At 33.9% G+C, this 274,379-nt stretch overlaps 6 protein-coding genes across 9 annotated transcripts; 3 read left to right on the top strand and 3 right to left on the bottom strand.

Annotated features, from left to right (window-relative positions):
- The first annotated feature begins 66,248 nt into the window (after nucleotides 1-66,248).
- On the top strand, nucleotides 66,249-76,664 carry LOC147063926 (uncharacterized). Its single transcript, XM_085959114.1, has 4 exons — nucleotides 66,249-66,500; nucleotides 67,503-67,658; nucleotides 73,031-73,789; nucleotides 76,315-76,664. Exons 1-4 carry the CDS (start codon nucleotides 66,494-66,496, stop codon nucleotides 76,662-76,664), a joined length of 1,272 nt encoding a protein of 423 aa, XP_085815240.1. The 5' UTR covers nucleotides 66,249-66,493.
- An 826-nt stretch (nucleotides 76,665-77,490) lies between these two features.
- Nucleotides 77,491-85,041, top strand: LOC147063925 (uncharacterized). Its single transcript, XM_085958846.1, has 5 exons — nucleotides 77,491-77,943; nucleotides 78,036-78,181; nucleotides 79,181-79,362; nucleotides 81,114-81,376; nucleotides 84,815-85,041. Exons 1-5 carry the CDS (start codon nucleotides 77,586-77,588, stop codon nucleotides 84,901-84,903), a joined length of 1,038 nt encoding a protein of 345 aa, XP_085814972.1. The 5' UTR covers nucleotides 77,491-77,585; the 3' UTR covers nucleotides 84,904-85,041.
- A 3,430-nt stretch (nucleotides 85,042-88,471) lies between these two features.
- stas (Transmembrane protein stas) lies at nucleotides 88,472-96,078 on the bottom strand. Its single transcript, XM_085958592.1, has 5 exons — nucleotides 95,869-96,078; nucleotides 95,140-95,266; nucleotides 93,340-93,468; nucleotides 91,920-92,257; nucleotides 88,472-91,122 (listed from the first exon to the last, which is right to left on the bottom strand). Exons 1-5 carry the CDS (start codon nucleotides 95,903-95,905, stop codon nucleotides 90,953-90,955), a joined length of 801 nt encoding a protein of 266 aa, XP_085814718.1. The 5' UTR covers nucleotides 95,906-96,078; the 3' UTR covers nucleotides 88,472-90,952.
- A 12,025-nt stretch (nucleotides 96,079-108,103) lies between these two features.
- wgn (Tumor necrosis factor receptor superfamily member wengen) lies at nucleotides 108,104-190,969 on the top strand. Its single transcript, XM_085958796.1, has 4 exons — nucleotides 108,104-108,373; nucleotides 115,349-116,078; nucleotides 144,314-144,445; nucleotides 190,753-190,969. Exons 2-4 carry the CDS (start codon nucleotides 115,352-115,354, stop codon nucleotides 190,818-190,820), a joined length of 927 nt encoding a protein of 308 aa, XP_085814922.1. The 5' UTR covers nucleotides 108,104-108,373; nucleotides 115,349-115,351; the 3' UTR covers nucleotides 190,821-190,969.
- An 18,831-nt stretch (nucleotides 190,970-209,800) lies between these two features.
- LOC147063922 (uncharacterized) lies at nucleotides 209,801-221,768 on the bottom strand. 4 transcript variants are annotated; one of them, XM_085958867.1, is made up of 7 exons: nucleotides 221,495-221,768; nucleotides 219,534-219,678; nucleotides 216,156-216,700; nucleotides 215,404-215,705; nucleotides 213,014-213,174; nucleotides 211,842-212,081; nucleotides 209,801-211,304 (listed from the first exon to the last, which is right to left on the bottom strand). In XM_085958867.1, the coding sequence occupies exons 2-7, from the start codon at nucleotides 219,609-219,611 to the stop codon at nucleotides 211,053-211,055; spliced, it is 1,578 nt and encodes a 525-aa protein (XP_085814993.1). In that variant the 5' UTR covers nucleotides 219,612-219,678; nucleotides 221,495-221,768; the 3' UTR covers nucleotides 209,801-211,052. The 4 variants fall into 4 exon arrangements, with proteins under 4 accessions (XP_085814993.1, XP_085814995.1, XP_085814992.1 ...); XM_085958869.1 differs by having other exon boundaries at nucleotides 215,425-215,705; XM_085958866.1 differs by having other exon boundaries at nucleotides 221,499-221,768.
- Nucleotides 221,769-224,559: 2,791 nt separating this feature from the next.
- On the bottom strand, nucleotides 224,560-273,714 carry LOC147063921 (putative multidrug resistance-associated protein lethal(2)03659). Its single transcript, XM_085958854.1, has 23 exons — nucleotides 273,695-273,714; nucleotides 254,794-254,896; nucleotides 250,616-250,846; nucleotides 249,513-249,720; nucleotides 247,640-247,871; nucleotides 245,734-245,890; nucleotides 244,883-245,417; nucleotides 242,865-243,159; nucleotides 240,568-240,803; nucleotides 239,839-239,952; nucleotides 238,855-239,102; nucleotides 238,119-238,391; nucleotides 237,502-237,628; nucleotides 235,836-235,986; nucleotides 234,574-234,807; nucleotides 232,128-232,237; nucleotides 231,017-231,131; nucleotides 230,787-230,937; nucleotides 228,089-228,275; nucleotides 227,348-227,520; nucleotides 226,605-226,721; nucleotides 226,025-226,199; nucleotides 224,560-224,961 (listed from the first exon to the last, which is right to left on the bottom strand). Exons 2-23 carry the CDS (start codon nucleotides 254,871-254,873, stop codon nucleotides 224,914-224,916), a joined length of 4,197 nt encoding a protein of 1,398 aa, XP_085814980.1. The 5' UTR covers nucleotides 254,874-254,896; nucleotides 273,695-273,714; the 3' UTR covers nucleotides 224,560-224,913.
- Between the last annotated feature and the right edge of the window lie 665 nt (nucleotides 273,715-274,379).

Here is a 274,379-nt window from a genome sequence, read left to right as displayed (position 1 = left end):
AACGCATTTTGCGGTAAAACAACATCTATAAGACCGATAAGTAAATTTTAATAATTAAATTTATTTGCGTTGTTCAAGCGTGACCTATTCATCAGTGGCGAAGGGTGGAGGTAGGCTGTTAAGATCCGACATAAATAGTGCACACTAAGTTTTGTCAGTTATACGTTTTGTTTTCATTGAAATAAGACTACAATTTTATTTACAGATGGTGTTGGTTAGTTTTTAAAATTCAATTAAACCCTATGAAAACGAAGCCATTATAGATAATAGTCAAAAAACATCTAAATTTATGCCATTAAATCATACATACTTTTGGATATTTTATAAGAAAGAAGGAGGCCTTAAATGAAAAAACTAACCAACAACATTTATGTAATAAGTATTCTCAATTCAACGAAAAAAAAATAAGTATGTATGAAAAAGTGTCCACAATTTTGCCCAAAGCATACCAAAACTATTGAAGTTTTGTCTAGACAGATTTTAATTGATTTTTTAAATTAACCTACACCATCTGTAAATTGTAGTCTTAGTTCAATAAAAACAAATACGTATGACTGACGAAGTTTAATGTGCGCTATTTTTGTCGAATCTTAACAGCCTACCTCCACCCTTCGGCACTGCAATGCATGATGATTAACTAGACTATTGTTACACCCCCGAATGGTCCCCATTTGGAGATGTCTCTGTGAATCTGGAGAGGCCCGAATCGATACCAAATCGACAATTAGTAAGGGTTGATTACGAAAATAAATAAATAATAAAACTGTAATATAATGTAATTTGACAAGAATGGCAACACACCATTTTTGCGCATTGCTTTCTGCGCCGGATCTTGGCGCGCTTGCGCAGAAGAGAGGGAAAGGAAATAAATTGTAACTGTATAAAAATGTAACCATTAGATAAAATTAAACGTAAATACATCTCGCCGTTTCCATCACAATTCCGGTGTGTTATTTGTTCACCTCCAAGTCCCGAATCCAGACGAAAAACCACAAAGAATAAAAGTGACAGCGTGCTAATCACTTTCTAAAATGGAGGGAGATGACACTATACTATTTATAAATGTCAAAAAATGAGCGCAGTATCACAGCTCGGTTTGACAGTTAACATTTCACTAAGTTCTATCTAAGCCAAAAAACCCTTTATTTGTGATAATGACATAAATTCACCAATAATGTAGTTTTCGTATTGGTTTTTCAATTTGTAGCAATCAACATACCTATATAATATTATAATTAGCAACTATTTTAATTATAACATATTCATAATACTACATAACAGTATAAATTGTTAAACACAGTACGCGGACTAATTAATATTAGTATTTAACTATAATTATTTGCATAGTACGGTTGGCATATGTTTAATTGAGAAGTCACAAGTCTTTCACGTACCATCAGTGGTGACCGCATCAAGCTTTGGGAAATACTGGTAAATTACATACGAAATATGTACATAGACTATCATGTGTTTGCTTTAGGTTTAAAGTGTTACCTTACAAGGAAAGCTGTTCACCTGTCCACCATTATGTTGTTGTGTTCATAGGGTTTGGAGGTTAATAATCATGTTATTTTAACATTATTAATATTATATAGTCAGTAGGTATGAGGGTAGCTTGAAAAATTTGTGAAAAATCTTAAATAATTCTTATGGATAAAAGTTTTGGTTCGAATAATTGACTCTACTATATCGAGGAATTTTAGTAAACTTTTACAATGAACATTTGTTAGCCATTGGGTCGATTCTCTGGACACGTTGAAAAGATATTATGTAAATTTGATCAGCCGTGGGGTTAGCAACCGCCAGCCGCGCACATAAGGGGAGGGGGTCCGAAACGGAAAAAATGTAAATCGTTTAGGAAAGGTGAATATTACTTCTTATTTTTCGTCAGGAATTTATGACTGAGGATCGAAACCCGGATGATTAGCTGTATAATGACCTTCTCAACGGATTGGTACCACTCCTCTCGGTATTCTTATTATACGACATATTATAAGACATGTAGCCACTGGAAGAACTGTCACCATGGCCTCCACAAGGGGGGGGGATTGAGGACTGATAGAGCTCTAGCCTGGGGGCCCGGCGTGGCGGGTCAATCACTTAAGCGAGATAAACACACACTACAAATTCGCGCTAATAGCTATTTCAGTAGTGGAAATTTATTTTATAATTATTTTTAATGTGTTTCCTGGCTAATAAAAACGACTATTTATCCAATACAGCGAAAGGCCGCATGTTACTTGGCTATCACAAAAGGGGGTCGCGATCATTGCTTCATAATATGATACCGTGCCGACAATTCAAGTTGATTTATTTAAAAATGCCAAAAATCTCGGAAAACCTTTTATTTTACACAAAACCCTGCAGTTCCGCAGAATACCATTTGGGGATTACTATTGTAGAACATTACATGGCTCTTAACCTTATCGATAGGTAGGGGGCCCGCCAAACATCTTGGTCTGGGGGTCCGCTTCAGGATATGGGGGCCATCACTGTGACACTCATAAATTTGTGCAATAATTGTCTGGGGCATCCAATGATTACTTTAATATTCCGATGCGGTGTGTATAAAAGAATAGACGGCGTTGACGACACAAACGATACTAATAATTATGACAACTAAGCTACGCGCAATTATTTATTACCAGACAACTCACAATACCTCGTAAACGAACATCCTTAATTATACCTGCAGGCATGGCCTCCACAAGAAGGGGGGCTGACAGGGCTCTAGCCTGGTGGCCCGGCGTGGCGGATCGACCAGCCAAGTGAGATAAACACACATCACAAAATTTTACTAATAGTTCAAAATGTCATTTTAAAATGTGTGGTTGTGCGATTTAATTTTTATTATTTTTTGTCGATATTTGACAACTCCATAATTCAAGTGGGTGTATTAAAAATACAAAAAAATCGCTAATAAATACCCTACATTTTACCTCAACACTATTTGGAATACACAACTGTAGATCGTCACACTCCCTTTAACATTAGCGATAGGTAGGGGCGCCGCTTCAGGATGTGGGGGCCAGGCCTACAGGTCACAATGTTTATCGCTAGCTTCAAATTGCGGAGTGTATGGGTATGTGGAATGTATCTGGAAACGTGCAAGTGCAGTTTTCCGCGGCCGGGGTATATATGGAAATCAGTGACACCTGCTATTTTGCTAACCCCGCCGCCTCCCGCCTCCTTAAAAATAAATAAGAAAAATATAATAGACTTTTTTTTCAAAGTGGACCCCAACCGACCAACCTTTCTCTGTGCGCGCCTGTCATCCGCGACTAACGGATTCAGAGGCAGGCATTTTGTCTTAATATAAACTTTTTATTGTACCTACTTGATAGAAATACTGAATAAATATTATGGAATACAGAAATGTCGAAATGACATTTCATATTGATTTTTATAGTAACGCACGTATATATTAATAATAAATGGTAATTATATATTAATAAATGGTAAATGGTAATAATAATAATAAAAAAGTAGTAAATATTACTTACTTTTAACAGTTTTTTTCCGAAACATACAAAACAGAATTAACTGAAAATGAATTCAATTCTGCTTAAAGATGGCCAAAAGTATTAAAAGAATACATTGTCGTCGTGTTCTGGTATATTATAAAAGCATAAAATGTCTAGCTTCTCGGGAAGTTAGTTAAAAAATTTGTACTGCACAAGAAAAAATCTGGATCGGACAAACATGAATACAAGCTAATAAAAACGTGGTAAAATAATTTATATACTTATTTCTATATAAATTATACTTATTTCTCGTTTTACAGATTAATTTGTATTAATGAATATTTTATTACCAAAAATAAATAGATAAATACTGAAGCAAACAAGGGTATAAGGGTATTTGACATAATACAAAGTGTAGTAGTCCTAGATGGAGGCATGTAAATCGCTCAAAGAACAAATATCCGCTATATAAATCATCCAGTGCTGCCCAAGAGATATTAAATTAATACAGAGCCTGCTGGATTAATGAGATATCAGTCTTAGTAGAAGAACGAGACAACGGAATACTAAAGACCGAGAATAATGGAGACGAGAAGGAGAGACCTTCATCCAATAGTGAATAAGACAATAATGATAATGCGTGTGTCACACATATAAAATCAAATTATCAAATAACCGTTACGAAGAAAATACTACGGTATATTAATAAGTAATAACGTACAAAAAATTATATATCTAACTGTATCACATGAATCAGGATTTCCCTAACTATGGTCCCCGGAACGTGAATAAGTAGTGTTCAGCGAATTAATCAGAATAATACCGCGATGTATCAAAGCAAGCTGTTATTGTTTTACTTTCGTTTACTACAACATATTTATGCGAATCAGGATTTTCTTATTATGCTGCAACGAAGTCTAAATCCAGGAAAAGGCTTTACAAAATTCAACTTTATAATACCAATATCATTGTGCATGATACCAAGTAGATTTGCAATTCAAGGAATCGTCGACGACATTAAGAACATCATTCACTTAATTTGTGTATGTTGTGTATTAAAAATAACTAAGTATAAATAACCTACTAAATAAATATATATATAGTATATTTCGCTTGACAAGTAACAATTAATTATTAACAACATTTGTAAACGCACGCTTTGGCGCGAAAAAATTGTATTTAGAGGCGACGTTCAAGGCTCGGGGTAGGTTACCGACTGACCGTACCTACTCTCGATCCTTCGTCCGCCCAGAAACAGATAACGGTAACTCTCTTTTTGATTGTTTCGTTGTGCATCCTGGTCTAGCCTTGACTCATTTACAGTTACAATAATATTATCATTATATTCCCAACTCTGTCGATTGGAGGATTTTTGATGGGGGATTTAGGCATTATGATGTTTACCTACCCTGTCCAATAAACAATGTGTTCCATTAAAAATTAAGGATTTGCAAAGTGTTCCATCGCAGGAGAAGTTTGGAAAACCCTGAGTCTCTCATAAATGACTCCCATTTTCTCCTTCACGAGTACGGGCTCGTGGAAAGCCACGGCATTTTCCACAACTGCTTTTAATAACTTGGCTCCAGCGTTTGAATTAATTCTTCACGAATATTGCCATTAAGCTTCTGAATGGTCAGATGCTAATTGACTAACACGCATCCATTCTTTTAGGTGGATCCAAAGAAAAAAAATATTTTAAAAAATCTGTTTCATCCTTTGTACATTTAAACCAAACAGTTAGAAAGTTTATTACTAAGAAGTTTAGGAAAAAAGTTTATTAAAAATATATAATCAGCGGGTTTTGGGGTAAAAGTTCGTCATTCCTCCAGCCTCGACAGTCTTCTAATTGGCAATGCATTGTGGAATGTACATCCCTGATGCTCTCCGACATGATTGGGTGACGTTTATGCCACAAATATGAATGTAATTATGAGAGACCAGTTAACCACACGAGTCGACGTAAACTGCCACTCTCAGAGATAATAATGTGATCGATGTTTGGTGTTTTGGGTACATTTGAGGTATCCAGGGGTAATTTGAAAAAGCACCAAATGTACTACAAACATATTTAAATAAATATGTAATTTTTACATTGTCATCTCAATTTATTAGGATCATTATAAATAAATAAACAAAATAAAAATAAAAAAAGCCTTTTATTTCTTACAAACAAAAAAGTAAATAACATTGAATTGACTAAATCTAATGTATATATAGCCTATGATTATATCTCTTCTGTATATATATATATCTATATCTATCTATGATTGTATTTTATTCTTTTTCTTTCTTTTTCTATCTAGTTTATATAATATTAATTATTAATATTTTAATATTTTTGTATAATATATATATATATATATATTAACATTTTTATTTTATATATAATATTATTAAATAATGTTTACATATTAAACAGTGGTATGTAACCTTTATATTAGCATATATTATGTATTTGTAACTTAAATAATATTTTTAATGTACTAGTTAGTTTGGTTTGCAAGAACCCCTCCTCGGGTGAAGGCCTCCTCCAAAGAGTCCCACTGGGTTCTATTTTTGGCTATTTGTAGCCAGTTTGGTCCCGCTGTCTTTGTGATGTCGTCTTGCCATCTCGCATGGGGGTCTTCCTTAGTAGCGTTTCCCTTCTGGGCCGTTCCATGAAGTATTTTTTTTAGTAGTAGTAGTTTTATTATCATTATTATGTAGATATTATGTAAATCATCTTCAATGAAGCTACGTGAACATAATATTATATTAACTTTTTTTTATTCAACGAATAATTCACAAGATTTAAGAATGTAACAATCCTTTTATTGAACATACATAATTTTGAAAACACTTCTGAGTGAATATATACCTAACCAATAGAAAAAACGACACCCAGCATGAAACGAACTTGCGTCTATCGGGTTTAGCTCCCACGTACATCAACCAAAATGCTATAAGTATCTTATCTAATTGCGATAAATTGTAACTAAAGACTCTTACAAGTGATTTCAAAATTATGTATGTGAACATATATACTAATATATAAGTTTTATGTTTTAATTAATTGAATATTTTAAATGTTTTTTTAAAAAACTTTTTTTAATTAACAAGTATTTGTTTATCCGTTATAGAAAATAAAACGAAATACATCCAATACCAATAATTAAGCTTATACAATTAATACATAAAAGAAAAACAAAACTAACAATGCATAATTATGTACTCAGATTGATATAATTATTTCATAATAATATTTTTGTTATACAATATTAATTATAAAAAAAACATATTTTATTTTTCTTTCGTTTCTTCATAAATGGATCATTATTAATTTTAGTGATAGATAAATTACAAGCCCAAACAGTCCAAAATACCCAATCTGCACTGTCCAGTAGCAGGATTAAACGAAGTAAACAATGGACAATTATTTTTCTTGAGAGTAAAAGTCGCCCCAGATGCAGTACATGTTAAGTAAGATGAGCAAGATTTCGGATCCCGGAAGTTGCCACTTTTGACGCAAACAAACTCTGGCCCCTTAACGCACGCTGTTTGATCAGTACTACAAACCAATAGACCAGTACTAAAAACTGTGTTGAATGGACATGTTAACTTCAATTTAAAGGTTCCGATGCATTTGTAAAAGACATGACAGTCATTTGGGTCTCCGAACAATCCGAATCGTGGGCAATCGGGTACCGCGACACTTGTCGGTTTTGTTGTAGTGTGCGCTATAATAGTAGTCCCTCCTACCAAGGCTTCGGCGCATTCAAACTGGGCATTGTTACTGCACAGTGTGTTCGCTGAGCACTTCTGGGCATTGTTGTCGACGGTTGTGGTAGACCCTGTAATTGTGCTGACGCAGATAAGGAAGTGGGTCGAGTCAGTGCAGAAAAATCCTTTTCCTTTACAGTCAATTGCTTGGGATGCTATCATCTCGCATATTGACAGAATTGCCTGAAATGATTTAAAATTCATTCAAATATAATACTGAAATAGAAATTTGTCGTTGGGATTATGGAATCCAATCCCAAGCCAAAGTTTGGATTTTGGGATTACAATTTGACGATACCGGGATCTTGAGACTGGTCCTGGGATTGGCGTTTTTTCGATAGTTAATATTTTATTTTATTTATACAAATAGCGTTGATAAATCGGTAAAAAATCTTAGTATAATTTATACTATGTAAGACATTTAATGTTGATATTATGTACGTTCAATCTTTGAAATACATGGGTTTAATGGAGTAAATAATATTCTAATATAGATAATAATGTGAAAGTAAAACAGCTTTTTTAATTTATTTAAGAAATGATAATATTCATAAAATTCGGCGTAGAAGCAAGTGCCTGCCTGCACGTCCGTGGCACTGGCGTTTAGACGCCGTTCGCGTGCCAGAAAATCAGTGGGGTCTATCTTGTTTTAATGAATGAATTTATTATTTTTCTTATGTTCTTACAATTGCGTATGACAACAAAAAATGGTTATTTATTATCCGTGAGCATCCGGCAATTCCCCCTGTGACATGTACAGGTACATACACTTCACTAACATAATTTTGTATACATACTAATTGATTGTGATTGATAAAAAAAATCAATCCCGAAAGTTTCGGGATTATGTTTACTAATCCCGGGATTCATAGGTATCGAAAATTGTCCGGGATCGCGGGATTCGGAATCCCGGGATTGGATTTCCTAGTCGGGATAACAATTACCACAAATCTGCTCTCCTGATTTAAATGTTCTCTCTAAAAAATACATAAAAATATTAAATATTTCTCCAAATACAAGAAAACCGATGTACCTACCGAAATATAATTAAAATAAAACAGTAGATAAGTTACATAATACCTTCATCTGTTTCATCCACAAATCAGGTGAAACTATTGTCGAACAAGAACTTCTTGTCTACGTAGTAAAACTGTGAACTAACAAGCCCCTCCTATGCAGTTAATCGTATTTCCGTTTCAAATGAGGAACGCCCCTAAATTTATTATTTTATTTTACGCTTCCGTGGTGTACGGACAGTGACGCCCCGTGGGAGTAGGCAGATTGAGCGTCGTTTGGGGACGGCAGTTACCCAAAGGGCGGCAAATCGAGGAAAATCATTTGGTATATATAGAAATATCGCCCCAAGCTCAGTAATGACGGAAATATCTTTCCATTATAAAAATAAGCTCACTGGTTGGAAACAAAGGGTAAAGGGGAATAAAAGTTTTAACAGGAATTTATTTTTTCGTTGGGTTCACGCTGTCTAGTTTACTTCCGCCGTCCTTGGACGTCACGTTCTTCGTGAACAGCAATGACACGTCCATACCTAATTTAAAATTTATCCAAATATGCCACTAACGAGTTTAGGAAGCTGTCAGGTATATTTTTTAATGTACCTTTCCGAAGCCGTAGACCGTCTATTGAAGCAGAGATGGCATTTAAATTAGATTAAGTGCTATATATTGTTAGTAATATATCCATACAACATATTTCTTTGATATTGGAGTCATGAAAGGATGATAAAAAGTACTGTATAAAAAAATGTGGCGGCATTTTGGTACTGCCTGGGGGCGGCATTTTGTCGCGGGACGTCACTGTATACGAATCTATCAATTTACGTAATTTGATGCTTTTTATAATGAATATATATATAAAACAATCAGGAGTGATATTAAAACTATTATTAGTAAACTTTTGGTTTATTGCGAAGAAGAAAAAGAGTAGCATCTAAAAAGAGAGCTGATACATTATGTAAACACCCGTTGCCGCCATGACAGGTAGGTCACTGAGAAATCTTCCATATGCGACCACAGCGACTTCCGGTAAAAAAAAAAAATTACTTTGGAACGATGTATATCCTGATCATCTAACATGGAATTAATTTATTTTAAGATGATATAATTCTGCTTTAAGTACGCATACTTATTCATACATTATATTATACAAATTTATCAATTCTATTCAAAGATACACTCCAAGTTGTATATGTACAGAAAAAAGTCAATATACAAATATTACTGTGTAATACTCCATAGGTGCTACAACAATGATCTCCGCGCTGTAGGTCTCACATGCCGATTGACTGAAGGAAAGGAGGCAACCTTGCAGTTGCCCTGCGTTAAGACGGTGGAGCGTGACTGGGTGCAGTAAGTCAGTAATGTCATGATGATTATTAACTTTATTCAATATCACAATGGGCAGGTAATACTTTTTTGAAAAAACGGTGAATCTATCTGCGCATGCCTTAATCCGAGTACGAGACGAAAGTCATTTAGTAATAATAAACCCATGTAGATAATAATATATTAAATAATTGTTTTTATCTTAAGCTATCGACAACATAAATGTTATTATATTAATACTTTCGACCAATGGTACTTAATGCAATTTGAATTTAAATTCTAAAGTATTTAAGTTTTGTACTATTCCTTTTGAGTAGGTACCTAACTAAGATTACTCAAGTGGAATAGTACAAAATATGAATAAAAATGTTATTAATAATAATAAATATTGCTAATTGATATTAATAATTAGTATGTATTATTATTTTAAAAACTATAGTACTCACCACAGCAATAAACATGCATAATTTAACAACTTCCATGTTTCTTTGGATCTGTGATTTCTAATGTTATTTTGCTCGTACGAGGAGTATTTATAAGTGCACTATTTTTTTGGTAACTAGTTAGTTAGCTTATCAAAGATTACAAAGGATTTACGTAGTACATAGTGTTCACCCAGTTCAACAAAATCATTCAAGGTCATTTTATATATTTATCCAAGTAGCAAACAAAGATGTAAATACGTATTTACCAGCGTTTGGATTGGCGTCGTGATGATCGTCACATTGTACAAATTTCATATATACACAATATATATATATATATTATTCTATACATTCTATACATACATCGGCACTTCAACAGAATATGGATCTTGGCTGCCTACGATGCAGGGGAATGGGACAACTGGACGCCAGGAAAATTGGACGCCGCACTGTCGTATACTCGTAAACAGAACGTAGACGAGGAATTTTAATCAGTTTCTATCTACCACTTAGTAGTTTTAATTCATTTTACTCTAAACATAATGTTTTTTATTACGGATATATGGAATAACCATGCCTTATGCTTTATATAAAATTAAAAAAACTCTTATTTCGTTGGAACTTAAACATATGCATGATTAAATCATTATTTACGTGTGCATATTTAAATTCTCACCAACTAATAACAACATAATATAATAATTTAAATATAAATAATAATAATATTAAATATTTTTTTAAAGTACCTAACGTCTGTTTATTTTCGAATTGCGTGGCGTCCAGTTGTCCCGGCGCCAAATCGTCCTAGACCCCGCCGCAGTGCTCTTTTCTATACAGTCCAACCACCTTATTCAGTATATTGAAGAAGAGTCTCTGGGATGTTTTAATTAATCACCTATTATTAGTTATAGATACCTATCCTTTAATTTCCTTACAAGGTGATTCTTTATAATAACGAATGAAGTAAATATTTTTTATGTAATATATAGTATGGTTTGCTTTAGGTCGGGTTTAACTGAATTTTAAAAAGTTACCAATACCATCAGCTGCAATTCATATTGTTAATTCAATAAAAACCTATTATATGCAATTTATATTAAATATGACTGATAAAGTTTAGAGTGCACTGTTTATGTCGGATCTCCACAGCCTACCACCACCCTTCGCCGCTAAGTAATATTATCATATATTTTAATGGATTTAAGTTTTGTACTGTTACATTTAAGTCGTTTTTTGCGACCCGGGTTTCGCCTTTCGGCAGTGTTAGAGTTAGATAGCGTTAAGAGTGTTCGTTGTCAGTGTGTGTTTGCCTTTGGTGCGTGTACCCGGCATATGAAGATTCCGAAAGGCGAAACCCGGGTCGCAAAAAAACGACTTAAATGGAATAGTACAAAACTTCAATCAATTAGAATTTAAATTCAAATTCCATCAAGTACCTTTTTTTTTTTTTTTTTTTCTTCTAGATGCCTTTATGGATACCTCGCATTTACTATCGAGGTTTTTTAAGTACCTTTAGTCGATAGTATTAATATTATGATATATATATGAACGCTAAGTTAATTGATATAAAGATGACTCTGCAAATCGTCTCCACTTTAATATCTTGGAGAATATCTATGTTTTATAATGTGTTCATCAATGCACGGAGGACTGATAAATAACATCCACATGCTGATTTTTTTTTGAACATTGCAATGCAGCATAATGCCTATGAATGGAGATGAAAAGAAGAAGAGAAAATAGAAGCAAATTAAAATTCGTGTTGTCCATCGTTTCCCATCAGGTGGCGATTCGATATAATTAGCATGTTATTTAAATTTGCTAATTAAAATATTAATTAAAAGGTCCGCAGCGAATGGGTTTTAAGAAGCTGATATAGATAAAGATAGAATAACATGAACGTGGCGTGACGTTTTCTACTATGTATATTTCCTTGTGAGAAAAAAATAGTTATCTATACATAATTTTTTTGAAGAAAGACAAAGACTTTCATTATCTTTAGAGATAGTACCTAACCTAATATCATTTTAAATATTTGCATTTTATGAATGAATTTGAAATATATATGATACCATACGAGTGGTGACAAACATTGTTTCAGATTTGATGCAAGTCTATATTATGCAGAGGCACAGAGTTCTACATTAATGGCTCAATTAATTATAGTATTTTGTGCACCTATTTATAACATGACTGTCTATAACACTGCGGAGTATATGGAAATCCACTATACTGTATTATCCATAGTAATAAGGCAAACGATTAGAAGATGGAATGATACAATTTCAAGGATAATATGAATTCGAAATAAAATTTCAGTGTATTTTTTTAAAAATATTTAATTAATATCAGTTCTATGACAAAACCCTCACCGGATATCAACCTTTTGTATAAACATTAAAAACACAACAAATAATAGACCCAAAAGTTTTGACAAAATAAAAATATATTTACATAGAAAAATATGGTTAGGTACAAATTTTAAATTATACTTATATCTAATATGTACATATTTTCACTGATAGAGAAGAGGAGCAAAAATAATTACTAAAATATTAAATATTTCACAAAAATGTACTTATTAGTTTAATGTTATTATTTAATAATTTACCTACTCAGTCAGATAAAAATATTTATGAAGCAAGATGCAATAGTTCACCAGCGCCACAAAAATGTATAAGTAACAGAATTTTACAGATTAGAAAATCATATTTAAATTAACTACCTACATTTCAAATGGGGTGGTAATCATCTGGATTTTTTGTCCAGTGAGCAATCGTTCTAATATTACCATTAATAATTTTCACATTGCAAAAAAAATGGTATTCTAATTTTAGTAGTAAATTTTTGTATTATATTTTTTATTTAATTAGTGTTCGTGTCAATTTAAAAGTGTATATCGTATTACAAATAATTGAAATATCATCAACTGTGACATAATTGAAATACAGATTTTGTTTACTATTTTACATTTTTATTAGCTCATATTCTTGTTTGTCCGCTGGTTTTTTATCCAGTATAAATCTTGCAATCGATTTTTAACTAACTTCCCGACTAGCTAGACATTTGAAACTGTTAGAATAAGTATATCAGAACACGATGCTAGTGCATTCTTTTAATACTTTTAGCCATCTTTAAGCAGAATTGAATTCATTTTCAGTTAATTCTGTTTTGTATGAAAAGTTATTTCAGAAAGTAAAAGTCTATTATTGGTTGCTAAGGAAGGGGGTGGTCCTAGCAACTAAATTATTAATATATACGTGCGTTACTATGGAAATCAAAATGACATTTCAGTATTCTATATTTGTTTGTTTTTTATTTACTTCATATCAAGTACAAGTTTGAGCATATTGAACATAATAATTCAACAGAAAATTTAAAAACGTTGTATATAAAAATTTCTTTTTATCTTGTAATTATTTATTAACTTAATTTTCGTACCAAAAATTCACAATAATCGATGTTTTTTATTTTTCAATTATTTTTATCTGAAGTTTTATCGTACTTCTAAAATGAGTGGATGGAGTTACGTTGTTTTCAATAATCTAAGTAGCACTTAGTTCTAAATAGGCCAATTATCATTGTTTTAAAGATTTAAGTTAAAAAATTATTATGACTAAAGCAAACAACCTAAGGGATCAAACCTACACTCACCAAACCTGGATTTGTAACAAGTTAAAAATGGACAGTACATACGTGTGGTGATAAACGTTGTACCAGATTTGACGCAAGTATAATAAGATAGGCAAGACATCGGATCAGCAAATTTTCCTTCACTGACACACTTAAACGCAGGACAAACCTGTTGTAGATCTGCAGTACAAACTAACAGAGTTTTGCTGAAAGCCATGTTTAACGGGCAAGTAAATTTTAGTAAATTTGTGCCCCAACATTTGTAAAAGACGTGACAATCATCAGGATCGCCAAAAAGCCCAAATGTTCGTGTACAGGTAATCTTTGGTTTGACTGTTGTCACAGTCGTCACTGCTTCTGCGCACTCTAATTCGGCACTGTTACTGCAGGTGGTCAACGCTGGACACGTTTGGACAGCATTGTCCACAGTTTCGGTTGAACTTCCACTGGTAGTGATGCAAATGAGGTACTGCGTGGAGTCAATGCATAGGAACCCTTTTCCATGGCAGTCGATACCTTGGCCGGATGTCATCTGGCATAGTGTTAGAATTGCCTTGAAAAATTAAATAATATAATATTATAGGATATCTCACAGTTTCTAACCACGCATAATTTTAGTTATTTTATAGATAGAAGAATATTTTTTATCGATTATGGTTTGTCATAGGCAGGACTATTTTTGTAGTATCGACCATATCATACCTAAACTATTGTGGTTTCGTTGAGACAGGGCTTAATTCAATTTTAAAAACTAACCAGCACAATCTGAAAATTGTAATTAGTTCAATGAAAACAAATAAGCATGGCTGACAAAGTTTAGTGTGCACTATTTATGTCGAATTTTAACAGCCTACCTCCACCCCTCGCCACTGCCCTATTCAGGTTCATCAAGTGCAAATAAGTCTGGCTGCAGGAAAAGCTTCTTAAATTCAATGCTTGTACAATATGATTGAACATGTTGTCACGGATGTTTTCTATTTCGAAATAATATTATGTTAATTCGTCGCAACAATTTTATAAATATACTTGATGTATTTTGTTTTATTAATATTTCACCTCGATTCAGTCAATATATTTGCATTTTAGCAGCACATAACTTACATACTTAATTTTATAGGCAAAACAGTACAAAGTAATGGAGAAATAACAATCAATTCATTTTCAAAAACGGGCCGCACAAAATTGTGTTTTTGCTAATTGCATTTCAAATGCAAATTAACACGTTAATTAAAAAATTTATTAAAAGGGCCTGTAAGCATTGGGCTAATAGCGAAAATTCCGGTATTTTGGATTTTTAAAACCGGTATTTCGTTATTGATAAATACTGGAATACCGTTTTTGAAATATCGGTATTGCAATCCTTGTGTACAGGTAGCACAATTTTTCAGCGATTATAAGTAATTAGTGTTATAGATAAATATTATTATTAATCCATTTTACACCTAGCTGTCTTCATTAAAACCACATAAGTTGAAACATAAACATATTATATTATTAGAAAAATCCTAGTCAAAACATCTTGACCAAATGAGATTCGAACGCATGGTTTTACGACGATAGTGTCGGTTGCTCTTGAGTTGGTAGCATAATCGGTTAAGGGAATTGACCATGACCAAATTTTCCCGAATATGAAGTTTATAGATAAAAAGATTTTCTGTATAACAGATTCGAGCTATAAGAAAAATATACCTACTAAAATTGAAATGTTGATCAACTAGATCAAAAGACAGGGTAAACATTCGTTAACAATTAATCCATTCAAAGAAGTTACGATAGAGAAGCGGAAAAAATTAATTATGTATTAATAAAGTAACGTAATCATTTATGTACCCATAACTTAGCAAGTTAAATAAAATCAGAATACCTATTACTCGTTTTGATTTTGTATTAATACAAGAACGATGATACATCGAGCAGTAATAATTGAATCGACAGAAATGATTTAACCATTGCTTAACGAATATTTTTTCCATTAGAAAAATATTACTTAGTAATTTTTTCCACTTGCAAATAATATGAAATGCATTATAAATAGTCGAGCCGCGTTATTCAAGAAATTCCGGTATGATTTATCAGTTTGTAATATTATAATTGCATATATGAAATATATTATAACAATATAACTTAATAAATTATTTCTAAATATAAAATTAATAATGTATGAAGATACTCACAATAGCAATCCAAAAATTCGTTTTGACACTCTCCATGATGCTAATAGCTTTAAAATCTTGCATCGTTTTCGTTGTAGAGGTAGTATTTATAACAATTTCTATTTGGGAGTGTGGGTTCATTTTATCAAAGTTTACAGAGCATTATTGTATGTCATTATTTACTCAATTCTTTCCTTGCCTTTCTTCTACATTGATACGTATACGTATGTGTGCATTTTGACTTATGTTCCTTACCCGGTAGTGAGATAAATAAGAATAAGTACATAATATGTACATATTATGTAAATACAAATACTGACTTATTTTATGACCTATAGGTATACCTATAATAACATAAAATAACTTTTTTTTTCTATACAATTCAGTAAGATAGTGCCATCTTTAAGACTAGCATGTTAGATGGAACAATTTGGCAGTAATTTTGAGTTAGTTCATAGACATAGAATTATTAAGTTTATTGCTTCAGACTTTCACGATTATTTTTCATCTTACTCATTTTTTGGAAATGTTTGATTGGCAGCACTGTGAGAATTTAGTTGCAATGTCAATTAGACTATCTTTGTGATATTATATTAAGAAAATCATACAACCTAAAAGGTAGTCAAATATTGATGTATATATTTGCACACTTGCAAAAGTTTATATAACATAATATTGTGTCCAGCATTGTAAATGACATTTGAAAAATCGCAACAGATTTTTAGCCATATATATATTATATAATCTCTTCTTCTTCTTCCACGGCGCTATATCCCTGGGTGGGATTTGGCCGCCTCCACAACCGCTCTCCACTCACTCCGGTCTCTCGCCACACTTCTCCAGTTACCGGGTCTTGCGCTCGAAGACAGCTAATTTGTTTTCCTCGTTTTGAGTTAAGCACCAAGTCTCACAGCCGTAAGTGACCACTGGCCTTATAATTGTTTTAAATATTAGAAGTTTACTTCTTCGGCCTAGAATTTTCGATCCCACCAGTCGCTTGCAGGCATGCCAGCATTTATTCCCGGAGATAAGGCGGATTTTTATCTCCTCTGCTGCCTTATTTTGGGTATTTAGGCTGGATCCGAGATACGTGAAATTGTCCACCCCTTCATATACATGCTGTCATATGTCTATATTTTGCAGCGGTACCTGATCACGTGTGCTGACCATATACTTAGTATATATTATATAATATAAACTAAAATCATCTCATTAAACCAAGCCCTTGTGTATATGAGGCTTTTGCGTTTTTGTTTGATAAACCTCCAGTTTAATCGTGAGATACACTCTCAGACTCAAGACGTTGAATGGGTGAATTTAATTCAATATTATATTTGAAGAATTTTCAAAAGAAAATTCACCTAAACTCATCCTCACGCATGTGGAATGTATCAATTTATGAAACGATTCAATTGAACACAATTTTTGGTGTTGGAACGACCAATAGAAGGTTATTTTTGCACTTTAGGAGAACAAACAACTGGATTGCTGAAAGTATTATATATGTCATGTTATTCCACAATGTGCCAATATTTTTAGGCAATTTATCAATTTCATTTTGAGTTAATCATAATATTATATTTAGAGATTCCAATCCCGGGATCCCTAGCTATTTTCGATACCTATGAATCCCGGGATCGATAAACATAATCCTGAAACTTTCGGGATTGAATTTTTTATCAATTGTTATGGAAAATAAAATAAAAACAAAAATATAACAGAAAAAATACCTTTAATAACAAATAACTACATTAGAAATGAACAAAATTTAAGTTTGAATGATGTTTGATTTATACCCACGTGTAAATTGCCGATTCATCTTATTTTTTCACATATTTAATTAATTTTAATAAAAATGAGAAAGATTGGAAAAAACAATGCTTCGCACTATTAACAAAGTAATTCCACCATGATCTCATACGTTTTACGGTAGTTTCATATTTGGCTGACTAAATAGATTTATGAAGCGGAAGGGCCATAAGTACACCATGATTTGCTTTACTATTTTTAATCTCGCTTACACATTCATTAAATCTTTACTATCAGAAACAGCAATCTCACATTAAATTCACATTACAATATTATTTACTCCATTAAACTTATGTATTTCCAAGATTGAACGTATACAATATTCACAATAAATGTCCTAAATAGTATAAATTATACTAGATTTATTTTTGACCGATTTTATCAATGTTATTATTTTGTAAATATAAAATTTTTAAATTAACAATGGAATAAAATGCCAATCCCGGGACCAGTCCTGGAATCCCGGGATTGTCAAATTGTAATCTCGAAATCCCGGAATCAAAAGTTTGGCTCGGGATTGGATTCCCTAGTTATAAATTATATAATATTTATAAAATTTACTAAGATGTGAAAATATTTTTTACTTTTGTGCTTTTGATCAGATGTAATGTGTACTTATTACAGACCTCAAATAATATTGTCCAAAATACATTTAAGAATTTAAAATATACATACTTTATTTTAGTGTGTTTATTTCAGCTTAAAATATCTTATATTTTGTTTAACATACTCTTTTAAGATTCTCTGAAAATTTGGTTACTAAATTGAAGGTCAAAATAATATTTAGTTTTCATTCAGCTTTTGCTTTTTTATTTAGTCGATGTTCGACTTCGAGTTATGATGATTCTGGAAAACATGATGATGATGACATGCAAAACTTTCCATTCGCTGAGAAGCCACAAGCCGGCGACTATTTTGACAGAATGTAGTTCGTTTTTTTACCGGGAGGTTGCTACTGCGCTCTACTGAGCATACGCAGTAGGCCCACACGCCGGCGTGTAGCGTGTAAAGTTAACCGGCTTTCAACTTTTCTCGGTAGGTTGTTTACAAGCTGCTTGTTACGTTGTTCAATGATAGCACTGGGAGACTTTACAGGCAGATTGTAAATTCGCCAACAAGCAGCTCGTAATGTAGCTCAATGTAATTGACGCATAAGCAACACTTAATAAATAAATAAAACAAGACAAAATATTGTATGAGATATATTTTTATTCAATATTATCATGCCCGTATGTCGTACAATATTTTTAAAACAAAAACTTATTAAGTTATTTATTTATTTATTCAGAAAAACAGTATTACGGTATTACAGCGATTGGCCAATGTGCCATAATACATAATATATATTAAATTATAAAAATATCTGAATTACAAATAACAACTAATATAACATGAAAGTAGAAAAGACAGCACGTGTTTATGTAAATATTAAAGAAACATGATAATATATACAATTATATAGTATAGTTTTATAATAATGTTCCATTTGTCTCTTTTATTTTTCGATTTCAGTTTCATTTTACTGCCATCACCAGAGTTTTAACTTTTTCTGAATACATTTAAATTTATCGAGTTTTAAGATTAAATCCATATATAAGTGGTGTCAGTATAGAATTCTAGTAAACATCTAAAATTTAGTCAAGTGATAGCAATACCTATCAAAGACATAGAACTACACTCGTTGGTAATAAATAATGATTTGAAAAAATTATTTTGCTCCTACAAAAAGTTAAAACCCTAACGATATTATCGATAACATCGTTTTAGTTTGTTAGAATATGCAGTCCAAAAATCCGAATCTACACATACCAGTATTTGGATTAAAAGAAGTCAAAAATGGACAGTTTAATTGAGCGGCTGTGAAGGTTGAACCAGATTTAACACAAGTGTAGTAACTAGTGCATGATTTAGGATCAGCAAAAATCCCTTCAGCGACACACTTGAATGGAGGGCACGAGTCCTGATTCGGAGTACATATGAGAAGGTCTTTGCTAAATGCCATATGTAATGGACAAGTAAAGTTGAGTCTTATTGTGCCAAGACATTTGTAAAAAACATGACAGTTATGTGGATCTCCAAATGCTCCCAGTCGTGGGCATCCGGGCTCGGGAGTTGTTGGTGCCGATGTGGGAGCGTGTGTTACAACTACCTGTCCTGCACCTGACTTAAGTAAAGTCAAGAATACCTAAAAAAAAGCTTAATTTTAGGAGTTGTTATATTTAATCCACAATACAGGAAAACAGCGAGCTAATCAATTGTTGAAAATTGTCATAATTCTAAAGTTTCTTTTAACCTTCTTTTTACCGAGCCGATAAATTCCTTCTATTCCGGTGATGTCACTTTGTATTACCGTACGAGATTGACAATATTACATTAAGTAAATGTAAAATGCCTAAGATAACTGTAATAATATTATTATCATTATTTTCTGTGTAATAATCAAAAAGCCATAAAAATTATAATCATACCTAATTTTTTATCAATTCTTACAGCCTACAAATCATAATACTATCTTTATCGCACCGATTATATTTACATCTCTTTCTCGCAATTGAGTATGTCAATTATTGTATTGTCAAGTTAATCAATTATTGAAAATTGTCATAATGCCGAAGCTTCTTTTAACCTTCTTTTTACGATGCTAATAAACTCCGTCCGTTCCGTTGTACCTAACGGAAAAAAATCTTTTTTTTTTACCGTACATTTACAAACACGCGCGTTAACATGATCTTACTCTCTACTTCAGCTATAGTTTGTCAATTTATGGCTACGGCCGTATGTTGGAGCTTAACCACTGGGAAATGCCAACAGAAATGGCGTATTTCAAAAAAATACTACCGTATTCTTAGTTTAATAATTATTATAAAACAATCATTATTCATCGGATGTTTATTAGAATTGAATGGTCATAGATATATCTTATAATCAGTGTCTTTAGAATTATCTTCAGATGTGTTAATCTTGCCCATTATTTTAATAATAAAATGCCTAGTTCTTGTCAAATTTGGGATCACAGAGATTATCAATATAATTTTTTATTGTAAATATTTCACTATAATAATTTCAATATAAATTTTACTAATGGTTTTATAATTGCGTTTAAAAATTAATAAACGTAAAAAATCTTAATACCACTGCACATGGATGTACTTGAATATGACTAGGTATATTCTAAAACATTAGATCGAGAGGTTTAAAAGAATACTATTTTATGTAATAAAAATACTTTATGCAGTCATCAAATGTTTAAAATAAATATAAAGGATAATAAGGCTTCAAAATTATATAAATAGATTATCTACAACGTTTAAGGAATATGTTTAAGAATCATGCTTTGAAAATACCATAAAAGCTCCATTTTGAACTACGCAGAGCACGTGGGCCGTTAAAGGCGATGCTTCTATCTACCAGAGGTACCTAGCGGAAAAATACGAAGCTTTCAATTTGAGACATTTTTTTGGTAATTTACAATTTCAACTGTATTAATTAATAAATAATATGTATCTGAAAACAATAAAAAAATATTTTTTGTTTTTAGTCAAAGGCAAACTTACAATTAAACATTTTTTTACAATAATTGTAAGTTTATCTTTGACTTCAAACAAAAAATAAGTTTTCAGATAAATATTTATTAATTAATACACTTAACATTGCAAATCATCAAAAAAATCTCTCAAATTGCAAGCTTCGTATTTTTCCGCTAGGTACCCCTGGTAGGTAGAAGCATTCCCCTTATGCGTCAATTACATTGAGCTTCTTTACGAGCTGTTTGTTGGCGAATTTATAATCTGCCTGTAAAGTCGCCCAGTGTAATCATCGAACAAGCTAACATTTCGACTACCGACTACGACTACCTAGACTATCGTTCTCCGATTGGCGACTAGTGAAAAATTTCGTCGCACCTACTGTTGAAAATTATTTGCCGTTTCACTGAAGTACGCTCTTAAAAACACATTTATATGAATAATTGTGTGTCGTAGTTCCGTAAATTATAATTAAATAGCACTGTAAATGTCGCTAGTAATTTTACAGTGAAGTAAGTACTCCTCAAAGAATGACTAATCGTTTATTGTTAAAATAGTCATCCTAATAATATAATAAAGATTAAGAAACCAGATCTAATAAAACAATTATCATTCAAAGTACTTATTTAATTTTATTGCTGGTAGTACTCCAATAATATAATGAAATTTTTACTCACAAACGCGACAAACAAGTGAATCTTGGAACAGACCATGGTGAGTGATGTTTCTTCTGTCGAGAAAATATGAACTTTCATAATATCAGTTACAATGGTATTTATAAGAATGTTTTTTACCTGGAAATCTAAGATAAAACTCTCTTTGTGTTAATAGAAAATAGGAGATTAAGTTTATTTATTCATTAAATAACAATAATAGTATGTAGTGTGATAATATTGTTTTCGCTGTGTTAATTGAAGGCAAGTACATTTAAATAGTTCATAAACTGAACATCATGCTTATCTATCACTGTTTATTTAAATAGTTTCTTTCAGCATAAAAGAAAAATCATCTGTTTTTCTTAAGAGCATATACAAGTGACATACAAAAAATACAAGGTCTCGAGACGCTTGTTTACAAATCAAACATCCTATGAATAAAATAAAACATGATTTTATTGAAAAGGTATTTTTATATATATTTATTTATTCTAGATTATTTTATCAATCATCGGAAAAAATATCAAAATTTCGCTTCGAAATTGTGAAGAAATAAAAGCGATAATCGTCTAATTATTATACCTACTAGAATCTAGTAGAGGTTCTCAACCCAAATCATTTGGTGGACCAAAAAAAATATTACTGAGCTTAGGTTGGCCACACACATAAAAAAAAAAAAAAGATTTTATTCAACATATTTTATTACCTTATAATATTAATGTGACACTTGTTTTTGTATATTGTTTGATATCTTTTTCACATTGACTGGTAATTTAGCCGACGCGTATCGCAGATTGGTTTTCATCGAGCAACCTGCTGCGACACACGGGTTGACCAGATAAGTGAGATAAACACACATCACAAAGTAGCTTTAATAGTAGAAAAAGTAGCCTGCGGCGCTATTACACTTCATGGCCATAAACATTTTCAATTACTTATATAATTGTGCAATATATTTTTTGATTATTACGTGTCGATACTCGACAGCTCCATTATTAAAGTAGATGTATAACTAAAACACAATTTGAAAAACGTTAATGTAGTGTTTCACACTGCCTTTAATCTTAGCGGTAGGTAGGGGGCCCGCCAAATATCCTAGCCTGAGGGCCCGTTTCAGGATGTGGGGACCATGGTGTAGGTACACCGAGTGCAATAGACAAAAGACCGATAAACGATAAATTAGGCTGTGAAGAAGAAAAAGAGCCTATGGGACTAATTAACATTCTCCTCCTTTGCCCCCCACCCAATATTAAATCCTGGGTGCGCCACTGCTTATTGGGGTAATAATAAGATTCATTTGCGAAAATTCGCGTTCACATTCACTTGAAGTAATGGTAATAGAATTCAATGCATATAATATATCAAACGCGATAGTTTTTCAGGATATGTATGTCTTTTCATATAAGATGATTCAGGAAAATTAGATTGTACCTACCTACTACGTAAGCGCGAACATTATTTCGTCTAATTGCTTTTTTTATAACTGAGAATGTCTCAGGAGCAGTTACCCAAAATGAGGTTGCCTTGCACTCAAGTGTGCTTTAACAGAATTTATATGATTAGTCAAGAGTGGCCATGAAAGAAAGGAACACATAAGCAAAATTAAAAATTTTGGTAGCTCATACAAAGCTGATAATTATGAATTATCTAAGGAAGTAAAAACATCTTCACGTTGACAGTATGACGCCGCAAATTTTCTAAATGCAACAAATTGGCTTTTGTGGGACCAGATCGGGCGTTTTACTTTTTTTCTTTATTCCCTATTTTTTTATTTAAGTAGGTACTTCAAAAATTATCGTTGTTAGTGTTATTATTATATAAAATCGCTGAAATTAATAAATAGGTACCTACCTTAACAATATAAGTTTTAATGAAAAATTGTATGTGTTTGTTTGTGGGGGGGGGGGGTGTAAATTTACCACACCGGCTGACGGGTGACACCAACCCTATTTACGCCACTGCTCAAATGCGTTGATGATCCGCATACACACAATAGAAAAATTAGAGGGAACGTTGCTAGCAGTGTATTGAAATTTTCAGATGAATGTTTGCTTTATTTTATCAATATACAAGTAAACAAATGAGAAGACGGCTTAATGTAAATGCTAACATAAATTTCTCAAATTGTTTCAGACCATTCGTAATAAAATATATTACCATGTGCATGCATACTAACCGCACGTATCTACATACGAGGTAGGTACCTATTATTCATGCGAACTAGAATCTAATACAGATGACAGTTATTTCGGTATCGCACGTGGTTGCCGCTAGAGGCAGCACGTCCTTGACGACTGTATTTAATTTGAAATTAGTAAATAACATAATAAATATAAATTAAAATATTACGTTAAATATATCTAAAAAGTAAGAAAAATATATTGAACAGGCCCACGTTTTCGCTTGATGCAATTATTGAAAATTGAACATTTTTATTTTTCGTAAAAATCGATTGATTTTAGATTGAAAAAAAAAACATTAAAACTATAATTAATTGACAAAAGAGATTCACTGGTTCCAAGAAAACTTATTAAACAACATTAAATCTATAACTTTGTTTCAAGAAATTACTTGGAACAAAAAATATTTATTTTAGTAAAACCCTTATTTTTAGCCGTTTTTTTTCAAATTTGTCGCTTTCTCTTTGAAATAAAAAAATATATTTTATTTTTCCCATTGTATTTAGATAGGTATCGATCGATTAAAATATGTTTAAAGCTTTAATTTGATAATGAATTTCTATGCCTCTCCCCCTTAATTACGAAAAGAACGATTCGCAGCGACATGTAGTCCCAAATGCTGCTGAAATGCACATTGCCAGTCGTTTTAATTTTGGAAATTTATCTTCGAGGATACATTTTTGATAAAACTCAAGCTTATTCCTTTCGAACATGCATTTATGCTTGATTACGGTCACTAATAAGTGTGTGGAGGCGGCATAAGCATAAAAATAGGTACTAGCACGCAGCACAACAAGAGATTTCTAATTTCACAATATATAATATGTATAATATAGAAAGCTTAAAACTTCAATTGGGTCTTGGGCCTCAAAAAGTCTTCATTTGGGCCGCATGTTGGGCATGCTTGTACTAGATCGTAATAATGTTTGATTATTTATATAGTTATTTTGTTTATTAGTATCAAGACCCTAGTAGTATTAAGACTCCTTTAGTATAGTGGACTATGTGCATGGGCGCGATACCCGAGAGATGCAGGTTCGATGCCTGCGGGGGTGTCTTACTTTTTTCAAAAAGATTTTTTCTTTTGGTTATAATACGTTTTCTCAGAAGTGCTTTCAAAATTATGTGTTTTCAATAACTAGAATAATACATTCTTAAATCTTATAAACTATTCGTTAAATAAAAAAATAGTTTAATTATTTATTAGAAATTGTAAATACATGAAAGCGATAATCGTCTGATTTTTATACCTACCAGATAATAATATTTATTTTTTGTATATATAGCTATTTTGTTTATTGATTATATTTATATGACTTCAACTACCGCATCTTTCATGGTGTGTCTGCAAAATGTCGAATTAAAAGAATAACATGACAGTAGATTAACGAACTGAATAAAATAAAAAAATATTTAGCTTTCTAGCGGCATGGCTTTGAAAAGAGACCCACAGAATATGATCTGATGGTGCCACCCACTGACTGGACGCCACAAGCGCTTTGTAAATGGATTAGGATTTAACCCTATGTTAACTCCGTAATTTATATCTCACAATCTTACAGCCAGTCAGCTTAGTCTGATTATCCAAGACCCTTTTGAACACACATGTCCTCTATTTTGAGATCGAGATTCGTTTCTAGTGTTAAGTGTGGTTATCTAGTTGTCAAATGTAATACCCACATGAACTGAACTAATTCTTTAGCAAGTTCATCTGGTTATTTGGTCGAGCGAGTCATCTTATCTAATATCTTGTTAATCTATTTTCGTGTACCGTTTGAAGTCCTCTCTGTTATTGTTGTTTAATTGTAATAAGTGAACTCTGAATAAATACGAAAACTGGAAGTGTACCTATTTTATAAATAAACTATCCTATAGCTTATATTTATAGAAATATATAGCTTTCAAATAATGATTCGTATTTTGTTTTTTTTTTTTAAATAGGTTGTTAAATAAATTTTAAACAGAGCCGCATTTTTTCAATGACTCCCAATAGAAATTATTGTACCATTAATTTTATTACAGATATTTTTAATCTAGATTTTGCTCCATTTTAGTTTATAAATCTTCTTTTTGGTTTTGACATACGTATAGTTATGATGTCAATTGTCGACATATCGGTAGCTTTGGTAGGTACGTTAGTTATCAGTGGAGATGGGGTAACCCATTGACATTCCTATACAAAGTCTCATTCCAATGACACCCCATTTTATTTTCAGTATCAAATCGTATGCATTTTTTTAGGTACCTACCTTCCTAACTTGTTATTTATTTTTATTTTTGTATCTTAAAACATGCATGTGTAAGGAATCTTTACATTACACATATTTAATTTTAACACATTTGTTTCAGGTTAAAATATTTTATATTTCGTTTAACATACTCTTTTAAAATGCTATGAAAATTTGGTTATCAAATCGAAGGTCGAAATAATATTTAGTTTTCAATCATTGCAATGTCTTTTTTCAGCCGATATTTGACTTCAAATTAGGTTCTGGAAAACATGTAAGCAACATTTAAGAAATAAAACAAAACAGAATAGTATATAAGATATATTTTATTCAATACTATCATGCCTGTATGTCGTACAATATTTTAAAAACAAAAACTCATTAGCTAACTTATATAATATAGTTCCATTTGTCTCTCTTATTTTCGATTTCAGTTTTATTTTACTGGTTTTAACCCCAGAGTTTTAACTTTTTCTGAATACGTTTGAAATTAAATCCAAATATAAGTGGTGTCAGTATAGAATTCTAAATTCCTATCCGAGAGATATATAGAGCCGAGAGATGGAAATACCCACCGAAGATATAAAACTACACAAGTTGCTGATAAATAATAATAATTTGAAAAAAATATTTTGCCCTTACAAAAAGTTAAAACCCGAGTTAAGATATTTTTGTGCATCGTTTTAGTTAGTTAGAATATGCAGTCCAAAATTCCGAATCTACACATACTAGTACTTGGGTTAAAAGAAGTAAAAAATGGACAGTTTAATTTAGTGGTTGTGAAGGTTGTACCAGACTTAACACAAGTGTAGTAACTAGTGCATGATTTAGGATCAGCGAAACGCCCTTCAGCTACACACTTGAATGGAGGGCATGAGTCCTGATTCGGAGTACATATGAGAAGGTCTTTGCTAAATGCCATATGTAAGGGACAAGGTAACTTGATTTTCAGTGTGCCAAGACATACGTAAAACACATGACAGTCATTAGGATCTCCAAATGCTCCCAGTCGTGGACATCCAGGCTCGGGAGTTGTTGGTGCCGATGTGGGAGCGCGTGTTACATATACCTGTCCTGCACCTGACTTAAGTAAAGTCAAGAATACCTTAAAAAAGAAACATTTTAGAAGTTTTTATATTTAATCCACAATACTGGAAAACAGTGAGTTAATCAATTGTTGAAAATTGTCATAATACTAAAGTTTCTTTTAACCTTCTTTTTACCGTGCTAATAAATTCCTTCCATTCCGATGATGTCACTTTGTATTACCGTACGAGATTGACAATATTACATTAAGTTAATGTACAATGCCTAAGATAAATGTAATAATTTTATAATCATTATTTGCTGTGTGTTATTTATCAAAAAGCCATAAAAAATATAATCATATCTAAATTTTTATCAATTCTTACACGATACAAATCATAATCTTAATCGCACCGCTTACATTTATATCTCTTTCTCGCAATTGAGTATGTCTCTCTTTGTCGCATTTACTTTTAGATCTATCTCTTTTGTCCATAGTCGAATGCGACGTTCTATTTGCAGTTTGCATTTATAATAATTGATTACAAATAAACGAAATCTAACGGATTTCTGTGAATTCTATGTATTTACTGGATAATTTTGTTAATTTTTGAAAAATATTTTTTTTGAATTAGATGTAATATGGTAAGAATAGCTGAAATATGAATATAACTTTAGGTGACATTATACTTTACAGTAACAGTGGTAATATTATTATATTAAAAAAAAAAAAACAGTACAAGTAACACGGAAATTTATTTTCTAGAGAAGCCAATGTTATTAAAATAAAATGTAAACTATCAATACTTTAAATGTATGAATTATTATGAAGAAAACATTCTAAAAAGCTTATCAATGATTTTTTTATTCCTGAAAAATCTAATAAAAATATAAGTCTTCAGCGGCCGTTCATCTTATAACACTTCTTGTATTGTAGATTTATATTTGAATTTTAAAACAACATTTTAAACCAATTATTTCATAGTTATCATTCAAAGTACTTATTTAACTACTGTGGTACTCTAATAATCAGGGAACTCAGAAATAATGGGAGCTGAAATACCTAACGAATATGGAGAAGCAGGTAACCGACCTCGAGTAAGAAAGAATACGGGATAAATTTCAACACGTGTCAAGAATACGTCATACATTGAATACTTACAACTGTTCTCGATTTATTACACACACATTCAACACATTTTAACTATTGGTCTTTTTTAATACCTGCTCATAAGCGCTCTCCAAATTGAGTTACGGTAGGTGATCGGTTTTTGTATTATAAATTAAAGTATTTATTACTTTAATTACTAACCGACGTCACGGATCACTCCGATATTATTCTGTTTAACCTTACTTGAACCTGCTAATAATTTTAAATAACTATTTCTTTTATTCAACGAATAATTCACAATATTTTAAGAATGTACCATTCTAATTATTGAACATACATAATAAGAAGGGAAAAAAAGGGCAATAGTTAAAATGTATCGCAATTAATCATGGCAGTCGTAGCATAGTGGTAATGCACAGGGCGCGATACCCAAGAGACGCAGGTTCGATCCTGCCGGGTGTCTTACTTTTTTCAAAAAAGATTTTTTATTTTGGCTATATTTTCTCATGAGTGTTTTCAGAATTATGTATGTTCTATAATTAGAATGGTACATTCTTAAAATCTTGCGAATTATTCGTTGCATAAAAGAAATAGTTAATTAGTATAATAAAGCCTATCGGAATTCTATTTATTGTCTGTTCTGTGCTAATAATATTATGAAATATTTACTCACAAACGCGACGAACAGGTGAATCTTGGAACAGACCATGGTGAGTAATGTTTCTTCTGTCGAGAGTTATGAACTTTCATATCAGTTACATTGGTATTTATAAGGATGATTTTTTTAACCTGGAAATCTGAGATAAAACTCTCTTTGTCTTAATAGAAAATAGGAGCTTTAGTTTATTTGTCTAATATTATATAAATTCATTAAATAATAATAATATGTAGTCTGATAATATTGTTTTGCTGTGTTAATTGAAGGCAAGTACATTTAAATAGTTCACAAACTGAACATCATGATTATCTATCACTACTTATTTAAAGGCGTGTATTTTTGAAGGAATAGACAATTTTGAAAAGTTTTTAAATCCCAAGTGTCAGAAATTTTAATCATTGGTAAGTATTTATTTCGAAGTGTCAGAATAAGGACGCCAGTTTAGTGTGGAGGGTAAAATAATGTTTGAGGAAGTAATACGAGTAATATTAAAAAATCGGTTGTAAAACTAAATAATCATTATTTAAATTACGCGTGTCAGTAGATAAAACATATATCCATTATTATTATGATAATTTGACAAGTAAACAATTTTATATGGGACGCATAGCAATTTAGGGTTACCATCTCGCACGTAAGAGATATTTGTCTATGCTCGCACGCCAAATTCATGAATATTCAGTACAAATAACCATTATTGTGATTATTGAAAGAACATAAACTAAGAAGTAATCAAAGGTGCAGCAAAAAGAGCTATAATTATATGAGCACATCACACATACGAGGGTGGGTCAATAAGTCCTTAGAAAAGCCGACAGGTGGCGCGACTAGTACTGTAAGCGGTTTGTTTTCATGCAGCAGCACTACCGATTCAGTATGCTGCGAAGTTTCAATCAGATTGGTTGGGTTGTTGTTTTTTATTTTCGTACATTTAAAAAAAAATTTGCTTGTTTACAAAAATGGAGAAAATTGAGTTTAGAGCTGTTATTAAACATTTTAATATAAAAGGGTTAACAGCAAAGGAAATAAAAAATGTGTTGGATTTAGTTCACGGCATATCTGCTCCTTCACTTGCAACTATTTATAACTGGTTAAATGAATTTAAACGTGGTCGTACATCAACAAAGGATGAACCACGCTCAGGACGTCCTGTAGAGGTGACTACACCAGAAATGATCAATAAAATCCACGATATGGTGTTAAGTGACCGAAGATTAAAGTTGAGTGAGATAATTGAGGTTACAGGGATCTCAAAAGGTAGCGTCATTTCTATTTTACATGACAAATTGGGCATGAAAAAAGTTTCTGCAAGATGGGTGCCGCGTTTGCTCACAGTCGACAATAAACGCAATAGGGTTGTGGCCTCTAAAGCTCTGTTGTCGCTCATGCAACGCAATCCGGATGAATTTTTTCGTCGCTTTGTGACTGTAGATGAAACATGGATACACCACTATACTCCCGAGACGAAAGAACAGTCAAAGCAATGGATTGCGAAAGGCGAACCATGTCCAAAGAAGGCGAAAACCGTAAAATCAGCTGGTAAGGTTATGGCTACTGTATTTTGGGATGCACGTGGAATTATTTTCGTTGACTATTTGGAAAAAGGAAAAACAATAACAGGGGATTATTATGCATTTTTATTGGACCAGCTAAAAAACGAAATTGAAGAAAAACGGCCTCATTTAAACAGGAAAAAAATCCTCTTTCATCAGGACAATGCCCGTGTTCACACATGTTTACGATCAATGGCTAAAATTGAAGAATTGAAGTTCGAATTGGTCGACCACCCACCGTATTCGCCAGATTTAGCCCCCAGTGACTTTTTCCTTTTTCCAAACTTAAAAAAATGGCTAAGTGGACAACGTTTTTTTTCAAATGAAGAAGTCATCGATCGGACAAATGCTTATTTTGAGGACCTTCCGAAAACTTATTTTTCTGACGGCTTGAAAAAAATTGAGAAACGTCTAACCAAGTGTATTGAGCTCCAAGGAGATTATGTTGAGAAATAAAAAAAAAATACAAAAATAAAAACTGTTTTAATGCTTTTTTCTAAGGAATTATTGACCCACCCTCGTATGACAAAAGATAACCTCAATTCCAATAACTTTAAACCCAAATTATAATAATTTAGTGATATTATTTGACGGTTTACAAATATTATGGAAATTAAAAATATACCTATTAAACTATTATTATCTAATTGAAATAACCTGTTTCATAAATTAATTATATTGAAACGATTATGAATAATTTGTCTTCAATTGAAATTAAGTGCAAAATAACTAATTAGCTTAAAGTTAATTGATAGTTAATGGACTATTTCAACCTATATCTAATATACTTACCTAACTACTTAAATATTTTTAAAGAAAGTAATAATGAAAAACAATACCTCATTTTAAGGTTAAATTTGATTAAAAATGTTATATTGTGAAATATTATTCATTCAACCAAATTTTTCATACATTTTTAATGAGATTAAAATACCTAATATGATTGATCGAACTAATAAATCGATAATCGGATGAGTTTATGTGATATTAGTATTAATTCAAATAAAATAGCTACCTACTTTCTGGTTTGCATGTCGATTATAAAACAATTTATATAAATCTTTTAGATAACGAACCTTTTAATGTCGAGACAATTGAGACATACCTATTACTTATTCCAAATATATCCAAATTACGGATATCGATAAATTATACTAAATAATTTTATTTACAAAATAAAAAGAATGTTCATTAATCGACAATGGCTAGGCATTTTTTGCTGTGGGGACAAAGAGATTGGAGGGAGGAGTCCAATCTCTTTGTGTGGGGATAATATTGATATATTTTTATGAAATTTGCAATAACCTGGTCACACCGTTCACCGTTGACATGACAAGCCAAGCGACCCTTCAAGTTGCCATGTATTTTTTTTGTAAACAACTGAAGTCTACCTTATTCTTTATTTTTATGTCAAAAATAAACCTTTAATAGACACATCTGGTGTACCTACTTACCTGTCTTCTTATTTTTTAAATGTTAAAAATATATTATAATACACACTAGGCATACAACATAATTCTATAATGGAGCATGTATTTTCAATGGTCATTAGCCCAGTATAGATACCTACTGAAAACAGTTTCTAATAAACATTAATAATTGATTACAAACTAATTCTTATGTACCCAGAGCATAGAACCAACAGTTGCAGCTGATGGCTAGAACGAATTTCTTAAAAAACCTGCTCAGAAGATCCACATTGAATTGTTAAGCCATTTTCTTTAGATAAGTACATTCATTATAATAGAAAGAAAAAATACTATTCTAGATTTCTAGTGCTGAGGAAGTCAACTGTCTTCTGTCAAGGTACAGCATAACCATAGACGATTATGGTATTAGTCTATGATACAACTAACTCGAATATTAGTCTATGTTATAACCCTCTGGTTAGAATGACAGAGAAGAATACTATCCTAGAAAATTTAAAAAAGCGGCCAATTAAATTATTTCTACCCAAATTTTAATCTACTCTGACACACAAATATGTATACTTGACATTAAACATTTTAATAATTCCCTGTGCTTATTTAAATACTTTCTCATATATTATTTGAATACTTACCATTGAGCATTTTTTACTTCTTGCTGATTTTAAATTATTCCCAAAGATTAATAAAATACTTTTATTAAGATACTTCCTATTTTTGAATATTTATATTTACCGAATAATTAGAAGCCTTATTTAAATAGTTTCTTTCAACATAAAAGAAACAGCATGTATATATTATTTTATCATTCATCGCAAGAAAATATCTAAATTTTTCACCAAAATTGTGAAGAAATAAAAGCAATAATCGTTTGATTTTTTTACACTTATTTTATATTTTATTATTTATATGGCCATTTTATTTATTGATTATATTTTTTATATGACGTCAATCATCGCATCTTCCATGATGTGTCTGCAAAATGTCTAGTTGAAATAATAACAAGTTACTTCTTCTTCTTCCACGGCGCTACATCCCGGGATGGGATTTGGCCTCCTCCACAACCGCTCTCCACACACTCCGGTCTCTCGCTACACTTCTCCAGTTACCGGGTCTTCCTATATGAAGCCAGTCCACTTCTACGGCGTCAGCCCATCTCTTCTTGGTCGGCCTCTGGGTCCCTTCCGTTGGGGTAGCCACTTCATCATGATCCTTGGCGCTCTAACTTCGGGCATTCTCTCCACATGTCCCGCCCATCGTAGTCTTTGGGACTTACAGTATCTTATGATTGTTTGCTGTTCAATCAGCTCTTCCAACTCGTGGTTCATTTTTATTCTGTAGTTCCCATTTTCCAACGTGGGTCCAAAGATTTTTCGGAGTATTTTGCGCTCGAAGACAGCTAATTTGTTTTCCTCGTTCTAAGTTAAGCACCAAGTCTCACAGCCATAAGTGACCACTGGCCTTATAATTGTTTTATATATTAGAAGTTTACTTCTTCCGCCTAGAATTTTCGACCACACCAGTCGCTTGCAAGCATGCCAGCATTTATTCCCGGAGATAAGGTGGATTTTTATCTCTTCTACTGTCTTATTTTGGGTATTTAGGCTGGATCCGAGATACGTGAACTTTTTCACCCCTTCATATACATGCTGTCCTATGTATATATTCTGCAGCGGTACCTGATCGCGTGTGCTGACCATATACTTAGTCTTTGACTGGTTTATTTGCAGCCCAGCGTTTTCTGCTTTTATTTTCATAGTGCCACCATGGTCGATCATCCTCTGTTTGGATCTGCTTGTAATTACTATGTCGTCAGCATAAGCGCACATCTGCGTTGTACTGTTATCTACCCATCCTCTTATGTTGGTTTCACGAGCTATGGATTCCACCACAAGGTACCATAGTGAATAGCGCATCACCTTGTCTCACACCTGATTCGATTTTGAAGCTTTCAATTTGCTCATTTTGCACAGTGACAACTGCTTGAGTATCCGTCAGTGTAATCTTTATTAGCCTTACTAGTTTTAAGGGAATTCCCTGTATTTTTAGGCTTTACAGCATGAGTTATCCCTATTCACGCTGTCGAAAGCTTGTTTAAAATCAATAAACAGGTGGTGGAGTGTCAGGTTGTATTCGTGCGCTTTCTCCATAGTTTGCTTCATGAGATGGATGTGATCTATGGTGGATCTATTTGGTCGGAAGCCGCATTGGTATTAATGACCATAGATTATTAACCTGCTGTACAATACAGATGAGAAAACTTTTTAAGCTGCGTTTAGAATTGTGATCCCTCTGTAGTTATAGCACACTGTTTTGTCTCCCTTTTTCAGAATAGGCACGATTATACCCATCTTCCATTCCTCAGGTAAAATTTCTTTTTCCTAAATATTGAGAATTATCTTGTGGATATTTGCTTCCAGTGTTGGACCACCACTCTTTATCAGCTCGGCAGTTATTCTGTCGGTTCCAGGTGCTTTATTGTTTTTCAGCGTTCTTAATGCTCTTCTTACTTCAGGCAGAGTAGGCTCATCAATAAATTCCTCAGCAGCAATCGCAGCTAACAAGTTAACTACGATTAAATTAAAAATATTTGATAACTGAACAAAAATTGAAAATAATATTAAGCTTCAGTATATAATATATATATATATATAAAGTTATCTTTCAAATAGTGATTTATATTTTGTTTTTTTTTTAATATGACATAAATGGCTAACACAACCACATTATTTTGATGACTGCGTATATATATTCATTTTACCATGTTTTTATGAGCTCGTATTCTTGTTTGTCCCGTACAGATTTTTTCTTGTTTGTCCAAGATTTTTAACTAACTTCCCGATTAGTTAGAAATTTGAAACTTTTAGAATATGAACACGACGACAATGCATTCTTTTTTTTTACTTTTTGCCATCTTTAAGCAGAATTGAATTCATTTTCAGTTAATTTTGATTTGTATGTTTCGGAAAAAAATCGTTAAAAGTATTATTTACTACTCACTATTATTGGTTGCTAAGTGGGTCCTAGCAACTAAAACATTAATATATATTCGTGCGTTAATATGGAAATCAATAAATGAAATGTCAAAAAAACATTTCAGTATTCTATATTTATTAATACATAGAATTTTCAAGTTTATATGATTCAACAGAAAATTTAAAAACGTGGTATATAAAAAGTTCTTTTTATCTTGTAATTATTTAATTTATTGGTTAACACAGACAAAAAAAAATATTATTAATGTGACAATCGGTATAATAACCTCTACATTCACATCATGGTATTAAGTACTTCTCAACTCAACTTTTTTTGGTTACATAATCTCTGTATATATAAAAATCTCGTGTCACGGTGTTTGTGGTCGCACTCGTCCGAATCGGCTCGACCGATTTTTATGAATTTTTTAATGTATATTTTTTAGGTATGAGAATAGGTCTTAAAGTATATTTCATACCGCTAGGTGATTAGGGTGTCCCTATCCAGAAAAAAATTTCTATTTTTCTTGACAATTTTTTTTTTGTACTTATTTTTTTTATTTGGTATATTTTTTTAAATACCTATAACCCCAAATTTTTACCCTCCCATTTTTAATCGCGATTTTAGTATTTTTGTATGAACAAATTCAACCGTCGTTCGTATTTCAAACATAACGAAATTATTTATGTTGTTGAATGACAGATGGCGCTACGTCCGAGAAGAATTCACGAGAAACATCGCGTCATTTTGACATTTCATTCGGCACACAACAGACATCACAACGCAGTGCGTGCAAAATTTTGTACGATTTATTTTAATTATTCTATTTGTGTGCGTGTGTTACAGTGAACAATGCCAGCAAGACGCAATGGGGTCCATTTGGGCCGTCGATCGAATAAAGCAACAAACATGCAAAATAGTAGAGCAGAAAGAACAGTCGAACAAATCCAACAAAATAACAAAAATGTGCGTGTAAGCAGGTTACAATTGGGTGCATCTCAATCACAACAGGCACGAGCTGAACGAAATCAACAACGAAAATTGGAACGGAGACAAGCGCGCCAGTTCGTAGTTAACACACGCAGAGCAAATGACCGACAACGCCAACAAGTACATCGAGCATTTACATCCGCTTCGTTCCTTCGTATCGCATTCGAGTACGAGCCAGATATTGAATATTCCACTCATCCGAAAGTGCTGATTGGTGCTATGGACAAAGAATGTCCCCATTGTCATGCATTCAAATTCAAACATGAGTTAGCCGGAATGTGTTGTGCATCAGGAAAAGTGCAACTACCAGATATTGAGACACTACCAGAACCATTGAACGGCTTGCTCATCGGCACGGATCCAGATTCTTATCTGTTCCTGAAGTCCATTTGCACATTCAATTCATGCTTCCAAATGACTTCGTTCGGAGCAATAGAAATAGCTCACAATACTGCGGCAAATGGTCAACAATTCCATTCAATGTTCAAAATCAAAGGCCAAGTGTACCACAAAGTAGGCTCATTGCTGCCAATGCCAAACGAACTTCAAATTTTTTACAAATCTACTTCATGAACGGTGAGGACATCAATCGTGTGGATGCACGTTGCGGCTACAATAACCTCAATTCGCCTAATGCCAGGCGTATAGTCGGCGAACCAGACGCCCTATTGAATGAGCACAATGAATTATTGAAATTCTTCAAATCACACATGCACAAATTGCAAAGTGACAATGAGCGGGACAAGGTGGATTCTTTTTTTTTGGATGCACCAGGTGGAACTGGCAAAACATTTCTCATTTCGCTAATTCTCGCCAAAATACGATCAAATAATGGCATCGCATTGGCCGTTGCATCATTTGGCATTGCAGTAACTTTATTGGATGGAGGCAAAACAGCTCATTCAGCATTTAAGCTGCCACTGAATATTAAAAATAACCCAATTACGCAGTGTGCAACAAAAAAACAATCATCCATGGCCACAGTGTTGAAACAATGCAAAATTATCATCTGGGATGAATGCGCTATCGCACACAAACATTCTCTTAAGGTGTTGAACAGAACACTCAAAGATATAAAAAAAACAACGACAAACTATTCGGGGGCACTCTGTTACTCCTTTCACTTGATTTCAGACAAACACTTTCCATCATTCCACGTTCAACGTACGCTGATAAAATCAACGCTTGCTTGAAATCATCGCCACTGTGGCGTAATGTTGAAAAATTCCAGCTAAAAATAAACATGCGCCTCCAAATGCTACAAGATCCATTCGCTGACACATTCTCGAACCAATTGCTAGATATCGGCGATGGATAATTTGCTGTCAATAAAAATACTGGATGCATAAAATTGCCCATTAACTTCTGCACAATCGTTGATTCACAAAATGCTCTCATTGACCGCATATTTCCAGATGTATGCACACAATACATAAACCATGCGTGATTGGCAGAAAGATCCATTTTGGCAGCAAAAAATGTGGACGTCGACGATTTAAACTTCAAGATACGGCAGTCGTTGCTAGGTGACTTGGTATCATACAAATCGATCAGTACAGTTTGCGATGCCAACGAAGCTTTAAATTATCCAACAGAGTTTTTGAACTCACTGCGAGGCATTTCAACACACCTTCTACGACTGAAAGTTGGATTTCCGGTTATTTTACTTCGTAATTTGAACCCACCACGGCTGTGCAATGGCACGCGATTATTCATTAAAAAATCGATGAAAAACATTATCGAAGCCACCATTTTGAATGGCAAATTCCGAGTCGAAAATGTTTTGCTTCCGCGAATTCCAATAATTCTCACAGACGTGGCAATTCAATTCAATCGCGTTCAATTTCCTATTAGATTGGCATTCACAATGACAATCAATAAGTCGCAAGGCCAAACGATGTCTGTTTGCGGCTTAGATTTGGGCACACCATGTTTTTCACACGGACAATAATTATACGTGGCATGTTATCGCGTGGGCAAACCTTCGAGCTTATTTGTGTTGGCTAAAGACAGACTGACAAAAAATATCGTTCATTCAAAATTGCTCTTCGAAATTAATATTGATTTTCTCTATTTCATTTTCCTACTTTAGGATAAAATATATATCCTTTTTTTCACTTTACATTTAACTTTTAAGAGATCAAATAATGAATATGTCCGTTACTTTAATGAAATACATTGAATTGAGAAAATAAATGGTTGGTGTTTTTTTGTTTTTATCGACGGTCATCGTCTACAGCGCTCCATTCCTCTTTCTGTCATAGATCCTATCCCCACACACTTACAATACATTCATTATTTTTTATTTAACAACCAAAATATTCACTAGAAAAAATTTATATGGCAGAACAACGTTTGCCGGGTCAGCTAATTATTATATATTATTACTCTTATGGGGATAACTTCCATTTTTTGTTCACTTTCTGTGTATGTATATTCTAAGCACAATGAAATCGACATAATAGACACATTATTTTATTAATAGTACTTATATAATATACGTATTTTCCCTTTTTTTAATTTATAACACGTGTAAGTATGTCACTTTTCCAAATACACTATAAACAGTCAAAGCTGATTTAGAATTTCGTCTAAAAAATACTTCCGCCAAAACTGTTTTAGGATGAAATCTTTCAAACTCTAGATATCTATAAATGAAATATGAGAGAGTAGGTACCTGGTAATGGTTCGTTTACAAAAAATATTCTCTATTGAATATATCAGCGTAAATTAATTGTCAAAGTATTAAGATTTTTTTTTATTATTTTACAACCATTAAACATTACAATATTAATATATTAATAACGAAGTTATTAATATGTATCAATTTGTTTTAATCATGATGTAGATATATTTTTGTTTTCAAACACGAATGGAATTCATTATTCATAATATAGAGTAGAATACACGAAATAAAATAGGAACTAGGTCCCAAAAATTTCAAAAATAAGTTTCATATGTAGAATTTCTATAGGTGCCATCCCAAAAAAAATATTTCAAGATTCTATTCAATATTAAATATGGTGTTGAAAATAATATGTACCATGGGTTTTGTTAATATGGGCATCAAGTGCCAAACGTCAGTTGTATGAAAATGGTTGAGATTATTGCTTAAAATATCTGGCTCATTTATACCTACCTTAATTTAATGTATTAAAACCGATAGCCAACATTATAACGCAATTCGATAAGCATTTCATGCAACAACTACTAGTAAAATCATCGTAATTAACTAAGATGCCCGTAGCTTAATTGTAAAAGCATACTGACACAAAGCCAGTTGATACAGGTTCAAATCCCGTCGGGTGACGTATTTTTTTCTAAAAATTGATTTTTCGTAGTGTCTATGTGCATGAGATGTTTTCAAAATATGTATATTCAACATATTATGTAATGTTACATTCTCAAATAGTGTGTATTATTCGTTGGAAAAAAATAGTTTATTGTCTTTCGACATAGGAGTTTCGGCACTTAGTCCGTGTTTTAGGTTACTTTTCAATAACAGTACTTTTCTCAAATCGCCATGAATACTTAATATTATTCACTATAATTGAACAATAATCAGTTATTTTAATTTTATAATATTCTCTTTAAAAAATAATTAATTTTTGAATTTTACAGAAATATAACGTTTTTGTTGAATAACTTTTTTTTAATTCTAGACAAGGCTTTTGTGTCGACATTATAAATGAGGACAGTGCTTTCCAGAGGCGTGCAGTAACATTTTTTTAACGCTCTTTAAAAATACACAGGAAACCTAATTTTGTCACATATTATCTACTAAAGGTTTGTAACTAAATGAATCTTAGCTTAGATTCATAGCATCGCGCAGTGGTAACTAATGGTTAATAATTGTACAATAATTTGTTTTACACGAATAATATGTCCAAAAATATTACAATATGGAAAAATCAATAAGACAGAAAATTTTATATAATTTGATTTATTTAAAACATTGTTTTAACTTTATCCCAGGTTATTCTTTTTTATTTAGATAAAATATGAAGGTACATAATATTATATTATTTATCTGTTTAAAAAAATCACTTTCCACACGTTCAAAATATACAATCCGAAATTCCGAATCGACATAAACCAGTATTAGGATTAAAAGAAGTCAAAAGGGGACAACTCGGATGATTTGTCACAAATGTCGATCCAGATTTGGCACAAGTGTAGTAAGAAAAACAGGATTTCGGATCTAAAAAATTTCCACTAGCGATACACTTAAATGATGGACAAGAGTCTAAATTTGGTGTACACAGAAATAGATTATTACTAAAAGCCATATTTAAAGGACAAGTAAATTTTAGTTTAATAGTGCCCAGGCATTTGTAGAATACGTGACAGTCATTAGGATCTCCAAATGCTCCGATTTGTGGACAGCCTGGTTCTGGAGAGTTTAGTTTTGGAGTAGTAGGTTTTGTTGTAGTCTTTATATTATTTGTTGGCGCCAAAGTGGTATCCGCTGGATTATCGCAAGCTGTTTGAACACTATTACTGCACGATGTGACTCCAGGGCATTCTTGAGCTACATTGTCAACCGTCTGGGTTACTCCTCCTCCTATCTCGACGCATATCAGGAATCTTTTGGAATCTAAGCATATAAAACCCTTTTTAAAACAGTTGATGCCTTGACAAAATGCTGAACGGCCAATATTCCAGATAATCTAAAATCAGATATAACATAATTAGTATTTTATGTTGCCACAACCTGGCCTCTTGTGGAAGTTTTATTTATTACAGGACGATGTTTAAAAAAAAACAACAATTGTATAGTTGATTCAGCCACGGAATTCTAACTCATAATCTACTGATTAGGGCCCGGGTTTTCTGTCTATGACTGCACCGCAGATGCTAAGCCTGTGTTATATTTTTAAGGAAATATGCTTACAAGGGTAGTGACTACACACAGTTTAGAGCAACCCATACTGATCGGTGAACCATCTCTCTATGATTCTGGTTTTCATAACTGTTAGTATTTATAAAGTGTTATAATGGGGGGAGCAGGGCTTCAAATTGAGCGGAACGCACCGGAACACCGTTCCGTTTCATAAAATTCACAAAATTATCGCTCTAGCGAGATATGTCATATTATAATAAAATAAATCGGTGTTTGTACTTATGTACTGTCATAAAATATATCCTCCTCCCCCCAAAGTTTGCCCCAAATCACGCATCGGGACTCCATATCAAATCAGCAATTTAACCAAAGACATCGCTCGGATACCCCTGACGAATGTTTAGAACCTCTGACTTACACAAAAATATTACAAATAACATTTCGTAAGCGGTCTTTTGCAAAGGGTAAAAAGGTTAGGTAAAAATTCCTACCTACCGGGATTCGGCGAAGGCCAAAGTCACCGGCATTTTTTTAGCATAACCTTCCCCTTGCTTGTTACCGCACGGTTTCGCCATCTATTAGAGGGGATTTTTCTCAAAAATAAGATAAAAAGTCAGTATCGATCATAGATAAGATACTTAATAAGATAAGATAAGGTATCGATTCGGCAGTGAAGTTGACAAAAACAACCCGCCTATCCGTCCGTGACGGGGCGGGCTCCCAAGACGTGATCCAGTCTAGTATTCTCGTGTTAAAGATAATCAAACAAAGGTTATGCTATCATAATATAAGAGATACCCCTTTGGCGTTACGGTGTTGATAATAATACTAACCGGCGACTCATGAAACCTAATAAAAGTTAACCAATCCTTTAGTGAAAGAAAAAGTGAACTAGTGCTTAGCGCGTGGGATAACGATAATGAATAGACCCCAAATATAACGCCAGTGCCGTGCCTAATTTAAGATCTCTGTCGTAACTGATATTGTAAAATTATCATTGTTTGCCCATGTGTTAGTCTAAATATATTGCAATTCTGCGCAGAACTATAAATCAAAAATGTGTTTTATCAATATTATGTCCTGTAATGTCACACATTTTCCCCAACCTGAAGTGATGCTGGATCAGGGTCCACCAAGATACATGTGAGTCCTTCTTCCCGGTATCAGTACGTACGTTAGAAGTTATACTTCTTTGGCGTAACAAAACAAAAACAAAACTTGTGATAGCCTAGATTCTTCGACTAGCTCTTAATTATCTTGTTAAATTACACACTCAAGAAAAAGGACCGCTTATTGAAACGCCGTCGGTTTACTTCTATATACTTTAACTTATATTACTAAATTAAATAATAATATATCGTTGATTTTATTTTTAAAGTAACAACTGCCACTATGACGTTTAATAGTTTGTTTACGTAAGGAATTGCAAATGGCCGACAATAATAAATTTGCTGCTTAGGCAACGGAACAATTCTAAACTATAATATTATACTGTATAATCGTCACGATTGGAGTATCATACTGTGGCGTAATGGTAGTGCGTTCGGCTGATAACCGAACAATCGGTGGTTCGAATCCAATCAAGTGCGTTTATTTTTGTGTGAAAAAATAAATTATGTGTTACATGTCGCATGCCAAAAATACACTCTGATCTGATTTTCTAAACTCGCCTAAAGAAGTATAACTTCCAAAATCTAACACACTTATTTTTTTAAATACATAATATTATACAATTAGATAACAGTGTTAATATTTTCGTAAAATTGCCGAGCGTTCCGGTTCCTAAAATTTTACATTTCGAGCGCTGGGGGGGAGGATTCTTAATTACTTACATAGTCTAATGAAGTTACATAGGTTTACACAGGTAACTAGGTTTGTTTGCATATTATAAAAAAATATTTACCACGTACAATAATATTGATTCAGTAAAAGGAGAAAATATTACAATACTTTTACATCATTTTAATCCATTTCAAATATTGTTATTAATTGTATAAACAATGATAAATGAATAAAATGGCAAAGAACAGACAATATTGTAATATTTTACTTTCTTTATTCTGTCTCAATGATTTCGCTGTATTTCTTGCCTTTAACACATGTTAGAGGTTTTCTCCTTATGTCTGTATAAACAAATATATTTATCTATACTCTATAGGTACATCTGATCCAGTGTATCTTGAGTCCAATAAGAACACTCTCAGGAAAATATTTTTTACCGATTAATATTAACGGTATAATACATTGTGAAATAAAATAATGCACACATAAAAAGCAATCATTTAAATTGTCAAATAAGTTTATATAGATTTATACAGTATATCAAATTAGACAAGTAATTGTTTACAAATCAAATAACATTTATATGAATACAATACAGCAGTACCTAATATAGATTGAAATCTCGGACAAAATTCAATCTCGGGGTTTCGGCATTGAAAGAGGATGAAAATATTTTTTCGAACTCATACGTTGCTTAAGATTAACCATCAATAAGGCCTTTTTTCGACCTCAATCTTCAAGATATCGTCTATAAAAGTGAATAATATTATTTACGATAGATTAAATAAGAAAAAATGTTTTTTATACATTAAATAGCAGACATGTAAAACATAAAAAAACGAATGTAATTTTTATATCAATACCGAGAAAATGAAAATTGGTAAAATACAATAGTTTAATCAATCAGCTATTTTCGTAATATGCTAATATATCACTAATTTCATTTAATACTATTTTATGATAATTAAAATAAATAATAGTATAAAAAAAAGTATTTTTCTTTTCTCAAAATATTAAATTGTAGGTATAAATTAAACAAACACGGTTATTGCATATGATAATAATATTCATTTCAATCATAATCTATGCATTTTCATTTCTGAGATTTCTAATATAGCAGCATCTTGGTGATTCAGGATTCTGGTATTACAAACTCTGTTATGTACAACTTATTTTTTAACTGAGTACTAGTAAAATATATTATCTAAGCATTCTAAGCCAACATATATATATAATTCTGAAAGGAAAAACTCATCATGAGTTTTCCTTATTATGAATAAGTGTTACTCGAGCTAGATAACGTTGTGAAAACCTCTTTAAATCTCTGTATAAGTCAACATTCTTGCAGACAACTCTAATAAAATATAATCATATCATTATTTCACACAATCTGAAACTCCAAACGTACACATGCCAAGCTTTGTGCTGAAAGTTGTCTTTGGTGCACAAGTCAATTTTGTCATTATGAAACTGGTAACAGTTTTCGTGCACAAATAAAACGATTGGCAAGAGCTTGGATCCGGGAAGCGTCCATTAACCACACATTTCAACCGGTGTTACCAGAACAATGTTCTTTGTTGGTTGTGCACGTAAGCAACGTTGGGCTGAAGACTGCATTCGAAGGACACAAGAATCTTATTTTGTTGGACCCATAGCATCTGTAATATACTTGACAATCTGCTGGGTCTCCGAATGCCTCAGACCGTGGGCAACTTGGCTGTGGTATTGTAGTTTTAGGGGTTGTTTTTGGTGTTGTTTTCGGTGTTGTTTTCGGTGTTGTTTTTGGTGTTGTTTTTGGTGTCGTTTTCGGAGTAGTTTTTGGAGTTGTTTTCAGTTGTGTTACAGGTTTTGGTGCTATTGTTGTCCCTCCAGTACTTTCACATTCCGTTTGATCACTATTTTTACACGAAGTGGTTGCTGGACAGGTTTGAACAACATTATCGATTGTTTGAGTCTTTCCATCATTCTCAACGCAAATCAAAAAATGTGTAGAATCGGTACAGATAAATCCTTTCCCTTCACAATCGATATTTTGCGCAAATATTGTAGTAAATGGGATTATAATCTAAAACATAGAAAAAAAGTCTACATATTAAAAACGATAATAATATCAATACCCATTTTCTTTCTAATCGTAATGCGTAATTTGTTAGTTTTATAAATCGACTTTATTTTATTATTCTTCTTTTCTTTCGACCATGTCCGATCCTAATAGGATCATATGGGCCTCCACAGAGTAGAGGTTTGTATTAACAGATTTTTTGTTTTTTACAAGAAATGGATGTCATCCACTTGCTCAACCTATTAGGTCCATACCCTGACAGACACAAATTGAAAAACAATATGTGTACTTGCCAGACCCAGGATTCGAACCTGGTACCTACGGCGTGATAGTCCAACGCTTAAGCCGCGCGACCACCGTGGGTGTTGGGGGTTTTATTATTAAATAATATTATTTTGAAACGATTAATTTGTAAATGAATCCTCAAATTATGTAAAATGTTAAACAAATATACTGCATTAATAACTCAAATTATTGTATTTTATGTTTAATACAATTATTATAAAGATCCGCCACGATTCAATTATTTATAAGCCAGCAGTGGCAAAAGGTAGAGGTAGGCTGTTAAGATCCGCCATAAATAGTGTACATTAAACTTTGTCAGTCATACTTACTATTTTTTCTCATTGAAATAAGACTACAATTTACCGATGGTGTTGGTTAGTTTTTAAAAATCAATCAAACCCTGCGAAACCAAGCCATAATAATCAAAAAATACCTGTATATCTGTAAAATATCTAAAATAATGCAATTAAATCATATATAACTTTGGATATTTTATAGATAGAATAATATGTTTGTATCTATTATAGTTTAGTTTTAGCAGGGCTTAAATGAATTAAAAAAAAACAAACCAACAATATGTGTAATATGTATTATTGATCCAATGAAAACAAAATTTAATAAGAATGAATGAAAAAGTGTACTACACAATTTTGTTGTATCGCCTAAAATACACCACAACTATTATGGTTTGATTTAGGCAAGGTTTAATTATTTTTTAAAAACTAACCAACACCATCTATAAATTGTAGTCTTAGTTTAATAAAACAAATACGTGTGACTAACAAAGTTTAATGTGCACTATTTATAGCGTATCTTAACAGCCCACCTCCACCCATCGGTACTGTAAGCTAATTGCAATGAAAAATACCGTAACTTATTTTCGGAAGACTTTATAAACTATTTTAATAAATTTTCTTTTCATATTTATAACACTAATATAATTGATAAACTATGATAAAAATAAATCTTACCAGAATGAAGAAAGTGAGATACCTGAGCATAGCCATATTTACGATAACTATGTCGCTAATTTATAAACAATTTTAATGAATGTAATGCATTTATATACGCGATGATATTTTTTTTTTGAAAACGTTTGCTTTGTTACGTTTGAAGGATGTTCCCATTATAATATTAATTATTGTAAGATTTTCACTATTTACTTTTGTCATTACATAATACGAGGTCGGTTTGATAAGTAAGGTAAACGAAAAAAATATATAAAATTATATTGTGAACACACGCGATAGAAGTATTTTTTTGTTGTTTTTTTTTTTTTAATTTCACTCAGCTTTCGTTTATTCATATTCTGAAATCGAGACAATCAGTTCATTGCGATAGATAATGTTAGGATCTAGCCGCATTCTACACCCGCACATTACCGCTCCATAAAATATCAAAATTATCTCGTCTTATTCGTTACTTATTTATTTAAGAAAACAAAATATTGTGGACCTAACAAATCTAAATTCAAAACGTACACAACATTAAATTTACATTATAACAAATATTACCCTCACAAGAGAGAAGAACAGAATATATAAAATACTATAAAATACGTGTGCTGAAGCAACATCAATACTGTTTTTAGCCAATTCAATAGGTTTAAGACTCATTGTATTGCCTCTTACGCGTATTAAAGCATAGTTTGCATGTTTGATATCAGGGTATGTGTATCTGCAACCGAATTCCAGTGCATGTATAGATGTGCCTGTTTTACATCCGTAGTGAATGGCAGTGTCCTTAAAGGTGAAACCGTATCCCTAATAATTCCCGTCCTTCTTGATCATACAGCAACACCAGCATCATACTCTTAACTCCATAGCAGAAGGTCTATCTGTTTAGTTGCCTGGTTTACAATGTCCTCCGTTCGTTTTTTTTTCTTTGTCTTAATTCTCCTAAACGGTGACCATACCCATGTTATATAAATAAGGATCACTTGCACATCCATATATTTTATGAGCACATAACAACTTCAAAATTATTCTTTCATGGCTTTGAATTGTTTGAACTTATATTAATGGTTTTCCTTTCATGGCTTGTAGATGACAAATTACGTTAATCACTTGGATTTTACCGTTGGTATTGCTTAGAACATTTTTTAGAAGAAGAGCTTTGGCCAACTTGAAGTTTCTACAGCAGTTCGTCTTTGTGGACTATTTGGTTGCAAATTATATGCTAGTCTATACAATATCTACAGTTGGATAATAAACACAAAAGGCACATTCATGAATGTGCCTTCCAGATTCCAAAACTGGATTTTCAACAAAATAGATGGGTTTCTATTCAAAACATGATACACTCAATATTATAATACAAATGAAAAGGATTTCAATCTATACACATATTTTTTTTTTTATAAAAATCGATGTTTTTTTTTTTAAATAAATATAAAAAATAATAAAACTATGAATTAGTCAAAAATCTCTTGATGACATTATAGTAAACTTAATATACTAAATTTTAATTATAAATATGACCATAAAATAATATTTAATAATAATTAACAAATTCACATTTTTTAAATTGCAAGTTTATCTTTGACTTAAAATAAAAAAAATATTTTTATTAATTAATATAGTTATAAAATTGTAAATTAATTATCGAAAAAATGTCTCAAATTGGAAGCTTCATATTTTTTCGCTAGGTTTCTCTGGTAGGTAGAGACTTCGCCTTAAGGGCTGGGTATCATTTATGTCACGTGATGATAAATGCAATAATTTAAATAAAGTTTATTAATTGTTTTTGAAAGGGGTAATTATATTCTTTGTACATCGACATAACATTGAAATATAATCTAGTTTTACATATAATTTAAGCTTCACAATTCATAAGATTCACAATTCACAATTCATATAGACATAACTCTATTAAATATAATTATTATTAGCCTATTTATATCACATTTACTACACTTTAAAAATAATTAAGTTACACCCTTTTCTCACTTCAGTTTATTCTTCGTTTTCTACATTTTATAAAGAAACGGGGTTACGGAAACACCCATTACTTCCCGCCTTACATAATCCAAGCGATGGATAAAACGATGTTAACAATGGACAATTTACTTTAGTAGCAATAAAACCAGAACCTGATCTTATACACGAATAATACGTGTAACATGACTTAGGATCAGGGAAGCGACCATTGACGACACATTTAAAGTCAGGCTTTCCTCCGCACGAATCTTTGTTGGTGGTGCACATCAATAATGTTTCACTGAATACTGACGTGGTCGGGCAGAAAAATTTGAGTTTGGTGGACTCAAAGCATCTGTAAAACACTTGACAGTCATTTGGGTCTCCGAATGGTGTGGATCGTGGACAACCTGGCGCGGCAGTAGTGGTTTTTTGCGTTGTCTTTGGAGAAGTTTTTGGTGTTGTCTTTGGAGTAGTTTTCGGTGTTGTCTTTGGAGTAGTTTTTGGTGTTGTCCTTGGAGTAGTTTTTGGTGTGGTTTTTGGAGTAGTTTTTGGTGTTGTCTTTGGAGTAGTTTTTGGTGTTGTCCTTGGAGTAGTTTTTGGTGTTGTCTTTGGAGTAGTTTTTGGTGTTGTTTTTGGAGTAGTTTTTGGTGTTGTCTTGGGAGTTGTCTTTGGAGTTGTTGGCGCTTTCGTCGTGACTGCGGCACCATCGCACTCGAATTGTGCATTATTGTTGCAAGTGGTGGTCGCAGGACATTCCAATGCATTGTTGTCGACCGTTTCAGTTGACCCACCACCTGTCTCCACGCAAATTAAAAAATGCGTTGTATCGAGACACGTGAATCCTCTCCCTTTGCAGTCAATATTTTGGCCAAACGTCTGCAAAATTGTCGCTAAAAAGACCTTAAAGTATAAACAATATACCTAGATTAAAAACAGCTATCATCAAATAAAGTCTATAACAATAATTGGTTAAATGGTTAATAAAATTTTACGACTATTCGACTGCCTGCATGGTCTAAGCTGCATCTCAGAAAACTGCATATTTTTCACAAATTAAGTATAAAACATCGTGTCCGGAAACTTATACGTATGCAGTCCGCCATATCACACTTCACCGTGAAATGTTGTATCGGAAATATATGACCGTATATTAAAGACCGTTCAACTTCGTTGGGTCGTATAATACTGATATAAAATTCATGTCTAAATAAAACACGGTTCTTGTCGGTTTACACTTAACAGGAAGCCAGCAGCAAAAAAAAATTGAAAATAGCCGATATACTGGATTATTTTTTAGGTTAGGTTAGGTTTTCATTCTTGAATTCATGAATTATGCCGAAAACAGCTATGAAAATTGAATTAATGTTCATATTGAATCTAATAAAATTGGAGACCGTATAGTATACACCCGCGGTGGCCGCACGGCTTAAGCGTTGGACTATCACGCCGTGGGTCTCAGGTTCGAATCCTGGGTCTGGCAAGTACACATATTGTTTTTCAATTTGTGTGTGAGTCAGGGTATGGACCTAATAGGTTGAGCAAGTGGATGACATCCATTTCTCGTAAAAAACAAAATCTGTTAATACAAACCTTTACTCTGTGGAGGCCCATATGATCCTATTAGGATCGGACATGGTCGGGAAAAAAAAAAGTATACGGTCATCTCTTTCCGATAAGAAAGCTTACGGCGAACTGTGCCACGGTGAAATGTTTTACGTACAATTTACATGTAACCGCAACTAACATGAAAGGGCCTATAACATAACCACTTAAACAGACAAGTACTCATATAAAAAAATAAACCACTGCTTTATAATACAATGTGCCATCAGTCACCTTCAATAGTAATTAGATACGTTGCTATTTTACTAGTTACGTTGATAGCTGGAATTTATTGTTTATCGTGGGGGGCTCAAAATCAATCAGTACTAAACCGGCCACTGGCTGTAACAAGGTTTAAATCCTGAGTGAGGGAAATATGGGATAAACTTTAACATGTGTTGAAGAATATGCTATTTTCAATAGCTACGCATGTATCTTAATATGCATTAAAATTACCCACGTAAACGAAATGCGCAATTAATATTGGTAATATTTGAGACACCGGGCGAGTTTTTTTTGTTTTTTACATTGTATAAGCCTCACTGTCATAAAATAACAAACCGAGTCCAGTTTCAAAACCTTGGTCCACGGCAACTAGCTTTCACATTTCTATCGTATTAATATATTCCATGGTAACGAACTTACTACGATTGTAATCCATCCTGGTGTTCTTGACGTCTCCATGTTTCCCTGGTTTCGTTGACTTCTGAATTTTTCTTGATAATGTATGGTGTATTTATATGAAACACATTTTTATTTCATGGCTACTTTTTATTTACTTTTTTCTGTGCGAGGGAAAAATTATTTGCATTCGTTATCAAAAACCTTGCGATACTTACTATTTTAAAAACATCTGATGATGCACTTTATATCACAGGATCTAATAGTCATTATTCAGATCTATCTGAGAGTTATGTACATACGTAAATAGTTTTTGAATAGTTCGAGAATGAACAAGAAGAAAGAAAAAAAGTCCCTAATCAATATCAAGTATTTTTTTTCTAGATGCCTTTATGGATACCTCGCATTTACTATCGAGGTTTCTCTAAGGACTTCGGCACGCAAACTAGTCTACTTGATGCTAGTCAAATGAAAATTGTGCCGGCTGAGAAATATGCCTTATTGAAAACTATTCGTCTACCCGCATCGGGTATTGCTAATTTGAATTCGGCCAGGCCTATGAAACTGTCTTGCCTGGAAAATTCTTTGTAGTGTAAGGCGGTGGTGATTCTGATGAATATTTTGTCGTATTCATTGAGAACTGAGAACTGCGATTTATAGCCGAGTTTTCCCATGGTAAAAGAAATGTCGCTTAGGACTGATATTCTGAGCATATACTTATCCTTTCTTATATGACTGAAATCACTGGATCTGAAAGGATGATCATTACATGTCGCCATTTATTATTTTGATTCTTGTCATATTAATTTGATAAAAAAAATATATAGGTATATGACCGCTATTTAGAAAAAAAATCAGAAACATTAATCATAGAACAAAACTTGACTTATAGGGATTGGAATACACATCTATCACTTTTGGCGAAATTATATATAATCCATATTATCCGCAATGTGTGCGATACACAGCTAAGTCGAAGGGGTGGCTACTTTACTAACTGCGAGTGCATTATATTGAAAAAAATCGTTATAATACATTGTATTGTATCTAAATCATTTTTGCTATGTACCAATTCGTTATGAGTAAGTTTACAATACGTCCCGGATAATTGTCCTGGTTTGAAATCTTGTCCTTAAGTCCCGGTCAGTTTATCATTTTGTACCCGTTTTTAACTTAGCACACACCTCAATCAACCCTTCGAGAATGGATCATGCAGACTCGAATTTTACGAACCGGAGCGCTCGATAATTTTCCGTCAATATTAAAATGTGTGTTTTTTATTTGTTATGTACCTATCTACCATATTATTATGTGATGTATATGGATTTTTTCCATAATTCACCTAACGGAGCAACAGCCTCAAGGATTTCACGAGCCGGATCTGTTCTTGTCCGCTCCAGTCCTTTACGAGCTCTGATCGAATCAAATCTAAGGCGAGACATACAGTATAATTTATATCAACCATTTAATTCTGGAAATGGTATGCAGAGCAATGGTTGTTTTCAAAAAGGTCTTGACTTGAATTTTGAATGGAAGATAGTAAAAACAACTGTCTGTATTGGTTGAGAAAACATAAAATACGCCATATTATTATGAAAGTACCTATATCATTTTCATATCAACTCTTTTTCTCAAGTTTCCATTTCATAATCATCTATAATTTATCTTTATTTTATATCATTGAAAATATCTATCAATCTATTAATTTTTTTAATTGTCTTAATAATCGTATAATAGTGTTTCCCAAAGTGGATAATAATACCCCCAGGGGGCTACGATGCGACTGTAGCCTCAAAACCAATTGTGGGACGTTGAATATAAATAAGAAGGCAGTAGAAGTAAAAGGAAAGCAGGAGATCAATGTAAAAACTGTTTTTACATGTTTCACGTGTTGTGTAACTTACGTGTATAAGCGTAGTAAATACTATATTTCATTATCTATATTTATGGCGGATCTTAATAGCCTACCTCCACCCTTCACCACTGGTAGGTACAATACAATATTTATGTAGGTAGGTACTGATATTTTTATATTTATTTATTTACCCTACGCACCACTGTAATGAAAGATAAATACTCTCGCAGCAAGGTGCAGTTTCAAAAAAAAGGCGTTTATGAATCCCCTTGAAAACTGTGTTTTCTCTTGGACAGCATCGTTGAGATATCGACGCATTTGAAACGCAATCGGCCCGGAAACAAAACGCAAACGTCGTTTGGCGGATGAATCCGAAACTTCGCTTTGCCGTGTGCGCGCAGCCTAATACCGATATGTGCTCATATTAGCCGACAAGTCTTAAAACACAAGATTTGGAAGACGAGTGTGTCGTAGGAATATAATATGCTGCTGACTAGGGATTACAATACCGGCATTTCAAAACCGGTATTACAGTATTTATCAATACCGAAATACCGGTTTTAAAAATCTTAAATACCGGAATTTTCATTATTAAAATGCACACTCGTTCACATTTTTGAAAATGAATTTAATGTTATTTCTCCATTACTTTGTACTGTTTTGCCTATAAAATTGAGTAAGTATATAAGTTGTGTGCTGCTAAAATGCAAATATATTGACTGAATCGAGGTGAAATAATAATAAAACAAAATAGATAGATCAAATATATTTATAAAATTGTTGCGATGAATTAACATAATATTATTTCGAAATAGAAAACATCTGTGACAAAATGTCCAATCATATTGTACAAGCATTGGATTTAAGAAGCTTTTCCTGCAGCCAGACTTATTTGCACTTGTTGAACTAGCCTTTTGGACGGCTTTAGTTAAAATTATCAATATATTCAAATTATTTGTAAAAATCAACATCTTTCTTTTCTACGTTCCGTAGGTAGAAATCAGAAATATAATATTATATACTTAAAGAAAACAAATTTGTCACTACATCTATTATTTGTTTACCTTTTAACAGATAGATTTCCAGGGGGCGTTGAGTATCTTATATAATAATAAAATAACCATGTCATATTCAGAAGTTCCCAACCTTTAACTTTTTTTTAAGGATTTTAACCTCTGGTATAATATGACATGCTTATTTTGGCTGGTATGATACTAGGTATGTACTAGGTAACGGAATTTTCAATTTCAGAATCAATATTTTTTCATTCTCGAGATACTGACAAAACAACTTAAACATCGCCTATTTTTTTTTACTTTACCGACGTAATTATGAATTATGAATAATAACAAACATAATACTAATCCCACATGTGTTAACACTTTCTTTATTGATGACTTAGTAATTAGTATAATAATAAATATTATCAACTGATGTTATTTTTTATTGTTTTTTTTTCTACCGAGCTACCAATTGAAAATATTCCCTCGAGTGAGATTGCGACAATATATTATGATTATAGGTACGAAGTTTTATATTAGTTATACTGTTCTGATATTTTTTCTGTGATGACAGTATTTTTATTTCATATTATTAAAATGATTATTAGGTGTAATAATTTTTACATCTTTATCGCGGTTTTATTAAACCAGCGATAATTATAGAACCACAGAGACATCTAGTAAATAGATCTCGCAACCTACCTAATTCGTGTAAAAGTGTATATTTTATTTTACAACGTTTTTCTTAGGTCGTATTCTTATTTGTCCGGTGGTTGTGTGTCCAGTAGAATCTTGCAATCGATTTTTAACTAACTTCCCGACTAGCTAGACATTTGAAACTTTTAGAATATAGCAGAACACGATGCCAATGCATTTTTTCAATACTTTTAGCCATCTTTAAGTAGAATTGAATTCTTTTTAGTTAACTCTGTTTTGTATGAAACGTTATTTCGACACCATTATTGGTTGCTAGGGGGTCCTAGCAACTAAATTATTAAATAATATATATGTGCGTTACTATGGAAATCAATATGAAATGACATTTCATTATTCAGTATTTCTATCAAGTACAAATTTTTTTGATCATTTAAGCTAGTCAAGTCAAATTTATATGATTTATCAGAAAATTTAAAAACGTTGTAGGTATATAAAAAGTTCTTTTTATCATGTTATTATTTATTCTACAGTAATGGGTATATTTCGTATTTTGGTCATAATATAATATCAACTTTTGTTGTGTTCATCCACTTAAATTACCACTTTTTACTCGTAGTTTATTTTTTTATTTATTTAGATCGACCAACAGGATCAATCACAGAATAATAAATACAGTAAGAATATAAAATGAAAGAATACGTGATGGTCCCAATAACATATAATTTTGTATATATTTATATAAGTTATCCCAAAATCAAGAAAGGTCCCAGGAATCCAAACTAACGGATATAATATTATGATACTCGTAGCAAAAACACCAACCCATAAAGAAAGTTTTTCTTGCCACCTTTCAAATTATATTATATACATTTTCATCTCTCACCAACTTACTACCATAGGTGAAAAAATAATTTTATTTTCCTTTATATGTTATTTTGGTTATCACATAGATGTCAGTAATTCTGAAAATGCCCACATATAATAGATATTTCAGTGCTCGATACAAATTGTTATCACTGTACGCTCAGCGTATGTATAGCTTAAAATATTGTATTTTTAAACACAAAATTATTATACTTATGGATCCAGTTTTATCTTTGTGTATTCAAAAATAGATAGGTATATATTTATTATTTACACACCGCATAACCTGTTAGTTAATTTGGCCAGAAAACACAAGATAGTGGAAGGCAAGGCAATAAATACAACAGGAGTTATTTTATTAATAAACCATAAACTTATTAGCCCCACCTACTTTCTGCGCATAGGAAGAAATCGGGGTTCCGACAAAACCGCCCGGGCATTACCGCCCAGACATTGCTGCCAAAACAATTTAGAAATGAGACAATTTTTATTTTTATATTATATTTTTGATACACAAGAAAAAAACACTTACGAATAAATATATAAATTATTTAAAATTAAATTTCAATATGGTGTGTTCACCTTCTTAAATATTTTAAATTAGAAATACTACCATACAAAGGAAATAGCTAAGGGTTAAAAGCTGATGATTTTAAGTTATTACTCTACTAACAGCCGCAACGGATTAAATCTCAAATTTCACTGATTATCGTAAGTATGTAAATTTCTATCGATACGCAATTCGAAAAACCAAAAAACACTCGTTTTATATATTTTTATAATTTTGCATTTTTTGCGGGTGGTTTTGTCTCGGCGGATTGACGAGCACTGGTACGGGCTCATTTGGCTTGGCGGAAATGTCTGGGCGTTAATGTCTGGGCGACAATGTCCGGGCGGTTTTTGACGTTCAACTGTCGTTCAACAAATTGTTGAACGACAAAAATCACCACGTAAAAACACGGCACCTGCGATGTAAGACCTATTTGACTGCAAATCGCTTCATACAATGGGCCGACATCATCTGATTGATTGCATTATATTGTCTTAATACCAATAAACGGATTGCTTTACGGAATTCTCAAAAAAATAAATGTACACATCAAACCTATAATCATTTAACATACATAATTTTGAAAATACTTCTGAGAAAATATATTATAACCAATAGAAAAAATCTTTTTGAAAAAAGTAAGACACCCAGCAGGAATCGAAACTGTATCTCTCGAGTATCGCGCCCACGCACACAGACCAATATGCTAAAGGAGTCATAGGTACTTAATTGCGACAAATTTTACTAATGGCTTTTAATATTCACTGAAGCGCTTTCCAAATTGAGCTACTGTTGGCGATAGGCTTTTATATTTTGAAACAAAGTAGATATTACTTTAATTACTAACCGACGTCAGGGATCACTCCAAGATTTTTTGTTGTAACTTACTTGAACTTGCTAATAATTTTTAACTAACTGTATTTTTATTCAACGAATAATTCACAAGATTTAAGAATATAACATTCTAATTATTGAATTATTCCACCCACGATGGCCGAGTGGCTTAAATGCCGGTCTATGGAGTCGAGGGTCCCAGGTTCGAATTCTGGGTCTGGCAAGTACACATATTGTTTTTCAATTTGTATATGAGTCAGAGTATGGACCTAATAGGTTGAGCAAGTGGCTGACATCCATTTCTCGTAAAAACAAAAATCTGTCAATACAAACCTCCACTCTGTGGAGGCCCATATGATCCTATTAAGATCGGACATGGTCGAAAAAGAAGAATTATTGAACATACATAATAACTTACATGAAATGTTATTTTATATTATGGTAAATCATTGAATAAAACTCTTTATATGTTGATTTAAACTAAAAAGTAGTGTGATTTTTAATATATCTAACATGGGACAATAATAATTTTTGACATTATTATCCGAGACAGAATATATTGAAAATGCAAGTGCCACTTATAGGGTTAAAGCTAAATCTTGGTCCACAAAAACGTTTCGTACCCTGGAGACGATTTCCTGCCTGCGTACACTCGTAATACGAATTGCACGACATGCGATCGGGAAATCTGCCACTACGGATACACAGAAACGACCCTGTTTCTTGACATTGTGTTCTATCGTACACACATATTTTCAAAGACTGACTAAATACAGCACTAAACGGACAGAAAAGTGGTATCGGCAGCACTCCCCAACAGTAGGAATACTTTTGACAGTTATTCGGGTCACTAAATGGTCCCGTCACTTGTCCTACCCGACAGATAGGCCCTATAGCTCGTGTTGTGGAAGTTGTAGAAGATGGAGTAACATTCCAAATAGGCAATTGTCTATGCCTGTGAAAGATATCAGGGATTATCTTGGATGCCAAATTTACATGTGGATTTGTTATGTTGTGAATAGGGTGACGTGTTGTAATCCCTCGATTTGTTGTATGTCTTGGCACTATTGTAGTCCGCTTTATTGTCGTTCCGTTTGTGATTTCATTGGGTGTAGTTGTTCTTGGATTGGTTGTTCTTTGATTGGTTGTTCTTGCATTGGTTGTTCTTGGACTGGTTGTTATTGAATTGGTTGTTCTTGGATTGTTTGTTCTTGGATTGGTTGTTCTTGGACTAGTTGTTCTTGAATTAGTTGTTCTTAGGTTGGTTGTTCTTATTATAACCGTGGTTGTTCTTAAATTCGTACTTGGAGCAATAGTAGTGCTGATTGGCGATAAAGTAGTATCATTGACTACTACGCAATCGGTCGATCTATTTTGTGACGTATTCCCGGCGACACATCGAGTGCCTTGTGGACAATCCGGCACAGATTCAATAGTCCTAACATTAGAACCATTTGCGTTCCTAATACAAATTGGATAACGGCTTGCTCCTACACAAAACAATAATCTTGAATCGCAATCAGTTGCATTCTGTGCTTCCACCACGAATCCAGTAAAACACAATACCTGAAATGAATAAAAAAGAGCATATTACTGAGCTACAAACTTATCTTAAGAATGCATGGGGGAGCCACAGTCGAAAACTACCCAATCAAGACTCGCAACTGGACAGAATCTGACATTTGAATGGCGTCCATATGGTAGTACGTAGTTCCATTTTTGACCGTTACTTAGATAAGTTTGTCGGACTGTAGTTAAATATTTAGTAATTTAACCTTAGTAGTTGTGCAGTAACGTCCCGAGGCGAAGAAACTTAAAATGCCGTCCCCGTTCATGTTTATTTTCAAATTGTCTGCAAATTCGTTAGGTATCTATTTACCTATTTTATTATTTAATGTCGGCCGTCATCAATCAATACAGAAACAGATAGATAAATGGTTAAAATAAAAATACTATAAAGTGAGTATGAATAATTAAACGCTATTACAATCGAAAAAAGATTTAGCTTCTATTTACAAAAAAAGAAAAAATTTCAAACGATTCATATTTCGTTTTAGACATTTATTATTTCACTGATATTTCTACTTAAATTAACAATATAAAAGATGTTAATTTCTTACCAACAGCGCAATCCTTAGTGAATCTTGTATAATACCCATTATAATAAAATTGTAATGAAATAGATACTAACTAACTCCGCCAGAATAAAAATTAAACTTAACATATTTTTATTATGTTCTCGGTTTAAATAACATTAATTTATTTACTATAATGACCAACGTTCTGTAAAATATTCTTATCAAGGATAATAAACTTATTATTGTTTTAAGTTATAAATCTTAAAATAATATAGTGCGTCCATAAATGTATACTTAAATAAATAAATAGATTCTTCCTAGGCATTACCCGTCAACTATAAATAATACACATTGCTATTGAAAAGAATGTAGGTATGTGACCAATTATAATATTAAATTTTCTAAGATAATGCAAACTTTAGTTTCAGTTTATTCATCACCGCTATCATTGGACAGAGATTATAAATGTTTTCCCACTTGCCATGGGGTCCAACCCCAAACCTATGTCAAATTATTCACAATATTATACTTCTTTCGAAGAAATATGTTTTAAAATATGTCTCCTCTATTGTCTGTATGTTTTACGGTTCCATGAATAAACAGTACATGAAGAAACAGGACGGTGATAAAACTTACTTTTTCAAAGTCCAGCAGAATCTTTTTGGGTATTATCACCAATTGTTTTAATATGGTAAACATTCAGTTGTATGTATCCATATTCGTTTTTTGCAAAAGAAAAAAATACATGGATGATATGAATTTACAATCCTGGCATGCCATGTATTTATACATCTGATAAAAAATAATATGCTGGGTGCTTTATCAAATATTCCGTCTCCATAAATGACATAATAATTATTTGTTTAATTCTGAGAGCAGATTACCATTCCCAATTATTGCCAATAGAGATACGACAATTTCAATGTTAAAGGTTATATTTTCCTCTGTTCTGAATTTTCATAGTTCTGTTTCTTCATGTTATGTTATATAATGTTCTGTTTTGTCCGGTTTCCATGATTTACTGGCGACAGTGGGTACGTATTATCCCGACCATAATGATAAAATGCAAATTTATACACGTATTATCGTACATGTTGCAAGACTGCATGCATGGATCGAAAAAGTTTAGCCGCTTCCGAATTTTCACATGATAGTTGCAACTTGCATGACGTAAGCGCATGCGCAGTATAATGATAGTGGCGAATCTACCGGAAAAAATACTAACTACGCAGCGCAGAGCTTTTTGACGTTTACCAATTTTCAAATAGCATCATACAATGACAACAACGCGTCTCGCTAACGCTTGAAGAATGAGATTGGCGAGACAGTCAGCGTTTTGCGTGTAAACAGCTATTATCGCGATAGTTCAATTTTCACACTATTGGCTAGTAAATCCATATACGTGCTATAAGGAACTGTTTCGAATATAGAGCGCGCTATGCAAGTATGGATCAAGCAAGCGACATGTTCGTAAAACTCAGACGTGTAACAGTTGTAACTACATAATTTTATTATATTACGTAACTACAGCGACCATTTGAACATGACGATGCAATTCAGTTCAATACGATTTGAATAGGTAATATTTATTTAGGACACCCAAAAACTCATCTCATTAAAATATATATATATTAATAATAAGTACCTACTCAAATTTCTAGATAAAACATGGGTGATGTCAATCTATCTTTCTAGATAATATTGCATTAATGCACTTCGTCATTTGCTGGAGACTGAGGGCTCTCGCCGAGGGCCAAAGGCGGCCAGAGGACGAAGGCGATATACTATTATTATAATATTATAAATCCCACAAATAAAACATTGGAACGGAAAAAATATCTACTTTACACACCTCGAAACAAAAATTTATTTATTTATTTCAAATATCCAGAATAAAAATATAAATTCTATAATTCGACCAATATTGTTAAAAGTGCCTTATACTATTATACTACTACGGTACCTAATTAAAAGTAAATTATATTATGTTATTAGATACATAATATTATCCACTTGAAATTAAATCATATTGAAGTGATATCAGCATTTTGAAGTAATTATTGTGCCTTTAAAAAAATTAAAATAATTTCAAAAATAGTCCACTTAGGTACCTACTACGTCCTTAGAGCGGCATGCACAATCTAAATTTCGATCCTAAGGATAAGTCGCCGAAAAGCATTACGTAACTATGGACAATCCTGAGTATAGAATTAAGGAATCCTTAACCATAGACTACTTATGTTATGAACACGCACCCTTCTGTATTACCATTTACCACTGACAGTTGCTGTCAAAATAAATTCGCATGTATATAAAACAGTCCATACACTCAAATTCATTTAACAATGTATCTCAATATGGATATTGATTGTGTTAATTCGTTTGGCATCTACTTGCAGAATATTATTTTACTTTTATACCCCAGCCCGCAGAAATACAAGATGCCAGATGATAGAATGACGCTTGACGCAAGTGTTACCATGTTAAAAAAATATCTTGCGGTGCCTGTGGAATCACGTATAATGACTTATAAAGGAAACATAAGTGTATTATAATTAAATATTAATATGTATTTATAGTTATTGCATTTATAAAATGCAGTTGTCATATTTTTGTCATCGTTTAACAATTATAACATAATTTACCTAAACTATAGGAAAGAGAATTTTTAAAAATGGTATTATTTTCAATAGAAATGATCTTAACTAAGGACAATGTTTCTGCATAGTGTTTTCTGCAAAGGAAATTTTAGTTATGACAAATGTTTCTGCATTCCGCTCTTAGAATTAAGTCCTAATAATAAGTACCTATATCAAATTTAATCTTGTGAAAAATATTAACTCAGAAATTTAATTATTAAGTAAGTATACGTTTCAATTTTAACAATACCTCATAATAAATATAGTTACATCAGCATATATTATTATATAGTCAGAAAATGTAGACGTACTTAATTTTATTTATGTTGGCACAAGATAGTTATAAGACTGTCAGCATATTCCTCAGAATTAAATAAGATCTTCATTATTTTAATGCTTAAGTTAGATAAAAATACACATATTATATTTACAATTAAATTACTTATAAAAAATAACATCTTACTAAAAAAATACATAACGATTAATTTTGTTATTATACGGTAACAAATACGGTATGTAATAAAAAGACACTATATTATATTTAAAAGAAAAAATTGCATTAAATCGTTAGCTCATTATTCTTATTTATTCACTGTTATATGTAAATTATGTGTAGCTGAAAAATTCACTTACAAATCATGAACTTTGATTTGAATCTTCGATTGTATCGAGTTGTTGAGTGATTACGTAGCTACCTACGCTGACCGTCAGTAGCTACCAACCTCGTAGTATAACGCACAGTAGAACCTCAAATTTATTATTATTAACTTAACTATTAAACGTTATACCATCATGTTGCTTCTCTGTACGGCTATCAAATTAAAGACAAGATAGTTAACCATATTTTCTACTAAATTAACCAAAAATAATCACAAGATAAAAAGAACTTTTTATATACAACGTTTTTAAATTTTCCGTTGAATCATATAAACTTGACTTGACTAGCTTAAACGATCAAAAAAAATTGTACTTGATAGAAATACAGAATAAATATAGAATGCTGAAATTTCATTTTGACATTTCATATTAATTTCCATAGTAACGCACGTATATATTAATAATTTAGTTGCTAGGACCCCAGACCCCTAGCAACCAATAATAGTGTATTAGTTTTTACGGATTTCTTCCGAAATAACTTTTCATACAAAACAGAATTAACTGAAAATGAATCAATTCTACTTAAAGATGGCTAAAAGTGTTAAAAGAATGCATTGGCATCGTGTTCTGATATATTCTAAAAGATTCAAATGTCTAGCTACAGCTAGTAAGGAAGTTAGTTAAAAATCGATTGCAAGATTTGTACTGGATAAACAACCACCGAACAAACAAGAATACGACCCAAGAAAAACGTTGTAATAATTACCATGAACATTAAATTTAACACAAAAACAATAAATATCAACAATACGTGCTCGCAGTTTTTGGATGAATATGGTCATTCAAATCAATATTTACCGGTGACGTATACAGAAAATATTTAATTCAGCCGTAGAAATTCTATCTTACTCTAACACATATTGCGGAGAATATAAACGTGCCGAATGCTTTCTCACTCGCACTTATGGGTCGCTTTTGCTCAGGCTTTGGCCACCAAACAATGGCCGCGGGGCTTAAGCGTCGGCCTATAGCGTCCTGGGTCTGGTAAGTACACATATTGTTTTTCAATTTGTGTATGAGTCAGAGTATGGACCATATAGGCTGAGCAAGTGGCTGACATCCATTTCTCGTAAAAACAAAATCAGCTGTTAATACAAAACGTCCACTCTGTGGAGGCCCATAATATGATCTTATTAGGATCGGACTTGGTCGAGAGAGAGATTAATAATTACTGGATTCTCACTACGCGAACATTACACGGTTTAAAATAAATCTATTTCGTAGTATTGGACGAAAAGATATTTAATATTTGTTTTAACTCAGAAAATATTGTAAAACAATATACCTAATTACTTATTAAAACATATTCCAATGGGCAAGCCAATGGTGAGTGAAGGAATAATGCACCAATCCATAATATTAAAAAATAATGACGACATAGATATGCATATTGCTTTTTGTTTTTCCTCAAACATAATCGCTAAAAATGGAAAATCTTTCAGTGATCCGGAATATTATGAAATAAGTGTGGTTAAAATAGTTCCACAATCTCTTTAAAAATTTTAATTTTGAAAACAAGAATAAAATTATCCGGCTAGAAACACGATGAAAAATAAAATCTCAAGAACTCAACTGTATTTTTTAAGCTTTTCAATAGCATTCATAAAAAATATTTTTTTCATTCCCCCTCCGCCCCTGAAAACTACTCGGCACGCCAGACAGTCGAAAAAATAATATTTCAAAGATTTTAGCACTCGCACGTAAAAAGGTTCGCCAACCCTGATACAGGACATACTAGCGGATTCATAAAATGACTATAGCACAAAGGTTTCGAATTCTAAGCTTTGAGAATCAATGTCTCCGTCGAATCCACGTCACGTACACTGGTACGACCGCGTTACAACACTCTAGATTGCATTTTTTATACTCTCATGAAACTCGCGGAACCCTGTTGGAAATCACAGGCATATTTTATTGCACGCGCAATGCAAATAATGATTCTATTTATTATGTCACTATCACTGATTTATCAGGTGAACATGGTATCTGTGGGTATTTTATGATAAGTAATATTCATTGATAAGATAACAAGGCATCGATAAACTATGTATAATGTGGAATCAGAGTGCGTCCTTACTTGTAAATTCAACACTCATTAGTACATATTATACTCACATGCATATTATATAGGTATAGACTGGCATAGGAAACCGACTGTCGAGTAACAGGTTAACTGTTTAACTGAAAGAATAAAATATTATTTTTCGTTAATAATCGAATAACCGATATATTTTATCAGTTAATGCGAGTAGTGAAATCCATAAAATATTTTTTTTTTGTGAAATTATCTCATTAGGCGTGATATAATTTATATTATGTAATATTGTACCTTTGGGATTTCCTGCGATTAGCAAAGAGACTGGAGCAATTCAATTGTCCATTGGACCGTGCTGACTTGTTGGTCAAAAGCAGTGACGTCTTTAGGCAAAGTGCCTCCTTAAAGCAGACTTACGATATGAACTCTTTTAATTGTATGTAAATTTGTTTAGTAGGTACCTGCCTACCTATTTTTCGGCTACAACATACAAGTGCAACAAAAACCTTTAAAAAAAATACATACACAAGTGTTTAGAGCATTTCCACGAAACCTACTCTCAAACATCGAAGGTCTGAGAAACTGACAGGTTTGGAGGTCCGCTGGTAACAAAAAAATATGTACGATGAAGGTTATCACGAAGAGACGCTTTACGTAGTTGAGACATGTGTTCCGGATGCTGCCAGAGAGTGCGACACTTCGTACCATTGTCGTGGCGCGCCCTCCCTCACCCTGCAGCATTGCTACAAAAGTGATCTACGCGCTGTAGGTCTGGCATGGCGTACTTATGCTTGGCCTATGCCCCATTACTGTGGCGTGACAGGGTGAAAGAAGAAGATAGACCTAATAAGTTGACCACGTGACCAACATCCATTTCTCGTTAAAAAAATCTGTTAATACAAACCTCCTCCATGGAGGCCCATATTATGATCTTTTTAGGATCGGACATGGTCAAAAAAAAGTTCTATACCATTCACCCTAATGATTTGATTTTTTTCTCGTTATTAGCCTGTGCAATACAGAAAACAAAATAGTATCCGGTTAACCGTTAGCCCGATAACCAACTAACTTAATAACAAATAAGGAAATACCCTACTATCCGGTTATCAAAATACTCCAGTATATTGGCATGCGTAGATGTAAGAACTGATAATATTATGAGTTTTGTATGATTGTAATTCAGTCATTAATGCGTCATTTCATTGGTTAAAGTCGAGTTAAAAGGTGTTTTAATGTGTTGTGCACACTCGTGGTTGTAGTAACTGGAAAATAGCATGGTGCGCGATATAATAAGATGACATTTTAATGCTTATAAGTGATGGAATATGTCGGTAAAAGCGTCCGTTTTAAAATAGTAATCTACTGCAGGAATGAATGACCAAATATACCACAGCACTTTGTCAGACAGGAGGTTTGCTTCGTTCACTACAATCACGGCGAAAAGTAAATCAAAATGGGCCGTCCTTCTGGCGTCAATGGTTTTCCACGTAAGTTGAAATAACGACAAGATTATTGTGGTGTTTGCCAATTATCCCGGAAACATGGCACCGTGGACTGGGCTCGCTATGATAACACTCTAGTCCGTGCTCGAGGCTTGGCTCGCCCATTGAACAATGAACATATTATATAGGTAAATCGGTATATAGTGGCGATCCGCAGGTGAATTATTGGATGTTTACTACAATTCCTGCTTATATATATATATATATTATGTTTCCGCAGTTTATATTACTACGCCTCCCTTTTAATAAAATCTAATCTTGGCGCCTCCACCCCCCCTTTATTTCATTAAATAATACAGACACCTTTTTAAATAGTCAACAATGTACTAATATAAAAAAGAAAAAAAAATATACAAGGTTTTACTATTTATATTATATTCATTTTTAAATTTATTTGTTTTTCATGCGCTGAATGTGCTTGTTTATTAGCACAATCAATTTCAATAGTAGTCAATCCAAATTCATCATCGTTCATTGACAAATGGATTATATCATGGACCCCACATCCTGAAGCGGGCCCCCAGGCCAGGATCTTTGGCGGGCCCACCTACCTATCGCTGAGGTTAAGGGCAGTGTGGTGGTCTAATGTGTCTATCTAATGTGTAGTGTTTCCTAAATTATACACAGGAGTTATCATCACATCAAATTGCAACGCACAACCACATTTTTTAAATATTTAATAGCTCTGCAACAAAGCAGCGCCGCAGGTGACTTTTTTCTGTTAATAAAATAATGTCAAAAGTGCATTAGCAAACTAACCAAGAACTCAGTAAATACACTTTTATTTGCTTCAATATATCTGGCGCAGAAATCATTTGAAAGTGGAAATATGGCGAACTAGTTTTATTTGTAATTTTGATTTCCAAAGCTTCAATTTTTTATGAATGCCTTCAATTTGTCTTTTTAAATGAGTAAATGAATTAGTGGTCCTTGCGTTGATTTATTCACTCATTTTTTTTTTAATTTCAACCAAATAGACTAGTTAATCAACAAAATTATCGTTCCTAAACAAATTTGCCTCAAATTTCAATATTATGATTTGACCCTTTTATTTCATTTTTTCACGGCGCGCTTCACAATAGTATAGAAGTGAGGTATTATAAAATTAGTCTCCATATTTTCAGACATGTCTGCAAACAACCTTTTATAGGACTTTTTTATGTAGTTTATAACTAGCGGCCTACTACAGCAAACTGCAAACCTGTTGGCTACATTAATTATTGTGTTAAACTTTTCGCGCCTCCCTTTGCAATACTCCGCGCCTCCCAGCTTGGAAATCGCTGCCTTAGACTATAGCTACAACTACAACAGCTGCAAGGTGCTATTGTAGTACCAATGGCGCCACTGTATACCTACCTACTGATTTACATAATACCAATTAAAGCAGTTACCTCGCGAACATTTATGGTAAAATAAGTTATGATAATTTTAATAAACATTTTAAGAGGTTGTCAACCTTTTCGTTGTGTGTATATGTCTTAATAAAACGTAAAAAGTAAAATGAAATTACATACTTATATGATTTTTGACAGGATTTAATGAGTGAGTTGAGCTGTGTTCGTATCGCACCCATGGATTCAGAGATGGGCGTTCTACCACCTACTCCAACGTTGTGCTAAAGACAAAGGATAGAAATATGTAACAAATATCTTTTTCTTTTCTTTTCACTTTCAGTTCGTGTTACCTGGGATATTATTGTCATATGGTATCATTCTGGTCATCAGAGTAGACGAGGGTTTAGATGCCTGGAAAGCCATAATAACACCGAGTCTCTTCTTTATCTCGTGGACAATGGCTGGTAGGCAATAATTCTATTTATATCTCCGTCACATGCAGTGTTACCAACTGTCGTTGGCTATAATATGCTATTTGGCAGAAAAAAGTCAAAAAAGCAAAATGTTTACCTATCAAAAAAATTTCATGCAACTAAAAAATAATGTCAGTAAAAAATTTGGTCATTCTTTAGATATCGAACATACATAATTTGTAAACATCTCATCAATATAATATATACCGCTGTATTCGCGCTAGTATGCTTTTCAAATTAAGTTACGGGCATCCTACTTAATTAATGAGATTTTAAAACTCTTACATGAAATGCTTAATAAGTTTCGCTCTCGGTTTTTGTATAATATTAAATCAAGGTGGTATCAATTAAATGCCTTAATTACTAACCGACGTCACAAATCACTCCATATTTTAAAAAAGGATTTTGGCTTATGCATGAAATGTTTTCAAATTATGTAAGTTCAATATTTTTATAGAATTTTACATTTATATAATAGTTTGTTTAGATATCGTATGTTACATTATTAATTTATTTTTAAGTTTTAGGACAAAACACCACCATGTTGATTTACATACATATCGGGAGTAATATTGTAGTTTTTAATGAGAAATTTTAATATGTTTGCGTTTCGAAAACGCTATAAACGCCAAGTGCATTTATATTCAAACTAGATAATATCTCTATTCAAAAATTCTAGATCCAGCAAAGAAAGCGCAGTTGGTAACATTGTTATCAATTATAACGATAATCAGCAATAATTGTTTATCTTAATATAACATTTATTTCATTGTATATTGTATCTCAATTTCTCCTTGGATATGTATATAAAAAATTAAATGTATTGTAGGATTATAATACTTCCAATCCAATCTTTGTTCTACGTAATTCAGAGAAAAAACTGGGTCCTCCATCAGAATCCATCTTTTTTGATAACATATTAATTTCTCATAATCTTCATAAAGCAATGATTAAATAATAATTTATTTTTATGAATCTTAACTTTCATTGTAGACTCCTGGTTTCGTGATGCTAAAGAATCGTGGGGGAGCAATATTGATATTAGAATGATATCTGCTATGGGAGTGATTATTGCATTTTCTGGATTTGCGATAGCTGGTATTTCAACATCATCAATTCTTGACCCTCTTTCCATTGGATTACTTGGAGGTAGGTCTAATTTTATTTCCAGGTATCTTTCGCATAGACAGAGTAAGTAGGTATTGACATTATTTCATGACGCTGTATGCGATTACAGTATTACGCCACGCGCTTTTTGCATGCTGGTGGTATTGCAACGGTTTTAGTTCTAAAAACGACCACGGTGATATGTTTCGATATAGAAGCCACAGTCTAGCTATGTTTAGTCCTGACTTTTACCGAAAGGGGTCACGCGTCTCTCGCTCCACTTGTGTGCGAGTCACTGCCGAGGCGTTTCAGGACCAAGAGAACCGACTGGGTACGTTTTGACCGCGAGTTTGCTGAGGGTCTGGACAGGATGGCCTCGCGCCCTCCGCCAAAGGACATACACGCTGCGGCTGAGGACCTCACGAATCTCATAATTGAAAAAGCGGAGGGCACTATCGGAAGAACGACCCCAAGACCGCCGGACCTCGCATCCTGGAGGAAGCCGAGACTGACAAGACTGAGAGACGCGATGAGGAGGTCCAGAAGGGCCTTACAAGCAGCGCGAAGATCGCTGAAGGGGCCGCCGCAGGCGGACCATCCGCTTGCGGTCACATACAGGACCACTAGACTCAAGTTCAAAAAGGCAATCAGTAAGGCTAAGAAGATGCACTGGAGGGAGTTCGTCACTGAAATGGGTGGCAATGATCCGTGGGGCCCTCCCTTCCGCGTGATGAAGCTGGGCTCACGGCCCGGAAAAGTCATGTCGGCGGTACGGCGCCCCGACGGATCGTTCACCAATAGCTCTGAAGAGTCCGTCACAGTCCTGTTGGATGCTCTTATCCCGCAGGACAACGAGTCGCTCGACATTGATAATGACCGATTTCAGCAGCTTCGCGTCTATGCGCTGCTCCCCTTAAACACTCCGCGATTCGCAGCCACTACCATGTCTGAACTAGGGATCCTTTTGCCAGCCTCCCGGCCGGCAAAGCCCCGGGCTTGACTGCATAGATAACGCGCTAGCGAGAAGGGCGTGGTCTCTTGCCTCACACGAGATCACGCAACTCTACAAAGAATGCATGAGTAGTGGCATATTCCCTGACTACCGGAAGTAGGGCCACCTGACGGTGATCCCCAAAGCCGGCAGTCGCCCTCCTTATGACCCGAAAGTGTATAGACCGATTACGCTCCTTCCCGTCTTCGGGAAGATATTGGAAAGATTGATAAACAGTAGGATTGAGTCCCACCTGTCTGTCCAATCTCGCAAAGACAATTTGGGTTTAGACCCGGAAAGTCCACCGAGGATGCGATTCGCTTTGTGATCGATTCTGTGGAGAGCTCTGGCAAGGACCTCGTTGCCGGGATTTTCTCGACATCGCGGGCGCGTTTGATACTGCGTGGTGGCCCTTGGTTCTGGCGAAGCTTCGGCTGAGACAGATCCCCGAGGACCTCTTTGCCTTGGTTCAAAGTTACTTCAGCAATAGGGAGATAACCTACGACACCGGCCCCAGTCTGATTCACAGGAGGACCACCATGGGGTGTCCCCAGGGCTCCGTCCTGGGACCCCTTTTGTGGAACATACTGTTTGACGACGTTCTGTCCCTGCCACTGCCTCCGGGCTGCACGCTCGTTGCGTACGCCGATGACCTGCTCCTGCTTGTTGGGGCGACGAGCCGACCGGCACTTGAGCACGCAGCCACGGACGCCTTGGGCAGAATCCTTAATTGGGGGTTGCTGAACAGGCTGACCTTTGCCCCGAGCAAGACGGAAGCTGTCCTCCTCAGGGGTAGTTCTCGGGTCAACATAACTCGACGGCCGCCCACGGTTCGTTTTGGCCAGACCTCAGTGCGTTTCTCCGAAAGGGTTACGTATCTGGGAGTAATTCTTGATGACAAGCTGTCTTTCGTTCACCACGCCAAGACGGCCGTCTCTAAGGCCAACTCGGCCTATCAGAGAATTGCCCGAATGGCGGGCAGTAATTGGGGACTTAAGCTTAGAGCCCTTAAGGTTGCATACGGCGCAAATTTCATGGGAATTGCCGGTTACGCCTCCAGCATTTGGCATTCCCGAGTAAACTCCTTAACTCTCGTGAGACGCGAACTACTAAGCGGGCAGCGACTTGCTCTGATCTCGCTTACCAAAGCATACTGCACAACTTCTACTGACGCGCTTGCCGTACTCGCGGGGGTGCTACCCCTCGATCTGCACGTCCAAGTCAGAGGATCGATCACCCTCTTCTTGAGGGGGATCAGTACAACACTCACCGGTGTCCATCTGACACCACCGCAGAGATCCGAGGACGTTCCTTACAGGAAGACTGTAAGTGACATTATGTACAAGACCGCATTTGCGGCATGGCACGCGAGGTGGACCGCCTCCCCCAAGGGGCGGTACACTTACCGTTTTTTTCCAGACGTATTCTGCAGGCACCAAACTAGAAGACTCCAACCTTCGCACTGGATTAGCCAGTTCCTCACCGGCCATGGCAACTTCGCCGCCAGACTCCACGAGTTTGGCTTGATAGTAGATGGGCCGGGTTGTACCTGTGGGCATGACCACCCAGATGTTGAACACATCCTCTGGGATTGCCCGCTTATGGAACTCGAACGAGCGGAGCTGTTTGCCAGGGTCCGTCCTCACACGAGTCCAATTGGTCATGGAGATCTGATAGCAACCGAGGCCAACTTTGCGGCATTCGAGAAATTTGCAGCATCGTATGGGGAACGGGATAGTCCCGACTCATGTAGACTCATCCATTTCAATTCATGACACTCAGTATGCGGGTACACAAAGCGCTTAACGTCATCGGACAGCAGAGCCAGTCCAAAAAACAAAAATTTTCTTTCTTAACTTTCTTCTTTAAGCATTATGGTACATGGTTGCAGCATCATGGGACGGAATGAGCACTTAAAATCACTTCTTTCAGACATTTTAAAGCGTCATAGAAAGCGGCCGTGCATATCCACGGCTGTGCATATATGACGGGTGGTGGTGGGCACTTTCACGTATAGTCCTGACTTTTGCGAAGTCATTTCAGTGGGTGAGCGAGCCGTAAGGAAATTACTAAAATAGGTACTTTTTTACCATGTCCGATCCTAATAAGATCATATTATGGGCATCCGCAGAGTGGAGGTTTGTATTAACAGATTTTTGTTTTTACGAGAAACTCATACAAATTAAAAAACAATATGTGTACTTACCAGACCCAGGATTCGAACCTGGGACCCATGACGCTTAAGCCGCGCGGCCTTCGTGGTTGTATTTAGTTTCGCTTAATTTTAGCTACATCCGCACTACGACATATCTTAAAATGTAAATAATAGATTCGATAGACTGACGATCTGTCAAATGTGACGAATTTTATCGTTAACATGCATAGCTCGTCGTGTGGTGATTGAACCAGCTTGCTTGGTGGAATCATAATAATTTGAAAACGGTGAATATATTAATTTATATAATTTACTATGTACCTACAGATTTTTTAAATCACTTTATCGTCTAGGTCTAGACTCTAGATATTATGTAGAACAAGTTACCCACTTACATTTTTATAAAACTGACCATTCAAAACTAGACAAATAGGTATAATAATTATTATTAGTAAGTTTGCTAGGTTTTTTAATGGTGTTACCTATTAATTGTTAGTAGAAAGACATTGTATTAAATAAAACAAAATACAATAAAATGTACTACCTGTTTATTCCACATAATTTCATAATGATCAGAAAATAATTCTTCAGTAAAGTTGACAATGTTCCATTGTAATAGATGAAACTGATCCTGATTATAATTTAACTATGTGGAATAATTACCTTCTAGATATTGCGTTTTATTTTATTACCTAACTTGATATTAAATGTTATTTAATCAATTGTATTTAACTCAATCTCATATACTATACCTAAGCACAATCAATATTGTTGATTGTTGGTCTCCAATATCATAATATGTAATATAATTTATTAGTTTTCTTATTACCTGTAATTTTTGTATATGAATATTATATAGGCATTATTTTCTTAATTTTTGTTAGCATAATTTGCAGATTGAATAAACTTGATCTGTCCACATTTCCAAAGTTCATGGTCTTAACAATATTGCATGTGATGATGCTTACTTTGCGTACCCTGCGCGTTGTCAGATAATTATTTTACTAAATCGATATTTTTACCATGTGAAATTTAAAAAACCTGATTTAGGAGCAAAAAGCAGGACAATCTAAAAACGCGTAGTTCATTATTTCTATAATGTCAATCATAAAGTACACAAAACAAGCTACAAAACTCTGTAACTATCAAAATATTAATATTAAATAATATTTTTACGACACTCACCTATTTGTACTTGACTGAAGATTTTATTTCCTGAAGAGTTTCTTTCTGCTGTTTAAGTGTATTGGTAAAAATTAGCACATGAGTATATCATGGTGAATTGGACAAGTAATTCCGATTACTCCAACTCAATGATTCTGTTTCTTGGATCTGACCATTTTAAATTAATCTAAAAGAGTATTTGTTGAATACCTAATCGAGAATTTGGCTGTCCCACGCGGAACAATCTAGTTTTGGTTAAACATCGGGACGTATGGCAACGATGCTACGCACTATATAGTGGTATTAGGTAGGTATATACAATTTATATTATAAATAAAAGTATAACATAATGATGATTCTGTTTCCGAAACTACTTGAATGTCTCGTAATATTAGTACCTTCCAGTGGCGAAAGGTGGATGTAGGCTGGTAAAATCCGACATAAATAGTCCACAATAAACTTTGTCATCCATACGTATTTGTTTTCATTGAACTAAGTCTACAATTTTATTTTACAGATGGTATTGGTTAGTTTTTTTTTAATTCAATTAAACACTGCGAAAACCAAGCCATAATAGATAATGGTCAAAAAATATTCGTTGATCTATAAAATATGTAAAATTATGCCATTAAATCATACATCATTTTGGATATTTTATAGTTAGAATATTTTTTATCTACTGTGGTTTTCTTTAGGCAGGGCTTAATGAATTTAAAAAAAATTAACCGGCAATTCAACGCTTCAATATCAAATAAATTCAACGAAAACAAATAAGTATGAATGAAAAATATGCACTATTTTATCGAATCGCCCATAACATACCAAAACTATTATGGTTTGGTTTAGGCAAGGCTTAATTGATTTTTAAAAACTAACTAACACCATCTATAAATTGTAGTCTTAGTTCAATAAAACCAAATACGAATGACTGACAAACTTTAATGTGCACTGTTTAGGTCGAATCTTAACAGCCTACCTCCACCCTTCGCCACTGGTACCTACTTACTCTTTTTTATTATTTATAAACGTTTAGCAGATAAAATTTAGCTTGTCTATTAATTTTATTGAATATGCTATACTAAGTACTTTCAAATTCATTTTCAGGTTTGGGGACCAGCCTAGTTCTATCGCAAATAGATTTTGTTCTGGCAGAAGTGTTTGAAACCAACCTTAGTCGAGTAAAATGTTTCTGCAAACTCGGACAAGCGTTCGGTCAAGTCGTAATGCCGTACATTATTATAACAGTACTAAATCACTATGGAAATAGAATTGGTTTATTGGTCATCAGCTGTGGCATCATTCAAATTCTGCCACTGGTTTTTTTCATTAAACCTGATCGTGTTACACAACCACGGAAAATGACACGATATGGATCATACGCAAGACAGTATTCTTTGTTTAATGACACAAATACTAATTTCTCAACTATAAGTAGTCCGGATAATATACAATTGGTTGACCTATCGCAAAAGACTTGGAAGAGTCCATCAGATGAAAACATTCCGAAGAATTTCGAAGATGACGAAGAGAATAATTCAACGCCCGAAGAAAACATTATAGTTATTCAGGAAGTGGTAGACAGTCGGTCAAAAAATATGAATGGTGTTGAAATTCTTCCTCAAATTGTAGAAGAGAGTGAAGCAAGTGATAGTGAAAATGATGAACAAGTAATTTACTCGCATAGTTCTTCGAGTACACCGCCTGATAAAATTGTAGACATTTCCGATCGCGCAAGACTGAACGAAGACATAAAACGTTTAAGTGTAATTAGTGATAAACTAAATGTGTTAATACAATCAACTGATGATCTTGATAACTTGAAAGATGAAAAACGAAAACCGGTGAACGATTTGGATGAAATTCGTGTGGAATCTTCTGACACTGAAAGAAATAAAACCCATTTCAACCAGAATATTAGCTGGTTTAAGAATATGAAAAATGCATCTAAGCCTGCAAGGAACAGCCGATTTTCTTTTTCTGACTGTTGCAGTTGCTCGTCGTATAAATTCTATAGACTGAAAAGAAACACGCGCAACAGTTGTGATAAATTTATTGAATCCTTCGTGGATCCTTTCTTGCTCTCTATCAAAACGTGGCAATTCTATCCTGCCCTTTTACTCAAACTGTGCTCTCTCTCAGTGCCTTTTAATGTATCGTGCCTTATTTCTTTACTAATAAGAGACATATTACCAGGCAAAACTTTAAATGAAATTGCCTTTTCTACAACTATACATGGAACAGGGTGGCTTTGTGCCTTAGTTGCACTACCGTGTATTCTTAACCGGATGTCAAAGTCGAATTTTAAATACATTTCCGCGTTTGGGATGTTAGTTGCATCAATAGGAATGTTTGGTAAGATTTTTTCTTTTTTTCTTCTTCTTATTTAGTTTGGTACCTACCTATATGGATGCATGAATACCAATCGTGACCCTAATACTATAAGGGTGTAAGTGTTTATTTTTGACAAAACAAACCAAACGATGAAAAAGTATTCTAGGCTGGCTCATTGTTACTTTTGTTTCACCAAAAATAAACACTTGTAGTTATATACTAGCGCAATATAAATAAATTCACTTCTAACTCACATGGGTAGGTACAAATTAATAACAATGCATACTTTTAAAAATGTCTACAATCACTATCTACCCAAAGTAAATTCAGTTCATTCCAGTATTTATGTAAAATAATTAGTTACGAAAAATGTTTATTTCCAATACTTACTTACCTACCAATTATTAGTTACCACGGATATATTTTAAAAATGTTCAAATTGGTTGGAAATATATTAATATTTAATGTAAATAATTGAGTTGCCTAGAGTCATAACTCCATATTCCAAAAATCGAGTTTTGAGTTATTCGCAAAAAAAACACCAGAGCACTCTTTTTGTAATAAAATAGAAGAATAGTATTAATTGAACTCCCTTGAATATTAATGAGTGAGTCTATTTACATATCTTTAAAAAATATAATATATAATACTATATAATAATAAAATATAGAATAATAAATAATAAGGCTGCAGGCACACCGCACCCTATGAGGAATAGAACTTCCCGATTGGTTAGAAAGGCCTTGATGACATAACATAACAGATTATTCATTGAAAAATGTGAGTTATGACCATGGCCTCCACAAATGGGCGGCTGACAAAGCTCCAGCTTGAGGACCCGGGCTTAGGGGGGGCCCGGCGTGGAAGGTCGACCAGTTGTGAAATAAACACACACCAGAAATTTATTATATTATTTTTAATAAATCGCCTGCGACGCTATACTACTTAATGAAATATTAATATTTAAAAATATGTAGGTAGTGTATAATTATTGGAAGTGGTTCCTGAATAATAAAAATGGCTATTTATCCAATATCAAAGGGTCGAATGCTATTTGGTTATCACAAGAAGGAGTTGCGACCAGTGGTTCATAATAATAATATGATACCGAGTGCGACAACTCAATAATTAATTCATATAGATTTATTTAAAAAATTAAATCGCTTAAATACACAGAATTTTTGGAACCATTTGGGGACACTACTGTAGAAAATCACACTGCTCTTAACATTGGCAATAGATAGAGAGCCCGCCAAACATCCTGGCCTAAGTGTCCGCTTCAGGATGTGAGGGCCATGGTTATGACACCATCAGTCAATTTTATCAACGACTTTCACATGGTTTAACGTGACTTTTGATGGCCAACTATTTTACCACGTTTTTATTAGCTCGTATTCTTGTTTTTCCGGTACAGATTTTTTCTTGTGTGTCCAGTACATTTTTTTTCTTATTTGTTCAAGATTTGTATTGGACGATTGAAGATTTTTAACTAACTTCCCGACTAGCTACACATTTGAAACTTTTAGAATATATATACACGACGACAATGCATTCTTTTAATACTTTTAGTCATTTTTAAGCAGAATTGAATTCATTTTCAGTTAATTCTGTTTTGTATGGAAAGTTATTATTGTCGGTTGCTAAGGGGGTCCTATCAACTAAATTATTAATATATAGGTGCGTTACTATGGAAATCAATATGAAATGTCAAAATGACATTTCAATATTCTATAATATTTATTCAGTATTTCTATCAAGTACATAAAAAGTTTGTATTAATACATAATAATTGTCAAGTTTATATGATTCAACAGAAAATTTAAAAACGTGTTAAACGTATATAAAAAGTTCTTTTTATCTTGTAATTTTTCTTTATATAGATTAATGCCTTTAATTAGAATCACTTGGTATATTTAACTCAAAATTAATGCAAAATGTGAGTTATGTATCTAGGCGACTCAATTACGTAAGTACAAATAATATGTATGTAAGTACCTACTTAACATATTATTATTAAATAAGTTGGTACTTAGTTAACAAAACGTTGTATTTTTCAGCTCTCGTGCATTCTACAAAAATTGAATTTATCGCATTATCTTCTGCTGCCATTGGCATTGGATATGGATTCATTTCAACGACCTGCGAAGATACTCTGAGAGATTCAATAGGATTAAGAAAGTGGACGAAGCTTCGCGGAACAATCGATTGTTTAGCAGGAGTGTGCTTGGGAACTATTACAACCGGGATTGGTTTCAAACTTGCAGCTAAAAATGATATAGAATTCTGTTTGGCCATTTACATGTGTTTGCTTATTGTATCCGGGCTTTCGTTAGTTTCTATTCCACTCGCTGCAGCAATAAGAAAATATCAAACCACAACCCAACATTGGCCACAATTACATGAATAATAGTTATTAGGCATTATGAGTATGACGAATAACAAAAATCTAATTTTATTTTCACAGCCTTGTTCACAATGAATGAATGAAAGCTTTATAATATTATACCTATTTTATTTGATAATAAAATGATTTTATATTGAATAATATACCTACCTATTATTACTTTATATTTGCTAAAATATTTTTAATCTACCGTCATAATAATGAGTTTATTAATTTTTACGATTGAATTATGGATTTTGACAATTTTTGACTAGGTACCTTGTAAAGTTGTCTTATTATTAAGGTTCAAATAGACTATATGACGATCGGGCACATATTTGCTAAGAGCGATTTAGTGTCTATGATCAAATCTATGCCATTCCGACATATTGTACATAGAATTACATATTGTATGACAGCTATGACATCGCATTTACATTCTGTGACACCCTATGACACATAACGCCAACATAAGAAACGGGTTTTTTCGGCATTTATATGACCGATCGTCATAGAGTCTATTTGAGCCATTAGTTATGTTTTAATACATGCCCGCGTTTGTACCATGCATCTGATGTACAGCACCTACATAATATTATAGTTCATATTATACCTAGTTAAAATTCTGCTATGAATAATATTATAAGCAAATAAATTATTAGTTTAATTTTAAAATACACATAAATAATTCTGAGCTATACAATAAACATGCCCGTAGGTACCAAATTTCGACTCGGCTTGTGAAACGTGGCATATATATCAGAGCCTTTATTCAAATTTTTGAGAGGTTTATAAATTATTATATTATTATTGATACGGCAATACTAGTATAGCAACTGACAACATTTTCATAACAAACATCTGTCAAAATGTATTGTTATGACGGATAGCAGAGGACGAATTAACCTAATTTAATAATAAAAAAAATAGTATTACATTAGCATCATGTCGAAAAAATGTTTAATGAGAGAGTACAAGCGATCTTTAAATGATATTAAAGACTATTCCAAACAACTTGGTATCGGTGAAGACCAATTCGAAGAAATGTTTAACGAGTGTATCAAAACATTGGAAAACGATCAGCCTATTAACAAACATGTTAGCAGATTTAACATTAGTAGAGGAATTCGTATCGCATGTGTTTTCATTTTAACTATTCTCGCTCTATATTTAATAAATATTTTCTTTGACGACAAACCGTTAAGTGTAATGCTATGCAAAATACAAGAGTTCATTTATCCTGGATTGAGATTGTTGAGAATTATGTCCATTCCAATTATTTCAACGTTTCCATCGTTAACAGGTGAGCAACGACTTAATTACCGTTCTTTTTTAATACAATTTGGTGGACATTTTCCTTTTATTCAACTACAATATTCTTTTGAATTTTTTCAGAATTATACGATGAGACTTGCCTCATTCAAAACCCACTGTTTCAAATAGACGATATGGACTGCTGGCCATGTCACTCTATAAATCAAATACACGAAATCACATCTACTTCTTTTGATCCTCAATCTTCACCTCCATTTATATTCCAGGTAAACAAAAACATAAAAAAATATATATTATTGTAATGTTGGCATGATTATTTTTTTAATTATAATATAGACACTGATTAACTGAAGACGGGTATTATTCTCTAACTGACTGCAAACCCTGTCATAACTGGAAGCTATAATACTCATTATACTGGGATTTGTGAACTCATACGACTGAATAATAGTATATGCCACAGCTAAAGAAAAATCGGCCAGAACAAAAGTCCTCAATATTATTCATTCTGCCAGCCTTCAATGGACAGTTACCACAATATACACTTATGTGTGTTTGGATTGATAACATAACAGATCAGGATGAACAAATGGTCAACCACTGTTTCTTATATATAAAAATGTCAACATACCTCTTCAGGAGGTGGCCCTGATCCAGATCGGATTAATCAAGCCAATGGTGGTTGCATGTCCACTTCTAAAATTATAAATCGCCGGTTTGAAATCCATGTCTAGCAAACATTCTTTGCAATGTATTTTTGATCCAAAACAAGAACTCAGTGGCTTAAAAGAATGGCTAACCCGATTCCTCGTAACAAAGATGAATGTTGAGATTACCTCCACTGCAGGAGGCCCATATGCTTTAATATCAAAAATGATAATTTACATCATAATATCTTGGGTTACTAGCAAAAGTTGGTCAATAATTTACGTATTTAGAGTTAACAAAAAAATTAGCATGATGCCTGATTTTAGAAGGCATGTCAAACTTCAAAATGCAATTACTCCATAACATGATTTCGTGACTTACCAACTTTTGACAGTATACCCACAATATTATGTACGTGTGTTTTAAGTATGATAACCTTTTTACTGTCTATTAAATCAGACAACTCTACCAAATATCTATATTCAAATACCTATATACCTATTTCAATAATTCGAACAAGAAATTGTAAATAGGATAGAAGTAATGTCGTATAATTCATTTTACTGGTAAATTATAGAAAAAAGCCTAATACATGGATGTATTATTTTTCTACCTAGGCCGAGCAGAAATTGGTGACATTTGCAGATCTCAAAAACGTATACGACAACAACCAAAAAGTATTTGATAAAGATGCTCCAAAGATTTTAGTAAATAGTGAAGAAACAATATTGGCAGCTGAATTCTTTAGGAAATACAATTTAACTAATGAAGTGAATACCTCCAAAAGCAGCTATTTATGGTAAAGCTAAATTTATTTATATTTTCATTTAGATGTACAATACTCTCTCAGTAATCCGCCGCCCCAAAAACCAAACAAGTGTCCAATTAGTGAAAGCGGTGGATTATAGTGCATTCATACAAAATGTGGTAAGAATTAAATCAGGTATTTCATAAAAATAGTTTTTGAGAAATTTGTACTAGCAAATTACGGTTTTATTTATAATCAAAGTATTTACTAATTTATACATACATATTAATAGACTGTTTATTAACTAAATATAGTAAATTACTTGACACAACCAGTTGTTCAGTGAGGCAGATATTCTTGAATGGCTTAATATTCCTGGCTTTCGCTGGCAAAAGCTTCATTTTGTGTCCCGGTTGCATTGGAGCACGGCATAATTGTGATGCAGTCCTTGGGCACTTTCCTCCCTGGTATATTACTTTCTTCGTGATAAACGTACGTTTTACATAGAAGTTTCCAACATATACCCGTCTCATCTGCGTTGTATACTTGTACGCAGCGGACTACTGAATTTGACAATCGAATACCGGCGAATTATAGACCTTGATTCTGTGCTTACAACTAGTAAAAATAACGGCGGATTATAGTAGTTGTCGGATAATCGAACGGCGGATTACTGAGAGTGTAGTGTATAACATTAATTTATTTGTATTGTACACGAAATTGTCGTTGAAAACCTTCTTACATATTATATGGTTTGACCTTTTGGGAGTATATACATTAATGGCGACAGAAGAAAAATGGAAATATGAAGTATGTTGTCTATAGAATGTCGCGCGCGCATCTAAAGAAATATACTGAATGCGGCATACTATGTCAGTGGCAAAGGATGAAGGTAGTCTGTTAAGATCTGACATAAATAGTGCTCACTAAACTTTGTCAGTCATACGTATTTGTTTTCATTCAACTGACTACAAATTGTGGATAATGTTAGTTAGTTTTTTAAATTCAATTAAATACTGCATAAACCAAACCATAATAGATAATAGTCAAAAATGTTCGTCTATCTATAAAACATCTAAAATTATGACATTAAGTCATACGTAATTTGACGAAGTATGACTGAAATAGTGTGCACTGCTTGTCGGATCATCCATTATGGTTTGGTTTAGACAGGGTTTAATTGGACTTTAAAAACTAACCAACACTATCAGCTGCAATTATTTAATACGACCATGTCCGATCCTAATATGATCATAATATGCTCTTACCACAGAGTGGAGGCTTTTTTGTATTAACAGATTTTGTTTTTACGAGAAATAGATGTAAGCCACTTGCTCAACCTATTAGGTCCATACTCTGACTTGTACACAAATTGAAAAACAATATATGCACTTGCCAGACCCAGGATTCAGACCTGGGACCCACGAAGCTATAGGCCGGCGCTTAAGCCGCGCAGCTATCATGGATGTAATTTATAGTCTTAGTTAAATGAAAACAAATATGTACGACTGACAAAGTTTAGTGTGCACTATTTATGTCACATCTTAACAACCTACCACGACCCTCCGACACTGCACTACATATATTTTGGTCATTATATTTGCTGAAAATTATGTAATTCAGGATCCTTAATGTCAGTGGGGGCAATGACAAAACAATTTGCTTGTGATTTTTCACATCACAGACAAGGCAAAATGACTTCAAAAACATAAGCCCTAATGTGTGCAGTGCTCTTTTATTAGATATTTTAATGGATTTTAACATGTAATCAGAAATGCTACATTAATATTGATTTATTTCAGGAGATTGAATAGAATGTTTCCTGCGCAGCTTGTACGAGCTCTATTTCCTCGGCCCAGCATTGTACCTCGCTTAGGCTTAAGCACTGAAAGATTCGTGACATTCAATGAGGCCAAAGCTGATACATACAAATTACCTGATCCAGAATGTAACTACGTTTTCGTCATACAAGGCCAAGGCGAAAGGTTAATAGAATTTAGACCGGCCAGAGAGTGCCTGCAATATTGTAACTCTGTTTCGATAAGACTTCCACCATCATTCCTATGTAAGTGTTTATATTTTAGTAACCATTATGATCATGAACCATGATATGTACCAAGTGACGCCTCAGCCGAATTGCCAAAATCTATCTATTAACCACTACCTCAAGTTCAACCCAAACAGAAAGAACATGTAATGATTCTAATTTTTTTTAATCGATTATTTTATAATTTTACATAATATTAGAAAATGAGAGATTTGAAGATCGAGGATTTATATAATTTAAGATTTATAAAGAAAATGCAATATTTGTGTTGTATTATGATCATCGGAACACATTGCAGTATATTTAACTATCACAGCTGTCAAAACACAACTATTTTACTCGTTCATTGGTTAGTAGAGGGCCGTGAATAAATCTGCCTAAATATTGATTGTCTTGCGACAGCTATAAAAATAGTAGACCTTATAATCAGAGAATAGGCAGTTCATGTATCAATAATGCGTCACGAATTTGCTGTTTTTTATTACACAGATCAACTCCCTCTACCATGCTCTTGTTTGGATCCAAAGCATGAGCAAAACAGTTTTAAAAAATAACCAACTAATATTCGTCATAAAAAACTTTAAAGCTGTTAGTATTTTTTTCTTTTAAGTTTCAACAACCATTCCACCATTGTCCGATACACATTATCCTGTCAATAAGCAATTATTTTTTTTTTTAAGTTTTACAAATAAATATATAAGTACTTACTTTATAATATTTAAAAATAATGATGACATAGCATGCGTATTTTCTTCAGTTTTTCATATTATGTTTACCAATCGATGCGCAAACGGAAACTACGAAATTCATGCATAAATATGACAAATCGCATTGTATAAAAAATTGGAGGCAAATCCTTATCAAGAATAATCACTACGTTTAATGTAAATATACAATTGCATAGGTCGGTCCTTCGAATCGGGGAATTAAAAATAAAAATATTCAATCAACAAACCTTATGAAATCAATTATCGGCAGTCATTCAAATATAATAACTGCTTGTCATTTTGCCTCAAACATAATCTCTAAAAATTGAAAACTGAAATTTGAAAAAGAAAATTGAGAATATAATATAATATTATGAAAGAAGAGTAGTTTAAATTCTTCCACAATCTCTTTCGACTAATTTGAAAGCAAGGAAAAAATTCAAAGAATAAAAAAATATCAAGAACTCAATTGTAATTTTTAAACTCTTTTAATAGAAATCTTAAAAACTATTCTTTAACACGTTGATCGCCATGGGGGTCACCGGTGACCGGCATTGGATTACGTTCAGGGGGCCATGGGGGTCACATGTGACAGGCAAAGAAGACCTGCCTTAGAGTTGTTCTACAGCGCCGGCGGGCACGCGCGCAGTGCATTTTTCGATACGCGGTGACCGGCATGGCCCTTCTGTATATTACTGCCACTTGGCCTGAAAATATGTCTTCCCAGTCACAAAATATAGGCTCACTAATGTAAAGAATGTACATAATGAAATAAATTCCTTTTTAATTGTAAATGTGTTTTTATTGATATAAAAATAAAAATTAAATAGATTATAAAAATGTAAGTTATAAAAAATATGTAAATAATAAAAAAATAGAATAACAAAAATGATTATAAGGTATGTATATGTATATTTCCAGTTTATGTGTATCCAGGTATTATACTACCCAATTTGAAAACTTTTATTCCGTATTTGTGCCTTTTCTGTTTATTATACTACGAGGGTGGGTCAATAATTCCTTAGAAAAAAGCATTAAAACAGTTTTTATTTTTGTTTTTTTTTTTTATTTCTCAACATAATCTCCTTGGAGCTCAATACACTTGGTTAGACGTTTCTCAATTTTTTTTAAACCGTCAGAAAAATAAGTTTTCGGAAGGTCCTCAAAATAAGCATTTGTCCGATCGATGACTTCTTCATTTGAAAAAAAACGTTGTCCACTTAGCCATTTTTTTAAGTTTGGGAAAAGGAAAAAGTCACTGGGGGCTAAATCTGGCGAATACGGTGGGTGGTCGACCAATTCGAACTTCAATTCTTCAATTTTAGCCATTGATCGTAAACATGTGTGAACACGGGCATTGTCCTGATGAAAGAGGATTTTTTTCCTGTTTAAATGAGGTCGTTTTTCTTCAATTTCGTTTTTTAGCTGGTCCAATAAAAATGCATAATAATCCCCTGTTATTGTTTTTCCTTTTTCCAAATAGTCAACGAAAATAATTCCACGTGCATCCCAAAATACAGTAGCCATAACCTTACCAGCTGATTTTACGGTTTTCGCCTTCTTTGGACATGGTTCGCCTTTCGCAATCCACTGCTTTGACTGTTCTTTCGTCTCGGGAGTATAGTGGTGTATCCATGTTTCATCTACAGTCACAAAGCGACGAAAAAAATTCATCCGGATTGCGTTGCATGAGCGACAGCAGGGCTTTAGAGGCCACCACCCTATTGCGTTTATTGTCGACTGTGAGCAAACGCGGCACCCATCTTGCAGAAACTTTTTTCATGCACAATTTGTCATGTAAAATAGAAATGACGCTACCTTTTGAGATCCCTGTAACCTCAATTATCTCACTCAACTTTAATCTTCGGTCACTTAACACCATATCGTGGATTTTATTGATCATTTCTGGTGTAGTCACCTCTACAGGACGTCCTGAGCGTGGTTCATCCTTTGTTGATGTACGACCACGTTTAAATTCATTTAACCAGTTATAAATAGTTGCAAGTGAAGGAGCAGATATGCCGTGAACTAAATCCAACTCATTTTTTATTTCCTTTGCTGTTAACCCTTTTATATTAAAATGTTTAATAACAGCTCTAAACTCAATTTTCTCCATTTTTGTAAACAAGCAAATTTTTTTTTTAAATGTACGAAAATAAAAAACAACAACCCGACCAATCTGATTGAAACTTCGCAGCATACTGAATCGGTAGTGACGCTGCATGAAAACAAACCGCTTACAGTACTAGTCGCGCCACCTGTCGGCTTTTCTAAGGACTTATTGACCCACCCTCGTATCTAAATCTAAATATAATTCGACCGCGAAATGGCACCATGCTCTCGTCAACACATATGGACAGGTGACCGGCGAAATGGCCGGCCCGGCGCAATAGAATAAATTAATTTGTTGGCGCCGCGACGGACACATGTGGCCGGCACATCATAAAAAACAATATTTACGTAAAAAAATCATCAAAACGAAAAAAAACATTATATTCTTTCATAACCTATCAAATAATACCTTAGAAACAAATAATCATTTTTTAACTATTTTATGTAAAACTAGTTGGCGATCAATGTGTTAAGAAAACTTTAAAAAAACTTTATTTTTCACCATGAAAAACTGCTTGGCACATTAGACAGTCGAAAAATATTATTTGGGAAATTTTGGCACGCGTATGTAAAAAGGTTCCCAAACCCTGCCCTATGGGATGGCAAAAAATAAATTTACATTGATTTTTATTTGCAGTGTGGTACAACTGGTGGTACTGGAGACCCGTGAGTCACCCGACTGATTCAAACTCTTCATCAATATCTTACATCGGATCATATTGCTGAAATATTATTGTACACATTCTGTAATCTACTTGTCAATTGTTGAATTATTATTTTTAAATCCAGGTTTAAGGGATATTAAAACCATTATGAAAATAACCATTTTTTTTATTGGAGATTGTCCTCGGTACTTTTATGCAGTACATACAAACAAGAAACACAACCAATGGGTAAAAACAAATAAAAAAAAAAAAATATGTGTGCATGAATACTATATGCATTTACACATTTTCAACAACTGATAAATCGGCATATAGTCGAAATCTAACAGAATATACATACATACATGCTAATTGCATTGCTGATTAATCTACAATTCAATAATTTTGTGGTAAATAACATTTTTGTATGTGACACGCAACTGTTTAATTCTAACATTATAGCGCCTCTACATGGATTTACTAGCACCAATAGTGTAGATTCAACTATCGCGATAATAACTGTTTAACTGTCTTGCCAATCTCATTTTTCAAGCGTAAGCGAGACGCGTTGTTGTCATTTTATGTTACTATTTGATAAGTTGTGAAAATTGGTAAACGTCAAAATGCCACTTTAGTTTATATTTTTTCCAGCAGGTTCACCACTATCATTGTACTGCGCAGGCACAGTTCCAAATATCGCATGAAAATTCAGAAGCTGCTGAACTTTTTTAATCCATGTATGCAATCTTGCAACTTGCTTTATCTTGTTATTGCCGCGAGATACGTATTGTCAGCAGTAAATCCATGCACGTGTAAACCAGTGTATTATTTTCTTTTTTCTATTGTATTTTATTATCAAATTAGAACAATATGCCCATTTCTATTAGCTGATAAACCATTTTTTGCAATAAATATATGAAAAATAAAATTTGACATATTATTAAAACACTTGTTATTGTTATTTAAGTTGTAAATTACTAAATATTGTGTGAAATTAAAGTTTTTGACCATATGGATCGGTTTTTGTAATTCGATACACCAAATGCCAATGTATAATTTTATTTTACTTATATTTATTGCAACTAACAGTTTATTGGCTAATTAAAATGGATCATGTTCTAATTTGAAAATACAATACAATGGAAAAAAGAAACTAAGATCAAAACCAACCACATCACCTTATATGAAACAACTTACTATTTAATAGACATGCAATATTTATACTATTTAGGCATGTGGCAACATTCGACTATAAATATCTCTCGAACTATATATGGTCCACTCTGTGGAGGCCCATATGATCCTATCAGGATCGGACATGGTCGAAAAAAAAAAAAAATATATGGTGTTGTCATGCATTTTTACATCGGTAACGATAGACAAAAGTTAAATCTCAAATGAATGTATATTTCCAAATGACGGAATATTATTTTAAAAAAAGACCTGCTCTTCATCAAATGAATAGATAACAATACTTGTGTTAACCCAAAGTTGGTTATAGTTTTTTAAACTATAATACATATTTTTACAGCTAATCCCCAAACCCTACAATATATGGTATATACTGAAAAAAATAACACAGATATAACACTTAGTGTAAAATAAATATACATTTAATATGTAATAAATTAAATTACGGTCCTTAATCTATAGTCTTTAACTAGTTCATGAAAATATAAATTTTTCCTCAATGAGTCATAACATAATATCATTGGAATAACATATTATGATTATTAATAATAAATATTGAAATGTTTTAAAGTAAATAATTACATACAATTTCAGTAATATAAAAGAACCGACAATTTTAAACCATTCCTGTTTGTATTAATGAATAAAGTAAATCTGACTAGCAGATCACAATATCGACAATTAGTTAGCTACATATTATATTATGTCGAAGTGTTTGAAAGAAAAGAATTAATAATATATTACAGTATGACAATGCAAGGAATAAAGATTTAGTCAAACATTTGTGTTATACAATTTTGAAAAATATCATAAATTATAATCAGTCAGTTTTAATTTATTCATTTTAGATGATAAATACTGTAAAATGATAGGTAGGAACATGGGAAGGGTTTCGAAATAAAGATTTTGTAAATTTTACAATGTTGAATTAACATAAACTTTGTTTCAAAACCATTATAATGGAGTTTCATCATGTAAATGTCAATTCAATTAATGTAATATAATTATACATAGTAATAATATAATTACATTGTTTATACTATAAAATTATTTGTTTATATTAATTAATGATTATCAAAATTATTTTGGAATTGTCAGATTGGAATAATGAAAATGATAAATTCACCTCAATTCAATTTGACCTTAAAACTTTCTTGTAAACAAATAAAAACAAACATAAATATTTAGTTGTATTACATTGCAGACCTGATAAAATTACAGTTAACATAAAATAATACCTAAATCGTTTATATAAAAAAATAGGAATTCTGCATTAGGTATAATTTTGAAAGCATGGTTATAGTCAACGATGTTCGAACCAAGCCCTTCTTCTGCCAAAGGAGCCCTTCTGTAGTCTCATCAAAATCAACGATGCAAGCTACATTTTGGAGTGGCTCGCCCCCCCTGGCCGCCTCTATCTATGGCCAAAATATATGAAAATAAAGTGTGAAAGAATATTTAGTAAATTAGACGATAACTTTTGAAATTCTCATAATAGAAATAATATTGAAAAAAAATACTGAATATACAATAAGCCATTAAAATAAATACATACGTAGAATTATGACTTTCTCCAGTATTTAGAAATAATAATTAGGTCAATGAAGATTGCTGTGTTAATTTGAAAATAACACTCGCCAACCAAATATTGTATGCACAAGTACATACATTCGTGTTCATACATATAACTTACTATTTATCAACAACTTCTATAAGGCTTTTAGAATAAAAATAGCACAAACAGTAATTTTGTCAAATGTCAAATACAATTCACCTAGAGCTATTTATACCAACCTTGGAATTTTTTTTAATGTTTTCAAGATATTTCATAAAATAATATTATCAACATTTATAAACATTACTCTTTTCTAATCTTATAATATATTATATTGAATTGATATAATTTAATATTATACAGAGTTATCCAACTTGTGGTACAAATTTCACAGTCCTGTCAAATATTTGACATTTCGTCAATTGAAAGTCCACTAATAAACACAATAGATCGTCTCTCCACCGCAAAACACATAAAAATCGTACAATCATACTGTGAAAATAATTGCAAATCTTCAACACGGTCATACGGCGAAAATTAAGGTCAGAATTCAGTAGAAATCATCGCCCAACTGAAGGCTCTATTGACAAGCTGATTAAATTTTTTTAAGGGACTGGTAGTGTTTTGGATCGCCTGACACCTGTACATGTCCGTGTCCGAAAACTTGTACGTATGCAGTTCGACGTATGATACTTCACCGTGAAATATTGTTTCGGAAATATATATGGCCGTATATTAAAGACCGTCGAACCTCTTTGGGTCGTATAGTACTGACATAAAATTCATGTCTAAATAAAACACAGTTCTTGTCGGTTTACACTTTACAGGAAGCCAGCAGCAAACGAATTTTGAAAATGGCCGATATACTGGATTATTTGTTGGGTTAGATTTGGTTTTCATTTTTGAATTCATGAATTTTGCCTAAATCAGCTATGAAAATTGAATTAATGTTCATATTGAATGTAATAAAATTGGAGACCGTATAGTATACGGTCACCTCTTTCCGATAAGAAAGCTCACGGCGAACTGTGCCACGGTGAAATATTTTACATACAATTTACATGTAACCGTACAAGTTTGTCTAGCCTGTTCATGCGAAAACATAGCTGCTCCGATGCAAGTGTGGCCGAAGATCCAGAAAAATCGCAATAACTTGGCCTAAATGTGTAAAAAAGTCGTTGAAACTTGGCATAAGCGTATTGTGAAATTGCAAAGACCGAAGATATTGATTGAAATAAATATATTCACAAAAAGTTAACAATGTATGTTTTATTCAAAAAACAAATTCGTACCAGAACTAGGATAACCCTTTATATTCAGAATATATAGGTACATATTGACTGCTTAATTTGCAAACTAGCTAAACTAAAAAACTATCGAGCGGAATTTAACAATTCCAAAAATACACAAATAAGCTGCACTATGAATAATTAATACACTATTCTAGCTTCCCTTTTATATATAAAGAAAATTTACATAAAGAGCGTAGTTGTTCCATTTACGATATTGGAAATTTGGCACCTGCAATTGGCTGTTTTGTTTAATGAACGATAACGCATTCATTTATAGGTTTAGGAGTTTGAAATTTTGTGTGAGCATAGAAAACATGCTTTATAACAAAATGCCATCAAAATCTGATTTTTGGACAATAGTTTAGTTGGCTGGTTTGCAGATTAATACTTTGGACGCGGAAGACGCACACGGCGTGTAATGACCAGGCGGCCGATCAATGTAATTAACGTGCATTTTAAAGGGGGCAATTAAAATCTCATTATCTATTCAGCAGCGAATGCGTTAAGCAGTCAATATGTTGAATGTTGTATCAAATGAATGATAAAATTCATAATTTTAACTTTCATAGGTTTATTTGCAAAGTACATAGTCATGCTTTTGTTTCTAAAATCAAAGAAATGTTAATACAATAATCTTCACTAAATTGCATTAGTAATCTCAAATTACATTAATGTTTCTTATGTTTAAGCAAATGATTTTCCATTTCTAAATTTCAGGGACCTTTTAGTTTAGAATCGTTACACTGTTATAGACATTATTTCTTTTGTATCAGGACATACCAATTGAAGGGTTGAAACATTTTAAATGTACATGAGCAGACTCAAAAATTCACGTCAATTGTCATGATCGTAGCGCCAACCTTAAATAACAATTATGCACTACTATTCAGACACTAAATCAATCGTCTCATAACATATGAGTGTTAAAAACAGTAAACTACTATGTACATATAAATTGGTCAGCTAGGTGGCGAAACTAAACAATCTTCCCTCATATTTTCTTACTTAAAATGTCACCGCAAACTTTTGGGTATTGTATTTGGACAAGTAACAAGTGGATGATTGGATTTATGTACATTGGGTCCTCATTATCCGAGTCGTCGCAGTTACGAATTTGCAGAAAGATGCAAAAATACAAACGCAACAGTGCGCAGTCGTCAACTGTCACTTTAAATCTTTCAATTCCACACTCCTACACTACTTCTGTCTTACTCACGTGTCTTTTTCTTTTCTAAACATGTCCTAATTAAACCCATTTACTAAGTAATTTTGGTCCCCGTTTTAAGCGGATTCGCTTTAAGAGGTATTTTTTCAGTACCAAAAACCCTCGGATAACGAGGACCCCCTGTACTACCAATTATTATAAGAAATATTATTTTTGTTTCGTATTATTATTGTCTGTTAAAATAATGAATAAAGTAACCACTATCATTATAAAAGCAAACATCATTAATAGGGCATGTGGCATGTGGATGTATGTGAAAACTCATACCTTCAAGCTAATACTATAAACTCATAGGTACCTACCTTAATCGTTGAGTTCGACCAGACTAAAATATATCAATTGTTCTCTATTCCACCCACAACTCAATAAAAAAATTCACATTTACATTATCATACCCATTGATGGTAGTTTACCTCTCATATTATATAGATATATTGTTTACAATTTACATTAAAGCAATTCTTTTGTAATGGTCTCACATTTTTAACCCACAACACTCATTCATATTTCAAAAATCAGCTCGAAGGAAAATAAAAGAGAAATACGAAAGACTGATCCACATTGTAACAGTTCACAATGCAATCTATCGACTATGTAATTGCAGTATATATAAATAACCTGTTACAATATATTATTTGGCCTAACAGTTTTTAAATAAATAATGCTGATTTTTTGTTACAACATACTTACTCTTAGTCTAATTGATAAACATGAGGTATTACATATAAAACTTAAGTACCTACTAAATTAAATAGAAAATCATTTTCATCAGTAAATAGAATGTTTGAGCAGAACAGTCATTTACGAATAATTAAAAAAATTCATACCTAATAGAAACTAAAATTGAACATAATCGAAATGGACTGAACTACTCAAATTTCTCTCGTAGTCTATTTTTCATTAATACTGGAATGAGAGAAACCCCTGCAAAGACGGATAGCCACGTAACGGACGTCCACGACCAGGCATCTGCCGAAGAAGTCAACGTGTGAAGAGTCTGACCGGCTTGGATACAAACAAACGATGGTGGCGCAACACCTACAAAAACATACAATATTTAAGAATCATAATCCTTGGAAGTGAATTAACTATCCCATACACATATGTATTGAAACACAGTCATAGTGCAATACAATTTGGAAGAATCATTGTGATGGAGTTTGTGTCATGTGGGAGTATTACAAGCATTTTTAGTCCCCTGAATTGCCATGAAATTTCTTAAGCGTGTTGCAATCTATGTACTAACATAATAATTTAGTATTGAATGAAGATGTAAAAATAAGGCAATTAATTCCCAAAAGTCAAAGTGTATTAAACATTAATCTGGTGTTTGGTTATGTTGATTTAAAAATTGAGTTGTTTACCACGTAAATTAATATTTTATTTTAGCATAGTGTATATTCGATAACTACATTGAGTTTACGTTATTTGCCACTTATGTACAGTAAAAACAAAATAATGATTCAGTTGGTCGATAGTGTGTGTGCGGATGTTTACCCCTACTAGTGCTACTAGTAATTACCTGGCAGCCGATATACTCGTAGCACTGACGACTTATTCGTATGCATACAATCCACGAACCCAATCATTGTTTTGTTTTTACTGTTAGTATATGTGTAACTAAAAAAACATACAGTCATACTTATTATAATATTTGAAACATCAATAATAATTATTGCATTCTTTTGTAATATTTGGGTTGCCAGTTTCCTCTCGTCGTGTTTACTGACAGACTCTTTGAAGGTATGCAAAGTCTGGTCTGTGTACTCCTTGTCACTTCATCATTTCATCATGAATCATTTATTATACTATTGTAATGAATCAAATATGCTTACCTATGAATGTACCCAAGGCGAAAGGTACCAGCGGAACTCCGAGAATGGGAGCAGTGAGGTTTATAAACCAATTCGGAATAAATGGCGTCACCCTCAAAAATATCACATAATAGAGAAGGTTTCCTTTATTTTTCTCCACGGTAACAGCCCACGCTTTCGCTCTTTCTGGAAAATACTTTTGAATTAACTTCTTGCCCAATAGGTGTGACAATAAAAAGCACAGCGAGGCTCCGATCGCAGAACAGGAGCAGACAAGTATCAACGCCAGGTAGAATGGAAATAGGAATCCTGACAATATGCTTAAGAACAGAGAGCCGGGAATAGCGAATGATTGTAAACTGAAGACAGAGTTAAGGAAATTTACTTTACATCAATAAATACAACAAAAATAAAATAAAATAACGATCTTAAATTATTTTTTATGTTTCAGATATATGCAAAATCTGTACAAGTCTGTTTACTGAAAGCCAGGTGGGAACAGCGGCAATTTTCATAGCCGATTTCGGCAAAATTCATGAATTCAAAAATGATAACATAACCTAACCTAACAAATAATCCAGTATATCAGTTCTTTTCAAAATTTGTTTGCCGCCCTTCCACTAAATAGACAAGAACCGCATAATCTTTACAACAAAAATAAACGGTACAACTGACTAGTTCTCTAGAATATGACAACGCATACCATAATTTTTCTGAAATACTATAATTTCTTGGACCGTATACTATAATTCGATGACAAAAAGATTGCAACACAGTAAGGCTTCGGCCACATAGGCAGGTGCTTCGCTAGTGCTGAGCTAGGTGCTATGCTTGTCTACTAAAAACACTACTGCCACATTGCACACTACATGCTTAGGTACAAATTCATTTGACATTTGGGAGCGCTCCAAGTCAACAACGATATGTCACTCTCAAAACAAACCAGAAAGCTACTTCTCACAGAGAATTTAAGTTTAAAATTCCGAATGTCGCAAATTCGAACTTGTTGGGTGTATAATGTCAACTCATCCCATGCGTCATTATTCATAACCTCAAAATATACAGTGTTTGACGTTTGTCATACTGAAGAAATATCCGCCATCTTGCAACAATGGCAAAATCACTAGGTGACACAATAAAAATAACCAACACGATTGTTCGCCGAGAGACTCACGAGGTGACTCATAATCACGTAGCGAGGGGCGAGGCGTGCAGTGTGGCCATTGCGATAGAATAGTGTGTGTTCGTTCGCTAGGATATGTCACCTAGCACGTAGCCACCAAGCAAGGCACTTGTCTATGTGGCCTTAGCCTAATAGAATTCAGAAATCGCATCTTGACAGATGACGGCGGCGCGCGAGGGCAGAGAACTAGCCAAATAAAAATTTATAATTAGACAATTTGGATAATTATGTATATTTATATTTTTTTTAAAAGGATACAATATATACACCACAAATACTCCGATCATAACCTCAAAGAAGTATTTTTCTTTGTATCTATCGAGTACTAAGCCCAGTTGTTTGGCATCCTCAATATTCATTGGCAGTTTGATATGTTTTATTTCATTTCTGAAAACAGAATAATCAACATTAGTTAGAAAATTTTATAGATGAGAGGGTATAATAAGATACAGGTGAAGCCACGAATGGATGTAACTTTTTATCAGCATTGGATTTCAGATATAATATGCTCAACCTAACATAAGTGGTGAGAAGAGGAGAAAATGAAACATGCCCTAGATCCAAAGATCCAAATAAGCAGATGGCAAAATAAAACAAACATTAGAATTATATCCAGTCACCACAATTTAAACCTGAAAACAATTATTGGCACTAAACGTAGTTCTGTGTTGGACAACAATTCGAGGGCTTAGTGTCAAACAACACTATCTACAAAAGTGCAACTTTACAGGAGAGCCAAAAATCGTTATTTTAGATTCTTGTTACTCAACAAGGGAAATGTTTATTTAAAACCTAACGTTAATATTTTATAATTTATTGTGTATTGTACATTTATGTTGCTTATGATGATGTTAAAATTTATAGGGATAGTTTTTAAAAAATATGAAAACAAGGGTTACTTATGCAGTTAGAGTTAAACTTTACTGACGATTAAATAAGAAATTAGAAAAAATTTACATAACGTTGTTTGACTATCATGTAGCCGTAAATGTAAAATAACGTTATCTCTCTTGTAGATAACGTTGTCTGACTTTGCACTCGAATTATTAGCCGACTCGCACATCTAAACTCGTCTCATCTGCAACATGTCGAATGACGTAATCGTTATTCACAAAACACACGTTATCTTAGGTTACATGTAAATTGTACGAAAAACATTTCAACGTGACACAGTTGAGCTTTCTATCAGAAAGAGATGACCGTATACTATAATATGGTCTCCAATTTTATTAGATTCAATATGAACTTTAATTCAATTTTCATAGCTGATTTTGGGAAAATTCATGAATTCAAGAATGAATACCTAACCTAACAAATAATCCAATATATCGGCTATTTTCAAATATACGGCCATATTATATTTCCGATACAACATTTCATGGTGAAGTGTGATACGGCGAACTGCATACGTACAAGTTTCCGGACACGGTTATCTTATGGACCTTCGCACACTGTTGGAATGAAATTTACTTTGAAAAAAAACATCTGGTGTTGCTTGCAACAAATCTCATGCGATCCCACCTGCAAGTCGCTCCCCGTCCGAGTTACGGTTACGCATGCGCACATGCTACGAGTCAGCCATTCGTATTCAGACGTCAACCTCGGCAGACGCTGTATCTCATACAAAATGGCGGATGGGCGCTTTAACATTTACTTTGTTCAAGAAAATGAGAAATATCTGTGCGTATATATATGACTATACTAGATGTGCCTAAATAACGGATGACCCCAATATTTTCGTTTACTACTTCAATTTGTGCGGTACTAATACATAATAATCGCTGTTTCGGCGTTTGATACGCAGATGACATTTTTGGCGTTTGACTACTTTGACGTTTCGAGAGGTTACGCGCGTCGTTGTCGCTACGCTCCTACGTATGCGGTCAAATATGCAACATGCTTGCGAAATTCCTACAAGGTTTGATTTATGACTGTGTTGCAGACGAGACAAATTTAGATGTGCGAGCCGGCTTACAAATACATTGTTCTACTTTCGTTTTTCAAATTTACAAAAAAAATGTAAGTAATTATAAAAATGTATATTGACAAGGTACTTACTCGTCGAGATCAGGAAACTTGCTATATATTAATCCCATTGTCAGCAGTGATCCTAAAAATATGACACTTACAGCAATAAGTGCATGAGAGGTGCCTAGTTCCTTCTTAGTTGTAGATATAGAACTCTCTGGAAAAGAATTCAAATTAAGAATACAATATATTTTGGCAAAACATGTAAGTATATGATTTTTTTTCCATAATTTCATTATGGCTAATTTATTAAATATGAATAAATGAGTGTTTAATTAGTATTGATAATTGAGTAAATAGGAAATAAAGGATAGTGGCAATATTAGCAATATTTTCAAAAGATAAGGCAGCTTGAATACCTATCGCCCATGACAATCTAAAATAATAAGAGCATTTAATCAATATTTTCTTTGAAAGCGAATCTATATTTGACATTTTGCTAAGCTTACACAATGTACTAAATTAAAATACAATAAACAACACATTAGAATAATAATTTGAATGATAGCTGAAAATACCAGTTCATAAACAATTAAAAATAAGTAATGCGTAGGTACACAATAGAAAAAATTACAGTAGGTACTTAGAAAGTAAAAATTAGAATAGGTAGGTATAAATAGTTAAATTAAAACATACGTCGCGGACGGTAAGGAAGGATTGGATATCGTCGGATAGGATAAATACTATTGTGCAAATAGGTGTGCGTTATTTGTTGTGAAGACGACACAATTGGACACTGAATGAAATTGTCACAATCACCTCTGTCACTATTTCTTGAAGATCGGTTTTGAATCATTGTGGCCAATATTTTACAGTTAAATAGAATATAAATAGTCAACGTACGTAAACTATTGCAATTCTAGCTTAACCCTTAACTATAACAATATTTAAAAATCTCAGCACCAAAACATCGTTTTTAACCTATCATTCAACGGAGTTGTCAATTGACATACAATCATACAATGCAAACATGGCGGGCGACGACTGACATTTTAATTGCCATTACAATAAATTAAATATCCATAACAAAGTTGTATCATTTTACTACCTAAATTAATTATAAACCCTTTTTTAAAATCTTTTGTGCTAAAAAATGACGGTAAATCTGTGAATATGTTTTGTTATTGTTAAATGAATTCAAAAATAATGATATGCACCGTCTTTGTGTTAGCACAACGAGCTTCATTACTGATTTATTTTTAAATACTCATTTAACTGGCAATATTTTTCTCAAATGTCAAAATCTTTTTTTTTTATTTAACCAGCTATAAAATCAAATTTTTTTGGGCCACGTTCATATTATATTTTGATTTTTTTTTTCACTAATTTACTAACAAATTTCACTAATAAAATTATATCTAGGTACATCCTTTTTTCTTAATATTTTAAGGGTACCTAAAGATCGTTTTCTGATGTTTTTCTCAAATCAAATCCGAGGAACTCTGTGGTTCGGATAAAAATATAAAAAATTCAGTCTCGATCAAGCCTCAACTCACAAGTGCATTTCAATCAAAAAAATGATTATTTTCAATCTTTTTTGTAAAAAGATTATTGTAAGTATGGTATAAAATACTTACTATAATAATAATATTATTATGGTATAGGTGCCACCGTCGGACCTCTTTCGGTAAAGGTGAAATAAATCCCAATTTTCAGTGATAAAGGCCCATGGCCCCCATAAAGGTTCGAATAGACTATATGACGATCGGGCAAATATATGCTAAGAGCGTTTTAGTGTCTATGATCAAATCTATGCCATTCCGACATTTATACATACATATTGTATGACAGCTATGACATCGTATTATTTACACTCTGTGACACCCTGTGACACACGACGCCAACATAAGAAACGGGTTTTTCGACATATATATGACCGATCGTCATAGAGTCTATTTGAAGCATAAGGGGGAGACTGGCAAGGCTCTAGCCTAGGGTCCGGGCATAAAAGGGTCCTGGCGTGGCGGCTCAACCAGCTAAGTGAGATTAACACACAACGCAAATTTACTCTAATAGTAAAAAAAGTCGCCTACGGCCCTACTTTACTTCAGGACTATTAAATATTATAAATATGTGCTTGTGCGTTATGTACCTATGTATGATGTACTTAAACGATAATTCCCATGTAGAATTTGGGAAACACTACTGTAGAGCAGCACACTGCACTTAGTGCATAGGTACTGATGTAATATGTTTATAAACAACATTGGGTGGTTGTGTTTTTTTTATAATAAGCAAAATTTAACGAAGTGTTGTTGACATTTTTTTATTATGTGTACCTATATCTCATGTAGTTTAGCATAAAAATATTGTTTATGTAAAGTAAACACAATTTCCCAGAGGCCAGACACCACGTTCCTAATTCGGGCCACCCTAGCACCAGAAGTCAGCCGCCTGATTCTAAATAGGATTTGAATCAAATAGATTGAAGTCCAATCTCTTTGATTTGAATTATTATACTCTTACGATAGACTACATCTAGTTATAAATACAAGTGGGTAGCTGTTTGTATTATAAAAGAAATCCGCAATGAAAAAAATTAAATGAAAAACTTAAAAGGTGGCTGAACAAAGGATATATATTTTTTTATCAAATAATCCAGTAATCGGCTGGGTGGCTGACTTTTGTAAAACTCGGCAAAAGTTGACCCTAAAGGCAGCCGCTTTAAAAAAGTAACTAATATGGTTTAAATGCAATCTTTTTACATTAAAATATAATAAATATATCATGATTAAGTTGGAGGAAAACTTACCGTGAACCAATTATCACAGAATATTGAAGTATATCGTATTTTCGAGCACTATGTCAACTCGTCCAAAACGTCAAAAACATGTACCGTCGAATTGGGTGGATAGAGACACTTTTTTCCCTTGACGATAATGTATCTGCATACTTATTCCAAATTATATCAACACGATTAGCTTAAAACTTGTTTTTATAGTCCTTCTACATGTTTATGGACATATTTTTCAAATATCCTTTAAGGTTATTAAAGTACAGCCAATTTTGTTCGATGTCTCTATTTAACTTGAATTGGGGTGAATAGAGACGAGAGGGGGGTGAATAGAGACTTGGAAGGTGAATAGAGACAAAATGTATAGGGAGGTAGGTAGATGTAGGTCATTTATAAACATTCATACATTTGAGATTATTAAATCGAATTATAATGTTACAAGTGCAATTTTATAAAACATAATATTTATCAATATATAAAATATATAAGCATTTGGTTTCCTTACACTAACTTTACATACATTTATGGAATTTATAAAATCAAAATATTTATTTTACAATTATTGCACTAGGTTTCTTTTTGAAAGATAATTATCAATCAATTATGAAAATATTATAAAATAGGTAGGTATCTAGTTATATAAAATTAATATTGTGAGTTTATTAGGTAGATGAGTAGGTAACTGAAAATTAAAAATGCTCAAATCTATGGAGTTTAGGTATTAAATGAAATTATTAATTTTACATGTGCACTATTTAAAAAGATATTTATCAATGAATAAAATCATTATTATTTAGTTATTAACATTAATTAGTATTATTGGAAGTTTTCCCAATATAATAGCTTGTACAGCATTCTTCAAAACCTATGGGTTGTGTTTGAGGTGTCTTTTGGTGCTTCGGGGATCTGGTTTAAAACACTTGGCATGTTTATATTGTACAGTGATCTTTCTAAAAAAAGAAAAAGAAGAAATATTATACCAAACATAGTCACTTTTCAAACTATTTAAATTTAAGTTTTCTGTATCATCACTGTCTCTATTCACCCACAGGCTGTCCTTATTCACCCCGTATTGCGTCTCTATTCACCCCTTATGGCGTCTCTATTCACCCCCTTCTCGTCTCTATTCACCCCAAAATATGTGAAAATTTCAAGTTCTGTAAAAAGAGCCCAATAATGCCGAAATTTATAGTATAAAAAACACTTGCAGTAAATGTAAATTATTATGTTAACACAGTTATACTTACGTTTTCTGGAATAATATCAAAGTTTTTGAGCAGTCGAAAAGTAACGATTCACGGACACCGAAGTCTAACGCAGTTGTTTAAATTTTGACAGATTATAGAGTTGCTTTGGTGTTGTCATCCAAAATATGAGATTACCAGCAGTCAAAAAATATTCACATACTCATGATAAATACGTAGGATACTTATTAAAGTTGTGTTGAAATTCATACCATGTTTTTGTCTCTTTTCACCCCACAGTCTCTATTCACCCCAAACGACGGTACTCACTCTCCGAACTTCCAAATAAATATTAAAATTTATTTCACATTTGAACCACAGATTGTTCACAATCGTTATTAGGTAGCCGAGCATTGGATCGAAAAATTAAATAATTTAATGTTTACTTTACTTCTTATACAATGATTTGTTTAGCATGGCTGACTACTGGAGCTGGCTGACCATAGGAGCACCAATCCTACGTTGCGGATATGCCCGAGGTGCGTTTAATATACCTACATAGGTACGTGAGGGTTAAATCCCTCCCTCTCCATTGCTCCCTCTACATGAGAAATTGAAGCCGCTGATCATGTTGTAATATTGTTATTGTGACCTGCGTTCTGTCTATGAGTAGGTACCTTCCATGCGGGATTCTCTGCCATTTCTCAAACTGATAAAAATGCGCTGGTATGGATTGGGGCTCTACCAGTGTACTAGTAAGTGTGCAATTTTCGAAAATGTACAACACAACTTACCTACATAATATTACCTATTTTGATGTGGTAAGGATAATAAGCTTTACTCTTTACTCGTAGATTTTGTTATAAAAATATATTAGATATTTTTTTTAATGGATACCCATACCATTTTTCTGTGTGCGCGCCCAGCTGGTTTGTCACGTAAACGAAACGTTGATAATATTTGAGGATATATTCCGGAGACTTTGTGATTCATTGGTTTTGACTGTCATAAACTAATAAAGCGATATCGGCTTCAAAACCTTGGTACATTGCGACTGACCTTCACATTTTTCTATCTTTATCTGTTATGTGGTAGGAATGTACTAAGAGAGGACACTTTATTGTAAAGCTATGGTTTGGGTTTGGAATGAACTTTGTTATAATTAAGTCCATTATACCGGATACCGTATTCAACATCCATAGCTCAATTTTAATCAATACAGTTGTACAAAATATAATTACACAAGCGCACACAGAAACATGTTTGGGGGTGTCCATTTTGAATAAATATCTATAATATTTTTACTGATTTATAAAGCGGCATGTTAGGGCGGGCTTAATAAAATCCAGACGGTGCCACTGACTTCCACAGTTGACTTCCCTACTACTTATGACTTCTCATCGCTTCAATCGCGGAATATCGCACTTTTCCCAGTAAGATTCCCTATATCCAGATACTCCTCATGTTAAATTTAGCGATAAACATCAGGTCGGAATGTATAACTAAGGGTTTTTTCGACTACGTCCGATTCTTTAAGGTCATATTACGGGCCCTCGACAGATTGGAGGTTTATATTAACAGATTTTGTTTTTACGAGAAATGGATGTCAGCCACTTGCTCAACATATTAGGTCCATACTCTGACTCATACACACATTGAAAAACAATAGGTACCTACGTGTACTTGCCAGAACTATGATTCGATCCTGGGACCCACGACGTTATAGACCGTCGCCTAACTAAGGGTACTTACGAGTTATTGTGACCTGTCGTTTCCACAAGTGGTTATAGAATGCGCGTGGCTTAACGGTCATAATAATTATTATTAGGATCGTTAGTATTCGTTTGTGTCGTCCGCGCTGTCACGTCGCGCCTGTAATTACCATAAAAATAAAATACCATACAAAAGCAATACAGTAATGTTTTCTTTTTTTATCTTTTTTAAATTTAAAGTAAGTATTTATTTACGACGGCCACAGGTTGTAAGTCACTGAGCGTAAACATTGCCGGCTTGTTTCGGAAGCTACCGCTATCCGTCGCTACCGGTCTCGCCTTCGACTTACTTGTCCTAGCTAGGGCTGTCTCCACGAGAGCTTTTGCAGCCGGAAATCAAATTACCGTCATTGTATTACATATATTATTTTAGAATTTAAAATTTCCGCTAGGATGAAAACGGTAATTATATATACTTACTAGCTGACCCGGCAAACGTTGTTCTGCCATATAAAGTATTTCTAGTGAATATTTTGGTTGTTAAATAAAAAATAACGAATGTATCGTAAGTGCGTGGGGATGGGATCTATGACAGAAAGAGGAATAGAGCGCTGTTGACGATGACCGCCGATAAAAACAAAAAAACATCAACCATTCATTTTCTCAATTCAAAATGAGTAATGATGTTCATAATGAATGAATTACCTGTGACAGGATCTCGTTGTTTAATGTTTATGCAATATCCGTCTTGTCCCTTCCAGAAAATTAGCGGATATTGGATAGCGTCGTATGAACGGTGTGTGTCAGCGATGAACCCCAGATTATTGTTTCTTCTTCGAATCACGATTTCTCGCGTCGATGTGCGGTCGCCAACCATGATTCCAGCAATGTCGTCAACAACAGGCGCATTGAATCGATGCATGTGCTCTCCAGCTGGTGTTTTATCAGGATTGATGACAATAGCGTGATTGTCACTTTGCAATTCGTGCATGTGTGCTTTGAAGAATTTCAATAATTCATTGTGCTCATTCAACAGGGCGTCCAGTTCGCCGACGATGCGCCTGGCATTAGGCGTATTGAGGCTATTGTAGCCGCAACGTGCATCCACATGATTGATGTCCTCACCGCCCATGAAGTAGATTTGTAAAAATTTATGTGGTTCGTTTGGCATTGGCAGCAATGAGCCTACTTTGTGGTATACTTGGCTTTGATTTTGAACGTAGAATGGAATTATCGCAGTATTGTGAACTATTTCTGTTGATCCGAACGAAGTCATTTGGAAGCATGAATTGAATGTGCGAATGGACTTCAGGAACAGGTTTGAATCTGGAACCGTGCCGATGAGCAAGCCGTTCAATGATTTTGGTGGTATCTCAATTTCTGGTAGTTGCACTTTTCCTGATGCGCAACACATCCCAGCTGACTCATGTTTGAATTTGAGCGCATGACAATGGGGACATTCTTTGTCCATAGCACCAATCAGCACTTTCAGATGAGCGGAATATTCAATATCTGGCTCGTACTCGAATGCGAGACGAAGGAACGAAACGGATGTAAATGTTCGATGTACTTGTTGGCGTTGTCGGTCATTTGCTCTGCGTGTGTTAACTACGAACCGGCGCGCTTGGCTCCGTTCCAATTGTCGTTGTTGATTTCGTTCAGCTCGTGCCTCTTGTGATTGAGATGCACGCAATTGCGACATGCTTACACGCACGTTTTTGTTATCTTGTTGGATTTGTTCGTCTGTTCTTTCTGCTCTACTATTTCGCATGTTTGTTGATTTCTTCGTTCGACGGCCCAAATGGCCCCCTTTGCGTCTTGCTGGCATTGTGCACTGTAATACACGCACATAAAAATAGATAAATTAAAATAAATCGTACAAAATTTTGCACACACACTGCGTTGTGATATGCCGAATGAAATGTCAAAATGACGCGACGCTTTTCTTGAATTCTTCTCGGACGTAGCGCCATCTGTCATTCAACAACATAAATAATTTCGTTCTGTTTGAAATACGAACGACGGTTAAATTTGTTCATACAAAAATAATAAAATCGCGATTAAAAAATGGAAGGATGGGGGTAGGAGGATGAAAATTATGGGTTATAGGTATTTTTTGATGCAAAATAATAAAAAAAATACAAAAAGAAATTTTCAAAAAATAAAAGAAAAAATTTTCTGGATAGAGATACCCTGATCACCTAGCGGTATGAAATATACTTGTTGACCTATTATCATATCTAAAAAATATACATAAAAAAATCATAAAAATCAGTCTAGCCATTTCGGAGGAGTTCGACCACAAACATCGTGACACGAGATTTTTATATATATAGTCGCGATTAAAAAATGGGAGGGTGGGGTAGGAGGGTGAACATTTGGGGTTATAGGTATTTTTTGATGCAAAATAATAAAAAAATACAAAAAGAAATTTTCAAAAAAATAAAAGAAAATTTTTTCTGGATAGAGATACCCTAATCACCTAGCGGTATGAAATATACTTGTTGACCTATTCTCATACCTAACAAATATACATAAAAAAATTCATAAAAATCGGTCTAGCCATTTCGGAGGAGTTCGACCACAAACATCGTGACACGAGATTTATATATATATATAGAGATAATAATTCTGGAAACAAGTACCTATGATACTTAAAATAAAGCTGACTAGCATTGAAGTATTTAATACTATGTCTTTCCATCAACAGCAAAATACATAAATAAATACTTATTTTATCAATAGTACCTATTGATATAGATAAGTAAGTAGTAGTGATTTACAAGATGCGTATTTAAAATATATGTATGGGAAGATTACTCGTCGATTATAACTTATTTTACCCCTCATTTAACATTACAATACTATTATGTAATAAATATACAAGTAGGGATATATTTAAATTAAACGTTATGTTATGCTCAAATTACATTGGCAGATTGCGTCTGGTCCGATCGTCTGCCGCGATTGCCAAAATCTATTATCTATGGTTTTCCGAGATCGTGAACGATCGTGTGCAAATTGGAACCAATCCTTTTCCCGTCTGCCTTGATTCGCGAAGATTCACGCGAAAATGACCGAGAACGTACGAAAATATCCGAACCTACAAGTCGCTTGCGAGGTTAGGCTTAATAGCTGAGTTTTGACGTAAAATTGCGAGAGAAAACTGTTCAGTGTAGCCACCAATCTAACGAATAAATATTCAGTCAACCTATATTTTTAATAATAGTAACACTATGTTTATTTTAACCAATCGAAAGCAATGGCCAACATGATCGAATCATAGTGTAAAGACGTTACGTCACGACCAAGTATCTTATCTATGGTCACGACGGTTGGCGTGGATGGTTGGATCTGCGCGTCTGCCAATGTAATTAAGCCATTCTCTTCAATCTACGGCTACTATAGCATACATAATTATGTATACCTACTCAGTAGGGTAGTTTTTTTACATTTTTAACACCATAAAGGCCATGATACCTAATGACAATAGGGTAGTTAGTAATATAAGTAAAACATTCACAAACACCAGGTCGAACTCGGAGCCCCCGGGTGAAGGGCCAGCATCTTACGCACTTAACTACGAGGGCCGTATGACAAGGTTTGAATTCCATGGCTAAATTATGTTGTTTTGTGTTTGCTTACCCCGCAATGCGATCATGAAAATTGCACTAAAGAAAACTAAAACAAACCGGAAAAAAAACTGTGTATGATTGTGTGTGATGTAACCGATAATATATATAATGAAATAATATCAATACGTTAGAGGATGAACCACGGAAGTCACGCTTGGACTTTTGTTCAGGAGAGTGATTTTAGTGTCGGTTAAATGTTTGAAACTCTATAACTTTTTAAAGAACTATAATAATTAGGGTTTGTAAACGGTATTATTCACAATTAAATTTATTTTTGACCATAGTATAGATAGAAATAGCAAATTATCTAGAATTAATAAATTAATGGACTTCCATGTTTTATGTTGTAACACATAATATAGAAGTACCACTAAGCAATACGTCACATATAGATAATACACGGAACTCCATATAGGTAGGTATAAATTATTTTTATTTCTTGTGCTTCATATTATTAATAATTATTTTATTATAAATATACAAAATATTTCAGTAAGTCTAAATATGAAAAGGAATTATATATTTTTTAATTTACATAAGTACAAGATTATTTGAAATTTATTATTGCTCTAGAAAAAAATCAACGCAATGAGAATTATTCCAGGTCATTCTCCGGGACATCAGCTGATGAGGAATTATGTGAAATTCTATCATAAAATTTTTGAAATTCTGGAGATATCCATTGTTTCATAGTTTGCAGATCTTAACCGGACACGATGGTTTTGCGTCGATGCTCTTGGCCTAATAGAATCTCCAACTTGCTCATGTGCCGAATTGCAGGATGCCGATCACATCCTCTGGGAGTGTCCCCATATTATGTCGGTTGAAAGGGAAGAGCTTTTCAAGTCAGCTTTTAAAAAGTTTGCGGCGTTTTACGGCGAGCAAGAAGGTCGGAGGTCCACAGTTTGGAAATCTTCATCGGAGAACTTCGCCTTATAACGTAGATAACCAGCGCCATCTTAGGATATAAATAAAAAAGGAAAAAAAGGTGTGCCATCAATATTCTTTTTTCGAGCCACAAAAGGAGCTGAAGATGATTCATACAAAGAGCAATAATTGTTTATATCATTTAACTCCATGTTAATAGCTTTAAAAGGCTTCTTTCTTTTACATGTCCCTACAAACTGAACCCAATCCCATGGAGTAACAATCTGCATACCGTTCAGCATCTTTTTTGACGTTCTGTTATAGAGTGGTCGGTGTCTATCTCCATGTGTGTATGGCCTCGTAATAGGAATTTGTGATTTATGATTTTCAGCGTAGGAATGGTTTTCAGAAACCAGATATATGAAAAAACAATCATGATAATACTCTGTTGGCCAGGGCAATTAAGTATCATAACAAATCGTCAGCTCTTCAATATTTGCTAAAACATTGCTAGATGCCCATTAGCAGCCGATCTTATTGCCACCCCTACCACTTTTTCTTTCATCCACATCAGTGTTGTGTCTCACTCACTACTTGCATCATCGTAAATTGTAAAATTCAGAGTCCACAAATTTCTCAGATGGAAACTATATGGAGTAGGTAAACACTTCTCCAAGTCAATCATTATTACTTTCATACTGGTAATTTTTTCTGTTGCAAGAGTTTTATCAATCTTATTTAATTGCAGCTGCTTCCTGTATGTGGTCTTCCAAAAGGTGTCTTTGAATTTCTTTTTCTTCAAAAGAAATATTGACTTAGAATTTTAAAAAGTATATATAATAAGTAATATATAATATTTTAGATTTAAATTTTTTTGTAGATTTATTGCATTTAAATATCTAAAAAAGTAGTACAAATTCTATTTATTATTATAAAACTGTCCCCGGGGGGCAACGGGTTAAAACTGAAATTCAGGTCTCCGACCACGCACTCCGGCTCTGATGCCACTACATACAATTATTGTCCGTGAGTGAAGCATTCCGATCTACGCGTAACACGTCGCCCGCGCCAACCTGGCGGTTATTAGTTTTTCTGATCTAACTTTGCCATTTGACCTCCGATCAAGCTGAAATAAACGCCAATATTTTTTAAATGTACACATTCTAGCGACATTTTCAATAAAAATGGCGGTTGCAGCATTAACTACCGCGTTTCAAGACCTTGTACGCGGCGACTTTTTTCCGCAAAAACCGTAAAACTGTCCCCGGGTTGCAACGGGTTGAATCTGAAATTTGAGATCCCGACCACGCACTCCGGCTCGTCAGCCCCCGTCTACTGTCCAAATTTTGTCGAAATCCGACTGCGCGTGTGGATTTTTACAAAGAAAAACGAAAATTATAGTAGGTATAGATAATACGTACCTACCTAACTTTTGTTGGACTTCCGTGGAATTATTATAATGGTTTATTGACATTTTTCTTAGAGCATAAACATCTCAAAAAGGACACCCGTTGTTTATGCACTAAAGTGAACTGGACTTCAGTCAAGGCCTGAACAAAAACGATGCATGAGTGCGAGTGAGAAAGTATTCGGCACCCTTATGATCTCGGCGACACGCGCTAGAGTAAGATAAAAGGTCTACATATTTTTGGGATGGTTTCCAAAATTATCGCCGGCAATTCGTGCTGAATCGCTTCACGTAGCATTGATAATCTGCGAGTTCGTGTTGCTAAATTTGCTATTTTTTGTGTTAAACATAGAACAGTGGTAAATATTTTTAGTTAATTAAGTAGGAAAGGTGGTTCTGCGTGTTGTATTAAAATATGGTAGCCGTACTGATAAGTAAGAAGGTGGTATTACGTTTCATAGGTAAGTTGATACATGTTCGTGACAATTTATTCGTATATTATTATTTATTTTAATATCAGTGACCTAGTGTTTCTTTAAAATAACTTAAATTATGGATATCTTTACCTAATTGGTTGCATTTTGACTGCTTAAAAATACTATATAACGTAAAAAAACAGAAATTATATTTTATATCTGAGCGTCTAGTGCGAGCACTTTGGGCGAGCACTAGCGAAATGGTCTATGGTCTCGAACATTTGTAGGCGAATGGTTTCGCTCGCCCACAAACCAAACGCACGACATGTAGCTTCATTTAGCAGTGCAACGGGTGGCGTCTAGATGTATCTATAGTCTATGACTTCAGTTATTTTTTAATTAGCTATATCGGTTAATTTACTACTTATAGACTTCAGTGTTTCATTCATTTGTGTAATGAAATAAAAGAAAATTTTCTGCATATTTAACTCAGAAACGGTAAAAACTGGACTTCCGTGGTTCGTCCTCTAATGTACAGATTATGAAAAACGACTATAAAACAATAGTAAGTCGATTGGTGGAATGGTAAAACTAAAGTGGAGAATGGATCCATGTGTACCTATTTTGTTTATGCGACACGACTGGGTTGAACAAATCGTCATCCGACTAATATTCATACCGGATTTTAGGTCTAATTAAAACAATTAAAAACATATTAATATAAATGTATTACAAACTTAAATTATTTCTTAATGTACCTCAAGTATGCAAATGTAAAGTAGAGTTATTGGAAAAGCCTGTAATTTTGGTGATCGCAATACTCAGTAAGCAATGAGACGACGAATAAAATAGAGATTCAATTACATGAATAACGATAACCGGATATCTGATAATATTAATTTGAAATGGCAAAGTGACAACCCTAAACTCGAGTCCCTTTCTAAAAAAACAAACCAGCGTCAAGTTTGAAGTCTCAAATCGTCCAAGACGAGTCCAACGTTAAGTCGCTGAACGGCTGAAGAACGAAGTTTTAAAGTTAGTATAAAACGAAACATCATTTGGGGCGGAGTCTCGCTGGTCAGGCGCGCGCCCCCGCGAATTTAAATAAATGATAATAAATTAATTATACGCGCAGGCGACGGAATTGTTGACTACTATAAATCGAACGTAAACAATAGATTATTCAAACGTAAACCGTGCGACCGAGTGAAATTCGATTGATTTGAATAACTTTATATTTGTTTTTTTTTTGTGAAGGCTGTGACAGGATGTAAGGATTCTTTTCATTAACGGATTTTAAAGTAAAAGGTAAAACGAGTATTTATGTACTTACTAGTATTTATCATTAATACATCTATCTATAATGCATACTAATATAACATTATTATTTTGTACTTATAAAGTTTTAATTCGTCATTTCTGTAGGAGGTAGGGGGGCAAGTAATTCTTTCATTTGGATTTGCTGATACCTACATAGATGATAAACTTAAGATATTATTAAAAATATAGTAAGTACCTGTGTACATAAGTATTAAATTTATCTTTCTATGTTATTCATTTAATTTTCATATAAATTTATTCGGCGTACGTGGTTAATTTAATACATTATTAAATTTTATATTTTATGTTATTAAAAGTGGCGAAGGGTGGAGGTATGCTGTTATTCACTGATACACCTTAGCTAGTGCACACTGCTGTGTCAGGGATACGTATTTGTTTTCATTGACATAAGACCACGATATACAGATGGTGTTGGTTAGTTTTTAAAATTCAATTAAACCCTGCGAAGTCCAGCTTTAGGCATACTAGATAATAGTAAAAAAAATACTCGTCTATCTATAAAATTTCTTAAATTATGCAATAAAATCATACACGCCTTTGAATATTTTATAGATAGAATAATATTTTTATCTACGAGTATTATAGTTTGGTTTAGGCAGGGCTTAATGAATTAAAAAAATACGAATAAAAATATGTGCAAAATTTTGTCGTATCGCCCAAAATATACCAAAACTATTATGGTTCGGTTAGGCAGGGCTTAATTGATTTTTAAAAACTAACCAATACCATCTGTAAATTGTAGCTTAGTTCGATAAAAACAAATAGGTACGTATGACTAACAAAGTTTAATGTGCACTCTTTAGGGTGGATCTTAACAGCCTACCTCCACCATACGCCACTGCCTATTACACATACATAGTACTTATGTTTTGGACAGTACTGTGCAAATAAAATGGAAATTTCAATATTATTAATTACTTATTTTGGTACCTACATAAAGTAAAAAATTTCAAAAATTAAATTCCCGCGCTTTCCTGGCCTTAACCCTAAAGACGTCTAATTTGTTGTGTGCCTATGCAAATTTTGTCATGATGAATTATAATGAACTGATTGAATGAATTATAATTAATATACTTACATGACAACCGAATTCCTCCTAATTACTATATTCCCCCGAGATCCTGCGATATTTTTTATAATTTGGAAAATATTTATAATAATATGAAATAGGTATTTTAACGATGGTAAGGCAGCGCTCGAAATGGAAAAGTTTACGAACCGGAGCGCTCGACAGTTTTCTGAATATATTTACACAGTTATCAAATTTTATGTGTATTTCATAAAAATAAGTGTGTTAGATTTTCTATTATATGACCTATCTAGCTCAGACGGTCAAATTATTTTTTCCACGAGACGGAGCGATAATTTTACCGATTTGACGAACAGGAACGGCGCTCCGGTGCGTTCCGGTCCATTTCGAGCCCTGTAGGTAAGGTACCAGTTATTCCCAAGATTTTTATTTGGCGGAACCCTTGACACATTTTTTTTTTAATCTCGAGCAACCCCTGTCTAGCTGATCGTGTAGAGGTAAATTTCAGAATGCTGGCTTTAGTATCTACTACATTTTTCATCCATCATCATTGACGTAGTATGTACCTACCCACTAAGTTTATTATGTTTGAATATAGTAATTAATTTCCTAAATTCGTATATGTATCTTTTGATTTAGAGTCAAAATCGTATTTAGACATTTTATAGAGCTTAAACTAAGCTTAAATGACCAAATGCCTACTAACTTACTTTCTAAGAAAATGATTGATCATATTGTATTATTTAGTTAGTGTATGTGTCCACTTGAGACATTCAGCTTATCAACTACAATATTATTATGTTTAAATCTTGTTCGAATAGCTCTTAAGCCTTACCTAATGGCAATATGCCAGATTATATCCACTTAAAACTAATTGGGCATTGTTACTGACTGGCAGAAGAGTAGCTACCGTCTGCGTCTATATATCTATATTGAATATAGATATATAGACGCAGACGGTAGCTACTCTTCTGCCAGTCATATAGTATATTCTATGTAGTGGTGCACCAATAAGATGGATTACTACGTTAATATTGGTTATAGTTAAGATATTTTTTCGTTTATTATAAATAATAAATAATTTATATTTTCAAAATTAAACACTTTGCTGAACGAATACATAACAGAATAACTGAGTTGTAACATAAGTCGAATATCGGAGGGTGGAGGTAGGCTGTTTCAAACTAAATCCTCTCGGAATATTCTGGTTGGGTTCATTATTAATATTATGTCGAACGATCTGTGGAGGGAAAGCGACAATGATAATCGTGTTCACGAACTCACAAGTTTAGTTTTCTAGTAGGGGCACTATAAATAATGGTCGTAGATATCTATAGTATATAATATAGTCTAAGTATCTATATGATTACACTAATTCTTATTTAGTATTAAGTTCGGATATTTAACAACTTTATTAATATCTAGTTAAATACAATATCCGGAATCCGGAATGTTTTGCCGCCCTTTTGGAATGCACATATTGCACGTTTGCCTGTATGACAGCCTTCTGTCTTCATTTCGTGAACACTATCGGTCTTGTATTCCTACAGAAATGATGACCTCAGTTGTTTCTTCATTGTCTTGCTTACACATAAAACAATGTTCAAAATTATTGCTCGTCAATCTGATTCCCCCAAATCAGTGCTTCCCGAACTTTTTGGTGACATGACTAAATTATTATTCAAATTATAAAACTCTCGCGGCTATGTTGATAACTACATGCATACCAACGACCAACCACTTTATTAAAACTCATAAATTAGTATATTTTGCGTAGATAAGTTGAAATAACATACTTAATAATATAATATACGTATAGGTATTATCACATAATACCTATGTAATTATCAGTGGCGAAAACTCCATACTAGGCGATTATTTAAAGCCTACCTTCTTAAGAAAAATATTTTTTAATTGCATATTGACATATTTATATATCTACTTAATAATTTCATTATTTTATGTTCTAAAAAATAATTTATTTTGCCAACGAGATATGTCGTATATGTCGGAATGTATTACAGTTTTACAGTTACAAAACAATCTGCAAAGATATAAAAAAAATACCACAGCGCGCCATCTATCTTGACGTAAATAAAGGTCCGATTATGTGTGAAATAATTCTGATTTTTTTTCGTATGGACTTTACGTCTCGTAACCTCAGCAAGTCTGTCGAATTGTATGAAATAAGGTAAGCTCCTATCGCAGAGCCTAAAACATTCGCGTATACCTTATTTGTTGTCATGACTGCGCACTATGTCCAAAATCATTAATAATTAGATAATATAAAAAAATATATACGCCGTTTAATCGAATATTAATAAATAATACTTATTGTTTAAATATATATATATATATATATATATCTAGTGATTTTTGACGGGTATAAATGTTTCGAAAAATACGTGATTTAAGCACATCGCTCATTTTTATGTCGTCAGTGAGTTTTTGAAGTTTCATTGAATTAGTGTGTCGTTGTAATTTATTAATATGTACCTATTCATTAGTAGTATTTCTCCTAAGTATACCTGACAAGTGTGCTCTTTTTATCAGAACTCCACAGCCTACCTCTTTCTAAAAGTCACCCTTCGCCACTGGTAATTATGTATATAAAAAACACGGATACCAATATCGACAGGTACATTCTAATAATGAATGAGTACAAAATATAATGACATACCTATTCTTAAAAAAATGTCTTGGGAACAGTTTTCAAATCACTACATCCTACATATTATATTATTAATTTATAGGTGTAACATGATTCAAACATGTAACTTCTGTATATGAAAAGATATAAGCATTTTATTCCTAGCATTAGATTTAATCCCATGCACAATGTCTGTAAAATGTTGTAACTATGTTTAACATATTGAATTTATAAGAAATACCTACGTAGGTATTATAAATAAGCAAGTTTTTGGCGGCCATTTAAAATAGGTACTTAATTACAAATTTTGATGTTTTTTTAATGACTGGGTCGATATTCTTGAAAGAGATTTTATTTGAATTCGTGTAAATAAAATTGTAACAGTCTCGAATACAAGGAAACTCGTCTTTCACAACCACCAGAATCCAATCAACTGAATATAATTCATGAACTGAATTTCGATTTTTTCATCATTATTTAAATCTTGAACTCTTTTGTTTACACATACCAAGAACATTTTGGTTAATCAATCACCAATTAATGTTTTCTGCGTTGGAAAATAAAAATACATGGACATTCGTAAAAGGTAAACATAAATGTTCGGAAACAATTTACAAACAGTGTGCGAACAATATTCACCGAGGACGAGAGGCTATCTATAGACCAAACCGCATAATATTATGGTTAAAAACCGTGTGCCATACTAAACATAATATGATTTCTGTCCATGGACAATCTTAGTGAAAATATATTTCCATGAACAGAAATCATAAAATTACAGTGTGACTTTTATGTTAAGTCCTTTACGTCACAGCGCTGCATGCGCTGACACTGTTACGTCACGTGGTTTTTGCGCGCTGATACTATCTTACGTGCTCTTTGCGTGTTGACCATAATATATACTCTATTGGTGACACAATTGAGAGGAATTCAAACTTTCTTTTCTGTTTTACCACCTCATAACACTTCTACATTCGAAATAATGCACTTCGTGTACTTCCGTAAAGGTTTAGGCATTTAATGTTTAACAAGTCCATCCGAAATCGAACACACACTGATTGTTGGGAAAAGTAAATGTGAGAGGCGGGTTTTAGTTCAAGAAATGACCGTGGTGACGTAGCGACTTGATATAAAAGTCATACTATAGTATGGAACACTGTTCAATGCCACATGTGGTTTTAGTCTATGGATGGCCTCCAAACCGATGTATCTTGGTTGGTCACGGGTCGCGGTCATGACTCCCACATCCTAACACGGTACACTGCTTGAGTTAAAATGTCTAAACGTCTCTAAACGTTGTATGCCGATGAAATGACACTTATATTATTTTCCTACAAAATTGGATGATCAGTGAATGACGCGACCGTCTCGCTGCCGAGACAGACAGCTTAAAATAATCACCTCCGCCAGCAGACCGTGTTATTTTAAGATGTGGAACAATGTTTTCCGCCTCCGCTACTAATTTATTGAAAATCATGACATTTTGGGATTTTCCTTGGGAATTTTTCACTAACCAGACGATGTTGACTATTTTCTTATTTTGCAAAGCAACGCGCACTACCTCACAGCAATAGGTTTCTAATTTAATTTTTAATATACCTACTTAATTTAAAATACACACTTTTTATGGGTTTATGTTATGACGCTTGTTCTTGGTCATTTATTATATTTAACGCCCTCCAGACGCTCCGATTTGGTCGGGCCAACATATCAATAGCGAAGGGTGGAGGCATAAATAGTGCACATTACACTTTGTTAGTCATACGTATTTATTTTCATTGAAATAAGACTACAATTTACAGATGGTATTGGTTAGTTCTTAAAAATCAATTAAAGGTACTGTTCGGTTATACGAAATACAGCGGAAAACACATTTTGAAAATAGCCGATAAACTGGATTTTTTGTTAGGTTAACCTAACCAAACCTAACCTAACCTAACCTAACCCAACCTAACCTAACCTAAGCTAACCCAAACTAACAAATAATCCAGTATATCGGGTATTTTTAAAATGTGTTTTTCGCTGTATTCCGTATAACCGAACAGTACCCAATTAAACCCTGCCCAAACCAAGCCATAATAGGTTTGGTATATTTTGGGCGATACGACAAAATTGTGCACACTTTTTCATTCATACTTATTTATTTTCGTTGAATTATATATATTACACGACATATTGTTGGTTCATTTTTTTTAAATTCATTAAGCCTTACCTAAAGCAAACTATAATATATAAAAAATAATATTCTGTCTATGAAATCTTCAAAGTTAAGTATTCTTTAGAATTGCATAATTTTAGATAGTTTATAGATAGACGAGTATTTTTTGACTATTATCTATTATGACTTGGTTTTCGCAGGGTTTAATTGAATTTAAAAACTAACCAGCACCATCTGTAAATTGTAGTCTTATTTCAATGAAAACAAATACGTATGACTGACAAAGTTTAGTGTGCACCATTTATGGCGGATCTTAACAGCCTACATCCACCCTTCGCCACTGTAGCATAATATAAATGTAGTATATTTCTGTTCATCCCAACCAAATCGGGTGTTGCTTGGGTGTTGGGTGTTGTGTTGTTGGGTGAAAAAAAAAACATGTAGGCAAAACAATGGCCAATGGAACGAAATAACTTATCCACACCGGGAATTGGCGGTGGTGGGCTTACTTCGGTTCTCGTTGGTTTACTTACGTCTTGCAGGAAGCCAGCGGCAAACAAATTTTGAAAATAGCTCATATACTGGATTATTTGGTAGGTAAGGTAAGGTTTTCATTTTTGAATTCATGAATTTTGCTAAAATCGGCTATAAAATTAGTGCAGATCCCCCTGGCTCCCTGTAAACCGACTTGTACCCTTACTTCTCTTGGTAAATACAATATTATCATAATATTATAGGGTAGGTGTCACCGTTTTGTTTATTATCGCGATTGACAGTTTGTATAACAAATACATAGTCGCGCGCGAGCAACCCACCTTTTGTGGCATTTGCATGGATCTGACTTTAAATGATGCGGTAGTCACAGCAAATGATTTAAATTAACGGGACGTTTTACATCGTTTAGTTTGAGGTTCGAGAATTCTGTTATGTGGGAGCAGAGTTTTCGCACGAACCAAAGTGCCATAAGTTCACCACCACTGGTACCTACAGGTTCTCTCACTGTGTCTATATCAACTGGATAAATTTCCACCAATATTGTGTACCCATTTGTTTGAGATTGTATGATTAGGTAGTTATTACATTGTGTGTAATGTTTTCCCCCAGGTAATGCGAGGAGCATTCTTCGAGGCGGCTTTACTCGTAGCTGCAGCGCTGGTGGCGGTTGCGAGTGCTTCTATCTGCAGACAAGGCCAGACGTGGTGGAGCCCCGAGAAAGACACCTGCCTCAACTGCACCGACTGCAACTCCCAGAAGACGATCCTCGTCGTCCTGCGGCCTTGCCAAGTCCACCAAGACACTGTCTGCGCCCCGCTTGCAGATCTGCACCTCGATTGGTCTTGGCTCAGCAACGGTCGGAGACATGCCAAACACAGGAAAGATCGCAATAAGAAGAAGCAGCAAGAAACAGACCAGCACAATGAAAGTGCTAAGGTCAATAAGCAACGTAAAATCATTTGGCACTTTTCAACGTTGTCCGATGAAAATGTTGGAGACGTCAAATACGAAAAGATCGCTCAAAATGACAAAACTAGCAGAACCGAGGTGACAAAAGATATCAACGAGTTAATAATAGACAATGCGGAGATAGATGAAGAAGAAGATCTGCCTGATGCAGGGTCTCAGCATCTGGAAGAATACACAGATTACGACTCTGAGCTAGAGGTCAGGTTGGAGAGAGAGCCCCTTGTGAGTGAGGACGATTTTGTTTGGGACTGGCAGACAGTCGTGTTGACAATGGCCGCTTTTGCGTGCATTCTATTTTTTATGGTGGTAGCTGTTTATTCTGTGTATCACGCCAGGCAGTGGAGAATCCTCAAAGAGAACCTGGAAGCTGGTAAGTCAATTCACAGCTACATGTGCAATTATAATTGTTATATTCAGTAAAGTACACCGTCGGTGTACATGTGGAAGACAAAATATGAGTTACACGGTGGGAACACTCCTCAGTCTTTATCCTCTTTATTTATTCCACATATCTGTAATATTGTGTATTGCCGAGTGAGTAGGTAGGTATACCTATATCTTATTCAATGTTCCACTCACAGTATGCGTTTTGATAACACCGTGACTGCCCAGAGCCCCATATTATTCATCAGAGAGTCGTTATTACCATGTGAGATGTCTCCTTCCATAGCGTCCTTTTTTTCTGGATGTACTCCAACTTTTCTCGCCCTTGTATTTATATTAACTACTTAAACAATATCAAAGCTCCCTTCATCTTAAATTTTATAATCTCTTCATTACGCATATTCTAAATCTAAGAATTTTTAGGCTTCTAATTGTATGTGTCTATAATTGTACCAATAGCGAAGACCAGTGACGTCCCGTGGGGGTAGGCAGATTGAGTGTCGCTTGGGGCGGCAGTTACCCAAAAAGCGGCAAACCGAGGAGAATCATTAGGTGTATATAAAAATAGCTGCCTAAACTTAGTAATAACGGAATTTATTATCTTTCCATCAAAAAAATCAGCTCACCGATTGGGAAAAAAATGTATTAATTACTCACTATAAAAGTTTTGACAGGACCTAATTTTTTTGTCGGGTTCGCGATGTCTAGTTTACTTCCGTTGTCCTTGGACGTCACGTTCACGTAAATGTACCTACCTATCTGAAACTGTAGACTCGCAATATTGTCTATTGAAGCAGAGATGGCATTTAAATTAGATTTAGTGGTATATATTTTGTTAGTCATGTTAGTAACACATTTCTTCGATATTGGAATCATGAAAGTATGATGCAAATTACTGTATAAAAAAATGTGGCGGAATTTTCGCACAGCCTAGGGGCGGCATTTTGTCTAGGGACGTCACTGGCGAAGACTGGTAAACGATTATAATAAATTTAAAAAAAATAACAATCAATGCATAGTATGGATTGCATACTTAGATAGCACATAATATATACGGAATATTATGTTCAGTTTATTTTCAATATTATTTTTGTATAGACAATCATCTTTCCCAAGTGCGGCACTAGAAAATGTACGGATGTTCATACAAATGTTAGTTATGTACGATTACAGACTCAATAATTGCATGGTAATAATTATTACACACATATAAAGCCAGTTTCTCAGGCTGTAGTTTCATTATTTATGAGTCGAATTATAGATTAAATAAATGTGCAGGTAAGTATTATGTTTATAAAACCGTATGTGTGTATTTTTATAAGAATATATTTATATTCGTATATGAAAAAGTTTTTAGTGCTTTATAATAAAATACAAATTTATAGTACAGCAGCTGTATATTCTACGGATTTTTTTACGTTTTGTATACATAATTTAACGTTCTCAGATTATAATAGTATTATAGCACGTGTTCTGGACATACACCAGACTTAAGTTATGTGATGAAAATTTAGCACATGTGCGTATTTGATGATACCATATATATTTACCAATTAACATTATAACAATGATTCATTATTTATTAATTAATAATAAACCTATGCCTGGGTACAATTTTGACTACACTGTGTAATTAACTATGTAACTCTTGATAAGAATTTTATAAAGTTTGCCTAGAGTATACGCTTCATAACTTTGCACTCCGGTTCTTGGATGAAAATGATGTAGGTAATATAAATATTCTAAAAAACTATATTTTTACATACTTATATTAGGTTTTTATTTATTTTTTAAGTAAGTACTACATATTATATTAATACAAGTGAATATCGTTTGATCTAATTTCACGCGAGGTAATTAGGCAAAGAGACGTATCTGTGTAGTAAAAAAGGACAAAAAAGTTAAAAAGTTGAAAAGTTATAAAACGTAGGTATACCCTCTACAAGTCGACATAACGACCATTTCGCCTTTTTATACAAATCGTTTTTATGGTTAAATATGTCCCTACGTGGAATAATAATTTGACAGGTTCATTTGTCTACGCAAAATATAGTGAATAATATTATATTATCGCACATAATTATTTGTAAGTACTAAACATTTACCGCTCAGTCGAGCTTCTGATCCCCACACACAATAGAAAAAAGGGAACGTTGGTACTCAATGCATTACCTACTTTAGAACAGTTACGAATTTCAATACAGTATTAGCCCGGAGTTACGCGATAGGTGGGTCCGACGAAAATCGCGTACGTCGAATTCGCGTAAGTCGGGGTACAACTTTGCATATAAATTTTGTTTTGGGAGAAACTAAGAAAAACACTACTTTTGAAGAAAAATATTTAATAAAATTGCAGTTCTTTGTACATATTAATATGTAAGTACTTACAAAATATATTTAAAAAAAATAGATGAGTTACGTAAAAAAAGTTATTTCGATATCGATGTCTTCATCATAAAATCTAACAAATTCGTCTGACAACACAATACCTTCATTTTTCTTGCAGAAATTCTTCGTAGCAATCTAATAATTGTTTTATTCCTTGCTTTGTTGTTATAACGCGTTCTTTATTGGATTCTATGTTTTCTAAAAAAATTAAGCCCTTTTCAATTGAGCTGAGACCTTTTGTCAAGATTGCAATTGTCATGTGCTTTTCTGGTGGAGCTGGGTCTGAAGTGTCGGATAAAAAACCGGGTAACTCCGAATTCGCGTAAATTGGGGTATTACTATACTTTAGTGGCAATAGACCGAGAATGTCTGTAGAAAATATGGCTGGTAAGGAAGAACGGTTCCAAAATGGGCAGTACAAATGGGGTATGAAACCTGTTTCGCGCGCACCGCGATTTCCTAACTCTCGTCTCGTGTGGCACCAGACGAGATGACGTAATTGTGTCGTCACGCTCGAGGCATGCCGACCGCGCACAGAATAACCATAGAAAATATTATTATGATACACCTATATGTGTATGGTGACAATGAATAGCGCCGCTGTCGGAGTAGCGTAATATTCTCGAGTGCTATTATCACTCCGGTAGTACGTCATAATGATGTCATATGACGTCATCTCGACCGGGAAGCTTGCACTCGCAAGTTCTAACATAGAGCCCCTGTACTTACTTAAATTTACTAATACAAGTAAATTAAATATTTCTGTTTCTAGAATGGGGATGAAATTTCGTACAAACAACAATATGATGTTTTTCTATGAAAAAATCTTGGCATTCATTAAGCATTCAAGCATGTTCCCCCGCAATATGACTTCAACATTTCTACGAATCAATTATTCAAACTTCATTCCATCTCAATCCATTAATACGTAATTGAAAACAACTAGACTAAATTGTAACATTAATTTATTATCTTTTTACAACTCAGGAGTGGCATTATCTATGTTAGCCATGGCCCCCCACAAAGGGGGGCTGACAGGGCTCTAGCCTGGGGGCCCGGGCACAGGAAGGGCCCGACGTGGCGAACCGACCAGATAAGTAATTTAAATACACATCACAAATTCTCTCTAATAGTAAAAAAAAGTCGCCATAATTCAAATATACAAAAAACATTAAATATAGGTACACATTAATTTTACCGCGTACACGATTTGGAAAACGTTACTGTAGAGCGTCACACCGCCTTTATCTTTAGCGATGGGTAGGGGGGCCGTCAAAGATCCTAGCCTGGGGGGCCGCTTCAGAATGTGGGGGCCATGATTTTAGCCCATTGTCCATGTTATTAAAACCATTAATTGTTTAATTGTGCAGGTATTTGCGTACAGGATTTGTGCATGAAGCTCTCTTACCATCTGTCCTCTAATCTTCTTATGGTTCACTTTTTAACGTCCAGGTATCGTATATTAGTTATGATCAGGGAACTCAGAAATCTACCTAGCAGCGTTGTCAGACGTCCCGATTTTTGCGGGTATTTTACCAGGTAAATTAAAAATGGTCAGATGCAAGAAACAGATATTCTATCGAGTTGATAAGATTGATAAAATGATAAAATTCAATTTTGCCAGGAGATACCTACATTAAGAAGCAGACAGAAACTCTTTAGGAAGTAATATCTTCAGCTAAGTGCAATTTATTAATAGGCGAGTGTCGAGAAAAATATTGTGTAATATTATTATTTTGATAGTAAAAGAGTTTTGTAGTTGGTGTTGTGTCATTTATGATTGATGTTATAGAAATAAACATTACAAATATTAAACTAACTATTCGTTTTTTATGTTGTTCCGCTTTTTGCTCCTAAATCCCGATATTTTTTTATTACACATGGTAAAGATCCCAATTTGGTAAAATATCTGGCAACGCTGCTACTTTGTATCTGATCGTCCTCACTCGTGTGTCCACACCTAGGGGCGACAGGTTATATGAAAGTATGGTGAGGCAGGCTGGTAATCAATTTGCGGCAAAATTTTCACGTTACCATTATATTAAGTATAATATGGGTACGTTATAATGACCAAAGTAAATCCCGTCTCCTCCGTGAATCTCATCCCAAATCTCCGTGATGCCCTGCATTTTTTTATCGCTTCGCTATTTCTCGTAAGTTGTCGGCTATTGTTGGCCTGCTTCATTCAGTTGTATGAGAAAGCCGATTTCTTGCCCCTCTTTTTATCTAATACATCTATGGTCGACACCTATGTTTCGATTGCAGAAAAGATGTTTAATTTTGTCATAAATGCTTTTTGCCATTTCAATTCTATCTTGCTCTAATGACCTGGTGTTTTACATGCACCACCTTTGCCCTTGCGACTGTCGTGAACAAAACAAATGAGGCCTTCTGCATGTCGTGTCGTTCCCACGGCCTACTCCACCTACGAACAACTCAAAATTACGAATAAATTGTTGTTCTTTTAAGAATTGTTGCATTTACCTGTTTAAATACTAACATCTGAGTAGTGCCTGTAATCATTACACTCATTCCATCTAATGTCGCTTTTGGCATTGACTAGAGGTGAATGTGTTTAGTTGATGTTTAGTTTATACTTTATGAGATCGTTTAACGTTAGACACGTGACTTTTCAAAAATAAACCAACGTGAGTTTTGATAGTGACGCCTTCTGTTTTATATCAAGCGTCATGGAAATCCAGCCAGTGCCGTATTTAGGTATAAGATATTATAAAGCATGCAGTCATGAGTAACGAAGATATTTTTAATAGTAGTCTAGTTTCACCAACTATTAATAATCTGTACTCAAAAGAGTTTGGATTATATCCAGAGGGAATTGTATGAACGTGTTTCATTATAACATTTAATAACGATTCTAGAGCGATTTTAGAATATTTAAATTAATAACTCACTAGTGACAAATGAATATCCCCACCGTAGTCAGCATTATTTTTAAATAAAAAAAATCAGTATTACAGTGATACCTAGTGGATTAAAACGATTGTCATAATTCACGCAAAATTGACAAACTTACCGAGTTCGGAAAATGTAGGTTCGTGTCAACAAAAAACTAGGACCAAAAAAGTGAAATGAGCAATGTATGACTTTCATCCAGCAGTGGATTTAACCCTGCTGATGATGGTGTTTTCAAATTTCAAACAAATTAGTATCAAAGTGTATTTGCAAGCAATGTTCTATTTTTAAAAAGATTAAAAAGTCTTTAATAATATGGGTCGATGGAAAACCATTGTGGCGCTATCATCAAAACTTTTAAAATGGAAAATTATAGTATTTTTGACATGCTGTACAGTACAATGCAGGTATATAATATATCATGTACAGACTACCTACATTCTATTTAGGTACTATCGTATAAAGCTGAATCGCTAAACGGAACCACCAATAAGACGTCACATCTTATTCTTATAGTTACGAATAAAGTTCAACTGCAAAATCTTCATTTTCCCCCAAGAGGACGCGTATTAATGTTTGGGAAATTTGCAGTAAAATATGTCCGGTAAATGATTATTATTAACTAATAATAAAAAACTGTAACATTATAATATTAAATACGATCAAAAATGTCATGATATATATACCGCATTCCAGTATTGAAATATAAGACTATAAGCAATGATTTCCACTATGATCAAAACTACAATAATTTCACGATATGGCCAGGTTTTAGAGAACTTCGTTTATTTCCAATGTATCCATTATAAATGATACATATTAGCGTTGATTAATGAACATGAAATATGAAGTATCATTTTCCACTCTTAATGTCATGTATACACACTCTAATTTATATATGTTGTAATACGGTAATACACAATATTTTGCTTCTCTACAATAAAACTAGCATTGTACAGTTCCCTACCTCACATACCAAGCGAGGCGCACACAAGAAATAGTATGGCCCTGTGCAAGTTGAAACTTTGAAGGATTCAAGAAAAGTGATAATATATCTGAAGAAATTTTACCGATCTTGTGTAAATAGTAGTGAAAATGTTTGGCATTGGTTCATTTGATAAAAAAAATACATTGTAAACAGATTTTTGGCACGCAAACATGCCTAGTACACTGTGGATACTACGAAACTATTAAATATACCTAATACGCTACGTAATACTGTTGGCGTGTTGTCTGACCCTAGCAGAAAAAGCTTATTTCGATTTAAAATTCATAGAACACAATATTATTTATAGCTGTACATACATTTATTATCACCGGCCTGTAAGAAATGACTAATTTAGTGAAATTTTAAGACTATAACATCGCCCTCACATTTTACCCAAAGCACGTGCGTACTAAATACGAAATATATTAATTGAGTAGATTATAAACAAACGGGCCTATTTCCATCTATTAGCGATGGTGCCCACAGAACGCGTCGGGCGCGCGAAGTCCGCGTATGCAGTGTTTATTCATAACCATAATCACACGTCTCTTCCCGCGCATTACCCTTCACCTATGTTATAAGCGGCCCAAGCAGCACAAAATAAATATTATTACAGCGCCTCTCATAACAAAGCAATAAAAATATTATATTATTTCGGGGCTTGTAATTAAAATTTACGATGACATTATTCAACCAGCGATAAACTGAACACGCAATAAAATAAAACAATGACTTCTCTGTAATTAAATAATTGCTTTCCGCCCGTCGATCGACGATGCCTCGCGCAGCGTGTTTTTACTCGCTGTGTTCAATGAATGGACTCCATTGTATTTTCTTTCATTCGTATCGCCGAGAAGCGGTGATTCGCGAAAAAACGATGATTCATGCGGCGCGCGCGTAAAATGCGTCGTCAAATCCAGTGGGCGCTGGCGTATTTGATTACGTTGTATTTTCGTTGATTTACGCGCCACTTGTAGAAATTTTGCGCGAGCGCCGCACTCGCTGCGTCAATGGGCTTTATGCCTTAAATGCACATCCTGACATCAACCACTCTCTATAATGTTAAAATTAAACCAAATTACGTTATTTTTTAATTTAAACAATGGTTGTTGTTGTCTACATACATTACAGGAACACAAAAATAATGGGAAATAGGTTTCCTTTTGTGTCTGGATTTCTGGTTTCTGACAAGGTTTAAATCTCGAGTGTGGAGATTTTTTTTTCTTTTATTAAGGAAATAACAGTTCCGTTGATTACTAACCTTATTCTAATTGTATTAAAAATAGATTAGAGAAAAAATTTTGCTACCAGCAAAGTTTCCATACAATACATACCTATATAAACTATAATATAGCTAAGCCTAACAGGATATAAAGTAAGAATGTAAGAAGAACATAAAATAAATAAAGAAATTACATAAGAAAAATGAGAAGCAATATTGAATAATTATTAACAAAAAAGTAACATTTTTTAAATTATATAAGTATCTATGTATTATAATATGACGTGTGTTAAGAATTACCGAAATTTATACATAATAATATGAGTAATCTAAGATAACACAGAAAAAGAGATTAATAAGAAAAAAGGGAAAAAACATACATTTAAAATTACTAAAAACTAAAATTTTTGAGATAGCGCGTAAACGAAACATGTGAATTATTGAAAGGATCAACGGTGGAGAAATAGGTAGTACATTAATTGTAATTTAAACAAGAGCGCTGAATATTATGATATATGAAATAAACTTAACCACACATTAAAAAATATACACAATAAACGTATTTTCAATAGTTTTAACGTATATTTCGTGATATGCATTACAGTTTTGACATTATTATTAGTAATATTATTTGAGGGCACTCGGCGTGGTTTGTTTTTTTTTTTTGCTTAACCGTCATAAAGTACTTAATAAAATTAATCCAGCTTCACAGCATTGGTCTATGTATGACGACTGGCTTTCGCATGTCTCTTCATATTAATCTGTCCTGTGCATATTTTGTCTCAATCACACGACAGTTAACGAAAATCAACCGAAGTGTCTTTTCCCAAAATGGGATACATAATAATGAATGGATATGATAAATTTAATCATCATTAAAATGTCCGGACGAAAGTACAGGTTCGGAGATGGTTGCCATGTCGGAAAAATCCGGAGGTATCGCAAGCAGGGGCGGATTAGCCTTGGGCTATTACGTATTGTGGCTTCCAGAAAAAAAACTTATTTTACGTCATGTTAAAAATTTTTCCTTGGTTTTTCGCTGAATAACGTACAAATAGTGTTGAATTTATGAGTCTTGCCGTCTGAACGCTACGGTGGCTTCTGATATATATTTTTTACACACTAGGACAACTGGACGCCAGGACAAATGGGCGCCGCACTGTCGAGTGAAGTAACGTTCACTAATGAAATAAATAGAGTTCGTTACGATTTATTACAGAAAGTAGACGAGGATGATTAATAAGTTTCTATCTACTACTTAATACTTTAAATTGATTTTTGCTCCTAAAATAATGTTTATTTTTTATTTCGGATTGAGAATTATTATGCCTGACGCTTCATATAAAAATAAAAAAAACTCTCTTCTCGTTGGAACGTAAACACAGTATGCACCATTAAATCATTATTTACTTGTGCATATTTAAATTCTTAAATAATATATCAGTATTAAATAAATATATTTTAATCGTACCTAAGTACCTGTCATTCACAAACATCTATTTATTTTCGAATTTCATTCCATTGCGTACCGCCCAATTGTCCCGGCGCCGAATCATCCTAAAACCTAGACCCAATTTGTACGTAGTAAACATTTCTTCAGATGCCATATTTTTTGGCAATAATAATTATATTATAAATATTTATATAGGTATTACGGTATTACCTTATCTACCTTTGTCGATATTTAGGATCCTGCAAATTTATTCGCTCGGAGGCAGCTGCTTCATCTGCGTCAAAGTTCTGATTCTAAATGATTTTAAATTTTATTTTTCGGCCCCTACAATTTGGGAGCTCTGGGCTAGAGCCCCTTTAACCCCATCGTAAATTTGACCCTGATCGCAAGTCTGGTATCATATTCATTTAACTGTAATGCGTACCTATGCACTATGTAAATATTATTTAAAATATTACATTATAAAAATGGTGTTAGTCCAGTTTTTGCTACAAACAGTCCTTCGTCTCGTCGATTTTTATAATTTTCAACGGCTTGCGGTTTTGCATAAATAAACACTCTTCAACTGTATGTACAATAAATCATTTTTGCATATGAAATCTGCGCTGTCGTATTTTTTTAATGAAAATTTATTGCTGTCTGTTATTAATATGTGAGATATTTTAATATTCTGGCTTGCATACATTCTAACGCCTTACGTATTTCTGTTACAATGGTATTTCAGGCCGGGCCCCGCGATCTAGGATTACTAAAAATATAAAAACTAATGACAGAAAACAATTGAGGGCTCTCCATTTTTGCAATATGTTGGCGAGTCATTAAAATGTCTTATATCTTTCTTATGGGTATAATTTCTGAAAAAAATATTATAATATGAAAATTGTTATACATAATAAATGTATATTATTGGTACATATTATACAACATTTCAAAATACATTTTTCAGAAATGATAGCTATAAGACTTATAAGAGAGATGTAAGACATTTTTAATGACTCGCCTTTAAACGACAAACGGCACCTGTGATATATTTAAATTTCTGCGCCAAATCTAGCATCAAGAGATTTTGTATTACATAATGTATAAAATAAAGCAATATATTTTAATTATTTTAATGAAAAGTCTTTCGACCATTAATTGACAACAAAAGGCTCAACAGGTTTGCAATTTATTATTTATTATTGAAACTTAAAAATGAAGAATCTAGTGTGTTTCTATACAGAAACACTACGGAATAGATTGTCATAAAATGTACCCCTATACCGAGAATCGTCAATGCTACACGTCGTTGTGCTATTTTTTGATAACGGAATATTCGTCATTCAGTGTAAATGGCATACTAAAATTTACCCAGTTTTCTAGCAGAAATTCGACTTGCTGCTAAGAATTTCGCTCATATGCTCTGATCGAGCCTCACAGTTGCTAGGACTGGCCCTGCCTGCGGTATTCATAGCGTTGATACCATAATTATAATTAAATTAGTGACGTCACCACACCCATAGGCATATCAATATCATAGAAGAAAATAGGTATCTACTGTCTACTTCTAAATCGTCAGATAGAACCCACCAATAATGTATATAAGAATAAAAAAATGTCATATTATTGCAAGTCTATTTATTGAATATTTGACTGCTTAATCTGCAAACCGGCTAACTCCATTTCGGAAAATTGTTCAGGAAGGAAACTTATTAATTTAACTATCTTAAATATTTATCGATCAGAATTTAACAATTCGAAAGATACACTTGCTGCAATATTAAATTAATACACTATTTTAGCTTCCCTTTTATACATAAAGAAAATTTATATAAAGAGCGGAGTTGTTCCATTTATGATATTGGAGATTTGGCACCTGCAGTTAGCTGTTTTGTGTGAACAACGACAACCCACTTATTTATAGGTTTAGGAATTTGAAATTTTGTGTGAGCATATAAAACATGCTTTATAACTTAATGCCATCAAAATCTCATTTTTGGTCAAAAGTGCAGTTAGCTGGTTTGCAGATTAAGCAGTCGAATGTATTTTCTTATAAAACAGTAAATTAGTATGTTTTAAAAACCCATCGATTCCATCAAATAATATTTTATGAGGCGAATAAACTTCGAATTCTTTAAAAGGAAAATCTTTGATTTGAAATAATATGGTTTTAGACCAAAAACTATAGAACCAAACATGATATGTGATTATTTATCGTCTTACATTTATATTTATTATTGTCATTCCCCATGTACCTATATGTGTGATATACCTAATAACAGTAATAACATAGTGTTTAATTATATTAATCAATAATTATATACATATGAGGTTTGTATATCATTGTAGATGGCTATACATATTATAGTTCAGTAGTTAGGAGGTACCTACGTAAAATAGTAATTTATGATAAACTCTGCTAGAATAAAATGGCTACTAATGTCGCGAGCCCATGAAAGTATAATTTGTATCTTTATCGTATTTTCTTAAAGTCGTTGGTAGTCAACCTTTTATTATGGAATATGCGACAATAATATTATATTTTCCAGCATTACTAAATACCTATATTATATCGTTGTTGCAGTAGATATGTATAATGCCATCAATGGCTAAACCAGAACAGAATAATTAGTCAACTTGAACGCATTTTTGATTGTTAATTTGAAACATGTTTCTAAGAAACTTTTTATTCTACCTATAGGTAGATATATTATCATACAAAGAAACTTAACATTTTTCAAATAGGTAATGTATATTGAATTTGGTAACGCTTCATTTTTTTTGGTAAAACATCGAGAACCATTATATTAATAATATCTTTCGTAAAAAAATTGTAAGAATATTATGTGTGTAATTAATATGACATGTATAGTACATAGTAAATGTAGTCACTAAATAATTATTGTGACTAGGACGTAGGACGTGTAAGAACGGATTTTGAAAACTACATCTAGAAAACTAGATTAGATCATCATTTCATAATTTCAATAAATATTTGCCTTTTTTTAAATTGGTTATTATACATGTTTTATTATATATTTTTTTATAATTGGCAATGCCCCCTCTGAAGCGGACGAAACTGATCCAAAATAGTATTTAAAAAGTGCAATTGTGGACTTCTAATGCAAAAGTTACTATTTCCAAAATTGACGAAAATCAGTTAAGTATGCACGATTATACATTGGTATGCCAGGGATCGATTGGCATATTTGTTTTTGACCAAATCGTGATATTTTCATATGATTTTGCTATTTGAAGATTACGATTTTTTTCAAACCGAACTATTTCTAGTATGAATATTGTTCTGTTTTATTTAAAAATTGACTATTTGTGTTTGTAGCCAAAACTGACTATTTTCCATTAAACTACAACACTAAGAGCGCGCGATTTATTCCATAGTTCACTAATTCCATAGACAAAATATTTCCTTCAAATTTGACTAATTCCTTGTTTATGAAACGTCAGATTCATGAAACGTATTGTTTGAAATTTTATTTGTTGTCGTTCATTCGCCAGTAAGTGTTTTTAATTTAGTAGAATGGCAAGCCATAGTGACCAAGGTATTAACAATCAATGATGAAATCATTTCGTATTATGTATACGGGAGTGGATGTTTGGTTGGAGAAAGTTCCACAATAGAAAATATGAACATAACCTTACTTTTCGACAGTGGTCAATTAAATACGTATAATAATGAATCGATTGTTATTCTGCCATCCATATCAAATACAAATAAGAGTGAATCGGAGTTTAAAAAAAATACTGTACATTGAAAGTGTATGGCAAAGATTAAAATTTTTTTGACTACAAATCTGCAATAAAACCACTTCTGAATAAGTTCCATTTCAAAATCACAGAACAGAAAGTGATTACCTATATTAAAGGGAAAAAATCTACTGTTGGTATTTCACAGATGTATGCTGGGTCTTGTGTTGGAGCTATGATTTTAAAAAGAAACAAACCTATATCTACCATAAATGATACTATTATATTGAATAAAATAAGCCATGCCAATAAGGTTAAAAAAGATGATGTCATGAAGCTAATGAAGGTCTCACCATCCCTCCAAATGCGAAAGAATTTCATGATGACATCTTGTGGCTTACGCCAAATGACATTGAACTACCTGAGACAGACGAATTATTATTGTTTGAAGAAGACGAAGATTAATTTTATATTTATCATAATTAAGCCATTTTTTAATTTTTGTATTTTTCCTAATAAAGCATAATATAACTTACCCTTATAATTTTTGTGTTCTTATTTTACTACCAACTGTCTTTATTAAAGTCAAAAATGTTAAAATACTATGATCATACAAAATCTTATATTCCAAAACTGACTATTTCCTGGAAATAGTCAGTTTTGGAAAAATTCGAAATAAAAAAAATGGTTTTGCTTGAACAACTATTAATACGTTTGATGGACTGGTCTAATTTTTTTAGGAAATATAAAAAAATACTCTACCTATCACAATGTCTTTAAATTGAATGTGTATTTTAATTCTAAAGGTCTCTCATAGAAAATATTGATTCCTGGAAGAAGTGCAAAAATGGAAATAGTCACTTTTGCATTAGAACCCCACAATTAGTACCTACTAAATAATGTTTTTTACATACCATACATAAGTTTAATTACATACCTAGGTACTTAATGCAATGCATTTCCACCATTTTCTAGGGAAAACCGTTATATACCTATAATCGTTCTCCACGTTATCGTAATTTGACTATTGATCTAAATGTGTTTGTATGTTTGCTAATTTATTATTAATAGATTTTGGATGTTTAGCTCCAAAACCCCAGTTGTACCACCCATGCATTATAATGTTATTTCGAGCGCGTACTGCCGATTTTTTTATTCTATCTTTAGCCGAGACTGGGTTCGTAGTTAGTAAAGTAAATCCGGCGTCCGATTGCTAGTTCCGCCCGCTCACAGAAAACTCCGCGCTTGGTATCGCTGGATTTCAAAATGTTTCTCTTTCTAGTTTCTACGCCATATCTCCCCCCCCCTCGATCTAACACACTTTTGGGGTCCCTCCAAAAATGATATGTTAACAACAATTAAAAATATTTGCATGTTTCAAATATTAAGTAGGTACCTATATACTAGTCTCGCTTTTCTATTATAATATTATGTAGGTACATAATTTGGAACAGCCTCTAAAATAAACCTATTTAACATGAATAATAATTAATCTACATACTGTTACGAATAACGTCATGTTTGATATTTTCACGATTGTTTATTATCGTAATAGATTTTTGGGTTTCCACAACGTGTTCTTCTTTCTTCTTTCCTCGACGTTTCGGGATCGTTAGTTCATTCATCATCTCTTCTCCATTGAGCAGCCACAGCTGCATATTACGAGTAATTAGGCTTAAATCCGTTAAATTTGTTGAACTGCGCTTGCAACCGGGGCCAATGAAACTATCAATATAATATATACTATTAGCATGAACAGAAATCATAAGTTTAGTATGTATGGCACACGGTTCTATGGATCTCTCACATTTAAACTCGCCCGTCTGCCGCACAGCCATATATTAAACCTTCTATGAACGTCGCTCCGATGTTGCATAATATGAAGACCACGCACATAGGCACCTAGCGACAGTCGCGCGTAACCTCTCAAAACGTGGATATATTGGGATGCGGACACCAGCGAGTCGGTATAGGAATGACCAATTCGTAGGTATGCGTATGAGTTCTGGCAGCTTCAACTCGCGATCTGTTACTAGCAACATTAGATTTTTTTCAAACTAAAAAGTCGCATTCCACCAATGCACCTACGGAGCTCCATTTGGCAACGTGTGTTTTGTGAATAACGATGACGTCACATCGACGTATTCGACACGTTGCAGACGAGACGAGTTTTGATGTGCGAGCCGGATTAATGGCTGTACCTACATAAGTAGGTCCTTATTTAAAGTTAAAGTTTCTCCCCATAGTAGATTAATGAGGGGGGGAGGTGAAATTTCAATGCCAATAATGAAAATTTTGTTACATGGCCCCCTATGCTAGAACTTGCGAGTGCCAGCTGCCCCGTCGACATGACGTCGTATGACATCATTGTGACGTACTACCGGAGTGATAATAGCATTCGAGAAAATAACGCTACTCAGACAGTGGCGCTATTCATTGTCACCATATACATATAGGTGTTTCATCGTATTAATATCTATGGTGAGCACTGGCGCTGGGCGGCATGCCTCGAGCGTGTATTGGCTGACGTCACAATACGTCATGTCATCTGGTGCCACACGAGTCGATAGTTAGGAAATCGCGGTGATGGTTTCGCACAAATTATTTTCTCTGCTAGATACAAATACTTGCCATATTTATAAATAATTATGCTTAGCTTATTTTGTTTGGCCCAGCGACATGTACGTCGTACGGCATACTGGCGGTTCGCGAGCCTCAGTTTGGGATCGAGCGTGGCTTTGTGTGATTGAAAGATATTTGAATTAAATATGGCGTCCCACTCGTACTCGTGTGTAATCAAATCATATACCGCACACTTCTTCATGAACGATTTCCGCCGCACAACGAACGTCGCGCATCTTCCTGTTTGGTTATAACAACTACTGACTTAATTAAACCTTGAATAATATAATGGCTTCAATGATTATTACTGGTTGAACTATGACATATTATAATATATTTGTCGATACGATTCGAAAATACAGTTAGGTACATACGTAAAATTAAGACCAGTCCATAATCAATACAGTAATGTTTAGTTGACAACTACTGACTTATATTAAATTAAATCGAGACAACATGAATGCTGCACACTGTTAGCTAAACGTTTTAAAACCGATTAGTAATGGTCAAACAAAATGTAAAATTGTCACCATAATATATTATAAGAATAGAAAGTTTTAAAACTGTCGCGATGTGCAGAAGCCAAAAATTATTTCTAACTCAATCGATTCAAAAATATTCACAAAGCTATTTACATAGGTACCTAATCGTTCACTTTGTGATACTCGTGAATTTTGGTATTCGGCATAGGTTACATGAACCTAAGTTGTACGTAAAACATTGCACAGTTCGCCGTGAGCTTTCTATCGGAAAGAGATGACCGTAATACTTATAATATAGGTACTATACGGTCTCCAATTTTTATTTGAATTGACCATTTATTCAATTTTCATAGCTGATTTTGGCAAAATTCATAAATTATTCATGAATGAAAACCTAACCTAACATAACAAATAGTATATCGGCAATTTTCAACATTTTTTGTTTGCTGCTGGCTTCCTGTAAACCGACAAGTAGCGTGTTTTATTTAGACATGAATTTTATGGCAGTACTATACGACCCACTGAGGTTGGACGGTCTTTAATATACGGCCATATATTACCGATACAAGTATATGTACGTACACGTTTATCGACACGATTTGCATATTCAACTAAATCGTCCTTGGCTCAACAGCCCATGACAGGTCCTGATTCCCAGCTCGACGGTCATCGCTTCCAATTGCCTATCATCGATTCAGACGCACTTATTTAGGGTTCCATAACAAAACAGAACATGACAAAACAGAACAGTGACAAAACAGAACAACGATAAATATAACTATGACCTTTCAGGAAAAATATAAATTTAATATTGAAATTGTCCTATCTCTATTATGTTGATAGATTTTTAATAGCACAGATTTTCAATACGCCATAATAAATCAAATTACATACCTAATGTATGCATTCCTATTCGCTAGAAAGCCTCAAATAAACGGGTCTTAACTCGGTGTTGCCGGCAAGCTTAGGATATCTCATCTTAATCAAAGAATATAAAATGATTGGGTGACTAGGTGCAACGAAATAATGACCTAACCTAACCTAAATAGATTCCACAATAATTAATGTTTCATTTTTCCCCTGGCTGTTCTGTTTTGTCATTTTCTGTTTTGTCCGGTTACCTTATTTAGCAATGTTTGAAGAGTGGAGACGTAGCAGATGGTGAAGGTATCACAAAGTGAGCGGTTTCATGACAACTAAAATGGCAAACAAGGTGGTCTAAAGGTGCTTATAACTTTATTGGATATGTAGGTACCTACGTAATACATCCTACTCCAGATATGACATGAATTTTGATCAATAGAAATATTGTGGCAACATTCACCCACGTGCTTGGTGGAACTAAATCATAGATAGTGACATCAAAATATTATTAACAATGGCCGGTTCAATAAATTTTAATGGCCTTACATCGCAAACGGTTTCACATTATAATATTATACGTTACAATAGTACAATAAATTATTATATTCTACGTGTTCAATACACGTGTCAGAGCTAAGTGACTACATGGAATTATCTACCACACAACGCGTGTGCCAAAATTCAAAATTGACGTTCACATAGTGTGCTTCCTAGTTTACCTGTAATAAAATTCACTGTTGATTTATAATAATAATTTGCGTTAATTTATTATATGGGGCGTGAAATCAATTTTCCACTTTGTTTTGTTGTTGATAAACTGTCATTATTGATTGTTGGGGTGCATTGACTCAATTAGTTATTTATATCAAGATACAGGACACACTATCACGTATAAAATCACAACACCAGTGGCAAAATAGCTCAAATGCAGGATTGCGTATTTCCAATAAGTACCTACACTCATTTACGGGTCTTGGACTAATCGGCGCTGGGACAACTGAATTCGAAATTCGAAAATAAATAGATGTTCTTGAATTATATTATGTACCTACCTACTTTTAAAATATTATCCTTATATACTGTTATTTAATACTTGGCGCAGCGCTCGAAATGGAAAAGTTTACGAACCGGAGCGCTCGACAAATTTTCTGAAGATATTTACATAGTCATCAAATCGTACCTATGTGTATTTTATAAAAATAAGTGTGTCAGATTTTCTATTCTATGGCCTATCTAGCTCAGACGGTCAACATATTTTTTCCACGAGACGGAGCGATAACTTTACAGATTTCACGAGCCGGAACGGCGCTCCGGTGCGTTCCGTTCCATTTCGAGCCCTGATGGCGAGAATTTAAATATGCACACGTAAATAATGATTTAAATTGTGAACATATTCCAACGAGAAGAGAGTTTTCTTATTACCACGTTTTTATTAGCTCGTATTCTTGTTTGTCTAGTACAAATTTTGTCTTGTTTGTCCAAGATTTGTATTGGACGATTGAAGATTTTTAACTAACTTCCCGACTAGCTAGACATTTGGAACTTTTAGAATATATCAGAACACGATGACAATGCATTCTTTTAATACGTTTAGCCATCTTTAAGCAGAATTGAATTCATTTTCAGCTAATTCTCTTTTGTATGGAAAGTTATTTCGGAAAGAATTCGTAAAAAAGTACAACACTATTATTGGTTGCTAAGGGGGTCTTAGCAACTAAATTATTAATATATACGTGCGTTACTATGGAAATCAATATGAAATGTCAAAATGACATTTCAGTATTCTATATTTATTCAGTATTTCTATCAAGTACAAAAAAAGTATTTATTAATACATAGAGTTGTCAAGTTTATATGATTCAATAGAAAATTTAATAACGTGGTATATAAAAAGTTCTTTTTATCTTGTACCTACTTAATTATTTTTATATAAGCCGTCAAGTATAATAATTCTAAATCCGCAATAAAAAACATTGTATTAAGCACAAAATTAATTAAAACTATGGAGTAGTAGATAGAAACTTATTAAAATTCCTCTCTTCTGCTTTCTGTATCAAATCATAACGAACGTCTATTTTTATTTCATTCGACAGTGCGGCGCTCACTTGTCCTGGCATCCAGTTGTCTCAGTGTCACCGTTACTAATTAAAATTAATCGCAATATATACATAATATTTAATCCACATTATTTAATAACAACCGATTTCGCTGACATGCTTAAGGTCCTTTTTTATAGTTTTAGACGATAGTTAAGTTGTCCGTTCAGGTTCAGTTGACGGTTCAGTTGGGAACGCTAATGTATATTTACGTTTTATTCACTAAAAATGAGAATTATTTCAATAAAAACTTTCTAAACATATTGATTTGTATACTTAATGCAGTAGGTACATCTATTTGAAGAAATAATAATATTTCAATCAAAATTAGAAAATTAGTAGGTAAGTACATATGAAAAATACGACAATTCACTAAATAATAACATGGTCATGCCTAAAGGCTCAGATTAATATTCTAAATTAATTCGATAAGTACGTACTTTCTTAGTTACGAAAAAAGATTGGTAGGGGAGCAAGGGGGAATTGGAGCCTACTAAGGAAATTTTTGAAAAAAAGTAACAAAATGTTCTAATCGTTTATTATTAAGACTTGAAATGAGTCCTTTGGTTACATAGTAATAATATTATTGCAATTTCCACTCAAAAATTCTATAACTAAGGTACAAAAAAAACGTTTTCCCAAAAAACACATTTGGCTCCAATTACCTCACATGTAGGGTAATGAGAGCCAAAAATTTACCAAATATGTAATGGGAGCTTCATATTTTAATATGCTTACAAACACTTATACACATTATAACAGACATAGGTACAATAAAATGTTAAATATTTACTAATGTAATTCAACAAAAATATGCTCTAGTACTAAAAATATCAAAAGAATCAACACTTCATGTTATGGAACTAAGCAAAAAACACAAATATAATCTTTCTGGTTTCGGAGGGCATTTTCCAACGAAGTCACCGTCCAACCAGCCTTGAAAGTCGTCAGCTTTGTATTTCTGGGCATCTGGAACAATTAAAATCTTGTCTACTAGTAAAAGAGGTGTGAAATTTATATAGGGGTAATGGGAGCCACCTAGGCTCCAATTACCCGAATGTCAACCACTTTGAAGGTTGATAGATAACGTAACCAAACCATTATAAACCTTGATTCTGAAACTACTAAACAAAAATACATGTATCTGGCTATACAATGGACACAAAATATGATGAAATAAGTAAAATTTTAAATAGGTACTTACGTTGATGTTTATGTATTGTAAATTGATATAAGCACCTAGCCCAAAACACATTTCCACTCGCCACGCGCGTGCACGTGCCACTAAGCAGCCGACAGCGATCGACGGGCTTAGCCGACGATTGACGAAGATGTTTTGGTTATTTCCGAGTCATTTTAGTGTTAGATGGTACCTGTTTTGCAGTCGCTCCCATTACCCCTTGCTCCCCTACTTCCATATTTCGTAATTTGATTTTATTAAATATTCGTCTTAGATTATAGAAAAATATAGATAGAGCTATTGCAAGTGTTTGTCGAATGTGAATGTGTGCGTTTCGTAGTGTTGCCAGATATCGAATATTTATTCCAATGCTATAATTTTACAAGCGATGTTTTTGTAAATTATATTATGGCAACACTGGCGTGTTGGCTATGCACTTGGTAAAACATTACTCACTAAAATTGGCTATTGCGGAGGGCTGGATAGTCGTATACATCGTAGGAAGCTTATGCTTTTATTGGCGATGTGGTGATCAATCTTTTTTCCATAAGCATAAATAATCCCGATTAATCTCAATAAACTCTGTCATTAAGTCATTTACATGTCAATTTAACTGGCAACTCTAAAAACCGATACGATAATTGATGGAAAACCCATCCTGCCGCGTATTGCGGAGATATAAGCGTGCCGAATACTTTCTCTCGCACTTATAGTTCGTTTTTGTTCAGGCCTTGATCTCAATGCTAAGTGATTGTATTTTGAAAATTGATTTTTTCGATTGATTGAAATTGATTGATTGATTGAAATTCTTTGAAAAAGAATTCTTGAATGGATATTTTATTTTTTCGTGGATACTCAGGGAACACAAATAGAGACTGTTGAAATCTGAACTTCAGGTAAAGATAACATCAAGGAAACTGTTTTGTTGCTAGCGTGAAGCCATGTGCCATGTGCAGTGCACATCGACTTTTAGGGTAGATCGTTCGAGACAAGATACTTACATCAAAATAGGCAGGCGTAAAAACAAAGCTTTTTCTCGCATGTAAACGGTTCATAAACATTACGCTAACACGTTCCGACCTCGCTACGAGTCGGAAAAGAATATTAATTATTTTCTTGAGAATAGATTGGTTGTTGTTTTCTCGAGAAATCATCATTACTTCTTACTTCCGATTTTTTTTTTCATTTTTAGATCTAACTAAATAAATAACCGTGAAATTTAAGAAATTCCGTTTAGAATTTTCGTTAATTAGTCGAGGCCCTAAGAAATCAAATTTTATTGAAAGAAATTCCATTCGAATATTTTTTTAAATTCCCGTTCCGGTCGACAGCTTAGCCTTGCGGAAATTTCTCGATTTTTCGAAAATCTCATTGACGATTTCTCGAGAAATTGAAAAAAAAATAAGAAAATTGTAGCAGAATATTGTCTTTTGATGAGAATTTACAAAGTTTTAAAAATATAAGATGAAATCTTAGGACGGCTATATCATGTGTTGTAACATTTAATAAGTGTGTGTGAAAAAATTGTATTACCTATCTCAAAAAACAAACAAACGTTTTTCCAACAATAGTTGGAAATGTCATATTATTATGTTTGTTGTGCTACCTGAATATTCAAATTTAAAAAATATACGTTACCTAAGAGATTGTAAATGTGTTCAATAACAACCAACCCGTTAAAATTATCCTGGTTAAACTTTTGAAATGCTTCATAATTTAACGATAAGCTTTCGTGAAAGCCTTCATGATCTAATTGGTGTTATTTAATTACAATACAGGTGATTTGTGATAATTCGCGACGTGCTGATTGGATATAACCAGTGGCGACTCGTCCATATGCACTGCGGAACTGCACCACCCCTAAGCAAATTGAGAAAAATGTAATATTATAATATACATCAATTTATGTATATTATATGAAAATATCAATATTATTAAGCGTGCAATAAGCTCGCCCGCGCAGCGATACTTCCAATGTCCAATAATATTATCATATACCTCGGTAAGTACTTGATTTTTCACAGTACCGATTTCAATAGAATAATGTCGAGTGGGCGAAGGGGGGCGCGGGCAGTGATGCTCGCAGCTGGAAGCCTTATCGGTACTGCCAGTCAGACAGTCCGATTTCAGTATTTCTCCGTTTCTGCGTCGCACGTGAGAACGCGCGCCACAGCGAGGAAAGAAATATACCTATAATGATTTATTAACATTGTTAAAATTTATTTCTGCAAGCAATTTATGGGAAGTTCTTTATTTTAATCATTAATATACTTAATTAATTATCTATATTTAATTTTGATGTTAATAGTAAAATATAATCCAAATAAACATTTATTTTTTATTTTTAATCAACCGCAGCACCCCCAAATATCTTTTCCACGAGCCGCCACTGGGTATAACTACACGATATAATAAAGAAAAATATTGAGTACATACATAAAGATGGAATGCTAATAACTATTATTGCTTTGATGTAAAGTGCTTTAAATTTCGCTCTATTCTGATTAACGTGAACACTTAGTTATTGCTCTCTTATAAAATAGTGTTCCAGTAAGAATGATTTCATTTGATATCCATATCACAGTACCTACCGAAATAATACGACTCGAATTGAAACCCATATAAAATCATTTACTTTTGCTTCAACCGATTTCCAAAGTGTTAAAATGGGGTGTTTCTGTCATGTCTGATGCTCCCATCTGGGAATGCAAAATGCACGCATCGCTTGAAATGCTTACCTACAATGGTCCGGTGCATTCGCCACATGTTATAGCCATATTATATTATTATTATGTTCCCTTCATCTTTGTCATAAAAGTAAACACAAATCGTTTTGCATATTTTCAATCTTGGCAAGTGATTTATCGTGAGAAAAAAAATATTTTTAGCATCATTTTCTACGAATCATATTTTTAAAATTGATGACTAGGTACCACGATGTACCTGCATGTATTTAATTATTATTTAATACATTGTTCGGCACTTGGGTATAACTAAACATAAGTACTGTTTTTTCTTCGTCGAGATTTTTTGATTAATAAGAATCGTGACCTGGATCTGGATGATCTGACATGGACAGTAGTTAGCTCACCGCGCTCCTCTTTCCCATTGGAACTTTTCATTAGAAAGTGAAAGTATCAGTGAAAGCACACGCGTGTGTGGCGACCTTAGTCTACTCCTGGGTATCTGCTCCAGAGACATTTCCAGGCGTAAAAAAACTGCTGATGCGTCACACCAAACGTAGGACTCCATGATACGCTCGATTAAGACCGAGTGTGGTGCGGGCGGGTTGGTTTTAGAGGGGTCTATGTTTGTCTTGTCCATTTGACAGCCTTCTCAATGACTTGGCCACCCGTCACGTCGTTCAGGGGCACTCAGGGCTCCACGGAAGTCCGTGTTACTCTTAATTTGGTCCGTTCATTGTGTTTTATTTTAATTAACACTATGTTTTTTCACCATAGATTGGCACTGTAGGGGTCATTACCCTACCATATGCACGAGTTAATTTATAATTACAATGTACCTTGCAACATAGCAATGTTGAAATAGTAGAACAAGCGATTTATGTGAATCAATCAATTTTTAACAGAAAGCTAATTTAGCAAAATAATTATATTAATCAATTATTTATAAATTACTAAACAACATTATATGCATAAAATTGTTTATATGAAAATCAATCGTGCCTAATAATTAAAACTGCTTAATTGCCTAAAAATTAAAATCAATTATTTATAATTTACAAACAAGCTATGCATTGCACAACAAAGCATGATTATTAAAATATCCAAATAATGATCAGCATTTTCTATTGTATCGAATCTGTATAAAACACTCAATTACATGACATCAAATTGTCAGTCAGTTATCAAAGATTTAACCGTAAGGTTATCGTTCAACTTCGCCCGATCGACTTAGCAATTTCTCATAACGCATAAACTGCTTTCATTCTGCTAAATTATAATCTGTAAACGTATCTGTAATAATTAAATTAATATTTATTTGGAAGGAGATAATAAAACCAGGGTTCATTTCGTTCACGCATCAATCTTCTTATTATTGGAGTCAAACAACCTACCCTGCCTGTTCCCTATTTCATCTCCTAACAAAAGCACCATTAAAGTGATGTTTTTATCCAAGCTTCAGAAACGATTGGAAACTTAGAGTAATGATATATAGACGAGTGCTTAAAGTCAGACAACGTTATCTACAAAAAGTGTTTTTTTTTTGATGTAGGAACGTTATTTTACATTTACGGCTACATGATAGTCAAACAACGTTATGTCAATCTTTTCTAATTTCTTATTAAATCGTCAGTAAAGTTTAACGTTAACTACATAAGTTACCCTTGTTTTCATATTTTTTTAAAACTATCCCTATAAATTTTCTTCTTCTTCTTCTTTCGACCATGTCCGATCCTAATAGGATCATATGGGCCTCCACAGAGTGGAGGTTTGTATTGAAAGATTTTTGTTTTTACGAGAAATGGATGTCAGCCACTTGCTCAACCTATTAGGTCCATACTCTGACTCATACACAAATTGAAAAACAATATGTTTACTTGCCAGACCCAGGATTCGAACCTGGGACTCTCGTCTCTATAGGCCGACATTTAAGCCACTCGGCCATCATCATAAGCAAGATAAATGTACAATACACAATAAATTATAAAATATTAACATTAGGTTTTAAATAAACATTTCCCTTGTTGAGTTACAAGAGTTACGAGAAAGAACGATTTTTGGCTCTCTTTTGCACTTTTGTAGATAGTGTTGTTTTTGACACTAAGCCCTCGTAGAGAGCGCCTAGTTTTCGGCAAAATGAAGCCGTGTTTCTTGCGTTTAACCCACAGTAGAACCTCGATTTGATTATTATCAACATAACTATGAAACGTTATACCGTCGTGTTGCTTCTCAGCACGGCTACCAAATTTAAACACAACATAGTTAACCACATGTTCTACTAAAATAATTAACACTATCTAACTTTATATTTAACACAAAAACAATAAATTTCAGCAACACGTGCTCGCAGTTTATGAATGTAATCAGTCAAATCCATTTTTACTGGCGACGCTTACAAAAAATATTTAATTCAGCCGTAGAAATTCTATCTTACTCTTACGTGTAGTGCGGAGATATAAACGTGCTAAATGCTTCTTACTATCTGGATACCAACTATGAAGAAACGATTGGTGGCAATTCCAGATCGATGATATTCATATTATACTACTTACTAAAAATATACTTAATAAAAAAAGTTTGTTTCGTTGAAAAACGCTTATGTTGTGTTGTGGTGACCACGCTCTGTTTCTTTGCAGCTTGTAATTTGAGGGCTGGAATTAGATTTGCATAGGGGCGTTTATTAGGCTTGGCGTGGCCCTGCCCGAGATCTCACTCGATTTCGGGGATTTATTGTGTGATTTAAATCCATTGGGCGGTCTAATTACGCTTGAAAAAAATACCTCAATATCTAGTCCGGATGTAAGTTTTGGATTTAGTATACCATTCGCACCGACTGGCACAGTCCGAGGAAGAATTATCCGTTATGAAAAAATACAACAGTTAGCACCATATTTTAACTCCCGGAATTTGTCGGAAAACTATTTTGTAAGATTTCTGTATAGAAACACGCAATCATTCCACGTGTAAAAAAATCGGTGTGTGTACTTATGTACGCGCGTTAGAAGTTATACTTCTTTGGCGTAACAAAACAAAAAAAAACTTGTAATAACATAGATTATTCGACTAGCTCTTAATTATCTTGTTAAATTACAGACTCAAGAAAAAGGACCGCTTATTGGAACGCCGTTGGTTTATTTATATACATTTTAACTTATATACTGGTTACTCGTTGTTTTTATTTTTTAAAGTACGAACTGTCACTCTGACGTTTAATAGTTTGTTTACGTAAGGAATTGCAAATGGCCGACAATAATAAATTCGCTGCCTAGGCAACGGAACAATTCTAAACTATAATATAATACTGTATAATCGTCACGATTGCATTATCATACTTTGGCGTAAAGGCAGTGCGTTCGGCTGATAACCGAACAATCGTGGTTCGAATCCAAATGAGTGCGATTTTTTGTTACATCATGTGTTACATGTCACACGCCAAAAATACACTCTGATCTGATTTTTCCAACGCGCCTAAAGAAGTAGAAATTCAAAAATATGTAAGGGGTGTGTGTGATTGTTGAATATTAAAGTTGTGGTTATAAAATATACTATGATTACGGTAAAGTCACTTGGCAACAAAATATTCATAGCCCACGGTGGAAATGAAAATGATCATGCAAAGAAAAGTGTTTTCACTCAAAATATTTGCAACAATAAATCGAGTAAACGTTTTTGACTATCATAAATATATATAAATCATATAATAAATTTTAAGAAAATCTTTGGAGATAAACAGTGTATAATCATATTTTTCTTCTTAATAAAATGTTAACGTAAACATTTTCAAAAAGATTTATGCACGTTGCCAATAATTCAAATAAACAAATTGAAAATTTTCCAGAACTTGTTTACAACAATTTATAATAAAGTTTTCATATTATAATAAATAATTGTTCGCCGGAAAATCAACGTGCTGCCTACACGTGTCCGGTCCAAAGTAGACTTAAATTTGATTAACGGTTCTATTTTTTCTTTATTTACTGAATCAAAATATGTAAGCACATTTATTATTATACAGACCCACTTAACACACCCACCGGTAGTGACCACACGCCTCGGATACCATTCTCCAATCTCCAAACTGTTTTATGGGACTTCGACTATGAATCGTACTATTAGTCACTGCGGAGTTCGGAAAGTTCACAGTTAGCTAGTGCGACTGCGCCACCGTTTCATACGTACAGAATATTATCGCGCGATAATTTTCGCTGCGTGTGAGATTGTGGTTACACCGCGTGTTGCATTACCTGCACTTTTATTGCCTAGATTTTGATTCAAACGATAAAATATATGGCTAAACATACTTCTAATAAACCGGATTATCACGTACAAGTCGCTACGACCTGTTGCACTCATACGTGGTTACCGTATGCACCTTCTATAGGTATATTGTGTGATTTTCAATATGACGTAGAATTTATGGGATCCGTAACATCATATTGTATTGTATCGAAAAAACATTATTTGGATACTTAGTCAGTAGTTTCATTAGACAGGGAACGATCCATAGCTGGACAAACACTTTCCCTAGCTCCTGCCACTCTTCTCAGTTCCTAGTTTTTCGTACTACCGTCTAGTTTTTACCAGTCCCTCGATCTAACTATTCTAACTGGTTTTAAGGCAACCCTGTGACAGTGTAACAGTTAAATGTTTAGTACATCTTAGGTATAAGTGTGTGACCGTATTTGTCCAAAAAAATTCCAACGTAATGAGATTTTAAAGCGTAGGGTCCTGCCTAGGGAATCCAATCCCGAGCCAAAATTCTGATCCCGGGATTTCGGGATTACAATTTGACAATCCCGGGATCCCGGGACTGGTCCCGGGATTGGCATTTTTTCCATTGTTAATATAAAAAAAATTATATTTACAAATAACGTTGATAAAATCGGTCAAAAATAAATCTAGTATAATTTATACTATTTAAGACATTTATTGTTAATATTGTATACGTTCAATCTTGGAAATACACAAGTTTAACGGAGTAAATAATATTGTAATTTATATAATAATAATGAATTTAATAGGAGATTGTAGTTTCTGATAGTAAAGACTTAATGAATGGATTAGCGAGATTTAAAATAGTAAACCAAAATAATCATGGCGTACTTATGGCCTTTCCGCTTCATAAATCTAATAAGTCAGACAAATATTAAACTGCCGTAAAACGTATGATATCATGGTGGAATTACTTTGTGAAAAGTGCGAAGCATTGTTTTTCCAATCATTCCATTTTTAATAATTCATGTGAAAAAATAAAATGAATCGGCAACCTCAACCAAATAAATCAAACTTCATTCAAACTCAGTTTATTTCTAATGTAGTTATTTTTTATTGAAAGTATTTTTTATAGTTTCGCTTTTATTTTATTTTCCATAAAAATTGATAAAAAAAATCAATCCCGAAATCTCGGGATTATGTTTATCAATCCCGGGATTCATAGGTATCGAAAATAGCTCGAGATCCCGGGATCCCGGGATTGGAATCCCTAGTCCTACCAGTATTAGAACTTTGAAAACCACTGTAATAGACGTATCAGTGTGTAGAGTGGTTAGTACTTCACAATTAATACAACAGTTTAAATTCAAAGTATCGAGACAAATGTTGGAAGACATTTTCCATAACGTCAATAACCGTGCTCTTATTTTCAGATGTGGAAGGACTCTCGGCAAAAATAAACCTGATGATGGCGAGCGCCGAGACGAACGATCTCCCGGAGCCCCCCTCGACGGGAGTTGAGAACCACTACAGCAACAATTGCGCTTATTTGGAACAGTTATTAGGTGAGTTTTATATAGAATTCAAACTTCATTTTCCATCACTTAAGAGCGTACATAGGTGAAACGGCAAATAATTTTCAACAGTATGTGGAACGAAATTTTGCAGTCATCGCCAATCGGAGACTGAGAGTCGAGGTGTGAGCACGCCAATTTGTTTTGTGTTGGCGTCGGAGGAATATATTCTTAAATCGTGTAAAGATGACTAAAAATGTTCCGCATGTACTTGAAAAAGAAAACATGTCAATGAATATACTATTATTATTACGAATATAATAATAAACATAACATTAAAAGGACGCATGTTGAATTTTTATGACAAATTATATTTCGTTCGGCTCGCGTCATTTGCACAATCCGCGCATCGCCTAGTCACGATCTTTTTAGACCATGCCTCAGCAGTCCGCGCTCGAAATGGAAAAGTTTACTAACCGGAGCGCTCCACGGTTTTCTGAAGAACAATACATAGTTATCACAGCTAGAAGACAGTTATCAAATTTTATGCGTATTTCATAAAAATAAGTGTGTTAGATTTTCTATTATGTATATGGCCTATCTAGCTCAGGCGGTCAAATTATTTTTTCCACGAGAGGGAACAGCGCCATTCCGAGCCCTGCCTCAGCTGAAGTATGGCCTTAAGTAACCACATAAGGATTCATAGCGAGGACTGCAATTCCGAGATTTCGGGATTAGTATTCACAATCTCTGTCCCATTATACAATTTATGATTAGAGGAAAGAGGTTTTATAGTAGCCGACTCAGAGAAAAGAAGTCTTTCCCCGTTAAGTTATTCTCTGTCATAAGGTCAGTTTTTTATTGATGCAAGTAGGCTTGACGACAAATCGATTAATTAAGTTTTACTTGATTCACAACCGGAGGCTATATGGGGGGTCACCAGGGCCGGATAAGGGCAGCAGGAAATCTAATCGATCACAGCACAATAGCGGAGTAGCCATTATATTGTTGAATAATATATTGAATTTATTCTGAAATAACTACACCGTGCCAGGAAACTCGTGCGAAATACCACTTAGGAATCTTGGCCAAAGGAAATAATTAATATCTTTGTTATTTTGTAATATTGGTAGGTTATGGTAAGTGGTACCGGGTACCTATAGATTATAGATATTGGATAACACATCATTAGTTTCTATTATTTTACTAGGTACTTATGTATTTAAATATTCTACAATTTATATGCTAAGACGTTATGTATCATTTACATTTACATAATAGTATCATTTATATGGAACTCTTTATCATCTTTTCAGTGATCATTTACATAATAGAAAATGTTATTTAATCTATGCATACTGTATACCTAATACGGATACACTCTTGCATCTCGGTGTTCAAGTGGACTCCTTTGCAGAATAGGTCAACTATATCTAAATCTAATATAAAAAAAATGCCTTATTACAATGTAGGTAGAGTTAATTTCTAAACACAGTCTCCTACCAGATCTACAGGTATGTAATTTTACATAAACATTTGGCGATCATTCGTAGACAACCTTAGCAGGATAGTACAACGACGATTTATAGACGAACGCAGTTGTATAATACGTAATGAGTATGACACTACTGCAATGTAGTGTTTCAATTGCACGCATATATATTATGCCGTGTCCACATTGGCAACAAGTTGCTGGCAACCTCATTAAATTTTACGATAATTATCATAGTTTCTAAAAAAAATTCAAATTATGATAATTATCGTAAAATTTAATGAGGTTACCAGCAACTTGTTGCCAATTTGTCGACACGGCTTTATGTTTATTCAAAGGAATTAAATTTGTCTGAATGGGCCTTGACAGAGTAAGAATTCTACGAGGGACTTTTCACAGTAATTCATCCAATGTGTTGTACCCGCATCTTGTTTATTCCATATAATATTATAATTAACTTTGATGGCAACATTTTTTACGTGTAGGGAATCTAAATTATCATTACTGGCAATAATGATAGAATACTGACTATTCCAAATTTGAAAATTCAAATCCGCTTACGACGGAAAATATTCAGTCCGCAAACCACCGAACCAATCGTTCCTACTTACCAAGGTCATATAATATAACGCCATGATTAAAGACTCGTGATATCTATTCTACCTCCACCCTAGTCCTTCATCTACCAACAGTATCAACGTGATAATGGTAGTAAAAAAATCAACATCTCTTCCCTAAGTATACTCCATGAATATAAATTAGCACCGCGTGCGGACAGAGTAGTAATTTATTAGGTAGGCACCTTTCTGTCAAGAGAACTTAGTGGACAGTGGCGTAACAAGAATCATGATAAGAAAAAACGAAATTAAATCTATAGTTTAGATTTTAGAATGTTTAGATATCTACTATATTATTTAAATAAAACGCAATTGTATCGTACTAATTCCTTCTCTCTGAGGCGTATGAAATTGGCCCAGTTATATTTAATAAAATTTGAATTAATCTGATAAAATTGCGTTTTATTAAAATTAATAGTAAGTAGTACAATGCATTTCCTCAATGAATTGACAATTAACACCATAAAAGTAAATATTCATATTTAAAAAATGTTTAAGTAAGCACCTGTAAGTTGAAGTTGCATTATTAAAATATTATTTTTCATTTTGCTTCAATATGCTTACATTAATGTTTTATGATAAACTAAGTAAATTTAATTGATTTATTTTTGAACATAGATTTTTTTAGAATTATATTTAATTATTGCCCAAATATTCAATAAATAATTCTGTCTTTAAAAAATGTATTATTATACATAAATCGCTGTAAAAATGTAGATTCTGTATCAGTTGACAATGCCCCATTGATACGGACGAAACCGGTCCTGAAATATAGTTTCAAAACACCTCACCCGCACACTACCGGACCAATATTCATGAAAGTGGCACAGCCTATAATATTATATACCTACCACTACATTATTAGTAATTACCATTTTGGAAGAGTTTCCACTCGGTATTCCAAAAGGTTTCAAAGATAATAATCTAACCTCTCGAAAATAACTAGTCACCAATCATCAGTGACGGAGTATTAATCTGCAGGTAGAGAGAGGCGCGCCCACGTCCATCTGTTGCAGATCACGCGAACTCACCCGAGTCATTAATTTCAAAATGAGAGTAAAACATTTAGAGACCGATTTAGTTTACAACAAAACTCACATGCTCCGTAACTTGACATCATGATTATTTTTTTTAAATAAAAATGAAGTATGAAATGACAACGGTCTCATCTCACTGGGTGGATTGATGTCACCTTGTTTATAAAGGTAATGCTTTCAGGACGCCAATGTTGCCAGAGTGCAGCACCGCATAAATAAAATTCGAATCATTTATGGGCCCCTTTCAATGGTGGGTGCCCATTTTATGTGTTGTAACCAAAGATGTTATTGTAACTGTCCAATGTTCATATTATTATTATTTTATTATACTTCAATCGACAGTGCTAACCATACTCTTCATTCAATTACCTTTACAGCAGGGGTCGCCAAGAGTCCCCGTGATAGTTTACAGAAAAACTAGATATCTTTATATTACTATGATATTATTTTCTTATTTCTCATCAGACATGATTATTGAAATAATATATATTTCCATATTAAATACCATAGATCAGTATGCATATTGGAATTAAATTTGTAAATGTACACTATTGATTGCTGACTTCCAAAATAAGCGTCGTATCTCAAATAAAAGCATAGGGTTGGAGCGAATCCTTTTTTGAGTTGCTCCGCCCCAGCTCCGCTCCAGGTAAAAATTATATGTATTATAATATGATATGTATACAAATAATACCTATTAAAAAAAATGGTGTGTGTACTTATGTACGCGCGTTAGAAGTTATATTTCTTTGGCGTAACAAAACTTGTGATAAACTAGATTCTTCGACTAGCTCTTAATTATCTTGTTAAATTACACACTCAAGAAAAAGGACCGCTTATTGAAACGCCGTTGGTTTATTTCTATACACTTTAAGTTATATTACTAAATTATATAATTATTTATCGTTGTTTTTATTTTTAAAGTAACAACTGCCACTATGGCGTTTAATAGTTTGTTTACGTAAGGAATTGCAAATGGCCGACAATAATAAATTCTCTGCCTAGCAACGGAACAATTCTAAACTATATTATACTGTATAATCGTCAACGATTGCAGTATTATTGTGTGGCGTAATGGTTGTGCGTTCGGTTCGGCTAATAACCGAACAATCGTTGGTTCGAATCCAATCGCGTGTGTTTTTTTGTTTGAAAAAATAAATTATGTGTACATGTCACACGCCAAAAATACACTCTGATCTGATTTTCCAAACGCGAAGTATAACTTCAAAAAGTTGTTTTGAAATCAGGTTTATTATTCGTCCCTTTCATTATTAATAATTATATTAAACAAACTTGCCAAATCGTCATTCATTATCTGCGTGAGGTAATTTATCACTCGGCAGTGTTGCTGTATTTCAAATAATTCTAGTGTTGCAAAGTGTCAAATACAATATTTTCATTGGATTTTAGGACGAAAATTTAATAATAAAAAAATATTGAGCAGTGGAGCACTACAAATTTTCGGTGCTCCAGCTCCGCTCCTGCTCCTGCTCCTGCTATAGCGTTCTGAATAAAAGTGCATGACGTGTTTCTGATATTCATACAAAATTACCGCTCGGTGATAATAATATACTAGTCGAAGAATATGTAATTTGGTCTCGAAGCTTTGTGCCATTCGCAATGAGTACAAAGGCTTTCGGCCATAATGTCTTTGTACAATTTACCGGGCACGACATATTACAAAAGTATGTGCCTCGTTTGACGATCTCTGCAATACAGTAATAGGCTTGAAATAGGTATACATACATACTAATACAATACAAATTGGATGACAACAAAATTACACTCGACTACTTGTCACTTGCTTTATAGATTTGAATGTGACTATTGTAAGAAACGTAATTGAATCAATCGACAATGAAATACAATATCTCTTGCACAAAGAAAGAGACATTTTACTAGTCAATCTAATGGTGATAGCTTTCATTGTCAAGCTAATGGCTGAAATTGGATTGTGTAGTGCCGAGGTTTATGATGATTGATGGCATCTTTTCATTGTTATTGTAATTCTACGCAGCTTTCGTTATATTATCATTTACCCGTTTAAAACAATGTTAGTTCGAGAGATGCTCATCTTTTTTTCATGTCCTGTCAAATATATATACCTATTAATAGTGATACAATCGATGAAAATAATGTCATCTGATGATAATCTGAGATTCATGCCCAGCCATGCAAATGTTGAATCGAGAATAATGTGTATTGGCGTAACTAATATTATATTATTTGGTAGATTTTGTTTTTTTTTTTTGATTCTGAGGGAATGTCATTAGAATAAAAATAAAATAAGTACGATAATTTAATAAAAACGTGTCGAAGTCTCGCTTTTTTATGTAGATATACTTTATATAAATCAACAGACAAAACCGGTTTCCGTTTGTATCGTCTTTTCTAAGCAATGTCGTTGGTGACATTCTACAAATTTACAACAGAGCGTTTTGAAAAAAAGAAATTCGTCATAATTTTTTACTTTTTTCTACCAAAAAATGTTAGATGCGAATTTGAACACTATAATTATAGCTCCGCTACTGTTTCGCTTGGACATAAAATTACTACGCTCCATGCTCCGAGTAAAACTTTTAATTCGAATTAGCAATATTCAAAAAATTTTAAAAATCTTTATTTGAAAGAAAATTTTAAATATTAATCTTCGTCACCATAATCGATTCTATAGAATATAATTGCGGAATCAAAGCGGGAAATCATCTTTCATCATTTGCCTTTTATCATTTAAAATTAACTTTACTGCGGAAAATTTAAAGCAGTGGAGCAACAAACATTTTCCACGCTCCGGGCAAAATTTCACTGTTTCACTCCACAAGTTGATAATAATTATTGTTCTGTTCCCTGTATTCAACGCTTTTACTGTAACTTTATCACAGAATAACTCTAGTACACGACGCTCAACTTATTTATACACCCTTAACGGTATTTTGGCTTTGCACCCTCGATATGAAAAATAAATAGCGTTTATCGATTACCTACATAGTCATAAAGGTATTTTTTCTTGGTCAATTTATAATATATTAAAATCTATTAGTAGGTAATAAAGATATTTTTGTATCGATATCCCACCGAAGATAGCCGCGCGGTTCAAGCGTCGGCCGATAGCGCCGTGGGTCCCAGGTTCTAATCCTGTGTCTGGCAAGTACACATATTGTTTTTCAATTTGTGTATGAGTCTGAGTATGGACCTAATAGGTTGAGCAAGTGGCTGACATCCATTTCTCGTAAAAACAAAATCTGTTCAAAACCTTCACTCTGTGGAGGCCCATATGATCTTATTAGGATCGGACATGGTCGAAAAAAAATATTATATACTAACCAAGTCAGACCAATAAATACACTTGCCCATGGACAAAATAAATAAACGTTTATACGAATGCCAATGTTTTTTTTTTATCCCGTCGCTGATGGAAAACATGATCCAATACACTGACAAAAAAGTGTGGCCATGTTTATCTGACAAAATTCTACTGTTTCTTCGGAAGTAGCGATGCGTGGTCTCGTAAAATGTTGTTTTGATTAATCCGCAAAGATGTAAGATTTCGACTGTCCAAACTACATTTAACGAGTTAGCAATGCTTGCAGGTGGTATCAAACAAAATGTTTGTGCACGTGCATTTGTGTAGCAGCAAAAGTTAACGAGCATGATTTTGTTGCTTTATCAAAGGGTAGGATATGTAGAAAAATATTGGATCACTACTAGTAACTGATGACATAACTGTTGTGAATTTCTCTAAATGTAGAATTTTACTGGTGGTACAGCTTGATATTGTATCGTTGTATTGAATGTTTCACTAGAAATTATTAATACACTAGATTACTTGGTGGATATATTATAATATATATTATAGGGGATGCATTAGTTATATGTGTTTAATGTGCGATTATTTGAAATTGAGATATATCTTAGTTTACACATCCTCCATTATTTTACACATAAATTTGTATATTATTTTTAGATATCCGATAAAATTTCGAGAGTGGCCAAAATCATAACAGGCGTGATTAAAATTAACTTCTTAAACATCCGCCTTGTGTTGATTTTTATGATTTAATGACGCAAATATCAGTTGCCCGGGTCTATTTTTTTATAAACCGATATTTTACGATATTCATGTTTTGATTTAAGCTATATTAAGTTCTCTGAGGTTCCGCGAGGATTCTAAGAGACTTGCAAAAACAGTACAATCTGATTTTTTGCCGAAATGGTGAATATGACAATTTCTAAACTGAATTTAATTTTTTTATGTGTTGGTATTCACAGTTTCTTGTTACGATATTTTTTACAAGAAGATAAGCTACAACAATTATTATTATTGTTAATTCGTTTATATTCGATTTTTTCTATATGGGGATATTAAAACGACAATTTCTAAAGTAATGTCATACTTTATTCGATAGATCTTTAATATTTTGATATAATGGCGTGACGTTGTCGCAAATTTCCAGGGACTACTTTGCTTGGTGAAATAATTTTTCGCTTTGCGAATTTCGTCCTTTTTCTATGTTGCAAAATATTTTTGCCAATGTGACTAGATGTGAAAATTATGTTTATATTTTTAAAACGTCACTTTTGCTTGGTATCTAGGTATTATGTCGTTTATTTAAAAACTATTTTCTAATGTTTCAACGTTGTTTGTTGCTCTGAATGCAATGTGCGATTAATTCCCATCCCGTTATAATTGTCAGGATTATTTTACATATTGTATTCAATATTCATTAAGATTGCAAAAACAAAAATGATAAAATTTTGTGGATCACCATACTTCGTTTATACGGATTGAATTATTGTCTACTTTACAGTGTTGACTACATTTAGAGCTTATAGCCAATTAGATGAATTAAACCAGGCACTTTTTGCTATTACAATAAATATAAAGTAAAAAATATAGGTTAATTAACTTTGTTTTTTGTCTGCGATCAATTTACGTAAAATCCTTAGAAATATCCTAAAAAATCTGTAATATCCTAGCTGAAACCATAGGGAAGTGATGTAGAAGATTCATTTTACAATAGGTAGGTACGTCTTATGTTCACCAAAATTCGTAACCTATTTCATTGCTGGTATCTGTTGTAATTTTGAGTCAATAAATTTAGAAAATAATTACGAAATCATTAGGTTTTGTCGTAGAAAATTATGACATCGTGGTTATTTAAATCGAAATGCTTTTATCCGTACAATATTCATAAATATTAACATAATCCCCGGATAAATACGCGCAAGCTATCTACTAAATAGGTATACGAAATCGTATCTCGCTGTATGTAATCCATTAGCCGAAAGCCGTTCATATTTAGCAAAATATTTTGACAGACGGCCATGATGGAAGATGGAAGCTGCCACAAGACGACTCGAGATAAATCGGAGTAGGAAAGCGCGGTCGCTCCGAGGAAGGGCAGAATGCCAAAAAGATAACAACGACATGTAATCCGTGAGCAAATGGTTCCGTTTGACTTTTTGTTAGTTGTACAGAAGATTAGATTGTAAATACATTTATTATAAATTAACACGGAAAAGTTCCATCCATTTTATGGATAGTTTCAGATATTATACACGCATACGTCACTGAACTCCAATCCTAACCGATGTGCCGCGACACGCTAAATTGGGAAATAACGGAAGTCTAAATAATCAAATTATGGCGAATGGCTAACAACTGTCCATCGTGAAATGAAGAATATTAATGTATTTTATCAAAAAATCAAAATATGCATTATTATAATGTCTACCATCAGCATTATTTTACAAATCTATTTTTGCAAATAATGCGCTTGTATCTGTTTTCCAAATAAGTTATCAAATAAGAGATAACATATTTTTTAATTTAGCTCTCGATAAGTTGATGGCACGAGCTGTATGGCATGTTGCACCATCTTATTGGAACTACATATCTTTCCGATCAAAATCATCTAATACATGCCAGAAAAAAAAACAGTAATCATGTTTCTGTAGCGTTCTCCATCAACAGTAACTGCATTGCCATTTTAGTTTTCAAAATATACGGTCCAAGCCTCCAAGCCATAAAAAATCATCGCTGAAGATGATTTTTTTATGCAATAATGGCTCTGTTTTGAGTTGCTCTTCAGCCTTCTGCGCAATCAGCAAAAAATTTTAACTGTATTTTATACGCCTTCAAAATGCAAATCTGTATGAAGAATATTCCATGTAGTGCCAAAAGAAAGTACAAGTTCTTGAGAACGACGTGTAATTTTGATTGTTCTGGATTTTCATCTACATTTTGATTCATAAGATCGATATTTTTAACAGTACGTTTACGGTTTTGATGGGTTGGATTCTTAACATCACAAAAATTACCATTTGACTCGAATTTTTCAATTAAATTAGGAATAGTCTGTAGGTCGATTATTTTGACCATAAATTTCACGAAATGTACATAGTTCGAATATATTTATTATCATTGTAATACATTTTAACAATTTGTATACCTACGCTACAACTTTATATCGTTCCATGATGATTTTTCAAACAATGCTGAACACAAATGTCAATTTTGGTGGGAGTCAGAAAAAATGGCTGCTATGACGTTTAGAAAATCTATATTACTAATTAGATAACCCTATATTATACCTTCTCTCCTCTCGTATCACACAAAGCTACTCCTATTAAATTAAAAATAATATAATTACTTATATAGGTACGAAGATACAACCAGTTTTGATTTATATCTTGGGGCGTATCTAAACACAATGCTGCACCCGCATTATAATAAATATCTTTTGTAAATTCTATGGCATTTATCTATCCTCCTTACTTATAATTTATTTATCTAATATTCTTAGCGAATTGTTGGATAGAACCTTTCAAAGTGCTATCGCCGCGATTTGACAAATAATTTCCGCTAAAGCGATGCGGCGAAGCGACAGTTTTCCAAAATAACATTCCAGCGGAGACGTCGACGCCGACGTCCACTTCCACGGCTCTGGAAATTCAGCGGAAGTTGCAGCCTTCTAAATTTGAAAACATCACCGCTTTACACTTTCGCTGTTTTTTAATCTATTTCCGTATTTATAGAACGGTGCTGCCAGTTTATTTAAACGAATTATTTAAAAATAGTCGTAGTGAATTGTCTTAGGATTACTTCAGCATTTACAATATGTGGATTTTTCTAATAAAAAAACACGTTAGCAGCGAGCAGTTATTTTTAACGTCTTCCTTTGAGCAATTCGATTGATTTTTTAAATTTATCCGTAAAACTCCATTATTATTAAATGGTACCTAACTTATTTAAATTAATTTTATTTTTCCGTTTATTGTTTGAAAATAGATTGCGAAAATTAATAATATATTGAAACATCGTAGCAAATATAGGGCGCAATTTTTCGATAATTCTTCAAAATTACCACAGTAGGAAGTTACTCCGATATTCAAATTGACTAAATACATAGTAGGCTGTGCGGCTGATCAATGCACTCCCTAGAGATGTAGACATTTTTAGCTATGCAATATGTATTTCGTTTTTAAAATTCTATTTTATTGTTTAATTTGTATTTTTCTTGAAGTATTGTTGTTTTATTTCTTTTGCTATTAAGTTATTTTTTGCTTTGTTTTTTTTCTCTACTAAGTTGATTTACCTGTAGTTTTTATTCTAAATGTAATGTTGTGAACCTGTTGAATTAATAATTTGTTATGTGCTCACTGTGTATTTTTTATATAAATAAATAAAAAAAAAATTTAGTAAACATTAAACATGATGTGCGTGCACATAAAAATGCAATAACGCAACAGCAGAGCTGACATCTTTTTCTTGTTTAGGCTTAGATCAGTAAATTAGTCTCAGTGTTATATAAAATGCGATATAATTCGCAGATTTACCAATTAATAATAGTTATATTTTATATAATATGTTCACACCTTGTCAACACTCGGTATACTTAGTTAAAATAGACCCGATTATAAAATCGAGAGATTGTCACTGCCCATCGTTATGTATTTAAAGACGTCTTAAATATTTTAATGTTTCTTGAGACAATGCGTCTGCAGTTACGGCCATTAAATCCAAATTCCATTTGCATAACAATTTGTTGCACAAATATGTTGATTACGCGAACCATTGGCATTATTTACATAATTAATATTGCATGCAATATTTTTATAGAAAAAGTGCGCTATAGTAAAACAATGGTGGAGTTAAGTAGATAAGGTTGACAGATCTTGATATAAAATAAAATTTTATTATCCGATTCAATACAATTAAAATTCAGTTCGAACTGGAGATGGCTGAAGGTTTTGTTTGTCTTAGCTCTAGCATTAAAAAGACATGAGGCCCTGAAAAGGAAATAATATAGTCACACGAATAAGAAAAAAAGCTCCACTTTTTGAGGATGATGTCCACACCTATCGTCGACGTTTAGGAAGGGAAGCCACCTAAAATTCATCCTTCCAACAAAATGGCGACCATGTTAATTATCCCCCGTAGAATTCAAATTATTTTAATATTTGCAAGTTGGGTATTAAATTATATATTTTTGGCGATGATGAAATAATATAAAATATTGTTGGAAGTCCATAGCATAATAATATATTATCCAAGATGACGACCAAAATGGCCGCCTTGTAAAAATTATCATGGGATGGTGTTTTTTTTTTATTATTTTTCGACTGGCGTATTTTATGACAATCATGCAATATGTTTGTCTTTTAAATAAGGAATGGCTTATTAAGAGAGGGTGCAGTATAGAGACAATACTAAATTATTTAAAATAACTATTTTAATTGAAATATCATTACTATGCAGTCAAAATAAGCAATTCAAAAACCAGGTTCTTCCATATCATCGATTAACAGATTATTTCGAATTTCTTCTCCGTGTAAGTTATGCAAAGTACAGCCATGAAAAGATTCTGTGACGTCCATAACACTAGAAGGATTACGGTCGGTATTGTAATAGGTATTAATTATGTTCCCATGGTGAACAATCTCTTTCGAAGGTTGCTTAGTGACAGGGAACCTTACTCACCTACTTGAAGTTGTTAGAGAGCAGTGTTGTGACATATTTATGATTCACAATTTGTGCATCTCATCGATATTTTTATTGTTACGAGACAAGGGTATGCGAAAAGAACCATACATAATTACAAGGAGAGAAGGTTCATACTATCCATCATCTGTGTTGTACAAAACATGATTCAGATATTTGTGCATAGTCTCTACTATTAAGTACAATGAGTTAGCCAATTATAATCACAAAGCACAGAAGCCTCCTGGGAATTATCCTCAAACAATCAAGTAAAGGAATCGGAAACTTTCGAAATTTCCCTCCCCAAACCTCTTATGTATACAACGATATTTAGTCAAAAATAGTTTTTTTAGGAAACTCTGAAGAATGGTTGCGTTTTGGATAATTTTGTATGTGAACTTCTCGTTCGTTTTTTCCTTTAAGGCTCATTTAGACGAGTCACGCATTTAGGCATTCACTTTTTATTTACACGTGTCACCGAAAGTGAAGTAATCAAGGCCTGAACAAAAACGATGCATGAGTGCGAGTGAGAAAGTATTCGGCACCCTTATAATCTCTGCGACACGCGCTAGGGCTAGAGTAATATAAAAGGTCTACATATCTGTGAGTTAGTTTCCAAAAGTATCGCCGGCAAATCGTGGTGAATCGCTTCACGTAGCGTCGATAACCTGCGAGGTCGTGTTGCTAAAATTGATATTTTTTGTGTTAAACATAAAGTCAGTTGTAAATATTTTTAGTTAATTAAGTAGGAAAGATGGTTCTGTGTGTTGTATTAAAATATGGTAGCCGTACTGATAAGCAAGAAGATGGTATTACGTTTCAGAGGTAGGTTGATACATGTTCGTGATAATTTATTTGTATATTATTATATATTTTAATATCAGTGACCTAGTGTTTCTTTAAAATAACTTAAATTATGGATATCTTTACTTAATGGTTACATTTTGACCGCTTCAAAATACTATATAACGTAAAAAAAATATATTTTAATTCTGAGCGTCTAGTGCGAGCACTTTGGGCGAGCACTAGCGAAATGGTCTATGGTCTCGAACATTTGTAGACGAATGCGTTCGCTCGCCCACAAACCAAACGCACGGCACGCAGCTTCATTTAGCAATGCAACGGGTGGCGTCTAGATCTATCTATAGTCTATGGAAGTAATCAATTCATTCCAAAATGGCGTCAAGTGAAATTGTGGTGTACCTTAGAATTCTAACAATTTGTTATATGAATGTAGAAATTTCATCGAGGGAAAAAGGGATAGGAAAAAGAGGTGTTAGTGGATCATGGGGAATATGACGAGTCATTGATAACGTGACCATTTATTTTTTTCCCCAAATCGGGACACCTAAAAAAGGTAGGTACTTATCTGTATAAGGCGCCTCATATTTTCATACAATACAATTGACAAGATAGTAGTGTTTTTTTCATCTCATTAGGTTACCTATTTCATTTATTTATTCGAAGATTATCGGTATGTTTGAGTAGGCGCATAAAACGCATGAGTTCCCACATATTTTTTCATAGTACATAATATTATTTTATTTATTAATGAAAAGTACATATTTATCTGGTGTTATATTTTTCCGAAGAATAAATTTTCTAAACACGTTGATTTCAAAAACGAATGAAATTCTTGGCTAGATTTTTTCGAATTTACTTTTATAATTAACATTTCTTTAAGGACATCTACTTTCAACTGTGTTTTTTCACTCGTCCAAAACTTATTCATAAGAGAGAAGGCCCTTTGTACTGGTGCATTAAAAATATATTCGATAATTATATGAAAATTCCTGTGATTCAAATTATTGGCGCGAAAGTGTTTGAACAATTCCACCCAACGACTTTCGGTTGAAACATTCTCAGTGTTCCATTCAGACACTTTGTACGGTGTCACAAGTTTCTTTCTTTTCGAAAACGGGACATTTTGGCGTCCCGAAGCTTTGTTCGGGGACACCGGGACACGCCGCCTGAAAACGGGACGTCTGGTTACATTAGTCATTGATGACAGCACTCAGGGGCGCAGTGCGCATGCGCGGAATCATCCGTAGATGTATGATCAAAAAGTAGAACCAGTTGGACTACATTCACTTTTGATTCTGGATGGTTACTTTCGATGATTCGTTGATGAATGTGCGATTACACGGGTCACTGGGGATAATTCCTCCGCGATGATCGTAAAAATTGAATCATGTAGACGGGACGCATTATAATAAAATATGGTAAATTTGGAGTAGGTAGGTATTTAAGTTTCAAACCGTTTTATCACAACATTATTGACGAAAACTTTGCATTGGGCACGTTCGTAAAATTAACGTTTTCCGTCCGCTACATTTCGATTCCCGAGCACCCTATGTACCTATGGCTTTATTACATGGCGCACATGCATTGTTTATGGGCAATTGCGAATTTTGGATAGTTTCACGCGCTGTTAAATCAATCTTACCCGCCGTATTTTGTGCAGACCCGGCTCGGGAATTTACAGCCCATAAAATTTAACGTCACCACATATAGAACAAGGCACAGAGTCCGTCGACATCACGCTCTGAAATAATCACCGAATGATATTTTGGGGCTGAGTGAAGTTAAAAACATAATACGTATATCATATTTTATAGTGCAGGATCCCATAGACTTTTCGTATACATAATATGCGGAACGCATTCTGACAATTGGAATAGGTTTTTGGGGTCACAAAGTATATAATGTCGATGTTGCCAGGCGATATTAGTGGTATTTTTTTTTTTTATTATCCACTAAAAATTGTTCTGTGTCGGTCTTGGTTTTATTGAAGAACACAGAACAATTTTTAGTGGGTTATAAAAAAAAAATTAAAACCTCAATAAAAAAAAATTTACCACTAATATCGCCTGGCAACATCGACATTATATATCTTTGTGACCCCAAAAACCTATTCCAATTGTCAGAATGCGTTCCGCATATTATGTATACGAAAAGTCTATGGGATCCTGCACTAATATAACAAGAAGGCGCAAACTTTAATTAGTAAGGTTGTCCAGTAGTCGGAAAATGATCCATAATCTCGCAGTGACGAAAACGTAGAAAAGAACTTGTTACCGATTCGGATTTTGCCCGTTCGATTTTATTTCCGTACGGCCAAAACCGTATAATGTGAAAGAAGGGTAACTGTATTTATTTATCGATAGATTCGTATTGTAGAAATCTGAAAAATATTACGAAATATCTACCATAAGTACGTAATTTGCAGCAAAAATCGGTGTGTGTGTGCGTGTATGCTTACATGTAAATTGTACGCAAAACGTTTTGCCGTGACACAGTTCGCCTTGAGCTCTCTTATCGGTAAGAGATGACCGTATACTATACGGTTTCTAATTTTATTAGATTCAATATGAACATTAATTCAATTTTCATAACTGATTTTAGCAAAATTCATGAATTCAAGAATGAAAACCTTACCTAACCTAACAAATAATCCAGTATATAGGCTATTTTCAAAATTTGTTTGCTGCTGGCTTCCTGTAATGTAAAGTGTAAACCGACAAGAACCGTGTTTTATTTAAACATGAATTTTATGTCAGTACTATACCACTCAATGAAGTTTAATATACGGCCATATATTTCTGATACAATATTTCACGATGAAGAAGGCGTGGGGAAACACTGACAAACGTCAGGACAGCTTACGTCGTACGTATGCTTAGGTAAAAGCGTTTTTTCACGTCGTCGTTTATCGCTGCATAATAATAAAATTACACGGCGTTTTTCTTCGTAATAATAATATTATAATAATATGTAAGTGACCGCACATGTTGTTTCAGTACCTGTAACAGTACTGTTCGTCCTTTATTTTTGAGAACAGAAAAAACTTTTATTGGCAAAAATACGTAAAAGAAATCATTTAGCAAAAATCTAGATTTCCAGAAACATTAAAAAATATATATATAGCAGGTTAGCAGCCTTTGTTGTTGTCGAGTAAAAAATTACGTGAGGAAAAATGATGAGCCTAATCTTTTTAAGCTTGTCGGAAAAATCTAAAGTTCTAGAGCTTTTTTCGATATCAGAAGCTTTTTTTATCATTGCCAATTTTTTTTTTTGAATTTCTACAAGAACGCCATTCGAAAAATGCAGATATTATGAAGAACCTCTCTACATGAATGTCACATAGGTACAAGATGCTATTTGCAAGCTAGATGACTTTTTTGTCGGTCTCTACACATAACCAGATAGTACAAATAATTCGTCTTACCTAATATTTTTTCTTTTCATGAAATTCGCGGTTTGAGTGATGTTAAATCATACTATTATTACTATTTTACCCTGTCACGTCGCAGCATTGGGGTAACCGGCAAGCACAATACCCCGTCACTTCCTTCGATCCATCGGCATGTTTGGCGCCCTTGCCATGTGATATCTGCAGCGCGTAGATCGTTTTATAGCACCGTTGCAGGAAGGGTCGTCCACGGTGATGGAATCTATGGTACTGTGCTTATAAGAGTGCGGCGGAATCTCTAGAATCTAGCGGCATCCGAAACACGGTGTATTTTGTTTTATTTATTAGATTTTTTCTCAACAAAATGATGAAAACAAATAGGTACTTACCTAATTTAGTAGGTATTTAATAATAAATTAATAATGGTTGAAACTGATTACCAAACTAAAAACGTTGCAAAATTAATTAGGTACTCAAATACAATTTTAAATCAACGATGGTTACGTTTGTTTAGTATTATTTGTGAGCGGTTGTTTTGTTTTTCATGATCCAAAAGTGATCTGAAATGTAGGTCAAGAAAATCTTTTACGTTGGTGGCCATCTTATAAATTTAATATGCGCTGACTTAAAAGAGAAAATGGCGGCGTCCATTTTGTACAATGGTCGACATTCACACACCTAATGATAACCGTTTTAATTAATTTGTATGCTTGAAGCATTCTCATTGACTTTAAGTAGATTAATAAACGTGTATTCTACCTACATTGCAATAACATTTATTATTGCAAATCTGCCTCCACGTATATACGGCATTGTTGTCCTATTCTGCTAACACGGCTTCAGTGCTTTGTATGTCATTGAAAAATGAAAGTTGTCAAATTTGGGATCACAGAGATTATCAATATAATTTTTTATCGTAAATATTTTACTATAATTATCTCGTCATAAATTATACTAATGGTTTTAAAAATGCGTTTAAAAATTAATAAATGTAAAAAATCTTAACACCACTGCACAGTTATGTAGTGAAATATGACTATATTCTAAAACATTAGAGCGAGAGGTTTAAAAGAATACTATTTTATGTAATAAAAATACTTTATGCAGTCATCAAATGTTTAAAATAAATATAAAGGATAATAAGGCTTCAAAATTATATAAATAGATTATCTACAACGTTTAAGGTATGTCCAGGATCATGCTTTGAAAATAGAAAAAAGGCTCCATTTTTACCCACGCTGAGCACGTCCGCTCTTAAGTATGAGATTTTATATGGGAGCGCATTCCCTGGATTTCGGATATCAAGTACTTTTCTCGATAGTCAGTAGCTACTAGAGGTGGGAAAACTGGTCGATTTTGAAGACTAAGTATACTTACTACCAGTATAAAAAAATACTTGGTATCTAAACTTGTTCCAAAATACTTACTAGTATTTGAAATATCAGCTTTAATAGAATCGTTAAAAATACGTCGGCTTTTTGAAATGTCCCATTTTCGAGACAGGTACAGCTAGAACGGTGGCGCTAGTCACTCATGTTTCAGTAGTTATCCATTTATACAATCACGCATATAATTTGAATTCAGTTTATGTTTACAAATTACAATTATAACACTAAAAAATCGAGAAACTTGACGTGACGAAACCAGATAAACGCGTAGTCAGTTAACGTTATCAAACCTCCGTTATTCCGGCTTGCGACTGATGTCAATTCGATGTAAATGTCTTACTCAACTAAAACTAAAATTAAAACCCGTCGCATACTAAACATACGCGAGTCGCGACGCCGAAGCGATGATTTCATACGTGGCAAGACTACGAACTAGCTAGCGGTCGGCGAGATCTCATACCATGTGTCGAACTCCTGGACTCGATAAAGTTTCATACTCAACTAAAACCAAAAACCAAAAACTCTTAAACCTAAAACCCTAAGGCGAACTCAAAAGTATCCTATAAAACGAACACGTGACCATTTCTGTCCTTCACTATACCAACTTTACAACAGAGGAGAAAGGGAGAACAATGACAGTTGAGTATAATATCTCGGCTAGACATACGTGTATCATGATATCTCGCTCGCGCGCATTTCATATCAATAGCGCTGAATAGCGAGTCACGGCGCATATATTATCGAATGCGTTCGAATTCGAACATCTAATACGTTTCAAGTTTCTTGAAACAAGTTTATTGGGCAACAAATACTTAGTATGGGTATTTTCATCCGAAACTTAAGTACACAAACTTGTGACAGTATTTCCAACTCACCTCTAGTAGCTACCGTACACTACCTAATAATCACTTACCTGTAAATGTATTGTATTATATTTTGAACAAAGATATTTGACTGCATAATATTATAGTACATCTGGAAAAACTCACAAAAGTAATATTACTAACTAGTAACTACGATATCTGAGTTCCAACCCCAGCCGAGGAAATCGTCGATATTATAAATTTCGTAAATCCAAAACAATGTTTGTCGTGATACATAAACTACGATGTTTTTCTCGATAGATTTTTTTTAAGGTACTTATACTTCTTTTGGCGCGTTTGGGACAACAGATCAGAGTGTATTTTTGGCGTGACTGTGACGAAGTTCCGCGCGCCGATGCAACACAATTTATTAGTATGATCATATTCATTTCGGTCTCGAGTGTACATGCGCATGCGCGTAGTGTCATTTAGTTAGTCGTTCAATACAACCAAGTAAACAGCACGTGTTCTTAACATATTCAATATTTTTACACTGTTAATTTATATTCATAAAACTTTATTTATATTGGAGTGTATATTTATTTTTCATTGTAAAGATTGTTTATCAAGATTTGAGGTTATATTTATGTTAGTATTATTTATGAGTAAAATTATATACCTATCAATAAATAAATAAATTTTGTGAATGTTGAGTTTGTAAATACAGTATAACCCCTATTTTACGTTTTTTAAGGGACTGGAAAAATAAAACCTAATTGGAGGGAAAATGTAAAAGGGGGGTATTGAAAAAAAGAACATTAAAATTTTATGTTTCTAAAAAAATAACCTTTTATTAAAAAACAACATTCAATTAAATTTTTTATTGAAAAAATCATGTACATATGTATACTAGTTTGTTGCATTATTGTTTTTTTGTTGTAATTCTCTTTCTACTATATAAACATTTAAAAGTGTCATCTTGGATATCAGCAAAGTTTGTAAAGTAGGTTTTTAAACCCTCGGTGAACCTCATTGCTTCTTCTTTTGTTGGAATATCAACCTCGTCTTCATCAGACAGTTCTTCAGAAGCGCGCGTAACTCGCATATTTTGAATATTTCCGACGTAAATCGCGGGAAATAAAAACGTAAATGCGGGTATTAAATGTACTGAAATACATCGGGAACGAAAAAATTACACGCAATTGCCGGGAAAACGTGAATACCGGGCACGTAAAAACGAGGTATACTGTAATTTAAAAAAATATATTAAAATTTGATTTTTTATTAATTCATCATGGACACTTTTGAATCGATTATAACCGCTGTATGGCAAAGATGAGTTTTGTTCCAATACAATAATTAAATTACAATTATCATGTGCTATATGAGACACAGATGAATCGCGTACGTTTTCATCAACCTAATCCACTGTAATATTAATAGACTCAGGTAACGGCTTATTTTGTTTTGTTACGCTAAAGAAGTATAACTTCTAACGCGCGTACATAAGTACACAAACCGTTTTTTTTTAATTATACTTCTATTAGTGCAAGAATCTTAAATAAAAGTAGATGTTCGGTGATAGTAGCGTGCGTATTCAAGATTTTTTTTTCCATTTTCACACTATTTTTGATATACGAGTTTTACAAATTGGACCGATGTACCAACATTATAATAAATATTAAATGAATATTTATTTATTTTTAAAATGTTCACCCATAATAAAACGTTACAATCGTTTCATGATAACAGTATATTATAATATACGTGTGGGTATTTTCTTCGGCACGTGTTATTTGATTTTCTATTTATGGTATTAAACGTATATATTAACACTAGTTACTTAATATTATTATAAACATACCTACATACATGTTAATAATATAATACTCCCACCAATTCGGCTTAAGAAAATTTTGGGAAAACTAGACACGTGTTTAAAATAGTATGGAAATTTATTGTACAAGGTGTTTGTATATTATTTTAATACCGGATGAAGTTATTGCAATGCCATGATATTTTGATATTGGTAAGCATTCATGCGGATACATTTTCCAAATTGCGAAACTATGTTTCCTTTGAATACTGGGAATTTAAATATACCCACACCTACATGTCTCATTTAATGCAGAGACAATGTTAGTTTGAAATAAACATTCATATGGATAGAATCCATATTATAATACAAATAAATTAAAATAAAACACAATAATATAATATTGTCAACTTGTGAACTGGTGGTCCCTTTGTAGCAGACGAAACCGGTCCTAAGTAACCTTAAAATAAGTGGAACCAGTACTACATATTATTGTGTTTTATTTTAATTAGTAATTCAATGCATTTCCACTAAGAATTAACAGTTAACACTATAAAAGAAAATCATTTAAATTATATCAAATTCTACAAGTTGATATATCAGTCGTTAGCTATTTCAGTTGTAACACCATCATCAACAAGACTACAATAACAATGAAAATACGAATTATGATTATATTTGAAGGGTGTATTATTTATGTATTGTTGGGTAGTGCTTGAGAGGAAATATCCTGCATCTTTCTGTAAGTTAAGTACTTAAGTTAAGCAGAGACAATTAATACTATATACGAGTACCTTGTTTTGATAATGGTATTACAATCAAATATATATTGACTAATAAACCAACCCGAAAAATTTAATATAATTAATATTATCATTTTATAAATCCATTGGCATTGAATTAATATTTTGTAGGTATATTATAAATTATCGGGGGGAGGTTCGACGTTATAATCTTACCCCCGATGTTATGTATAGTTCAGACGGTTGCGTCGTGTGTGTGACATGTGATGGGCAGCGTTGAAGGAAACACAAGTTGGTATTTGTATGGTTTATATTATGGCACCAATAGATTTGACGTTATTACAGGGCACTGTGAAAAGATAGTAGGTATATTAATTTAAGTTTTGAGTAGAGGTTTATAATATTTTTTTTGAAATATAATATATTGAAAGGGAACGGCGAGCTGCTCGGGTCGACTACCTACATTTGAGGAGCGCTCTAAGACAACTGTGTCATTTCCGTTGCGTTCTTGTCTATGCTCTAGAAATGAGCATATACAATAACATGTCAGTTATAGGGTTGTATAAATCCTCTACAAAATGGGTAGGTATAATAGTGAGTCGCTCAGTCGCTCATTGTGTATGGAAATGTGTCAAAATAAAGATATAACATCGTGGTATGTACCAAAACTAATATTATTTTCTAAACTATCGTATTAAATATGGTAATATGACGTACTAGCCGATTCTTGGTATTCGTTTGAATTTGGCATGTACCTATTATTAATACCAATCTGATCTATTAATTGATTTTTTGGCAGGCATTAGAATCACGGAATTCAAAGCATTCATCGCTGTGTAACAGTAGCCCGCTATAACTGTTTTAAAATTTTAATTCATAAAAAAATTTCTTCTGTTCAAATTCTGCTCAGACTACTAAATTATTATTTTTTTCTGTTAGACTACGGTCATGCATGGTCAGTATTGAGTATTGACTATTGACAACTACACACATAAATTAACCGATAAATTCAGTGGCGTCCTCAATATAATTTCTTTTTTTATATACCATAATCAATTGTTTCTTCGGTAGGTAGGTAGTAACACCCTCTTATTATTGCGGCAACGATCAACGATCGCTTAAAAACTTCGCTACGTATTTGATTGACGTCACCCCAAATTCACAGATTTCCACCCTCATTTGAAAGTGTTTTAGTATTATTTTGTATCTGTCTTTCATTCACAGGATCAAGACGTGCTTTTGATCAATGATCATACACCTTTTCTAAACACACGCTGAAAAATGAGAGAAATAGTAATATTTATTTCATTGTTCCGACGAGCGACGCCATGAACTTTGGACTGTACCGACCTCCATTTGTAAACAGTTAAGACACGTTATAAATAACCTCGCACACACGTTGTGCAAACACAATATTGTTTTATAGTTTCTACTGTGTCAATAAATCAATCAGTTCACCAAAACAGTATCCATCCTAAATCAACCCCCTCCTACCAAAAACATTCCAGCTCTCACTCTCTGGCGATTGCGTCCAGTATTCGTCCGGAGCCGAAGGGCGATTTATTAGTAGCTATCGATGATCTTCCTGTCATATAATAATATATACTTACTATTTTATGAATGCCAGAAACCGTCAATCCTTTTTAGTCGCCATTAAGGAAAGCTATTAATGGTATGAAGTGTATAAAATATAATATAGAATAAATCAGTGCATAGATAGTTTTCATGTCGTTTTGAATTTGAGTATAAATCCATATTTAGTACATCAGCGAAGCTATTCTATACACAAGGCGGCTACCGACGCCTAAAGTGATAAACTGATAAATACTATTAGTAAAATAATAAATAAAGTTTATCATATTTATATTCTATTGGGGCGGTTAACTGTTACAATTACCGTATAAACTGTCAAAACTGTCTATCTCGCTCTTAAAGTTAACACAGCCAAGAGAGGGGCTGTTAAAACATAGCCCTTTTCACAGTTTAGACGGTTAACTTATTGTAACAATTAACCGCCTCAATACATAAATTTGATAAACTATGATAGCCGCCTTGTGTAGGTAGAGAATAGCTTCGCTGATGTCTGTGGATATAGCACCGTGGTTATATAATATGTAGTATTCTTTTAATAAACGTGCATTATAGCTTTATTTATTTTTTTAATAATTTTTTATAATATTATATAAGTCATAAAATATATTCGGTAAATTGGAGTTTGCAATCGACTCTCACTGCAATTGCAACTCACAAGCTCCCACTTATCGCGCGCGTCCACCATAACGCCTAAGACTTGACCCCTTTATATTAAATACATAGAGCAAGTCAGCGCGGGGTTTAGGCGTCTTGTGAGCCCTTAATATTTGATCAGTTTCGCCTCAAAAATATACGGCGACTTTATTTTTGTTGTTATTAGTGATGGGTTTGTGTGGGCACCAGGTTGTGAGGGGTTCCATGACAAAACAGAACATGGCAAAACAGAACATGACAAAACAGAACAGTGACAAAACAAAATAACGATAAAATATAACTATGACCATTCAGGAACAATATAAAATTAAAATTGAAATTGACCTATCTCTATTATGTTGATAGATTTTTAATAGCACAGATTTTCAATACGCCATAATAAATCAAATTATTTACTTACCTAATTTCTGCATTCCTAATCGCTAGAAAGCCTTAAATAAACGGGACTTAACTCGGTGTTGCCGACAAGCTTAGGATATCTCATCTTAATCAATAAATTATGTTCAAAATGATTGGGTGACTAGGTATAACGAAATAATGACCTAACCTAACCTATATAGATTCCACAAAAATTAATGTTTAATTTTTCCCCTGGCTGTTCTGTTTTGACACTGTTCTTTTTTGTCATGTTCTGTTTCGTCACTGATCTGTTTTGTCCGGTTACCGTTGTGAGGTATCCAACAATTGGTGCTATGAAAATTCATTCTTTATTGATGATAAATAATAACATAGGAGAAGTAAAATTACTTAACATATTTTATACATAATACACACCACACAGAACTAATAGGGACTCACATTTTTTTAAAGTAAGCAACACCATTGTTACAGTACCATGCCACTGTGCGTGTTGTCGATTGCGTCTTTGGGATTCTCTCACGACCGCGCTCGACATATCTGATACTAACATACCGCCACATACCAACTACGATTATCTACCAGGCGAAGAGTATGAATCAAAATTACGTCGATAGTATACTAAACAATAAATTAGAGTTACATATTATTTTACGCTGCTAACGATTGCCCCTTATAGGTCGGCGGAAGTGAACAATTTGAAAGACATAATGATTCCATATTCGACCTATGCCCTTAGTTCAAAATAATATTTAATGAAGTGTACCCGTGACACGTAACACTTAAATATTGCCATGCTGTCTAAATGATTATTAATAATTGCAAATATATACGTAGTTTATTATAATAATGGCGCTTCGTACGTAGCAGTGGCTAAGCGATGGTGCCCATAGAACGCGTCGAGCGGGCGAAGTCCGCGTATGCAGCGTTTATTCATAACCATAATCACACGTCTCGTGCCGCGCATTACCCTTCACCTATGTAATAAGCGGCCCAAGCAGCACAAAATAATTATTATTACAGTGCCTCTCATAACAAAGCAATAAAAATATTATATTATTTCGGGGCTTGTAATTAATATTTACGACGACATTATTCAACCAGCGATAAACTTGACACGCAATAAAATTAAACAATGATTCTCTGTTATTAAATACTTGCTTTTCGCCCGTCGATCGACGAAGCCTCGAGCAGCGTAATTTTGGTAGCCGTGTTCAATGAATGGACTCCATTGTATTTTCTTTCATTCGTATCGCCGAGAAGCGGTGATTCGCGAAAAAACGATGATTCATGCGGCGGGCGCGTATAATGCGTCGTGAAATCCAGTGGGCGCTGGCGTATTTGATTACGTTGTATTTTCGTTGATTTACGCGCCACTTGTAGAAATTTTGCGCGAGCGCCGCACTCGCTGCGTCAATGGGCTTTATGCCTTAGGGTGAGTTATGGATAGAGGATGTGGGATCAGAGAAAAAGAACACACTTGTCAGGTATTTATAGGTATCGGGAAAGATAATACGATATTATTACTGATCAATAGAAACACACTAGGTACACACTAATGATAACGACACACTAATTCGATGAAATTTCAACAACTCACTGACGATATAAAATTGAGCGATGAGTTTAAATTATGTAGGTACTTGTATTTTCTTAAACATTTATAATAAATTATTTTTAATTTACCCACGGAGGCCGTTGGACTATCACGCCGTGGGTCTCAATTTCGAATCCTGTGTCTGGCAAGTACACATATTGTTTTTCAATTTGTGTGTGAGTCAGGGTATGGACCTAATAGGTTGAGCAAGTGGCTGACATCCATTTCCCGTAAAAACAATATCTGTTAATACATATCTCTACTCTGTGGAGGCCCATATGATCCTATTAGGATCGGACATGGTCGAAAAAAAAATATTTTGTTAAGACAAAGCTGCAGTCATATTATACGCCAAGATTTTAGGTTTACGCATCAGAGCTTATCGTTTTGCATACATTGCGATAGACATACTGAGGTCACGTGACACAAAGTCCACACAAAAAAAAAACCATCAGCACTCCCGGCGAATAATCCGATAAATACGTTAAAAACAGATATTTCCAACTCTGTGCCCACGGACTCATTTCTGCATTTTATATAAGTACTTACCTACTTAAACTTTTACTTTGGTTGAACTTATTTATGCGAATCATTATTTTTAACATAATAAAAATGACTGGTCAAGAATAGAAATATCCAGCCTCATACATTACTAACTATGACAAATTTGTTGAATAAGTCGAATGCTATTCTTTTTTGTTATACTAATAAAAAAACATAATTGCATATTTATCAGCTTCATTATATTTAATAGGTAATGTTTTTAAATAATAAATAAGTATAACTAATATTTCGTTATCAAATATTATATAATATGTAGCTCTGTCTAAGTTAAGTACCTAAGTTTAATTGGAAAAAATTGTGCCTCCCACTTCATTTTTGGCTGTAAATGTGCACTTGATGAAAATAAGGTATAAAATTTAGAGTGATGTGGTCTGCCCATCTTGTTGCTTCAGTAATTATGTTGGCTAAGCTAATTTACGGATATCTACGGTGGACAACGTAATGCAGATGGAGCATTGATCATTGATAGGAAAATATGAATAATGCTATATTCATCTTGATACCGTCAGCTATGCGAACGGGGATGCAAGGATCGCTGGAGAGATACAACGGAGAAGGTCTCACGTTCTTCAAAAATTATATACATAGAGTAAGTGCAGGGAATGTGGAATACGTTGGTAATGTGGAATATGGGTGTTTCTCGTTTATATAAATAGTTCCGTCCTAGTTTAATGTTAAAACTAACACAATGTCGTCGGTAACTCACGGCATTGTTGGTTAAACAGTTTACGACAACCATGTCTTTGTTAATTTTGCGTTTCATGATTTTCTGGAAGATCACACTTTTTTCATGCTCATGTTTGATTTGCTGATTCTCCGGTAAAAAGTAAGTAAATTATTTGTGTGTAATTGTAAAGCCATCCTAATTTCATTTGGATTAATTATCACCACGTGATTTATTAATTTATTATAGATTTAAGCCTTTAATATTTTATACTTTTGGATTGAAATTGGGTCCAAGTTGGTATTATGGAATACTTTGTTGAAGGTAATGTGGAATATATTCCAAAGGTTAAAAGTGAAACGGAATCTGATTTTAGTTGCGATAGTTTTGATGGCATTATCGAAGACTCCGAAGACTCTTCATTACACATGGAAACTATTGAAATTTTTCAAGTTCATTGGATGCCTTGTGCATGTTCTGCACTGAACCATTTTCTTCTCCCCATACATCTCCTTCAAAGATGTTGAAAGAGATGTATGGGTACGAGGTGTAGTTTGTCAGAATTGGGCTCATGAGGTTTGTTCCAATGGTGAATTGAATCCTTTTTTGCCAATATTTGTTGTTAATCATTTTCTTTACTCAACTATGTAACATTTGAAATAGTATTCCACATTACCTTCACTGTATTGTGGAATTTACTCATTTTTTTTAAATTCAATACAACACAAAATAAAGTTTATATTATACACTATTCAGAATTTCACTACGTACACCCAATTAAATTATCTATTAAATAAGAAAATTTTCAGATTGATTTAAGTACTTACTACAATTTTGGCTACTAGAGTCAAAAATAAAAAGGGTATTCCACAATCCCTACACTTACTTTATATAAGAATAGGTATATCCATAACCAGTGATGTCAATAGCGAAGTATCGGTTAAAAAGAATCAATACTTTCTGGACGGCCCGGCCCTATCGATAACTAAATCCAGAACACATTGGCTATGAACCGGAATCATATAATATATTTTCCTGTTTTCTATCCCACCGATGAAACAAACAAAAATAATAGTTTAATCTGAACAACGATCCGTCTTGATGACTTTTGGTAAAAACGTCGGAAGGGCTTTGCATTTTAAAATAACGATTGTTTCCTGTTTGATTGGAAATCATACACATAACAGCCGTCGGAAAATTGCGGCCTGTGAACCTCGTACGGGTCTTTGATACGTGTGCGGGATTCTTCAGAAATATTGATACCTAATGACAAAATGTCGGTGGTACGAGAAAATAACCAGTGAAGATCTTCAAAAGGGGGGACATGCTCAGCGTAGGTCAAAATGGAGCTTTTATTCTATTTTCAAAGCATGATTCTGGACATTCCTCAAACGTTGTAGATAATCTATTAATATAATTTTGAAGCCTTATTATCCTTTATATTTATTTCAAACATTTGATGACTGCATAAAGTATTTTTATTACATAAAATAGTACTTATTCTTTTAAACCTATCGCTCTAATGTTTTAGAATATAGTCATATTTCAGTACATAAATGTGCAGTGGTGTTAAGATTTTTACATGTATTAATTTTTAAACGCATTTATAAAACCATCAGTATAATTTATGTCGACATTATTATAGTAAAATATTTACGGTAAGAAATTATATTGATAATCTCTGTGATCCCAAATTTGACAAGAATTAGGCATTTTATTATTCAAAAAATGGGCAAGATTAACACATTTGAAGATAATTCTAAAGATACTGATTATAAGCTATGTCTTTGACCATTCAAATGTGGTAAACATCCTACGAATAATGATTGCTTTATAACAATTAATTGTTGACCTAACAATAAGGTAGTGTTTTTTTGAAATACGCCATTTCTTTTGGCATACCCCAGTGGTTAAGCTACAACATACGGCCGTAGCCATAAATTAACAAACTATAATTGAAGTAGGGAGTAAAATGATGTTAACGCGCGTGTTTGAACATGTACCGTTTAAAAAAAATCTTTTTTTTTTAACGGTACATGCTCAAACACGCGCGTTAACATGTTCTTACTCCCTACTTCAGTAATAAAATAATGGAAACTGAAATACCTAACGGGTGTAGAGAAGTAGGCAACCGATCTCGAGTGCGGAAGAATACGGGTTAAACACATGTCAAGAATACGTCATACGTCGAATAATGACAACTGGTCTCGGTTTATGCACTGACGCTCATTTAATATTGTTGTATTGAAGGTTGCAACCATTGATATACAACTAGATGAGGAGTTCCCATACAAGTGTCATTTTAAAAATGTACCACAAAAGAAGATATTACGAATATCGTCTTATAATATTTCCTTGTAGGTATAATGTGTTAAGACAGTTAACATGGATTCCCGAATTTCACCCGTATTGCCCTGGCTGTAAAACTAAATTTGCGTTCTTGGAATAGTGACCCTAAGGGTGTGCAACCCAAAGCTTGCAAGCTACCAAAAATTCATGTCTGAGCGGACAGAGCAAGTCGTCATGCGCTTACTATTAGTTAGAGTAAGATGCAAGCTAGATCGGGCTTACTCATAATTATTGCCAGGTCATTTTCGAGACAAATATCAAGTGAGCTTATATCGAGTTAAGTCCGTTGATATTAAAACAGTAAGTTTTAACACTGGCCGAGTCGCTGAAAATCGGGCGTCATTTTAAAAAGCATATGACTCATCCAGTAGTATATCAATGGTTGCAACACACTATTACACGTCTATAAATACTGCGTGGTTCATTTTCATGCGTCAAAATGTAGTGTATTGGGGAATAGCCTATCGGAATTATATTTATTAATCTGTTCTGTAATACTTAAAATACTATAATTTTGTTTCCTCGAAAAATATAAAATAGTTAGTTATACTTATATACGATAATTTAGTATTTAAAGTACCTAGTATTTAAAAGTGAAATAATCCACATAAGTTACAGTCATTCATAAAGTTAAAAAAAAATAACTACAAGCTTCATAAAGAAACTCTACAAGTAAATCTAAAGTAGTTTCGCATTAGTTTTAAATAATGCTTATGTGTACCTATTTATTCTTTTTTTAAATTATAAACATTTTAGAAAAGACATAGAAATATTTTTCATTATCAAACCTACCCTGCACAATTAAAATAATTACAAGATAAAAAGATCTTTTTATATAAGTACAACGTTTTTAAATTTTCTGTTCAATTATTATGGTCAATATGCTAAAACTTATAATTGATATGAAGTAAATAAAAAACAAACAAATATAGAATACTGAAATATCATTGTAATTAGTAACGCGTAGTAACGCACGTATATATTAATAGTTTAGTTGCTAGGACCACCCACTTAGCAACCAATAATAGTGGATTGGATTACGGATTTCTTCCGAATTAACTTATCATACAAAACAGAATTAACTGAAAATGAATTCAATTCTACTTTAAGATGGCTAAAAGTATTAAAAGAATGCATTGGCATCGTGTTCTGATATATTCTAAAAGTTTAAAATGTCTAGCTAGTCGGGAAGTTAGTTAAAAATTGGTTGCAAGATTTGTACTGGATAAACAACCACCGGACAAATAAGAATACGAGCTAAGAAAAACGTTGTAAAAATACCATGGCTTGTTGTCATTTTACTTTTGTAATAAACCGTAGGTAGCTCCGGAATAATTCTAAATCGGTCTTTTTGGTCTTCTGAATCAAAAGTTTGCTGATCACTTACATAATATAACAATGGCTTGTATTAGAAACAAAAAGCTGTATCCGCTATCGGTCGAATAATAATTTCAAACAATGCAATATATTATTATTATCATCATCATCATCATCATCAGCCTGAATCTATCCACTGCTGGATGAAGGCCTCTTCAAGTTGCTTCCACTTCTCTCGGTCCTGTGCATTGCGTTGCCACGTACTTCCGCAGAACTTTATCATTTCATCGATCCAGCGGCCTCTAGGTCTACCTTGTGGACGTTTTGTACTTCTTGGATACCACTGGATGACTAGATTTGTCCAACGATTGTCTCTTCTTCGAGCTATGTGTCCAGCCCATCTCCATTTAAGGCTTTTAATAAACTCTATTATATCGCAAACCCTTGTCTGCTTCCTTATCCACTCATTCCTCTTTTTGTCCTTTCGCGTTATACCCAGCATGCACCTCTCCATACCACGTTGTGCTACTCTGAGTTTCTGGATCTCTCTTTTACTTAGGGTCCATGTTTCACACGCATATGTCATCACGGGAAGCACACACTGGTTGAACACTTTGCGCTTTAGGCACAGTGGAAGGTCACTTTTGAAGATATTATTCAGGCAGCCAAAAGCACTCCAGCCTAGCTTTACTCTGCGAACAATTTCATCAAATATACATCCATCTATAGACAATTGTCCCAGATAGATGTAGCTTTTCACCTGTTCGAGCTGAGTGCCATTGATGGGGATCTCTTTTTGGCCCGCAAAGCAGTTGAACATGACTTTCGTCTTTGTTACATTTATTTTCAAACCTACTTTGTTGCTTACTTCAGCGAGTGCCTGCATTCTGCTTTGGAGGTCTTCTGAGTCTTGCGAGAAAATTACTATGTCATCGGCAAAGCGCAGATGACTCAGGTATTCTCCATTTATGGGGATCCCTTTGTCATTCCAGTCAAGTTGCCTGAATAAGTCTTCAAGGGTAGCTGTAAATAGTTTAGGTGAGATTGTATCACCTTGTCGGACTCCTTTGCTGATAGGAAATCTGCGCGATGGTTTATGGAGATTTACATATGCTGTTGCGCTAATGTATATATTATTGAAAATATTTATATATCGCCCAGGGATTCCTTGTTTTCTGAGTGCGTCGAGTATTGAACATTTCTTTATCGAATCAAACGCCTTCTCATAGTCTATAAAACCCATGCATAGTGGCAGTTTGTATTCCTGGCACCGCTCTATGATTTCTGTGACGACTTGGATATGGTCCATAGTGCTGTATCCTCCTCTAAATCCGGCTTGTTCTCTCGGTTGGTTCTCGTCTAGTACATTTTGCAGACGGTTTGAGAGAATTTTTGTGAACGTCTTGTAGAGAATAGGGAGTAGACTTATTGGACGATAATTTGCTAGGTCTTCTCTGTCACCTTTTTTGTGAAGAATGACAATGCTGGCATTTTGCCATACCTCTGGGACATCCTCTTTGCATATGCAGGCTGTGAACAATTGTGCAAGTACTTCATTTGCATCCTTTCCCGCTTTTTTGAAGATATCTATCGTTAAACCGTCTTCCCCGGGGGCTTTCCCACTTTTCATGTAATTTAAAGCATGGGTTACTTCCCAGGATGTGATTTAAGGAGTATGGTCTTCCGAATTTCCATTTCTCTGAAGATCTAAGTCTATAGTCGTATTGTCAGTGTCATCACTGTAGAGATCGCTGTAGAACTCTTCAACTTATTATATTATACCTATTTAATATTTTGGAAATACTACAAATATCGAGGACTGGATTGTGAAAAATAGTGATCCCTTTTCTCAGTTTGTCGCGATTTTATTATGATTATTAAATTAATTTTATTGCAGGTATGGAATCCTGTTGTATCACATATTTTTGTTTATTTATTCTTTTGCATATGATTATGCAAACGATGGATTCTGATGTTCCTCGCATTAGAGAACTTTCCAAAAGTTGTAGAATGAGGAATACAAATTTAATTTGCAAAATGACAGTTAGCAACAGGCCCGGCCCCGTCCATATGTGAGAAATGTACATTATACAAGGGCGAGTGAAATTAGAGGATATCAAAAAATAGTAATTATTAATGTTTTATTTAATAATTTGTATAAATAAAGTCTTAAAAATGTCCAGCAACACCTCCCAAACATAACACAATTTACTATATAATATTATGTTTGTTTTTTTTCAAATATTAAACGGTAAATGGAAATAACCTCTTCGTATGCAGACCATTACCAGTAGGGATTCCAATCCCGGGATCCCGAATCCCGAGATCCCGGGATCCCGAGCTATTTTCGATACCTATGAATCCCGGGATTGATAAACATAATCCCGGGATTTCGGGATTGATTTTTTTATCAATTTTTATGGAAAATAAAATAAAAGCGAAAATATAAAAAATACTTTTAATAAAAAATAACTAGGTACATTAGAAATAAACTGAGTTTGAATGAAGTTTGATTTATACCCATGTGTAGGTTGCCGATTCATTTTATTTTTTCACATGAATTATTAAAAATGGAAAGATTGGAAAAAAAACAATGCTTCGCACTTTTCACAAAGTAATTCCACCATGATATCATATGTTTTACGGCAGTTTAATATTTGTCTGACTAATTAGATTTATGAAGCAGAGAGGCCATAAGTACGCCATGATTATTTTGCTTTACTATTTTAAATCTCGCTAATCCATTCATTAAGTCTTTACTATCAGAAACAGCAATCTCCTATCAAATTCATTATTATTATATAAATTACAATATTATTTACTCCGTTAAACTTCTGTATTTTCAAGATTGAACGTTTACAATATTAACAATAAATGTCTTAAATAGTATAAATTATACTAGATTTATTTTTGACCGATTTTATCAATGTTATTTGTAAATATAAAAATTTTATATTAACAATGGAAAAAATGCCAATCCCGGGACCAGTCCCGGGATCCCGGGATTGTCAAATTATAATCCCGAAATCCCGGGATCAGAATTTTGGCTCGGGATTGGATTCCCTAATTACCAGTCAATTCTTGACTGGGTATATTGTTTTCACTGGCAGGCTCTAAGAGGTTCATCTTGTCACCCGTCCACCATGTCCATGTGGTGGGGAAATACAGGATATAAATCATATTTTCTGTAAATATCCTTAAATGTCTAGGTACGGAAAGGGAAGAGCTGCTCAAGTCCAATTTTGATAAATCTAGAAAATTTGCGGCGTGATACTGTGAACATGAAGATTTCTTCACTTATATTGTTCTGAAATTTAATTTTAACTTTTGTTTCATAATTTATTATAATTTTTTTTGTCTCCGTGCTTCTCTCTCCTAGCAGCACATTTTATTAAAGAAGTAATAAATCATAAAAAATACTGATGCTTCACAACCAAATGTATGGTCCAGTGATATACCCAGTTATGTGGTGCGGAGAGAGTGTAGTTTGGTAAAAACTATGACCGCCCTTCACAAATATTATATTCCCACATTATAGCTTTTGAAAAATCAATAACAACTGCCATGGGTATAATACCAAAGATAAAACATAATACCTATAATAGTATAGTTTAATAAATTCGTAGTAAAAATTAGTATGTTCACTCTTAAAAATGATTCTAAAAAACTAAAAAATAGTTTCAGGTACGTTGCCTCCCCCCTGCACCAACACAAGTGCTCGTCTTTGCACAACTTTATTAGTCTATTTTTATGTGTTTTTTTTTTAAATATGAGGGTTGATTTTTGAGCGATTCGCATGAGAGATGGAAAATGCCTTGTGACGGGCCTGGTTAAATAACTTACCTATGTAGTTTTTGACTTAAAACCAGTTTATTGACAATAATTAATCAGAATATTATGAATAATTGATTGTGCAGTGTTGTCAAATTTATACATATATAAACAGAATTCCTAGGTAAGAAATTAATTGTATGTTAGATTGTTAGACTGCGCAACTGGTATACGTGCATTTGATGATATTTCTTATCACTTGGTGGATGGTTTCTAATGAATATGCAGCTCGTGCATCCAATATTCTTCGAACTTACCGGTGCGTTCAATTGTTCGTAACAATTTATATACGTTTTACGTTCTTTTATAAAATTTGTAGTCTGTGAAGCTTCTAGGTATGAAAAACAACAGGGTTAAAATTAAAAGTAAAATTACCATCTAACCACTGCCATAATTATCAGTAAAACAATATAAATAATACGTCTTCTCGGTATCGATTACCTTCTTGCTTTTAGAGTCTAAAACACTAAACAATGAAAGTTACATGCACGTAATATTATTAATTGAGATTTACTTAGCATAGTTGTATTTTGTAGCAGTATAATATAAGGATTGCAATACCCGTATTCAATTATTTATCGATACCGAAATACCGGTTTCAAAAATCCAAAATACTGGTATTTTCGGTATTAAGAAAGCATACTTACCTACACGTTTAAATTTTTCGAAAATGAATTTAATATAAAATTATCATTACTTACAATCTTACTATAGGATTTTATGCTGCCAAAACGCAAATATATTGACTGAAACCAACAAAGGTTTAAATAATATAAAAACAAAATCCGTCAAATGCACTTAAGGCGGTAGGTACTTAATAATTTTCAACTATAAGTGCGACGAAATTTTGGACTCGCTGGCAATCGGAGAGCGAACGTCGAGCTGTGAACACGTCAATTTGTTTCGTGATGGCGACGGGGGTATTAATTCTAAAATCGTGTAAAGATGACTAAAAAACGTTACCCATTTACTTGAAAAAGAAAACATGTCGATGAATACATTATCATTGTTACTAATAGAATAATAAACAGAACATTAAATGGACGCATTTTGGATTTATATGATAAATTATATTTCGTTCGGCACGCGTCATTTGCACAATCCGCGCATCGCCTAGCCACGATCTTTTTAGACCATGCCTCAACTAAAGTATTAGAGAAACCTTAAAGAAACGTTGCGATGAATAAATTAACATTCCTATTTCGAAAACGAAAATATTTAAAATTAAGTATTTTATAACTATTGATCCAATGTTGATAGTATATCCAAGAAACGTTAAATTTTAGATAGATTTTTCTGTACCTACCCGGACTTATAGTATCTGTAAAAATTATCTGTTTTAAAATATTATGATCTATACATATTTACAAAGGTCAACATAATAAATGTAGGTAGGTACTTTACGTTGCTATTTAAAATAGATTTTAATATTTTACATTTATTGATAGTTACTTTTTTTTCTACAATATATTTTGACAAATACCGGTATTGATAATATATTCATTCGGTATTGCAATCCCTAACTGAATATAGTATTATCTTTCTTCTTCTTTGACTATATCTGCTTCTTTGGTGGAGCATATGGACACCACGCGAAATCTCCAAGGATTTCAAGAATCCAGTTGCACGCCATTCTTCTTTCGCCAAATCAATTGCGCTCCGCTATATAATAGGTACCTACCTACACTCTTTAGGTGATCGAAAGATTATCGCGTAGCGGCGTAAGAAAACATGCTAAATGTAGTTTCTAAGAATACGTACATTTCTATAAGTGGGCGAAAGCATGTTACATCGGAGAATGGAGAGCAAAACGAAAGTTTCAATCGAAAAATTAGTTTATTTTTTTTAATATCAAACTTAAAAATGAAATTGTAAATATTTAATAATTAGGTACAAGATAAAAAGAACTTTTTATATACCACGTTTTTAAATTTTCTGTTGAATCATATAAACTTGACAATTCTATGTATTAATAAATACTTTTTTTGTACTTGATAGAAATACTGAATAAATATAGAATACTGAAATGTCATTTTGACATTTCGTATTGATTTCCATTGTAACGCACGTATATATTAATAATTTAGTTGCTAGGACCCCCTTAGCAACCAATAACAGTGTTTTACTTTTTACGATTTTTTCCGAAAAAATAACTTTCCATATAAAACAGAATTAACTGAAAATAAATTCAATTCTGCTTAAAGATAGCTAAAAGTATTAAAAAATGCATTGTAATCATGTTCTATATTCTAAAAGCTTCAAATGTCTAGCTAGTCGGAAAGTTAGTTAAAAATCTTCAATCATCCAATACAAATCTTGGACAAACAAGAATAGGAGTTAATAAAAACGTGGTAAAAATGGAACACGACTTCCGTATCCGGAATCCGTGTACATAATTAGGGAGACGTACTGTCTTTTGTGATTCGTCTAGTTGAGACCATAGCATTGACGAAAAGTCATGACCATGGTGCCAGAAAAATGTATAATAATGTGCTCAGTTAATAATACTCAGAAAAGAAACTTCGTGTCATATTATGTAGTGTTGTAGACGAATCAGAGGCACCAGACCGGTGTCCATCATTTAGTACCAACGAGTAGTAGGAGCCGCGACCATTTCCCGGTCTGGCGCCACGACCTTTCGTGAAGACTATGGTATCAGCTTGACGATTCACAAAAGAAAGTGCATTTCCCTAATTATGCATACAGATTCGATGACAGCACTCGGTCTACATGGTTATTATGGTAATTTTATTGAGGTGTTTAGCGTCCCGTTCTAAATCATGAATTCGCAAGTCATGCGACATTACGTGGGAACAATATACGCAACGGGAATAAATCACCGACATTACAATGCACAATCGAAAGAAGGGTACCTATCTATCATTTTTGCCAATATACGCATATGCATATGAATTGGTAAATTATGTCAAATAACTCTGGACACCGTTAAGAATTTTATAGATAAAGAGTCAGTGGCGTAACCAGGTTTTTATAAGGTTTGTCTCATTTATATACATTTATCAATAACTGATTATTAGGTAGGTACTTCCAGTATCTGTGAAACTTTTTTTCCCTGATACCCCACTGTGGAAGGCATAGATGTATTAATATTAAAAGTAGAGATAGGCAACGATTTGGCTTCCTAATACAACTGAATGAAGCATGCCTACAACAGCCGATAACTCACGAGAAATGGCGACGCGATAAAAAAAATGCAGGGCATCACAGAGGATTTACTTTGGTCAGTATAACGTACCCATATAATATAATGTTAACGTGGAAATTTTGCCGCAAATTGATTGCCAACCTGTTTCACCATACTTGCCGGCTTCACCATACTTTCATATACCATGCCGCCCCTAGGTGGAAGGGGAATTTGTTTTGTGTCACACCAATTAAAAATCTCCCCAAAAGATTAAATGTATGTATTTTATTAATATAGTGAAAAATATCTTCTTAATTTTTTTCATGCATTATTACATCATCTTAAAACAATAAAATAAGATCTTATTCATATTTAAATGTAGGTAATATAGATAATAATTATATTATGTAGTGAAAAGAATGCAACTGGTTTTCAGAATGAGTTAATTTGTTACTTTACTTATGTCAAAACGCGGCTCTAAATTAGATAAACCAACACGTAACTCTTCACCTACCGTCTATAATAACCGTTCCCGTTTTTCTCATTTCATTTCCATGAGCGCTGAGAAACCTAATTTGCAAAGATACAATTTAAACGGCAGCAGAAAATGTCTATACTGAGGATATTGAATCAGAACCGAATTCCAAAATATTGTCAACTCTAAGGCCATCCTCCCACGGCGCAACTTATGTCCGTCGGAACTGAAACTAAAATTCCAGCCAGTATCTAGCAAATGTATTTCAATGGCGGCTCGCTGACGGCGAGACTGGAATCTCTCAGCTTCAAAGCGGTCGCGAAGAGATGCGACATGCTAGTCGCGCGGTCTCTGAAGTTTCCAGTCACCGTAAAACAGTGGTACCAACATCATTAGATTTCGGTGAAAAATCATATTTTCTTACCAAAATTGGTTAAATGTTAATTGGAAAATCAAAATAACCTTATGTAAACGCTGCAGCGCGCGTGTTGTCAGTTTTTGTACAACACGGTTGATAGTTAAGTTTGACAGTTTGAGGTTATGTGATTATTATTTCAACTGGGTTTCAGTGGCGCCGTGTGCGAAGCATCACATTGGTCAGTTTATGAGTTCCTTCATAAACCAGTTTCATCAGATTTCAGTTGCGCCGTGGGAGGATGGCCTAACTCTAACTTGTGCACAGGGTCGTTTTACAAGTCTACAATGACATTAATATCGACGAAGCATCTGGAAATACAAATGACACTCACTTTTTTGTCGGGTCTGCCGAATGGCATAATCTGTTCTAACGCCATTGCAATAAAGGTGATATTGCTATAAATTCCCGATGCTTTTTGTCGGGTCTGCCGAATGGTTCGGTTCGAACGGGTTCGCTCAAATTAACATTGACACTAGAAACACTGTTTTAACGCCATTACAATAAAGGTGATATTGCTATAAATTCCCGATGCGTAATATCGCATAATGGAAATTGCGTGACGTCTACCTATACATGTGCGAATGTCGCTATGCGCGAATTTACTTTCTAGCTACTGTAATGAGTGCGTTGTCCATTAATAATGTCATTGCAAGTCTATTAAATTTCTTGCATTAGTGAGTAAGTACCGTCGTATCTTACGAAAGGATTGATGACCCAATCGTACATTTAATACTCAAATTAAATATTTAGAAAATGATGCAGAAAGGTTTCCTACAGTCTTCTGCGCTTCTAACAAAAGTAACAGATTCACTGACTTCTTCATTCGCGGCACACAGTTTGGCATACACTGGCTTAAACGATGTGTGTCCAACATTTTGATTTTTTGACCAGGTCACACTAAAAGTGAAGTCATTATCTTGGTCCGCAAAATTTGGTCTTTTTAGCTATCCTGCTAAAATAACAGCCTAAAATCAAATAAAATCCTTCAACCTATTTCGGTGCGAACAGTTTTTCCGCGCAACATAAAAATTTCCGTCCAGAATCTCGTCGAGAGTAATTTTTTTTTACAAAAAAATTATCGATGAATTTAAGAATTTCTATTAAAAATCAAAGTCCTATAACTATTTTATATCGGACATAGTACTGATTAAATCTCGATCACAACCTCTAATTATTACCGAGGGTCGATGTGAAAGAGGCAGATCGCCCACACTGCACGATAGTCCGACCAAGTGAATTAAACTACGAACCCTTCAATATTTTCAGGAATGCCAGGATTTTAAAGGAGTCACGATCTTCGACTCTGAGAGACATGGAAACGTATACATAAGTAATAGTTCTTTGCGTGTTTCAAGAATGTAAACATATTACGTTTTATACTAATCTGCAAGAATCTATTGCGAAATACTTTACTTATCAATCATTCATTATCTGGTCTACCGTATTACTGTATTTTCAACCACGTATTAATATAACCGCAGAACGCATATATACATAAATACATTTCAATTAGTTAAATAACAAACCACAATGGCGTGCGCAGAATTTCTGTGTCTGTTTTACATTCTGCATAAATTCTCTTCGGCCACTGTCAATAACCACTGGGCACTGACTATTGTGAAACTTGTAAACAAAAAGCTCTGTTTTATATTATTCAATTGATATACCGCAGGCTTGGCCCCAGTGTTTCTCAAACATAAAAACTTAAAAAAGTATGATCCACTATTTCGTATCCGGAAACTTGTACATATTATTATGTAGTTCACCGTATCACACCTCACCGTGAAATGTTGTATGGGAAATATATGGCCGTGTATTACTGTCCAACCTCTTTGGGTCGTATAGTACCTACTGACATAAAATTCATGTCTAAATAAAACACGGTTCTTGTCGGTTTACACTTTACAGGGCGCCAGTGGCAAACAAATTTTGGAAATAGCCGATATACTGGATTATTTGTTAAGTTTTCATTCTTGAGTTCATGAAGTTTGCCAAAATCAGCTATGAAAATTGAATTATTGTTCATATTGAATCTAATAAAATTGGAGACTGTATAGTATACGGTCATCTCTTTCCGATAGGAAAGCTCACGGCGAACTGTGCCACGGTGAAATGTTTTACGTACAATTTACATGTAACCCCACTATTTGCACTATATCACAACTAACACAAACAGATTACAGTAAGAAGCGGACCAGTGTAAAATACACATAAACAAGTATATCTCATTTCTAGTCCAAATCCAGAGCTACACGTCCGATGATAATATGTTTAAAACCAGTGACGCGGCCATCTCGGTGGCCAGCGCGTGGTTGGGATGAGACTCGGCCCATCTCTCGCACCAACTGACAGAAAAAGAAATCCAAAACAACGAATATCATGAAATCTGGAAAAAAATATTTTAAATATTAAGGGGGGACATGCTCGTCGAAGGTCAAAATTGAGTTTTTATTGTATTTTCAAACCATGATCCTGGACACTCCTTAAACGTTGTAGATAATCTATTTATATAATTTTGAAGCCTTATTATCCTTTATGTTATTTTAAACATTTGATGACTGCATAACGTATTGTTGTTACATAAAATAGTATTCTTTTAAACCTCTCGCTCTAATGTTTCGGTACATAACTGTGCAGTGGTGTTAAGATTTTTTACGTTTATTAATTTTTAAACGCATTTATGAAACCATTAGTATAATTTATTACGAGATAATTTTTGTAAAATATTCACGATAAAAAATTATATTGATAATCTCTGTGATCCCAAATTTGACAAGAATTAGGCATTTTATTATTCAAAAAATCGGCAAGATTAACACATTAGAAGATGATTCTAAAGATACTTATTATAAGCTATGTTTTCGACCATTCAAGTGTGATAAACATCTTATGAATAATGATTGCTTTATAATAATTATTGACCTAAGAATAAGGTAGTGTTTTTTTGAAATACGCCATTTCTTTTGTCATTCCCTAGTGGTTAAGCTACAACATACGGCCGTAGCCATAAATTGACAAACTATAATTAAAGTGGGGAGTAAAATTATGTTAACGCGCGTGTTTGAACCCCACGATAAAATACCACAAATATTCGTGGAGGTATTATTAAATATTAACTGTAAAATTGTAAAATAGTAGCTACGAAAAAATATAGCTCTGCAAGCGAATTGTATTTTTACATATTTAAACACATTTTTTAAAGTCGTCCAGAAATCAGTCTTACGATATTCCTCAATCGCTCGTGGCACATCGTTGTCAAAAATTTTGGCACCCAACTGGCAGCCATAAGAAGCATTTTTAGCACCGTTGGTTGGAACTACACGTGATCTTCAAATTAAAGTATAAGTACAGTCACTTTCTACAACATACTTACATTGTAACATTATGCATCAATAATTCGAATGACATGAACTGCAGGATTTTTTGATTGCACAAAATGGTGTTTACTTCTAATTTATATTATCATGAGCTTTGTTCAGTTGATACCTAGTATTTAGTCTACTCTATAATCGTCTATTTATTTGAGAGAATTGCACCTTCATTTAATCATTGGAAAAATATATTACCTACTTACCTATTTGGCAAGCGACGAACAAAGTATATTGAAAAAATTCTTTCTATTTTACATCTCGATACCTTAGGGGGCAGACACACGGCATTCCAGTAGACGTGCATCGGCGCACGTCTACACACGTCCACCACAATGCAGTGTGAATGCAGCCTGAGTTATGTAGGAAAACAACTCAAAAAACCTTGTTCTAAGAAAATTTATTTATCTCAACTTTCTCCAAAAGATTAAGTCGATTATCCTCGTCACACACGTCTCTAGCACTGTGGGTTGGATCTGCCTACGCCCTACAATATGGTTGGTCCTGGCGAACTGGGATGTTTCATGCCGTGCTCCTAATAACCAACATTATAATATAGTTCTACCACGTATATGCTTGATCCGAATTTAGTTGAATTTCGGTATATATAAATGTTAAGTATTTATTTTTGTATTTTTGTGTGGATGAAGTGAGGGGGCTATCGTTTAATTTGTTAGCTAGACATAAAATTAAAGAGGTTATTACTTATTTTATTATGCATGGCGAGGTCCATTCGTATTTTTGCTAGTTTCCGTAGTTATTTCGCTTATTATTGTATTGTTATTTTATTATTCAAAGATAGTGTTGACTGTCAATAATAATTCATAATTGTTTTATTACTGGTATAACATATTTCATTCAATGCTAATTTTTAAAAAGACTGACAGATATTACGAGTTAGGTACATGGTACAGATCAACCGCACACAGGCAGGTGTCGAATGACAATTATTATTGTTTCCTATGATAGATTACATTATTATATTAAAATAATTAATAACAACGTAATAAAATAATACTGTATGCTTTTTAATCATACGTTTAATTTAATATATCAACAGTGGCGTGCAAAGAACGAACAATTAATAATAACGAACGATTGAAAACATAGTATTATTACAAAACGGTTGAAAAAACGTTCTCTTGAAAACCATATTGTACTGAGTGAAAACTGTAAGTATCTATGCGAGAGGTAAACTATGATTATATCCAAATTTTATGAAATTGAGTTATTGCTATGTTGAAATTTAATTTTTCATACTCTGTAACACACAGTATTAACTCATAATTTCATTAATAAAAAAATGTATAAACGTCTTTGGGGTTAAATTAAATTAAGTTCGTTTTGAATTAAATAGAAAATCATAAATTTATATAAGTATAATAATATATAAAAATAAGTCTACGTAACTACTTTGAAACTGATATTCGCTAGAGAGAACTAATAGACAGGTACCTACTACATGTTTAAAGGGTGAAAAATCAAAAAAACTGTGCAATACGAACTTACCATAGTTGTTTACCTCTCACATATCTACATAAATTAAAGAGTCACTTGTGGCAAGGTTGACGGCATTGCCGCTTTCCCGAGGTGTAGTTTGCCCCTAAAATTGCCTCTGCTTTACTAACTGATAAATAGGGTTTGGCAAGACGCGTCCGGGTATATGGATATCCATCAGTAGTTGTCAATTGTCAGACAAAAATATGCCGGATAATTTATAGTAAGCTATTAATTGAACTGGCGTTTATGTGGTAGAACTCCATTATAAAGTTATTTTTGTTACTAAAATAACTTTTACTATTAGGTAAGATAGAATAATATTAAGCTACATACAGTTGGCAAAATGAGAATGGTAGATTTTCTCAAAATTAAAATTGTGTCTGAAAACATACAAAAAATAAGTCATAGTTTTAAAAAATATTTGTGTGCAACTAATTAATACATCTTACAGCAAAACTTAATGCAGATAAGAATTTTTTTAATCGATTATTGTATGTTACGTTCATTTTATTGATACAATAATATAAGGTACCTACAAAATGAAGTTTTTTTCAGCATCTTTGCAATCAAAAGGCCAGCATATTGATTTTAAAGCAAATATTCTATCAGTGTTTCTCAACCGGTGGTCAGCAGAAAATTTCTGGTGGTCCGCGAATTGTTGGCATCCAAATGCTTATGCAAAAAAATCCAATAAAATCTTCGAAGTGTTTTGCACCTGCAAGTGTTTGTGCATGTGTTTCTGTACTTAAAATAGATTAATGGTTTTAGCTGATGAAATCAACTGCGATCAGACGGTATTATACTTTACTATATAAATAATATTTTTTATATCTGCGTTAACGGTCCGCAAAACGTTTCTCCTATTTTCAGTGGTCCACAGGTGTAAAAATGTTGAGAAATACTGCTCTATCCATTATTTAATGTAAAAATTTAAGGTGTTTGCGGTGTTAAAAATGATCTGTATATTTGCAAGTTATATCGCATATTAAAAATGCTAGATCGAAGATTAGGCAAGATAATTGCCAAGATGGCAACTCTGATATTATCCATGCACTTTATCTAGAATAGAAAATTCATTTTTTTCTTGATTAAAATTAATAATACTATTGTCTTTGGACGGCACAGAATGTATTAATGTCAACACCTGCCTGCTGTGGGTACATCTCATGATCGATGTGAAATATTATCGTCATCTTATGGTACGTTTTTAGCACGTAATTGGCAACCGCGAGCTTGCCAAGTGAAATATTAATGTTGAGTTGACATTGGGAGTGTGCCGCATCTACACAATAATTGCGTAAGTGTGACCATAATCAAATTCACACTGCTACACCATTTTTATATAGGTACTACATATTCGTATGTAGCATTTTATTGAATCGAAATCCGTTGAAAAAATCGTTTGCCTATTAGGCCATCCGCTCACGCAGAAACTAAAATCTGACGAACTGGTTGGTAATGGAACTCATAAACTCATTGGCCAGTTACTCAGGGCTCGAAATGGAACGGAACGCACCGGAGCGCCGTTCCGGCTCGTGAAATTTGTAAAATTATCGCTCCGTCTCGTGGAAAAAATATGTTGACCGTCTGAGCTAGATAGGCCATAGAATAGAAAATCTGACACACTTATTTTCATAAAATACACATACGATTTGATGACTATGTAAATATCTTCAGACAATTTGTCGAGCGCTCCGGTTCGTAAACTTTTCCATTTCGAGCGCTGCAGTTACTGATGCTTCGCACATGGCGCTACTGAAATCTAATAATCTCAACCTCAACTGTCAAACCCATTGTCTTCCCTACTTCATTCTAAGCCTTTACGGGAATATTCTGGCAGTCTGTAATTATACAGGCAGGAGTATTTCTCAACATCTGTCATATATTGTAAATTAAAAATCGGTTCGCCCATCTTTAACTTTTGACGTCTTAGCTTATTATTCCTTGTTCAGTTCAATGCTACCAATTGATTTTAATCGAATTCATCGAATCTACTGATATTGGTAGATTGGTACCACTGTTTTATGGGTAACTGAGTGACTGGGAGACTAGCATGTCGCGTCTCTTCGGTTTCGGTCGCTAACGTTTTGAAACTGAGAGATTCCAGTCTTGCCGTCAGCGACCGCCATTGAAAATAAATACATTAGCTAGATACTGGAGTTTCAGTCTCGTCTTTTTCGTCTCGGCTGCATTTACACATAACTGAATGGGCGCGTTCAGACGGGGACACACGAGTGTCGCGTTCATTTATATGTAAATGCGGCATCTCGACACACCGATGGCTTGACACAGGTGTCCCATCTGAGATTGCTCTAACTAATTAATAACTATCACAATTTAAATAGTTTGGATTGCCTAAGTCGTAAGACTCAGAAAACTCTAAATTACCAACTTTTAACATCATAATTTTACCATTGACATTCAATTTCATCAGGTACTTTTCATTTTATTTTCGTAATATATAAAAAATAACTCGTCACAAATATTTTTACATATATTTCCGCCGAACTTTACCAGTTCGTCAATCCAGCGGCTTTTAGGGCGACCCTGTGGCCGTTTCGTGCCCCTTGGGTACCACTGGATGACGGCATTTGTCCAGCGGCCGTCCTTTCGGCGAGCAATGTGCCCCGCCCATCCCCATTTAAGCTGTTTGGCAACGTCTATTACATCACGTACTCCTGTCTGCTTCCTAACCCATTCGTTTATCTTACGGTCCTTTCGCGTGATGCCCAACATACACCTCTCCATGCCTCGCTGTGCGACTCTTAGCCTTTGGACATCTCTCGTGTTGAGGGTCCACGTCTCGCAGCCATACGTGAGCACGGGTAGCATACATTGGTCGAACACCCTACGCTTAAGACACAATGGTAGATCACTCTTGAAGATACTATTCAGACGTCCGAAAGCACTCCATCCCAGCTTTGTTCTTCGAGCAATTTCATCGTGCATGCTTCCGTCTATGGACACCTGCTGACTTGCTCGAGTTGGGTGCCATTAATACAGATAATCGCAGGGTCCGAAAAACAGTTCCTCATCACTTTTGTCTTTGAGACGTTTATCTTTAAGCCGACCGTTTGACTGACATCCGCGAGTTCTTGCATTCTACCTTATAGGTCTTTCGGGTCTTGTGAAAGTATAACAATATCATCTGCAAAGCGCAGGTGACTGAGGTGCTCCCCATTAATTGGAACACCTTTTTTCTCCCAATCAAGTTTATAATATAAACTAGTTTAATTATATGAATATCTCTCAAGGACTCAAAGAAATTGCAAATATTATTTGTAAATCAATCAATTGCAATCAATACTTATGTAACTTGGTAACTATGTCGAGATTCGTTCGGTGAAATCATCAAACTAGATCTAAGATATACACATTGTATATATTTATTTATATGCGCATACGTCTTAATTAATATGAAATTATTAAAAAAATATTTTTTCTTTTCATTTCAGTTGGAAAAGGCAAAGGACGTACCTCCGGTCCTGGCAATGTCTACATACAAGAAAGTAACACCTTCTGACCCACGGAGTACTTAAGGAGGTTTTCATCTGTTCATATCTACCTGAAATTAACATTTTTAATGCTTAATTTAGAATTAACTCTTAGTATAAGAAATGTCTCTAATGTATTTATGTAAATTTATTGATTAAACGAGTATGACTGCTCTGATTTGATTCGTTTTCATTCATTCCACAGTTTTGCTGATATTTTAGAGAAAAAATATTTTTTTCCCAATGTATTACTTGAAATAACATACTTACACTTCAATTTATGTTTTTATTTTTTCATAATTTGTTTCCACAATTACACCTATTTAAAATTACACCTATTACAAATAAGTACGACGAATAAAAAAATACGTAAGTAATATAAGTAATAAACTGACATAATAATATTCTTGTCTATTTAGTGGACGCCAACGGTTCTTGTCGGTTTACACTTTAGTTTACAGGAAGCCAGCAGCAAACAAATGTTGAAAATAGCCGATATACTGGTTTATTTGTTAGGTTAGGTTGAATTCATAAATTTTGCCGAAATCGGCTATGAAAATTGCCGCTTTTCCCGCCTGGCTTCCAGTAAACAGACTCTATTATAGTATTTTATATAATTTTTTATAGTATTTTTCCACTTTTATTAATTATATCTGGGCCGGTTTCGTCTGCCTCAGATGGAGATTTTCATGGAGTTGATAATCGTTTGAAGTGTTTTATTAAATTAAATTAATAACACAATACATTTCCACCATAAATTCACAGTTAACACAATAAATGAAATTAAACAGACTTGTACTAGTCTTTCTTATTTTAATTTTTAAAAAAATCGCTTTGAATTTAGAATAAATCAGTTTGCTGCATTGCATACCGTGATATAAATATTATAATTTACTAAAATAATGGGTACCAAATTAAAATAATCTTGAATCTTGAATAAAATCCTCTATAATTAAAGATGAATCCAAAGGCCTAAGTATACAAAAGTTAAGCTGGAAAAAATATTAGATACTTACTATTTTTTATAAAATGTATTTCATCACTTGTGTTTTAGTGTTTGTTGTTTGTTACATTGTGACAAGGGACCCGAGAAGGAGATAGACAGTTGACTCTATAATTACTTCACTTACACTTTACAGTTTCAAATGCACCATCGCCTACGTAAGTGAACTTTGTTTTAATTGGTCGGATGTAGGTAAGTATATGCATTGTGCAGACCCAGTTGCCAGACGTCCCGATTTTGGCGGGACGTCCCGCTTTTTAAAAGCAAATATAGATTGTCCCGCACGGGACACTAAATTCATGATTATTCAACAAAATACAAATAAGACGTTTAGGAAAGACACAATAACACGATGGATGCATGATGGAGAAGTCGCTATGGACCTAATGTATGAAAAATTTAACTCGCTGGTACCTTCTATTGATGTGATTGAGAAAAATTCAAAAGTCATTTAAGATATGCACAGAAAAAGAGACTAAAAATATGTTCAAACTAATATCATTTAACATCTAATTGCTATACCGAACGGGTATTTTCTCAGATTACTTTAAAATGGTTAGATGCAAGTAACAGAAGTTCTATTGAGTTGATAAAATCGGAATTACGTACTTGTACAATTCAACTCATGTGCAGAATTTTACCGATACATTTAACACAATCACTGCGTACATTTTCATTATTTTTTTAATTACCACATTTAAATAACATGCTAATTGCATATAATAGCCGTTTAACGGGGACACAGCAGCCATGACGTCCGCGTCCAACGAGTTAAGCAACAGAAAGAAACTCTTCAGTCAAGTACAAAATGGTGAGTAACGGGAAAAAATTTGTTCTTTAAGGGCGGACGTGCTCAGCGTGGGTCAACATGGAGCTTTTTTTCAAAGCATGATCCTGGACATACCTTAAACGTTGTAGATACTTAATCTATTTATATAATTTTGAAGCCTTATTATCCTTTATATTTATTTTAAACATTTGATGACTGCATAAAGTATTTTTATTACATAAAAAAGTATTCTTTTAAACCTCTCGCTCTAATGTTTTAGAATATAGTCATATTTCAGTACATAACTGTGCAGTGGTGTTAAGAATTTTTACCTTTATTAAAAACCATTAGTATAATTTATGACGAGATAATTTTAGTAAAATATTTACGATAAAAAATTATATTGATAATCTCTGTGATCCCAAATTTGACAAGAATTAGGCATTTTATTATTCAAAAAATGGGCAAGATTAACACATTTGAAGATAATTCTAAAGATAATTATTATAAGCTATGTTTTTGACCATTCAAGTGTGATAAACTGATAAACATCCTACGAATAATGATTGCTTTATAATAATTATTGACCTAAGAATAAGTAGTGTTTTTTTGAAATAAGCCATTTCTTTTGTCACCCACCAGTGGTTTAGCTATAACATACGGCCGTAGCCATAAATTGACAAACTAAAATTAAAGTAGGGAGTAAGATCATGTTAACGCGCGTGTTTGAACATGTACCTAACCAAAAAAAAAATCTTTTTTTTTAAACGGTAAAAAGAGTTTTATAGTTTGTATTGTGTCATTTATTCGTATTATAGAAATATTGAACTACGCGTAGGTTTTCCCGGTTTTTGCTCCTAATTCCCGATTTTTTTAAATTTCACACGGTAAAAATCCAGATTTGGTAAAATAATTATCTGGCAATGGCTGTGCAGACATGACATCTATTTGTTTTGATTCCGTTGTATTGCAGCTAAAATGCAGAACAATCATTATTTAGTTAGAATATATTATTTATATTTTATAGAACATAGATGAAAAATCACAAAAATCATGTACCTATTCATGATTCAAAATAAAACTTCGCTCTATAAAATAAATATAACTTAAAATCCGCTAAAACTATGAAATTCGTTTTGTCACCTTCCAAATATTTTTTTCAGTAAACGTTACTTTCAACCTTGGTTAATATTTAAAATTTAGTAGCAGTAAATATATAGGTACCTACATCTTATTATAATAATAGTGCCCGCGAAAATAATTCTCGCCAGCCGGCAAGATCGTAAACTTGAATCATTCTCGTGCTGCATGAGCAGTAAAATAATTAGCGGAGACAGTTTCTCGCTGAACAAGCACAAATTGACTAGTTCCGGTCCTTTAATAACGTTTCAAATTAATGCGCAGAACTGCAGAAGCTTCTAAATATAAGATTATCTAAGGATTTTGTATATTTTCTATGATCCAACGAATAAAAAAAGAAAGGAACATACTGATTCATTGCAGTATAAAAACGGGCAACCAATTTCGCCATGTTGGAAAGCGACGATTTTGCATAAACAAATATCATGTGGTGAGTTTGTAATTTTGTGTATTTTATGTTTGTGTATCACGCAATGTCGGCCATATTTGCCGGCCTTTCTGATTGCCGTGATTTGTACATATGCCCATTTCTTCTTTTTAATTCGTAGCTATGATCTAAATTCTAAGAACTCTTCTCATGTACATACGCATGACCCGTATTAGGCGGACGGACAGGTTACATGTAAATAATTGTACGTAAAACATTTCACCGTGGCACAGTTCGCTGTGAGCTTTCTGTCGGAAAGAGAATATGACCGTATACTATACGGTCTCCAACTTTATTAAATTCAATATGAAACATTAATTCAATTTTCATAAATGATTTTGACAAAATTCATGAATTCAAGAATGAAAACCTAACCTAACAAATAATCCAGTATATCGGCTATTTTCAAAAATTGTTTACTGCTGTCTTCCTGTAAAGTGTGTGTTTTATTTAGACATGAATTTTATGTCAGTACTATATGACCCAACGAGGTTGGACGGTCGTTAATATACGGTCATATATTTGCGTTACAATAGTTCACGGTGAATTGTGATACGGCAAACTGCATACGTACAAGTTTCCGGACACGGGAAGGACAAACGCAGAGGTGTAATCAAAGAGGTCAAAATTAAACAGTTTTCTTACATCATGGGATTCATGGGGCACCCCGAGAGGTATTATCTTCTGCGCCTGGTCATTCAAGCAATGGTTTTAGCTATGTCAGACCCTGTTTTGAGGTCAGCAATCTATTACAATATAATATTATTCAGAGCAGTGCAGATAGGTTCAGGCGATAACAGATTTTGACATAGAAAGAAATATGACTCTTATCGGTCGTTTCCGCACACCTGAGGATCATGACCACTACTGCAAATGTAGTCATCTCTGAGCGACCAAGATTCGACACTTCAGTCAAAGAGTACGGGACGTACTGTCATTTCCCTCCATTTTCGAAAGTGAAAACATGCTGTCACTTTGCTTCGTTGTATGGATTTTCGTCTGGATTCGGGACTTAGAGGTGAACAAATAACACACCGGAATTGTGTTGGAAACGGCAAGGTATATTTACGTTAATATATTCTAAAGGTTACATTTTTATACAAATTCTTTTCAATTTATGGTTTTGTCGGGCTCGGGCCTCTCCAGATACACAGAGACATCCCCAAATGGGGACCATTCGGGGGTGTAACAGTACCTACCTGACAATGATATTTAAATATATTTTTTATTATAGATTACTTAAAAATGTAACATTATACCTACGTAATAATGAACATAATTTGCATCACCTACAGAAACGTGTCTATTAGAAATATAGATCAAATTTAATCATGTCATATGTAGGTATATATAGCCATATTGCATATAAAGATTTACCTAGGGGCTTTTTCTCTCCTATTGATGATATAATAATATACTTATACTACGTATTAAGTAAATTTTCAATTTTGAAAATGTTTTAGTACAAGGACTACTAATACTACTGAGACTTTCGCGGTTGTTTTTTACCGTACCTACTATATTCTTGGGTTTCCATTGCGTGTACTTCTTCCTTCTATCCTCGACATTTCGGACTCCTTGCAGAGGCCATTATCATATTATCTTCATCAAGGGTTCTACCGAAATAATAAAATATGTACGATAATAATATATACGCATCTATAATCTAAGACGCATAACTAAACTAAAGTTTGGCAAACACTTATGTAAAAGTTATAAATAATAATGACTGTCTCAAATCTCAGACCAAAAATGTGATAAATTCATAACAAATTTAAGTCTCAGGGTTTATCTTGATTTTTGACATCTTGACAATGACTGAGTCAATTTATAATTGTGTTTAAATTCTTACAGTTTTTGACCGATTGAGGCGACAGTAATTGTGCGAATTATACAACAAAAAGTCTTTCAAATGGACATATTTTCACTTTCTTTCATTCACATTTTAGGCGCCATCTCTATAGGTATAGAAGAGCGTTTTCATCAACGTCTGTGATTATTACGAAGATTACCTACGAATAATGTATTCACAATTTGTGAATTTAGAATGGTGAGAAGCTAGTGAAATAATAAATCTGGTTGGTGAGGTGCAACATCGGTGTGGGACGTGGGACGGTGCCTAAACGTAATCAATGATGGCTGCAGTGACGTCCCGTGGGGGTAGGCAGATTGAGTGTCGCTTGGGGCGGCAGTTACCCAAAAAGCGGCAAACCGAAGAGAATCATTAGGTGTATATAAAAATAGCTGCCTAAACTTAGTAATAACGGAATTTATTATCTTTCCATCAAAAAAATCAGCTCACCGATTGGGAAAAAAATGTATTAATTACTCACTATAAAAGTTTTGACAGGACCTAATTTTTTTGTCGGGTTCGCGATGTCTAGTTTACTTCCGTTGTCCTTGGACGTCACGTTCACGTAAATGTACCTACCTATCTGAAACTGTAGACTCGCAATATTGTCTATTGAAGCAGAGATGGCATTTAAATTAGATTTAGTGGTATATATTTTGTTAGTAACACATTTCTTCGATATTGGAATCATGAAAGTATGATGCAAATTACTGTATAAAAAAATGTGGCGGCATTTTCGCACAGCCTAGGGGCGGCATTTTGTCTAGGGACGTCACTGGATGGCTGCGCTGATGGCTGATGGTAAAGACGACGTGTCTTCAGGCAGATGTGGCGGAAGTGTTCCTAGCATGCATTAGCAGAGTTGTTCAACTTTTACAAGCTATTACGCGCAATAATAATTTTATTTTACGTGAACACCAAAGTTTCTTAAATTACAGTATTACACGAACACACTCGACAGCTACCACCACCTGTATGGCCCAATCGACAAATCATTTCGAATCTTTTCGTTGAGTCGTGATCGAAATATAAATATTTCTATTTTAGCCCGATCGAACTCGACGATTGGGGTCAAATATTGCTGCACCTATTTTTTGGTTTGGTTTACTCTATCGCAACATAATGTTATGAACCAATCCAAACACGCGTGAACATGAGATGTGTCCACAGATCCGTACCCCTGCCCGGGAACAAGAATTCTTTCTTAATCGTCGTGCAGTTTTTTTAGTAGCATATACGTAAGTATTCTTAATATAATCTATTGATTCGCGCTTTCAACCAGAGCCAATATCAAAATATAAGATTTTTTTATTATTTCCTCTCACAATCTAGTTGAGCCGTATTTTTATTCGGTTCTTTCATAAAGTCAACTATCTGGGACAGTGTCGACAGCGAGGCAATGTTGTTAAGTTTTGATTAACATAGCATATTATAATATGCCAATTAACTATACCAGCACAATGATTCAAATTATACACAATTATATATTTTAGGAGGTTAGAATGAAGGGAATGAAAAATGGGGTTTTATCTAAATAGCTTCAAGTAGTGCCAAAATAGTTGGATTTCACTGTTTTATATCATACCATAGAATATGGGAAATCTACCATCAGTGGTACTATTTTGTAACCTCGCCCCTCTCACACCGTAGCTAAAAATTAATTATATTTATAATATATTACATTGTACTTTTTCGAAACGACCCCCATACTATTTTTCTGTGTATGCGCCGAGACGATCGGATTGGTACCTGAATCGTTGAGTATAATTAACATTTTTGTTACTGACGACGATCGGTTATTAATTGCTCGTGTAATTAGAGCATTGTTATCAGAAAATTCAGTATGTACAATATCACCTATTACTTTTCCATTTTAAAAATATGAACGAAAATAATGTTCGATTATCGAAAAAGAGGACACATGTGACTTTTGAAAGAAAAATAAATTGTAACCGGTTGCAATACGGTAAGAGCAGTTTATGTTTTATTATCGCCTGAAGGAAACGGCCACCGAAACATGCGAATAGCACTAAGGTCGTGTATAACAGCGAATAGGTACCACTGTATTAACAAATAATGTAGTTATGTACGTAAATATGTCAGTAATTCAAAACCAGGGCCGCAAGACCTTCTATAGATCCACCAGTATGGTATATTTGAGGTACTTAAATTCTTTTAAAGATGTTTTCATAATGATAATTACACGTAGTCATACATTTTCTAGAAATCGGAAATATTAATTATATTCTATATTATTTTCTATTTGTTGAAAGCACCTGTTTTGAAGTAGACGCGGGGAGAATTAGTTTTTTTTAATAGCCGTTGTCGGAAGGAAACGTGCGTGAAGCAGTGTTGCCATGTCTACTAATATGGAAATTGGAACCATATTTTTTTACTAATGCTGCCACAATCGTATTAATATAGGTAATACATTCACAAGGATTAATTGTTTTGTACCTATCTGGTTAATGTAGGTGTTAATTTTGTAATTATTTCGATGCTAACCTATTTGATTCAGATTTACCTACCTAAAACCTACGATCTCAAAATAAGCTGGTACACAGCAGGGCCGTACCAAGCGGAGGTGTGCAGCACCCGAGCGGTGAGAACCAGAGAGCGAAAAATGCCCGAATAATATTTTTAATTGATAGTAAGTACATGTTATTAAAAAAATACACTAAACTTAAATAATATGTAGGTACAGAAAGAGAAACTTTTTACCAGGAGACGAATTGCCATTCAATCTCTAGAAGGCTAAGAGTGCAATGCAGAACAATTTGGATTAACTTGGCAATAAACACCATCCAGATTTAGCTCGACTTATTTTAGCGTGGCTGGACCGAATTTTAAATGATTTCGTTATTACCTGGTTTATTATGACGTATTATTATGGATACTGTAGGCGGCGCAATCTAAGTTGCCGATATTGGCCTCTTAAAGATAGGCGCGTATAAGGACTTACTTGCCTAAGGCCTTGTCCAGATGGCGCGATTTGACTAGCGCGCATTCCACGTACATGTGACCTCATTGAGCCGTTCACATGCACTCGCGGCGTGACAAGCGCAAGCAATCGCCGGACTCTCGACAACGCAGCGTTTTTATGAGTATTCCAAAAAAAATCACGATCACTTTGAGCTCGAAACGACAGTTTTATACGCATTATTAAATAAATTACGTCACCTAGATTGTACAATGGCAATAATACATCTTGCCAGTTATTGACAAATAAAATCTCAAAGGAAACGTGTGTCATGATTGAGTTGCTGGCCTTTCTTCTCACATTTGTTTTTTATGCCGATTCAAAAATGAATTAAGTCACCTGCCAAACGAAACATGTTATATGGGCGCTGCACATTTTTGGTACTCGAGCGTAAAGCGCGGTGGGACACGCACTATCTGGACAAGGCCTTTGCATGATTCTGCATCGCGCTCTAAGGGTCAGTATCCCAAGATACAACACAAACCTGAACAGGTGGGCCATCTTAACCAGCAAGGATGTGTCATGTAAGTGTGATGAGGTACAGGATATCAGTCATATTATACTGATCTACAGTAGAAATTTTTACGAACTGGAGAATTTGATAAATTATCCGAAAATATTAAAATGTGTTTTTTTACTATTATTTCCGGCCTATAACATCAAACACGCGCGTTAACATGATCTTACTCCATACTTCATTTATCGTTTGTTAATATATGGCTATGGCTACCATATGTTGTAGCTTAGCCACTGGGAAATGCCAATAGAAATGGCGTATTTCAAAAAAATACTACCTTATTCTTAGGTCAATAATTATTATAAAGCAAACATTATTCGTAGAATGTTTATCACATTTGAATGGTCAAAGACATAGCTTATAATCAGTATCTTTAAAATTATCTTTAAATGTGTAAATCTTGCCCATTTTTTAATAAAATGCCTAATTTTTATCAAATTTGGGATCACAGAGATTATCAATATAATTTTTTATTGTAAATATTTCGTCGACATAAATTTTACTAATGGTTCTATAAATGCTTTTAAAAATTAATAAATATAAAAAATCTTAACACCACTTCATATGGACGTACTGAAATATGACAATATTCTAAAACATTAGAGCGAGAGGTTTAAAAGAATACTATTTTATGTAATAAAAATACTTTATGCAGTCATCAAATGTTTAAAATAAATATAAAGGATAATAAGGCTTTAAAATTATGTAAATAGATTATCTACAACGTTTAAGGAATGTCCAGGATCATGCTTTGAAAATAGCATAAAAGCTCCATTTTGACGTACGCTGAGTATGTGGGGCGTTAAGAAAATATATATTGTAATGTAAATGGATTTAATTATTTTCTTTATAATTCACGAACCAGAATGCAATTTATATTTTTTCACAAAACAGAGAGATTCACGAGAATTTCACGAACCGGAGCTGTGTTACGGTCTAGTTAGAGCCCTACGATCTGCCCTCGTGTGAGAACCATGAAGAGGACCTGAATACCAAAGCAATCTCTGCTGCAGTGTTTTGGAGATAAGGGAAATGATTCCGGGCATGATAAGTAAGTTCTTAAGTAAATAAATTACATAAATATAATCATTGAAATATAATTTCAAGTAACGTACACATGTTTGCCTACCGCGGAAAGGCAGCAAATCAAAGAATGAATGCAAAATATGTATGTTATAATATTATATTCCTATTTAGGAGTAGGTATTTATATTATAACAATAAATGGATCGGACACGTCGCTCAGCAAGTGAACAAATGATGGACAAACGCAGTCGTACAGTGGTATCCATGGGGCACTAAATGTTCACAAAGACACCCCAAAACCTGCTTCATCATTCAGCAGATGTAGGTAGATGGCCATGGCCCCCACATTGGTGGAGGGGCTGACAGGGCTCTAGCCTGGGGGCCCGGGCTTAAAGAGGGCCCGGCGTGGTGATTTGACCAGTTAAGTGAGATTTACACACCACAATTTTGCTGTAACATTTTAAAAAGGTCACCTGTGGCGCTATTTTACTTAAAAGAATATCAACATAAAAAAATATGTTATGCAAATAAGTCTAATTGATGATTGATATAGTTAAATGATAATCCAAGTGTAAAATTCCATTTTATAATGATTTTTAGGGTTTTTCTGACTAGCGAAAATGGCTATTATTTATCCAATATGACAAAGGGTCGCATGTTACTTGACTATCACAAAAGGGGGTCGTGATAATAATATTATATTATGATGCCAAGTGCCGACAACTTAATAATTCTAGATTTATTTAAAAATATAAAGTATTGTTAAAAATAGACGAAATACCCCTAATTTTACCTCGCGAATCCTAAGGGTTCCATGGTATATCAGTTGGGGAACACTTTTATAGAACATCAGACTGCCCTTAACCTTGGCGATATGTAGAGGGCCCGCCAAATATCTTGGCCTGGGGGCTGATTCAGGATGTGGGGGCCATGTACATGGCAGTGAAGAATCACTTACACCTAGAAGAGTAGTATCGGTACTGTTCGGTTATACGGAATACAGTGGAAAACACATTTTGAAAATACCCGATATACTGGATTATTTGTTAGTTTGGGTTAGTTTAGGTTAGGTTAAGTTTGGTTAGGTTAACCTAACAAATAATCCAGTTTATCGGCTATTTTCAAAATGTGTTTTCCGCTGTATTCCGTATAACCGAACAGTACCGAATGTGCTAGTAATTTTCTTTCATGTTAGTACACATTTTTAAACACCAATTTCATAATAATTCCATTGACTTTCCTCACCTAGTATCAATAAATCCCTTTACGCAGTACCTATCTAAAAAATGTCAGATAAATAATATGTATTATTTTTATTATAATTCAAATATTGTAATGGAAATAAAAAATAAATATTTCATCTTTTTTTGTTTATTTTATATTTCCCGGGCGACAACCACCCTTGTACATTTTTTTCTTGAAGATATTACTGACGATGATCTAGGTAGGTGAACATCATTTTCTGTATTTAACTTAATTAACTGGCCTAACGTTAAATATGCATTATTGGAAATGAGTCATGACCAAGTACTTAAAAACCATTTTAATAATACCACGGTTGAACAATTTTGGTCGATGTTATACGTTATCGAAGAATCAAGTCAATTCAAAAAATTGGCAACAATTGCTTTATTAATATTGTCGATTTTTCCTACTACAAGCTGTGAAAAATCATTCAGTGTAACGCACTTCATAAAAAACAAATATCCAAGCCAGTTGACAGATGTAAACTTAGAAGCAGCCATGCGGCTCGCATTGGAAAAAAGAAGTATTGAGAAATTTCCATTTGCATTATTTTTAAATAAATAGATATTATGTAGGTACTAAAATGTTCAAATAATATATCTCATAAATAAATTGATCCATTTTTTTAGTAAATATGATTTGGCTTTAATTTTTTCAATCACAACAAAAGTGAAATTTGGGGCGGACACCAGACGTTTCCATAGAACTGTCAATGTCAGTTGTGCGGCCACAGTTAAATTTCAAGTGAGAACCACTGATCTACAGCCTAGGCTATGAACCAGGGCTCGAAATGACCGGAACGCCGTTCCGGGTCGTAAAATCGGCAACATTGTCATTCAGTCTCATGTAAAAAATAATTTGACCGTTTGAGCTAGAATGGCCACAAAAAATCAAACACACTTATTTTTATAAAACATACATAAAATTAGATAACTACAGTCGAACTCAGTTATTACGACCACGGATATAGCGAGATATCAGATGTAACGAGGAAACATTCGTTGACATTTTAGTTTATAATTTTCTCCATATATTTATTCACTTTATAACGAGCTACTTATCGGTTATACCGAGCTAAAATATTGTCAAAATTTTCTTAAAACTGTTAATGTGTCAATCGTTTAAAAACATTTCAACCCTAAGCAATAAAATCCGACCGGACAGTTTTTGACACTAGTTAAGTGTCTAAGTACCTACCTAATTGGTGTTTTCGCCGATAATATTGAAAAAGAATACACGCATATGGTCGAAATTGCATGTAAAAAATCCATGGTTTGTGAAGTCAGTAGGTACCTACCAGCGTTCATTACAATAAACAACTTCTTTTGTAGTTTATGAATGCCATGCTTGTTTCGGAGAAAAATTCTAATTGTGTATTTGTTTGAATGACGACTTTTGTGACCACTCATTTCAAAATACCTGTTCTCTGATATAACGAGTAACGCTTATAACGAGCAAATTCAGTCGGTCCCATCTTCCTCGTAACAACCAAGTTCGACTGTACGTTATAAATTGAAATTAACATATTCTTTAACACGAGTTTATCCAATATTTCTCCACACTTGAGATGCATATCCTGTTATACTACACCCGGTAGGGTAAGTCAGTTCCCATTCATTTTGTGTTCCCTGTATGCAGCTGATGAGGTATCCCACGGCCATCAATAAAGAGCCGTGGGATGTCTATAACTTCTTTGGGTTATCTGTTTAAATGCCCTAAATTAAGTACACTTGTCTTGAGTGTATATAATTTTGTATTTATAAAAAGTACATAGTAAAGAAACGACTGTACTGTAGCAAAAATATTGTTTTAATTTATACTTTTTTCAAAAGCTTTATGATTTATAAGGTATTGAATGATTGCAAAATCAAATGATATAAGTCCCCCATTATGCTAAATTATATCATTATTATAATCAGCCTTAAAAATATTGTCAGTGTTTTCATTAGTATGGGGAACAATCCCTAATGAAATATTTTTTTTAATACTTAATATTAATAAGTATTATTACTTAATTAGATACAAAACTATAAAAAAAATAACAGCAGTAAATTAAGTACTACGAAGTACTAGGTACCTTCGGATCATAATTGCACATTCAATTAGGTATTATTCTTCCCTCTAGTAATTAAATTAGGTTTAAAGGCAATACATTGCTAACAATATATTGACAGTCTCTACGTTATCTCAGACATTTACAAATATGCAATCTTACAGTAGAGCTATTTGAAGTAAAAATTCTTAGAACTTCTATGTTTTTATTACTAGGCAGGCACCTGAAATTCAGTGAGTATGATGAATACTATTCATAGTTTATTTACGAATTATTAATTTTTTTCTAAATTATATACTTTAGGCAGAATTGTAGTTGTCTGATTTTACATTGACTTTTAAAGCAAAGTCTTTACCTACCAGAGGCACGTAGCAGAAAAATACGAAGCTTGAAATTTGGGACATTTTTTTACAATTTACAATTTCAACTATATTGATTATTAATAAATATGTAATTGAAAACATTAAAAAGAAAAATATTTTTTATTTTAAGTCAAAAATAAACTTTTTATATTTTTTTTTTTTTATAAAATGTGAATTTGTTAAAGGGTCCCATCTTATTATTACATATTATTTTATTGTCATATTTATTATTAAAATTTAGTTTATTAAGTTTTCTATATTGTAATAAAGAGATTTTTGACCAATTCATAGTTTTAATATTTTTATATTTATATTAAAAAAAACATAAATTTTTTATAAAAAAAATATGAATGGGTATAACTGGAAATCCGTTTTATTTATATTGATACATATTTATTAATACGGTTGAAATTGTAAAATAGGTATTAAAACAATGTCTCAAATTACTAGCTTCATATTTTTCCGCTAGGTGCCTCTGGTAGCTCAAAACTTCGCCTTAAACATTCATTAATGAGACAACCACCACATATCTCACTTTATGTGGGAAGATGTCATATTAATTATTAGCAACTATAATTATCACTATAAATAGAAATCATCATAATTCCAACTATTTAGGGGTAGATTATATTCTAAAATAATACGCTTGCGTGTGTAACCTTTGCTAGCGGCCACCTGCATATGTTAAAACATTACATTTAACATTTCCGCATTTCATTTAATAAAATTAGAGTATTTGTCCGTTTTTACGAAATTAAGTGAAATATTTTTTCTTTAATTTTATATCAAGAAGGAAATATTTTAAGTGTTTTGGCAGAAAACTGAATAAATAATGTTTGTCTATGACTGAACTAACTGATAAATAAAAGTCATGATAAAACTAATTTTAATTTTTAAAAACAATCTATATTTTTATATGACTGAAATCATAGAAATCATTTTTTTTTAAATAATTTTGGGCAAAGCTTCAGTCATAGACAATAATATTATGCGCAAAGGTTTTAGGCTTCGCTTTCCAAGCTTACCATATTGCATACATTTTGGTAGACAGAGCTGATGTCACGTTACCTGACAGTCATAAAAATATATCTGAATTCCTTCAAAATAATTGTATAAATACAATAGTTGAGAGTATTGAGACATATGGCGTTATCGCTAATTTTTTTATTTATTCTTAATTCAATACTTACAAGATTTATTTTTCTTAGAAGGTAGGCTTTCAATAATCGCCTAGTATGGAGCCTTCGCCACTGTTGCGTATAATAACCTGTTAAAGCAAGCTCTTACAGTCATTTTGCGGTCACTTACCATATAACCAGAAATTGCATTAAAAAAAAGTATTTTTAATATAGATACCTGCATGCAGCTGTGTGTATCACTGTATACAGCCCTGCTACAAATGTAAAATAGGTTGTTATTATATATGTTAAGAAAATATTTGCTGTTGTGGTATAATATAGTAATATACACCTCACATAGCCGGGACATAGGGCCTCCACGGTTTCAGGCAGAGATATGGGAAAGAGTACCAGATGGAGTACTCAAGTAAAACAAGTGTCATATGACTGCACCAATTATATTTTAATATCCCTTTACCTTTAATAACAGTTTATAAATAAAGTAAAACAATTTGTGGGAACTGCATTTGGATGAATCACAATAGCCGGCCTGGAATGCTGGGATATATAAAAATATAAATATCTATATTTACAATAATTATGAGAAAAATAGTGTGCCGTTTATATATTCAAAAAATACTTCCACTGTCCAGCTTTGTATTTAACATCTATTTTAAAGTACATGTTATTTTGAAAAGCACAACAAAGCTAACCCTAGTGGGAAAATATATTATCTCATTTAATTTAATTTTAATGATTTCAATAAATATATTGGTTCCATGATTAATTAAACAGCTCATTCTCTCAAAAAAAACAATCATTTAAATATATTACCTTATCTACCCAAATGTAAAAGAAAAACAAATATAACATTCAAACAACTTCACATTCAAAGTGAAAACAAAAATAATAATCGTCACTGATTTGTGATGATTTCTTTCCTTTAATAAATACTGTACAATTTTATGTTTATCTCGCAGTTTTACACAAAACATAAATGTAAAAAGAGTACAATAATAAAATTAAGTTAGGTACATAAATAATAAAGTTGAATACATACATAAGAGGAATGGGTGAAAAATAAATTCAGAAACATTCTAAAAAAAAATACATCAGTCCTTCAACAGATGGGACAATAAAACATAAACATAATTATTTATTATTATGCAACGATGGAATGATGATGATTGTTTCTTATAGTATTAACAACAATAATAAATAATTTCAATACATTGCATAACATTTTATTATGCTTATAGATTTATATGTATCTGATAAACTTCATCTTTTCTTCATTCTTTTGCTCAAAGAAACATTTTTTCACACTAAAATAATTACCATATACATGTTACTGCACTGCAAGAATACTATAAATAATTTGGAATGCCTATTTGCAATAAATACTGTGTTGGATCACACGCAATATTTTCCAATGATCAAGTTTATCAAAGACCTAATGAATGTATAGCTGCAAAAAATAAATCAGACGATTGAAGGTATTAGCTGTCGCAAACTCTGTTATATCCGTAAACTTTAATTGAGATATTCACATAAAATTGCTTGTCACACAAAGAACCACAAATAGACTTCACGCATATCATTATCTACTATATAAATAATAAAAAACCTATTTATATAGTTACGGCGGATTACTGAGTGTACTGTATCATCAAAATGCTTGGATTTTTTGACAGATATCATCACTCTGTGAAGAAACATTAACGTTACATTCCTTTGACATGATTACACACTATAGGATTGAAAAAAAAACGGTGCTTTCAACAATAAGAAGGAAACAGAAACATAAACGGCTGCACTTCATATGTAGCATACAAAACCACAGGTTCCCAACCGCTGAACTAGCACATGGTAGAAAAGTACACGAAGAACAAAATTTTTAACAATTAATATTATAAAATAGCCGAAAAAGTGAATCTAACTGACTTTGCAACTAGTAATACCCTCAATTTTTTTTGTATTGGTAATTGTAATAATCAGATAGTTATTGTTTTTTCCTGTATGTATAATATGAGCGAGAATGATGTGATGTCATATAAATATGTGCAGTAGCGGCTCTGTCACAGATGGTGGGATCAGATATTAGAACCAGTATTCGATACCATCAATAAATTCCTTATTATACAAAAAAACATTGCCGTGTTAAAAAAAACTGATTATACCTATCCATTATACCATTGATAAGATAAAATAATAGGTACATTCATAAATATTAATGCATTATTTTAAGAAACGCAATCCTATAGGACACAATAAATCGGCATCGATACATAAGAAATACCTAACATGGTTTCAAGACGCATATCATTGAACACAACACATTCAAACATTAATGATGCATATTAGTATGTATCAGAAAGGGATGACTAGCAAAATCACCACCGCTGGTCGTTGATTGTATTAAAAAGTAGGGGGCAAGCGAATGATGGGAAAAAGTACTAAAACAAAACAAAAAAATAATTTAGGTACCTTTGTACCTACATTTTTAATTAAATTCTACGGTAGGTATATTGATGTTTGCAATGCAATAAATATGTCGTATAGTTAGAAGAAACAGCTGATATCAATGAAATAAAATATGTTTGTTTACTTTTGTCATTTTCATTTAATTGTTACCGGGTATCATACCCGTGAGCCCATAAGGTAGAGCCGCCACTGTATAGATGTATGGTATACATACAATTAAATACACATATACAGTATGCACAGATAGATGAATGTTCACCAGTACAGTACAGTACATATCATATTTTGTTATGAATTAAGGGGAATTGATGTGCACCTGAAAGAATTGACAAACAATGCACCTAATTTAAAAATAATTACCTGAAAGAATTGACAAACAATGCACCTAATTTAAAAATAATTTTCCTAGTGAAAGGGCACCGTGTGACGTGAATGTCTAAACTAATTCCTTTAGCCTTTAGCCTACACAGTGTTACGAGCATCTAGATTCTAGGTACGGTAGCGAACATCATAAAATATTTTAAATGTAACAATTATCACTATATTAAATAATAAGTATCTTTAAAATATATTTTATTTGTTAATTCAATCGTTAATGAGTAGGTACTAAAATATAAGTTTGACCGTTGAATGAAGCGGTCAAAGGGCGCATTGGACGGAATACATTTTAATCTTAGCCCCCGGCGGATGAGGGCCGGGGCGATCCTTCGATGGTAATTTCAATTTAGTTATCTTATAGATAGTAAGGCGTCTTTTGAACAGGCAAGACCACAACCGACAATATTAAGTACTTATCCTAATGGAATGTTTACATGTATATTTTAGCTGTCGATGATGAACACATCTATTCTAATTCTAATTAAATAATGGGGAAAAACTTAAATATCTGATCTTAGACTAAGTCCCTTTTAGGTAAGATTACAGCTGCATCGCAGACGAGAATAAATATAAACATTTACATAAAATCTTACTTTTGTACACCTCAAATACCCTAAGTCTATTTTGACTTGTATTCCATACAGTCACAATATTGTTTTTATCACCGTGGTCAAATATCAGGCACCTTGGAAATAATAATGATCACAATATCGGAAACGTCAAACAGTAAACGACATCTGTTCCTCGGACCGAGCGAAGCTTCATTTTCAAACGGTTTAACATTTTCATCGAGGGACGGCTCGCGTGTAAATACATACATTATAATTCTTTCATATTTCTTCTTAAGACACGCGCCATTTTATAAATGAAATTTCAATAATATTATCAACAAAAGTATACAATTTAAAAATCAATACTCTATTTTAAAATTCATTCCGTAAATATGTTGTATATCGATTATATTAACTCTCTTTGTAAAAATATATAAATACGCAAGGCTGGAATGTTTTTCAATAATCTCTTCCCTTATCAGTTAAAAATATATTATAATATTTATAATAAATAGTAAATGTACAACACTTGCAACTTTATATGATAACAAGTAGACAGGAATGATGTCACGCAATCGACAATTACCGAGGTAATTCAAACATTCAGATTTGATGTCAACAGATGGGATAACATACAAGTAGCTAATAGATTTTAATATCAATTTTCCTGGCAATGGAAAGTTTTGGAATAATATGCTACTACAATTTATCGAGTGTAACTTTAGATATAATGATAAAAATAATTCCTATCCTTTAAACCACAATTATTCTCAACATGTTTATTTAGCTGCAGAAACATGCAGGCCATCAAGGGTCACAATAATATCAATGTTGATTACAGAGATATACCAGTGTGTATCAAATTGGGGCCAAAGCTTTACGCGACATACAATTCTATAATAAAATCGTCTGAGGCCGAAAGCGTTGGTAATATTGGTGAATGGAATGGAATGTAATGAGGAAAGCGAAAAAGACGTTGGATGCAGCCTGACTAACACAATATGTAAAAAATAATATTTAAGTTACTTGTAACAGTAAGATAAATAAATAACATGTGTATATTAAAAATAACAAGGCTTTTTTATCCACGGTCTTTTTTTTTTTGTACATTGTAATATTTCATAATTCAATTAATCAGGTGTAAAACATCACCACACAAAATAAATAGAGAAAATAATCATTCTCCTATGTTCAAAATATTCATTGTACATAATAATGTATAATATCAAAATGTTTATTTGAATAACACATCAAATCTCTTGCAAACTTCTGTTGTCAATGTCGGAATGATTATTTGGCATTATCTGGTCGTCAATAATGTTGAAAGCTGCACTAGCGTTATTATTATTCTTTATCAAAATGAAATGTCTCATTGCCTTGCCTGAGGTTCGATATGACTTTGGTCTCAAAATAAATAAGTGAAAATTGCAACAGACTCTCGACATATAAATCTGCCATGAAACCATTTTCTTAAAACAATAATGGGAGGTTCACTCCAACAGAGTAGCCATACAGGTTGCCTGAATACATATTTCGAGCACTAGTAAAATTCATCAGTTACCGAATATGTTGATACAGTGCGAGGCATGCTGCCAATCGATCCTCGCTATCTTCTACTATTCTATTCTATTCTTGGACATATATAATTTGAAATACCTCAGAAACATACATATTACGAAAAATTTTGAAATATTTTTTTATTTTTTGTTCAGTGAGTGTTTATAAATTAAAACTAAAATTTGGAGAGATCCTGATGCCATCTTCATCAAGGTATTATAAACCTTGATTCAAAATTACAAAAGATAGTTGCCAATTTTAACAGAATTTGAGACAACACTTCACAGTAACTTGTTAGTCAATTTCAGCATGATTAGTACCTATGGTACATATTGCTTAATCGGTAAAGCACATTGGCCGGAATCTGACGGTTGCAGATTCGAGTCTCACTTGGTCTCATGATTAAAATTTTTTTCTTCTATTATGTATATTTCTTAGGAGTTCCAAATTACGGAGATTACATTTTTATAAATGTCAAAAGTCAATCAGTAGGGAACATGTAATACTGGAGAATTTATTTTTGCCAGGCGGGTAACGATACACCTCTCGACGATAATGCACGATTCCTACTATGACAATTTCATAATGTATTTCAAAACATTAATTCAACCCAACTGAATTGAATAATTATGAAGGCGACAGTGAATGATTGACTCTGACTCCACTGATCATAACTGTTCGATAAGTACTTTGCTCTCTGTTTGATTGATCCCAGGGTGAGTACCGAACGTAGGGATTAAGAAGAGATACTCAGGCTAACCGGTGTAGCTACTCTATTGATGTGAACAGCATCGGTGTCTCACTGATGACTCTTGCTGAGCAGATGTGAGTTAAAGTCATATACATTGTTGCACTGCTCCCCGCAGATGTTGCATTTCCAGGGGTTGGAGTCACAGTGGCACCCTTTGTGCAGGAAGTAGAGGGTTGAGTCGGGGAAAGAGATGGCGCAGAAGGAGCACACCAGTGAGGCGGGATTCAGGAAGCCGCCCATAGGCTCAGCATGTGTCGATGTTATCACGCCGCCCTCCGATGGGGACGCGCGCGCTGACATCTGGAATTGTAAATTGTCGATTAGAAATTAATAAAATAACATTTTACTTATTCATATATCATGCAAGTATTAAGACCAATTCATCTTAAAATATGAGAATGAATTGTTTTATCATTCTATATACACAAACCAATGACATTATTAATGGACAACGCACTCAGTACAGTAGCTAGCAAGTAAATTCGCGCATAGCAGAGGTAGACGTCACGCAATTTACATTATGCGATATCACGCATCGGGAATTTATAGCAATATCACCTTTATTGTAATGGCGTTAGAACAGTGTTTCTAGTGTCAATGTTCATTTGGGCGAACCCGTTCGAACCGAACCATTCGGCAGACCCGACAAAAAGCATCGGGAATTTATAGCAATATCACCTTTATTGTAAATGGTGTTAGAACAGATTATGCCATTCGGCAGAACCGACAAAAAAGTGAGTGTCATTTTTTATCCAGATGCTTCGTCCATATTAATGTCATTGACACAAACAGTAAAAATACACCAAACCGCAGGTAAGTAAAATAATTGAGACCAACCGCATTTCTCCCGCGACCTCTGGCAGAAATTCTCCTTCTGATGTCTTCACGGAGCAGACTCTTGAGCGGTGACACTTTGATGAGAGATGAGAGCGAGCTGGAGGTCACCCCGCTGCCCCTTTTGTTTTCGTTGCTGATGGTAAAGCTGTTGGCTGCACTCCCGATCCCCCCTTCGCCCCCCGCTGCGCTCTCGCTTTTCAGTGTGTGTCCGGGTGGAGAGTCATCATGCGAAGACGGCTCCTAAAATAAGAAACAACATTGTTAACAGCAGGAAAATAACATGTACGGATCACAAATATTATTCAATGAAATTATTAGTTTGCGTTAAGAGCCAATACATCTGCTGACCTGAAAAAGATTGAGAGTGAATCCTCAAGTCATTGATTGGCTATATTATTGGTTCTAATGTGGGTACTGACATTAATTGTGAAAACAGCTGAACTTATTTAACACCTGTGGAGATAGAAATCCATATACATAAATGATGGTAAGGCAGTGAACGATCAGACCATAATGATCTATACAGCGAACTCAATACTGATCATTCACTCGCTATTTAGAGCCCACGTTCAAATGAACAACCTGAAATTACATTAGGGTGCAGTAGGGTTAGAAAGTTCCAGAGGGTGCAGGTGGTTGGCTGTCAAAAATATTGTTTATTGCGCACTTTTTCACGACACGAAACGAGCCTTTTGCATAGAAGTTTCATCTCAGGAATTAAATGAACTAATCATTTAGAATGGATCGCCACATGTATTGTTTTCATTGTCTTCAATTCACATTTAAATAACTCATTACTGTTAAGCTAGTCGTTCAAGTACGGCAACCGAGACAGACGACACTACTATAGAGATGTAGTGTTACACGAGATACATGACACAATTACTCTAAGAGCAGTAGGGATGCATGTAGCGTATCGGTTGGCGGATTTGAATGACTTTCTTCATACTGCGATTCATAACTCTCTTCTTTCATAAAAGTATGGATGCTGAACTGGATCCCCCACGGAACCCAGGTAGAATAAGGCCATTCGGGAGTAGTACTGACAGATATGCAACGATCCTACTCAATATCAATGTTTCGAAAAGGGGCGCAGAGGATCACACTGACACCGAGAAGTATTGTAATAAAAAACGATTGATTTAATTTATCTTATTACACAAAATACACACCTGTTTGATGGGAATGAGGCTGATGGAGGGGGTGATGTTGGCGCCTGCCAGAGGCGGCAATTGGGAATGTGAACTGCTGGCCACGTTGCAGTTGCTGTCGCCCGATTGAGGGGAGTTGGGTCCTTCTCCGGAACCATTCAATCGGCTCTCAGATATGCCTCCTGTCAAAATAATTATTTATTATATAACCTGTGCAAAACTAATCAGGAAAGTATTTTCTTGAAATGGATGAATGACCCAGTTAAACTATGTATGTATTTGTTATCTACGTAGAGATTGAACAATTACATGTTATAGAATCAGTGCTGTACTCTTGTAATACCAGCATTCTTATAATAACCTTTGTCATTCATTACAGAATATTTTCAGTATGGTTGAATTGGAAACTGTAGAAAAAATAAGTTGTAAAAAAAGAATTTTTGAAAGAGAAAAAGTGGTTTTAAAATTTTACTATTATATTATGTAATAATTACAAACAAGTGTCCAAAAAGAAACTGCCGCGGATCTAATGTCTTGCGTCTTTGGCATAAATATTGGCAGACCTTTCAGAAATTGTGAGTAATATGTAGTAGAAATAATTTATGTTTCATTGATAAAATTTCTATAAGTAAATAATGTAACGTTCTAGTAGGTATATAAAACAGACATTTCTCGCTTTTATTTCTTCGATATTTTTTTACATCAAAACTTTTGATATTTCATTTGACATGTTTTATAAAAAAAAATCTCCGAAGATTGGATAAATAAGCAAAAATTTATCTATAGACTTGCTCGTCACAAAAATATCTTTCAAAGACCCATAAATTCCATTATATTTATAGGATGTTTGTTACGAAAAATAGTGTCTTGAAATCCCGCAATTTTGTGTCTGAAATTTCCTCTTCACATCAACAGTGTTAAGGGAAAATGTTATTTGATATATATTTTTTCTAATTCATGCTTTATATATAATAATCTATAATAATCCATTGAAATTTAATGTTCTAACATTAAAATTATATTACTAAATTACATCTTCTTGCGAAACAGATCTATCCACTTTGTTAATAAAAACATTGAAATGTTGTCTATAAATAGATAAGCCATGATCGAGATACTTACTTTACTGCAAATGCAAAATATTGCAGAAAGACTTGGAAAGTTATCAGTGTTTTGCAATGATGATTAGATTTCATCAACAATAATTTGTGAACCGTGTTAATGCACAGTCAGCGGTTAACTCGGCGACAGCTCAAGATGTTCAATAAAATTTAACAGCTAGAAGTGCGCTCAGAACATAATCACCGTGTAATCTTATTTCTACTGAATGTGTAAAAATTAATATTTACAATACAATTAAAATATAATATGTTGAAATACACGCGAGTTATTTACGTTATTAAAGTTATTTCTTAAGAAATTGATCTATGATTCGAAAAATGATATTACGGATACTTCAATCTAAAGCCTAAAATTCTATGTTTGTTAACGCTTTTTTTAATATCAACACTGGGCATAATTTGTAGTAATTTGTCTATACAACAAAAATTAAACAATACCAACAAGACAAAAGGATACAAGTTCCTAATTTAATTACCGATAATTACTTATTATCATTAAATTAATATGAAGTAATCATTTTATACAATATAATGATTTATAACCTACAAAAGCACAATTGGCGGCATGATAATGTGAGATAAATATTATTGAAAAGAACTGAAAAATTATGCATAGAATTATATCGGATTGCCTTAAGAGAGTTAAAGTAAGTGCAGTTTAAATTAGAAAATGCCATTCCGAATCCCATAACAGTACGATTAAAAATGCTGAAATCATCGGATCGTTAACTTTTATACAATTTTCTCCTACTTAACTCTTTAACGTTTTCAACCGAACGGAACGACATCCAGTTTTTCATATTTTATAAGTCAGTTTTAATCGTAATAAATACGGTTGATAAGATTACTCGTAAATTGTACGTAAAACATTTCACCGTAGCACAGTTCGCCGTGAACGAAAAGAGATGACTGTATACTATATGGTCTCCAATTTTATTAGATTCAATATGAACATTAATTCCATTGTCATAGCCGATTTTGGCAAAATTCTTGAATTCAAGAATGAAAACCTAACCTAACAAATAATCCAGTATATCAGCTATTTTCAAAATTTGTTTGCCGCTGGCTTCCTGTAAACCGACGAGAACCGTGTTTTATTTAGACATGAATTTTATCTCAGTATTATACGACCCAAAGAGATTGGGCGGTCTTTAATATACGACCATATATTTCTGATACAACATTTCACGGTGAAGTGTGATATGACGAACTGCAGATGTACAAATTTCCGGACACGGATTGATGGTGCATCGAGAATTTTGGTAACTTGTAAAATCAAGCTCCACGTACCCGGGTTATTATTAGACTGACCGGGTGAGTACGTTTCATTGTCAGCCATAGAGATCTCGACGTGGGGCGTGAGGTAATGCATGGGCGGAGTGGCGTTGTCTGTCGATCGAGCGCCGGTGCTCTCGCCACTGTCCGAGTAGGTGGCGGCCACCGAGACGGAGAGGCCGGGACCCAGGGATCCCAGCGCCCCCAGAGAATTCTCCAGAGCTCCGTCCACCGATAGAGTGCCGGAAGTGAGGCCGGCCGCCAAAAGGGAAACGGGATTGGTGCCCGGGCCGGGATTATCTAAATCGATGCCATGTCTGAAAAAAGAAAATATAAACCAGATAACATGGGTTTTCAAACTATTTTAATCTATTCAAAACTATATAAGCAGAAAACAACAGCGATATTATAAACAGGATGATCACGTTACATGAATGCTGCGCCAGACAACTTGCTACAAATAATATCAATACATGTATTCCACCTTCATTAGGGTAAATTTAGATGGGGGTTGTTTTATAATTACTCTCACCCCTCATTCTCTATGGCTTTTTATTATAATGTTTCTATTGTATATTTATATAACTTTTTAAATCTAAATGTCGAGTTGCAAATATCTCCAATTAATAGTAATGTCTGTGATATGTTCAAAGCAGCATCATAAATGTATTGTAAAGTAAAACAAACAGAACTCCAAATCTGGCTGCTGATGAAAGATGTTTCAAATGAATGACAATATAAAGCTCGCGCAGAGTCAAATGGGTCACCTGTTAAAGAAGTGAACTCGTAAACTTTTCATGGTGGGAGCTCGATAGCTGCAGAGCGGGCACGTCTTGACGAGGTCGTGCTGGCCAACATGTTCATTCTGGAAATGCGCCCGCATGGCGATCTGTCTCTGGAAGCCACGGTTGCAGATCGGGCAGTGGTAGGGCAGGGACTTGGTGTGCGTGGTGAAGTGCTCGGCCAGGTGGTCCTTGCGGAAGAACCTCTTCTGGCAGACGCGGCACTCGTAGGGCTTCACACCGGTGTGGCGCATTTTGTGTCGCCGCATGTTGGCTCCGTTGGAGAACTTCATATTGCACACGTCGCACTCGAATAGCTTTCGGTGCGGGCGGACTTCTTGGGGCGGCGCGACGCCCCCGCCGCCCGTCGCCGCATTGTTGTTATCGCGCGCCACCGTACACTGCGCCATGTGGGCCGACAGAGAGCGACCGCTCAGCGATGTGAAGACGTCGCACGACCCGCACCGTAGCGGCGCGTTGCTCTTGTCGTCGTCCTCCTCCACTTTGTAGCCGACGATGTCGCCAGGCTCCTAGAACATTCAAAAATACATAAATATTATAAGAATTTACAAACCAGCCGAATTCATCTGATTCGCTTCAAAACATCTCAAATAATGTGAAACGGGGAAATATGGTTATAACACAGAACTTTGGGGTTGGAACTGGGACGAACTAATTTTGATATGGATAAATTGGTAATCGCAGAGAAGTATGTTGGCATTTCCGAAAACAAACAATAATGGCGGCCCGTTGTTGTGTTGACAGTAGAGGGAATTTGCATTGTTAATGTAACTCACGAACCGTTACTTGTCACTTTATGTGTTTCATGTTTTCCATTTGGCTGGCTGTTTTAGCTAAATTTTATATGTAATTACTTCGATTACAGGGGATAAGCAAACATGTACCTACTACGCGAAATTTGAAATGCATGGTGTAATTAAAAAAGTGAATACATCGATTCGTAATCAGTTCGTAATCGTTTCACGGTTTATCTTGGCTATAACTGCAAATTTAATAATTCATGTCATTGACTGTTCAAATGAATACATAATTGTGTGAAAATGCTTGCAGTTGATGGTAAAAATGTTGAAGAAACCCTTCTTCCAGATGTAGCTATGGTTTCTGTATCAAATCTTCCAGCTTGTCGTAAGAGCCATTTTTCTATACAAGCTCAACAAACTGCTCCTCTTATTTTTTCATTATATGAAAATCAGTAATACCAGAGCCGTTATTCCATTGCACCGCGAGTGGATTATTGAGCTGTTATTACATTGGTTATTCTACGCAATTGCCTGGAGTAATAACAACTCAATAATCCCGGTGTGTTATATTCCACTCGCGATGGATACAATGGAATAAAAGCACCGAGGGTATTTTTTATTTCTTCGAAATCTTTGGGAAACATTGCAATGCCATCAGCCAATTTAATTAATAAACTAACTATGATAGAAGTATTACGAGCCTCAGAATTAAACTTACACAAACAGTACACAGCATTATTACAGCGACAAGTGTAATAATTGTTATACGAAACAACACATTGACCTATGTGTACGATATAACTATTCAGTCTCTTGTGTTCATGACAGTGTCACACCTTATTAGAATAACTTGACACATAAACAAAAAATTACTTAGTACTTTCATAAAGTCTTTACGTTGTCATAAAATGAGAACACGTTAGACTAAAAGTCAAAAGATAAGAAAAAACACCCACAGTTTACACTTTATTACTGCCAACTATTTTGATTCACACACTTCATACGCCTCACAACTGGAATGGAATGAAAATTATTGTCTTTAGTTCATTTTATTCCTGAAAACTTTCTAATTTTTGATACCTACATTCGACAATTAAAATTTTCTATCCTTTAATTATCCCAAAGAGAAAGTAATACTTAATAAATTCGTGGTAGTTTATGAAATTACCATTATTGAAGGAATTCAGAGAAAATATTTACCTGATTTTATCCATTTAAATAAGTAAGTATTAGTATGTAAACAATTAAGTGCCTATTAAATAAACCACAGGTCATAAATTTACCTGGATTATTACTGATCCATGTAATTATACCTGTTATGATGTAGGTAAGTGATTGGCAGATTAAATAATATACTCAACTAAATGGAATTTGGCCAAGTTAATTTAATGTTAACTCAATTAAAAAATACGCTTTATTGAAATAAGGAGAAGAAACAATTACTCCACCAAATAGTAATATGGGGTAAATCCTAGAGGTAAATCAACAGATTGGGCCATTGGTTTATTGGAAATTCTTCACCAATCATTTTTTAATGGTAATCATGCAAAATTATTAAGTACATGTGGCTTTAAAATATTTAATATTGTAATAAAATTTTTATTAAATTACTTATTTGCGAATTGCGAACTCCGATCGTCATAGTAGTTATTGCGTTTACTTCAATTGCAATGCGGTAAACTGTTTGCAGTAAATAATTTTTATATCAGAAAGAAAATAAAAAGGCTACATACACTTTAATTAATATGAATGAAATCATTAATGATTCACTATCTCTACCTCAGCGTGACAGCACGTGATGTGATGGTAATGTGCTCGGGCCATTAGAGTCCGTCAATTAAATCAAATATCAAGCTTGCCTGATACATTTTTATTCAGAGTGTATGTATCATAATTAATATCAAGCAGGTAATATTAACAAAGTATATAAAATAGACAGTTATTATTATTTTTAAATATAATATAGATTGTGAAATCGATTTTTTAATATATATTATACTGGTGATATTAAAACATTACAATGATGCCATACATAATACGCATAAGGTTGCATTGATACTACGATACATTGGTGCGACAGTGAAATATTATTATATGGCTAATGAGTGTATTGTTCTCATTCTTCAAGTGTAAGCGAGATGCGTTGTCATTATGTGGTGCTATTTGACAGGTTGTGAAAATTGGTAAACGTCAAAATGCTCTGCACGACGTATTTCATATTTTTTTCTGGCAGGTTCACCACTATCATTCTACTGCGCATGCATAATATGTCATATCAACTATCGCGTGAAAATTCAGAAGCTGCAAAACTTTTTTGATCCATGCATGCAGTATTGCAACTTCCACGATAATAGATATTTGCATTTCATTGTTATGGTTGAGAAAATATGTATTGCGACCAGTAAATCCATGCACTTGTAAATGGGCTAGCTATAGCTTCATTGATGGATAATATTGGTACTTTCAATTTAAGTCATCTGTTGTCAAATTTCATTTGAAAATGTAATGAGTTTTATAAATTATTTTTATACAGAAGTTAAATGTTTTTTAATATCTATATGGCTAAAAATGTGATAGAAATTAATTAAGACCTGGTTTTTACCTTATCATTATTGTTGAGAGAATTTTGTTGCGGCGATATTGTGCCCGAATCTGCTTCCGTTTCCCCAGTGACAGACATAACATCACTGCTAATTTACTAACACTTCATACATGCCGACACTCCAATAATTTGTCCTCCATTTAACCTGGGGGTAAACAAACAATCAGATTTCAGAGAACAGCAATTTTCATGTCAATCTAACTTAGTGGGTAACCGGTAAACTATAAGTAATTCGACTCGCAGACCTACTTACATAAAAGAAAAACTGTCAAATATTCGAAAAAGGAACAAAGTGTAATTATTACAGACCTACAAACTTATCTGGAGAATGATATGGGGAAGCCACTGTCGAAAACTACCCAATCAAGACTCGTAACTAGCAAAATCTGACATTCGAATGACGTTTTTCAATATGGCGTCTTATGGTAGTTTGTAGTTCCATTTTTGGCCATTCTCCAGATAAGTTTGTAGATCTGTACAGACCTACAAACTTATCTAAAGAACGGATGGGGGAGCCACAGTCGAAAACTACCCAATCAAAACTCGCAACTGGACAGAATCTGACATTCGAATAACGTTTTCAAAATGGCGTCCATATAGCAGTTCGTAGTTCCATTTTTGACCGTTCTTTAGATAAGTTTGTAGGACTGTACCAAAGACATTGAAGGAAACCTTGATACCTAGATTCCTAATTACTCATTTAATAAGAAAGTAGGTAAGTAAGTACCTAGGCAACATAAAAAAACACATTTTTTTATATTTGTCGATATTTATAAATGAACTACCGTAAAACTGTATTACTTAAGACGGTAGGGTAACTTGAGACAAAATGACCTGTTGTCCTTTTTTTCATTGTCGTAACATTATCACAGTGATCTCACTTTTAATTTTGAGTCCGAATGGAAGAGTGCATAATATGTGTCTCTCGTTTACAATTCTCCCGAGACATTTAAGTCACAGGTAAGAAGCAGAGTCTTTATTATAATTTCAGTAAATTAAACGTAGAAAAATAGTACTAATATAACCATCGCCAACCTATACTTTCAATTGTTATTATAAATTTGTATTTATACTTAAAGGTTGTTTTGTTCAATCTTTTAGTGACGATGAAAATTGTTACATTACTAATTGTTGATGATAATGATATCATGATAATGTGACCGTTTTAATCACAAAAATTGTATAATATGCTTCATCCTCCACAAGCCACAATAAAAAATTATTGTTTTTATTTTTAAATATTAAAAAGGCAATTGGCTTTAATGGGTAAAATAAATTTACAGTTTGAACAGAGTAACCTTGAAATTGATGGGTAAATAAATATAATTTAGTACCTATTGTTCTAAAAATTGAATGTATTCTTCTGAATTTTCTAATATTTGGCATTCAAGTTAAGTAGGTTACTACCTATCTAAAAAAAATACACTTTTGCATCTGACAATTTGAACTGTCAGTGGCCAATATTTACGATACAAAAACAATTTTAAATGATATTATTAACACTCTTGTATTCTTATTTAAAAAAATAACAATGATGTAGTATTATGGTTCCCGATAATATTATGCATACGCGAATCACTTGATCGACAAGTAAATCACAAAAAATCATTTACCATTGAAGGAAACAATATTGGAACTCGCGCAAATTCCTTGTCCGGAACGTATTTTTGATTATCTTGGCATTTCCAATTACAAAAAAATAATATCTACCGATTTCATAATACAGTCGTAAAGAGAATCCGGACTTGAAAGATGCAACGTGAAAATACGGATTTGCTTGACCTATATTCGAGATAATACCGAGTGGCAAACTTTCAAACAGGTGACATTCTATGTTTCTATAATCTCAGGTAATGTTTGACTCGACTGTCAGTGGACACACAATATGAGGCGGCCAAAGTGATCTCTTTGTAAATTTGCGATATTTTCACAGTTAAAGTACGTTAAAACAATGAACCTACTTACGGAAGCTTCATACGTCGACAAGAACAGCGGTATTTTAGGGAAAGATCGCTATGTGGCCTAATTCGCTGCACTGCACTCAATAATCGAGGAAAATACCGTTTGAGGAAACATTCGGCACTATTTGAGTGACTAACTTTATTTACCAAATAATAATAGACTTGACATGTTTAATTATACATCTACCACAATTTTTAACACCAAAAACAAATCACTTTTCTCATAACCACCAATTGTTACATTCCCATTTTCACTCGTATATCACAGTAGGGCAGCACACATACGCAACCACAAATCGAGTAGTAACACTTTACTCACACACACAAACTGCCACAAATACCAACTATACGGGAACGTCCGTTAGCTGAAGCGTGATACCTGTTACGTGTACTCTTCTTTCAAGGCCTAAATATCGTAGGAAAAAAAGAGATATCAAAATAAATTTGTCTTTAAAAACATATGGCATGTACAGTTAGGTGTAGCCAGATAGAAAAAACAAAATGTGGCTGCGCTTTAAAATAATTAATATTTTAATACTATTTTTATTTTATATATATACGTGTAGTAAATAAGTTAGAACAGAAAATATTCAATTTTTTTCAATTACTTTTGAAGTAGGTACAAAGTTATAAATATATTTAAAAAATAAAATAAAAAATACAAACGACATCTAGCGTATATTTAGTGTAGCTCATATCGATATCCACTATATTATATTATTATAATTTGTAATAGATAGATGGCAAAATAGCGAATAATAATTGAATAATATTCTCAATATAGATTATGGAATACCAACTAAGCTGATTCTCATTTTTTACAGGATTACTGGCATTACCATGGAAAAATCCGAGTAATACTGGAATTTATAAAACATATACCTTTATATTTTATAATGTATCAACAATTGTTATATATTGATATTCATGATGAAATGACCAACATACCTACTATCTCATGCTATTTACTCCAACATGCTGCATAATACCCAGTTTACATGTGCATGGATTTATTGCTGACAGTACGTATTATCGCAGCCATAGCAAAAAAAATACACTCAAGTCCGAGGCACATGTCACGGTGCTTGTCGCCTGCTGTCACGGGCTGCCGCTATGGAAAAAAAGGGTGTAATGTCGTTTTTCTTTTTGTTTAAAATCTTATCAGACTGATGCTCCCATCCTGTAGCACATTTTGAACCTTTATTAAACGAACATTGTCAGTTGGCAAAATCTGCCGTAATCATTAAAACAAGAATGAGTGCACTTCACGTTGAACTTTACTGCATCGGCACCTGCATGATGCAATGAACGACAATTGAACGTTTTTATCATATTCCACATGCCAACACTTTTCGTCTGTCACGTCAAAGTGTCAGACTGACATTCTTTTTTGTTCTTAGCAGTTGGCACTATGTATTTTCTATGAGAATGTTGTCTATTATCTATGGTCTGCAGGCTGTGTTCTATTATCTATGAATGTCATGCCGCATGTATTTCAACGTACGCACACATAGAAACTGTTAAAATTAATTGAAATTAGCATGAATAATTAATAATAATTCAAATTACTAATACATTATAGTAGGCACTCTTCATCAGTGTCATTATTCAGTGAATTTACAAGATGGTGCACGTTCAAAATATTCTGCAAAATGACGAAACCATAGACATTTTTATCGCCGTGAGTTCACGTGATAGTCCACGGCATGCACCTCAATGTGGGTGGGCTTTTATACGCGGCGTAAATGGAAACTGCCATTTTTGGTGATGCAGGCTTGTGTGTCTCTGATTAGGAATTGAAGGCATCCATTGTTTGTTCTTCCAAGGTGCAGAGCTAACCTGCCATTAGAAATGCCTATTGGGAGGGCAATAACTATGTGGACGTTGTTTTATAAGTTTTTAAGATAGCGTCTATCAACCTAGTTCACTCTGTGTGCTTCCATCTACTTTTATTTTTATTATTTTATTTTATTTCTTACTTTATTAAGTATTGTATTATTAACTCACATTACTCTGTATTTTTATTTGAAAAATTATTCACACTTATTTTATGTCATGTCGTGAACGCTTTAAATTTATAATTTGTGTTCATTATAATACTTATGTAAAATAAATAAATTTGAATTATCGTGCAAGTTGCAAGATTGCATGCATGGATCAAAAAAGTTCAGAAGCTTCTGAATGTTCATGTGACAATTGGACCGTGTGATATCTGCGCATGCGCAGTAGAATGGTATGGTTAAGGTAAAATGGCTTAATCCATTCCCCCTTATTTAGGGATGGTCTGTGGTGGTACTCTATCCGCATGCTTTGGAACATTTTCTCTATGGATTCAGTGATTTGACGTTTACAATTTGCCAGATCATCCGCTATTTTGTTGCCCTCAATTGCTATATGTCATATATCGCGGAATGAATTTTTGTCAATCACACCATAGGCCATATTAAATGGTGAAATTGAAAAAAGCATGCATTCAGTTGTAATATAATATTGATACATTTTGAAGGGGAAGCGTTACCTAATCATTTCTATCAATATTATAATATACTCTTACAAATGAGTGAATAGCCACAGTAAGGTGTTGTAAAGCCATTATTTCTGTTGTGTGTATAGGGCAGGGATGGTGTACCTATGGCACACGAATTTTATGTTGAAGAGAAAAAAAATAGAAATAATTTAAAAAATATTTATTTTTTATAAAAAGTTTTACAAATATCTAAGTACCTAAATATATATTATATAATATTAAAAATGCCTATTTTCTTCTGTTTTTAAAAATATTTATCAATCAACGTGCAAACAGAAACGACGAAATTCATGCATAAATGACAGATCGCATTGTCTAAAAAATAATAGGCAGATTTTGATCGATTTACAATCATTTTACAATGCAGTGTTGCCATGTCTACTGAAATTTCAGTAGATGTACTGATATTTTTTGCCACTGTGGCCCACTGTGGAATTCTTCCCTAAAAAACGAGCCGTCGGTGAAAAAACGAGGAGCTTGCGGCCCACTGCGGAATTCTAGTCTAAAAAAATAGAATAACTATTTTTTCATTTTTTTCCTGCTCGAACTACTTGAAAAAGTGCTTGGCACGTCAGACAGTCAAAAATAATATTTGGGAAATTTTGGCACGTGTACGTAAAAAGTTTCGCCAACCCTGGTATAGGGTATTGAATAAATTACATAATATTATTGAAATTAATGTTACTTAATACTGTTTCGAAAGCATTGATTATGCAATGTAAATTGAAGAAAACGGTCATCATAAACAGTTTTAAAAATATATTTCATAGGACCAGATATATCGTGTTATTAATTTTTCGCATAATCCATTTTCATCTTGTTAAGTGTATGGATATACACATTTTTATTGCTTTCTGCATAAAAGTAGACTTTTTCGAAAACTCTTTCAAATTTATTCTGTTGATTGTGATGATATCCTCAAACAGTTTTTTGTGTAATTCTAAAAACAATAAAGTACAAAAAATTAGCACAAAACATAATTCAAATATACTGCAAAACAATAATCCTAAAGTAGAGATGTTTTTGAAGTGTAAAATATTAATTATTTCTTATATAATGCATTAATGCACGAGTAATTCAATCCATTAACATTAACCTTTTCTATGCCTCACGATATTACTATGGCAGTATTTGACAGGCCGCAGATTTTTAACGACACACGTTGAATGTAGCGCGAAGCTCTTACTAGAATTGCTGTCATACCGATAATTTGTGGCTTAGTATTTCATAATCATTCAAACAGATGTCACTGTTTTTTAGATTATGCAAATCAATCGACAGTGGCTAGTAATTTGAGTTTAAAGTCAGACGAGGTAACTTGCGAAATTTGTATGTGCGGCCTGTCGATCACGGCCTCATAGAGTGAGATAACTCGCTGAAGGCATAGAACCGATTAACCACTGCTCTAACAGAACACGCACTATAGTCCATATCTTGGACAATACGTGTTGAAAAAAGCTAATGATACCTGTACACGTGCATGGATTTACTGCCACAAATAGTGTGCAAATTCAACTATCGCGATAATAACTGTTTCCAGGCAAAAGTGCTGACTGTCTCGCCAACCTCATTTTAGTGAAAATTGATTAAAAGTCAATAATGCTCTGTGTGGCGCTGTAGATATTTTTTTCTGGCAGATTTGCCACTATCGCTCTACTGCGCAGCCGCAGAGGTATCACACAAATTCAACAGTCGCTTGAAAATTCAGAACTGGCTGAACTTTTTTGATCCATGCATGCAATCTTGCAACTTCCACGATAATAAGTGTTAACACGTGCATTTTCTTGTTATGGCCATGATAATATGTATTGTCAGCAGTAAAACAGGATATATGCGCAAACATCATGGTAAAAATAGGACAGTGGCCGTGCCAATTTCAGCCAGCATTAAAACTGCTGTTTAATGAAGACTTTCTGTGCATTGAACTAGTTTTAATGATTATTTACATAAGATAGGGTGGTATCAATTCTGGCAATTATAATATTGCAATACATTTGGCTTACCTCTTCGGCTATCTTAAAAAGTACATCACTTGCCGATTGGCCATATACAAGAGATCTAAATATTCCATTACATTGAATTTTATGTTCATTTCCTTTGTTTGTTACATTTACATTACTGCTACCTCCATCATAAGTGAGGAGTTCATACGGATGACCAAACTCTACAACTCTTCCTCTGAAAGAAAATACATTTAATGTCAATAAACATGAAGTAAAGAGACTACACATGCATATGTATTTGTTTCATAATTACAACATCAGAGATTTCCAACATGTATGCAAGATATTGATGGGTAAATAAATTTACTCAAAACGTCGACTGATTCATTGAATTTGACACGATGGCATGGGCATTACCATAAATTTCCATCTCTAGTATTGACCACGATTTATAGTTACCTCTTTTAAGCATTAACTCAGACGCAGTGTTGCCAACCGTACTATAATTATAATACAATACTATAATTTTGAATCCTGAAATGTTCTAAAATCGAATCTATCGAATTTTGCATGTGCAGTATAGCATGAATTTGAAGCAGCTAACTACATAATTACTCAGAAATATTATTGATTGACTTACCTATCCATAACCAGCACCTTGTCTGAATCCATAACTGTGTGCAAGCGGTGAGCTATAGTTAATACGGTTCGGTCGGCGAATTTTTTTCTTATCGTCTCTTGAATAAGTTGGTCAGTTCTGAAATAGAAACATAAGTAATGAGCTAGGGGAAAGCCACAATTTTGGCAACAGTAGCTTAATTGTTGGGCCAATGATTGCCAATAATTGTTTTGTTTGGTGGAACCCTTGAAACAATAAAATTGTTATCTTGACACAATCTACTCTCGAAAGTTGTATTATTCACATGCCTTCCTAAATTTGTCTGCACCTGAATATGCCGTAGTAAATAATATCACTAATGCGTTATAAAAGTAAATATCAAACATTCACATGTTGTTTTTCAATTTGTGAATAGGTGAATCATTAAATAAATCTATTAAGAAACTTCTTTGTATAGCGGCCAAGAACCATTTTGGATTGTGGAGTCAATGATGATGATGATAAATACTTTATAACCAAAAATAATCTTAATATGATTGATATTAATTATATTGCAAATTCTCTTGAGGATGATCTCTGCAATGAGCCCGAAACGTCGATGAAAGAAGGAGGAAGAACGCGTGGTGAAAATCCAACAATCTATTACGATAAAAAACAACCGTGAAAGTATTAAACGTTACATATATGCATATTGCAGTCCTATGATGCTTGTAAAACTTTATTAGAATTTATTCTCATTGATTAAAGATGCTGTCAGTACTAACTCTGGGTCGACGTTAGCAGTGGCCTCGTCCATGAGCAAAAACCGAGACTTCCTGAGACAGGCTCTGGCCAGACTCACTAGTTGCCGCTGGCCGACGGAAAAGTTTGATCCTCCGTCCGAGACAAGTGATCCAAGTCCTGCACTCATTTCACTCACAGTAGATTTCAGTTCCACCTGTGGGAACATTAAATGCAGATTTTAATAGTGACCATTAACCATGACCCCCACATCCTGAAGCAGACCCCCAGGCCAGGATTTATATTGGGACGGTTTTACATACATTTAGATTCACTCAATTAGATAATTCCATGAATGTAGAGACATTGCCAATATAAACTCTAAAATACATGAATGTTATGTTATAAATGAATGGCAGTTTTTTTAATAATTACTACATACATTTTACCATTTCATATTTTAAAATGCACCGAAGAGCATTATAATGAAACTTGATTCTTTAGATGAACAATTAATGCAAATCTGACAATAAACTCACAGTGTTGAAAGAAAGCGGTCATTGTGTGGAAACGGAACTGGCAAATATTCAATACTAATTTTTCTTTGGTTGGGTACCAATAATTCAAACATAGTAAACCCGTTTTGCATGTGAATTTGCATTTGACTCCTAGGTATTATTATTATTGTGTTGACTTTTTAGTTGGCTGTTTAGTTTGGCAGAAATTTTGTCATCTTGGTTTATTTTATAATACTACTTATAATGTTATGAATACATATCTCACACCTCTGAAAGTGCATTCCATAGTTGAAGATCGCTGTACTCATTCAGCGGATCAAGGTTGTCTCTCAAACTGCCGCTGAAAATAGCGGGCTCCTGTGGAATGATGCTGAGTGTAGAACGTAACTTGTGGAGGCCCAGATCTCTTGTCTCAATGCCATCTATTTTTATAGACCCTTCAGCTTCTGTTAGCCTAAAGAAATACATAATATGTTAATATGAGGGCTCTAGAAACAAAAGTGGCAGTTTCCATTTTTGTAAAATGTTGATGAGTCATTGAAAATGATAATTTCAGAAGAATTTTTAAATGTTGTTCTATATAATATTTTTTTGTATACATTTATAATACATTTTTATTGATTTGCCAACATTTTTCAAAAATGAAAACTGCCATTTTTGTTTCTAGAGCCCTCATATCAACAATATCTCAAATGTTAATAAAATATATCAAAATTTATATAAAACATACAGACACATTTATAAAAGTAACAAAGACATCGAATAAAGGTCTCTAGAAGATAGATATATATTTAGATATATGAAAATGAAGCTGAACAAAAAAAAAATATAATTAATTTAGCTGGATTAGCGTAACAAATACATATTTTTTTTTTATACCACGGACTCACGAAATCTATAATACGAGGATGGGTCAATAATTCCTTAGAAAAAAGCATTAAAACAGTTTTTATTATTTTTTTTTTTTTTTTTTCTCAACATAATCTACTTGGAGCTCAATACACTTGGTTAGACGTTTCTCAATTTTTTTTAAGCCGTCAGAAAAATAAGTTTTCGGAAGGTCCTCAAAATAAGCATTTGTCCGATCGATGACTTCTTCATTTGAAAAAAAACGTTGTCCACTTAGCCATTTTTTTAAGTTTGGGAAAAGGAAAAAGTCACTGGGGGCTAAATCTGGCGAATACGGTGGGTGGTCGACCAATTCGAACTTCAATTCTTCAATTTTAGCCATTGATCGTAAACATGTGTGAACACGGGCATTGTCCTGATGAAAGAGGATTTTTTTCCTGTTTAAATGAGGCCGTTTTTCTTCAATTTTGTTTTTTAGCTGGTCCAATAAAGATGCATAATAATCCCCTGTTATTGTTTTTCCTTTTTCTAAATAGTCAACGAAAATAATTCCACGTGCATCCCAAAATACAGTAGCCATAACCTTACCAGCTGATTTTACGGTTTTCGCCTTCTTTGGACATGGTTCGCCTTCCGCAATCCACTGCTTTGACTATTCTTTCATCTCGGGAGTATAGTGGTGTATCCATGTTTCATCTACAGTCACAAAGCGACGAAAAAATTCATCCGGATTGCGTTGCATGAGCGACAACAGGGCCTTAGAGGCCACCACCCTATTGCGTTTATTGTCGACTGTGAGCAAACGCGGCACCCATCTTGCAGAATTTTTTTTCATGCCCAATTTGTCATGTAAAATAGAAATGACACTACCTTTTGAGATCCCTGTAACCTCAATTATCTCACTCAACTTTAATCTTCGGTCACTTAACACCATATCGTGGATTTTATTGATCATTTCTGGTGTAGTCACCTCTACAGGACGTCCTGAGCGTGGTTCATCCTTTGTTGATGTACGACCACGTTTAAATTCATTTAACCAGTTATAAATAGTTGCAAGTGAAGGAGCAGATGTGCCGTGAACTAAATCCAACTCATTTTTTATTTCCTTTGCTGTTAACCCTTTTATATTAAAATGTTTAATAACAGCTCTAAACTCAATTTTCTCCATTTTTGTAAACAAGCAATTTTTTTTTTAAATGTACGAGAAACACACAACAACCCGACCAATCTGATTGAAACTTCGCAGCATACTGAATCGGTAGTGCCGCTGCATGAAAACAAACCGCTTACAGTACTAGTCGCGCCACCTGTCGGCTTTTCTAAGGACTTATTGACCCACCCTCGTATAATAACGAAATGTCAAAAGCCAACCACTTTAAACAAGATTTTATAATTGCCATTTTTAAAGGTACAGAAGATTAATTTTGGTTTGGTTACCAATTTAATCACACTAAAAACGTTTTCATTGTTTTTTTCAACTTGTGTTTGGAGCCTAAGTATGAACCAATAGGTCGAGCAAGTGGCTTACATCCATTTCTCGTAAAAACAAAAATCTGTTAATACAAACCTCCACCTTGTGGAGGCCTATATGATTCTATTAGGATCGGGCATGATCAAATAATAATATATAAAAAAGGTTGAGGAATCGCCATCAAGTGCTCTAAAAGAAGAGGTTAATTATATTCCCTCTAGTTATAGTAGAAGCTCTCTGTTAATTAAGCGCTTTAAAGTGTCTTCCATCATCATCATCATCGCAAGCGTGACAATCCGAGGTATATCATGACCTTTACTAAGAAGTCTTTCCACTTGTCCCTATTCATAGTAGCCACTTTTCAGGTTCAGGTATACGGCTGTCATTGGTAAGCTCTATCTAGCCAGTGAATTTTATGACTTCCGCGTATTCTATGTCTTATTGGATTGCTTTCACCCTGACATTACTCCTTTGCAGGTTCATTCTCATTCATGGCTTATCATTCTGTCAATCCTAATTGATTAAACAACGTTACAATATTCGTATATAGACTGTGAATTTCAGCAATGTATCTTCTTCCTAGACTGTTGAAAACTCAAAAATAAAAACATGAACATAATTTAAAAAATGAAATAGGAAACTAACCGAAAGAGTGCAGTGATTATAGAAGATTTTCCAGCTCCTGTTCTACCGACAATTCCCACCTTTTCACCGTTATATATTCTGAAGTTCACATCTTCCAGCACGAAATCTCCCTCGTCATATTTCAGGAAAACGTTTTTCATTTCCAGTGTACCTGTAAAATCGTCAATCATAGTTGTTATTATGAGTTTTTAAGAAAAATCATGCGGATACAAAGTTTTTGGAGCACTGACCTTGTTGAGGCCACTTGTTCAAATCGGTTGTCGGGTAATTATTTTTAATAACGTCTTCATCATTGTCGAGGGATGCTTCCGGTTGAAGTTTGGAGTATTCTATGATTCTTTCTACCTATGAAATTAAAACCATTCACATTATTTTCAGAATGTTCGTCCGATTCAAGGGGAAATTATTATAATTGAAATTTGAGTATGAGAATACAATCGTCCATGTGAGATTATTTTGCCAAACAATAGAAACACATTGTGTTTACTTATATTATTATGTACCCATAAAATAACTGATTTTTTACACTTGTATAAATAAGAAATATCAGTGGCGAGGGGTGAAGGTAGGCTGTTAAGATCCGACATAAATAGTGCGCACTAAACTTTGTCAGTCATACGTATTTATTTTCATTGAACTAAGACTATAAATTGCAGATAGCATTGGTTAGGTTATTCAATTAAACCCTGCCTAAACCAAACCATAATAGTTTATGTACGATATGGGTGATCTGCCAAAAATAGTGTACACTTTTTCAGTCATACCTATTTGTTTTCGTTGAATTAAGAATACATATTACAGATGGTGTCAATTAGTTTTTAAAATCCTGTCTCGCCTAAACCATTTGCATAATAGACAAAAAATCCATCTATACGTATGATTTAATGGTATAATAGATGAACATTTTTTGACTATTATCTATTACGGCTTGGTTTACTTTAAAAACTAACTAACACTATCTGTAATTTGTGGTCTAATTCAATGAAAACAAATACTTATGACTGACAAAGTTTAGCGTGCATTATTTAAGTTGGATCTTAATAGCCTACCTCCACCCTTCGCCACTGAGAAATATATATTATTATCTTAAAAAAGTGCAAATACACGTAGTAGGTACTTATAGATACATATCCATGTTTTATTTTATTTTATAGTTTTCTTTACATTCTAGTAATTTGGCACCTCCAGATTTTATAATATAATGCTGCATTAATGAGATTCTACTATATAGTGCTTAGCAGCTAAACAGGTTAAATTATAGTGTATTCAATACTATGTCATGGTGTTATATTATGTTTACATAAGGAACCATGATCAAAAATAAAAAATAATATCGCAAACCGATGTCATGTGGTTTTCCATATCAGCCGTTCGCCTCAGCCCCCACTGGCACATTCCTACGAGACCCATCACTTGAGTTATAGCCAAGCCTACTTTCCCTCCAAAAGTATCTGTTGAAAAGTATTCAGTTTTATTCTAGTAATGCATAGGTACGAGTATGTCAAAACGAAAATAATTCTGACTGGAGTAAAAATCAAATAAAAGAACACCAATTTAAAATCGAATCTAAAATATTTGGATTTTGCACAAAATGCATCATTTATAAATAAAACCTAAAGAATCATATATTTAACAGAAAATGAAAATTCCTAAAACCAATATTCCATATAGGTACAAATCCTTTGTTGCTTAGTGGTTTCACTGTGAAACCACCCTCTATTATTTTTGTGCTGCCATTGCCATCTAGTTTTGAGTAGCCACATTTTTTATAATGATAAACTATACAGTCATCTATGTATTAAAAATAATGTTCACGATCTAAAAACCGTTACAACAGATTTATGCCTAACTGATTGTACCGAAGTTAGATATTTTGAGTGCTGTCACATACGAGATTTCAAGCAAAATTACACTATTTTTAAAACATCAAAATATTGTCTGGTGAGTCTTTCTTATTAAAATAACTTATTTTTCTTCTCAGTATGTATTGTACAACATTGAAAGTAAGATATGCGAGTAGGATTTGTTAATTGAGTCAGCATTTAATTGGTAGAATTCTATTTTACAAATGATAATATAAATTATATTAAATTAATTGCGGTGCTGAACAATATACAAGTGCAACGGAGACCAAGATAAGGAAAATCAGCTTTTTTTAAAAACATTTTGTAAATAAACTCAAATTATGATCCATTATTACCATTTTAAGAAAAAAATTGATATTTATTTGTGTTGATTACTATTTTTATTGTTATAAGGACAAGTCAGGCCAAACAAAACAATCAAATTACATACGAGGGTGGGTCAATAAGTCCTTAGAAAAGCCGACAAGTGGCGCGACTAGTACTGTAAGCGGTTTATTTTCATGCAGCGGCACTACCGATTCAGTATGCTGCGAAGTTTCAATCAGATTGGTCGGGTTGTTGTGTGTTTCTCGTACATTTAAAAAAAAAATTTGCTTGTTTACAAAAATGGAGAAAATTGAGTTTAGAGCTGTTATTAAACATTTTAATATAAAAGGGTTAACAGCAAAGGAAATAAAAAATGAGTTGGATTTAGTTCACGGCATATCTGCTCCTTCACTTGCAACTATTTATAACTGGTTAAATGAATTTAAACGTGGTCGTACATCAACAAAGGATGAACCACGCTCAGGACGTCCTGTAGAGGTGACTACACCAGAAATGATCAATAAAATCCACGATATGGTGTTAAGTGACCGAAGATTAAAGTTGAGTGAGATAATTGAGGTTACAGGAATCTCAAAAGGTAGCGTCATTTCTATTTTACATGACAAATTGGGCATGAAAAAAGTTTCTGCAAGATGGGTGCCGCGTTTGCTCACAGTCGACAATAAACGCAATAGGGTGGTGGCCTCTAAAGCCCTGTTGTCGCTCATGCAACGCAATCCGGATGAATTTTTTCGTCGCTTTGTGACTGTAGATGAAACATGGATACACCACTATACTCCCGAGACGAAAGAACAGTCAAAGCAGTGGATTGCGAAAGGCGAACCATGTCCAAAGAAGGCGAAAACCGTAAAATCAGCTGGTAAGGTTATGGCTTCTGTATTTTGGGATGCACGTGGAATTATTTTCGTTGACTATTTAGAAAAAGGAAAAACAATAACAGGGGATTATTATGCATCTTTATTGGACCAGCTAAAAAACGAAATTGAAGAAAAACGGCCTCATTTAAACAAGAAAAAAATCCTCTTTCATTAGGACAATGCCCGTGTTCACACATGTTTACGATCAATGGCTAAAATTGAAGAATTGAAGTTCGAATTGGTCGACCACCCACCGTATTCGCCAGATTTAGCCCCCAGTGACTTTTTCCTTTTCCCAAACATAAAAAAATGGCTAAGTGGACAACGTTTTTTTTCAAATGAAGAAGTCATCGATCGGACAAATGCTTATTTTGAGGACCTTCCGAAAACTTATTTTTCTGACGGCTTAAAAAAAATTGAGAAACGTCTAACCAAGTGTATTGAGCTCCAAGGAGATTATGTTGAGAAATAAAAAAAAAATACAAAAATAAAAACTGTTTTAATGCTTTTTTCTAAGGAATTATTGACCCACCCTCGTACATAATATGTTATTATGAAGATAATGATAACATTTTATACACACCGGTCCATAGAAAATAATGCAGTGCTATAACTAAAAATAAATGCTTTTAACAATTAACATACAATGCAAATGGCTCTTAACTATTTTTTTAATTTTATGACACATATACTCGTTTAATCCTAAGTCCCACTGTGGTAATATTAATTAACACTAACCGTCAGTGTAGAAGACAAGAAAACTGAAAGTGACGACAGCTAAGTACAAGCAGCAAGTAATGTCCATCCAAAAAGCAAATGCTCGAGTGGTGTGGAGGATTAGTGTCCAAGCAGACGACTGCAAATCCTGGTGACTATCAAACTCAGCTGCGAGCTTATGCTGATTTCCCAATGATCGGATCGTATCTAAGCCCTCCAGAGTGGCGTTCACATGGGTAAATGCGGGTGAACGGCCTGAAAAAAATTAAACATTGTTCTACACTCTACGTCCTAATATATGCAAGTCTTTGTCACACACTATGAGAAACCTCACCTAAATTGGACACCATTAAGTACAAGTTTGATAGTCAAAAGTTTCGTCAACATTAGGTTCTCGTAAACTGGCATAATGAAATCACAGCGGGAAAATGAACGAGACAATCATGTCGATGAATAAATGCTAAATGCGAATGAATGCTGTTAAGATATTTTAAGTCAAACTCTCAAAATAACATATTATTTTGCATATTTCTTAGTACATAATATTAGTATCTAGGTAAATGTTTTTTTGGATTAGCATGATATAATATTTTTTTATAAAACACCATAGAAACATAAATGAAAATTGGGTGTCGACAGGCATTATATTCTGTAATGATAAAAAACAATATCATAAATCAAAAAACAATAAACAATAATAATAAGTGAATATACTAATGCTTATTATCAGATTATTTTTAAAGTCAAGTAAACAGTAGTTCAAATTGAGCATGTTTTTTTATTGGACCGCCATGACAAATATTTACAATGATAAATTATAGGTAATCAATTCTTTCAATGAGATATACTTGGGTTTGTTTAATACTAGTTTTTGGTGTCAGGATCGATGCTTGAAAGAGCTAGGTACTCGTAACTGTTAATAAATATAATATTTTAAACGTAGTGACATAGGTAGACATGGAAATTAACCGTAAAAAAATATGTTAATATTTAAATAAATCCTATATAAATGCTTGAATTTATTGTAGGTAAACATATTTTGCGGTACGTGTGTTGGAAAGCTCTGGCTTAAACCGATTGCTTCTTGATACAAACCATGATAAATGATTATATGCACTTCCAGGATACGTCTCCACTCCAGCCTACGTCTGCCGGTTCCCTATGTCTGACGCAAGTTCTCTCTGCCGCCTTAGCAACAGAAAGCTGTATCTCTTTCTACGCAATCTAACCACAAGTAGGTCTCCATTGATATATGTTAATTTAAATTGGCTGCCGATACTCACTGATTGCTTCCAATCTTTTCAGACTCCGGCTGGCTGATATATAGATAACTCGTTGCAAGGCCAACACAATTACCAAAATACCCGTCGGTATTAGAAGCCACACGTTCACGACGCAGACTACAACCAGGGTGCCAATTGTTTCTAGAATAAACTGAAAACATTTCCTTCATAAAGAAATCACGATAATATTGTAGAAAATAAAGTCACTACAATTGAGCTGAAGCTATAAGCAGACATAATCAGTGGCAGAAACTAGGGTAGGAGGCAGCCCGCTTCTTAAAATTGTCATTAATACTGACAACTAAATTCATCAAATTTTATTTCTTCTTTAATTGTTGCTGCAATAATTCCCTTCTCAAATAAAATCCTCGTGGTGTTGCAACTTCTTACACGGATTGCAGCAGTTGGGAATCACTTGTTCAATGACTTAAATAAAGATAATATTTTATATGTATAATATAGTTATTGTGAGTATTGTATTGATCAGTGGCAGAGTGACTTTTGGAAAGACGTAAACTGTGGAGATTAGAGAAAAAGAGCACACTTGTCAGGTATACTTATGACTCTTATGAGAAAAAAGGAGATAATATCGTCACTGTTCTGGCAGAAGACACTAATTCAAAAAAATGACATATTGAGTTAGTACCAAAATGTTCCTTATTTCAAACTTTACCGTCTGGAAACCTTCTTAATAAATAAACAGTCTTTATTTTAAAGTCATCTTTTTTACGATTACTTAATAAACTCACATGATAGACCATTATTTCAAACATTTTAACAACTTCAAAGTCAAATTACTCACAACTAGTATTCTCCAGTTAGTGTGTTCTGCCAGAACAGAGACGATGTGATATTACTACTGATGAATAGGTACACACTAATGATAACGACATACTAATTCGATAAAATTCAATAGCCACTGACAATATAAAATTGGGTGATGAGTTTAAATTATGTATTTTCCTTAACATTTATACACATAAAAAATCAATAAATAAAATAAATTTTTATTTTAAACTATATTTATATGTCGCACCGTGAGTGTAAAACCAAGGCATATGCAAAAGACATATTTTGGATGTATTAGGGTTTGAAGTTTTCGTTTTGTTAAGAGAAATAGAGTTTTTTAAAAAAAACCATAATATTTGGTTTATATCTACATTATATTGCATGTTCTTTCAGTTACATCACTTTTACATTATCAAGTTCACGACTTGATTGAATGCCATAGAATTTATTTATTAAATTATCTTATTATTAATTATTTTGGACAAAGCTACAGTCTTAGGTTTTAGGATTCGCCTTTCGAGCCTACCGTATTGCATATATTACGGTAGACGGGGCTGAGATTTGTGAGGTTAAGTCCATACAAAAAAACTGACATTCATCGCACAATAATCCGATACATACATTAGTTGAAGAGAGATGGCGCTGAGGCATATTTGTTTAACCTTTGACAAATGGTTCTGTATATATTTATAATACATTTCTACATAAACGGCAGAAATAGTGTTGGCAAATTAAATTATTTTTGTATAATATAAAATAATCTAGTTACTGTTTAAATACGATGATAAGCAATTAAAAATTATTTTTGTTATGAAGGTAGGCTTTAAATAATCGCCTAGTATGGAGTCTTCGACATTGGTATTAATAGGGTACATACTGTGATAGTCTTCACCATGACTGCAGGTAATATGCTATCCACGGTTCCCATGTCTTTTGAAACCCTATTTAGGATTCTTCCTGATGCATTTTGGTTAAAAAACTTCATAGTTGCTCTAATAAGTCCTCTTGGAAATACATGAAAAAAAAAAGATTTCTTAAAAACACATTGACTGCTGACTAGATAATTACTTTTTAATTACCACATTTAAATAGCATTCTAATTATATCAAATGGCCACCTAAATCGTTATGCGCTGGACGCGTCTTTAGGGTCCAATGTATTAACAGAGATGACATTTTTTCATGTCGTGTCTGCTGACAAATCTCAAACATTGAGGAATGTAACATTCTTTTATTTATTATACAAAATTTGAAAACACTTTTGAGAAATATATGGCCACTAGAAAAGTGAGAGGTTGATTTCAGAGATTCAGTACACCCAGCAGGATATCCTCCACCTTTTCAATAGAGATGACCTCTCGTCCTTCTTTTTTTTCCAGAGGTGAAAACAAAGCTTTTTGAACACACCTCTTAATTATATACTATATTGTCTTTTATTTAAATTAACACAAGATATAAGATAAACAAGGTAATTTTAATTATGAATTGTTGGTACCTGAACATGGAGTCGTGCAGATTAATTGATGCTCTTATGCACATGCTGAAGAAAACCATAAGCTCCGAAAGTATGAGAAGAATGGTGACTATCAACAATCCTGCATATATATAAACGCACTCTTCCCTGGTCAATGTCCATATATTAATAAACGGGGAAGCCTCTCCATTTTCTATTCGTAATGTCAATCCGAAGAGTCCTTCATTTTTTATAACTGCTACAGACGACAAAGATGTGAAATTGAAAGCGTTGGTCAGTTCTTCTAAATTCACCCTGTTCAAGAAGAAAAAAACAACCTGTGAATAATGAACATAAAGGCAAATTTTTAGAGGAAAACTAAGATAATATTGTATTGTGATATCATTCGAAACGCGGCCTTGGCGCTAGTGTCATGATGTGAGTATTGCTGGTGTATTATGAGCTATTAGTTCTCTAAACCACTGCATCTCAAGTTTTATTTGTCGGTCTCTATTAAAGTTTTTTCATAACTATAATATATACATATTGAGGTTTCCCAAAACGATACTGAATATAATATAGAATATTTTCTGGTGTTGTTATATTAACATAATAACTAGAGCTCTTACAAAGTAGTCCTGAATTATCGGCTGTATTTGGCATTTGCGGGCTGGTAAGCAGAGTGCGATAAGCCTTCGCTTCCTCAACTTATTTAACCACACGAGCGGAAATGCCGAAAATTGCCAATGATTTAGGATTATTGCCTACTGATACTAACCAATGGCTTATCCAGAGATCGCTCAGAGAAATAGAAGCCTGGCATAAACAAAAAAGAGCAGCCAGCAGCACAAGACTGAGATGATTGCCACCATTTCGAAGATATCCTCCGTAGACACTCGCTTTAACTGATCCAAGCTGCTGCACTTCATCAGGTGGAATGACAGCATCGCTTGAAATCGATGATCTCGTTGAGTTTTGGGAATGTATTGAATCAATTGTGGGCCGGTCGAATATTTCTTTATATTTCTGAAAATAAAATATATTCTTTTAAAAACACATAATTTTGAAAAGCCTCGGAAACATACCTATTAGAAAAAATCCTTAAAAAAAGTTGGACCGAGTGGAACTCAAACTCACAATATACTGAAGGCGGTATTCTATTATGTCAACCCGTAAAAAATAATGCAGTATTTTAAGAATGTTCGAACGTTTAATTCAAAATATATTTTCCATTATTATAGTATAAGATTTCTTCCCATGTTGACTTTGATTTTCAATTCCTTGATGATAGATATTAATTTATCTCTCTCAGTTTTAAGTTGACGAATAAATCAAGTTACTTTTAGATATAATGTTTTTAAATAAACCATTTCCCATTAATATTTTGTGGACTGTGGAAAAGACGGTAATCTGATGGTGCCAGGGTAGGAGAATATAGTGGATGTGCCATGACTGCCGATTCTTTTGTAGCACATGAAGTCTGACAATGTGGTGAAAAATTACACCTCTTCTGTTGGCCAGGATTAGCCTTTTTTCTTCAATTGCCAAGGTACCATCAGATTAGTCTTTTCCGCAGTCTACAAAAGCATATTAATGAGAAACGGTTTAGTATGATGTCCGAAGTGAGTTTGATTAATACTTCGGGTCAAAACTGAGATAATTCTATGCAAAGTTGTAGTAACTCCATAAAACAAAATTCATTTTCATTTGGCATAGTTATCTTATATAAATTTTTCACTTCACAAAAATCTAATAGACTTACAGGGTTTTCAAGGCTTGTATCTTCAGTATCTGTCTTGTCCTCAGAGTCGGGCAGAAACTGTGCAAATGTAGAGGATGACAATTGCAAGTCACTGAAGCTCCCTTGGAATATTGCCTGGAGGACATAATTATTGTCAAGCAATCAATATCCTTAAATGCATCATGGAACGGCCATTTTTATGGTGAAACCTTATGAATCATTAACACAGTTAATAGATAATACACAATGTACTCCTAAAACACTTATATAAACAATTCAATACCTAATAAGCTTGATAAATTGTAAAACCATCAAACTGGGCTGCCTTAGATGGTTGGGCCATGTACACAGGGTGGACGAGTTATGCATGATCAAGAAACTGACATTCGGGAAGTCAGAAGGCAAGATGGAGGGATAGTGTCAAGTTGGATTTGAAGACCTTGAGCATCCAAAACTGGAAGGCGGCTTTGGATAGAGGTAGATGCTAGAGGAGACCGGTTGAGTTGTAGAGCTAGGAAGAAGAAGAAGAAATTGTAAGACCTTTCATGGAGACAGCCAAAAAACAGAGTGGTCCACAGTAATTACAGTGGATCTACATCCTTTATTATAACATCCTATATTTTAACATTTTTGGGCATTGGCCATTAGATTTGATTTTTTTAGTCATGGGAAATGAATTACTTAAATGTGAATGTAAGTTTTCGCGCCAGTTACATTTCATCTTTTGGTAAGAAAAAAGTTCAAACTCACTTTTCCCGATTCCATTAAACAAACACGATCGTTTCCAGCAAGCAGATGAAGTTGATGAGTAATTAAAACTACAGCCGATTCTAGAAGAAATCCTCTTAAGCACGTATCATAGAGAGCACGCGCTACATGTGCATCTACAGCTGACAAAGGATCATCCAACAGATAAATGTGCGCACGCTTATAGACACATCGCGCTAAAGATATTCGTGCTCGTTGCCCCCCTGATAACGATATCCCTGAAACAAAATGTAATGTCACAGCATTTAAGAATGTAGCATTCTTTGAATAAATATGACTTGGAGCAGCATCAGAAAAATTGCTGACAAAGAAAAGTCGGTTGCCATTTTTGATAGAATTTGGTAAATATCTCAGATGCGTTGCTGTTCAGAAACATTTACATAGATATATACCTGGGGTTGTTCCAGGTAAAATGAATTCTATTTTTTTGGGGACTTGAAAGTCTAGAATTTATCATTATTGCAAACAAGATTATGCATATAATATCAAAATTACAGAACTTGAGACGACATAACCACTTTCATTTTTAAAGGTCTTTGACATTTTTACTTATTGAAGTTATACTTCTTTTGGGGCATTTGGTAGAGAGTGAAATTGAGAGCAGCGCGCGCACACCGTTACAAAAGTGTGCGACAGTATGAAGTTAGCTGCAGACAGACAGTTAGAGTTAGTTGAAGACTGGCGAGCGACAGGAATTTTTGGAGGCGCCACGTGGTCACCATATGCTCCAACTAAGGGGCGGATATGGCCGTAGAAAAAAGAAGAAGAAGATATGACACATATTGAAATTATCGTATTAAGAATATTTTACATACTTTTTTTTAACTTTGCGATTTAGATATATGGAAATGAGTTAAATCTTAAGATAAGACACTATCTAGTGCAGAGATGGCGAGCCTATGGCACGCGAGATGATTTTACATGGCACGCGAATGTTTCGTTTTGAAGAGAAAAGAAATATTACTATTTTATATATATTTAAAAAACATTTTTTTTATAAAAAATTTTAACAAATAAAATATATACTTAAGTACTGTTACACCCCCGAATTGTCCCCATTTGGGGATGTCTCTGTGAATCTGGAGAGGCCCAAATCGATACAAATTCTACAAATAGTAAGGGTTGATTACGAAAATAAATAAATAATAAAACTCACAATAGTATTGTAATATGTAATTTTACAAGAATGGCAACACCCCATTTTGCGCATTGCTTTCTGCGCCGGATCTTGGCGCGCATGCGCAAAAGAGAAAAGAAGTAAAATAAAAAAACACGTTTATTCGAGCTCCGCAAAAGATTGAAATTATATAAAATGTAGCCCCAAATATTCACTTAAATAAACATCGTCGTTTCCACCACAATTCCGGTGTGTTATTTATCCACCTCCAAATCCCGAATCCAGACGAAAAACCATACGAGAATATAAGTGACAGGGTGTTTTCACTTTCTAAAATGGAGGGAAATGACAGTAATTATATAAGTATTAAATAATATTAAAAAATAATGATGATATAGCTATGCGTATTTTCTTCGGTTTTTCATAATATGTTTAGGTACCAATCGTTGCGTAAACGGAAACGATGAAAAAAATCTCGTTGTATAAAAAGTTGCAGGCAAATCATTACGTTTAATGTAATCATACAATTGCATAGGTCGGTCGTTAGGATTGGGGAATTAAATATAAAAATATACAAATTATGAAATTAATTATCGGCAGTCATTCAAATATAATAGCTGTTTGTTATTTTACCTCAAACATAATCTCTAAAAATGGAAAACCTCTCAGTGATGGAGAATATAATATGAAAGAAGAGTGGTTTAAATGCTTCCACGATCACTTTGAGTAATTTGAAAACAAGGAAAAAATTTTCAATGAATAAAAAATATGTCTTCAGCTAGAAATACGATGAAAGATAGAATATCAATAACTCAATTGTTATTTTTAAACCTTGTTAATAGAATTAATAACTATATTAACTATATACTTTATAAAACTTAAAAAAAAAATTTCGTCTTAAAAAAACTGCTTAGCAGTAATTTTGGCACGCATACGTAAAAAGGTTCGCCATCCCTGATCTAGTGGACATATGTTCGCATTGTGTCACAAGTAGACAGGGAACATATTGTTTTAATCTAAAATATGACTTCTATAAACATCTCGGTTAAGAAAATTATCAAACATAAAATAGAGAAATGAATATTATATTACATTGTATTAAAAGTGGTTAGTGAGCAGCGGTTACCAAGATAATAACAAAAGTTTAAATTCAATAGCATGCCTCTTTCTCCCACGATAGTCTTGTCGCCATGCGCCATATCTTGTAGATCTTTCTCAAGTTGACAACATTTTACTACTTCGTTGTACCTTGCCGTGTCCATTTCTTGTCCCATGATGATGTTCTGACGCACGGATGCTTCGAAGATCCACGGAGTCTGTGCGCTGTAGGAAATCACTCCACCATAAGTTATTACTGAACCGGGTTCAGTGTTGATTTCTCCCAGGATAGCTAGAAGAACTGAACTCTTTCCGCATCCTACCAAGCCCACTACTGCTAAGAGTTCACACGGAGCAACCTGAAATAATAATGTAAGTATAGAAAAATGACAAAAAATATTAAGTACAATATATTAATTTTATTATAACAATGACACCAATAAAATTAATAAATTTGAAAGTGTGTAGTAGGTACATAAATTATCACTTGAACTCAAATATAGATCATAAATGGAGCTTTATAGTGTGAATGTATCTCAATACCGGTACCTATCTATTTGTTGTATATCATCCAGTGGTACAATACGTTGGAACAGTGTTTGATTTTGACGTAGAAAACGTTTATTGGCATGCATTGTGCGACGGTGATCTATCTATTTTCCAAACGAAATAAAAATTTTGTCCAGCATGCAGATTTGAACCTCAGATCAAATGATTCCCAGTTGCATACAACAGGGTTTTCCAAACCCGTTCCGCAGAACGTGGATAGGTGTTCCGAAAATTTATCAGAAGAATACCCCAGTGTGTCAAAATAAGCTATTATTATTTTACTTCCGTTTACTACAATATATTTATGTGAAGCAGGATTTTATTATTCTGCTGCAACGGAGTCAAATTCCAGGAACAGGCTCGACACCACACCAGATAATAAAAGAATTCAACTTTCTAATATTATTGTGCCTGATATCAAGAAGTTTGCAATTCAAGGACCCAAAATTATCGAAGTCATTTAGAACTTCATTTACTTATATTTTTTATGTGTTATGTTTCAAAAATAATTACTAAACATAATTATTGTTTGTCCTCATTTTTTTTTAAAATTGTTGATTATGTATTATTTATCTACCGTACAAAATAAACAAGGTGTTCGATTAAAATATCAGGATTTGTGGTGTTCCATTGCAGGGAAAGTTTGGGAAACTCAGGATACAGCACCAATATACGTAAATAATATTTTTAATAGAAACGCTAACCGTTTTTTCTCATTTATTGCGTACAAACTGAGTTTTTTCGATTTTAATTACACGCTTTCTAACCTCTAGATGTTTTTTAAATTTGAAAAAAAGATATAAGGAAATAATAAATTCTAATTTCCGTTTATCGTTTTCCTAGGTAATAGATTTACGTACATTTTTATCGTAATTTTGATAATAAAACTTACATCATTCATTTTTGCCACCCGATTCAAATGTACCGAATTTGACACATATTTTTGGAATACAGAACTCCATGATACTTTTTAATTTTTAATTTTATTTTTCTCATTACTTTTGAATATATATTTACCGATTAATAAACTTTTCTAGCTATTTTTCGATGACAACTTTACCTAGAGACATCACCTTAAACGATAATCTTATATCTAATTACATGAGCAGACTCACTAGACTCGACGACTGACGCCATCCTTAAATAGCAATTACATATAGGTAATGGTTCAGGTACCAATTCGATTGTGTTGAAGCTAGTTTTCATTGGTTAATAATATACAGTTGTGTTGCGTTGATAAAAATTATGCTGAATGAACACACTACAATAGTCTTCCCATATAGGTATTTACTTACTTTAAATGTGACCGCGGACGATTGGTGATTGTGTTTACTAGCATATTATTGTCTGTTAATGAATAAAGTCAGACGACTATCAATATAATAAAATTGATATTGTCAATCTGACGGCATAGATAGCTGCGAAAGTTAACACTGTTAAGCAATCTGTCAACCCAATCGTCGAGGAAAGGTAGTCGTCGACTTGGGAAATCGGTGAGCCTTACATATTATATAATGAAATAAAATATCTAACCTTTAAAGAAATATTTTCAAGGGCGATTTTTACATTAGTGTCACCAGAATCTGAATTCTTCCAATATGCTGTTACATTATCCATCGTTAAACCAGTGAAAGCAACATTTGCAATAATATGTCCGGATGGTTTGCCAGTCAAGTAATCCTTTTTTAAAGTCGCTACAGTAAATACTGGGTTATCCGTAAAAAAATAAGTCTTTCTGTCAACCTCCGACACCTTCTCTTCCAAAGATGAATTATCCATTTCCTGTAATTTTCCCACCTCCGGTAACAGTAGAAACTTTTGCATTCTTTGAATGGAAACGTTTGCCTCCAATGTGAGCATTATCGCCAACGGAAAGAATTCAACGACACTTCCATTCAAGAGATTGTATAAAGAGAACAGTATAAATATCTTTGAAGCGGTGATTGTATTTCCAAAAGCGAGAAATGTTAGAATGCTTATAAAAATTGATATTTTGGTGTTAAGCTTCACAAAGAGAATTGTTAAAGCATTTATCCAGGACTTTTTGCGGATTACGTACATTTCTTGCCTGAAAAATAAACAATACATTTTTTTTTTTTTGTAAAAGTCAGAGGCGGAACATTCTAACACGGTGCAAAATTAAGGGAGGAATGTGACTAATATAACTTTTCGTAGTAGATTCCGTGTTGGTGACAAAATTTTTGCCTGCGACGCAGTGTATCTGTTGCATAATTATTTTGGAAATGAATTGTTAATAAATATAGTAAGAGATGAAATTTTGATGAATGTTGTAAGAATATATATTATGGAACTGTCGTTTTCTCTAATCTTCTTTATATATTATCAAGACAGATTAATCAAAGCATCTTTCAACACACACTCACTTTCTTGCTCTACCAATTATATCAGCAAAGCAATATTCCCACGTGTACATTTTAATGAGCTGAATTCCTCGCACAACTTCACCCATCAGCCGAATTCGGTGGTCAGTTTTGACAGATGCTTTGCTACGAAAGGCGGCACTCGCCTTACCCAACCATGCTGAAATAAATATAAACCATTATTTTTATTATGTAATCACTTTAGTGGTTGATACTTGGTGGAAAGTTATGTTAATTAAATAAAACACAATAATATATAGTAGGTACAGTACAACTCTCTCAGTAATCCGCCACCCCAAAAACCAGACAAGTATCCAATTAGTGAAAGCGGCGGATTATAGTGCATACATACAAAATATGGTAAAAATTAAAACAGGTATTTGTACTAACAAATTACGGTTTTATTTACAATCAAAATCAAGTATTTACTAAGTTATACATAATTATTTATAAGTGTATTAACTAAATATTAAACAGTAAATCACTTGACACAACCAGTTGTTCAGTGAGTCAGATATTCTTGAATGGCTTAGGATTCCTGGCTTCCCCTATGACGAAAAGCTTCAGTTTGTGTGTCCCGGTTGCATTGGAGCACGGCATAATTGTGATGCGGTCCTTGGGCACTTTCCTCCCTGGTACATTACTTTCTTTGCGATGAACGTATGTTTTACCAAGGAGAAGTATCCAAAATAAGCCCGTCTCATCTGCGTTGTATACTTATACGCGGCGGACTACTGAATTTGACAACCAAATAGCCGAATAGTGAATTATAGAGCTTGATTTTGTGCTTTCAACTAGTAAAAATAACAGCGGATTATAGTAGTTGTCAGATAATCGAGCAGCGGATTACTGAGAGTGTACTGTACTTAATTCACATAATTTTATAACATTTCCGACTGTTTCCAATATTTAGGAAAACGTTGTAAAGTAATAATAATTATTGATATGTTAATACCCTTTCCAAGATATTTAATAAGTAGGCCAATGTTTAAGATGGTACTTCAGTGAAACGGCAAATAATTTTCAACTATAGGTGCGACGAAATTTCAGACTGGCTGGCAATCGGAGAGCGAAAGTCAAGCTGTGAACACGTCAATTTGTTTTGTGATGGCGGCGGGGCAATTAATTCTTAAATCGTGTAAAGATGACTAAAAAACGTTACCCATTTACTCGAAAAAGAAAACATGTCAATGAATATATTATTATTAGTAATAGAACAATAAACATAACATTAAATGGACGCATGTTGACTTTTTATGACAAATTATGTTTTGTTCTGCACGCGTCATTTGCACAATCTTCGCGTCGCGTAGTCACAATCGTTTTAGACCGTGCCCCAGCTGAAGTATAGCTTTAATACTTAGTTAAATTATTTTTTATTCAATAATGAATATACCTACACAAGATTTGAGAATGAAAGATTATTTTTATTGAAAATAGGTAAGTATATAATTTTGAAAAACTTCATAAATATACATATTAGAAAAAAAGTAAAAAATTAGACTATGTGGGATTTGAAATGGTGCATGGGAACATGATGATCAAAATCCTGCAAAAATGGTGAGTACGTATCCCATTCAGTCTAATTTTTTTAACAGGTCTATGCATAGTTTTTCAAAATTATTTATTTTCAATATTTAACCTATTTTAAAATTACATTTTTTACCAAATTACCGTAATTGCCGTAGCTAAATACCGGGGTTCAAATTCCAGATAGACAAATAAAATACGCATGTTTTTTTGTGCACCAACACCTGGTCATTGCGTCTCGAAACTACTACACTCCATAGATACCTCACCCATGGAAAGTTGCGGAACAGCCAGATAATGTAGTGGACGTGCAGCATAAAACATTTTTTGTTGGATAAGCTTGTGAATCGCGTGGTAAATTATATGGTAAATAATATACCTTGCAGTGGTATGAAACACAGTAAAAAAGCAGCTCCTATCAGTGACGCAGGTCCAATATTTCTGTACATGATATATATAAGTATAGCGCCTTCAATGGGTGCCCGCCATATTTCCATGATGAAGGAAATACACAAGTCAAAACAGTTGGCATCATTGGTCATAAGATTGATGATTTGACCAGAGAGGCCGGAACCATCAGGAGTTGGGGCTCGCAGGTCCAGTCGCTGCACCTGTATAAGAGACAAAAGTAATTAATATTAATAAAGTCAATTAACGTAAAAAATAAGGTGTTTGGAACCATGAACTTGGACTAGAGATGTATCTAAAATGCTTGCTGTTTTTGACAGATGCTAGTGAAGTTTGCTACAAATGAATCTACAATAATATGAAGTGGTTTATGGATATTTTAATCAATAGCTTTAGTAACACGTTTTCCATTCCACTTTCATATATTTAGACTCTGTCTATATAGAGAAGGCCATTCTTTTGGTCAGAAGTTCTAGTGGTATGATCGTCTTTTCCATCATCGATTCTGGCATGGCAAGGATGCTGATATCAGGTTACACGTTAAGTAAATATATGCTGGCATTCCTGTATCCTATATCACCTTTTCTAGTGCAATATTAACGAGGAAGCATACCAGGATGTCACTTTGCCTCAGCTGAGGCATGGTCTAAAAAGATCGTGACTAGGCGATGCGCGGATTTCGGGTCGCGGGTGCAAATGACGCGAACCGAACGAAATATAATTTGTCATAAAAATTCAACATGCATCCTTTTTATGTTATGTTTATTATTATATTCGTAATAATAATAGTATATTCATTGACATGTTTTTATTTCAAGTACATGCGGAACGTTTTTAAGTCATCTTCACACGATTTAAGAATATATTCAGACGACTCCATCACAAAAAAATTGACGTGCGAACAGGTCGACTATCCCTCTCCGGATGGCAACGCGCCTCAACGCGGCCGAAATTTCGTTCCACATAGTGTTGAAAATTATTTCCCATTTCAGTTTTTAGTTATCGGACAATTTCAGGTTAAAAAGTTATTAATATATTATTAAGTTTATATCGTGGCTAACACATAATCAAAAAAGTTATCATACCCATCATATCAGTTGCAATACTTCCCACCAAACAACTGATAAACATATTGAATTTAGTAACATTTATTAGAAAGTACTATTTTTTGGTCACCCCATAGATTCACTTCACAAGCTTCACTTGGAGGGAGTTTATTGAGACAAACATTGGCGGCAACCTTTTTATATTAACTAGTAGACCAGTTATTATGGACCACATGTAAAAAAATCATATTTTCAATTCTCAAGGCCGATTCTGTAGAGCGTCCCTTTAAGGCCATTCAGCATTATAAATGGGTCAGATATTTCCAACTAATGTTACTCTAAGCAGAGGAAATAATTAGAATTTATACTGAAGCATCGTATGCCAAACTGTAGATTGGATTTTGATGAAAGTCATGTTTTTCAGCTAAAACTTGTAGGCTCTATTATACAACAACGCAGGCCTAATCTGCATAGGTTGTGGACATACCCAATCCATGTATAGCATGAATAAATGGGGATTATATAATTTTGTCTTTTTTGTGAGTGCGGAAAAATTCAAACCAGTAAGCATGTCACTGAGATCTGTGTCCTCCACGCGTTTCATGGGGGATTTTTGATGTTGTCTTCAACACCTTGTCGCCATACGAGTCATACTGTCATTTCTGCGACCTACATGCATCATCGTCATGCACTCAGTAATCACTGAGATTCTAAAATTTGAGTCGGTATACCTTCATGTGTTCATTAATACGCTTCGTCCACTGATAAGGTCTCGAATAGTAAACTTTAAGTACCTACCTTTCTGTAGATAAGGGAGCAGCTGGCAAGTCGTATCTTCATTGCAGTGTGGGCGATGGCATTGTAGAATGGATGCATTATGAGAACGTTGCAAGCCAAACTCAATATCACCCCGCTCGCATACCCGTAAGCTTCATTCTTGGATATGGAAGTTTGTCCGGGAGAAAAATAAGAGATGAGTTCTCCCAAACACAGAGGTTGAGCTATTCTGCAAAGACAATATTGTTGAAAAGGCAGAGGTAACCATTGACTGCTGACTAGATAATTACTAATTAATTACCACATTTAAATAGCATGCTAATTATATCTACAGGGATTCTTAGAGGTACCATGTAGTGTACAAATACTACAACTTAGGGGCTGACATAATGAAGAAGAATGTTAATTTACTTACAGCTTTATTATTTTAAGGATTTGAGGTTTCTGTTATGAATGGACTTGTGTAAATTGGACCTGACCGATAATTTAAAGACGAAATCTGTACTTAATCCATTTTTTATAAAATAGGACTTAAAAACACTCTGGCTCTGGAGTAAAGGTTTAATTTATAGCCTTATAGCGCCTGTACACGTGCATGGATTTTTACAACTGTTGACACATAAAAGTGCTGACTGTCTCTCCAATTCATTCTTTACGAGTGAGCGAGACGCGATGTCGTCATTTTATGGTACTATTTCGTACTATTCGACAGCTAGTGAAAATCGGTCAACCTGAAGATTTGTTTTTTTGCCGGCAGGTTTGCCACAATCGTTCTACTGCGTAGGTGCAGATCGAAAAAAAATTACTATCACATGAAAATTCAGAAGCTACCAAACTTGTTTGATTCATGCATGCAATCTTGCCAACTGCAGGATAATACATGTTTACCCATACATTTTCTTACTGTCAATATATTTGTCAATTATATTCCACCCAGAATAAATAGATGATTAATTATAGAAACTACTTTGACTCCAAGATTTGAGAAAGTGTGTGATGAGCAACAAGTCAACGTATCCCACTAATTGATAGGGCGCCATGAAACAAAAAAGTTTGAAAACCACCGCTGTATAACGCAGACTAAATAATATAATATGTAAAATAAAAGAATAAACCTGTGTTACCTTAAAACTGTTTCAGTTAAGCTGTATACAATTTTTAGTATTATAAAACTTGTGCCGTGAGCTTTGTAGATGACTTTGAGTAAAGATGGCTTGCCAGACGTTAGCTGCCGCTTCCATAATTCTTCGAATCTGTTTCCCAATAAGCATGACTTATGATCATTCAATGGAGCATATAGATCATCGATCTCTAGTGAGCTACCAAATGCTCTAACAAAAATATCTTTCAACCACCTAGAATTAAGAAAGATGTTATTTATGTTTGAGACCCGTTTGTGCAATAAATTATATGAATATTCAACAAACTTAACAAACACGATCAAACATTTTTTTAGAAACAAAGTATTTGAACCAAAGATGTTGAATCTTCTCCCAGATGAAGCCTTCTTTTGTTTCCCTATAAATATCACTGATGCAAGTTCCTTCCAATATAATCCTAGTTAGTAGTATTATCCTAGACAAATTAGTACGAGGGTGGGTCAATAAGTCCTTAGAAAAGCCGACAAGTGGCGCGACTAGTACTGTAAGCGGTTTATTTTCATGCAGCGGCACTACCGATTCAGTATGCTGCGAAGTTTCAATCAGATTGGTCGGGTTGTTGTGTGTTTCTCGTACATTTAAAAAAAAAATTTGCTTGTGGAAAATGGAAAAATGGAAAATGGAGAAAATTGAGTTTAGAGCTGTTATTAAACATTTTAATATAAAAGGGTTAACAGCAATGGAAATAAAAAATGAGTTGGATTTAGTTCACGGCATATCTGCTCCTTCACTTGCAACTATTTATAACTGGTTAAATGAATTTAAACGTGGTCGTACATCAACAAAGGATGAACCACGCTCAGGACGTCCTGTAGAGGTGACTACACCAGAAATGATCAATAAAATCCACGATATGGTGTTAAGTGACCGAAGATTAAAGTTGAGTGAGATAATTGAGGTCACAGGGATCTCAAAAGGTAGCGTCATTTCTATTTTACATGACAAATTGGGCATGAAAAATATTTCTGCAAGATGGGTGCCGCGTTTGCTCACAGTCGACAATAAACGCAATAGGGTGGTGGCCTCTAAAGCCCTGTTGTCGCTCATGCAACGCAATCCGGATGAATTTTTTCGTCGCTTTGTGACTGTAGATGAAACATGGATACACCACGATACTCCCGAGACGAAAGAACAGTCAAAACAGTGGATTGCGAAGGCAAACCATGTCCAAAGAAGGCGAAAACCGTAAAATCAGCTGGTAAGGTTATGGCTACTGTATTTTGGGATGCACGTGAAATTATTTTCGTTGACTATTTGGAAAAAGGAAAAACAATAACAGGGGATTATTATGCATCTTTATTGGACCAGCTAAAAAACAAAATTGAAGAAAAACGGCCTCATTTAAACAGGAAAAAAATCTTCTTTCATCAGGACAATGCCCGTGTTCACACATGTTTACGATCAATGGCTAAAATTGAAGAATTGAAGTTTGAATTGGTCGACCACCCACCGTATTCGCCAGATTTAGCCCCCAGTGACTTTTTCCTTTTCCCAAACTTAAAAAAATGGCTAAGTGGACAACGTTTTTTTTCAAATGAAGAAGTCATCGATCGGATAAATGCTTATTTTGAGGACCTTCCGAAAACTTATTTTTCTGACGGTTTAAAAAATATTGAGAAACGTCTAACCAAGTGTATTGAGCTCCAAGGAGATTATGTTGAGAAATAAAAAAAAAATACAAAAATAAAAACTGTTTTAATGCTTTTTTCTAAGGAATTATTGACCCACCCTCGTACCTATAATATTCCTAGAAGGCCTTTTTGCCTCAATGCAATATGTTTAGGCAATTCGGGCAGGACCCCGTCAAGAGTGGATGTCGCCTGGGTGCCCGCCCAATATGATGTAAAACAACCCATATTAATTGAAAAGGGGGCGGGGTATTTCAATTTATAAAAAAAGTTAAATGCCATGAAAATGAGACATATTACATAATATTGCCCTTTTTGCATAAATATTTTATTTATTATGTTATGGTACGACCCACATTTCTAATACTCAATTTTTGTTTACAACTGTGATACATTAGTCATGGATCGGAGATTTTTAAGTCTTATATAAAAGTTTATATTTGTATTTTATCACGTTTTTATTAGCTCGTATTCTTGTTTGTCCAATACAAATTTTTTCTTGTTTGTCCAAGATTTGTATTGGACAATTAAAGATTTTTAACTAACTTACTTTTTTTTTTTTAAACATTGTGGACATTACAAATTATAGGTTTAAGATGTTCACAACATGACATTTAGAAACAAAGATACTCTAGAAACTAAAGACTAGCTAGACATTTGAAACTTTTAGAATAAATCAGAACACGACGACAATGCATTCTTTTAATACTTTTAGTCATCTTTAGGCAGAATTGAATTCATTTTCAGTTAATTCTGTTTTGTATGGAAAGTTATTTTGGAAAAAATTAAAACACTATTATTGGTTGCTAAAGCGTCAATTACATTGAGCTTCTTTACGAGCTGTTTGTTGGCGAATTTATAATCTGCCTGTAAAGTCGCCCAGTGTAAAGCCTCAATTACATTGAGCTTTTTTACGAGCTGCTTATTGGCGAATTTAAAAGCGGGCGGTTCAGCTACTGCGATTTCATGATTACACACAAAACTTTCCATTCGCTGATAAGCCACAAGCCAGCGAGCGATTTTGACGGAACGTAGTTCGTTTTTTTACCGGGAGGTCGCTACGCTCCATAACAATGTTTCCATTAAACGTCAAAAATGTAAATTTCAAAATGAGTAGTTCGTTTTTCCACCACCATCGCTCTACTGCGCAGACGCAGTAAACCCACACGCCGGCGTGTAGTGTGAAAAGTTGACCGGCTTTCAACTTTTCTAGGTGGAGTGTTTACAACCTGCTTATTAGCTTATTCGATGATTACACTGGGCGAATTTACAGGCAGATTATAAATTTGCCAATAATCAGCTCATAAAAAAGCTCAACTAAATTATTAATATATATGTGCGTTACTATGGAGATCAATATGAAATGTCAAAATGACATTTCAGTATTCTATATTTATTCAGTATTTCTATCGAGTACAAAAAAAAGTATTTATTAATACATATAATTGTCAAGTTTATATGATTCAACAGAAAATTTAAAAACAAAGTATATAAAAGTTCTTTTTATCTTGTAATTATTTAAATATTTGTTTCAGATCCATCTTTATACAAAAAGATTTTCTTCAATATCTCTGGTTTGAACTGATTTAAATTTTGATACTGGATTTGACTCTCAATCAATGTATTAGTAGATTTATATTTTGTGTTATTTTTATATTAAAAACAATAATAAAAAATTGCTTAGTTTTTTTTAATAAGACTGTAAATTATGTAAAAGGTAAAATTACTAAATTAGCTTTGTATTATGAGGTTGTCGAAATCTCAGACGGACTTACTGTTACTTTAAAATAGCCAAAAGCTTGGTATAGCAAGTATACGAGTACATTTATATCATCATGTTTGATCCTAAGAGGATCATAATATGGGGCTCCAAAGATTTTTGTTTTTAGGAAAAACGGATGTTAGCTATTTGCTCAAATTATTAGATACATAAACTGGGTCAAACACACATATTGAAAAACAACATTTGAATTTGTCAGTCCAGTAGGCTTATTCTAACATATCGCTTAACATCGAAAAAGAGCCAATTGTGATAAATATATCACATTTATCACTTTAAGTATTCTGGCGGTTAATTATGTAAAAAAGTTAACCGTCTGAACTATCAAAAGTTGATATCTTTTAATTGCGCCTCTGTTGGGCGTGCTAACGAGACAGAGTATGTCAATTTTACATATTGAGAATTGAGATGCAAGATGTTTTGAAAAATAACACCTCAACACCTCCGTGTCTGGCTGACATGACTAGCAAAATTTTAGGTTATGTTGTCTACCAAGAATTAAAGATAGTCTCCGCTAAGCGTTTAATCACGTTTAGTGTAAAGAATTCCTAATGCGCTAATTTTGACCAATGATAATAACGGAAATGTGGTAAAGTGATAACTGTTAAGAATAGACCTGCTGGGATTCTAACCTGGGACCCACAACATTATATTAATTCTCGGCCACCGTGGGACAAGTACAACTATAAAATACATGGAGGAACTATGGCTTTGTTTTGTAGTGTGGTACTAACCAAAAAGTGAAAATAGAAAAGCAGTTTGCTTTCAACTTTGGACTTGGACGTCTGTCATGTGGATAGAATCCTGGATCCATATTTCGACTGATGTTCACTGCACCTGAAAATGATAGTAATAAACCAATATTTTATGCTTGCGATACATTATCCAGATATATATAAATTCAACGGGAAAGGGGCTTATCACGCATTGTCGGTCATTTTGAAAGCATACGTCCGGTTACCAAATCTTGGCAGCGAGATTGCGGCGTCAATCACTTCCATTTAGGGGACGTAAAATAACCTAAAATATGGTAATGACATCATATTTAATCAGTACTTGCCCGATAACGTTGCATTATTAAACGATTCATTGTAACTGATAATCCAGTTACGTCTCCAATATTACAATATTCAATACAAGAATGTGAACGGAACTTCCGATGAATTTTACAAACCTAATATTAATAAAACATGTATGTTTCTGTAATACAAAATCACAATAAATGCTTAAATGAGAATTTAAACACAAAATAACACTTTAAACGGTAATATGTAAAAGACAAAAAAACAATGAATAAAGAGCCTTTCGACGTTAGGTACGTTAAATTTAATCTGTTTACCATCTGACATCTGTCAAACCAAAATTTAAAACGGCGCCTTACCGTCGAAGGTCGAAGCGTGTGAAGCAGTGTTGTCATCTTTTTCTATGCTGATTAAAACAAAGGCGTAAGAATAATTATTATTATTCGCTATTGACTCTGAAGTACCTTGAGATGTTGATCGTATTTTTCGCCTTGTGTTCTTCTGTGCTGGCCCCTTTTTACCCCCTTTTCTTCTCGATTACTTAACTCTCTGGTTGCTCACCTTGTTTTACCGGCTGGCAGGACTGACGCTTCTATCGTAGCGTGCTTTGTCTTTGGTTCTTCAATTTGATATGTCTCAAGGAAACCAGGTAGGTGTTCTCTGGACTTCAGAGTCAACAAGAATAATAAGAGTTTTAATGGTAGGTAAAACTCCTTTCATTATTCGCTATTGACTCTGAAGTCCCTTGAGATATCTGTTTGTTATCACCTGGTAAAGCAAGATAGATCCTGCAAGATAAGGTGGATGAACCTAACATGAGAATTAGGTATAACATCTCCTTGCTTTTAGGCTCAGTGCACCGGGCTGAACAGAGAGGTCAACATATTTTGTTCCCCCGCTGTAGAAGTCTGTGTGTCTATCGGTCTCGGAAAATTTTGTCAAACGTTTAAGTGCAGTTAAATTGTGAAAATTGTGCAATAATGGAGCGGAATTAAGCCAGCAACGTCGCGGAGGGACTAGCGATGGAGACCGACTCGAATGAGTCGGAATTGCTGTTGGACGATCCAGTGGGTGAACTGAGGGCAACAGTAATGTCCCTGGATAGCAAGGTATCACAGATTTTTTGAATATTGACCCAACAGGGTCTGCCTGAAGTGGTGCCTACTCCGCAGAGGCCAACGGTAAACATCGACTCTCCGGTAAGTTTTTACGGCCACCCGCAAGGCCTGAAACAGCGGAAAAACCCAACAGGATTCCGTTGCCTGTATTTAGTGTCATAGTTCAGGAGCCTGCTTTTCCGACGCCAGACAAAGCTCGGGTAGCGGAACTTACCAGGCTCCAACTGTTCGACACAGATAATTGGGCGGGGGTTCGCTACGCTGAAACCCCAAAACAATATTTGGCGGCCCCGTCTTTCGTTAAGTTGGGACTCAACGATGAGTTACGCCCCTACGATCGTTCATCGCAAACGATACATCTAATGGAGCGTACGATCGCCGGCCTCCAAAATGCGATGCTCGCTCAAAAGGAGTGTATTCGGGACGCGTTACAGCGAGTGGTCGACTCTGTCAGCGACCACACCATCGGTACGGCTCTTTTTGAGACGGTCGTAAAGGAGTTTGGGCCCTCTTCAGCACTCAACAAAGTGTCTGAGGACGTCACCCGAATCCTTTGTGGAAAACGGGCAGAGTTGGTTCAGACGAGGCGGAAGAAAATCCTCTCCGGTATAAAAGACACCTTCACCCGAGAGGCTCTTAACAAGATCCCACCTAGCACCGAACATATCTTCAATAAAGATAAACTGGCGGGGTTCCTAGAAAGAGGTGGGGGTCGTGAGAAGGTCTTCGATCAGACCACCAAAGTGGTTGACCAGGGCAAGGAGAGTCAACCTAGCACTTCGTCAGGTGGACACAAGGACACCTTTCGGAGGCAGGGATACACGAGGAGGATACCAGACCAGGCTAGGGGTGGCTTGCCGAGAGGCCCACGCCCATCCAACCGAGGTTTTCCCAGAGATAACCGAGGTGGTGCGAGGGGCACTTACCCTAGACGCAGGTGACCGGGTCTCCCTCACCACGTTCAAAGGGGGACGCCTTCAGCATTTCCAGGAAATCTGGCAGGCTAAGGGTGCACCACCACCATTATTAAAAATAATAACGGGAACCTGTATTCCGTTTATAAAGAAACCCCCTCTAATAATGCCTTCCGTAAAATTCCAGAAGGATTTCCAAACGCGACAACCGCCGGAGATCACTTCACAAATCACGGAACTGAAGAAATCGGGAGTATTGGAATTGGCAGAACCATCTCCGAGCTTCCTCTCAACCCTGTTCCTAGTAAGGAAGCAAGACGGCAGTCAACGACCCGTCTTCAACCTAAAACGCCTAAACGGTTTCCTACAACCAAGGCCGTTCTTTTTTTTTTTTTTTTTTTTAAAAACCATGGCCGTTTAAACTGTTCCACCATTTCAAGGTCCCAACATTCCTGCAAAGGGAAGACTGGTTAGTAAAAATAGACCTAAGCCAAGCGTACCTACATGTACCTATAGCTATACAACATCGCCGATTTCTTCGGCTAGTTTACCAAGGAGAACTCCTTCAATTCACGTGCCTTCCGTTCGGACTGTCGGCAGCACCAAGACTGTTTGCCTCATTAACAAACTGGATGGCCGAACACCTCCGGGGAAAGGGTATGAGAATCGTCACTTAGTACTTAGACGACTTTCTGATGGCAAATCAGTCCAGAGAGATTCTTCTGTCGCAACTGACTTATATGATAGATTTCATGCAGGCACTAGGCTGGATAATCAACAAGAAAAAAAATTGTCTGATTCCAAGCCAACAGCGGGAGTTCTTGGGTATCACGTGGGATACTCACAACAATCAGAAATATCTATCAACAGAGAAGTGCACATCACTTCGTCGCCACCTGCAATTGCAGATCCAAAAAGTTCATCGGGTTCAAAAGGCAGTTGGTCGCTCAGGCAGGCCCAACGCCTCCTCGGGCGACTGAACTTTGCAACCTTCGTCACTCCACAGGGGAGGTTGCATTGCCGACGTCTACAACGTACGAGCGTTCAATTATCAAGGAGCCACCTTCACAAATCAACATCGATTCCACCAGAAGCTCGAGAGGACATCATGTGGTGGATTCGAGCGGTGGGCTCCTCAGGAAAGATTCACAGGGCAACCTACAATCATTTCCTTACCACAGACGCAGCCGATTCAGGCTAGGGAGCGCAGTTAGACGAGTGCCACCTATCAGGTACATTGACAAAACGCCAATTCACGTGGCACTCCAACCGAAAAGAGCTGTATGCAGTACTCTCAGCCATACAACTCCGGGAGCAAACGCTCAGGGGATCAGAATTACTCCTACAAACCGACAACAAAACAGTGGTGGCCTACATCAACAACGAAGGGGGCACAAAGTCTGCAACCCTACTAAGTCTTTGCCGACAGATCCTGGAAATCGCCAACCAGGCCAGTATATCATTGACTGCACAATACCTTCCAGGAAAATACAACTGCGTAGCAGACCATCTCTCACGCAGCAAAATTATCCCAGAATGGCACCTAGTTATGGCGGCTACAGCTCCCTTATTTCAAAGATGGGGACTCCCAGACGTAGACCTGTTCGCGTCCAACACAGCCCATGTTGTCGCAACGTATGTCTCACGAAACCCGAACGATGTCTTTGCACTGTTCCACGATGCCTTCAGTCGACAGTGGGACTTCAAACTAGCCTGGATATTCCCGCCACCGAATCTAATTCCACAAGTATTGGCACACCTGAACATGGCAAGGGGAAAATATTTACTAGTGGCCCCATGGTGGAAGAAGTGTTTTTGGAGCGCAGACCTACATTAGAGATCACTGGAACCCCCTACCCGATCCCGCACTTGGAGTCATTTCTAGTGGATACGGTGACAAACCATCTACCTCCACAAGTCCGGGACCTATCACTCCAGTTATGGATAATTTTGGGTGGGCAGAGTTAGTTTCTAGCTGGTCAGTAGAGGACAGATCACTTCTCACTTCCGGCTGGCGACCATCCACTTTGAAGACTTATAGACCTGCATGGGACAAATGGAAGACATGGTGGATGGACAACACGATAAGCTATAATACCCCCGAGCCGATTGAAGTGGCTAGATACCTGGGTCACTTATACAATAAGGAAGGTCTTTCATATAACACTATTCTTGTACATAAGTCAGCCATAGCTACTTTTTGCAAACCTATGATCAGTAAAGACATCAGCAGTAACATAGTAGTGCGTCATATGTTAAAAGCCATATCCACCCGCAAGACTAGACCTACAAAACCACCGATTTGGGATCCAAGAATAATCGTGGACTGCCTCAAGAAAACAACACCACTAGTATACAACCTATATGAAGTTTCACGCAGAACAGCTATATTATTATTACTCGCATCGGGACGACGGGTTCATGACCTTACCCTACTCAGTGTAGCGGATAATGGCCTAGTCGATAATGGCGACCATATAATTCTATGGCCAGTGTTTGGTTCCAAGACAGACACATCAAGGCACCGCCAATCTGGATGGAAATTAAGCGCTTCCAGCTGCCAAAACATCGATCCAGTATTTTGGCTACGAAAACTTATCTGCGTTTCCAATGAGAGAAGAGAAGAGGGTGGTAATATTCCGGCATTATTTATCTCGTCAAGAGGCCCCCCAAAACCTGCGACTCGAGCAGTCATCGGAAATTGGGTGAAGTCAGTACTCGCTGATGCAGGGGTACAGGAATCACCAAGCAGTACTCGATCAGCAGTCGCCTCTCAAAATTGGTTAGAGAACTACCCCCTAGATGACATCCTGCAGAGAGGTAATTGGCGCCAAGAAGCTACTTTTAAAACATTTTACCAGAGACCGATAGACACACAGACGTCTACAGCGGGGGAACAAAATATGTTGACCTCTCTGTTCAACCCGGTGCACTGAGCCTAAAAGCAAGGAGATGTTATACCTAATTCTCATGTTAGGTTCATCCACCTTATCTTGCAGGATCTATCTTGCTTTACCAGGTGATAACAAACAGATATCTCAAGGGACTTCAGAGTCAATAGCGAATAATGAAAGGAGTTTTATCTACCATTAAAACTCTTATTATTCTTGTTGACTCTGAAGTCCAGAGAACACCTACCAGGTTTCCTTGAGACATATCAAATTGAAGAACCAAAGACAAAGCACGATACGATAGAAGCGTCAGTCCTGCCAGCCGGTAAAACAAGATGAGCAACCAGAGAGTTAAGTAATCGAGAAGAAAAGGGGGTAAAAAGGGGCCAGCACAGAAGAACACAAGGTGAAAAATACGATCAACATCTCAAGGGACTTTAGAGTCAACAAGAATAATAAGAGTTTTAATGGTAGGTAAAACTCCTTTCATTATAGTATTTCTGAAAAATTAGTACACATTTTTCCTCTCGAATTCTTTAAAATTATAGTATTTTCGTATATTTGGCGTAAAATTATGCCTATTGTTCTACATTTTTCGCGGAATTAAAATAATATAGTACGGTTGACATCACTGATGTGAAGCTTACGGCATTTAGGTACGCAGTTATCAAAATCTAATTAGAAATAAAAATTCTAATACCTACATTCTAATCACTTTCTCATTGAATGACTTCGATATCGCTTATGGAGTAAGATAGGTACATACCCTGTAGGCCTGTTCTTTTAAAATTTAATAAATATGAATTATTGGTAGGTAAGTAAGTACATAATATTTTTATGGATTCTTATAGACCATCCACCGACTGTCAAAATGCCGTTAATTAGGTACCGTGCTACCTTACGCCATAACCTTTTATTACCATATAATATAATATATTAGGGTTAAGTTGGGCTGCAGAGGTAGTACCTTTGTTCTGAGTAAACCAGACACTGGTCCTCACTGTCCTACAAGGCAAGTGGATGCGTAATATAGATCTAAAACAGATCATTAGCCTCTCCCTTACCGAGACCGTATGTGCGTGGTGCCAGCACCACGTCCTCCTAGAGGTGACCCTGGGAAGTCAATAAATATCCCTGGTATTGGGCAGCAGCAATTACCAGTACTGATGTAAGGTGGAGAGTGTCGACTTCGGTACAGCTTATATTTAGATAACTGAAGGCATGATCGCAACGGCTTTAATGGCTTTGACACTGCGATGTGGAAAGCAACGGGAAACTACCACATTATCTATATCCCTAGTAATCATCATGGCCGGAAAATCAAATTGCATGGCCTCAGTCCCCAGCAGGCCTTAAATGGTCAGAGGGTGCTAAGAATCCCCGGGCCGGCTATGAAGATTGCAACCTGGAATGTGCGATCAATGTTTAAAAGTGGAAAATTGCAAAACGTTATTATGGAAATGAATCGATTGAAATTAGATATCCTTGGTATCAGCGAAGTGAAGTGGAAGAGAAACCATCGAAATGGAGTGGGTATTATAGTGACCGATAAACTTAACAGATCGGTCAATAGTTTTGTTCCCTACTCTGAGTAAGAACAGACTGAGTAATGCTATTACAACTTAAATCGTGGATGGGTAATTTTAATATATGTACGTTCTAACTGCCGACAAAGATGACGATGTTATAGAAGAATTCTATGAACAGATAAATGAAATTATAAAATAGACGAAAGATAATGAAGTTACCTTGATTATAAGAGATTTCAACGCAAAGATTGGTAAAGGTAAAAGTGGAGAGTTAGTAGGAGAATTTGGTCTAGGACAAAGAAATGATCGAGGAGAAAGATTACTACAATTTTGCCAGGAACACAGTATGGTTGTTTGTAACACATTATTCAAACTTCCAGCAAGGCGACTGTAAGTATACACGGAAATCCCCACAAGATGATGGCAATAACATTGTAAGAAATCAAATAGACTACCCATATATTAATTCGTAATCGTTACAGAAATAGCGTAACATCTACTAAAACTTATCCAGGAACTGACATCTAATCTGACCACAATCCTGTTGTAACTACAGTAAAAATTAGATTAAAAAGATTACTGAGGGAACCACGCGCAACCCGAAAGATCCCGAAGTCAAACAACAGGTGAAAAGTGCACTGAACACAGAAATAGAACAAATAAAAACTTCAGTCACTACATCCTCAGACATAACAGACAAGTGGAACAGGATAAGAGATGTGTTCTCCTCCATATCTAATAGTCAATTAGAATATAAAAGAACAGCTAAGAAGCAAAAATGAAAATGGAAAAATAAAAATGGAACTCAATACCTATAGGAGAATTCATAATACCATAAAAAGAAAAATTCCTACAGCTAAAGAAGAATGCATGTCCGATCAATGCAAAGAAATTTAAAATCTCCAATGAAAATACGATTCTTTTAATATGCACAAGAAGATAAAGGAAAGATTGGGAATTACGAGAGGAATCTTATCAACTATCTTGAAAGACAAAGATGGGTTTATTATAATATTAGATATAGAAAAGAAGCTGATTCGTTCGAAGACATATATTGAAAATCTGTTTCATGATGATAGGGGTCCTATTGCCTATAAGGACTTTTAATGAACGTAAACAAGCCCCATGCAAGAAATGCCTGTCGCAAGAAATAAGAAATATATAAAATATAGAAAAAGTAGCGAATGAAAGATGTTAAAATCGTTATTTATTGCATTGATTGATTTATATGACATTATGGCCGAATACATATTATAATCATTACAATATAGAGAAAATCTCTTGAAAAGTACATGTTTACTATCACTTAACGTGAAGGTAAACAAATGCAAGTAAATGCTTATTGTGAACAGTATTATAGTAACTTGACATTTATTTGTTTCCTCAAAACGGGACATCTACTAATTTTTAGGTAATAGTATGTCTATTCATAAAGCGCATGTTTCTCATAGTTCTTATTTATTAATGAAAATAAAGGGTCTTTTTACTGGTTCTCCGCCACCGCTCGCTGTCATCTGTCAGCGAGCGCAGTGTTGCCAACTGAACTATAATTATAGTACATTTTGGTTCGCGTACTATTCGAAAAGTTACATTTTCGTCCGCGTACTAGTAAAAAAGTATAGTACGTCAAAAATACCACAATTTTGAAAAAAAATATTAATTGAATTCGCCGGTTTGGTTAGGGGCTCATATGTTGCGATGTTTAAAGTTCCGTAAAATGTTCGTACTTCAATCACAGCAAATCGTAATAACGTGAAGCGAGGGACGTAGTAATTATAATCTGTGTATAATATAAATAATATAAGATCTCAGTGTGCGATATTAGTCTATGGACGTGGTTTTGCGTTGTATACAGTGTTGCCAACCGTACTATAATTATAGTATTTGTACTATAATTTTCGTCTGCGTACTATGTACGATATAAAATAGGTATAGTACGCCCAAAATACTATAATTTTGAGAAATCGGAAAAAAGTTGCCAATAGAAGAAAAATAACGCCAAAATAATCCGTGAGAAGCAAAAAAATAAATAATCCCCATGTCTAAAAAAAGGTGACGTTAATTACTCAACACAGCGATTTCCAAACTGGAAGGCGCGGAGTGTTGCAAAGGGAGGCGCGAAAACTTAAACACAATTAATGTAGCCACAGGTTTGCAGTTTTCAAATGCATAGTTTATAAAACGGCCGCTAGATATAAACTACACAAAAAACAGTCCTATAAAATGTTGTTTGCAAACCTTTCTGCAAAAATATGGAGACTAATTTTATAATTCTTCACTTCTATACTATTGTGAAGCGCAATGGCTATCTCGTAAAAAAATTAAATAAAAAGGTCAAATTATTCATAATGTTGAAATTTGAGGCAAATTTGTTTAGGATCAATAATTTTGTTGTTAAACTTTTTCTACTTGGTTGAAATTAAAAATAAATTGAGTGAATAAATCAATCCAAGGACCACTAATGCATTCACTGATTTAAAACGACAAAGTGAAGGCATTCATAAAAAATTAGAGCTTAGGAAATCAAAATAACAAAAAGATAATGTTCGCCATATTTCATATTTCGCCACTTTGAAATTATTTCTACGCCAGATATATTGAAGCAAACAAAAAATATATTTACTGGGTTCTTGGTTAGTTTACTATTGACTTTTCACATTATTTTATTAATAGTAAAAAAACCCCGAAAAAATGACCCGGAGGGTCCGCTTCAGGATGTGGGGTCCATGATAGAATCCATTTGTCAATGAACGAAGATGAATTTGGATTGGCTACTATTAAAATTGATTGTGCTGATAAACAAGCACATTCGTCAAAAATTAATGTAATATAAGTAGTAAAACCTTGTTTATTTTTTTTTCATTTTTGTATTCGTAAGTAGGTACATTATTGACTATTTAAAAAGGTGTCTGTATAATTTAATGAAATACGGGGGGGAGGCGCCTAGATTAGTTTTTTTTTACAGGGAGGCGTAGTAACATAAAGTTTGGAAACCACTGACTTAACATTTGAATTTTGCCTAAAAAAACGAGAGGTTAATTACCCTTTATGGATATTGTGTTTAAAAAAAACAAGACGTTAATTTTATTACCCTACGTTTAATTTTTAGAAAATGCAGAAAATTATTGGTCACTCAACGCGTACTATACTTTTTGCCGAAATACTATAATTTTGATGGCACTGTACTATAATTCCACTTTCAAAATATGGCAACCAGTGTTGCCAACCGTACTATAATTATAGTATTTGTACTATTTTTGGTCCGCGTACTATGTACGATATAAAATAGGTATAGTACGCCCAAAATTCTATAATTTTGAAAATCGTACTATAATTTAATATAAAAGTACTATAATTTTTGCATTTGCCATTTCGCAATCGAGTGGTCTTCGAAAATTTGGAAATCTGCGGCCCGCGGAGAAATATTTTTCCTAAAAAAAACGAGCCGACCATGAAAAATTGGGAACATGCGGCCCGCGGCGAAATATTTTTCCTAAAAAAACAAGCCGACTATGAAAAATTGGGAACCTGCGGCCCGCGACGAATTATTTTTCCTGAAAAAAACAAGCCGACTATGAAAAATTGGGAACATGCGGCGGCCCGCGGCGAAATATTTCTCCTAATAAAAACGAGCCGACTATGAAAAATTGGGAAAATTTTCGTTTTCAACAGATGACAACGCGTACTATATTTTATCCCCAAATACTATAATTTTGGAGGCTCTGTACTATAATTCCACTTTCAAAATATGGCAACACTGATGGCAACACTGGTTGTATACCTACTCTAAAAAACTAACGTGACAGTTAATGACGGCGGATGTTAGCATTTTTCGGTCGTAAAAGGTGTTATAATAAAGCAGGGCATCGGAATTTCTCGAATTCTCCGTTATGTTTATGTGACAAACAAAAAACTTTCATTTTCTACACGTCCTATAATTTTTGCCGAAATACTACGATGGCTTGGACCGCGTACTATAATTCGATGACAAAAAAAAGCTAAAATCCAAAATGGCGACTGACAGATTACGATGACGGAGAACCAGTAAAAGCACCAAAATAAATAATTTTTGTGGTTTTATATTTTTCTGAAAAACAAATTTGCTCAAATATATTTGATTTTGATTTCAAATAAGAATGAAATTCTTGGCAGGACTTCTTAAAAATTACGTTGGTAGTTAACATTGCTTTAAGCTTAATACTTTGGACGCTGAAGATGCACCTGCGCGTAATGACCAGGCGGCTGATCGATGTAATTAAGGTGCATTTTAAAGGTGGTAATTAAAAAATCATTATCTAGTCAGCAGCGAATGAGCACTTTCATCTGCTCATTCGCTGCTGACTTGCTACTTGCTACTGTGTTTTTTCGTTCATCCACAACTTATTCATAAGAAAAAAGGCCCTTTCTACCGTTGCATTAGTGCCGGGTATTGTCCGGCAACTTCATCTTGGCTACGTGGCAAATCTGTGAACTACGTACAGCTAATCGAACTTCCGGTTTCAAATTAGGAACGCCCCCAAATTTTTCATTACATTTTTGACACTTCGTATTGGACGCATCTATCAATTTACGTAATTTGAAGCTTTTTATATTCAAAAGATGTCTAAAACAATACGAAATGATGTTCGAATTATTATCAGTAAACTTTTGATTTATTGCGAAGAAGAAACAGAGTCGTATTTAAAAGGCGAGCCTATACAATACTTTCAACAAGCCCATTTGACGGGTTTCTGTCATGTCAGGTATGTCAAAATTCAGTGTTGTAATACTAGAAATATTTCCCCAAATACTGAAAATTATGTTTGTATATTATAAAGTTATGTGTATCGTAATCTATTTTATTAATATTTTTAGACGTATAATAATTAAGTATAAATGATCATTAGTTAGATAATGAATTGTCCTATTTTTTCCTAATTATTTTCCTAATTTTTAAACCGATAAGTAGGTACATATTGTTTTAAAATTTATGTAAGGTGGATATAATTTAATTTATAGAAAATTATTTTCACAGTATGTGTTTCTACAACAATTTTACTAAAAATACGATATAAAGACATCATTTGTAAATTATAAAACATGTGATTGGGTCATCAATATAATATTGATTATGTTATATCTTTCTACTTCTAGTTTTTTAGTCATAATTTGTGTTCTAGTTATTTAATTAATAAATACCTGCAGCAATATTATCAGTTAATGTGGGTTCAATGATACATTTCCTTCCAAATTCAATAATTACGCTGTATTAATTAACCTAATATAATAGTAATAATTAAGAGGTGAAATTATTTGAAAAAAAAATTCTATTGATATTTATTGAACAATAATTAGACTTATAAATTAATGTACTTATAAACTTACTGAGAATAGAATTGATATAAACTTAAAACCTAATTTCGCGGGATATGTTTTCTCAAAAAATGACAACACTGTGAAATATTCTATACGCGATAAGAGCGACTTCCTGTTGTTGCCTAAATAATGTTGTCGTACAGTAGACATAAAATTTTATGTATTCAATAATTATACGAAAGTTCGTATTATTCAAATGATTGGTGTGAAAGTGTTTAGACAATGCCACCCAATGACTTTCGGTTGAAACATTCCCAGTGTTCCATTCCGTCACTTATTGCCAATGACATTAATATGGACGAAGCATCTGGAAAAAAAAATGACACTCACTTTTTTGTCGGGTCTGCCGATTGGCATAATCTGTTCTAACGCCATTACAATAAAGGTGATATTGCCATAAATTCCCGATGCTTTTTGTTGGGTCTTGTCATGTTACATTGCACGTGACATGTCTACTTTTCAAACGCAGATATTAAATAAATAATGTTAATTTAATTAACAATAAATTTGGCACAACCTTGTTAAAAGTATGTGTCAACCTTGTTTCTAAAACAATGACGGTTAAAAAATGAGCCAATGGGGTTTCTTCCCGCCTTTTTGAAAGCGTCTTGTCAACAAATAACTTATTTCCGCCCAGAAGATTTCACTCCAAGATTAGTTTCAGTGCAGATCGGACGTCTTCGATTAACAATTAGATACAGTTTCAACGCCATTTGTAGTTACTTCCTTTCGGACAGGAAGAAGGATTCGCAGTTCATAATTCAGCCAAGATGAAGTTCCAGCCATCACAATAAAAGCTAAGTAATAATTACCATCTTACAACAAAAACTCTAATGTACTGTACCAAGTGAACGCTACTCAAATTTGTATTAGAATTTTAATATGTTTCCGTATCATTTTAAATTTCAATGTAAATTGTTTGTGTGTAATTAAATAACACTTTTCACGATTAGCTGTGTTCTTATTTTTATACTGTTATATTTAATTTGTAAATACACACATTTTAAGGCGCCCAAAAAATTATAATTTAATATTTCAACGAGTTTACAAATGACATTTTATTTGAGGTAGATAAATGAATTATAAAGCATTCTTTACACAGGGTTAAGTTGGCAGAAAGCCGAATCTTATAAGCTGTGAGATTAATAGTACTAAATATTTCATGTTTTATTGATTGAATTAGTTGGCACTCCATGTTTAATAATTGTGCATTACAATTATTAAACTTCTTTACTATTATCATTATAACGTTACTATAACTATTTTACACTTTCCCATTATCTAATTTGACAGTCTGCCAAATGGTTTGGTTCGAACGCTTCGCTCAAACAAACATTGATACTAGAAACACTGTTCTAATGCCATTACAATAAAGGTGATATTGCTATAAATTCCCGATGCATGATATCGTATAATGGATATTGCGTGACGTCTACCTATGCACTTGCGAATGTCGCTATGAGTGAATTTACTTGCTAGCTACTGTACTGAGTGCGTCGTCGATTAATAATGTCATTGCTTATTGCAGTGTAGTGTAGGTAGAAATAAGTAAATACTCATCAAATATTTCTGTATCTGAGCTGCAATTGATATATCCCTTTTCAATCAATACATCCAATGGGCATTTTCGCCAAAGTTTGTACATTGCGTTTTTGGCATGTCCCATGACTTTGATTGATTTTTTCATAGTTATTATATTATAAAATGTTGGAAAGTTATGTACTTTTAACATGCAAATTTATTAATTTACTCTATTCAATCAGTTAAATACAACTATCTGACCTGTATATATTTTTAATTGATTATTTAGATCGAAAGGTAGTGCGTTTTTACCATGTCCCACCCATAAATTCAAATAAACAAAGTCTGATTTCGTCATTAATTTTGAGTGTGTAAAATTAAATTCGTAGTGTTTTCAACAGCTTACATTATATATTTTTGGAAAATATATAGTTTTTTCGTAAATTTGTACCAATATTGAAAAAAAATCACGTTTAAAGTGTGTCCCAGGATATTTGAAAAAGTGGAACTCCACATTCCGTTACCACGATTTTAGCATGAAGGCGAAAAATTTTCACTATAAATATGTTTTTTTTTAATGTAGCAACATTTTTGTATAACACTGATCGCCATGTACACTTTAAATTGTTGGTGTGTGTCGGTATCGCTATCGGAACAGGTTGCTTTCTGGGTTGGTCATTTAAGAAGTTCCACTACTGTTACCACGATTTATAAGGTAAGAAAACACATATTTCTATTTCACATACTACACATATGGAGCTTATCTTTCATACTACAGATATAATAAAACATATCGCAGGTTTAACAATAAAACTAAGCTAAATTTTGGCATCAAACACTTCTGAAACAGAATCCGTTACTTCCACTCCGAAACTATATTGGTGGTAACGTATATGTGGAATGTAAAAGTAACGAAATGGCATGCATAAAGTTGGGTTTACAGTGTGTGTTTAGTTCTTCATAGATTATAAAAAAAATTATTTTGTCTGTTCGTATGAAAAACAAAAATATTTTCATTAAAATAACCTGACTATAATATAATAATATAATAAAGATTAAAAAAGTATGTGATATGTCTGAATACGCAAAAATAGCGCACATAAAAGTATGGAGATAAAAAAAAACAACAGAAGGAAAAGAAAAAACACCAGACTGAAATAATTGCGAGACAGGCACTGGCTCTGTCATACTCTTTCTGTTATACGCCACCAAAATTTTAAAACTTCTCCATACATTTTAGGCATAGAAATTTATAAAAATGTATGAAAAAGTATTTTTTTGTCACGTTTAACAGAAATGTGTACTCGATTAGATTTAATACCTGGAACTGTAGGTATTCGCGAAATGTCAGAAAAGTACGTCTTGATTACAATCAACCTGTATAGCTACATTTTATGTTGATGAATACAAGTAAATTTCAAGACAACATACAGTCGAACTTGGTTATTATTACGAGGAAGATGGAACCGACTGAATTTGCTTGTTATAAGCGTTACTCGTTATATCAGAGAATAGGTATTTTTAAATGAGCATGTCACATTACACAAAAAGCCGAAAATAAAAAATTTGGAAACCATCGTAAAAATCCCCGAAACGAGCATGGCATTCATAAACTACAAAAGAAGTTGTTTATTGTAATTAACGCTGGTAGGTACCTACGGACTTCACAAACCTTGGATTTTTCAACCATATGCGTGGATACTTTTTTATTATTGTCGGTGAAACACCAATAAGGTAGGTACTTAGACACTTTACTAGTGTCATAAACGTAATCCGACCCCGGCGGCATCCTGTCCAATCGGATTTTATTGCTTAGGGTCGAAATGTTTTAAAACGGTCGACACATTAACAGTATTTTAGCTCGGTATATCCGATAAGTTGCTCGTTATAACAGTGAAAAAATTAAATGTATGGCGAAAATCATAAACCAATTGTCAACAAATGTTTCGTTATTACATCCGAGATCTCGCTATGTCAGAGATCGTAATAACCGAGTTTGACTATAATTATTTTCGTAAAAGTTATATACTCCGTGCCGCGCTAGGAACTCGCGTCTGAATCCCTTGCTGATTTTTTTTTTCATATATTGTTAATTTGCTTAAAAATATTTTTTATCTGAGTTACAAATAATATAAATGCCAAATAAAGTTATGGTAATGTATAGTGTGTCAAAATTATTACCTACCTTATTTTACAAGTATTGTGAAATTTATTATAAAATATGTCTATTTTAGTGATTAAGTTTGATTTGTTTTGTTATTTTGACGCACGTTGAATATTTATCTGTCTATCAAAAAATTCAAATAAATTTCATAAAACAAAAATTTGTTTTTATGGTAACATGTAACTTAAGCTTTACAAATTACACTCCGTTACCATTTCGTTCCATTCCGAAAATGTCCCCAAAAAAGTTGAACGTTAACTATTTTTCATTTGATTATTAAATAACGAAACTTATTTATTTTTCCAATAAAATTTAGTAAAAGTGATTATTGTCTTTAAAAAAATAGCAGAACGAACATTGATTGGTTTTTTCAAATACTAAAGGAAAAATGCTCTGCCATTATAGACATAGGGTAACGGAGGGGAACGAAATGTGCCCAAGAATTAAAATTCAATAATATTTTTTGACTATTTGTAGTTTTATTTTGAAGTGTATGGTTTTTTTAATCTAATAGAGCTCTTTTAAGTGATAAAAAGTGTTTCATTCATGTTTTAAAAGCTAAGTTTCGTAGTCACGGAACGGAAACTTATTATGCCCAATTTCATAATAAAAATGATATAAATATTGTATTAATCAATATTTTGCTGAAAAATTGCTATCACCAATTCAGCAATAGAACAAGGAATCTGCTAGCTATATAAAAATGGTTAATTTGAGTGAAAAAATAATATTACCCAAATTTCAAACATGTACAAACTTTGGCGAAAATGCCCCAATACACTTTGAATTTCTTCCCACGTAGGAATTAATTTGGATTCGCCCATTCAAATATTTCTAATTGTTACCGTGGGTTGCTCTCTTTCTGAAAACGGGACATTTCAGCGTCCCGAAGCTGTGCTTGGTGACAACAGGATAAGCTACCTAAAAACGGGACGGTCCCGTTCAAAACGTGACGTATGAAGTATAGTACCCATTTATTATGCATAAATCGATTCCAGCACAATCATATGAATTGAGTTATTAAATATATATATTAATTAGATTTTCATTAATCTGCGTCTGGTGTGTATTTACTAACGAAACTCTTGTTTAATTCGAAAGTGTCATCCCTTTTACGAAATTTGCAGCATTTATCTTCGAAAGCAAAGTTTAGTACTTACTTATAATTGAGGCGCCGAGTGCCAAAGGAGCTCAAGCGCCAACTTTACGATTTTTGACATTTGAATGTAGGTATTTTCTATAAATCGATATGTATAATGCCACAAAGTCTTATCGCTCAAATAATTATAGATATTTTACAAAAGAGATTTATTTTCTGTGGCATAATTGTTTTGGTTGTTATGTCGGCACGCCACAGAAGCTTATCCGCCATTATACTATGGAGAGCGCGAGACCAAAACAGCTGTCAGATTTGTCTTATTGAATATACGTTCTCAACAGTGAAAAAAACTAAAAATGAGGTCAAGAAGGATTAGAAAAATAGTTTCGATGTGTGTTAAACCTGTAAACGAGGAAAATCGCGGTAAGCTTAACAAGTTTTATCCGTTTTACTTTCACATACGTTGTTGTTTAAAATATTTTAGATTACTTTTGAAATATGGTTAAACGTCATTTTAGTAATTTTGTCCACTAAACTTTTACTTCCATGAAGAAAATAACTTCTATTTCCAATTTTCATCTTGTTTTATATCCAATTACGATTGATATACACTAAAAAAAGTATTTAAAAAATCACCCGAATCCTTGAGTAAAAAATGATGGTGTTAAATTTGAATAATGATTTTCTTATTTTGGTCAGTTTGGAGTAACGATTTGATTTAGTATTATTAATAATATTGGGTATATAGACGGTTATTACAAAAAAAACAATCCAAAGGCTTTGAAATCATTGCCGTAATGGCAAAAACGTATTTAATATTATAAGGCAAATTTTATGCCAAACAAACTCATGTAACAATCATAACAAATTTGACCATTTTTTTCAGTGTTTAATTGGCATAAATTTTTTTTTTATATCAACATGTTTTTTTATTGCTATCCAAACCCTTACATTAAAACATTTTTTTAAATAATTGATTTTTTTAAATTAATGCCATTATTTGAGTTTGAAAATATTAATGCCACAGAAGCTTATGCAACAAAAAAAAGTATCAAGTGGCACCTTTTTTCATTTTTCTATATGCCAAAGAGGCTCAAACACCATTTTTTTTGAAATCCAATAGATATTTTTCATTAAATATTATTGCAAATAAAACTTTGATTTTTTTAAATTTGCTTTGCTTAGAAAATAATTGTCCATTTCAACATTCAAGTTTAAAATTAAAAAAATAAATTCACTGAAAACTTGTCGGCCATTTTGTAGCACTTTTGTTAAATGGTGCTTGAGCTCCTTTGGCGCTCGGCGCCTCAATTAAATAAAGCATGCATGGTTTAATAAAATGAAGCACCAATTATAGGATGTAGGTAAATAGCTAATACCATTAGACAATAATCAAAATAATTCACAACGTTGAGGGGCATTCGGTGTACGGCCACGGCCAGATGCTTATGTACAAAATTTCCATGAACCCAAATCATACGTTTCGTATGCCATGTGGCTTACAAATGTCTATGGATGCCCAATTATAATAATTTATTGGTACAAAACGTGCTGGAAAAACGTAGGCAATATTTCATATTGTGTTACATAAATCCAGCGATTAAGAATTCTCTTTGGAATAGCAAACTCTAGTACATAATATTATCCGTGTTTATTCTTTTAACCATGTCCGATCCTAATAAGATCATATGGGCCTCCACAGAGTGGAGGTTTGTATTAACAGATTTTTTGTTTTTACGAGAAATGGATGTTAGCCACTTGCTCGACTATTAGGTCGACACTCCAAACAGAAATTGAAAAATAATGTGTATTTGCCAGACCCAAGATTCGAACCTGGGATCCATGACATTATAGGCCGACGCTTATACCGCTCGGCCATCGTGGGCATTTAAATTGTTAGCGTAATGTTTTTAAATTCATAACTTAAATTTTCCTGATTTATCACAGAAAACCAAACTCTAAAAATAGCTGTCCTTAGAATTGATGTCTTTCAACTGATCAATATATTCATGCCATACTTACACGGACATTTACATTTAATATTTTAGCCACCTTCTCTCCGATACAAGTTATAATTTATTTGGTTTAGTAATACTCAACAGGTACTCACTGATAGATTTACTATACACTATGTGAGATATGAGCTGGTAACGTCAAGTGGATGATTAAAATAAAAAAGGTTTCCCAACCTTTTTCCTGTCATGGCACACTATTCGAATTATAGAATTATAGCACGTTGAAGAATTTTTACAATCACGATCTCATTGTTTTGCAGCTCTCAAGTTTGCGAATACAATTGTAAAGATAATTTTTGATAAAATACACCATTATGTATTTTTGTAAGCGGTATCCGCGGATCAATACGAATGCTACATCCCTCTCGTACCTTTGTAGATGATCGTTCAATAACTGAGATGTGAAAATAAGCATATACTGTAATTGTGAAAATACACGTAGATTAAAGAAATTTTTGAGTTGTTATTAATTAAATCCCTCATCATAAGAGCTCATATGCACTAGCGGCAGGCCTGCTGCCAATGGTTTTTTGTATGAAAGGTACCTACACCTTACACACTACATCTCGTCAACGTCTACCGTTATAAATTTGTAATTGGTGTCACATACTACTAATAAAACTACCGAAAAATATTTTTTATAATTATAAAATAGAGATCCACTGTCTGCGGGTTTTACTATACGTACCTAT

This window comes from Rhyacophila brunnea, unplaced genomic scaffold (assembly GCF_057557595.1).
Source record: "Rhyacophila brunnea isolate RB1 unplaced genomic scaffold, BYU_Rbru_1.0 scaffold_8, whole genome shotgun sequence".
NCBI classification, from domain to species: Eukaryota; Metazoa; Arthropoda; class Insecta; order Trichoptera; family Rhyacophilidae; genus Rhyacophila; species Rhyacophila brunnea.
Note: the sequence above shows the minus strand (reverse complement) of the source record. Positions and strands in the feature narration are given on the sequence as shown.

What these genes read in the sequence shown, in the direction of transcription:
- LOC147063922 (XM_085958867.1), bottom strand. Translation starts at nt 219,611, where the DNA reads ATGTCTGTCACTGGGGAAACGGAAGCAGATTCGGGCACAATATCGCCG. An exon ending in GCCTCATTCCCATCAAACAG is followed by an intron (nt 212,082 to 213,013) that starts GTGTGTATTTTG and finishes TTCTTATTTTAG; the next exon opens with GAGCCGTCTTCGCATGATGA. An exon ending in GAGGTCGCGGGAGAAATGCG is followed by an intron (nt 211,305 to 211,841) that starts GTTGGTCTCAAT and finishes TTACAATTCCAG; the next exon opens with ATGTCAGCGCGCGCGTCCCC.
- LOC147063921 (XM_085958854.1), bottom strand. Translation starts at nt 254,873, where the DNA reads ATGGATCCAGGATTCTATCCACATGACAGACGTCCAAGTCCAAAGTTG. An exon ending in ATAATTGGTAGAGCAAGAAA is followed by an intron (nt 245,418 to 245,733) that starts GTGAGTGTGTGT and finishes TTTATTTTTCAG; the next exon opens with GCAAGAAATGTACGTAATCC. An exon ending in CTGCACGACTCCATGTTCAG is followed by an intron (nt 237,629 to 238,118) that starts GTACCAACAATT and finishes TGTATTTCCAAG; the next exon opens with AGGACTTATTAGAGCAACTA.
- wgn (XM_085958796.1), top strand. Translation starts at nt 115,352, where the DNA reads ATGCGAGGAGCATTCTTCGAGGCGGCTTTACTCGTAGCTGCAGCGCTG. An exon ending in CAAAGAGAACCTGGAAGCTG is followed by an intron (nt 116,079 to 144,313) that starts GTAAGTCAATTC and finishes TCTTATTTTCAG; the next exon opens with ATGTGGAAGGACTCTCGGCA. An exon ending in TTATTTGGAACAGTTATTAG is followed by an intron (nt 144,446 to 190,752) that starts GTGAGTTTTATA and finishes TTTTCATTTCAG; the next exon opens with TTGGAAAAGGCAAAGGACGT.
- stas (XM_085958592.1), bottom strand. Translation starts at nt 95,905, where the DNA reads ATGATTCAAAACCGATCTTCAAGAAATAGTGACAGAG. An exon ending in GTATTTGTGGTGTATATATT is followed by an intron (nt 92,258 to 93,339) that starts GTATCCTTTTAA and finishes CTCTGTCTTCAG; the next exon opens with TTTACAATCATTCGCTATTC. An exon ending in CGCCTTGGGTACATTCATAG is followed by an intron (nt 91,123 to 91,919) that starts GTAAGCATATTT and finishes ATGTTTTTGTAG; the next exon opens with GTGTTGCGCCACCATCGTTT.
- LOC147063925 (XM_085958846.1), top strand. Translation starts at nt 77,586, where the DNA reads ATGTCGAAAAAATGTTTAATGAGAGAGTACAAGCGATCTTTAAATGAT. An exon ending in AACGTTTCCATCGTTAACAG is followed by an intron (nt 77,944 to 78,035) that starts GTGAGCAACGAC and finishes GAATTTTTTCAG; the next exon opens with AATTATACGATGAGACTTGC. An exon ending in CACCTCCATTTATATTCCAG is followed by an intron (nt 78,182 to 79,180) that starts GTAAACAAAAAC and finishes TTTTCTACCTAG; the next exon opens with GCCGAGCAGAAATTGGTGAC.
- LOC147063926 (XM_085959114.1), top strand. An exon ending in TTCCATTGGATTACTTGGAG is followed by an intron (nt 67,659 to 73,030) that starts GTAGGTCTAATT and finishes ATTCATTTTCAG; the next exon opens with GTTTGGGGACCAGCCTAGTT. An exon ending in GAACGATTTGGATGAAATTC is followed by an intron (nt 73,790 to 76,314) that starts GTGTGGAATCTT and finishes TGTATTTTTCAG; the next exon opens with CTCTCGTGCATTCTACAAAA.